At 41.0% G+C, this 288,358-nt stretch overlaps 4 protein-coding genes, 1 long non-coding RNA gene and 2 pseudogenes across 16 annotated transcripts; 3 read left to right on the plus strand and 4 right to left on the minus strand.

The window, feature by feature from the left end:
- Positions 1–28,032: 28,032 nt before the first annotated feature.
- Positions 28,033–58,663, minus strand: PRKAB2 (protein kinase AMP-activated non-catalytic subunit beta 2). Of its 2 annotated transcripts, XR_001110532.2 has the most exons (10): positions 58,512–58,663; positions 58,109–58,287; positions 53,578–53,744; positions 52,656–52,749; positions 52,304–52,424; positions 46,569–46,702; positions 45,549–45,617; positions 43,237–43,439; positions 32,622–32,675; positions 28,033–30,326 (listed from the first exon to the last, which is right to left on the minus strand). XR_001110532.2 is itself a non-coding variant. In XM_012471986.2 (8 exons), the coding sequence occupies exons 2-8, from the start codon at positions 58,262–58,264 to the stop codon at positions 43,362–43,364; spliced, it is 819 nt and encodes a 272-aa protein (XP_012327409.1). In that variant the 5' UTR covers positions 58,265–58,287; positions 58,512–58,663; the 3' UTR covers positions 38,310–43,361. The 2 variants fall into 2 exon arrangements, 1 of the variants encoding a protein (XP_012327409.1); XM_012471986.2 differs by lacking the exons at positions 28,033–30,326; positions 32,622–32,675 and having other exon boundaries at positions 38,310–43,439.
- A 224-nt stretch (positions 58,664–58,887) lies between these two features.
- Positions 58,888–115,939, plus strand: LOC135272314 (uncharacterized). 8 transcript variants are annotated; one of them, XR_010340464.1, is made up of 3 exons: positions 58,888–59,642; positions 77,067–77,184; positions 91,509–93,638. It is a non-coding gene; the product is annotated as an uncharacterized LOC135272314 (long non-coding RNA). The 8 variants fall into 8 exon arrangements; XR_010340465.1 differs by lacking the exon at positions 91,509–93,638 and adding an exon at positions 115,478–115,939 and having other exon boundaries at positions 58,889–59,642; XR_010340467.1 differs by lacking the exon at positions 91,509–93,638 and adding an exon at positions 103,890–103,910 and having other exon boundaries at positions 58,889–59,642.
- Positions 65,242–104,950, minus strand: FMO5 (flavin containing dimethylaniline monoxygenase 5). 4 transcript variants are annotated; one of them, XM_012471983.3, is made up of 9 exons: positions 104,871–104,950; positions 104,186–104,361; positions 93,248–93,436; positions 90,814–90,976; positions 89,265–89,407; positions 82,083–82,282; positions 76,772–77,124; positions 69,297–69,369; positions 65,242–66,188 (listed from the first exon to the last, which is right to left on the minus strand). In XM_012471983.3, the coding sequence occupies exons 2-9, from the start codon at positions 104,318–104,320 to the stop codon at positions 65,843–65,845; spliced, it is 1,602 nt and encodes a 533-aa protein (XP_012327406.1). In that variant the 5' UTR covers positions 104,321–104,361; positions 104,871–104,950; the 3' UTR covers positions 65,242–65,842. The 4 variants fall into 4 exon arrangements, with proteins under 4 accessions (XP_012327406.1, XP_012327408.1, XP_012327405.1 ...); XM_012471985.3 differs by lacking the exon at positions 104,871–104,950 and adding an exon at positions 104,570–104,863 and having other exon boundaries at positions 104,186–104,356; XM_012471982.3 differs by lacking the exon at positions 104,871–104,950 and adding an exon at positions 104,570–104,863.
- Positions 82,899–88,300, minus strand: LOC105730645 (eukaryotic translation initiation factor 4 gamma 2-like). The gene is given in 4 exon segments (XM_064370767.1): positions 82,899–84,127; positions 84,129–84,750; positions 84,753–85,524; positions 85,527–88,300. Coding segments are annotated over 4 exon segments (2,085 nt in total). The 5' UTR covers positions 85,761–88,300; the 3' UTR covers positions 82,899–83,670.
- A 244-nt stretch (positions 115,940–116,183) lies between the features above and the next one.
- Positions 116,184–176,108, plus strand: CHD1L (chromodomain helicase DNA binding protein 1 like). Its single transcript, XM_012471980.3, has 23 exons — positions 116,184–116,322; positions 124,544–124,656; positions 127,074–127,180; positions 128,042–128,156; positions 128,770–128,801; positions 132,380–132,461; positions 137,307–137,469; positions 138,814–138,969; positions 140,304–140,396; positions 141,686–141,782; positions 143,381–143,454; positions 144,627–144,737; positions 148,102–148,216; positions 148,830–148,983; positions 153,398–153,563; positions 157,806–157,954; positions 158,942–159,105; positions 159,925–160,130; positions 161,189–161,287; positions 165,380–165,450; positions 167,543–167,657; positions 168,326–168,434; positions 175,776–176,108. Exons 1-23 carry the CDS (start codon positions 116,190–116,192, stop codon positions 175,852–175,854), a joined length of 2,703 nt encoding a protein of 900 aa, XP_012327403.2. The 5' UTR covers positions 116,184–116,189; the 3' UTR covers positions 175,855–176,108.
- A 21,282-nt stretch (positions 176,109–197,390) lies between these two features.
- Positions 197,391–207,054, plus strand: LOC105730625 (prostaglandin reductase 1-like; annotated as a pseudogene).
- Positions 207,055–288,276: 81,222 nt separating this feature from the next.
- LOC105730626 (large ribosomal subunit protein mL53-like) overlaps positions 288,277–288,358 on the minus strand; it is a 338-nt pseudogene continuing 256 nt past the window's right edge.

A 288,358-nucleotide genomic window follows, 5' to 3' on the forward strand; every position in this document is an offset into this window, starting at 1 on the left:
AGGAAAAAGCATTTGTCTACATAAATACTGAAACTATCTGGCATAGCAAAAGTCCCCTTTAAGAAAATGACTTACAAAGCTCAGAGTGACAGAAAATGCTCACAGCGTGTGTATGTGAAGAATGTGTCATGTTGGCTCCAGCTGTCAACATTGCCAGTGTTGCTGCTGTCCTCAGTGCAGACAGCTGTGGCATTTGTTCAGAACCTTCAGATGCTGAGGGTGGCTGAGCTGGCCCTGCCTGGGCCACAGACCCTAAACTGGACAGAGGGGAGAGACTGGGGGTCAGAATCAGCATAGTGAGGAGGCCGGGTGTGTGGAGTACAGCCGACTGTGGATCCCCTGTCCCCAGTTGAGGTGCCCCCTCCTCTGTACAGTGAGGAGGGTAAAGACAGGAGCCCTGGGTATGGTTTAGATGCCACTCCTCTTCCTGAGACACTGCTGTGGAGCCTCAGCTTTCCGAAGCCATCTTACATCTCCCAAAACCTTCAGGGGAGCAGAGCCACTGCATTTAAATAAGAGCTGCGACCTGCCTGTTCCTGTGCCCCTCTGCCCTGAGTTCTTACAGCTGACCCGGTGGGGTGAAGGTGTGTCCTAGCAGGTCAGTGCTGCCACCTAAATCTACCCAGTGGGCTCCCTGATGACTAAATTCCCATGGAGGCTCTGAGTTATTTTCTATCTTGGGAGTGTCCCTCACTGTCCCACACTGCCCTGAGACCCCAAAGCCTTCCTGCCTCTGACACACCGGGGCATCTCAGGTGGAGAGCCTTGGCTGTCCTGATCCTCCTTTCTGAAGCTGCTCATGATGTCAGAGGGGGCCAGGGCAGCCGGGAATCCTAAATAAAGGGGGGCGTGGGTTGAAGGGAGGTCACTTGATCCTGCCAGCTGTGCCAGCAGAGCATGTGTGGCACTTTCTGTCGGTGTTTCCTGGGACCCAGAAGCACAGAGTTTACTCACACTATTAACACTCTCATTATCAGCCACCTAAAGGCCTCTCTTTCATGTTTTTCTTTATCACCATTTCAAATCATGTTTTCCTCCATCTCCGAGTCACCAACTCAAGTGTAAATCGTGGTTCCACTCCAACTTCCCAATCATCTCTACAGATTAAAGAATTCATAGTGTGTTTTCATTTCTTAAGCAAATAATTTTTCCTCTTTAGGCCTCATCTGGTTTATTTTTTATTTTTTCTAAGATTTAAACTCAGACTTAAACATTCAATTTCATCCATGTGTGCATATGAACCATTTCCATTACTTCCAACAGGTCAGCATTGTGTAAACTGCATTTTAGATTAAACCCTGTGCTGAGCAGCCAGGTTGCTACCAATACCACGTGACCAGTGAGGACTTCCTCCTGCGCATTTCCCTCCATCTCCGAACCACAGTGGACTAGCTGCATGGAGGGTGCACACTTAATGTTACTATGTGCTGAGGGACGTCCTGCCGGATGGCTGACCTTGTAAATATCCCAGTTGTAAGAGCGTCTGAAGCTCCACAGCCTGACTGGAAATTTATTTTTATTTTTTAAATTGCAACATTAGTTGTCTGCTCAACACTCATGCCTCAACTGGTTTCATGCCTCACTCAGAAATGACTGCACAATTCTAGGGCATCCACAGGAACCTATAGGTTTTGCCTGCCCCTGCCCCTGCCCCTGGCTGGCTGATCTCCAAACCCTCTCCCTGGCTTCCCTGCTGAGGGGGCTCTGGCAGCTCCTACCACTCCCATCCTGCTCCCCCCAAGCCCTTTTGCTTTGCTCTCTGCTCTTCCAAGCAGCTCCTCCCACACAGACGTGCTGGGCTCCACAGGGGTTTCTTTCACCTCAGGTGGATCAGAACATGTGTTCATGTGACTTTTATTCATCCACATTTTGCCTTGTCTAAATTGCTTTGTTGTGATATTTGTCCATTTTTAGTGACATTTCCATTTTATCTTTTTTCTATTTTTTTTCTGAAATCTAGATTGTCCTTGCTAATATCTTTCCATTGTTCCACTAACAAAGCACCTTAAATAGCCATTCAGGAACTCATAAGGTTATGTGACTTATCAAAATCCTAGAAACCTCAGCAAGTTCAGCACATGAAAATGCACTCAATCCCAAGTCATTAGCAGAGTACACACTGAAACTAATTTCTCACTCTTACACCCACCAGAATAGGCACGTTATCAGAGACAAAAATGCAAAGGGTGGTGAGGATGTGGAGGAACTTAACTGTCGTGTTACTCTGGGAACATACTTAGTTTCAACCATTTTGATAAATGGCTTTCTAGTGTGTACTACAGTCATCCAGCATCTGTGACCCTACAGTCTCACTCCTGCCATTTATGTCCAAGAGACGTGTGAGCCAAGGATATTGGTATCCACCTGGGGGACTTACAGAAGCCTTGTTTCAAGTAACTATCATGAGAAACAGCAGAGTGAATGTAAAAAACACGGAGGTGTAAATTAGTTGTGCCAACTTGCTACAATGTTATAACGACTCAGCAGTACAAAATGACAAATGTTTCATCACGTGGAACATGGGTGAAATTCACATATTCACATATAATTTTCAACCAGAAACAAAAGAGTACATATTGCAGGTTTGCATTTATATGATGTTTAAATTTAAAATGTGTTGATCATGATCAGAGTAGGTATGTCCTGGGGTTACTGCCTGGAAATTAGCTGCAGAGGGACTGCTAGGGAATGTACATCTGGGTGGTGGTAACAGTTTAAGAAGGCAGCAGTCTGCGCATGTCGTATGTGTGCCACAGGTAAAACAACCATCACCTAAAAACTAATGCAAATAATATCTTTCCATCATGCAAACGTCCATCTTTATTGTTTCCCTGTGAGTCTATCTATATTTTAAATAGAAGTAACTTCAATTTTGTATGTACAAGAACACGCTCACACTGCTCTCTTTTAACTGGGAAAATCATGATAGCAGATTCTGTAAAAGACATGACAAGAAAGGTGAATTAAAAGTCAAACTCTTTCGAATACTGTTGCAAAATCCAACACAATATATTAGCAATCTTGATTCCAAGGTTTGTTTTTTTTAATTTTCCTTTGCGTTTGGGATACATGTGCAGAATGTGCAGGTTAATTATACAGGTATACATGTGCCATGGTGGTTTGCTCCACCTATCAACCTGTCATCTGGATTTTAAGCCCCACATGCATTAAGTATTTGTCCTAATGCTGTCCCTCCCCTTGCCCCCTACCCCTGACAGGCCCCAATGTGTGATGTTCCCCTCCCTTTGTCCATGTGTTCTTATTGTTCCACTCCCACTTATAAGTGAGAACATGTGGTGTTTGGTTTTCTGTTCCTGTGTTAGTTTGCTGAGGATGATGGCTTCCAGCTTTATCTATGACCCTGCAAAGGACATGAACTCACTCTTTTTTATGGATGCACAGTATTCCATGGTGTATATGTGCCACATTTTTGTTTTGTAAAGGAAAGACTGGGGTTTTGATATGGATATAAATGTGGTGGGATGAGGACAGGATCCCTACTGTTGAGGGTGCTGCTGGGGAGAGTGGTGAGAAGAGACAGAGCCCTCAGGTTAGAGGAATGGACATTTGGTTAGAAGTAGGACCTGGGTGGTCCTCAGGGACAGTCCTGGGGTTGGGTCTCCAGACTGTAGCTCTGGAGGGTTCTCTCTAAGAGGAGAAGGGACTCTGCAGGGCTTGGGATGAAATAGGAGTCTGAAGATGCTGACCTTTGGTTTGGAAGAAATGAACGGGAAGAAAGGTCCACTCTGGGCTAGTGCAGCCACCGCCCATCCTCAGCCAGGCCTTAGTCCAGCTGCACAGACAGTGGCTCAGATCAATAGTAAGTCAGGTGGGAAGCTTTATAAACTGAGTTCCTCAAGCCACTGACACTCCAGCCCAGGTGCCCTTTATCAGATAAGGGCATTAACTGCTCACCCAGGGTTGGTCAAGTGGAGGGAAGCGGAGCGGTCATGTGACAGTTTAGAATGTTGCTTTCTAATACAGTTGGGTGTTACAAAGCCTAATACAGTTGGGGTGAGTTGGCTGCAGGGGTCCCTTGTAGCCAACTGATCATTGGAAACGTGTAGCCCCCATGGCAGCTGACTGTGACACTGCTATGAAAGGATTGCCCTGTTTTGAATCACCCTCGTCTTTCCAAGGGGCTTCATTTGAGATAAACCACATCCTATTTGGGGTCTGGGATGGAAAGGAAGAGACAGTGGCCGAGTCTTGTGTCCAAGCTCTTTTCTGGGCTCAGGCATCTATTCCAGGACCTTGGGTCAGGACGTCTTGAGAGTCAGGGGAGTTCATGTTTTGGGGGGTCTAGAGCAAGATCTGGAGGTCTGGAGTGTGAAGACATCTCTGGCCCCGAGGCCTCAGGTACGTTTCTGCCCCAGGTGCATCACACAGCAGTGTGGTGACTGGAAAGTCACATGCCTTTAAGAGAATTTCTTCCAACTGTGAAGTGCAGGCCACAGCTCCTGCTCTGCCCACCCTCAGGGCTGACGTGGGCATCACAGGAGATGATCGCATGTACTGTCCATGCGCTGTAAAGCCTCTCAAACAGGCAAATGAAGAAAAGCCAACCTCCATCCTCCCTTGCCCTGGAGCATCCATGTCCCCTCTCTGGTCACCCACTGTCAAGTGTGTAGCTTCTCCCAGGCATTTAATGATGGAGGAATCATGGAGCATTGAAGAATCAGCCACTTTTTCTAAAGCTTTAACTCTGTTCAATGATCTTCGGCCTCATCATGTTAACCAGTCAGCCCTATTAAAGTGTTTAGATGGCAGTGCAGAGAACTGGAGGCTGAGGGGTTGCAGGACATTCCCCGGTTCTCATGGCTTTAAGTGGGATTGAGCCCAGGCTCTCAGGTCCCAGCCCTCATGCTCAGTCACTCTGCTCAGCTGCCTTTCTGGACCATCTCATCATAAAGGCATTTTCCACACAACCCTTCTCTTAGGTGTTTCCAGTGCACGTGAAAACCCAAGATCTTCCAAAAGCCCAGCGCTGGCTCAGAGGCTGTGTCGGGGAGTCAGTGCAGTGGGATCCACCGTTTGAGCTCTGCATCAATTATGGTCCGTTTCCTCTGGTCTTCTGCCAACAAGATGTCAGCAGCTCTCTTTACTGTGAATGCATTTCCCAGGTTCTTAGCTGATGAATTTGAGGAGAAAAGCATTTTCCTCCTTCAAGAATCTATACAGCTCCAGACCAGCAGCAAGTCAAGAAGGGGCCCCCGACCAAGCACAGGTGCTGCAGACGGTGAGCTGATGGCACTGTGGATATTCAGCCCTTATGTTGATTCAAGAATAATGATTGCAGGTTTGTTCCAAAGTTGCATATTTAAAATCAATAAAAATGCTAAGCCATATTGTTATTCATGTGAGAAAATTTTAATTTACTATTCAATAAGTAGTGTTTTAACCACATAAAGATACATTCACAGCTAAGCTTTGGTTCACATTTAATAGTGAAACACATCTGAAGCTCCTGATTAGACATTAACTGATTGTTAAACATTTGCTGCAATAGATCAGCCCCCAAAATAGTGTTGCAAAGTGACTCTTTAATTAATAGATGCTATTATTTGGATAACTTTTACAGTTGCAAAAAAAAAGAACAGATACTGACGTTAGCACAGGCCCCTTTCCTCCATTTCCCCCATAACTGATGTATCAGAATGGTGCATTTGTTATGGTTAATGAACCAATATTTACACACTATTAACTATATGTCTTAGCATTATGGATTACTTTCTATTTTGCATTTTCATGGGTTTTCTTTGTTGTTGTTAATTTGCAATGTCTTGCTCCACCTTGCATGCACTCATTGTTCTCCTGCTGACAACCCCCTGTGCTTCACCTGTTATTCTTTCTGTCTGTTCCTTGGAAAGAGCTAATTTTTTTTTTTAAAGATCAGTCTCACTCTGTTACATAGGCTGGAGTGCAGTGGCGCAATCTCGGCACCCTGCAACCTCCGCCTCCCAGGTTCAAGTGATTCTCATGCCTCGGCCTCTCAAGTGGCTGGGATTACAGGTGCCCACCACCACACTTTTAGTAGAGATGGGGTTTCCCCATGTTGGCCCGGCTGGTCTCTGACTCCTGACCTCGAGTGATGTGCCCACCTCGGCCTCCCAAAGTGCTGGGATTACAGGCATGAGCCACCACACCCAGCTGGAAACAGCTGATTTTTTAAATTGTCTCTAGAGTTTGCCTTTTTACAAAATAACACCTAGCTTGAATCATAGAATATGTAGCTTCTTCAGTAGACAATCATAGAATATGTAGCTTCTTCAATAGTTCATGCCATGTTGGTCCATGGTGCCAGCACCTTGTTCTGAAACATCCCAGCCTCCAGAACTGTGAGAAAGAAAAAACTGGGTTTATACCACCCAGCCCATGGTATTTGGGTTACCTTTTCTTTTCTGGGGACAGGGTCTCACTGTGTTGCCTAGGCTGGAGTGCAGTGGTGCTATCTGAGTTCATGGCAGCCTTGACCTTCTGGGCTCATGTGATCCTCCCATCTCAGCTGGGACCACAGGCACATACCACCATGCCGGGCAAATTTTCTTTATATTTTTGTAGAGATGGGGGTTGCACTATGTTGCCTAGGCAGGTCTTGATCTCCTGGCCTCAAGCAGTGTTGGGATTCACTCAGGGTGGCTGGAAAGATATTAAGGGAAATATCAGGGAAACTTATAAGATATAGTCTCAAACGTTTTGGAAGGCAAAAAGCTTTTCATAACTTGTAATAATGGAACAGGCTGAAGGCAGCCGGTTCTTAACTTAGAGCATGAGGTCAAGGGTAAAAATTAGGGGTAATAGAAGCTTCCCCAGTTGAGTCTGTTTACACCACATTCCTTTGTCTCTAACTCCCTTGTTTACTCATGTGGTCTTAAAACTAACCTTTGAGCCGATGGCCCTCTGCGGGGAGGTCAAAGCGAGATTACCCCTTAATGGTGTTTGTTCTGGGCCCTGGAACCAAATCTTTAATGTGTTAATTATCCACAAGCATGTTGACTTAGAACTTCTGTCATTAAATCTAAACTGAATAAATGCGAGGAGGGACAGCTATTGAAGGGTTGGGTAGCTCAGTGGCCCTCTGAGAGCAGCCGACTTGTTCACGGTACTTTGTGTGTGGAGGGTATTTATTCATCTGTCACAGAGTCAGGGTTTGCAGGACAGGCCCCCACAGGTGGTGATCAATGTCTCAAAGCAATCCATCTGCCTTGGCCTCCCAAGGTGCTGGTGTAAGAGGCAGGAGCCTCCACGCCCAGCCAGCCTTGTTCTAGCAGCCTGCCCTGAACCTGGCCGAGTCTTCCAGAAGACACTGGTTGGAGAGGGCAGTCAGGAGGGGCACTATCAGGCTTTAAGCTGTGTGAAAGGGGAAGTTTTGCCCAGCAGCAAAGTCTCTCTGGATTAAGAGTTTTGTGATTGGCAGCCACAGTGAACTAGAGAGATGCGTACTCCAGGGAAAGCCTGCACCTCCTCCAAAGTGTCTGTGCTGGTTTCTGGGGCCTACGACCACTGCTTTCCATCTGGGATTCTGTGGTCACAGGGGGAGCAAAAGACCTGAGAAACACCCCGCAGCGTGACTGGTCCTCATGGTCTCTTCTCTCCTGTAATTGTAGGTGATTTCAGGAAAACAGCCTGGATTCTGCAATCACCAACTCACTGATGAAAAATCCAGATGAAAAGAAAGGCTCTTTCATTTCTTTCTACCGCTCTCATTTGCCTTCCTTCAACACCAAGGAGAATGGTCCAGCAGCAGCTCAGTCCATGCTTGTCAGCCGCCCAGCTCCATATACTCCAGCCCCCATCCACATTCCCCAAAGCTCCTTGTGAGATTCCTCAGCAGCACCAATGCACTGACTGTCACTCTGTGTTCTCTTAGGTCCTGTTCAGGTCCCACAAGACTGCAGAGTGGAAGATATACAAGAGGAGGAGATGCCCTCTGACCTGGTAAGATGCATTTCTTCATCTTGAAGAGAAATGTTTTTGTCTGGGGCTTCTAGAATATCAAGTGAATGTCAGTTTTGACTGCCATTGTGAATCAGGCCTCTGTTGCTCATGGACTCCAGTGACCGTCACTGGAGTTTGGGAGTGTCATCCCAACTAATACGTGATACACTGGGAGGTTTTTAAATGACAGCATTGATTATCCACTGTAACACATTGATTGACGATGTCAGTCAAAACACGGCATCACTGACAAACTGTCTGATAGTGAGCATATTTCTCAGTAGCAACTTTTTCTTCTTGAAAAATAATTTTGTATTTCTCAGCTGACAGGGACACTTGCTAAATATTCCAAGAAAACCCACTGCCTTTTCCACAGGCATCCTCTGTACTTTATTTGGGGACCAGTGACTTGATCATTGTTTGACACCTGGCTTTCTAATGTCACCAAGTGAATAAAAGACCTGTGCCAACAGGACCCAGGATGAGCTGATCATCAAGGTTTGGTTTTTTCTTTCTCTTATTCCAGGTAAACTCTACAGCCAAAAATTAGCAATGTACCAACTCTTAAAAGAACCAGCTTAATGAGATGTAGTTGACATGCAAACCATTGACCCATTTAAAATGAGTAATTCAGTGTATTTCCTATATTTACAAGCTTGCGCAACCATGGTTAACAATCCAATTTTAGAACCTGTTCATTCCCCCCCAAAGAAACCCTGTTGGTAGCCACTCCTCTGTTTTCTCCAATCCCCACACCCCTTGTTCTAGGCAGCCCTAATCTACTTCCTGTCTCTCTAGTACACTGCCTTTCTGTATTAACTGGTTCTTAAGGTGACTATTTCACATTGATGAGGTTGCCTTAGCTAGGAAGCCAAGGCTCTTTCATTTCTTTCTGCCCCTCTCCTTTAATTATTTAATCCTATGTGCTCCCTTCCCCAATCTAGCAGCTAGTGAATGATAGCTGACCAAGTATAAATGCCAGGACTATAGAACTGTGATAAAGGGTTTGTCCAAGGAAAGGGGCGTTTACTATTTTTGTTTTCACAGAGGAAATGGCTATTTTTCATCTAAAGTTTCTGAAAGGCAGCAGGGAGCTTCTGGAGGGTGAGTTACCTGCTCTGCACAGGGAGGCTGAGGCCAAGGCTTGTGTGGTGGATCTGCTGCCACCAAGTGGTGAGGGAGGGAGCCTGGGAGAGTCTCAGTCTTTCTGGGCTTCAGTTTCCTCATCGGTAAGGTAGGGGCTTATTGTACCTCTCTGAGGTCCCTTCCTGCTCTGTCTTCTCTGAGCCTCTGAGGAATTGAGATGCTTTTCAATACTGCCTAGGACCTTCAGCTGAGACCTGACTCTGTGTGTCTCCTGCAGGAGCCTGAGCCGAGTCTACACGCTGGAATCCCAGAGCTGCGGGAACAGGTGGAAGAAAGAAAGTCAGCAGGTTTAGGGGATGAGAATAATCCACAAAGGACAAGCCATTGGTAAATGAAAACCAAAGAAGGGGAGAATAAGGACAAACTGGGACAGAAGCCTCAGGGGAAATGGGCAATGCCTATGATCATTTAAATTCTCAAGGAGCAGCATGAGCTGAGCAGTGGGGACTGAGAGAAACTTACTCCACAGGAATCTCCTGCCTCTGGCCAGGGAGAGCCACAGATTAGATCAGAGCTGGTTTATAGTGAGGGGCAGCTTCAACTCCAAGAGGGGGAGGATACAACCGTAAGCCCCCACCCCAGACCCAGGAGCCCCGACCTCAGGGCTGCCATAGCAGTGGATACTCTTGAGGTCAGTGTGGGTTAGAGGGAATAACTGTGCTTGGAGAAGGGTGGAGATGTCCATTCTTACATCAAACAGTTCTGTCCTAGGTCAGGTGCCAGAGTAAGTGTCCCTTGATTGTATAGGAAGCAGTGATACTTATGCTTATTCTTCTGCACCTTCAGTTGAGGGAAGTTTCTCATAAACATTTATTGAGTATTTAATTTTCTTTATACTGTGCTAAGCACTTGGGATTCAGATATTTAATGTCTGTAAAGAAACTGAAGCCATTGAGTGGAAGAACACAAACATGATTTCAACAAGATGCGGTAGTTCTACTCAAGTGAGATGCTGTGGCAGCTCGGAGGATGGGAGGGTATGTCAAATGATATTGCTCCTAATGACAGGGGGAAGCATAAGAGAACATTTTCAGATTGGCCGGGCACGGTGGCTCACGCCTATAATCCCAGCACTTTGGGAGGCTGAGGCGGGTGGATCACAAGGTCAAGAGATCGAGACCATTCTGGTCAACATGGTGAAACCCCGTCTCTACTGAAAATACAAAAAAAATTAGCTGGACATGGTGGTGCACACCTGTAGTCCCAGCTACTCGGGAGGATGGGGCAGGAGAATTGCTTGAACCCAGGAGGCAGAGGTTGCAGTGAGCCGAGATTGCACCATTACACTCCAGCCTGGGTAGCAAGAGTGAAACCCCATCTCAAAAGAAAAAAAAAAAGAGAACATTTTCAGAATAGACTAGTCTTCCCTCAAGCTCCCACAGTAGAGGATCCTGGGTCAGGGATGGTGTAGGGCAGGCACCTCGCTAGAGAAGGGGATTTGCAGCATTCTGAGAGAAAGAGCATCCCTTACAAGACACTGAGGACAGAAATGTAGATGAAAGAGTCGGAGGTTTCTAATCCATTTTATTCAGTCATGGATGAACACTGCTGAGAGGCCCCTCTGCGCTGGGCCCTTAGCTAAGAACCATGACCACAGAGATGAGTAAAATAGGATCCCCGCTTTCACAGAATTCTCAGTCTAGTGACTGGTGATTCATGAGAAGTGTAGTGATGGTGGGTTCATTGGAAGCAGTGGCCCATGCCTCATGAGATGACCTCAGTGGATGGCCTGGGCCAGTGACCGTGGACTTCAGCCATATTTCAGCATCTCAAGGTACATTACATCAATACTTCACCTCCATGTTGAGTCAAAGCAGTTAACACAGTCGAGGTATTCAGAGGACACTGGTGCTATCAGTAGCTATTGACTGTTTCCAGCTGGGGAAATAAAGAAGTAAATTTAACAACTCTTCTAAATTAGTCCTTGCTGTAATGATAAATAACTTTATCTTGATAATGAATCATATTCTGGCAAATTAATTATAACTTGCCATAATGAGAAATAACTTTATCCTGAGTACAGCTGACACACAAGCCCTTGAAGACACGTGCCTGAGGATTCTGATGAAGATATGATGTCCAAATATGTGCACAGTTGGACCTACAGGCCAGCTTTGAAACAGTGGAAGACCTAGTTTCAAATTCAAGATTCCTTTGAGTAGAATCTCACTTTACCTCTCTTTGCATGGCAATGGGGTCAATCTTCCCTGAGCTGCCCCTTACAAGAAAAGGAATCATACTGGTAGGAATTCAGACTTCAGCAGACATGGGTAATGAAGGAAGTCTTACAAATGTATTCTAGCCACCTAGCAAGAAACCAGAAATTTGGCAAATTCATTCACATTCAGCACAGTTGTGTGCACTAGATCACAGACCCTGAGACATGAAGAACAGACCCCCTAACAAGGGAAAGTATTTCTTCCTGTCCTAGGACATCACTGCCAACTTCAGGGAAGTGGGAACACAGCTGCCCGCTTTACAGTATGGGTTACTTTTGTGCCTGGAATGTGTCTGATGTCCTGAGACCTGTACCCGTTTCAGGCAGCCTTGGGAGGAGTCTGAATCACTGATGGAATTGGACAGTGCATGGAGATGATTGAGCAGGAAAAGGGTAAGTGCAGGGGCATGGCCAGGTCATACTGGGAGACAATGAGTGACACTGATGGGGACAGACAAAGATAAAGTCAAAAGTGTGTGCTTCAGTGTCAAAAACTCAAACCAATAACTAATTTGCTTTTATAGGTAATAAGTATTTTTCTATTTACATGAGAATTTAATCTCAAAACAGAAATCATAAAAATAGTAAGTCCAGGGCATAAGACCTAAACCATAGCTCATATTTATTCTTTCTAAATAGAGCTATCAGTAAAATCTTCTTCTTAAAACATATATTGTGGTTACAAAAAGGCAAAAGTTGGCCAGGTGCGGTGGCTCATGCCTGCAGGCCCAGCACTTTGGGAGGCCAAGGCGGGTGAATCATGACGTCAGGATATCAAGACCATCTTGGCCAACATGCTGAAACCCTGTCTCTGCTAAAAACACAAAACATAGCCGGGCGTGCTGGCATGTGCCTGCAGTCCCAGCTACTTGGGAGACTGAGGCAGGAGAATTGCTTGAACGTGGGAGGCAGAGGTTGCAGTGAACCGAGATTGTACCACTGCATTTCAGCCTGGTGACAGAGCAAGACTCTGTCTCAAAAAGAAAAGAAAACAAAAGAAAGAAAGAAAAACAGCAAAAGTCTTAGTGAAAATCATTGGTGTTCCTTAGAAGAGAATTAAATATAGTCAAGGGAAGACCAAGTCTCATACTTCTCTTGTATATTCCAAACGTCCAGGGAAATTCCAGGTAATAGAGCTTATTTCCTATGCTGTTTAAGCAAGGTTGCAGACACTTCTGAATTTTGGGCCCAATAGTCTAGGAGGGCACAGCTCTGTCCTGGAAAATGATACAGGAATGGATACTCTTCCTGTGACATTCTGGTCATTTGTCCAGCATCACAGAAACCAAAAAATGGAAATATGGCCAAATTCATGATTTGCTAGCCCTCTTGTTCAGATTTCTTACCTGATTCTTAGGATAACAGCATTACTTTAAGATTACGATGAAGATATGCTGTCCAAATATGTGCACAGTTTTGAGCAAAATGCTTGGTACAAATTGGTCAACAAACAATTACTGAATAATTATATGAATATTTACTGAATGACAGGGATCCTATGAATAATTATGGAATAATTATTGTGATTGCTTTTATTAGCAGTTCTCAAAACTCATCTATGTGTGACCTGAAGTAAGCCACATGGCTTTGTGAATCTGCAGTTTCATCATTTTTAAAATGAAGAAACCTGACAGATTTTCATTCTGCCACAGAAGGTTAGGCCTCCCAGATACCAGAACATACATTTACTTAAAGCCTTTGATATATCTCAAAGCAGTATCCTTACAGTATAGTTGGAGGATGGTGGGGACTGCAGAGAGGCACGCTTTCCAATGGGATTGAGCCAGTCCTCCTTCCTTCACTTCCACATGAATTCTGGGCAGCCCAGGGTCACACCCATTGCACCCTCAACTCAGGCAAGCCCAGCAGCCAAACATAGGAGACCTGGGCTACAGAACAGTCTCCCAAGTCCCAGGCTCACAAAGCCTAGGTGGTGATGAAAGCTGAGAAAGTGAGGAGGTGGTTCAGGCGATCACTCTGCCCTACTCGTTCCTCTCATCTCAAATTCACCTTCTATTGCACAGCAACACGGAGGACCACCAACCACCCCTGACCATCACCTTGATCTTGCTGTGTTTGGTTAGTGGGATGCAACCACACATCAATGGTGTTAGACCAACTCAGAAAAATATCTCTCAAACAGTATTCCATAAGGACCACTCATGGCCCTGTTATTTTCAACATATGGAAAAACCAAAATGAAAGCAACAAAATCATATCAGGTTTACAAGACTTCTCAACATAGATGGTCACACATGCTTCCAGGAGATCTCTATAGCAATAATTTTGATGACTTGATACCTTGAAAAGAGCTCTTCTGGGACTAGAATGACATCCATAAGTGACAAGAATGAGATGTAGTGTTCAGTCACATTAAAAAACAAATCATCTCACATAGAGGAAGCTTTGGACCTAGGGACGTCACACTGGTCTTAAGTGTAATGAAAAGCCTCTTCTGCCACAAACATCAGCGTAGTGGTATCTGCCAGTAAGAAAAAATAAGTCGGTGTAACCATGGGATGCAGCAAGAAGAATATTGAGCCAGGAAAGAAAACATTTTTAAGGAATGAATTACTCATTCACTTCCTAGTGGATACAGAAAAAACTGCAGAAGACTCAGAGGATATCATGGCAGTGTAATACGTTGATACCTTAAACTTGTGGAAAAGCCTTAAATTCTGTTTTAACATATGAGAAGCTGGGGTGACTGACTTCATGACTAGCATTAAGAAAATGTCACGTGTTGGGAAACTGTTTCTGCCTTGATGATTTTATACACACAAGAGATGAAAAATGAGGCACATGCTTACATATATTGGGAATGAGATGGGACTGGCATTGTCACAAGGGTAAGCAAATACTGAGAGTGACTGATAGAGGAATGGTCCCCATCGGTTGTGACCTCAGGTGAGACCAGGAAGCCTGTGTTTTAGCAAACCCTGGGCAATTGGAATGAAGGGCTCCTAAGATTCCATGACATGCCCAGATTCTAATTCTGTTATTGCAACAGCAGACCATTACCTGGCACACTGGCCACTAGCTCCCACACTCTTGTCAGAGTCTGAGCTACAGGCAGCGCCTTCAGCTCTCAGCTCAAGCATTTCCAATGTTGTTTTTGTGGTTAAGGACCCGAGAGTGCTGTGAGGAGGGATCAAATTTTTCTCAACAGTAAGTTAAGAATTTGAGTTATTGACATCCCCCAGTCCTGATTAAACCTATTTGATTTCCAATTTTTCACCCATCACGTGTTTGACTTTCTTCTCCCCAGTCCCTGGCTCTACCTGTGGTGCCCCAAACGTCAGCATGGTGACATCTGGCAGGACTTGTTCCAAGAAAACCACATCGGCGAACTTTCCAGATACCATCGAAAATTCCTACTACCATCAGGAAGAGACAAAACTGAATATCAGAGACAGCAAAAATAGACTTCTTATGAGCCAGGTGGCCTACTTCCTGAACTACCAGCTGAAGACATACAGTAAGTTGTATAGGTTGACCACCAGGAAAGTGATGAATGATGTCCTGTCTTGTCTCCAGAAACTAACCATTCTCTTCATCAAAATTAGTTTCATCCTTCCCATACTTGTAGAAAATAGCAATGGGTATTTTAACATTTAGTTAAAGATGGAAGATGGTGAAAGTAATTAGCAACTTTTCCACATCTTCAGTAAGGTGGGTGTGGGACTGGGGTTAAAATCCCAGCTATTGATTTCTGACACAGGCACAGAACCACCTGTTTTTCTCATCAAAAGGCTAAATCATGTTTACAGGAATCCTCTCTGTACCGTATAAGATCCTGCAGACAAGTAGCATCTAGTCTGTTGGTCTAAATGTCTGAGGCTACTAAACTTCCATTTGGTTCCAGTTTCTGCTGAGGCCCAGTAGGCAAAGCTGTGTTCTGTGGACACTGAGAGAAACACAGTGATGGCACACAGTACCTGCTGTGAGGAGCTTGAAGGGGACCCTGCTCCTAATAGAACCTGTGATATCTGTAAGTGGCACCATCAAGAGCAGGGAGTATCCTGGTACTGGTGCCTCAACTCCCCATTAGCTGGGATCCCCGGTGGACACCACCACACCTGGCTAATTTTTGTATATTTAGTAGAGGCAAGGTTTCACCATGTTGGCCAGGCTGGTCTTGAACTCCTGAGGTCAAGTGATCTGCCCTCTTGGGCCTCCTAAACTGCTCAGATTCCAGGCATGAACCACCATGCTTGCTCCACAGATTCTTTTTTCAGTAAAAGTTGTTAGAATTCATCCGTCAGTCCAGTCTCCTGTAAAAATTTCTCTAAGAATTCATCGACAATGATATACGATTAGATAAATCAGCATTGCAGCAACACTTCTGGAAAGTATTTAGGGCAATGTTTGAAGATTTTGTGGAAAAAGTTTTAATTTTTTGCATTGACTTAGGTCAGAGGATACGTGATTAAGATCTAGCAGATGAGGAAGATTTTGTCCCATGGATCTGAGAAGCAGGCTCATCTATTTCTAGGGCAACTTAGTCTAGGGCCCGTTAGAACATTCCCGTCAGAATATCACATTCTTACACTGAGAATATTTTAAGTCCTTGTGCTATGAGTGGACACTGATTTGGTCTTGTGTGAAGTGTGATTTGCTTAATGTGACCTGCTCTTCTGAATATGTTTACAGAAGATCGAAAAGATCACAATGAAGAACAGAAATGCAGAGACAGCAAACATAAACTTCTTATGAGTCAAGTGGCCTACTACCTGGGCTGCCGGCTGAAGACGGAAGGTATGGTCTATTGGTTCACCATCATGGAAGTGCTGAACAGTGTCCTGTCCTGTCTCTGAGAAGTGATACACTCTCTTCTTCAAGGTTAATTTCATCCTTCCCATACTTCTAGAAATATAGCAATGGGTATTTTAGCATTTTGTTAAAGACGTAACACAGAGACCAAAGTATTTAGCAACTTTTCCACATCTGCTGTAAGGCAGGTGTGGGACTAGGGTTAACATCCCAGCTGTTGATTCCTGACACAGGCACAGAACCACCTGTTTTTCTCAGCAAGAGGCTAAATCATGTTTACAGGAATCCTCTCTAGCATATAAGATCCTGCAGAACTTATAACCAAGATAAAGGTAGAAGTGTTTATTTCCTGGTTTCAAGGTGACTGAGTAGCTAAGACAAGTTGACTTTAAGGAGATCAACTGTGTAGATGAGAAGAGTAAAAGCAGAGAAACAACATCTTCAAATCAATAGGCAAGACTGTCAGTGACATCCCTCAGTCCCGATTAAACAAATTTGACGTCACCAGTTTCTAACTCATCATGTGTTTGGGTTTTTTCTCCCCAGTCCCTGGCTTTCTGTGTTCTGCCCCAAACATCAGCATGGTGGCATCTGGCAGGCCTCCTTCCAGAAGAAACACAGAGGTGAACATTCCAGAAGGCATTGAGAAATCCTGCTCCTGGCAGGAAGAAAACAAACCAGCTTTCAGAGCCAGCAAATATAGACTTCTTATGAGTCAGGTGGCCTACTTCCTGAACTACCAACTGAAGACATACAGTAAGTTCTATAGGTTCACCACCATGAAATTGATGAATAATGTCCTGTCTTGTTTTGAGAAACTAACCGCTTTCTTCATCAAAATTAATTTCATCCTTCCCAAACTTGTGGAAAATAGAAATGGTTATTTTAACATTTTGTTAAAGATGGAAGACAGAGGCCAAAGTATTTAGCAACATTTCCACATCTGCGGTAAGGTGGGTGAGGGACTGGGGTTACAATCCCAGCTATCGATTTCTGACACAGGCACAGAACCACCTGTTTTTCTCAGCAAAAGGCTAAATCATGATTACAGGAATCCTCTCTGTACCATATAAGATCCTGCAGACAAGTAGCATCTAGTCTGTTGGTCTCAATTCTGAGGCTACTGAACTTCCATTTGGTTCTGGTTTCTGCTGAGGCCCAGTAGGCAAAGCAGTGTTCTGGGGACACAGGGGGAAACACAGTGATAGCACACAGTACCTCCTTTGACCAGCTCAAGGAGGACTCTGCTCCTAATAGAACCTGTGATATCTGTAAGTGGCACCATCAAGAGCAGGGAGTACCCTGGTACTGGTGCCTCAGCCTCTCCATTAGCTGGGATCCCTGGTGGGCACCAAAGCACCTGGCTAATTTTTGTATTTTTAGTAGAGGTGGGGTTTCACCATGTTGGCCAGGCTGTTCTTGAACTCTTGAGGTCAAGTGATCTGCCCTTCTGGGCCTCCTAAAATGCTGGAATTCCAGGCATGAGACACCGGGCTGTCTCCACAGATTCTTTTTTAAGTAAAGGTTGTTAGAATTCATCCCTTGGTCCAGTCTCCTATATAAATTTCTCTAACCATTCATTGACCATGATATACGATGAGATAAATTGGTATTGCAGCAATCCTTCTGGAAAGTAGTTAGGGCAATTTTTGAAGATTTTGGGGAAAAAGTTTTAATTATTTGCACTGACTTAGGTCAGAGGATATGTGATGAAGATCTACCAGATGAGGCAGATTTTGTCTCATGGATCTGAAAAGCAGGCTCATCTACTTCTGAGGTGACTTAATCTAGGGCCTGTTAGAACATTCCCATCAGAATATCACATTCTTACACTGAGAATATTTTAAGTCCTTGTGCTATGACTGGACACTGATTTGGTCTTGTGTGAAGTGTGATTTGCTTAATGTGATCTGCTCTTCTGAATTTGTTTACAGAAGATTGAAAAGATCATGATGAAGAACAGAAATGCAGAGACAGCAAAAATAAACTTCTTATGAGTCAAGTGGCCTACTACCTGGGCTGCCGGCTGAAGATGGAAGGTAAGTTCTATAGGTTCACGGTCACAAAAGTGCTGAACAATGTCCTGTCTTCTTTCTGAGAAATGATAGACTCTCTTCTTCAAAGTTAATTCCATTCTTCCCATACTTCTAGGAAAATAGCAGTGAGTATTTTAACATTTTGTTAAAGATGGAAGACAGAGGCCAAAGTATTTAGAAACTTTTCCACATCTGCAGTAAGGTGGGTGTGGGACTGGGGTTAATATCCCAGCTATTGATTCCTGACACAGGCACAGAACCACCTGTTTTTCTCAGCAAGAGGCTAAATCATGTTTACAGGAATCCTCTCTGAACCTCCAGAATCACCCTCCCTGTGTCCTTCTCTTCTTTATTCTGGGTCCTGTGCACAATCTGGACTGACAGAGGAAGCGTTGGTACTAGGATCTCTGAGTCAGATGGTCACCATCACCTGCACTGGGAACAGCAACATTGGATACAATGGTGTTGACTGGCTGCAGGTTTCCCGCTGCTTCCTCCAAGCTCCTCGTGCATGGTAGCACCCATCGACCCCCAGGGATTCCATCTCCCTTCTCTAGCTCTCATTCAGGAAACGTGCCCTCCTTGACCATCTCTGGACTCAGCCTGAGGATAAGACTGATTATTCCGTTCAACTTTGAGAAAAAGCATGAATACTCGCACATGCTCCAGACACATGAAAAACTGAGACATAAACCTCTCTCTGCCTCCCCTGGGTTGTCAATCACTCATTATAATAGTCTGTGACCAACAGCAGCTGAAGGATCCATTTTTCTGTTGTCTTTTCTCTAAGAATTGAGGGGTCTAATGCTGTTATGTCAGCCATCACTTAACATAACCTGCAGCAGTGCCCACACATCCTGTCCTCACAGGTCCGTGAGAACACCAGGAGCTACATCCATCTAGCACTACACTGTTGCACTCTTCCAAATCTCAGGTGAAGAAATTGTCCCACAAGTACACACCCAACTTTGTGAGCCATAATCTGTGAACATGGCATTTACTATTAGTAAATATCAGCAAATAGTAATTAGTAAATTAGTAAATACTAAACTAGTAAATAGTAATTAGCAAATAGTATTAGTAATTAGTAAATACTGGCTGGTATTTGCAAATAGTAAATTATGATTTTACTAATTGCTAGTATTACTAATTAGTAAAAAAAGCATTTACTAATTGACTAATTATTATTTATTGATATTTACTAATAGTAATTATCAATTAGTATTATTACTATTACTAGTACTAATTTACTAATTACTAGTATTAGTTAGCATTTACTAATTTACTAATTACTATTTATTGATATTTACTAATAGTAATTATCAATTAGTATTATTACTATTACTAATTACTAGTACTAATTTACTAATTACTAGTATTACTAGTTAGCATTTACTAATTTACTAATTACTATTTATTGATATTTACTAATTATCAATTAGTATTATTAGTATTATTAATTACTAGTACTAATTTACTGTTACTAATTACTAAATAACTAGTTTATTACTAGTAAATACTGGCCAGTATTTATTAATTACTAATTCTATTAGTATTAGTGAATACTAATATTGGGGTACTGCAAAGGAGGAGAGAGAAGAATAATACTAAAACTATTTAGTAATACTAATTTACTATTAGTAACACTAATTTGCTATTAGTAACTACTGGCCTGTATTTACTAATATTAATAATTAGTAATAGTATTATTATTCGTATTTACAGTTGCTATTACTATTGGCCCTGAGCCCTCTCTGAAAGTCTGTCTCAGTATGCAGCCAGGCAGGGAGTCATTTCCACATATTCAAACCTCAGGATGCTTCGCCTGCTCTGCAACTCCTTCCACCCCAGGAGAAAAAAAATCAGGATGCATTCTGCCATCTCAGACAGCACCCATGATTCATTTCACATTCAATTTCCCCATCAAATTCACAGGCACGAAGCACATGGCATTATTCCTTTTCCTAGTGATCTGTGTGGTGGCAATTGTAAGTAGGACACTTCTTCATGCCCTTGGCACTCCCAAATCTGTGAAACTCCCTTTCTAGGCCAGACTCCCTTTCTGGCAGCTGCAGTATGCCTCTCCCTCTCCAAAATCCTGACACCACCAGCCCCTGGTTTCTGTTTACCCAGGACATGAAGGAGCAACCGTAATGTGTCTCTCTGGAGAACAGCACTGGTTCTCCCTTGGGTTCTGTGGAGGTGAACTTTGGCAGCAGGCAGCAAGGCGAGCTGGATGGAAATAGGTTCCAAGGTCAAAGAGAAAACTGTGTGGTCACCTCCTGCATGCCATTCACAAACTAAGAGACCTTGGGCAAGGAGGTCACCTTGCCTCTAGGAAGCCTCAGTGTCCTCCTCCGCAAAATGGGGATGACAGCCACACAGGGTGGCAGAATCAAAGTGCCTGGTCAAATGCTGTGCCCTTCATAACCGTGACAGCTGTTTGTTGAGGTTGTGTGAATGGATGGCGTGATGAGATGCCCTGAAACGAGCTGCTCTCCAGTCTCAGCAGGCGGCATTCCTCACGGACAGTCCACTGCAGTGCTAGTTTGTCCTCACCTTTGCAGCCTCAGAATCCTGACTGAGTTAACATCAATAGAGTAGCCGCTCCTGCCCTAACATCTCCCTAGACAGAGCAAAAAGGGTCCTGGGGGAGGCAGAGGCGGAGAGCTATTCAATACATTCACCACCATGTAATGCATGGCACTGACCTCACTGAATAAGGCTGGGTTTGGAGGACCCTTGCAATGCCAAGCCCCAGCTTCTAGTTCATAAGTAGTGGGGAGGTCTGAAGGGGTCCTGGGGGAGTGGCAGCCAGGCTACTGGGGTTGGGGCAGTGCCTATTTACCAACCAGAATGGAAACTTTTCAGCATCTTAACCACCACAGCGTAGATGGCGCAGCACACACCAGCTGGGCTGCAGCACTGGGGTGTGAGGTGACAGGAGTCTAACAAACCCCAAGACCTGCCCAGGAGAGTTTAGCAGGAAAGGGCCCCTGTATGAGTGCAAAAGACTACACCTAATCCAGCACTTTGGGAGGCTGAGACAGGTGGATCACCTGAGGTCAGGAGTTCAAGAGCAGCCTGGCCAACATGATGAAACCCCGTCTCAACTAAAAATACAAAAGTTAGCCAGGTGTGGTGGTGCCTGCCTGTAATCCCAGCTACTTGGGAGGCTGAGGCAGGAGAATTGCCTGAACCCGGGTGGCGAGGGTTGCAGTGAGCTGAGATCACAGGACTGCACTCCAGCCTGGGCCACAGAGTGAGACTATACCACATACTGAGCACTATTTGTCTCTGTCTCTGTCTATCTCTCTTTGTCTCTCTCTGTCTCTCTGTCTCTCCCTCTCAGCCTCAGTCTCCCCATTGTTCAAACAGAATACATTTATCTCCGACCCTCCTAGACTCAAAAGGTGAGGTGAGACGTGTGTTTGTGGATGTGAACTTGTGCATATGTACATGTGCACATGGGTGCAAGTGTGTGCATGTGTGTATATGTGTGTAAAAGGCCACACACCTCCCTCTCTGATGTCTCCACCACCATGCTGGACCCACCTTTCCCCTCCCCAGGTGCTCACACCCATCTCCTCCCAGCCTCTCGCCCTCCACTTCAGGCCTTACCTACCACACCCACCTGGTGTCTGCCCTCACCTTGGAAAACACAACCCCTTAGAACAAGCTGACTGGCAAGGGAACTGGCATGATGGAATGCAAAGCTAATCATACAGAGATGGGCCTGTTTATTTGCATGGCACGCACTTGTCTCTGACTGTTTTATCCACCCCGAGCCAACAGAAAAGTTCTCGATTTATCCTGCCCACACAGAGAGACCAGATTGGCAACAGGCACGCACATTCACAGAAGCCCAATATAGACTTCCAATTATCTTTTAATTTCACTCCTGTCTTTATTTGTTCATTTCACTTTTTCCAAATGGGGACTCAAAAAAAAAGCTGTAATTTATAGAGTTTGAAGTCAACTAGCAGGAGTGTCGTGTTCACCTGCCGGATGGAATGAGACCTCAGTGTAGAGACGAAAGCTCACTTCCAGCTGCCCTGCAAGGAAGATGTCTGCCTGTCATGGGTCCCAAAGTCCCTGTTCTTGTCTGTTCTTCTATCTGTCTATAGTTTCATCTCTTTTTTTGAGACAAGGTCTTGCTCTGCTGCCCAGGCTGAAGTGCAATGGTGCAATCATGGTTCACTGCAGTCTTGACCTCCTGAGCTCAAGGGATCCTTCCAACTCCAGCCTCCTGAGTAGCTGGAACTACAGGCATAGGCCACCATGCTCTGCTAAGTTTTAAATTTTTTTAAAGAGAAGGGGGCTCACTCTATTGCCCAGGCTGGTCTTGAACTCCTGGGCTTGAGCAATCCTCCCACCTCAGCCTCCCAAAGAACTCGGATTACTAGTATGAGCCACCATGCCCATGCTGTTTTCCTATTTTGTGTATCCTTGATGTTTCACCTCTGGGGCCTCTCTGACCAGGAGAGACTGCCCCCCCAAGGTCAGCTCGTTCCTAGAAATAGCAAGTGGCTTACCCAGGAGTGTATCTCTTGTATGCAAACCAACCAATCAGAACCCATACACCCCCAACCATCACCTTCATCAGATTCTCAAGGCCTCTCACACTCTGGGCCAGTATTCCCCTCCTCCAATCACCCCAGGCCCAGCTACCAGACAAGTAAAGACAGCCCTGAGCCTGCTGAAAGTATTCCAACTAGCCAATCTGAATGCTGCTTACCCTTGGGACCTGTGAGTAAACCACCACCTTTCAATGGCAGTTGTATCCTGATCTGTTGGCCTCGCCGGACCTGAATAATAATGAAACCTACATTTTCACACACTGTCAAGTGGCTGTGTTCACCGAGAATTGGAATGCAGGGCAGAAAGCAGGAAGGCTCATTTAATGAAGGCATCTTCTAGGCTCAGCTGTTTCACAGGCATTACTTCTGCCCTCAAACAAGGGAAGGTCGCAGGAAGCCCCAAGCGATGACTCAAATTGGTGGCATCTGGCCCTGCGCCTCACCCTGCACCCAGCCCCAAGCTCCAATCTGGAGGTCTCCAGCCTTTGTTGTTTTCACGTTCCCCATGGGTTCCTCTTCTTTGCTATTTCCCCCATTCCCAACACATCAAATGCCATCGCCACACCCTCTCATCCTAGCCCGGTGCAGGGACTCCTGTTCCAAACTCCCATGGAAGCCCTCTGGAACCAGCATTTGCACCCCCACCATCTCCCTGCCTGGCATCTCCTAGACCACAGCCTCCATGGGTAGAGGTGCCATGACGGTCTCCCTAACTTATGTCATGACATGGACATCCCAACGCATGGCCCGGTACATGGTAAATATCTTGTAAATGTTTGTTGAATCAATCAATCGATCAATCAGTCTAAGCCCCTTCCTTTCTTTATCAATACCTAATTCTAAACACTTCTTTCTGGAATCCTTTTTCCTGACCTCTGTTCTGATAACCCACCTCATTCATCTCTCCTTTGTGACGCATGGTGGCCTGATCATGTCTCAGGCTTATGCCCGGTCTTCTGGACCATGGACATAAGTTCCCCTGTGGCTGGGACTGTCTTCTGCTCCCAGTGATCCTCCCACCTCCCCACACCACTAGGTTGGTTCTGGCACATCCAGTATCCAGGAGCTTTTCAAATGGAAATGCTGATTGTTTGACTTGAAGGGTTTAAGCTGGAGCCACAGAGAGAGGGCTCTGGGATACGATGGAGCCTTTATCAGGTGAGGAGCAGCAGTCAGAGGGGCTGAGAACCTTCTAACTTGGTGGCATTTGAGAGGACAATGAGAGGTCCCATCTCATCAAGGGAGCATTTCATACGTCTTCCCTTCTCCAAGGTACAGCTACCCCTACCAATGGAATGGTAGCCTGGCAACTGGGGGACCCCTCATCAACTTCAACAAAGCATTTTTCACCCCTGGAAAAACAAACATTTTGATTACCCTGAATACCTCATTATCTAGTTTCCAGATGAAGACAATGGTCTGTGCAGCCAGAAATGCTATAAATCAGGACTTGTCACTCTCAACCCATTGGCACTATCTGTCAGCCTCAGTTTCCTCACCTGTAAAATGGGGGCAATGATAATAACCACCTCTCCAGATTACTGGGAAAATTAAATGACTTTACTTATACAAAGCACCGAGGACTTCATTTCCATTCTGTTACTCACCTTGATTATGTAGAGAGGAACTGCTCACCCACCACCCAAGAATGAACAGGAATTTTCAGCAGACAAGTAGAAAAGCTAACTTATTTTTTATTCCTAGACCCACTGAAAGCTCCTGAGATGACTGTTTAAAATGGAGGTTTCCTGGGACCCACCCCAACCCACTGAATCAGGACATCTAGGAGGCAGAGCTTAGAAATATGCATCTCTGGCTGGGCGCAGTGGCTCACGGTAATCCCAGCACTTTGGGAGACCAAGGCAGGTGGATCACCTGAGGTCAGGAGTTCAAAACCGGCCTGACCAATATGGTGAAACCCCATCGGTACTAAAAATACAAAAATTGGTCAGGCATGGTGGCACACAACTGTAGTCTCAGCTACTCAGGAGACCAAGACAGGAGAATTGCTTGAACCTAGGAGGTGGAGGTTGCAGTGAGTCAAGAGCATACCACTGTACTCCAGCCTGGACAACAGAGTGAGACTCCATTAACAAAAAAGAAAGCAAGAAAGCAAGCAAGAAAGCAAGAGAAAGGAAGGAAGGAATGAAAGAGAAGGAAAGATGAAAGAAAGAAAGAAGGAAGGAAGGAAGGATGGTGGGACAGGCTGAGGACACCTGACTTCCTAAGAGGTCACACCTGTTAGATGAAGTCAAGTCTGTAAAACTCTAGACTCTGCAAACAAGGATTTGCATCCCCATTTACAAGCCAGTTGACATAATCTTGGAGGTCTAGTTACTCCTCTGTCAAATGAGAATAACAATCATGTCTCTCCCCAAAGGGGCTGTGAGCACTACAGGAGACGAGATAAGTTTCATCCTGAGTGTCCAGCCCAGTCCACTCTATGTAAATATAGTCCCTGCTGGCTACTGTCCCGAGTGTCCAGCCCAATCCACTCTGTTTAAAGATAGTCCCTGCTGGCTACTGTCCCAAGTGTCCAGCCCAATTCATTCTGTGTAAAGACAGTCCCTGCTGGCTACTGTCCTGAATATCCAGCCCAATCCACTCCATGTAAAGACAGTCCCTGCTGGCTACTGTCCCGAGTGTCCAGCCCAATCCACTCCATGTAAAGATAGTCCCTGCTGGCTACTGTCCCGAGTGTCCAGCCCAATCCACTCCGTGTAAAGATAGTCCCTGCTGGCTACTGTCCTGAGTGTCCAGCCCAATCCACTCCATGTAAAGACAGTCCCTGCTGGCTACTGTGCCAAACCGTGCAGTGCCCCACATAGACTTAGGGTCTTCAGCTGAGTCAGCTACAGACTGTCCCCAAGGACTTGGAATCCAGCAGGAGACCAGATCTTGCAAACAATGCACTTCGTGATACAGCAGCTCTGGCCAAGGCTGAAAGAGGAGCCTCTGAGAACAAGAGACCCAAAGGGGGAAATGAGGATCTTGGACGGATGGAGGCACTAGAGAGGAAGGCTTTCAGACAGTCTTTCACCCAACTCCAATGGGCCAGAGGGATGTCTACCAGCCTTGCCAGGCAAGAAGTCACCCTAAGCCCAGGATTTCTAGGTAGTGATCAGGAGATGAATTTGGAAGGGTAAACAGAGGCTGGCACATAAAGGGCTGTGAACACAGGCATAGGGAGTCAGGATTGTCTCCTAGAGTCAAAGCCTTCAGAGCCAAATTCCTCCCATGCATGCATTTCCTGTGGCCCACAGAGTAGTTTTCATTTTCATTTTCCAGTCAGATACCAACATTTACAAATTGAGAGTGATGACGTCACTATCGGGATTCTAAGTTTCTCTGCAACAGTGGGAGTGTGAGGCAGGGGTGGAGTGGACAGGGGTCCTCACTTGTTCACTTTACCTGACTGGCCCCCATAGGCAGAGAGGGTTTGGGACCCCTGGACAGAACTCTGGGGACCCTTTGAGGACCCTGGACAGTGGAGGGTTAGAATTAGGTTTGTGCTTTGGAAGGTCCTGCTGATGATGATTGATACTAGCGTCCGTGCCGAAGTCGGCGCGTCAGTGGCGCGACGGCAGCGTCCGAGGCACTTCGGCAGCGTCCCAGGCGAGGATGGCATCGGCGGCACGGTCAGCGCGTTGCGAGTGTAGGCGGCCCGGTAAGCTGGTCGGGGGCATCCACGGCGCGGTCAACAGTTCTGCGGCTTCTCAGCCGCTGACAGCGTCAGTGGCGTCGGTGCATCATGGGCGTCCACGGTATCCCAGGCGCTGACGGCGCCCGCGGGGTGTGCGGCGCGACGGCGGCGTCTGAGGCACTGTCCGTGCGTCGGGGGCGTCCGCGCCGAGGTCGGTGCGTCAGTGGCGTCTGCTGCGCGGTCGGCGCGTCAGTGACGTCAGCGGCGCGACGGCGGCATCCGAGGCGCCTCGGCGGCGTCCCAGGCGAGGATGGCATCGGCGGCACGGTCGGCGTGTCGGGAGTGTCGGCGGTGCGGTAGGCTGGTTGGGGGCATCCACGGCGCAGTCAGCGGCGTCTGAGGCGCGGTAGGCTCGTCGGGGACATCCGCCGCGCGGTCAGCGGTTTGGCGGCGTCCCAGGCGCTGACAGCGTTGGCGGCGCGGTCAGCACGTCGTGGGCGTCTGCGGCGTCCCAGGTGCTGATGGCGTCTGCGGGGTTTGCGGCGCGACGGCGGCGTCCGAAGCGCAGTCGGCGCGTCAGGGTCGTCTGCGGCGTGTTGGGGACGTCTGCGGTGCGACAGAGGCGGCCGAGGCACTGTCCGTGCGTCGGGGGCGTCCGCTTCGGCGGTGTCCCAGGCGCGGATGGCATCGGCGGCGCAGTCGGCGCGTCGGGAGTGTCCGAGGCGCAGTAGGCTGGTCGGGGGCGGCCGCTGCGCGGTCAGCGGGTCGGCAGCGTCCTAGGCGCTGACAGCGTCAGTGGCGTCGGTGGTGTCCAGAGGGTCTGCGGCGTCGGGGGCGTCAGCCCAACACTTATCTTTCACATATACAAGGTAAGGATTAAAAGTTAACTTAGTTTGTTTGCTCAAATCCTGTCCCAAGAGGAAAATCTGTGTGTAAATGATGTTATTAAAGTCATGCTGCCCGCAGAAAGAGACAATGGAGTTGGGGATGCAGGAAGAAAAAGCAAATTACTCAAGAAAGTGTGTGATTCCAGGCAAAGGACTCTGTGTTTAGCAGCTCACATTACTCACTTGGAGGGGGACAAGGAGGCTGGGCTCTGCTGCGGCCGTGAGAGGGACTCTCAGGACAGCAGCAGTGGGAACAGAGCTGAGTTCAGAGAGCAAACAGGCAATGGGGCCCAGAAGGGCCTGGCAGGGTGTCAGTCCACAAGACAGAGGTAAGGCCAGACAGAGGTTACAGCAGCTTCTGGAGAGAAAAAAAACAGGAAAGAGAAAAGCAGTGGGAGAATGAGCTGTCATCATAGACAGAAATAAGAGTGAGTGCAGCTAAGAGCCACAGACGTGATTACCTCTGCACCCTAAGCTCACAGGCCAGGGAATCTGCATGCCAGTCTCCACTTGCTGAACAGCAATTTTCTCTTGATCATCTTTGGTTTTAGGACACTTGAGGCATGAGTGTGGCCAATGACTTGACACTCTTCTTTTTTTTGCCGGCTGAGTTTTCAAGTGCTTCGCTCTTCAACTGGGGAAGGTTCTTCTTTCCAAGAGAAGGCTCTAAACGCAGCTCTTAAAACTACAGCCAGAAAAACCCCGCTGTCATCCATGATCTTACTGTGATTTTCTCTTCCACCCAAGAGAAACATCAGATAAGGAAAATAGCCTTGGACAAGAAAGCCCAATGAGTAGAGAGAAGCAAAGAGACATTTTGGTATTTTATTTATTGTTGATCTTTGATGCATCACCCAGTAATGACAAGATGGCCAGGAGGAAAAAGCAATCCTAATTGACAAACATATTTAAGAAACTTAGGATTAATAAACGTAAATCGCTTCCGGGTAGATAAGGCAAAGGCAAGGAAATCACACTAGATACAGGCTGTATTTTGGGAAGGAGGAGACTCTAAAAATCAAGGAAAATCAACATTCAATGAACATATGAGAGAACAGAATTAGACTAAACACAGGATATTTATAAAACTATCATATATTTGGGAGGCTGAGGTGGGTGGATCACGAGGTCAAGAGATCGAGACTATCCTGGTCAACATGGTGAAACCCCATCTCTACTAAAAATACAAAAAATTAGCTGGGCATGGTGGTGCATGCCTGTAATCCCAGCTACTCAGGAGGCTGAGGCAGGAGAATTGCCTGAACCCAGGAGGTGGAGGTTGCAGCGAGCCGAGATCGCGCCATTGCACTCCAGCCTGAGTAACAAGTGAAACTCCATCTCAAAAAAAACCCAAAAAGCCTATCATATAAATATACATATTGCTTATATATATCTCCATTCTATTTAACATACACACCAAATATACATAATGTATATTACAAAAAACATAAATGCCCATATTTATGTACAAAAATCTTTTGGAAGATTTTATTACATAAGGATGTGGAAGATATTGAATTAACATCATAGTCATTATTCTGGTCCACTGAAATTTGAAAAAATATTTAGAAAAATCGGACAAATGAGAGAGAGAGGCCATGGTAAGAAACAAATTCCCTATTAGACAGCATGGAGAAGTCACCAAGGAAGGGAGAATGTGAAAGGCATTCAGAATATCCTCTTTCCTGAAGCCTGGTTAATGCTCGGGACTCCTGGGAAAGCCAGCAGGGGAGACTGTCAGAGCCGTGGGTATGTGTCCTGATGGGGGAGGGGTGTGGGAATCCATGGAAAAGCAAAAGAGACAACAGTGGAAAGAAAACAATTGAAATACTCTACGTTATCACAGCACGTGTCAGAGACTACACATCCCCCATCACAGCACGTGTCAGAGAGTACACATCCCCCATCGCAGCACGTGCCAGAGACTACACATCCCACAACACAGAACGTGCCAGAGACTACACATCCCCCAACACAGCACGTGTCAGAGACTACACATCCCCCATCGCAGCACGTGTCAGAGACTACACATACCCCATCACAGCACGTGTCAGAGACTACACATCCCCCATCACAGCACATGTGAGAGAGTACACATCCCCCATCACAGCACATGTGAGAGAGTACACATCCCCCATCGCAGCACGTGCCAGAGACTACACATCCCACAACACAACACGTGCCAGAGACTACACATCCCCCAACACAGCACATGTCAGAGACTACACATCCCCCATCACAGCACGTGTCAGAGACTACACATCCCCCATCACAGCACGTGTCAGAGACTACACATCCCCCATCACAGCACATGTCAGAGAGTACACATCCCCCTTCGCAGCACGTGTCAGAGACTACACATTCCCCAACACAGAACGTGCCAGAGACTACACGTCTCCCATCACAGCACATGTCAGAGACTACACATCTCCCATCGCAGCACGTGTCAGAGACTACACATCCCCCATCGCAGCACGTGCCAGAGACTACACATACCCCAACACAGCACGTGCCAGAGATTACACATCCCCCATCACAGCACGTGCCAGAGATTACACATCCCCCATCACAGCACGTGCCAGAGACTACACATCCCCCAACACTGAGCGCTAGTACAGGAGTTATTAAGAAGTTATTTTAGGCAGTTAGAGAAGGCATCCACATCTTTGTTCTCCTTAGTGTGAGACAACAAACCCCAGGTATTTACCCTAGAACACAGAGCCATTTCACTTGGGGGCTCTTTTCCGGAATTGGGACCAGAACAGAAGGTAGAAATGTTGGAGTGGTGAGTATGGAACAAACCTCAAATCTGTCCTTTAATCTCAAGGATCTCTTTAAACAAGTTTTCTTTCATGGAGAACGTCGTCATCATGTGAGGCTGGGAGAAGTCCTGGAGAAACTGAGGATCTTTGGCCAGGGCACAACCTGGGGCTATTTAAAGGCTTCTGGACTGAACTGGCTTCCAACAGCCTTTTCAGGTGATGGTAGTGGGTCTCCTGCTACCCTGTCACAAAATTTTTCTTTTTTTCTATCCACAGTCAATATCTCTCGTATCCTTTCTGTGTATGCAATGTGTGGGAAGTTTTGCAGTTCAGGGAAACAGTTCTGTTAGGAAAGATCAGTAGTTTCAGTAACGCAACAAGCATCTCTACTGTTAACCTGGTGAGCACATGGTATTTCTAAGCCAACATCACCATCTAGTGAAGATAAAAATCCTCTCCACGTGGTTTACCAATTCTCCCTTTTTATGCCTCTAGAAATCAGGCTCTATGCTCCTTCTGTGAATGGGAAAGCTCTGCCTTCAACAATTAGGAGTAAAATGTCCTCCATAGCCAAATTTTCGTTCTGATACTGTCCCATCAGCAGGAATATTATCATTAGGTCCCTATGTTCCTTTAAGGCACCTATTAGGTCTCCAATGAGAACCGCAATTAGTAAGGGGATTTTAAGTCAGAAGTTAACTGGAACCATTTTCTAAGGGTAAATGTTTTAGCACAGGCCTCAATAGCAGGGAATCTAACACATTCCCTCCATTAAAGAAGCCTTGCCCAAAGGCAACTATTACATAGTGTCTCCGGAGATTCATTTTTTGAGGAGCCAGGCAGATCACACAAGTTTTAGGAAGTCAAAGTGGAATTGCAAGTGGACAACTAAGGCCGCGTGAGATCCCATCACTTCATCTGTTCCATGGTGTGGGGAGTCACACATGTAACACAGTGCTGGGACCCAGGAACCCAGGAGGGAAAACAGTCGGGGACATGCTCTCACTGTCTTCCCCTCCACCACGGGTCACAATGAAAGGAGGGAAACTAAAGGCCGGGCGCGGTGGCTCACGCCTATAATCCCAGCACTTTGGGAGGCCGAGGCGGGTGGATCACGAAGTCAAGAGATCGAGAGACCACCCTGGTCAACATGGTGAAACCCCGTCTCTACTAAAAATACAAAAAATTAGCTGGGCATGGTGGCGCATGCCTGTAATCCCAGCTACTCGGGAGGCTGAGGCAGGAGAATTGCCTGAACCCAGGAGACGGAGGTTGCGGTGAGCCGAGATCGCGCCATTGCACTCCAGCCTGGGTAACAAGAGTGAAACTCTGCCTCAAAAAAAAAAGAAAAAAAAACGTGAAAAGAAGAGAGAGCCTAGCCCCATCTTTCTCCCACGCTGGATGCTTCCTGCCCTCGAACATTGAACCCCAAGTTTTTCAGTTTTGGGACTTGGACTGGCTCTCCTTACTCCTCAGCCTGCAGACACCCTATTGTGTGACCTTGTGATTGCGTTAAGTTAACACTTTTTTTTTTTTTTTTTTTTTGAGATGGAGTTTTGCCCTTGTTACCCAGGCTGGAATGCAATGGCACGATCTCGGCTCACCGCAACCTCTGCCTCCTGGGTTCAGGCAATTCTCCTGCCTCAGCCTCCCGAGTAGCTGGGACTACAGGCACGCGCCACCATGCCCAGCTAATTTTTGTATTTTTTAGTAGAGACGGGGTTTCACCATGTTGACCAGGATGGTCTCAATCTCTTGACCTTGTGATCCACCCGCCTTGGCCTCCCAAAGTGCTGGGATTACAGGTTTGAGCCACTGTGCCCGGCCCGTAAGTTAACACTTAATAAACTTCCATCTAATATTATATATATACACACACACACATCCTATTAGTTCTGTCCCTCTAAGAGAACCCTGACTAATACAGATTTTGCTACCAGGAGTGATTCTAGAGGAACAGAATATTGAGGATGAAGTTTTTCATTGGTTTTGGGATTTCTGGAGTTGGCTGCTTAATATTATTCAACCCCAAAATGCTAAGGACTCTACTAATAGTATGGAAAACACCGATAGTCCTCAGTGGAAACAGTTTAGAGAGTTATGCAAAATAAATGCATTTGACACTCCTGATTCACAGCTCATGAGAGGCAAGGAGTTTAGTGACTTTATACATAATACCTTTGACCATATGTGAAGAACCAAGGAACATAAGAGGTTAGTTGCTCCTAAGTTCAGTGGACAAAGTGATGAAAGAAAATGATAAACCCAGGGAATCTGTCTCCCAGCGTCAGAACAGACACTGAACCTCAAATCTAACATTTTCCTGAGTGAAAGTCTTATCTCCTGTAGAGAAAGAACAGAAATTGTGGAAAAACAGACACAAGCTTGTATCATGCGATTGGTGAACTTGCAATAAAAGATGCATGCACAGCTTCGCCAGGTGTCTACTGTTAAAGTGAGGGCATTGATTGGAAAAGAATGGGACCCTGCAACCTGAAATGAGGACGTGCTACTGCTAGGAAGGACCAACACCAAGAGGAGAAAAATGTGACCATAGGCTCTGCCCTACACCCCAGAGCCCAAGAAACAACTGCTGGATTCACAGGAATGAAAAGTGCTTGAAGAAGTAGAAACTTACCTTTAATGGTTCTTTTTAGGACCAGGAGAGGTTAAGGAAAAAGGACCATTGCATCTAGAGAAATAGTAAGAATTATATTATTGGACCTAGAAATAGAAATTCCATTTGACCCAGCAATCCCATTACTGGGTATATATCCAAAGGATTATAAATCATTGTACTATAAGGACACATGCACACGAATGTTCATTGCAGCACAGTTCACAATAGCAAAGACCTGGAACCAACCCAAATGCCTATTGATGATAGACTGGACAGGGAAAATGTGGCACATATACACCATGGAATATTATGCAGCCATCAAAAACGATGATCATGTCCTTTGTAGGGACATGGGTGAACCTGGAAACCATCATTCTCAGCAAACCGACACAAGAACACAAAATCAAACACCGCATGTTCTCACTCATAGGCGGGTGTTGAACAATGAGAACACATGGACACAGGGAGGGGAGCACTACACACTGGGGTCTGTTGCGGGGAAATAGGGGAGGGACAGTGGGGGGTGGGGAGCTGGGGAGAGATAGCATGGGGAGAAATGCCAGATATAGGTGAAAGGGAGGAAGGCAGCAAATCACTGCCACGTATGCACCTATGCAACAATCTTGCATGTTCTTCACATGTACCCCAAAACCTAAAATGCAATTTAAAAAAAAAGAATTATATTCTTCTGCATGTTCACTTTACAAAGGGTTTTATATATATTATCTCATGAATATTTATTAATTAATTTTCCAGATACCATTCTAAACACCGGGTGTACAGAGGTCAGGAAATAAGATCGCCTTTAGAAACTCAAACTTGTGAAATGAAGTGCTCAGAAACATACTTTTATCAGAATGTGGGAACTGTTCTAACTCTGAATATTATAGCAAGGTAGGGGCAGGGCACATAGGATAAGACATTTTTTCCTAATCAGAGGGTGGGACATTGAGAATTCTCAAAGGCAATCCCATTCTCATCCACAGGAGGATGTCTCAGAGAAGCAAGGATGGTGTAAGGCAGGGTCTTCTCTAAGGAAGAGTCTTTGCCACAACCTTAGAGAGTGCAGAGAATCCCCCAGAGGATTGCTGGGATAAGAAGACAGGGAGCTAAAAGGAATTCAAATTGGAAAGAAAGTAAAATTACTTCTGTTCATAGGTGACATAATCTTAAATGTCGTAAAATACTAAAGATTTCACAAAAAAAACTATTAGAACTAATAAGTGACTTCAGCAAAGTACCAGGACACAAAATAGCACCCAAAAATAATGTGTGTTTCTATCCCCTAACAATTACCAATTAAAGGAGGAAATTAAGAGAATAATTTTATTTACAACAGCATAAAAAAACACATAGGAATTATCCAAGGAAGTGAAAGACTTGAACAATGAAAACTACAAAATATTGCTGAAAAATATTAAAGAACACATGGAAAAAGTGGAAAGACTTCCCATATTTATGGATTGGAAGATTTAATATTGCTAAGATGTCAATACTACCAAAGGTGATATACAGATTCAATGCAACCTCTATCAAAATCCCAACAACTTTTTTTTTTTTTTTTTGCAAATATAGAAAAATCCATCCTACATTCATATGGAATCTCAAGGGACGCTGAATAGACAAAACAATATTGAGAAAGAACAAGCTGGGTGTGGTGGCTCATGTCTGTAATCCCAGCACTTTGGGAGGCTGAGGCAGGAAGATTGTTTGAGGCCAAGAGTTCAAGACTAGCCTGGGCAACACAGCAAAAACCTTTCTCTACAAAACATTTTTAAAAAGAACAAAGTTGGAAGACTCATATTTCCTGACTTCAAAATTTAATACAAAGTTCGAGTAATCAAAACAGCGTGGTACTAACACGAAGACATATAGACCAATGAAATAGAATAAAAAGCCCAGAAATAAACCCTGTATATATGGAGAAACGATTTCTGAGAAGGGCGCCAAGACCATTCAATGGGGAAAAGACAGTCTTTTCAACAAATGGTTCTGGGAAAGCTGGATATCTAATTGCAAAAGAAAGAAGTCGGACCCTTGTTAGGCTGCACCTTTACTTGTCCATGGGCTAAAGGGAGCAGACAACTAACTGTCATTTTTGGATCTTGAGGTCTAGTCAGTCTGCCCTTTTCAGAGTCTCCTTATGTTTGTTGTATAGAAAATGTCCAGGGTTTTAGTTCTACTTACTGGGAGACCTCAGGAAAAGCATGCGTATTCCATCTTCCCGGAAATGAAAGTCACTCTGCCAGCCATTTTGTTTTGCTTTTGTTAGAGACAAGGTCTCTGTCACCCAGGCTGCAGTGCGCTGCATCGTAGCTCACTGCAGCCTCCCACTCCTGAGCTCAAGCAAGCAACAGCAATCCCCTTGTCCCAGTCTCCTGAGTAGCTAGGACCACAGGTGTGTAACACCACAGCTGTCTATTTTTTTTTTTTTTTTTTTTTAGAGATGGGGTCTTGCTATATTGCCCAGGCTGGTCTCAAAGTCCTGGCCTCAAGCAATCTCCCTGCCTCAACTTCCCAAAGTGCTGGGATTACAGGCATGAGCCATCATGCCTGGCCTCAGTTTTTTAATGTAACTTCTTATTTCACCTTCATTTTCTGAAACATCTTTTTACTGGGTAAATAATTCTAGGTTGCAGGGTTTTTTTATTTCAGTACTTAAGAGATGTTGGGCCACTGTGTTCTAGCTGACAATCGTTTTGATGACAAAACTGCTATCGCCTTTCTTCCTTTGTACATAACTAGTTGTTTTTCCTCTGGCTGCTTTTACAATTTTCTAACAGGGTTTGAGAGATTGTATTAGGATTTGCCTTTGTTTAGTTATTTTCCTATTTCTTGTGCTTGGGGTTGAGTGATTTAGATATGTGGCCTTATAGGGTTCATCAAATTTGGGGAAATTTGGGTCACTATTTCTACTAATAGTTCTATTCCTCTCCTCGTTTGGATATTCCAATTGTCTTGGTTCATTTATTCTATAATAAAATACCACAGACTAGGTAATTTTGAAATAATAGAAACTTATTTCTTGTAGTTCTGGAGGCTGGGAAGCCCTAGATCAAGGCACCGGCACTGGTGTCTGGTGACAGGGGCTCTTTGCTTTCAAGATGGTAGCTTGTTGCTGTGTTCTCACATGGTGGAAGGCAGACAGCAAAAAGGGCCAAAACTCTGTGTGAAGCAATGCCTTAATCCCATTCATATGACCTAATCTCTTCCTAAAAGGCCCCAATTAATACCACCACAATGGAGATTAAGTTTGAACATGAATTTTGGAGAGGATACACTAGTACCCATTATTATGCTACTTGAAGTTTTTCCACAATTCACTCATGTGTTGTTCATTTTTATGCCTTTCTTCCGTTTTATTTTGTGTAGTTTCCATTCTTATGTCTTTCAAGTATAATCTGTCTTTGCAATATCTAATCTAATGTTCATCCTATCCAGTATATTTTTCTTCTCATGATTTGCAGTTTTAATCTATGAAGTTCAATTTGGGTCTTTCAGACACGTGACAAAACAAACATATATATATATATATATATATATATATATATATATATATATATATATATATATATAAACACGTTCAATTTTTCCTCCAGCCTTTGAAAATATAAACTTATTATTGTTTCAACTGTCTGCTATTTCTATCCTCTATATCAGTTCTGAGTCAATTTCAGTTGATGGATTTTTTTCTCATTACGGTTTGATTTTTCTATTTTTTTGAATGCCTCATAATGTTTTTCTGATGTCGGATATGGTGAACGTTTTCTTGTTTGGTGCTGAACATTTTTGTTTTCCTATAAATATTCTTGGGCTTTGTTCTAGGATGCAGGTAAGTTACTTGGAAATAACTTGATCCTATGGCTCTTGCATTTAAGATATTAGATCGGCCCTTAGCCGTGTTGTATTCTTTTTTTTTATCACTGCTGTTGACAAATGACAACAAACTTAGTGACTTAAAACAGCACAAATGTATTATCTTACATTTATGTCCAAAATGGGTCTTTCTGAACTAAGAGCCACCATGTTCCTTCCTGGAGGCTCTGAGAATCCATTTCCTTGCTCCTAAGGCTACCCACATTCCTAGGTTTATAATTCTTTTTCATCTTCAAAAGCCAGCAACAGCAAGTTAAGCTCTTTTCATGTCCTATCACTCTGACTTCCCTCTTGCGCTTATTAGATTGGGCCTAACTAAATAATACAGGGTAATCATTCCATCTCAAGGTGAGCTGATTGGCAAACTTGATTCCATCTGCAATCTTAGTTACGCTTCAACACGTAACCTAACATAATCATAGATTCTGGAAACTACTATGTAGACATCTTTGGAAGGCCATGGTTCTGCCTACAGTAAGCATTCAGTCTTAGGCTAATCGTTCTCCACTATTGATGCAAAACTCTTCTTTGTTCTGTACTTATGTTCTCAGCTCAAGGAGTTCACCAGGCTGAAAACTCAGTTTTCCAGTTATAACCCAGAAACACTCTCAGGGTAGTAAGCTGGGCAACTAAAGGGATCACCTCATTTGTTTCCCATATTTTAGGGATCCACTACTTGGTATTTAATGTCATTTGACCCATCTGCTATCCTCTTTTTGAGCAAAGGTCAGTTCTCAATTCACGTGCAGAGTCAGCAAATGGGCCCTGGGAATAAAATGGCTAGAAATCTCAGTTCATCTTGGACAGTTTTACCTTACCTCCTGAACTTCAGTTCTTCTAGTGCTGGTTACTGCCACAATGCTCAGCTCCATCTAAAAATAAAATGCCGTATTTTGCCTCAAAATCCTCTCTGAGCTCAGACTGGCTCTTAATCTGGTAGATTTCTGGACTGTCACATTCCTTTACATCATCCCTAGATACTCTGTTTTTTTTGTTTGTTTGTTTGTTTTTGTTTTTTTTTTTTTTTTGAGTCGGAGTTTCGCTCTTGTTACCCAGGCTGGAGTGCAATGACTTGATCTCGGCTCACCGCAACCTTCGCCTCCTGGGTTCAAGCAATTCTCCTGCCTCAGCCTCCTGAATAGCTGGGACTACAGGCATGCGCCACCATGGCCAGCTAATTTTTTTTGTATTTTTAGTAGAGACGGGGTTTCACCATGTTGACCAGGATGGTCTCGATCTCTTGACCTCGTGATCCACCCGCCTCGGCCTCCCAAAGTGCTGGGATTACAGGCATGAGCTATAATGTTTTTATATGTAATGAAGCATACAATTTGACAGAGAAAGAGAATAGGAAGGGTCCAAGATAGCAGTCCTCAATCCTAGATGTCTATTAGCTTATCTGCGGGAATTTAAAAAATGCAGATGCCTGGACTCCATACCAGAGACGTCCATTTAACTAGGCTGGAAAGGTACTGGGCATCAATGTTTAGAGAATCTCCATGGGTGATATGAATCTGCAGCCAGGGCTAAGAATCACTGGTCTGAGAGCTCAGCTTATCCAGTACAGGATGATAGCTAAACGTGCAACCAGCTCAGAGAAAATGCTGAAAACCAAATCACAGACTACGTCTGCATTCCTACAGTTAATATTGGCAGAGCCTGAAACAAAAAGAAGAGAAAAAGTGATAGAAGGACATCATTTGTGTCCCCTACACCTAAGATTTCTCTCTTTCAAATGTGTTGTTTTGCAGTTCACATTATTTAGGCCCTGAGACACCAAGACAAACTGACATTGATAATATAATCAGTCATCAATAAATAACTCAAATCTTATTGCTGTATAATAATTTTATTAAACAGTTTTATGGAAAAAACCCAAAACATTTCTGTATGCGTCATGTCATATAATTTCCAGGTGTGTTAAGAGTCCGGTGACAAATTACACTTGGAGAACAGCTTTAAAATTCACTCCTGTATTCCACTCCTATCTGAAATATTGAAAAGCAGCTCTGTACCTCAGCATTAAAGGTTACAAAAAGCACCATTTAAAAGAGGACTCATATATTTAACTCCCTTCGAATTATAGTCCTATCTCTCCTTTCTGACACAGAGCTGCACTCATTAGAAATGCTGCCATGTAATAGCAACCAGCATGCTCCAATTTACCAAAATTCAAACAAGTCTCATATGTGAGACCCATGCAGAGATTAGGACTGACCAACAGCAGTGAGCTTTGGCTGTCCCAAAACCACAAGCTGGATTGGGTAAGTGTTTTGCAGAGGGGAACAGAAAAGAAGTAAGATCACCAATACCTAATATATTACTTAATGTAGGTATCCGTTGACCATTTAACCTGACACCTGCAAAATCCATAGTGTTTAGTATTTCACACCCATCTTACTGCAAAAATGCTGTGCTACATACAATTAATTCAAGTTAACGCCAATATTGAAACTAATAAAAAATTAATTTGTAATAAAACTTATTCACTTCGAAGCACAATTGAGAAAAGCAAATCAAGACAAAGCCCAAACTAGAATCCCAGAAGGATTCCATTGCTAAGAATTGGACTCTGTAAGTAATAGACTTGAGTTTTTCTCTTTTTTCCTTCTTTCTTAGAATTTAAAAAATGATTTGGCTTTTTACTCTAAAAGTCTGGGTTCATTGCAGAAATCACAGTCCTTCCATCTCCAATTGTGACTGGCACTTAAGGAGAGACAAATGTTTCGATCCAATGAGTTTTGAAAGACCCTAGTTGCTACCCTCCCAGATCCTCCGTACCACGGGTAACTGGAGTCAGCAGCCCCTGGTAGAAGACAGCAAAAACTGGGCTTTAAGGATGAATTGGAATAATGCAGGAATACACTGTACATCTGCTGTTAAGCCCATGCCCCAAATCACTAGAATATGAGAATGTAGAAATCTCTGAGAACAGAATGAATTTCAAACACACACAAACAGACTATTGCATATCATTTTTAGTTGAGGTCAAAATTATTAAAGCCCTATTTCCCCAATTAAAAGCAGGGAATTCTATTAGTATGTCTTCTTCATTTATATCCCAGATTAATATAAACCCAGTCTAGAGGTATCACTTCTTTCCAAACTTAACTTCATTTTAACAACATACATAGAATACTGACACTTTTCAAAGTTTTCATCCCAGACCCATTAGATCTAGAAGAGACGAGGAAGAATCAGAGCAAAGTGAATGGGCCTGGGTTTGTAGGATTCTCACGAACTTCTCTTGGATTCTTCTTTTACAAAGTTTCTGTACCATACAAGCATACGTTTAAAAAGCCAACACTACTGAGGTCAGGTATGCCCTTCAGGGGTGTTGCCCAGAATGGTAAAATCCCATCCAATTCCAAGCTTAAAGGAGGCTAATAACCATGGTATGGAATTTCTCTGTACCAGCAGCATGGCTAACCCATGTTGTTTTAGGTAACGTCTGACTCACTGGGAAAGTCTGCCTGACAAATGAACTTAAAGCAGAATAGAGAAGAAAGGGAAGAGAATTGGAACAAGATGCAAAGGGAAGATTGTTTTACACTCTAATTCTGAACGGTGATATCCAAGGACACCACCATGTGGTGTCTGATTTAATTTCCGTTTCAAAGAGGACATTTTCTGTTCTACGTTACTCAAGCCTTTAGTCTCCTATTGTTACTCCTCAGCTCGGCCCCTCTTCTCTTCCCCACAATTCCAAAACCATGCTGCAGTTCTTTAAGGGTCAGCCCCTGTGAAGAGCTATTTTCTTATTCTGCCTACTTTGACTCTGTAAAATTCCAACAGGAAAAATAAAGGCTAAAAAAGATTTTTTTTTTGTCTTTAGTCATTTTCAAAATCTGTCAAACTCTCTCCTGCATAAAATTATTATTATTTTGAGACAGAGTTTCACTCTTGTTACCCAGGCTGGAGTGCAATGGCGCGATCTCGGCTCACCGCAACCTCCGCCTCCTGGGTTCAGGCAATTCTCCTGCCTCAGCCTCCCGAGTAGCTGGGATTACAGGCATGCGCCACCATGCCCAGCTAATATTTTGTATTTTTAGTAGAGACGGGGTTTCACCATGTTGACCAGGATGGTCTCGATCTCTTGAGCTTGTGATCCACCCGCCTCGGCCTCCCAAAGTGCTGGGATTACAGGCATGAGCCACCGCGCCTGGCCCTCTCCTGCCTAAAATTAATTATCCCATTAATCAGTATACAAGGATGAATGAGTAGTACTTTGGGTTACTTCTTTCTCTCCCTCCCTCGCTTCCAGGCAGAGTGAGACAAGGCCTCTCAGAACCATGGGATCTATCAGCAGTATAGAAAAGGGACAGTGCTGAAGGAGTCATCACCCAGTTCCTCCTACCCATTCCCTTCTATGCCAGCTGGTGGGCTCCCATTTCACATCTGGCTGAGAGTTACCTCAGAACATGGGAAACTGACACTCTGCACATTTCCAGATAGAAAGATCTGAAGGTCACTAGCGCCAAACCCTCTGTCACTGGAGGCAGACCCATTTCACAAAAGCCTTGGGCCTCAAAGAAACTGAAGAGATCTCTTTTCCTGCCCCACTCTACTGATACACCTGTGTGGAGTAAAAATTTTCACACATGAACACGTAGATATTACCTTTTGATACTGTTTACAAGAAATATGAATATAACAAACTTCATGTAACAACCAAGATTTTGAATCTTCCTAAGTGGCCCACTTATTTAATGGGTATTGGACAAATACAAAATTCTAGTACAACTGAAGACTGTAAATCCTGAGAGTTGGTTATAATAGGATCTGGCCTGGATTTTTAAATGGCACACTATTGAAAAAGTGTTTGGGACCATAAAATGTTCTCCACAAAAGCCTTTTGCTGCAGAAGGTGGCCGCGGATGGCTGAAGTAGTATTTACTCTTAGCAATTAACTGCCAAAGCATTTAGTTATTTGCATCCCAGCAAAACAACAACGCCACACCTTACTCTATCACACCTGGAACCCAAGAGGTCTACAGGCCCAAAGACAACTGTGTTGTCCGCTTTGCATGGGAAAGACGGGAGGTAGCTAACCTGACCTGGAGGTGCCCTTTCAGTGTGGCTAGGCTCATCTGAGTGGTCAGGGAGTCTCCCATTCATCAATACTTTAGCCTCCTTTAGTGCTGAATATTTGCCTTCTTATCTGTAAAACAGAAGAGCCCAGCCACTTGGGCAAAAATATTTTCTCTCAACCCCAAAAGTCAATTGAATATTTTTCAGTTCACATATGGAAATCAGTGACCCCACTTCATCATCAAACACCTTTAAAAAGAAGAGGCCGGAGAACAAAATGATCTTAACACTTAGTGCAAAGCATGATGCTTTTCACGGTTGGGAATATTAGGAATACTTTCTTGTTTCTTGGCCTAACAAATCTTTAAATGAGGGAACCCGTTAGGTGCATCAAGTTCAATGAGTTAAATGAACCTGAGCAGTTTATCTAGAGCAGCATTTAGTGATGTGTATAGGGTTGGCCATATTAATCTAAGACCACGGAGGGCTACACTAGAGAAGATAATTTGAAGAAGCATTTATCAAAAGCCTGAAATTCTCCAATGCAGTCTCTTAAGACCAATGAAAAGCCATTTTTAAGTTAAAAAAAAAAATGCCAGCACATAAAAATCTTTCAAGGATGAAAGACATTAAACTACTCCCTGGTTTCACTGCTACTTTCAGAAGTGTGTGCTGAGAGAGAAAAGACAGAAGTAGCCGGGCGTGGTGGCTCAAGCCTGTAATCCCAGCACTTTGGGAGCCCAAGGCGGGTGGATCACGAGGTCAAGAGATCGAGACCATCCTGGCCAACATGGTGAAACCCTGTCTCTACTACAAATACAAAAAAATTAGCTGGGTGTGGTGGCGTGCACCTGGCTACTCAGGAGGCTGAGGCAGGAGAATTGCTTGAACCCAGGAGGCGGAGGTTGCAGTGAGCTAAGATCGCACTACTGAACTCTAGCCTGGTGCCTGGCTACAGAGCAAGACTGTTTCAAAAAAAAAGAAAGGATAGAAGTAGGGCCAGGCCAAGTGGGAAGACTTTTGGGAATTTGCCGATACAGCCTCAGCCCTGGCACCAAACTCAAACAAAAAAGCAGATGTTCTGCACTCTGCCTGTCTTATAATGCTGAGACGTATTTTCTTTAGAAGTTAAAGCAAGCACTACAAGGTGGCCTGGGCCTGTGCTGGGCTAAAAAGACCTTCTGGCAGCCCTCGTCTCTGGGGTGGGTCAGGTGTCATAAAAAGTCACTTACCCAATGAGTTTTGTGTTAGAGAGGGGTCAGGTATGGGAGGCTCTTAAAGGAAGAATGAGAGGAAAGGGTTCTTGTGAGGCATCTGGTATCATATCAACAACACAGACTGTGCCACATACTCTGGGAATATAGAGAACCCATGCAAGGAAAACTGCCCTTGTGATGAGGCAGCTGTTAAGTAGGGCAGCTGTCTAGCACAAGCCCATTCCTTGGAGAGCCAAGGTAGCAGTGATAGAACCTCTGCCCAGCAAGGATCCTAAGAGTCTGCTGTTCTTTCATTTTAGGAAAAAAGCTTCCTATATAGTTATTCCTGCAGTACCCCCAAAGAGGTCTTGGTGAAAACCCACAGGCAGAGACAATACTTCTAGCTGGGGCTAGGAGGCTTCCATTTACCTTCTTCTCATATGTATATATATTTTTTTCTTAAAATAAATTCCGTGAACTCATAAAGCTCTCATCTGCAATCAAATGCAAAAGCAGAGCATCCTACTCACAGGCTCTGAAACACACATATCAGCCTCAAAGCAAATCAGCCTTCCAGTCTCAGGTAAGACTGGTTCAGTCCAGAAAGGCAAGGGGGATGCTTCTCCTGAATCCTTGGAGGCAAGAAGGGATCCCTTCAGATGGGCTTGTATAGCAGAGTAGTAACATACTTCTTCTTGTAGCGATGGGTTGCGCTGAGGACCATCACACTGTCCTGCAAGGAAAAGAAACACGTGCAGCTAATTCATTAGTTAAGACAGATGGTAGCTCTTCCCAGTCATCAGTCCTTCATAGTCACTCACTTTTAACAGAGACAGTTTGATATAAGAGAAGAAGGTTGGTTTTGGAGTCAAATCAGTTTCAGTTCCAATCTGATTCCTATTATTCTACTTGTGGCCTTGGGTAATCTACTCAGTGTGTCCAAGTCTTTTTATCTCATCATTACAAAAGATAATATCTACCATTAAGGTGGCTCTGATGATTACGTGAGAATATCTGGCACAGTTTCTGACATACAAGTGCTGAAGAAATATTAGTCTCCTACCTTGCTCCCTTCCCTACTTTAAATTATAATATTGGGCTTAAAACTAGCAAGGAAAAGAAAGAAAGAAATATCCTGGCATCCATATCTAGAAGAAAGTCTTAAAGACAAAGAGAAAAAAAGAAACAATCCTTCTGAAAAACAATTCCCAAGTCCTAGAGCAGGTGTAATTTCCATTTAATACCGGGGATAATTCAAAAAGTCCTCTCTGATTTAGAGGGAACCTAAGAATCCCTCTCTATCTTTGAACAAAGTAAACACCAAAATCCTCTTCAGAAGGACACCCAATCCAATGGATCAATTCCAAACCACCTAAACAATCTGAGAGAATCAGGAATGGGTCAGAACCACAATAATCAACACCTTCGCCTGAATCAGAACCAGTCAGAAGAGAGCAAGAGGTACCATTTCCCAGGCTGTGTTACAGACTACAGATGTACCACAGGAGGACGTGGCAAGCCTATGCATATTAAATGACGCCCAAGGAGCAGTTACAGGAGGCAAAATCCATCAGATCCCAAATAACCCAAGCAAATCCAATTCGGAACCGGTGTATCCTTCCACCTCCCTCCACGCTGTATTAGCCACAATGAATGCTTCCCGGGTTAACATTCCAGAATCATGTTGACTAACATGATAACATTCCAGAATCAATCATGTTGACTGACTAACTAAAGCCTAAATACGACAGAAGCAAGGCAGGTAAAAAATTCACTCGACACTTCCACAGGTTTTGTGGAAATGAGGACCAGGTGAGAAAGACCATCTTGGAAAGACCTGGCATGATGATAATACAGGAAAGAACATGAAGTCAGCATGGAGGGCTGGACCTCAGTTCTGCCTCTGGTACTTACTGGCAATTTGACCTTCTCTGAGCCTTAGTTTCTTTATCTATAAAACAGGGGTTAAAAATAACACTTATCTCACAGGTTATTATAAAAATTCAATTCAAAATATATTTTTAAGTGTTACATCGTACCACATAATTTGTTAGCTGTAACAGTGATTTCCCAAGTCCAGCTACACATCCATGAAGTAAAAGCAGCTTAAAAAAATTACTAGGGCCCATCCTAGATACACTTATTCAGAATCTCTAGGAATGGAACTGTTGAATCTGGATTTTTACAGGAGAAGCCCAGGAGATTCTGATGATAATCAGCCTAGTTTGATAACCACAGAGCTATATAACTTTATTCCAATAGCCAAACCACAAAGACATAACAAGACAGGAACAGAATGGCTATTTTCATATCAGACTCTAAAATAGCAGAAAAACCAAGGAGGACTCTAGAGTTAAAGGGGACCAGGCAAATCTGGTCACATTTCTCCATTACCTCGTGTTTAGGAGACATATGAGTCCCTAAGTATATATGAATGGGGTACCCGAAAGTAGCTCAATTCTACCTGTAAAAAAGTGAAAGCCTTAATATCACATTCAAGCATTCTTTGAACTGGAAGCTAAACCTGCTTTTTCTGCAGATGAAATCCTGTACTATGAACTCAAACTTCAGTAAGTAGCTGGTATGAAGATTCTAGTCACCCAAAAAGTAACTGGGCAGCAACAAACTCCTATCAGAGGGCAATACAACCAGCCAAATCACAGAGACTGAGATTTTAAAACAAACAACCTAGTAATTAAAAAAAGAGAGTTCTTCCATAATTTGATCATTACTACCAGCTTCAGCTTCAGTGAAACAGCAGAGAAAGTAACCACTGAGAACGTATGTTACTCTTGTCCTCTCATTCCAGGGAGCTCTATGTAGAGCCAGGGTTACCACTTACCTTAATGGACAATGCATAGAGATGGTTCAGCATAACATGGTTGGGCTCAGGGAGTAAGGCTGGGTCACACTAAGAGAAAGAGAAAAAAATTACTAAATGAAATTAATGCACACAAACCAAACAGCTTACTCTTCCTCAGAGCTCTTTGGGATGTTGAGAAATTTAAAATGTGTTATCTCTTTTTAATAATGCACCCACTCCAGTATGTATCATTGATACAATCCTATTACAGAAAATTAGAAAAATTATCAGTCCAGAGAAGAAATCCTAAGCTTCAGCATCTACTAATCTTAATTAAGAGAGCTAAAATAAAAGCCCTGCCCCCAACACACAAGGAAGAGTTGCGTTACAAGGCAAATAATCATAGCAGGAATCAAGTAGGTTGAATAAGGATATAAATTATATACAAAAAAACTTTTGGCCGGACACAGTGGCTCACGCCTGTAATCCCAACACTTTGGGAAGCCGAGGAGGGCAGATCATGAGGTCAGGAGTTCAAGACCAGCCTGGCCAACATGGTGAAACACTGTCTCTTCCAAAAATACAAAAATTAGCTGGGCATGGTGGCAGGTGACTGTAATCCCAGCTACTTGGGAGGCTGAGGCAGGAGAAATCACTTGAACCTGGGAGGCAGAGGTTGCAGTGAGCTGAGATCATGCCACCACACTCCAGTGTGCGTGACAGAGCAAAACTTGGTCTTGGAAAAAAAAAAAAAAAAACTTATAATTCTATTGTACATCCCCAAATGGTTAACTACTCCTTCATGTTGTGTTCAAACAGAAGTCTATAGCTCTCATCCTGATTAGATTATGATGAGGAGACAACTACAGATTTTTATATCAGTCCCTGAAGAACCTGTGACTCAGCACTGGAAAAAGGAAACCTGTAATGTTATTGATATGTGTATGATTCATAATCTCAACACACCTCTGTAATAATCCTAACCTCTAAGATTACTGAACTTTGGTCCAAATGGTCATAGACACCCCTAGATCCCCCAGTAATACTCAGGATACTCACAGAAATATTAGTGTCTTTGTTAAGAATAACTTGAAGTAGATGAGGAGGAAGGATGGGCGGAGATTTGAATCTTTCCTCAGATCGAAACACATACATTTCTTGACCATAAGGCCCTGGAGGTGAGCTGGAAAGGTCTGAAAGATATTTACGAAAATATGAGAAAGAGTTGGAGAATTAGCAATAACGCATGGAAAAAGCTATCAATACCTGGCAGCTAACATTAAATATGGTAGAAGTCCTGGATCACAAACCTGTGACCTGTTGGATCTACACCTGTAAGGTAACCAGAGGAAAAATCTGAGTCCCCTGGACGTAAACCATGGAGTTCCTCAACATGGCAACATGATTTGGGAGACAGACAAACAGATGAAGAGTCAAAGACCCAGGCTCGGGGAAGAGGGGAAGATCCTTTACTCAATTGTAGGACCTTGGAAGAATCCCTCCACAAGGGTCAGTTTCTTCACAAAATAAAAATAATCTTTGTCCTATTTCATGATGTTTTTGAGGATATCAAATTAGGTAATGGATGTGAAGATGCCTTGTAACTTTCAAACAATGTGAAAAGATCAGATTTTTTTCTTTTTTCCAGCCAAACAACAAGGTTATAAACTCCTACGACTATGGATACAATGATGATTGCAACAATAAGGACAAAACGTATGTAACTGTCATTAGGGAAATGCATATTAAACCACAAGAATCCTGCCACGTCATACTCACTGGGGTGGCTAAAATCAAACGGCAGACAATAACAAGTGTCAGCAAAGGAATGGAGAAACTGGAAGACTCATACTATCCCCACCGCTAGTAGGAATGTAAAGTAGTGCAGCCAGTTTGGAAAACAGTTTGGTAGTTCCTCAAATAGTTCAACATAAAGTTACCACATGACCCAGCAATCATACACTTGGGTATATACCCAAAAGAAATGAAAACATATGTCTACACAAAAACTTGCACACCAGTGTTCATAATAACGTTATTTATGGCCGGGCGCAGTGGCTCAAGCCTATAATCCCAGCACTTTGGGAGGCCGAGATGGGTGGATCACGAGGTCAAGAGATCAAGACCATCCTGGTCAACAAGGTGAAACCCCATCTCTACTAAAAATACAAAAATCAGCTGGGCATGGTGGCGCACGCCTGTAGTCCCAGCTACTCGGAAGGCTGAGGCGGAAGAATTGCTTGAACCCAGGAGGCGGAGGCTGCGGTGAGCCGAGATCGCGCCATTGCACTCCAGCCTGGGTAACAAAAGCGAAACTCCGTCTGAAAAAAAAAAAAAATTATTTATAATAGCCATAAAGTGGAGACAATCAAGGTGTCTATCAACTAATGAACGGATAAACAATATGTCCATACAATGGACCTTTTTCGGCCATTAAAAAAAAGAGCCAAGTACTGATACATAGCTACAACACGGATAAACCCTGAATACATGCTGAGTCTAAGAAACCAGTCACAAAAGACCACACACTGTAGGATTCCACTGATATGAAATGTCCACAACAGGCCAACCCATAAGACAGCAAGTAGATTTGCGGTTGCCAGAGACTGAGAGGAAGAGGGAATGGGATGTGACTGTTCATGGGTACAGGGTTTATTCTGTGAGGGATAAAAATGTTCTGGAACTGGAGAGTCGTGATAATCAAACAAATCTGAATCTATTAAAAATTACTGAGTTGTAGGCCGGGCGCGGTGGCTCACACCTATAATCCCAGCACTTTGGGAGGCCGAGGCGGGTGGATCACGAGGTCAAGAGATCGAGACCATCCTGGTCAACATGGTGAAACCCCGTCTCTACTAAAAATACAAAAATTAGTTGGGCATGGTGGTGCGCGCCTGTAGTCCCAGCTACTCAAGAGACTGAGGCAAGAGAATTGCCTGAACCCAGGAGGCGGAGGTTGCAGTGAGCCGAGATCGCGCCATTGCATTCCAGTCTGGGTAACAACAGTGAAACTCCATCTCAAAAAAAAAAAAAAAATTACTGAGTTGTACACTTTAAGAGTGAATCTTAATCATGTATAAATTACATCTCAAAAAAATGAAAAAAGTAAGCAGATGAGAATAGAATATACAAAAATGATGAGAACTATATTATGATAGTATCTTTTATTTAAATATTATTGTTTCTTTTTTGAGACAGAGTCTTGCTCTGCCACCTAGGCTGGAGTGCACTGGCTTGATCACGGCTCATTACAGCCTTGACCTCCTGGGCTCAAGCAATCCTCCCACCTCAGCCTTCAGAGTAGTTGGCACTAAAGGCATGTTCTACCATGCCCGGCAACTTTATTTTTTTGGTAGAAACAGGGTCTCACCATGTTGCCCAGGCTGGTCTCAAACCCCTGGGCTCAGGTGATCCTCCCACCTTGGCCTCCCAAAGTGCTGGGATTACAGGTGTGAGAATTCATTGTAAGAACTAAGTTCCGGCAGGGTGCGGTGGCTCACACCTGCAATCCCAGCACTTTGGGAGGCCAAGGCAGGTGGATCACGAGGTCAAGAGATCGAGACCATCCTGGTCAACATAGTGAAACCCTGTCTCTACTAAAAATACAAAAAATTAGCTGGGCATGGTGGCACGTGCCTGTATTCCCAGCTACTCAGGAGGCTGAGGCAGGAGAGTTGCCTGAACCCAGGAGGCGGAGGTTGCGGTGAGCCGAGATCGCGCCATTGCACTCCAGCCTGGGTAACAAGAGCGAAACTCCGTCTCAAAAAAAAAAAGAACTAAGTTCCAGTGTTCCATTGCACAATAGACTGAATACAGGTAACAATAATGTAACAAAGTAAAATAGCTAGAAGAGAGGATTTTGAACGTTATCACCACAAAGAAATGATGAATCTGTAAGATGATGAATATGCTAATTACCCTGACTCGATCATTACACATCATATAAATGTACTGAAACATCGCATTGTATTTCATAAATATGTACAATTGTTATGTGTCAACTAAAAAATAAAAAATACATGTAAGGCAAAAGGAAAAAAGTAAAAGTAATACTCTGACAATAAATCATATCTTAAAAATATATGGAACTTGAAACTTCAAAGTATCGTACTTTGTTATTTCGTCACATGATCCACAAAATACCCTTGGGGAAGTAGAATAGTTTTTATTGCCTTTTCATCAAAAAAAAAAAAAAAATACAAATTGGTTATTTGCCTAAAGTTACATACATGGTTAGAGAGTAAATGAGTCCACACTAAAATCCATTATCTGTAGATTCCTAGTACAAAATGGATTATAAGCATTACCTCGGTAGCTCGGGAAATTAGGGAAAGGAGGGAAATACCAAAAGCATGTTAGTCTTCTCTCTATATAATTACGATTACATGTCTATTATTTATTGGTTACTTTGCCAGAATCATATAATACACAAATTAGTCACAAGTGTCCTCATAATCTAATTCAGCATTTTTAAACCCTTTTAAATTATTTCGCCAGTCAAAAATAATGTCCAGTTTAACCTTCTGAGCTTATATGATGAAAAAAAATTTTTCAAAACTTTCCTCAACAGATTATCACACTAGTGACAATTCTTTTTTCTTTTTCTTTTTTTTCTTGAGACAAAGTCTCACTCTGTTGCCCAGGCTAGAGCAAAGTGGCGCCATCTCGGCTCACTGCAACCTCCGTCTCCCAGGTTCAAGCGATTCTCTCGCCTTGGCCTCCAGAATAGCTGGGATTAGAGGCACGTACCACCAAACCTGGCTAATTTTTGTATTTTTAGTAGAGACAGGGTTTCACCATGTTGGCTAGATTGGTCTTGAACTCCTGACCTGAGGTGATCCACCCGCCTCAGCCTCTCAAAGTGCTGGGATTACAAGCGTGAACCACTGTGCCCAGCCAATAATTTCTTTGAGAAACAGCAAAAACCACCCTTTTCCCTTGAGATTCAAGTATGTGCCACTTAAGGTACTGTGCCTTCTCAGCTGAGATCACTGAGAGTTTAAGTTCCTGGTTTTACTGTGAAGAAACTCGGAATGAAAAAGGTTGAGAGATTTGTTCATGATGGCAAGGCTAGTTAGTAGCAGAGGCAGGCTTTAACTCGTAAGAGAGAAGTGTGCTCACTGGCAATACAGTGCACAATTCTTTAGATAGTCTCAGCTCTTATTATAAAGTAACAAAATGGTAACTACAGGTGTGGTTAGCAAAACATTCTCTGATACTATAGCAATTTTAAGTAGAGATGAAGGCCTTGGATCAAATAATATTAGAGGAAACAAACATGTAAAGACCTTTTCCTCTACCAAAGACTTTTTTTCTAACCAAAAACTTACAAAATTTCAATTATCTACAACAGAATTGTTTTTGGGGATGGGGGTGTCTTGTTTTTGAGGCAGGACCGCGCTCTGTTGCCCAGGCTGCAGCGCGGAGGCTTAAACATGGGTCGCTGCAGCCTCAACCTCCTAGGCTCAAGCAATCCTCCCAACCTCAGCCTCCCAAGTTGTTGGGACCACAGGCGTGTGCCATTACACTCCGCTAATTTTTTTTTTTTTTTTTTGAGACGGAGTTTCGCTCTTGTTACCCAGGCTGGAGTGCAATGGCGTAATCTTGGCTCACCGCAACCTCCGCCTCCTGGGTTCAAGCAATTCTCCTGCTTCAGCCTCCTGAGTAGCTGGGACTACAGGCACATGCCAACATGCCCAGCTAATTTTTTGTATTTTTAGTAGAGACTGGGTTTCACCATGTTGACCAGGATGGTCTCGATCTCTTGACCTCGTGATCCACCTGCCTCGGCCTCCCAAAGTGCTGGGATTGCAGGCGTAAGCCACCGCGCCTGGCCCACACTCAGCTAATTTTTAAAAATTTTATGTAGAGGCCGGGCGCGGTGGCTCAAGCCTGTAATCCCAGCACTTTGGGAAGCCGAGGCGGGTGGATCACGAGGTCAAGAGATCGAGACCATCCTGGTCAACATGGTGAAACCCCGTCTCTACTAATACAAAAAATTAGCTGGGCACGGTGGCGCGTGCCTGTAATCCCAGCTACTCAGGAGGCTGAGGCAGGAGAATTGCCTGAACCCAGGAGGCGGAGATTGCGGTGAGCCGAGATCGCGCCATTGTGCTCCAGCCTGGGTATCAAGAGCGAAACTCCGTCTCAAAAAAAAAAAAAAAAAAAAATTTTATGTAGAGATCGCCTTGCCATATTGCCCAGGCTGTGGTTCTTTTTTTTTTTGTTTTTTTTTTTAAACCCTTTTTTTTCTTTCACATTTTTAGGGCCTCATAAAAATCATGAAACTGCCAACTGAGCTCTCAAACTGGCAGGATTAAGATAGGGCATATGGGACAAACTACAGACGTGTATCACCTCTGCTGGGTAATATTGTCGAAGGTCAGTGGAAAACCTGAAATATTACTAGAAATAGCTTTTCAAACTATGGGCTATAGCCCATTAGTGAGTTATAAAAGATTAACGTAGCAAATGGAGTGATCACGTGTAATAAGGTAAACATTATACCATGAGACTTTTGTTAGTTAGTGTATGTGTGTGGGTGTTTGCAGCAAAGAAGAGACCTAAGCTTACAGGAGAAATCTCAATCTCTCTCTCTTCTCTCTCTCTCTTTCTCTCTCTCTCTCTCTCTCTCTCTCTCTCTCTCTCTCGCCCTGTCCCCTCCACCCCCCGCCCCCACCCTGGCTCACTCTCTTCTTTCTCTGTCTCTCTCTTTATATATACACATACATAAACAACTTTTGGGAAGGTACAAGAAGGACACAGCAAAAAAAGAGTAAATACTACAAAATTACCTCTACAAGATGCCTCAGAACTTTCCATAGAGTCTAGCTTTAAAGCATCGAACACCTCAAAATCAGATTTCTTGACATGGATCAAATTGTTAATTGTGCCGAGCTGACTGGTAACCACAGGCTGAAACAGTGAATAGAAAAAAATACTGAATCTCTCTTTCAAATCCATCTTTTCCATTCAACCTTCCTCTTTTATCCTGAAATTTACATGTGATTAGACTCAGCACCTCCCTGTTTTATCAAGAGAGAAATCCTCCAGTGTAGGGGAGCAGCTGCCCATCAGTCTTGACAGAAATGACAGCTAAAATGGGACTGCTAAGTCAAAGGTTACCCTTGGAGATCAAGGCCTTACCTCTGATGGATCATGAACCCACTGTCCATCCACAAAGAACTTGTATTGGTGTTCTCCCTCAGGGAGGTCCAGGATGGCAACAAAGTCATTATGGCTACAGAAGAAAAAAGAAAAGCAAACAGGCCGAGTTCCTTTCAGAAGACCGAATGTTAAAAACAAGTGGCAATCATAGTATCCTATGAATGATCTCCCAGATTCCTAAGTCACTGTATCCCCTCGTATAAAAAAACAATGCATAAACCCATTCTCCTTTTTTGTATCATCTTGGACGTGTATTTACCAGCTCCTCCCAACAACGTTAGTTCTTAACCAATATCTGGAAAAGAATAATAAAAGCATTAATCCTCTTGAATGGTTCACCTTAGCATATCTATGTTGCTTCAGCAGAACAAGCTCCTAACCAGTGCAAATAAGATAGGTAGGTTCAGGATCCAGTGCCTCAAGGTATTCTTTCTCTATTTTGGTGAACCTTTTCTGGAAAATGACCTACCATACAATGGGCCATTTTGACAACTAGTTAAATCATTCATTATTGCTTTGGGAGCAATAAATAACATGATTACCTAGAACTTCAAAATGTGTTTTGCTTTAGTGCAGAAGTCAGAGCAACAAGACTCAGCCAGTTACAGAAGACTTCCCACAAGCATAGCCAGGACTTGCATAACACAGCCCTAAAGAATGTAGCCACAAAGCTATTATGAATCCCTCTGAGGCAATCATATTCTAAGGGGTAAAACATCTCTGACTCACTATGAAGTTTAAAAAAATCCCACAGAAATACTAAGTGGCCACAGACAAGGGCATGTTCTAGTGAGAGTCCTTAGCAGTGGGCAAAAGTAGTCCAGCGGGGTTTCTCTTCTGAGAAAAGAAATTAGGTCTCTATTCCTGGACCCTTAGATTCAACCAAGGCACTTGTCTTCACCTCTTAATCAGTGGAATCTTGGTGCTCCAATTGTTGAAGGACCCAGAGATGAAGACCTCCTTGCCTCCTTCAGACCAGCGGATAACAGTGGGCCGGGCCTGCTGTGTGGGCTTTACGGAGTCCTCCAAATCCTGCTGCCATGATACAAACTCTTTGTCCCCAGGGAGCTGTAAGAAGGAGTAGGTCATCCCTAGAATAAACTGTGACCCAAGAATTCTAAAAGGTCACTCTCCTCCTTAGGGTAGAGAAGGGTGCTAGGCTTTGGCTAAGGATATAAACCCCAAAATCAGCAACTAAATCTGAGTTTAAACAAATTATAGAAAAAAAAAACTCATTTTGGTCAAATGGCCTATGCTTAAGCACTGCCTAAATCATAGCCTAACTTTTGAGTCTACCTACATCATTCACCCTTTCAGCGCCTTAGACTCTCCCTTAAAAAAAAAAAAACAACAAAAAACTAATTCCCTACCACTAGTTTAACTCATAAGCAGACAATTATTATACACTTCTGAGTCTTTAGGAGAAAAAAATATGGCCGGGCGCGGTGGCTCAAGCCTGTAATCCCAGCACTTTGGGAGGCCGAGGCGGGTGGATCACGAGGTTGAGAGATTGAGACCATCCTGGTCAACATTGTGAAACCCCGTCTCTACTAATACAAAAAAATTAGCTGGACATGGTGGCGCGTGCCTGTAATCCCAGCTACTCAGGAGGCTGAGGCAGGAGAATTGCCTGAACCCAGGAGGCAGAGGTTGCGGTGAGCCGAGATCACGCCATTGCACTCCAGCCTGGGTAACGAGAGCGAAACTCCATCTCAAAAAAAAAAAAAAGAGAAAAAAAAAGTATGGTTCCATTAAAAAATAATTAAGTCATCCATATATTTTTATAGGCAAATATGAATAGCTCTCAATTACCAGCTGTAATGGAAGTTAGAGATATCAAAATTCATAATTCATAAATGCTATTTCTGCTAATAAGTTACAAAAAGAAGAAACAGTAAAAATTCAAAAACCAGATCACTGATTTCTTAAAACTTGAGAAGTAGCTATGAAATCTTACTTGCTCCCCTACGCTAGGTTTATACTAATTATTTCAGGAGTAGGAATAAAAATTCTAGAACCTCAAGGAGCAAGAGATCGAAAATACAGTTTCCTTTATCAAAAGTAGTAATTTATCAAATGAGGTATGTGGGATTGCAAAAAAAAAATCTGTTTCTTTTCATTATCATCCTTTGGACCAAGAGTTGGCAGACAGCCAGTGAGCCAGATGCTTTTATCAAGTTTTATTTCAAAACAGTTCCACTTATTTGTCTACCTATTATTTATTTATTGAGAAACGGCCTTGCTCTGTCACCCAGGCTAGAACGCAGTAAGTGGTGTGATCATAGCTCACTGCAGCCTTGAACTCCTGGGCTCAAGCCATCTTCCCACCTCAGCTTCCAGAGAAACTGAGACTAGAGGTGCGAGCCACCATACCTGCCTTGTTTACCTATATTACCTATAGCTGCTTACACGCTACAGTGGCAGAATTGCATAGCTGTAACAGAGACTGTATGGTCTACAAAGTCTAAAATATTTACTGTCTGGCCCTTTACAGAAAGTTTGCTGACCCCTGTTTTAGACTGGTTTAAGTGACTTTGGTAAATGAGGCTGTATAGTATTAAGCCTAAATATTACTAAATAGAATAATGTGGGCTTTTTTTTTTTTTTTTTAATTCCCAAAAAAGGACCAGCTTATTCATTTGGGCCTTCTTTTCAAAATGGTTGACATAGTTTCCCCTCCATACATTCTCTTGATATTCCCCGAAAACTACAGTACGAGACATCAGTAGCAGGATAATCCAAAGTGAACAGAGAAAGAGAATTGAAAGGACTTTCACATTATATAAGGAAATGACTTAAGAGAAAACTACATATTCTCAGAACAATGCACTCTTGTATGACTGGCTGTGTTAGAATTGCAAGAATTTTACATATGCCTAAGAATAACCCTCAGATTCTGATTCAGATATAAGATCTGGGAATCTATTTCTAAAAAGCTTCCTAGATAATACTGCAATTATGCTAAAATGAAAAAACTTCCTAGATATACCGTGATTATGTTCAAATAAAGAAAAACCCCTCATCTTTAGAAGTAGATCCTAAAATGTTACAGATAAAATAATATTTGATACAATGTCTGGCAATTTGCTTCAAAATAACTAGTAGGGGAATAGCAGACTGGGGTATAGATGTTTTATGTTCCTTCAAGATCTGATCATTCTTCAAACTGGGTGGCCCGTATATGGACATCATCATACTGTTTCTCCCTACTTTGTAAATGTTTCAAATTTTCCATAAAGTATTTAAAGAAATCTCAGGTGATTCTTATATGCAAACAGGATTGAGAACCACTGAACTAGTCCACTGAAAAAGGCAAGCATTCAAAGCAAAGCAGGCCCCCTTGCCTGTTTCTATCAGTTACTTTTAGGGCAGGATTTTCAGTTTAGAATTTGAAAGCTACAAACTATTAATATGCCTAGCTTTGGAGGAAAGCCCTTCCACTTATGACATGACATTTCTGTGGTAGGAATGAATGCAGCTGACTAGCAGAAAGATTGTTTACTCCAAGTTACTCAGCAAAACTACCAGGAAAACAGGCAAAACAATTACAACTACAGTTTGATGTTTAAGTAAAATGTTGAGGTTAGAAGTAAAGAGGGTAGATTGAAAACTATAAAATTTTAGATTTAAATGAGACCTTAGGAATTATCTGAACTAATTTTCAGACAATCTGAAAATTATCTGAATAATTTTCTAAATTCACAAAAGGCAAGACTGAGGTGAGAGATAAGAATGATCCAAAATAGTCCCCAAATCAGACAGAGCAACCTGGCTTTTAATCAGGACACCAATTACTGCAGTCACAGTTTGACAAATACACTCTATTTAAATCCTGAGTCATCAACATAGGAAAAGGGTAAAAATACAGTAGTGAGGCAGATCACCTTTAGAAAGCTCTCAAGAAATAAAGTCAGATGGCTTGTAGAAAGCCCAAATGATACAGAATAAATTCTCAGGGGAAGAAAAGAATGGATAATAAACCCCAAGAAATGCTCCTTTTAATCACTCTCACTTCTCTGTCTGTGATTTTTGTTTCTGTTTTTTGGGACAGAGTCTCACTCTGTCGCCCAGGCTGGAGTGCAAGTGCAGTGGCTCCATTTAGACTCACTGCAACCACGGCCACCTTCTCAAGTGACTCTCCTGCCTCAGCCTCCCGAGTAGCTGGTACTACAGGCATGCCCCACAACGCCCAGCTAATTTTTTTTTTGTATTTTTAGTAGAGACAGGGTTTCACCATGTTGTTCAGGCTGGTCTCGAACTCCTGACCTCAAATGATCCGACCGCCTCGGCCTCCCAAAGCGATGGAATTACAGGCATGAGCCACTGCTCCCAGCTGTGATTATGTTATCAATTGAGATCCAAGGAAATCAATAATAGAATCCAAATTCCATGCGCTACCAATATGGCAAATAATACTCTATTCACTCTCTAAAGCCCCAGTTCCCTAGGAAGTGATGAAATGATAAGAAACATCAAACACATCCCAATCTCCTCAAGCCCTCCATTCTTCCATCTCATCCCGTCAGCCTGCTTGGAGGAATTACATATGTCTCATGCTGACAACCCTAAAAGCGATTAGAAACATCAGAATGGTAACCACTGCTATCAGCTCCATCTGTCCTTTCTTACAGAGCGAAAACAAGTTGCCCTCTTCCTGTCCTTGGAATTGAGAGCAAGGTCTTCAGTGGGTTATCGATTTTTAGCCACGCAACATTTTGAAGTACCACTGGGGAGTAAATAAGTCGTGGAATTATCTGCTCTCCCACCTGAGGAGCAGCAGCAGGGCGTGAAAGTGGCACAACGTCAACCACAACTATAAAGTATGGGACAAAAATTAAGCAGTCAACCATTTGGTTGTCCTTAATTGGTCTCCAAGACTAGGGAAAATATTCCATAAGCAAGTAGTTGCTGCTCACAGCCCTGCCAAAGGGAAGAGATCACAAGAGCAGAACGGCTAGGAGGGCAAAAATGATACTGATACAGAAATTTTCAGAAAAAAGGAAACTCATTTAGCCACCTCAAGGCAAAGGTGAGAAACCACCACCTATGGTCAGCAGCTCCTGCAACCTACCCTCTGAAGTTTTCCACCAGAGCTTACAAACTACAAATTCAACAACGCTATAGAAGAGGGCACTCGTGCATGTTAGGAGAAACCAAGGTGGGGGGGAGGGCTGTCTATTGTCCCCATCCTAAAACTGTGGCCAACAGATTAGTCAGAACATCAGGAAAACAAAAACTCCTCCTCTTTATAATTTTGAGGCGGCACCGCAAGAGGAATTACCATCCAATACCTCTGTCACCGAAAAATCCCTTTAATTCAAAAAAGCACAGCCCGGTTCAGTACCCTGTAGGAAAGAACCCAGAATGGGAACAGGAGCCCGGAAACCAACCCGCTGCAGCACCGCCACCAGCTGGGGGCGTGGGACGCTTACCTTGGAGTCGGGCAGGCTGAACACGCTGGGGTCGTCCGTGCTTCCCACCATGATCTTGTGCTCCTTCCCCGGGGCATGGCCGCCGGCGCCCTCGGCGCGTGCAGCCTTGGCGCCGTGGCGGTCCCCGGACACCCGGTCGCTGGCGGTGTTTCCCATGGCTGCAGCTCGGCAGGGACCACCTACCGCGGGGAACAACACCTGGCGGTGAACACCCCAGCCGCCGCGTCAGGGGCGCCCCCCCAGCCCCGCCCCTGCGCCGTGGGACCGGGCAAGGGATTCCCCGCCCCAGGGAAGCCGAGCCCTGGAGCCCACTCTCTCCCGGCCTGCGGGGACGCCTGCAAATGCCCCGGCGCCCTCGCTGCCCACCCTGCTGTCGGGACGTCCCCCGCGTCCCCGCACTCACTGCCAGGGGCGCCCCCACCCCAGTGACTTCTGGCGAAGCTCTCACTCCTCCAGGGGCCACTGACGTGATGGCTGTTCTGCAGATCACGCCACCAATAAAGTTATTGAAATTGAAGCCGCACCCCGCGCTGCCGATCCGCGATTCCTCCTAAAATGGCTACAAGGCCGGCGGCGCGTAGCCCGCCCCGTGCGCGTTCCCTGCGGCCCGCAGCCGCGGCGCCCGGGACCCCGCCGGCCTCTCTAGCCGCCGCCTCGATGGTGGGCAGTCGCGCGCAGCCTCTAGCGCCAGGAGGGGGCGCCAGGCGGGGCCTGTGAAGCCTGGCGAGGCTGTGCCCGGGATGGCTGGACCGCCAGGCCCCTGAGACTACCCGGCGGAGGGGACGTCCCCAAATGACACTCGGAGGCCGCATCCCTGGACTCCGGTGCTCGGTGCCGGGAGGAGCAGCGCGGCTTTCGACCTGGCCTCAGGTGCCCCAGCACGTTTTCTGGGCAGCATCTGTGTGTTAGGCCACCTGAGAGGTGGGACCCTTATAGGGAAGAAGAAAACGGACTTCCAGCTCCAGGAAGAAGGAAGCAGTGGTCGTTGCTGGAGGTTAAAACTGTTCTGGCCGGGCGCGGTGGCTCACGCCTGTAATCAAACACTTTGGGAGGCTGAGGCAGGCGGATCACGAGCTCAGGAGATCGAGACCATCCTGGCCAACATGTGAAACGCCGTCTCTACTAAAAATACAAAAATTAGCTGGGCATGGTGGCGCGCGCCTATAGTCCCAGCTACGCGGGAGGCTGAGACAGGAGAATCGCCTGAACCTGGGAGGTGGAGGTTGCAGTGAGCCGAGATCACGCCATTGCGCTCCAGTCCAGCCTGGCTACAGAGCAAGACTCCGTCTCAAAACAAAAAAATTGTTCTATGGGGAGCGACAAGGAAGGAACTGTCAGCCCGACTGGGGTCGCAGGGAAGAATTCAAGATGGAGTGTTTAGGAGATAGACCTTGACAAATTAGTAAAATGTTAGTCTTAGGAGAAGAACGAAAAGACTCCTAGGCTAAGAAACAGCATACACAGTGGAAAACCTCAGAAGAGATAAAATTCAAGGAAGAGAGCAACAATGGAAACATCAGAAGGAACACTAAAGGTATAAAAAGGGCAAAGACAGCCCTAGGGTTGGGAGGGATCCAGGTTTTTTATGACAATTACTGAAATCTCTAAGGTATTTACAAATTCTTACTTTGTATTATAGTTATTTGTATGTCTCATTCCCTACTAGAAACGTTTATTCCTCTGTGTTATACAGACTAGCAGTGTTGGCATCACCTGGGAGCCTGTTAGAAATACAGAATCTGAGGCCCCAGGGTTCAGAATGTGCATTTTAACAAGATCACATTAACGTGTGTGAGAAGCACTGATTTGACAGCTGGCAGAGGGAAGATCCAGATTTGATTCCTTTTCATATACAGAGTGGACTTTTCATAAGCATTTGTGGAATGAAAGATACAGGAATACTGTTGACTGTAATATGTTTCTAACAAGATATGCCCCTTAGGCTTAAACACGCCCAATGACGGGAAACCGCAAGTTACATAGGCCAGCCTTTCTGAGTGAGCAGCTCTATTTGTTGAAAAGTTCATTTTTATATTATGAAGTTGACAGCCCACTTAAGTCCAACAAATTCACTACTCCCCCATTTTTTGCTCTGCCTCTTATAAATTCATTCTCTGGCTCATAAACCAAAGACAGTTTACAGGGAAAAAAAAAAAAGGTACGATTTTACTGCAACTTAGTCCCAAAATCTTTACTGTGTGAGTACATCCTTTTTGGTTATCCCTACCTTTCTCCCTCTGCCCTTCAATTCCTTACCGTAAGACACTGAAGCAAGGCCCTTGAAGGTATAATACATTAAACCTTGACTTGTGTAGTATTCAGTTTTCTGACCCCAAGGTGGTTTCACCATGCCAAATAATATGTCCTTGGTATGTATTTCCTTGCAGTAGTCAAATCAGATTAGCAGAAACTAAGTATGTTAGCCAATGGAACGCTTAAGGAGAGAAATAAACTGTTTTTGCACAGCTAAATGGAAATGACTTTTGGATTATCTGCTTTGGAAGATTATCCATGACACTGTTCTGCTCTGCTCTGCCCTAACAGCATTTTTAAGTCACTCAACAGTTAATAATAAAAGGCAACTCTGAATATTGCATGTTTTAGACACAGAACAAATATAATGTGACACTGCAGGAAGAATTAATTCTTCTCCTTAGTCCCAAATTCCTTTTTTTTCCCCTTACATTCAGGAATGAGTAGGTAAAGATACAAGATCCACTTAACCAGTATCAGTATAATTGTTCCCTTTAGATTTATTGCTGTCACCCCAATGCTCTTCTTTCTTTCTAGTGGGAAGGAAAAGAAGGAGGTAGTAGGAAAAGTAATTGGTGGGGGTTGTCCTGATGTTACTGTATCTAGAATGTCATTGCCACTGGTCTCCTCAGATCAACCATTCTGCCTGATAAACAGGAAAATAACATGGGCAGCCTCACATGCAATCTTTTAATCACACTGCTAAAGAGATCGCACTTCCTCTGAGAGATCAGGATGTGAGAATGGGGCAAGAGTATACTGATTTTACACAACTGGATGACAGGTTAAATTGGGCATCTGGAGGCTTATATTCCCATCTCCACTCACCAAGTTTCATCCTCCATTTACGACCAAGGATAGGTATAACATCTGATCTTGATGGCTACTGTTTCAAAAAACAATCAGATCTTTTTTATAAAGTTAACATTCACTTAATCATGCAGCATAGTAACTCCCACTCCTGGTTATTTATCCAAGCAAGTTCACACAAACACCTGTAAACACATATATGTCTTTATTCATATAATAGAAAAAACAGAAACCCTAAAATGGAAAGAACATTAATGTCCATCACCTGAGGATACGGTTCGGCTCTGTGTCCCAACCCAAATCTCATCTCAAATTGTAATGCCCCGAGTTGAAGGAGGGACCTCTAACCCCCACATGTCAAGGGAGGGAAGTGACTGATCATGGGCCAGTTTCCCCCATGCTGTTCTTGTGATAGTGTGTGAATTCTCACCAGAGCTGATGGTTTTAAAAGTGTTCAGCACTTCCTCCTTCATTCACACACTCTCACTATCTCTTGCCTGCTGCCATGTAAGACGTGCTTGCTTCCGCTTCCACCATAAAAAAAACTTTGAGTTTCCGAAGGCCTCCCCAGCTATGCAGAACTATAAGTCAATTAAACCTCTTTTCTTTATAAGTTACCTAGTCGCAGGTATGCCTTTATGGCTGTGTGAAAACAGACTAATACACCTGGTGAATCAGTAATTACAATGTAGCATAGCTGTCATTGGAACACTACTCAGAAATAAAAAGGAATAACTTGATATATACAATAATATTGATGAATCTCAAATGCATTATGGGAAGTAAAAGAAGTCAGGCTCCACTTATATGACTTTCTGGAAAAAGAAAGACTGTATGGTAGTACGGATCAGTGTTTGCCAGGAGTTGTAGATGAGGGGTGGGGAGTGATTGACTACAACAGGGCATGAAGAAATTTTGAAGGGGAGATATGGAACAGATCTGTATCTTGATTGTAGTACAGTGATTGATAAAAAAGTTAGTTTTTATTGTATGAAAATTATTCCTAAGTTTTAAAAAATAACAAAACTATTAATAAAATCAGCTTTAGCAAAAGATACAAGTTTATACACAAGAGACTACTCAACCACTGACTAATTATTTTTAAAACAAATACCATTGATTTTAATCTTTTCTTTTTTTTTAACTTTTTTCATCTTTTTTTGAATTGTACACAAACATTTCCTACATAATCCAACATAAAACAGAGAAATGGTACATCTTTTTCTTTCAATTTGCATACAATGGAAAAACAAGTATATATATATTTTACAAAGTTTAATAAGACACTAGAGCAAGTTGACAGTTTAAGTCTATAGGTGAGAAATTATCTAATAAAAATAATCAATTTTTTTTAGCATCAGTCACTTCCATAACCAAGTGTTATTTTGATAATAAAACTTGCTGCCAATCAGAATACTGGTATATATGCATACCATTACTCAACTTGTAGTACTGCTCCCCACCTTAGTTCTTTACAACTACTAACATAGAAAATTATTGAAAAGTAGGGGCAAGCATTTGCAAAAACAAAAAATCCCCAGCTTATTATAAGCATGAATATGTATGATGGAATTTCTTCCTAGCAATAGACTTTCAAACCATCAAGAAATCACCAGAACTAAGTTTGCCAAGTTATTTTGCCTATGCCCAAGAAGAGATCTACTTATATATCCAACAGAGGAGCTGAAAGTCAAACTTAGTGTTTAGTTTGGGGGTAGGTTGGGAAATTCAGCCACCATTTTAAAATGACTGTCTTAAAAAAAAATGACCACCAAAAATAGGTTTACTAAATTTATTTTAAAAATCATAAAACGTTTCTTACAAAAGAGCATTACATTCTGCACACTGCTCTGAACAGATGCCAGGGACATGTGGACTATTGTTACTTTTCCTCCCTGTCCCTCCCCCCAAATGTTACAGTGAACATGGGGGGAATTGTTTTTAAACCACCAACAATAACAAAAAATAAAATCCACTCACTCTGCTGCTGTTTGAAAATTTGATTTTAATCTTTTCATAGTTTTTATACGGGCCGAGAAATAGTAGTGATTCCGCTCACCTAAAGGAAGATAGAGCCAATTCAAAGGTACAGAATTTTCCCCAAATCATACTGTAATTTTTCCTTTCAAATTCCAAAGGATAAGAATATATGTATTTTTGTAATCAGCTTTAAAATAATTAGGAAAATGACAGAACCTTTTAATATAATTACAAGATATGGTAAATTGATGAATATTATTAGACATTCATCAGTAAAAGAGCTTTGTATCTCAAGTTGCTTTGTGTTCATTTTCCTATTCACATCTTTTAGCTTGGTTGAACTAAAAAATTATTAATCAATGATTTTTTTGTAATCTTATATAAATATGTACAATGAGAGAATTAATTTAGAATTATATACTCATAATTTAAAAAAGAAACTGGCATACTTACTGCTGATAACTAGGAATTATATTATCAAAGGACTGTTAATTCAACAAATTTACATGCTAAAAGACAAATTTATATGTTAAAAGAAATAAATTAAAAGGAAGCAAGAGATATTCAATTTGCTTTTGATCTGCAGATTTAAAAATACTAGGTCTGGCCTGGCGTGGTGGCTCACGCCTGTAATCCCAGCACTTGAGGAGGCCTAGGCGGGTGGATCACGAGGTCAAGAGATTGAGACCATCCTGGTCAACATAGTGAAACCCCGTCTCTACTAAAAATACAAAAAATTAGCTGGGCACGGTGGTGCGTGTCTGTAATCCCAGCTACTCAGGAGGGTGAGGCAGAATTGCCTGAACCCAGGAGGCGGAGATTGTGGTGAGCTGAGATTGCGCCATTGCACTCCAGCCTGGGTAACAAGAGCAAACTCCGTCTCAAAAAAAAAAAAAAAAAAAAAAATACTAGGTCCATTTTAATAGATGATAAATCTCCAGTATCACAAGGATTAGGGAAAGCAAAATACCTGGGAAGTAATATCAGTTTTCATTTCTCTAATTTTCAAAAGGTATTCCACAGGTGAATTCGGTGAAATGGCAGGCAATTGTCCAAATGCTTAAATAATTAAGAAGAAGTTGTAGTTCTCACATTTCTGGTTCTCTTACATGTGTTTGTATTAGGAAAGATAATACACTCTAATGTTTTTCTCTAATGTTTTTCTTTTCAGTTGTTCAAATTTATCCTGTTGTTAAGTAATAGGCAGCAATACAAATACAAACATACAACAGCTATTTTATGAACATCACCTGAGTTCAGTGTGCCTGACGGCTGACACTTAGTTAATTTCTCCATGTAACAAGAACAGAGCGAAACTTCCACAGATGAGAAAACAGAATGATCAGCAGCACTGGGATGTAAACCCAAGTCTCTGCTTTCCATTTTCTTTGCTCTGTTTTTCAGAACTACACTTTATAAGATGAGAAAAACTGGTATAAGCAGAATGTTGTCAATTCTGATTTAATACATAAATGACTTGTTCAAATACTTATTACTTAGACTCCATGTAAGGGAGGAGAAAAGGGGAGAAAATTAGAGGGAAAATTAGAGGAGAAAAGGGGGAAGATGAATCAAATGACATTTGTAGACCATACTGCAACAGTTGGAAGCTACTGGGCCGGGCGCGGTGGCTCACGCCTGTAATCCCAGCACTTTGGGAGGCCAAGGCAGGTGGATCACGAGGTCAAGAGATCGAGACCATCCTGGTCAACATGGTGAAACCCCGTCTCTACTAAAAATACAAAAAATTAGCTGGGCATGGTGGCGTGTGTCTGTAATCCCAGCTACTCAGGAGGCTGAGGCAGGAGAATTGCCTGAACCCAGGAGGCGGAGGTTGCGGTGAGCGGAGATCACGCCATTGCACTCCAGCCTGGGTAACAAGAGCAAAACTACGTCTCAAAAAAAAAAAAAAAAAAACCCAAAAAAACAGTTGGAAGCTACTTATATTTCCTAAGATAAAGCATTGTTGAATCCTCATATGGGAACAAAGAGATTAAAAATGGTAGGACAGCTAATTTAAAATCCCAATTTCTCAACTAACTTGATCTCTTGGCAGATGGTAGATTATGAATGACTATGAGCCTGGAAAGTTGAAAGTAATTTCTTTATTCAGAAAATAAAGACCATGTATCAAGTACACTAGTGAAGAGCAAGTGAAACAAAATGTCTTAATATCTATATTTCATATCTTAGATGCATACAACTATTATAAGACCATTATTATTTCTCTTATCTCTCAGGAAACGTTGAGTTACAATATGAAAAAAAAGTGAGCTTCTAAAAGAAAATCAAATCCTATCAGAAGAAGAGTTACATGGGGTAAGCAATTTTATACAGATGCTGACTTACTCTCCCTACCATAAAATCTGATAAACAACAAACATTTATTAAGCACCTACCCCATGTCAAGAACTGTGCTAAGGACATATGAAGATGATTAACACTACCTGAGCTCACAGTCTAGGGATTACCAGAAGAAAGACTGATGGATCATGAGTGGACGGGAGATGAATTAATACAAATGAAAAATGGGTTTTATTGTAGGAAAAAGGAAAGTGAATTAATGCTTTTGAAAGAGACAGAAAAGTAGATTTCTGGGCAATGTGAAACTGAGAGTCAATCTTGTCAGATTCTGAAGGCATCTCTAGATCAAGCTTCCCAATGAAAAATGGGGCAATGACAATAGGACAACTAGAAATAAGCTATAATTATAGCAAAGAAGGCAACAGCCAGCATAAACTTGCCTATTGTCATTGTTGAAGTCATAGAACTACTCTTTTCAACTGCTCTTGTCATCAGAGGCTTCCTGATACGATCCTCTGTGGTGAGGATAGCTTTTCGAGCCTCATCCCACTTTCCAGGGCCCTGTAGACGATAGTGGATTGGAGTGCAGGGTCCCAGTAATAAGTGTAATGCCAGCTTGGGGTCAGTGAAGGCCAGAGCCAGCAGATTGGGCCTGACTCCCACCAAATCAGCAAGCTCTTCCATGGTATCTATGTAGTCTCCCTGAATAGTATGGCGTTGGCTCTCCACATACCTAAAGTAGAGAAGACAGAAATTAGAGCCTGTCAATAATTCAATCAGTCAATCAATCAATGACTGCCTTCTGAGTGCCTGCTATTGGCTCAATATCAGACTAGGAGCTGTGGAATATAGAGAAGAAAGAAAACATTTGTCACTGTCCTTCAGGATCTTAGGATCTACAAAAGGAGGTAAGACAGATAAACATGAAGCAAAGACTTCTAAGTGGTTTCAGACTGCTAAATAGAAACATGGAGAGGGGATAGTTAAAAGAGAGCTGTAATTGTTAGGTTCTTGAAGGGTGTGAAAGATACAAATAAGATAAGGGCAGGTATATAGCACATCGAGATACAAAGAAATCTGATGTTATGAGAGGAAAACCCACCACAAAAATTCTCAAATATGGCATCCTCAGTTATTTCCTGAGGGTAGTGATGGCGGGGTCTACAGGGTAGGACTTCCCACAGCCAGTGTTAATTTGGAATCCTGAAAGGATGACGGAGGGTGACTTATTCTACAAGAGGAAGTAGCCCTCCAAATGCAGACAAACGAAATGATTACACCAAGCGCAGATTTAAAGATTTAAAAGGACTTATTAGGGGGAAAATGTGTTTGGTTAACGGTGATATCTGTGTGGTGGAATGGGATTTGGTGAGCTAATGAGTGACTTTCTCTTTTTACTTTCTGTTATGAAAAGAAGGAATGTAGGACAGAGAGGAAGAGAAAAGCCAAGTCAAGCTAGCTGAAATTAAAGAATCCAAGAATGGGGACAGGAAAAAAATGATAGAAAATAAATTGGAGGTAGAACTGGTGAGATGGAATTTCAGAGGACCTGATAGAGGGTCAAGTAGGAATGTATTGAAAGGGAACTAGATTTAGGAGAGAAAAAGTAAAGCAGTAAAGAATTTGAGAGCTTTCCCTTAGGAACATTATGTTGGCTCAAGGGTTTGTAGGCATGCATTTATTTATCTTGTAAAGTAGGTTAAGAACTATAGTATTCACGAGGTTGGACGTGGTGGCTCACGCCTGTAATCCTAGCACTTTGGGAGGCCCAGGCAGGTGGATCACTTTGAGCTCAGGAGTTCAAGATCAGCCTGGGCAACATGGCGAAACCCCATCTCTACAGAAAACACCAAAATTAGCCAGGCATTGTTGGTGTGCACCTGTAGTCCCAGCTACTCAGGAGGCTGAGGAAAGAGAATTGCTTGATCCCGGGAAGTGGAGGCTGCAGTGAGCCAAGATCGTGCCACTTTACTTTAGCTTGGGTAACAGACTGAGACCCCATCTCAAAAAGAAAAAAAAAAAAAAGCTATAGTATTCATGAAGGTTTCACAAAAGAGGTTCGCTAGCTCCTGCCTTGATTATGCAGATTAAATAAACTCATCTAAAACAATGTATACACATAGTTGGCCTTTAATAAAGGTTATATTATATCCATGGGTTACTGACTGCTTATGATTAGAAGGTGATTAGACAAAAATAAGTCAAAGGAAAGAGATGAGGAAAGTTAAAAATAAGATCATTTAGTGCCTGAAAAGGAAGCACTCCAAGAAGGAATAAATGTTTAAAAGCATCAAACTCAGTAGTGAGAGGAAGGAAAATGAAGTTGGTCACAGATGACCTTTAAGAGAGAAGTTTCAGGCCGGGCACGGTGACTCACGCCTGTAATCCCAGCACTTTGGGAGGCCGAGGCAGGTGGATCACGAGGTCAAGAGATCAAGACCATCCTGGTCAACATGGTGAAACCCCGTCTCTACTAAAAATACAAAAAATTAGCTGGGCATGGTGGCGCGTGTCTGTAATCCCAGCTACTCAGGAGGCTGAGGCAGGAGAATTGCCTGAACCCAGGAGGCGGAGGTTGCGGTGAGCCGAGATCGCGCCATTGCACTCCAGCCTGGGTAACAAGAGCGAAACTCCGTCTCAAAAAAAAAAAGCAGTTTCAGGAGTAAGGATGGAAGTTAACAACGCAGAAGGCTTAGGAGGGAGCAAAAGGTGAGAATTTAGAAAACTTAGCAGAGAAGTTTGGCAGTGAAAGGAAGGAGGAAAATAGGAGAGCACCTGGAATTGATAACGGAATTAAATAAAAACTTACTTTCTCCTCCTCCCAGACAAGGGAGAGTTATGCTAGTATAATCAGTTGAAGATAACCACCTCTTTACGCCTGGAACAACTGTGCCTCTCACTTTTCCACAGAAATTTACAGACTTATTATCAATTTCCACTTTGTCCAAATAAAATACACCCAGCAGTTGAGCTTAAGTTCTGAAATTCAGACTGCTAAATGATTGTGTTCACCAAAACACTAAGTAGCTAGCTGTTACCACATTCCCAGGTCACAAGGACTATGCATGCCATGAGCCACTGTGACTTGAGTGTGCTGTCGCACGAACGTAGCCCGCAAAGCAGCCCCTGCAGACTTGTAAATCTACCTACAGATTTGTGATTCACTCATAGCTGCCTCTCATTCATTCACCGTCACTTCCTTCCTCTGGCAACTCCACTAGCACTTCAGGTAATCCTCACAAAAATAATACACCTGATTTGCTTTCCATATGCTTTTTCCTATGTGACTTTTTTTTAAGGCATTAAACACAGGATTTTAAACACCTAAAACTTTTCTCTCCTGTCATCCATATTCAGACTACTAGTGCTATTTCTCCATTCTTTCGTCACAAATTATTTTTCCTTTTTTCTTCAAGATAGAATCTAACTCCTTAAGCTAAAATGAGGAAGTTAAATAAACTACAATATTTCTCTTATTAAAAAATAAGTAGAGGGCCGGTCGCGGTGGCTCATGCCTGTAATCCCAGCACTTTGGGAGGCCGAGGCGGGTGGATCACGAGGTCAAGAGATCGAGACCATCCTGGTCAACATGGTGAAACCTCGTCTCTACTAAAGATACAAAAAATTAGCTGGGCATGGTGGCGTGTGCCTGTAATTCCAGCTACTTAGGAGGCTGAGGCAGGAGAATTGCCTGAACCCAGGAGGCGGAGGTTGCAGGGAGCCAAGATCGCGCCATTGCACTCCAGCCTGGGTAACAAGAGCAAAACTCCGTCTCAAAAAATAATAAAAATAAAAATAAGTAGAAATAGTAACCATGTATCTTCCTAGGACATTTTCTTACCTTTTTTCCATTTCCTCTTGAGCTTTAGATATTTCTGCCATCATTTCACTCTGTGAGGGCAATGTTTTTAGCCCTAAAGATAAAAATTAAAATTTTAACTGTAAAATTACCTCAGTAGGAACAATAATCCTATAATCCTATAAACAATTACTATGCTATGGGGAATTCAGAGAAATACAGGATAGTTTCCTGTACTCAAAGAGGTTATAGTCCACTTGAACACCTTACTCTACCGCCACCACAATATACTATTAACATCTGTAGCTTACTGTGCTTAGTCTGCTTTGGAAGAGATTTCCCCTACTCTGACTTCCAACCAATATCTGCCTCCTCCTTAATGTACTCTTTCAATTGGGAAAAAAATATATAGATATGAGAAAATGGCCTTAAAAGTATATGGAAAATCATTTACAAAGTTAAAGGGCAGGGGAGTAGGGAAACACACCTGTACCTGTATTCTTGATAACAAAGAGGCCTTATGTCACAGAAAGAGAAGGAAGTAAAAATAAAATCTTTTTTTTTTTGAGACAGAGTCTCACTCTGTCACCCGGGGAGTGCAATAGTGTGATCTCAGCTCACTGCAACCTCCACTTCCCGGGTTCAAGTGATTCTTCTGCCTTAGCCTCCTGAGTACCTGGGACTACAGGCACACACCACCACACCTGGCTAAATTTTTTTGTAATTTTAGTCGAGACAGGGTTTCACCGTATTGGTCAGGCTGGTCTTGAACTCCTGACCTCAGGTGATCCACCCGTCTCGGCCTCCCAAAGTGCTGGGATTACAGGTGTGAGTCACCACATCCGGCCAAAATAAAATCTTAATCACGTTTTATGCCTAAAGTCCTGTGGAAGTTAAACCTCACCTTCTAAACTTGTTTCTTTGATAAGGGTAGAGGTTAAGGCCAAGAGGAATTCCTAATACCTAATCTTTTTTATTTTTTTATTTTTATTTATTTTTTTTAAGATGAGGTTTCACCATGATGGCCAGGCTGGTCTTGAACTCCTGACCTCAGGTGATCCACCCACCTCGGCCTCCCAAAGTGCTAGGATTACAGGCGTGAGCCACCGCGCCTGGCCAATACCTAATCTTGACTGATAAACTTAAGTACAATACACAAACAGTTCCAGTAGTAGGAATTATATACCAAGGACAGGACTAGACAAAGGCTGAATATAAGTCAGTATGAATAATGCTAAGCTTAAACAATTAGTTGTATGCCCCTATAACTAGGACTATGCCATGTAGAAGATTTTGGCCACATCCAGTCCTAAGGTTGACTGGAATTACATTCTATATTTCATAAAATTGTGGAATATAAAATTTCAGAATTGTAATATATTTTACCTGATACAAGCGTTCTTTCTACAAGTACTCTAACCTGGTGGTTATCTCATTCCTCCTTAAACATCTCTGGTGATGGGTATCTACAATAATTATATCTGAGGTGATGACAGAATTATTTGACTGCTCTAGCTGCTGGAACATTATTATTTTTTATTAACCCCAAGATCTCACTCTTTGCCTTTGTACCATTGGACCAAGTTCTGCCTGCTGGAGCCACAGAGTTTGATCTTAATACATGACGGCTCTTGAAACATTTGGAAACAATTATCATAACTCCTTTAAGGCTTCTCATTATCAGGCTAAACAGTGCAAGTTTCCCATATAATGGGTTTCACATTCTCTGCCATTTGGTCGCCCTTCCCTGAGCATACTCTAATAACTATCCTGGTGGATCCCTCTTAAAATATGGAACTCAGAAGTTCAACACTCTGAAATAGGCTTCTGTGGTTTTCCATGTGTTTTTACATTTTAACCATGGGAATTATTACTTATCTTCACAAATCAATTAGGAAATACTGAAATGCTTCATTTAAGATTAATCATAGGTCTCTTTGAAGAAATGCATTTTAAAGTTAATTTCCAAATTACTTCTCTAAAACCACAAGTTTAATTTCTTTTTTTAATCAGCTTTCTCAGGTTGAACACAGGTTTTACTTCTATTAGCTAGAAACATGAAGGAGGAGTTCTATTTCTTGATTGTGATTCCAATCCCAATTCATAAAAGAAAGAAAAAAAAACAAAAAACCCTACCTATTTATTTATCTATCTGTCTATATATAGATAAATAATGATGTATATACATCTTAGTCTAGATCTCATGGGGTGAAAAAATGTAAAAAAATTTTAAAAAATTTTAAAGATGTACACATCTTTTTACCTGTATACCCTGTGGTGCAGTTAGGTCTTATTTCATAAATTTTGTTTTTGCAGTGTTTCTTTGTTTAGACACATTAGTTTTAGCATATTTCTTATCTCCCTCCATGTCTTGCTCCCCATCTTAGATTCCCATTCAAATGAATGGCCTCAACACCTGAACAGATTCTTTTCTGTCTCTCTTCTCCAACATGCTTCTGTCACACCAAATTCTTCAGATTTGCCTGTGAAATTTCATTTAAGTCTGGCTCCTCCAATTCCTTTAGATTGTCATTACCTTAGTCTAAAGCCCTCATGATGTCTTACTGAGACTTTTACAACAGGCTCTTACTGATCTATTTCTCATTTCACTCCCCTCTAACATATCTTCTAAACTGCAAACATGATTTGACTCCTCTTCCAGTTAACATCCTTCAGTGGGTATCTACTGTGTATATGAAATGCAAACTTCTTGATATTACCTGTGAATATCTCTAGCTTCATTTTCCTTCATTCCTATAACACTTTATTTACCAGCATTTTGAACTACTTGCAGTTCCCAGAACCCTATTTGTTCTGTCACTTTTCTCTAACTTTGCATAAATAGTAGTGATTATTTCCCTTCCATGGCCAAGATTTCCTTGTCCTTTTAGTAAATTCCTATGTAGTTGTAGGGAAAATTGGGTACTTATTGCCCATTGCTCCCATAGCAGCTCTTCCGCATTGTTACTGGAGCACTTGCTTAGGATATAGATGAATATCTGCTGAATGAACAAATCAATAAGTGTCTGTTTACTTGTCTGTCTTTAATGTGGTTTGGCTGTGTCCTCACCCAAATCTTATCTTGAGTTGTAGTTCCCACAATCCCCATGTATCATGGGAAGGACCTAGTGGGAGGTGATTTAATCACGAGGTGGTTGCCCTCATGCTGCTCATGCTGTTCCGGTGATACTGAATTCTCACGAGATCTGATGGTTTTATAAGGGTCTTCCCCCTTCACTCCATACTCATTCTCTCTCCTGCGGCCCTGTGAAGAGGTGCCTTCCACCCTGATTGTAAGTTTCCTCAGGCCTCCCAGCCATGCAGAACTGTGAGTCAATTAAATCTCTATCCTTTATAAACTACTCAGCCTCAGGCAGTTCTTTATAGCAGCATGAGAACAGACTAATACAGTCTTCCTTGCTTGACTCTGTGTTCTAGAAAGATGGGGATTTTCTGTTTGGTCGCATTTGCATCTCTAGCCCCTAGCAGAGGGCCTGGTACATGCCAAGAGGTCAGTATATGTTATCTGAACAATGTTGAAGAACTGTGAGGAAGATCTTCCAATGGATCCAAGACAAGGTGGGAAGGAAGAGAGCCTGAACTATATTTCTGTGGTCGTAGGCCTTCAGTCTGCTGTCAGCCTAAAGCAGGTTGTATCTGTGTAATCCTGACTCGCCCCTCCACATTTCAGTGTATAGCTAATGTTATGAGAGAAGAGATCTGGCTGCCATTCTGCAATTCCAGTCCAGTGTTAACATAACTCGAAATTGGCTAAGGTAGCCCATAAGCTGAGATCCTCAGATAAGAAGTTTCTACAAGAGAATTTAGAACTTCATTTACCTCAAGGCTAAACTGGTATTTATTAGAATAGAGATTTATTAGATACCTCTTATGTGCTAGGCACTTGTCTAGGCTTGCAATACAAAGGGAAATAAACATGCATCCTTTACATAAAGAGCTAACACTATACTACTAAGGGAGGGAAGAAATACACATAGACTTTTTCTATACAAATAAAAGGTAAAGGGAGGGCATCCCAAGAAGAAAGGACAGTGGAAGCAAAAGCACAGGGTACAAGGGTACCTGCTGTGTTTGCTGCTTAGTGGGTACGTCATCCAGTGCATCTGGAGTATTGCAGGAAGTATGGTAAAGACTAGTGAAAGATGGCTGGGCGTGGTGGCTCACACCTGTAATCTAAGCACTTTGGAGGCCAAGGCAGGTGGATCACCTGAGGTCGGGAGTTCAAGACCAGCCTGACCAACATGGTGAAACCTCGTCTTTAAAAAAAAAAAAAAAAAGACTAGTGAAAGATTGGGCCTGAAATTGGAGGCTGTATCCAATTTGTGGAGGAACTTGAATGCCATGCTATGACATACTGCCTTCTTGTGATCCAGAGAGCTGGTGTAACTTGATGTAGTTTTCAGGGAAAGAAAGTTGCTGAGTGAAAATAAAACACTTGCAAGAGCTGCAAAAGAGGCAAAGAAAACAAACTGTGTTTCATTTCAGTCAAGGCAAGGAAGCAAATTCAGTGTTCCAGAAAAGAGTAGAATATTTTCTTTGCAAGAGAACAATAATTCCAGACAACAGGGGAAGAAGGTTTGGTAGGGGACAGACAAGGAAGGAGGCAGGCTTTCTTGGGCAGACATGAAAAAATGGGAAAAACTGGCTAACCGAAAGGGTTTTAAATTGGCATAGTGAAGGGAGAATTCAGGGAAGAGAAAGGTAAGAATGTGGGAGGCAGACAGATTGGCCATGGACAGAATAAAAAACCAGAGTTCCTGTTGGGAGTCTGGTAGAGTTACAGAACTCTGAAGATTTCTTCCTTTCAGGTATTAGAAAAAAGCTGGAGGAGCCGGGCGTGGTGGCTCATGCCTGTAATCCCAGCACTTTGGGAGGCCGAGGTGGGTGGATCACAAGGTCAAGAGATCGAGACCATCCTGGTCAACATGGTGAAACCCCGTCTCTACTAAAAATACAAAAAATTAGCTGGGCATGGTGGCGCATGCCTGTAATCCCAGCTACTCAGGAGGCTGAGGCAGGAGAATTGCCTGAACCCAGGAGGCAGAGGTTGCGGTGAGCCAAGATCGTGCCATTGCACTCCAGCCTGGGTAACAAGAGTGAAACTCCATCTCAAAAAGAAAAAAGAAAAAAGCTGGAGAAATTAGCACGAGGCTTCTGCTAGCATAGGAAGCTGGATTTTTTGTACATTTTCCCTAGGATCCCCTAATCTCATAGTCATAATGCAGAGTCTTGCAAATACTCCTATTTCCTCAATAATTTACTTGGTCCTGAAAAAGAGTCCCAGTTGCTTAAAGTGTAGTAAGATGCTGTAGCCTGTTTTAATGAACCATTCTCCCTTGATTTAATTGACCCAATTGAAAGGTCACTTTAATATGACTAGAATTAGGCCAGCCTAATGGGCTATTTGCATTTGACCACTTGCATAGTGCTCTCAGGTAGTACATAATCTGCTGGATAGGACTGGGAGTGATCGAAATTTGGAGAAATTGGCCGGGCGCGGTGGCTCAAGCCTGTAATCCCAGCACTTTGGGAGGCCGAGGCGGGTGGATCACGAGGTCGAGAGATCAAGACCATCCTGGTCAACATTGTGAAACCCCGTCTCTACTAATACAAAAAAATTAGCTGGGCACGGTGGCGCGTGCCTGTAATCCCAGCTACTCAGGAGGCTGAGACAGGAGAATTGCCTGAACCCAGGAGGCGGAGGTTGCGGTGAGCCGAGATCGTGCCATTGCACTCCAGCCTGGGTAACAAGAGCGAGACTCCATCTCAAAAAAAAAAAACAAAAGAAATTTGGAGAAATTTAGAAAGGTTGTTGAACCATCAACTTTAACGCCATTGCTTCTTTTTTTCTCTGCTACCATAAAGATTTTCACTAGGGAAAACAAAAAAAGCTGTAATTCCAACAGGAACGCTGAATAGTTTTAATTGATTGCTAGTAACAATAGCAAATTTTGTTATAACAACCAAAGAATCAGTGAATTTCTTTGGAAGGACCCTTAAACACCGTCTTGTTTCTCTCTATTCTGAGACCTGAATTTACTTCATACCCCTTCCGCCCCCTGCCCAATGAGCACCCAGTCATTTGGCATCCTTTTCCTATTCTGCTTAGAATTTCAGAAGCTGCCAGTCCCATCATGAGATGGCACAGGCTGATAGGAAAAAGGTTTTAGATTTGTTCTTAATGGTAAGCTGATGTGCAACCCTCAAGATTTCACTCCTTGATTCTGGTTTGACCCTTTGAAGCTATACTGAGTAAATCCAATCCTTCTTCCATGGACCATTCCTTCAGATATTTGAAGGGAACTCTCATAGCTCTCCTGAAGTTTATCTTCTCCAAGCTAAATCTTTCTCCAGCTTTTTCAGTTGTACTTCAGATGGCATGTTTTCAAATCCCTTAAACCATTTTTCTCTCTCCTTATTTAATGCACTTCAGCTTCACTTTAAAAATGTATCATTAGCCAGGCGCGGTGGCTCATGCCTGTAATCCCAGCACTTTGGGAGGCCGAGGTGGGTGGATCACGAGGGCAAGAGATCGAGACCATCCTGGTCAACATGGTGAAACCCTGTCTCTACTAAAAATACAAAGTATTAGCTGGGCATGGTGGCACGTGCCTGTAATTCCTGCTACTCAGGAGGCTGAGGCAGGAGAATTGCCTGAACTCAGGAGGCAGAGGTTGCGGTGAGCCAAGATCATGCCATTGCACTCCAGCCTGGGTAACGAGCAAAACTCTGTCTCAAAAAATAATAATAATAATAAATAAATAATAAAAATGTATCATTAGGTGTGGTCTGGCCAGTCTAGAGAACAATTGTAATGTTGTTAAAGAAGCAATGGTGTTAAAGTTGATAGTCCAAAAAAAATTATAGTTTTTAATGATGCTAGATATAATTATTTCTTTGGAAGCTATATCATTCTACTGACTCATATTAAACCTACTCGCCCCCTTTTTTTTTTCATGTACTCCTAGCCAAAACTGAAAGAGGGAAAATATAGGGAAACAGAATTTGGGAGGTTGACTACCCTACATTATAAACTAGTCTCCAACCAGGTCTTAATTTTTGGCCTAAATCAAGTCATACCATTTCTATATTTTATTTTATCTATAATGAAAAAAGATAAACCTATTTTACTTCACAAATATATGCCAGTTGCCTAAAATCTAGATGAGTAAATTCTAATTTAGAGTGCACATTGGAATCACTGGGGAACATTTTTCTCAAAGATTTTATAACTGCCCCACCCCAGACTTACTAAATAAGCATCAGCAAGGATGGCATCAAAGCATGCATAGCTTGGAAAAATTTCCCAGGTATGATGTATGTCCATGGTTATAATTGGCTACTTTAGATTCACTCAAAAATAGATTTTTCTGTACCAACTTTGTGCTAGGCACTGCTGTAATCATACATGCTGTCTCTAGCTATTTAAAAACAAGTACCTAAACAGAGGTAAACATATCACCAAGTAATTAAGTAGTCTATTTGCATGGACTTACCTTTAAATACCTGAGTGGCCCAGCGTCCTTGGAGCTCTGAAATGGGCATAATGGCTCCTAAGGGCTGAATCAAGCCTATGATTGCAAGAGTTGGCCTCTCCAGGTTGGGAGGGAAGACCTTTTTATACAAGGATATCTTGTTTTTGACCACTGTGACAGAATCTTCCAGAAAAGGAAAGGCAAAGGTGTAGCCTGTCGCAAAGATGACAGCATCAATGTCATCCTCCCTGGAGCCATCCTCAAATATGGCAGCTGTCTCTGTGAATTCCTTCACATTTCCTTTCACTTTCACCAGGCCAGAAATGATACGATTTGGCAGTTCATCATTTACGGTTGGATGCTGACTCAGAGCTCTGTGAGTGGTGGTAAAGATCAAGTGAAGGAGAAATGAGAGAAAGAGAAATCAGTGCCATGTAAGTAAAATTTTGCCAATAATCTTCACCTTGGTCAATGCATGAAGTTTGGGAAAGGTCTGATTTACACTAGCTTGGTACAGATCAAGATCAGAGCTGAAGTTGGACCCTGGATGGCACTGAAAGGGAGAGTGTTGGAGGAGTGAAGGAAGAAGAGTCTTGTCTGAGGAGTGCATGTATGATTTCTCAAGTTACAGTAATGTTCTGTACGTGATATGATAAGGTCACAGGCCAATAGTTTCTATCCTCATATCAAGAAGCCTGACAGAACTAAACTGTCAACATTCTGTTCAGTCTCTTTTCCAGTTTCAAAGGCTCAAGAGCTAGCTTTAGGCCACTATTTTCCAAACTGTATAATAAATTACATGTATGTAGCAATTTACCCTTTATAAGTTGCTTTTACATGCATTAACTTATTTGACTCTCTCAAAACTCTATGAAGGAAGCAGAATAGGTGTCATTATCCAGGTTTTATAAATGAGGAAATTGAGGCCTAGAAAAGTTACGTGACTTGTCCAATGTTACACAGCCTAGGATTTTAGAATTTATCTCAAAGTTGTTTTCAATGAATTATCTTGGAGTACTTTGGGCCTGTTATTGTTTCCTAGGGACAGCATAGGACACAGATACTGGAAACATTGGGTTGGTGCAAAAGTAATTGCTTTTTTTGATGAAGTCTTGCTGTGTCACCCAGGCTGGAATGCAGTGGCGTAATCTCCACTCACTGCAACCTCTGCCTTCCAAGTTCAAGCTATTCTCCTGCCTCAGCCTCCTGAGTAGCTGGGACTACAGGAGTGTACCACCATACCCAGCTAATTTTTGTGTTTTTAGTAGAGACAGGGTTTCACCATGTTGGCCAGGATGGTCTTGATCTCTTGATTTCGTGATCCACTCGCCTCGGCATCCCAAAATTCTGGGATTACAGACATGAGCCACTGCGCCTGGCCTCGCCTCACATTACTTTCTTTTAATAATAATAAGGGTGGTTTCCAGTGTCACGGATCTTTCTAAGAAGCTGTCTTTTTTTTTTTTTTTTCTTCTGAAAAAGACCTACTCCTTTTCACCTTATCTATACCACCTTATATAGGTGATCAAATTTAGCATCGTTACTGTGGGATAAACTGACATCATGTGGCTTTGATGTGACCCACTGAGATCAACGTCACCTGTGTAGTCTATGTGTCAAAAACATTTAACCTGAATATAATAAAGGAAAAAAACTATGCAAGTCTAAATTTAGAGAGTTTCTACAAAGTCTCGCTCTGTCGCCCAGGTTGGAATGCAGTGGCATGATCTTGGCTCACTGCAACTTCCACCTCCCAGGTTCAAGCAATTCTCCTGCCTCGGCCTCCCAAGTAGCTGGGACTACAGACACACGCCACCATGCCTAAAATGCAAATTTTTGTATTTTTAGTAGAGATGGGGTTTCACCATGTTGGCCAGACTGGTCTCGAATGTTTGACCTCATGATCCACCCGCCTCAGCCTCCCAAATTGCTGGGATTACAGACACAAGCCATGGCGCCTGGCCTGAAAAACAGTCTTAATGCCTGAATACTAAGTGAACTCAACTTCAGACAGAGCTGTCCTGGCCTCAGGAATTTTATATATTTAAATTACCACTATTGGTTTGTTGCATTTAGTTACAGTTTGACACTAGGTCGATTGTGTTCTGCATTCCAACCTCATGATTTCATCTTTTTCTCCAAACTTACCCCTTTCACCAGCAATACCACCATCCATCCATACAGTTGCCCAACCCAGAAAAACATGAGTCTTACATCTGGTGACCAAGCCTTTTCCCTTTCTCCTCTTACATCACCAGAATAGTTTGATCTACTCTTTATCTCAGATGGATGATACAGTTGTCTTTAGGACCTGCTGTCCCATCCCACTCCCACACTATTTTCAAAATGGTCATTCTAAAATGTATGTATTATTATGTAACTCCATTGCCTAAATCTTGAATGGCTTTGGACTGTCTTCATTCCACACTTTTTATTTAGCAGAGCAAAGGTTTTCATGCCTGATGAACCTGGACATGTATTCAGTCACTCTTCCATCTTTGCTATATGGTCCAGCCATACCTGACCACATGCAGGTATTTTTTGCTATTCCAAGACTTTGTTCCTATAATTAGAATGCTATTCCCCTACTCTATTTGTTTGGCTATCTCCTATATTCAACAAAGCCTCAATTTATTTTGCAACCACCAAAAACATGCATGCTAAAATAATTAGGTGAAAGGTTTTTGGGAAACACAGTCTCCCAAATGTCACCCCAGTGATTAACTTCAAAGGGAAAAATATATTTATACTGGAGAAACTTGGTGGTATCTATACCACCTTATACAAGTCATCAAATTTAGCATCATTACTGTGGGATAAACTGACCTCATGTGGCTCTTGATGTGACCCACTGAGATCATCACCTATGTAGTCTGTGTGTCAAAAACATTTAACCTGAGTATAATAAAGGAAAAAGACTATGCAAGTCTAAATTGAGAGACTTTCTACAAAACAATGCCTTGGGTTCTTAAAAAGGAAGCCCACGTCAAAGAGAGAATTATTTCAGATTAAGAGAGATTAAAGAGTCATGACAACTACATGTAATGGTGTGATTGATTACCTGATGGGATACTAGATTTAAAAATATTTTTTTAAAGCCATATAAAATATTATTGGGGCAACTGTGGATATTGCCAATGTATTAGATAATGTATTTTAAATTTCCCAAGTGTGATAATTATATGATGGTTATGTAGGAGAATGCCCTTTTTCTTATATGATATACACTGAAGTATTTAAAGTGTCTTAATGACTGCAACGTACCCAAATGGTTTCAGGAAAAAAACGTACTTGTGTATGTATGCTCTATATGTGTGGATCTCTCTACAGAGAGGGGGAAGCAGAGGAAGCAAATACAGCAAACTGTTAACAGGTGAATGAATCCATGTGAAGGGTATATGGGTTCTGATTGGGCTTATTATTTTGCAACTTTTGTATAGATCTGAACATTTTAAAAAATAAAAAATTGCAGGTAAAATAAATTTAGAATCAGTCTCTAGAATGTTTTCCCTCCCTGGCTCCTCACCCTTCATAGCACTCTGTGTATTTCTTTATTATACTCTGTTCTCTTTCTTCTCATTAGAGTATTTAAGGTAAGATCCATTTATTGAGTCTGCCATTTATTACTCATGTTGCCCTCAGGAAAATTACTTAGTTTCTCTATGTCTTAATTTTTATATTTGTAAAATGTAGATAGAAAATTGTGGGCCAGGCGTGGTGGCTCACGCCTGTAATCCCAGCACTTTGGGAGGCCGAGGCGGGTGGATCACGAGGTCATGAGATCGAGACCATCCTGATCAACATGGTAAAACCCTGCCTCTACTGAAAATACAAAAAATTAGCTGGGCACGGTGGCGCATGCCTGTAATCCCAGCCACTCAGGAGGCTGAGGCAGGAGAATTGCCTGAACCCAGGACGCGGAGGTTGCAGTGAGCCAAGATCGCGCCATTGCACTCCAGCCTGGGTAACAAGAGCGAAACTCCATCTCAAAAAAAAAAAAAAAAGAGGGCCGGGCGCGGTGGCTCACGTCTGTAATCCCAGCACTTTGGGAGGCCGAGGCGGGTGGATCACGAGGTCAAGAGGTCGAGACCATCCTGGTCAACATGGTGAAACCCCGTCTCTACTAAAAATACAAAAAATTAGCTGGGCATGGTGGCGCGTGCCTGTAATCCCAGCTACTCAGGAAGCTGAGGCAGGAGAATTGCCTGAACCCAGGTGGCGGAGGTTGCAGTGAGCCGAGATTGCACCATTGCACTCCAGCCTGGGTAACAACAGCGAAACTCCGTCTCTAAAAAAAAAAAAAAAGAAAAAAAAAATTGTGGCGGCTAAAGCAACTCCATCTTAGAAGCTAATCTACTATATTGACTTCTGATCAACCTCAGTTCCAGGAATACCTCTGAGATTTCCAGTTACTCTGTTGTTTAAGAGCATGTACTTACCTTTAATCCCACCCATAGGGCAAACTCCTACCCATTCTCTCTGAAGCATATGTGCCCCTCCCTTATAGGATATAAGGCACATTGTATCCTGGGTGGGGAGATAATGGTATGGGGATCTAACATCTTGTCTCCCCACTGCCTGAGACACAGACGTGGCTTCTGTTCTTCAGTCCCTATTAAATGTTTCTAAGAAACTGAATTTGTCAGCTTCTTTCTTCAGCCTCTCAGCTTCCTCAGCCTTTGGGGTAGGTTTGCATAGACCTCCTCAGTGTGAAACAAAAATAATACCAACTGATGGGGCTATTGTGAGGATTAAGTGAGATACTGCCTGTAACTCATTTCGCACTATGTCTATCTTGTAGAAAGTTCTCAGAAAGGTGAGTGTAATGTCTATTGCCATTACTATTATGTCTTTTATCTCTGCATTTCATGCCCACGTATGAATCTGATTTCAGATTCTATGGGTTTATAGGTTTTCTTTTCTTTTCTTTTCTTTTTTGAGACAGAGTCTCACCTTGTCACCCAGGCTGGAGTGCAGTGGCACAATCTCAGCTCACTGCAACCTCTGTTTCCAGGGCTCAGGCGATTCTCCTGCCTCAGACTCCCGAGTAGCTGGGACTACAGACAGGCGCCACCATGCCTGGCTAATTTTGTATTTTTAGTAGAGATTGGGTTTCACCATGTTGGCCAGGCTGGTCTCGAACTCCTGACCTCAGATGATATGCCTTCCTTGGCCTTCCAAAGTGCTGGGATTACAGGCATGAGCCACCATGCCCGGCCACTATGAGTTTTCTTAATGTATGGGTAGAGGTAGCTCTACTATTAGCAAGTGTGAATAGTCCTTATTCTTGTGCTTTGGACATTACCCCTGCACTCCCATCCTGGGGACATACCTGTGTTTAGGCTTCAGGCCAAACATTTCATGGTCAAACCTTTGGTTCATCTGTCTTTCCAAATATGTGTTTGCTAATGACTGGCCACAGATCTTCGACATAAAATATTTAAGTCGAGAAGAGAACAACACATCAAAAGGATATCCATAGTCTCCTACACGATTCAAGATCCAAGCCCCTCTCCTGGTGCTGAGGAAAACCTGGGACATGGGAGAAATTGTTTGCCTTTGTCACTCAGGATCACAAACCTTCAAAAGCACCCCAATTTTCTTCAAGAATCATTTCAAACTCATTAGTCTGGCTTTTTTTTAGCCCCTGCACAATCTTTGTGGGTTTTTGTGTTTGGTTCCTGCCATTTTCCTTCTCAAACACTAAACTTACAATTAAATTGGTGTATCTACTGTCCAAGAATACGTCTTGCTCTAATCCACCATCTCATTTCTGTTTAGTGCCATTATGCCTGCCTGGAATGCCTTCTCTCCTCTTAACTCTCTAAAGTCTGTTCATTTTTTTTTTTTTTTGAGACGGAGTTTCGCTGTTGTTGCCCAGGCTGGAGTGCAATGGTGCAGTCTCGGCTCATTGCTACCTCTACCTCCCAGGTTCAAGCGATTCTCCTCCCTCAGCCTCCTGAGTAGCTCGGATTACAGGCATGCGCCACCATGCCCAGCTAATTTTGTATTTTTAGTAGAGATGGGATTTCTCCATGTTGGTCAGGCTAGTCTTGAACTCCCGACCTCAGGTGATTCACCCACCTTAGCCTCCAAAAGTGCTGGGATTACAGGCATTAACCACCAGCCCAGCCCAAAGCTTGTTCAGTTTTTTTTTTTTCAAGTATCACAGTGTTTATTGATAGATACAAGTATATAAAATCAGGGCATGAACATGACTTGATAAATTAAGTAGACTTAATTTCAATACTATAATAGGAGGGACCAATTCAAATTCTCACCATTTGTTTCACACCCACAAAAACCACTTCAAGGGCATTAACGATCTCTCAAAACTGATCAGTTTTGTGCAAGTAAACCGTGTTTCTTTTAAAAAGACTTGTGCACTTGCCCAAGCTCAAGGATATTAAAATCTAGCACATAAAGCCCATTACTAGAGGTAGAAATACAGGCAATATACTATTACTGCAACAACCATCAATTACAGTTAAGAATTTTTCTGTAACAACCAAATGGATAATCAAATATTGCAACAACTCAAGTATTACTGAGCAAAGTGCATTTCTACAGTATTCAGTGTTGCTATTCAGTTTCTAACTTAAAACAGCCTATGATAACTGGCAGCAAAGAAGGTCCTTGCAATAGACTGCCTCTGCCTGAGAACTTATGATGTAATTATTGCATGCTGCTAATATACTATCTAAGCATTAAAGATACTCCTAAAATATTTGATGGTAGACTATGATTAAGACCATTTCACTACAAAAAAAACCTTATGCAGAAGGAAATCCTAATTGACGTGCTTCTGGTTTAAATACTGTTAAAACATTACAGCGGAATGAATTTTCGCAGTGGTTAGGTCAAATGCAGTTACATCATAGCAACAGTATGTTTTGCACAATTTAAGGCTTTGGCTGGTTTTAGTCAGCTTCTTCCTCTGATTCTTCTTCTTCAGCAGTTTCTAGCCAGGTTAGCCATTGATTCACCTGGAACAAAGCCTTACCTTTTCCCAGAAACTCTTGGATTATATCTTCTTTCCAAGCCAAGAAAGCTTCTTCTTCAATAATTTCCATATCATAGAAGTGCACAAAAAAGCGAAGTAACATGCCTTTTGGGAAGTTGCTGTTATAGCAGTGCACCTGAAGAGCATACAGGGCGCTGACTTGTAGATCAACATGATCATGAAGAAATTTCTGCATTACTGGCTTGAAAGAAAGTAGTAGTTGTTTTTCCTGCTCTAACTGTTCTTTGGAAGAAGCAGAGGAAGAATCTGTTTCATCGCTGGGGGGGTTTACTTCACTAGAAATGTACTGTAAGAAGTTAGTCATTAAGATGTTCACAAATTCTTTATCTACATGAAGTGTGGAAGAGATGTTTAATCCATTTATATATGGTTTGAGGGGATGGATCCAACTTTATTTGCTTCAACAATTCCTTCTCCAATTTGAGGAGTGGGAATAAGAAACTCAGTCCCTTTCCTTCTAAAATCTCCAACATGCGGTCCTTGTTCTGATCAATTTCTGGGAGCATTTTCTGCATATTGACCTTGCTTTGTTGAAAAAGTTCTGTTAACCATTCTCGATCTTGTAATTTAGCTAAATGCTGAAGGCAAAGTAAGAAGAGAGGAAAATGGGTGCCACTTTCCAGTGGTTGAGCTAGTTCTGAAATGCTCACCAGCTCTGAAATGATGGCACGAGCTGCAAACTGTGCTAAATATGATTTCACTAAGGGGATGTCAACCTCCAGTTTGGGACACTGGTCCAATACATTCAGGAAAGCCTGCATGAAGTTGTCACTTGTGGCTATCCCTTCCTGTTTGAGTAAGCTGATCAAAGAACTTGCTTTTTCTTTATCTTCATCGCTTCTGTCTAGTGACAGGATGATTACTTTGCTTAACATCTCAGGAAGAAAGTGTTTAGAAGCCCTCATTTCTCTTACACCACTGACAGCCTCATTTGCATTTCCACTATTCAGATACTCAGTCACAACAGTTTCCTTTGTTCTTCCTTTGATGGTGGTGGCTTTTTGCTGGTCTCGGCAGGCTTTTCCTGGATAAGTGGTGGATTAGTTTTGAGACCAAGCTGAGGTGTCTGTCCCAGAGGTGGTGTTTGAGTGCGTGGTGGTTGTGCACTAGGAGGAATCATAGTTATCTGGGGCTGAAGCTTTGGCACTTGATTTTTATTCATTAGGAACGACTGAGCAGGCCTCAGGCTAATCTCATCTGCATTAAGCTGTCCTTTCTTAGAAAACCGAGGTGGCATATCCTTTGACTGTCCTTGCAGCTGGGATAAGAGTCCCTGACTCTGGTTATGGTACAGCTGGCTTAGCCCCTGGCTTTTCATAAACTTGCCTCCCATCTCTCCAAACTGCGATTGTGTGGGAGGCATGATGTGTCCCCCATGGCCATTAAAGAGTTGATTTGAACGATGACGTCCCATGGTGGGTGAAAATCTATCCTGGATAACTCCTGGACCAGTACCAATTCCGCTACCTGGCATTTGTCCAAACATATCAGCAAGTCCTCCAAGTGGGTCCCTATCCATTTTCATCCTGGGTGGCATGAATGGTCCTTCCAGAAAGAAGTCACTTCTCATCCCTTGAGCCATAGGAGCAGGAATAAACACCCCTAGATCTTTTACTGCATCCTGATGGATTTGATTGATCATCTTTGGTCCATTGTCAAGAAAAGCCTTGTGAGGAACCCAGTGGTGTTCTCGCAACTCTACGGTATCCTGCAGCAGGAAACGAATCCTCGCTGGCAATTCCTTACTTAACACATCAAGGAGCACATTCGGGCAAAGTACTGATCCATTAAGGACTTGGCTCATTCATGGTCTAATCTAGGTCCCACTGTCCTCATTATCTGACAGAGGCACTCCAAATCCTCTCCCATATCTTTGAGTTGGACTCTCTTCTTTTCCAAAAGTGTTTTGATGCACTTATGAAGGATAGATTCGTGAATAAGATCAAGCTTGCCAAGCTCTCCATTGAATTTGATGTTTCTCAACATCTCGATCTTAGCAATGGCTCTCTGTTCCTCCTCCTCAGGGAGGAGGGGGTTTTCACGCTTATCATAGACATCAACATTTCTAGTTCGGTTTTCAAATTCATCTTGTAATTTGGAAATTAGGAGGCGTCTGAATGTGGTGCTTTGCTTCTGTCCTGGTTGACCCTCTGCTGCTGGGCCATCAAAGGTTGGTGCATCTTCTGCCAATCGTAGACATAGCTAAGCATACAGTGAGCTATACTTTGGCTCTTCTAGGGCTTTGTCCACAATCAGCAGTATGACCCCTTTAAGGATGAGTTTAGACTCTACACCCACATTGAGGAGCTCAAGGCATAGCTTGTCAAACTTTTCAGGAGTAAGCTTATTTAGTATGCCTCTTACTTTCCTGAAGATTGCATCATGTTCTTTTTCGTTTGCGGAGTTGTCATCTCGTCTAGTGCTTCGTGCAGGAATCCATTTCTGAGCGTTTTGCCCTGGGGTTTTCCCCAGGAACTCACTGTTGCCAGCAGTCTTGGGATAGTGCTGAGGTGCACCCCTACTTTCTCCTCCGCCCTAAGAAGCACTGAAACAAGAAGCACCCCCTTCTGCAATCGCACTCTCCACTTTGGCGGCTTGACAACGAAGAATCTTCACCGAGAACTCAGCAGCTGCTACTGCAGCTGCCTCCTCAGGATCCGGTCGTTGGGCATAGGGAAGGGAGGGGAAAGGGGAACGGAAAACAAAAAAAGGGGGAGGGAAGGGGGAGGAAGGAGTCGGGGACGGCCTGAAACTCTCAGCTCAGAGGAGTCCCTGCTGCAGCCACCACCCAGTACCCGCTGCCACCTCCATAGAGCTCCGACTCACTGCTCGCTTGTTCAGTTTTTAAGACCCAAATCAAGACTGCCTCCACCATGAAGACACCACTGACCATTCAGGCTGACAGTTTTTCTCTCCATCCTTTGAACTTGTCTAGCACTTATCACCTGTAGAACTCATTAAAAATCACGGAATGGTAAAGTTGAAAGCAGCTGGAAACCATTTAATCTAAAACCCTCATCCTTTTCTGTTGACATTTGCATTATTACAAAAACCCCTGCTATTTATCATTTGTGTTGATATTTAACTTTCTACACTCTTAATCTCTGTCTCTTCAAAGGTATTTTCTCAAGGGTAGGAGATATAGCCTACACATCTCCATAGCAGATTATCATCACTTCCATTTATTGGGATTTGTGGCCTTTAAGTCACTGTGCTAGGTCCTTCATCTATATTACAACAACCTCTTAAGGGAAGTATTGCTACACCCATGTTATAGATGAGGGGCATGGAGAAGATGAATAACTTGCCTGAGATCACAGAGCTAGTAAGTGGCAGAGCTGAATTTCCAACCCAGGTCTGACTGACTCCAAAGCCTGTGCTCAAGAAATGTTTGATTGATTATTTAACAGAGAAAAATTAGATTGCTAGTAGAATAATAGAAAGCTTGCTAGTCTTTCTGTGTCCTCTGCTGGCTAAAATCCATGTTCAGAGCTGATAAAGATTTGATATTCAGTTACCTGGCAAAAGGATCACTTTTTCTACATTATGAAACTCTCTGGAGATGGCTTCCAGATTGTAAGATGTATAAGTACATTGCTTCAAAGTCTTTTTGTCTAAGATGGCCTGTCTACAGAGGGATAATTGTTTACCTCATAAATCTTACCTCACCTATGATGACTGGAAGCGCTGGGATAATTATGTACTTCCACATGTCACAGTTGAAAGAGCATATATGGTCTTAGAAATTGAACAGTTTTGTGTGCTGGCTATATAACTTCTGATGAGTAATGAAAACAGTCAGAACCCTAATAAAAAGGCTTCCTATTTATGAAATAGTAACAATAATACATATACACAAGGCTGTTGTGATAATTAAGTAGTGTTTTTGTAAAACGTATGGTATGTAATAAACACTTGATAAGTGCTTAACAGCTGTCATATTTCTCATTTCAGTTTTCTAAATTTGCTATACCTTGTTTTAAGCAAGTAACATTTACAAATCAGATTTATAAGGAAAACTGTTTCATCAGTGTAATCTTACATGAAATTAATCTCGAAAGAAAGGGATGTTTTCTCTTTACAAAAGCATCCACTAGAATTATCTGAAAAACTTCCATGATATATTGAAATATATAGGTTCATTTAAAATTTTTGATTTATAAATAAATCCTCATGAATATAATTTAAAATGTAAAGCAAAAAGTTAGAACTCAGCAATTGAGTTTCTTAACCTCACGTTGTTGGTGTGACAGTGTTGCCTTTGCTATGCAGATACACTTTTCCTTTGCATTTTCACGGGCTTTCTCACAGACACAGCCGCCTTATCTGTACCCACACAAAAACCCTTTGTTATTTGGTAACCTGCAATTCCCCAGGGCAGGTAAGGCCAAGCTCCCTTAGAACTGCCCATCTGAAGGCCAGGTGCGGTGCCTCACACCTGTAATCCCAGCACTTTGGGAGGCCGAGGCGGGTGGATCACGAGGTCAAGAGATCGAGACCATCCTGGTCAACAAGGTGAAACCCCATCTCTACTAAAGATACAAAAAATTAGCTGGGCATGATGGCACGCGCCTGTAGTCCCAGCTACTTGGGAGGCTGAGGCGGGAGAATTGCTTAAACCCAGGAGACGGAGGTTGCAGTGAGCCGAGATCGCGCCATTGCACTCCAGCCTGGGTAACAAGAGCGAAACTCCTTCTCAAAAAAAAAAAAAAAAAGAACTGCCCATCTGAAAAACCAATGATATTAAAGAAGGCTCTTGCCATGGGTCCCCATTCCATATTTTGCACATTCTTCTACCATAACACGCATACATGTTTTAACCCTTGTTTACATAATTAATTATTTTTAATCCTTGTTTATATAATTATTTCCTGATAAATGTTTGTTGAATTAATTCATGAAGTAACATGAAATCATTTTTGTGGCTATAGATGAGCATAGTACTCAGAAGAAGTGTTTTTTGAACAAAGTTGCTAAGAGTCATTTAACAGAACTGCAGCACTAAGCTTCTAATTAAAATAAAACAATTTAAAATGTATTTGTAGAGAGGCACTACTTAATCAAAGTTACCAAAGAACAACCAAGAAATTTACCTATTGCCAATAGAGTTTGGCCAAAAGAAGAACCTCACTCTCAATACCACTTTCTAACAACCTCTCCCAGCAATCACTTGATCTTCATCAAAGACAAGGGCACACTCTGAGAAGATGCCTGGTTAGGATAATGAGCCCAGATTGTAGCCATGATCCAGTTCCTTGGTGTGAGGCAGCTGCATGATGGAACTCTAACTGGAAGCCTTACCTCCTCTATTAGCATCAGTCACAGTGTTGCCAACTAAGGTCATGAAACCAAGCCCAACATTTGCCACTGGCACTGGTGGGCTATGTGCAGGTATCCCTACTCTCCCTACTCTCTGTGGGGACCACCTGCAGCTTCCGTGGGGAAACTGAAGCTACAGTGAAACAAAGTAATTAATTGACTGATTCCAACCTGTTTGGCTGTGTGGCTAATCTCCACAGCCAGATCCCCTCCAGAATTCCCAATGCCAATTATAATGACTCTCTTTCCAGTGAATCCCTCTGGGTTCTTATAGTCTCGACTGTGGAAGTACTGCCCTTTGAACTTCTCAATTCCTACAAGAGAAGGGAAAATAAGTATCAGGTAATGGTTTATATGATGGGTATCATTTGTCAAGTCACTTGGTCTTTTTGCAGACTTAAGTTTAAGCACATATTCTCCAAGTGTTCTTGCTTTAAGCAGCTACTTTCTTGCCTTTCTCTCTTTTTTTTTTTTTTTTTTTGAGACAGAGTTTCGCTCTTGTTACTCAGGCTGGAGTGCAATGGCGCAATCTCGGCTCATCGCAACCTCCGCCTCCTGGGTTCAAGCAATTCTCCTGCCTCAGTCTCCCAAGTAGCTGGGACTACAGGCACATGCCACCATGCCCAGCTAATTTTTTTTTGTATTTTTAGTAGAGACGGGGTTTCACCATGTTGACCAGGATGGTCTCGATCTCTTGACCTCGTGATCCACCCGCCTCGGCCTCCCAAAGTGCTGGGATTATAGGCGTGAGCCACCGTGCCCAACCACTTTCTTGCCTTTCTCAATATTTTTGCCTATTTTCTTTTCCTGTAGCCTCAGAGTAATACTGTGTGATTTTCTTATCATATGTACTTTGCTTAACTCAGGATGTGTTTGTATTTTGGATTTATAGACTATAAATACAAACTGCCTCAGAAAACCTCCATTCTGTTTTGTCTTTTCATCCCCTTAAATACCTAATCCCTGGCCGGGCACGGTGGCTCATGCCTGTAGTAATCTCAGCACTTTGGGAGGCCGATGTGGGCAGATCACAAGGTCAGGAGATCAAGACCATCCTGGCCAACATGGTGAAACCCCATCTCTACTTAAAATACAAAAAAATTAGCTGGGCGTAGTGACGCGTGCCTGTAATCCCATCTACTCAGGAGGCTGAGGCAGGAGAATCCCTTGAACCAGGGAGTCGGAGGTTGCAGTGAGCCGAGATCATGCCATTGCACTCCACCCTGGTGACAGAGTGAGACTCCATCTCAAAAAAAGAAAATCTGCTCCCATTTCACTTACAGCACATATATTTTTATATACTCTAGAGTAAACGGAGAGTGCCTTTTTCTTTCTTTAATGAAAATCCAGGCCAAAGACTGAAATTCTTCAAGCTTTCATTTCTTCTTTAGAAACTCAATATTTCGGTTTACTTTATTGCTGAAAAATTCCTCGTTCAACATAATGCTCCTCAAGAACTCCAACATTCTTCCTTCTGATACTTAGAAAAACTAAAGTCATTGTAAAACTAAATAGACCTCAAATTTTGCTCTAATCTCCAAAAATTACAAAAAATGGGAATAACACAAGTTACCCCAACATCTTTCTGGGGAACATGAAGAATTAGGATAAGTCTTATTTCATTCCAAAGTAGGAATTACTCAGACCATAGTCCTCCCATTTCTCAGGGGTCAGGTCACAGGCATGGGTCAAGGGTCTTCCATCATGGCAAGTTACTCACCAGGGAAGCTTTCCAGAGGTAGATGAGCATCGGTGTGATGGCCAGTGCAAACCATGACTCCATCAAAGACATCCGTCTCCTTTTTCCCTTCAGACTCAGTGACCACTTCCCACTGGCCTGAAGTTGAGAAATCAGGCCGCTTTTTCACAGTGCACACAGTGGTCTGAAAAGGAAAATGGTAACCACAGGGGACACCCCTGACATGACTCTCCTTGCAGAATCTTATACAGAGGGCTGATATCACAGGCACGCACTCTCACATAATGGGACCCATGCAGGGATATTTGATTTTCATACTCCACAAATAAGAACTGTTTTGTTTTGGGCTGTGGTCAGAACGAGAAAACTTCCACAAGGCAGAAAAAAACAATGACGTAGTGTTGGCAGGCTAATGTACCTTCCTCTTCTAGAAAAATGCGAGTCCCTAGGCCTTTTAGTCCGTGTCCTAAGGCACTGTAACACCTGAGTAAGCCCGGGCTTCTCCTGTGCTTTTATGACACTCCACGCACTCCATGCCTATTCTTCTCCTGACCCCCAAATGTCCTGAGAACTTCTGATGTCTTCTAACCCCAGGTTCTCTTCTCCTGGCTAACTTTAAACACATGACTGAGATATAGGGCTCCTTTTCCTGGTAGGGAGAAAAACACCTAATGGCTCTCATTTTATATAAATGAATGTCCGTTTGACTCCCATAGATACCCATTTTACAAGGAACTACAAAGAAAGAGGCTGTGAAACACGATAGAGGTATGATTATAGCTTTTTGAAAAATAATAAATACGGATTACTCTATTTAGGCTAAGGAAACACTGTGCGCTTCTCAGGGCCTTTGACCATAATGTCTTGGACTAATAGGGACACCACCCCTGCCTGGGCGCGGTGGCTCATGCCTGTAATCCCAGCACTTTGGGAGGCTGAGGCAGGTAGATCACCTGAGGTTGGGAGTTCGAGACCAGCTTGACCAACATGGAGAAATTCCATCTCTACCAAAAATACAAAATTAGCCAGGCATGGTGATGTGCACCTGTAGTCCCAGCTACTCAGGAGGCTGAGGCAAGAGAATTGCTTGAACCTGGGAGGTAGAGGTTGAAGTGAGCCGAGATAGTGTCACCACACTCCAGTCTTGGCAACAGAGCAAGACTCTGTCTCAAAAAGAAAAAAAAAAGGCGGGGGGCATACCACCCCTGCATGTTTTGGCCATCCGGCACTATTTATAGTTCCTCTACCATGTTCTTTTACACAGGCTGGTGCCTCTGCCTAGATCGCCCTTTTATTCCTTATTTGGTAGATTCCTACTCACCCTTCAAGACTCAGCTTTAAGAAAACTTTATCTCCTTTAAGAAAACTTCCCGGGAACCTGATACTTCGTGCCCTGATGGGTTCAACATCTCTCCTCTGAGCTGCAACATATACATTTCTAGCATTTGTCCCCACGTAACTCTTTATTTTTATTAATTGTATTTATAATACAATTTTTCTTCATTTTTTATCCCCTTAACTAGACTATAAAGTTACTGATTTTTCCTTTATGTCTTTGCATTTTCAATACTTAATATGATAACAAACTTGTGAGATAAGTATTGTTTAAACAAGTGAAGAGAAGCACCATTGGAATGTAAATGACTTACTTTAGAAGTTATCACTAGATGTTTTCATTTTGTTATTGCCGTTAAGCAGAAAAAGGCATGACTTAGCAGGATGATCACAAGGCAGAAGGCGTGGACTTTTTGCCAACTGTCAGAAACATCTGTTCTTTTATGAATGGTCAGAAATTATAGAAAAGTCATAGAATATTTTAGAGCAGAAAGGAACCACTGAAGTGATCCAGTACAATCATCTTGTTTTACAAACAAGGAAATTTTAAAAATTGAAATTGAGGAACTTGCTTGTCTAACATCTAAGTTAGTCAGTGGTAGGGAAGGACCAGAATTCAGGTCTTTGTTCTGCAATTCCATGTTCTTCCCTCTACACCAGAGTTAATTACCCAACAACTACACTTTGCTGGGTTTTTATGATGTTCATGTAAACAAATATATTGGAAAGTACTTCTGAAACTATAAAAGGGCTAAACAGTCATGAACAAGTTGTAGAACCAGAAGGTTTTAAAGTTCCCATACCTATCAGTTCCCTTCCGTAACGGGGAAAACATTTCCCCTCATCTGTTTTATTTGCAATCAAATAGTGTGAAATGAAGGTCATGAAAACACTCTGCCAGGTGACTTCCTGTCTATGGAGCCAAAATATATGAAAGAAAGACCTTCACTTGAATATTCTTGAGGAGCAAGGAGGACAAAGAACGGAGTTTTTGCCTGAGTAGATAGATGCATGTGCACGTCAAGCCAATCTTTAGAAGTGAATATTGGTCATTAAAACCACATTATTCATTTACTCAGCAAACAACTTCAAACACAAAGATACCCACAACATTTTCTACCTTAAATCGAATATACTTTAGAAGGTCAAATTCTTTAGCATACATCCTGAAATACTGCAGGACCTGGGCATTATGCATGAAGTTAGGATAATGATCTGGGATTGGATAGTCACTGAAGCACATCATCTCTTTAGAAGTATTGATGATCACTGATTTGTAAATACTGGCCCTTCCTTCTTCCAGATTTTCCTGCAATAAATAGAAAGTATGCTTAGCAACTTGAGAATCATCTTTATGATTTGTAAATATGAAAAAGTTTTCTGAAAGAAGAGTCAATTAAATCACTCACACACACACAGACACACACACACACACACACACATCTTCCAGTATTTGTGCCCATATGTAGTCCTTCCACTTGAATCTCATTTGTCTTTATGGCTTGCTTTTGACCAACAGCATACAGTTGAAATGACACTGAATGACTTCCAAGGCCAAGTCATAAGTAGCCTTGCAGATTCCGCCTAGGTCTCAGAAAGCTCGCTCTGGTAGAAGCTAGCAGCCATATGAGAGATCCAACTGCCACGAGACCGCCATAGCACAAGGAAGTCCAACCTCACCACATGAAGAGAATGTCTGGGAGAGAAAATATGTGGCTAGTCCCCAGAAATTCTACCTACTCCAGCTGAAGTTCTAAACATGTGAACAGAGAGTTACTAACACTGAGGAACAGTCTTTTAAATGAGTAACAGGCAAAATGGGAACACATACTGGAAAGAGTGTAACAGTTTCCATATACTGGAAAGAGCATAACATCTCCATTGTTTTCTGGAGAGCAGTGTTAAAGAGTATTTCAAACTCCTTGCAATTTACCTAGCCTTTAAAAAAATATATTCAGCATCACTGAGGAAGATTTATGTTAAAGATGTTAATACCAGCATTATTCAGAATATAAAAGGAAACAAGCTAAATGTCCAACAAAAGAACTGAAATTTGAGAACCACTGCTCTAGATCGTTACTCCCAAAGCGTGGTCTGTATACCAGCAGCAGGGGCTTCACTTGCGAGATTGTTAGTTAGAAACGCAGACTCTCAGGCCGCAACTCAGACCTACTAAATCAGAACCTGCATCTTAGCAAAGTCTTCAAGTGATTCAGATGCCATTGCAAACTGAGATGCACTTCGTTAGATGACATTAATCCCTAATTCAGTGTTCTTTCCCCTACAAGAAACTTCTTTGCTTCCTCAAAAACTTCCTATTGAGGCCAGGCACGGTGGCTTACGCGTGTAATCCCAGCACTTTGGGAGGCTGAGGCAGGCGGATCACCTGAGGTCCAGAGTTTGAGACCAGCCTGACCAACATGGAGAAACCCCGTCTCTACTAAAAATGCAAAATTAGCCGGACGTAGTGGCACATGCCTATAATCCCAACTACTTGGCAGGCTGAGGCAGGAGAATCGCTTGAACCTGGGAGGTGGAGATTGTGGTGAGCTGAGATTGTGCTATTGCACTCCAGCCTGGGCAACAAGAGCGAAACTCCGTCTCAAAAACAAACAAAACAAAACAAAACTTCCTATTAACTACCTTATGGCGCTGTTGTGCTGATCACATAAAGTAATGCAATGACGCAATCTACCCGGCCTGTTATTCTGTCACAGAGACTTCACAAATGAGTTTTCAGATTTTTAGATTTTCAAAAATTGTTTTGATTATGGAAAATCACCTTAATCAATTTGGATTTCCTCCCTTTTAATTCTAGAAATGAACAGATACTGAGATATTGAGTATTATGAAACATAAATAGCCACAAAGGAGAGTATTTGTTGCCTTTGTCCATTTTTAGGGTGGTTTTTCTCCCATTTTTATTGCATAATTATTCAGTCTAGGAATCCTACATTGATTATTCCCATTTCTCTGCCCCATGATCCAAAGTCTCATTTCTTTAACTGCTGATCACATTTTCACAAGTCTCCTTCGAAGTCTTTTCTTCTAATCTATCCTACTTATTTCACCCAAAGTGTTCTCTCTAAGGTGTGGCTGGACTACATCTCCGCCCTAATTAAGATTTTAGATGTTGCCCCATTTCCTGTAGAATAAAGTTTCTATTTCTCAGATTAGGATTCAAAGACTTCCATAACATTTTGTAGTATATTCCTTATCATCCCAACTTGATTGTAAGCCCCTTGAATTGTACTCCCGGTTTTCCCCACAGCATACAAAATGATAAATAGCACTCAATAAATGTTTATTGGATGCATATCAAATTGTATTGAGAAAAGGATATATAGAATAAGATGTAAGTTCACAAAATGCATAACAAAACTAATAAAATACATCAACATTTATCTCAAAAAGAGTTCAATAAATGTATCTCACTCCCAAAATGTTGTCCTAAGAAAAACTGCAAAATAATATAAAGTCAAATGCATAAAGATATGTTTTTATATTACTTAAATAGCAATTAATTAGAAACAATGTTAAATGTTCCCAAAATAGATGAATGGTTTAGTTAAGTTATAGTATCTCAACATGCAGAATTTATCTTCCACACCACTCCACGGGTATTCTGATAAATACAAAGTAGATCCTGCCACTCTACTGCTTAACGGCTTCTCTTGATTCCAGAAAATAAAATTTCTTATTTTGAAATTTAGCACATTTCACAATCTAGCCTGGTTTACCTTTTAATCTTGATCCAATGTTCTCCTCATTTAATCTCAAATTTCTAAGTTATTAAATTTTTCCCAGAACATTTTAGGCTCTTGCACAATTTTAAACCTTTGTACATATTACTATTTATTCACATGGAAAATTTCCTCTCCTTCAAGAATCACATCAAATGTCACTTCCTTCAGGAAGACTTTTCTAATTTCTCCAGAGAGTTAGATTTCCTCATTCATCCTCCAAGCTCCCAAAACTCTGTTCATATTTCTACAAAGATAACATAAACATACTATATTATCATGCATTTGTTTCCACGATTGTGAGAAACCAGAGAGTAACTTTGTCCTTTTTAAAATCTCTATTGTTAGGACTGGTGTGTTTTGGATGTGCCGTAAATGCTTTCAAAAGAATTAATGAATTATGGAAAGTGAATTTGGAGACACCAAAAACTATGATTTTGAAGTCTGTGCAGGAATATTAAAAAATGACCTGTTGGCCGGGCGCGGTGGCTCACGCCTATAATCCCAGCACTTTGGGAGGCCGAGGTGGGTGGATCACGAGGTCAAGAGATTGAGACCATCCTGGTCAACATGGTGAAAACCCATCTCTACTAAAAATACAAAAAAAATTTAGCTGGGCATGGTGGCGCACGCCTGTAGTCCCAGCTACTCGAGAGGCTGAGGCAGGAGTATTGCTTGAACCCAGGAGGTGGAGGTTGCGGTGAGCCGAGATCGTGCCATTGCACTCCAGCCTGGGTAACAAGAGCGAAACTCCGACTCAAAAAAAAAAAAAAAAAAGGCCTGTGATATAACTTTAAGTGAAAAAGTAATTGTCAAATTAAATCTACATTCTAATCACCAAATATGTAATATTATGTGTACCTATGGGTACCTAATTATAATTGTATAATTGCTCCCTGTTAGATATGTCACTTTTGAGTATACTTTATTTATTTTAAATAGAAAAAAATTGAAAATACAGAAAACCACTTAATTTATTAAGGCAGTAGGATTTCTTTCTTTTTCTTTTATTTTTGTTAAAATGTTGTTTGTACAACACCCATTCATGATAAAAACTCTCAGCAAACTAGGAATAGAGATATACTTCCTCAATTTGATAAAGAAGATCTACCAAATACCTACAATTCATATCACATTTAATAGTGAGAAACTAGACACTTTTCCCCTAAGACTGGGAACAAGGTAAGGATGTCCTCTCTCACCACTCCTATTGAACATTGTACTGGAAGTCTTAGCGAGCACAGTAATAGAACAAAGAAAAGTAAAGGATATACTGATTGGAAAGGAATAAAGACAACTTTTTATGTGCAGATGACCTGACTCTATGTAGAAAATTCCAAAGAATTATTAAAAAAAAAAAAAAAAAAGGTGGGGTGCAGTGGTTCGTGCCTGTAATCCCAGCACTGTGAGAGTTCGAGGTGGGCGGATCACAAGGTCAGGAGCCCAGTCAGGCCAATATAATAAAACACTGTCTCTACTAAAAATACAAAAAAGGTAGCTGGCTGTGGTGGCAGGCACCTGTAATCCCAGCTATGCAGGAGGCTGAGGCAGAGAATTACTTGAACCCGGAGTCGGAGGTTGCAGTGAGCTGAGATTGCGCCACTGCATTCCAGCCTGGGCGACAGAGCGAGACTCCGTCTCAGAAAAAAAAAAAATCCTAGAGGCAATAAGTGAGTACAGCAGGGTTGCAGGATACACGGTTAACACACAAAAGTTAATTGTTTTTTGTATATATCAGAATGAACAACTGGAATTCAAAATTTTAAAAAATCCATCTATACTAATACCCCCGAAATTACATGCATAGGTATAAATATAACAAAATAGTATAGGACTTATAAACATGAATTACAAAACACAGATGAAGAAAATCTAAGATTTAAATAGAGAGAGAGTCTGATTCACAGACTGGAAGACTAACTATTGTTAGGATGTCAGTTCTTTTCAACTTGACCTGTAGATACAATGCAATCCTAATCAACATCCCAGCAAGCTATTTTAGAATCCAAGCTAACACATGGATTCTAAAGTTCATATGGAAAGACAGAAGGTCTAAAATAGAAGACTTTGTCCTTGATTGTGGGCTATGCATAGTGACTTTGTTCCAAAGAGTACAGTATGGCAAGGGAGAAAAAAAGAGCAACTTTACTGTGGCAAAAACTGACAAACACTACTTCAAGCCAGGACATCAAGGTTAACATCAATAGTGATATTTTCTAGGGTTTTTATAGTTTTAGGTTTTACATTTTTTTTTTTTTTTTTTGAGACAGAGTCTTGCTGTGTCGCCAGGCGCCAGGCTGGAGTGCAGTGGCGTGATCTCGGTTCACTGTAACCTCCGCCTCCTGGGTTCAAGCAATTCTCCTGCCTCAGCCTCCCAAGTAGCTGGGACTACAGGTGCGCGCCACTATGCCCAACTCATTTTTGTATTTTTTGGTAGAGATGGGGTTTCACCATGTTGGCCAGGATGGTCTCGATCTCTTGACCTCGTGATCCGCCCACCTCGGCCTCCCAAAGTGCTGGGATTACAGGCGTGAGCCACCGCGCCCGGCCTACATTTAACTTTTTAATCCATGTTCAGTTGATTTTCATATATGGCAAAAGAAAGGGATCCAGTATCAGTCTTCTGCATATGGCTAGCAGTTATCCCAACCCCATACAATTTATCCTTGTAAAAACCTTTCATTTGTACCCCTGAACCTAAAATAAAAGTTGGAAAAAGAAAAATAAAAAAGAAAGGTGGAACAAAATTACATTTCAACAAAGATATATTTTGGCATACATTGAATGGTAATTTCTTACGTATAATAATACAATGAGGTTTAAGCTTCAAAATAAAAAAACAGTGGATATAATGTTGATAGCATGTACCCTTGACGGGATGTGAGGAGAATGATACTTCACCTTTATAATATTCCTCCCCAAAATTAATAACCCCAGTTTAACCATGAGAAAAAAGTCAGATAAATCCCAACTGAGGGATATTCTACAACATACCTGACCAGTAAGTAATTCCCAAAACTATCAAGGGTATCCAAAACAGGGAAAGTCTAAGAATTTTTTTTTTTTTTTTTTTTTTTTTTTGAGACGGAGTTTCGCTCTTGTTACCCAGGCCGGAGCGCAATGGCGCGATCTCGGCTCACCGAAACCTCCGCCTCCTAGGTTCAAGCAATTCTCCTGCCTCAGCCTCCCGAGTAGCTGGGACTACAGGCGCGCGCCACCATGCCCAGCTAATTTTTGCATTTTTAGTAGAGACGGGGTTTCACCTTGTTGACCAGGATGGTCTCGATCTCTTGACCTAGTGATCCACCCGCCTCGGCCTCCCAAAGTGCTGGGATTACAGGCGTGAGCCACCGCGCCCAGCCAGTCTAAGAAATTTTATAGCCAAAAGAGCCTAAGGAGATATGACTATTGAATGTAATATGGCATCCTGGGTGGCATCCTGGAACAGAAAAAGGCCATTAGGAAAAACTGAGTAAATCTGAATAAAGTATGGACTTCAGTTAATAATAATGTGTCAATATTGGTTCATTCATTATTTAAAGATGTTAATAATGGGGGAACTGGACGTGAGGTATACTGTAATTCTCTGTACTGTCTTCCTAATAAATTTTATAAGTCTAAAGCTGTTCTAGAATTAAAAGTTTATTTAACCATGTTTATACATAAGTGTATTTTTTTAATTAAAGTAAATTAATGAATGGCAGGGTCATTTTGAAATTAAGATGTTTGTTTGCATGGAGAGCGGGGGAGGCACATTCCTAACTTCTGAATTTTATTTCATTTATTCACTGAAAATATATTTATAGGCCGGGCGCGGTGGCTCACGCCTATAATCCCAGCACTTTGGGAGGCTGAGGCGGGTGGATCACGAGATCAAGAGATCGAGACCATCCTGGTCAACAAGGTGAAACCTCGTCTCTACTAATACAAAAAATTAGCTGGGCATGGTGGCACGTGCCTGTAATCCCAGCTACTCAGGAGGCTGAGGCAGGAGAATTGCCTGAACCCAGGAGGCGGAGGTTGCGGTGAGCCGAGATCGCGCCATTGCACTCCAGCCTGGGTAACAAGAGTGAAACTCCGTCCCAAAAAAAAGAAAAAGAAAAGAAAATATATTTATAAAGTCCCTCTGTAATAAAATCTTTTATTAGGTACTGATAAATACAAGTCTGTACCTGTATTCCAATGTTTCAAAGTTTACAAAGAGTAGAGCCATGCTTTCCACAGCAGGTCTGTTGCGATCGCTGAGTGAAATGAATGAGAGATCTCACCTCTCTGAGACACTCGTATATTTCAACTCTTTTTCAAATCACTAACCACAACAAAGTGTTGTCCTGTGTCAACAAAATCCTTCAAGTCCATCAAACCGCCTGATTGAATCTGAGGTAAGGTTTATCACTGTGCCAATCTACTGCTTTACAAAAGAGTGAACACAGGGTAGTGGTGGGTTAGTGAGTAGAAGAAAAAGAAGCTTCTACTCCTGGATTTTACAGTTTTCTACCATTGGTGAATAAATCTTCCCTCTATAAATTTTGAATACTGATTATATTTCCTACCGAGGCACAAGTCTCACACATTTGAGCAGGAAGTCTATGTAAGAAAAAAGAGGCCAGGTGCCTTTTTATTTGCAGATGACCTGACTGTCTCAAGCCTGTAATCCCCACACTTTGGGAGGCTGAGGTGAGCAGATCACTTGAGGTCAGGAGTTCAAGAACAGCCTGACTAACATGGTGAAACCCCGTCTGTACTAAAAATACAAAAATTAGCCAGGTGTGGTGGTGCATGCGTAATTCCAGCTACTTGAAAGGCTGAGGCATGAGAATCACTTGAACCCAGGAGGCAGAGATTGCAGTGAACGAAACTCATGCCACTGTACTCCAGTCTAGGTAACAGAGTGAGACTCAGTCTCAAAAAAAAAAAGAGAGAGAGAGAGAGAGAGAAAGCAGGGGATGGAAGTTGGGATAATTGGAGCTGATAGGATTCGAAGCAGTAATAACGACAGAAGAAAGGAGAATTTAAATGGGAGGAATGAGGACAGTTTGGGTCTTCTGTTCTTGTCAGATTCTCAAAATCCCATGAAATAGAAACTCTCTTCGAACCGTTGTTCTTAACCTTGTCTGCACACTGGAATCATCTGGGGGGCGCTTTTAAAAATGGAGATAGTAAAATACATGCTTGGCTGTAGAGATATAATGGTGAACCACACATCCAATCAGGTGGTTCAAAGGACTTGAAAGATTTTGTTGACACAGTTGTGGTCTGTTGTAACAGAAGTCAGAGTGTTACGATAAACACGGCTTATTTATTTGCAAGGAGGCAGCTTATAAAGTGTTAAAATTTTGCCAAGTGGATAATCAGAAGAAAAACCTCCGCATTAAGTCTTTAGCAGAGAAGAAGTTTAAACCACATTGGAGATAAAAAACAGAAACCTGAGAATCAGACAGGATGACTCTCTCAACCTCCTCCCATCCTCCAGTTGATTTCATGCCTGTTCAGTAACTGCCAAACCTGGCTTTAGATGCTTAGTAAAGACACACATGTGTGAGTCCCACCCTAACCTACTGAATAATAATGGACATGTTATTAAGGGAAGAACTGGGCGTGAGGTATACCGTAATTCTCTGTACTACCTTCCTAATAAATTTTGTAAGTCTAAAACTGTTCTAAAATTAAAAGTTTATGTAAACATGTTTGTGCAGAAGTGTATTTTTTGAAAACTAAGGTAAATTAATGAATGGCAAGGTCATTTTGGAATTAAGAAGTTTGTTTGCATGGAGAGCAGGGGAGTCACTGAATAATAACCGACATGTAGCACTATGCACCTGGCACTGTTGTAAGTGATTAGCATAATTATCCATTCACTTACTCCAGACAATAACTCTATAAAGTGGATACTATTATTATCCGCTTCTTAAAGATGAAGAAACAGAGGTGCAGTTAGGCTTAATGATGTGCCCAAGGTCACACTGCTGGTAGATGACAGAAATGAAATAAAATTCGAGCCCAAGACTGTTCTTTACCTCCATACCATGTTGTGGCTGGATTTTCAGAGCAGAATTTTCTCCTTTTTAGTAAAAATAACAGGTTTTTAGCCCATATCCAAGACTGACGATGGTAGAGGTATACAGGTCAGCGAAGGGGATCCACTCCAGATCTGAATAAGGATCATTGTCACATAAAGTTAGCCCCCAAAACAGAGTCAGGATGCAAAAGGAGTGTATTTCTGTTCAACTAAGAAATGCTATAAAGCCACTTTTATGTAGCTGTCCAAGACTGTGTTAGTTTTTATGAAATATGAAATGCAGAACAGATCTAGGGCACCTCAGTACTATTCACTGTTCAGAAAACTAGTTTAAAAGCAAACCCGTTCTCCTCTAGCCACCCTAGATGCCAATAGGAAAAAAGGCTAAGGGAAAGAAGGAGGCCCCCGACCCTGCTATCATGAAAAAGCAGGAAGCCAAAAAAGTGGTGAATGCTCTGTTTGAGAAAAAGCCTAAGAATTTTGGCATTGGACAGGACATCCAGCCCCTAAGGGATCTTACCCTCTTTGTCAGATTCCCCCCCATATCAGGTTGCAACAGCAAAGAGCTATCCTATAAGCCGCTGAAAGCACTTCCTGCCACTAACCCATTCATCCAGGCCTCACACTGCCAGTTACTGACTGCTTAAGTGGGGCCCACAAGTACAGACCAGAGACAAAACAAGAAAAGAAGCAGAGACTGATGTCCTGGACTGATGAAAAGCTGCTGACCAAGGGGATATCCCTACCAAGACACCACCCGTCCTTCCTGCAGGGGTTAATACCATCACCACCTTGGTGGAGAACAAGAAGTCTCAGCTGGTGGTGATTGCACAGAACGTGGATCCCATCAAATTTGTGGTCTTCCTGCCTGCCTGGTGTCCTAAAAGGGGGTCCCTTACTGCATTATCAAGGGGAAGGTAAGACTGTGACTTCCAGTCCACAGGAAGACCTGCACCACGCTGCCTTCACATAGGTTCACTAGGAAGACAAAGGAGGTATGGGTGGCTAAGTTGGTGGCAGTTTTCAGAACCAATTATATTGACAGATATGATGAGATCAGCTGCCACTGGGGAGGCAATTTCCTGGGTCCTAAATCTGTGGCTCGAATCACCAAGCTGGAAAAGGGAAAAGTGAAAGAAGTTGCTACTAACCTGGGTTAAATGTATACTGCTGAATTTACTGTAAATAGAAGTAATAAAAATTCTCCTTCAAAAAAGTGAAAAAATAAAAGCAAACACAATGCACATCATTTTGGAGATCAATAAAGGTGGTTGATATCCTTTGGAATGTAGTAAGTTTATCTTTTTTTTTTTTTTGAGAGAAAGCGTCTCGCTCTGTCGCTTAGGCTGGAGTGCAGTGGCATGATCTCGGTTCCCAGGGTTCAAGTGATTCTTGAGCCTCAGCCTCCCAAGTAGCAGGAATCACAGGTGCGAGTCACCACATTCAGCTAGTTTTTGTATTTTTAGTAGAGACGGGCTTTTGCCGTGTTGGCCAGGCTGGTCTCAAACTTCTGACCTCAAGTGATCCACCCGCTTTAGCCTCCCAAAGTGCTGGGATTATAGACATGAGCCTCTGCTCCCAGTTTAACTATCATTTAAGTAGACAGTATTTTAATACTGTTTCTAAAAAGTTGCAGAGCTGGATGTGCCTATTAAAACAATTGGAATTTAAAACAGTAAATGAAAGACAACCCGGTTGCAGATGCACTCTGCTCTCTTCCAAAGGTGGGACTTTGGACTTCTCAAGGGAAGGAAAAGTTCAAAGCAAACGAGGTAGCTAGATTTTATATTCTATTAAAGTGCTAGGATGGTCAGAGAATTACCTAAAGTGAACCAGAATTAAAAAAAAAAAGGTTAGAGAAGATTGAAAAGGGGGACTCCTGGAAGGGATTGTAAGCAGATAATTCTAGCTCATTTACCTACTAATCCAGACCATAAGCAAGCCCTGCATTTTCCAACCCCTGTAGGTTTTCTAACGTTTGTGATTTTGTTACCCTTCAGATTGTTTCACTCTTCTGGACAAAATGAGTTTCAGCAAAACTCATTCCATGAAAAGGGTCTCTGTGCCATTTACATAGACAAAAGAAAAGGAAAAATAATATCTGTGTCCCATTTTGCTGCCAGCCTAAGGCAAGACGAACCTTCATAAAGCCGGAAGTAAAGGCTGCTAAGAAAGGATCAGCAGGCTAGCAGTTGTAATCGATGTCAAGTCCATCATAGTCCCTGACACAAGACAAAGTGTCGCATGCACCTAGTTGCAGGGAGGGTTTCAAGTACTGAGTGACTAGGAGATATACCTGGAACCTCCACAACCCTCCGATGTCATCAGTCCTCTCAAAGCAGACAGGTTCCAAGCCTTCTTCTAGGCAGCACTTGATGGAAGAGAGCCCACTCACTCCTCCTCCAATCACAGCAATTCTTTTCTTAGTCATGGTCTCCAGAGATCTTCACGTGTGGGTCAGTGCCGCCTGTCCTAAAGAAAGGATGACAAAGGACAAAAAGCACACATCGGTCAACATTTTTCAAGGAAGACCTTGGCCGTGGCATTCGAATAAATTCTGTACAAGAGGTGCTTTGGGAGGACAGATTCGACGGTCCTCTGCACACTAGGGAATCGTTCTGCCGGCCTGGGGCAGCCCTGCGCCCGCAAGCCCAGAGGTGAGAGTGCTCTGCTGCAGTACCAGATCTCGCCGCCTTTCCTGAAGAGCTTGGCAGACCGTCTCTTCAGCTGCTATCCGGAGGCGACTCGACTCTTGAGCGTCGTCAAATAAAGATAAACCGACAACGTGCAAACAACAGCGAGAGTCAACGGGAGGGGCTTAGCGCTCCGCCTCCGTTCAGCGCCCACTCCTCCGCCCACTCAGCGGCACCCGTTCTCCCACCCTCGATGGGAATAAAACGTGGGCTGAAGCTGCTTTGGGCGAACAGGTTAATCCCACAGCTTCTCTATTTTCAGCGGCAGTTGCCTGCAGTCCCAACTACCTTCTCTGAAAACAAAGTGTCCCCTAGACTCATCTGCGCCCGCCTCTGCATCCACTTTTAACTTCCTGGTTTTTATCTTAAAGTGACATGCTGCCAACAACCCCAAAGCAACTCTTCCTGCTCCAATTAAGTGAACACCTCCCCTTCAGGTGATCTGTTCACCGCTTCCGCACCCGGCTTGCCTATACCTCTTTCCTCCCCTTCTCACAATCTGGATCTAAGAATCTATACTTCCGGCAGAAATTTACCTTTAAATCCCCACGCACTGAACTGAGTGCGGGGTCGGGGTGGGGAGGCGGTATAGTGAGGAATATATTGTTTCCTACTCAGAGGAGCTTACCGTTTAGTGAAGGAGACCAAAACATAAACAGATAATTTCAATGAAATAAAAGTATTTTTAATAGTGCTTTCACACAGTTATGTGAGTAACTAAATATACAAATTATCCACTTCTAAAATGCAACTTTACAAATATTAAGTCCTGTAGAACCACCAATATAACAGACATAAGATTTCAGGCACTGGGTTAGAACAAGGGCCCATCCAGCCCAGGGTTCCATTTGACGGACGTGAGGGGTTGTAAGAGGCATGGATTGTGGTTCATGCCTCGGATCCTTGCCCACCTTCTACCACTCCCTGAGTCAATTTTGCTCCTCTAATCTGCACCTGCTAATCTTGGACTTTTACATGAGAGACAATTGCTATTTTGTTTGAGCCATTGAATTTTTAAATTGTATTTATTTATAACAACTTAGACTCTAATTAACATTAGTATGTTTTGGAACTGTCAAACTTTTTTTTTTTTTGAAACAGGGTCTCGCTCTGGCACTCAGGCTGGAGCACAGTGATGCAATCATGGCTCACTGCAGCCTCTGCCTCCTGGGCTCAAGCGATCCTCCCACCTCAGCCTCCTGAGTAGGAACTACAGCTATGTGCCACCACACCTGGTAATTTTTGTATTTTTTTTGTAGAAATGACGTTTCACTATGTTGCCCAAGCTGGTCTTGAACTCCTGGGCTGAAGTGATTCACCTGCCTTGGCCTCCCAAAGTGCTGGGATTACAGCGTGAGCCACCAAGGCCAGCCTGTAAAATGTTTTAAAGACTAATATCTTTCACAAAGCATTCAGATATGTAAATTTATACTAAAATAGCATCTTTTAAAAATAAAATTTTGAAGAGAGTGTTTCAACACAACCATTTTATATGCTGGAAGTTAACTTAAAAATAAATTATTTGTAAATTGGATAATTTTGAATGCACTAGAAGAAATGCCTAAAGGAAAACATGAATACTTGTATAAATTGAGTATTAATCTCCTCCTACTGAATCAGTTTTACAAATTCAAAATAATGCAATAATTTACTTTTAAAATCTAGTTAAGTGTAATTTTATTTTAATGTCTCCCTGCTTCAATTGTGTCCTATGATTTAATTAATTACTTTTAAATTTAGCAAATATGTTTTGTGTGGTTTTAAAATTACTTATACAATGTTTTCAGCCTTGTCTAAAATTTTCCCTGTCTTGGCTAGCTGACAATTTGCAAGTGAGTCAATTTCTTCATTGAGCAAGAACTTGATACACCCAAATTAATATACAGACTCAACTGAGCTACTCCTGCTATTACAAGAGAGCAGTATTACAAGTGAGAGATAACAATGACTAATTCCAAGATAATATGTGAGGCTTTTTAAGGAGTGTGTGTGTATGGATGCACATACATGTGGAATTGGGTTTGCAGAGTCTCTGTAAAGGTCCAACCCAGGAAGAGCTTTCAAACAATACAGTCTCACTTCTACTCCGATGCTCTCCTGTTTTCCAATTCTTTCCATTACGTTTGCATTTTGCCTGCATTCATTCAGCAAATATTCTCTTTTGGAGGCCACTTTTAATGGCATCTTTATAAGACAGAATAGGCTTGGATCTTGTCTGAAGGAGAGCTTCCAAGGGAAGGTGCCTGACAAGCATGGGATTGTGACACGAGTGAGAAATACACTTTTGCTGAATTAAAATGCAGAGAGCTATTTGTTCAGTAGTAAACCCTTAATAAGTCAATCCTGACTAGCGCAGAAGTTTCTAGCACAGCATCTGTTCTATGCCTGCTATGTGCTAGGTACTTAGTTACCCAGAGAGAAGGAAGGGAAAATGCATATCTAAAAAAGATGAGGAGATAAATCGCAGACATTGTGGCGGGCTGAAAACATGGTCCCCAAAGATGTGCATGTCCTAAACCACAGAACCTATGGATGTCATAATACATGTAAAGTGCCACACGTGGCCTGGCATGTAGCTGGAGCTCAACAAGTAGTAGTCAGCATTAATTATAAAAAATTGTTTTGTTTTCTAACTTAAAAATGTTTTCACTATTTTTAATTAACAAATAACAATTGTCTATATTTATGGAGTAATAGTTAAAAATTTGAAATGAATTCATCAATGTTCATCAAGACGGGGAAGGACTATATTACATATATATATATATTTAATGAGATGAATTTATACTGACATGAAAAAATTAGCAAAGGTTTTAACCAGCATAGCCCTTATTTCATTTGTATAGTTTCCATGGCAGATGGTAGGAACAATTTGGGCAAGCCCATTTAAAGCTTCAACTCATATCCTAAGGTAAATCACATCTACTCACATTCCATCGTCCAAAGCAAATCACAGGGGTTCTTCCTATTAGGAGGCACTGAAAGTCACATGACTAAGGGCATGAATGTATAACTATCTTATGTGGATAAAGTAGATCGTTAGGGACACTAATACAATCTATCAAAGCTGGCTAGAGCCCACCATGGAGTAGATATCCCACACTGTGTGTGTGTGTGTGTGTGTGTGTGCATGTGTGTGTATTTCTGTTTACCTTCATGACCCATATCTGTGGGCCACACATATGGGGGAAACACTATGCCTGCAGACACCCTCAGCAAATGAGATCACCATGGAACCTCAACAATGAGGGTAACCCCAAATTTCTTAAGTCTCCACTGATGAGATGCAGATACTTGAGTAATCCCCAGGCTCGTTTCCAAGTAAAGTTTTTTGGTCCTTCATAATACCTTGGACATTCAAATTTGTATTTAGTTTCTTGTGAAAAAAAAAGTTTAACTTTCACAACAGCATTATAGGATAGCTACTATTATACTCATAATTTACTATGCATCATGGGCCCTTCAGAAGCACTCTGATTGTTAAAACCCTCTAATTAGGAAGACTAATTGTACATCACATTTTTGAGCAGTTTGAGGGGATAGAGGTGGGGGAACTCCCTTGAATCAAAGTTACAACTGTGCCTCACTTCCTCTCTTCTCTTTCTCTCCTTCTCTTTTCTCCTTCTTGTTGCCTGCAATGTGGTGAGCATGGCACGTGTTTCAGCCTTGTTTGTGTTACAACTCTTTTAGCTCCAACATTTGGTGGGTCCTGAGTTCTTGTTCTGCGTTCGGGAAGAAGGATGTTAAGTGGACAAGCAGAGGGTGAGCAAGGTAAAGCAGAAGTTTATTGAATGACAGAACAGCTCAGAGGAGACCCACATTGGGTAGCTCCTCTCCACAGGCAGCTTGTCCCATTGAGTGTTCAGCTCTCAGCAGAGAGGAGACCCTGAAGTAGGTAGCTTCTCTCTGCAGCTGGTTGTCTTGAAGTCTGCTCAGCTCTCAACAGAGAGGAGACTCCGGAGTGAGAAGCTCCTTTTCACAGCTGGAAGGTCATCATCATCTTCTCAGCTCTCAGCAGAGAGGAGACCCTGGGGTCGGTAGCTCCTCTCCGCAGCTGGTCATCCTGTCATCTCAAGTCTGGCTGAGTCTGGGGCTTTTATGGGCCTCAGAGGAGAGGAAGTGTGCACCAATTGGTCCAGGGGCACCCATTAAAAAACACAAATCCTCACTCTAATCTTTAGGACCAGCAGCCCAGCCTCCAGGCTTCAGACCCTCCCCAGCTTAAGGGTGGGTCTTTACCAGGGACCTGCCCTCTCCCACCCAGGAGCCTGCCTCCTGCTGCCATTCATGGCATGCAGACTGTTTGTGCAAAGGGGCACCTGCAGGCAAGCACCAGGGCTGAGCTGCCCTTAGCACCCCCTCAGTCTCCCTCCTGTGCTGGCACCCAAAGTCCAGAGGGAGCCAAAGCCATGTGTCAGCACTGCCCAGAGTGTATGCACACCCAGCCAGGCTGCAACAGTGCCCAGGCTCAGCCCCAACCTTGCTCCAGGAATGCAGCAGTTGCTGGGAGTAGGGAGAGGCCAGGCAGTGGGAACATACAACTCTGAGTGCATGGGAGCAAGGTGGGACTTCCAGGAACCCCAAGAGTGCAGAGATGCCCAGGTCTACAGCTCTGGCTTGGGCAGCAGTAGCTGTACCCAGGAGGGTGGGGCTTCTGCCTGCTCCAAGCCCCCCAAAACACAGGGAGGCTCAGTTGGTGGACATGACTTGGACAGCTGCAGCTGTGCCCAGGAGGGTGAGACTCCTGCCTGCTCTCAGCCCCAAAGAGCACAGGGATGCCCAGGTCTGCACCTGCAGCTAGGCAGCCATAGCTGCGCCTGGGAGCAGGGAGTTTCTGCCCTGCCAACTCAGAAGGGGGTGGGGCTTCCACCTGTTCCTGGTTCCCCCTGGCTCCATGGAGCTGGTAGCTCTGGTGTGCCACTCCCACTGCAGCTAGCATAATGAGAGCAGCTCTTCTAGACAGGCCATCACTGCTATCAATATATCACAAAAGTTAAATTTCCAGAGTTAGCAAACTGAAAAGCTTTCAGGGACTAGCTAGATAGATTGCATAAATGTTATACCACTGGCTGGAGAACATAAAGAGTGAAATTGCATGTGACCAATGTGATGGCATGGCATGACAGTCAAAAGGCAGCCAGTTAAAAAGGAAAACACTGTCCTTTCTTTTTTTTTTTTTTAGGCAGAGTCTCACTCTGGCACCAGGCGCCACGCTGGAGTGCAGTGGCATGACCTCGGCTCACTGCAACCTCTGCCTCCCGGATTCAAGCAATTTTCCTGCCTCAGCCTCCCGAGTAGCTGGGACTACAGGCATGCACCATCACGCCCAACTAATTTTTTTGTATTTTTAGTAGAGATGGGGTTTCACCATGTTGGCCAGGATGGTCTCGATCTCTTGACCTTGTAATCCACTCACCTTGGCCTCCCAAAGTGCTGGGATTACAGACGTGAGCCACCGCGCCCGGCCAACACTGTCCTTTCAAGCAAAAAGACTGTGGGCAAAGTTTGATATACAGATACCTATAATTTCTAAACTATGTTCTCAAAGATTTACTTGATAATATTCCTGTTTTATGACCTTAGCTTTGATAGAAAAGGGGAGTGGCAATTCTCTGAGGTGACTAGGCAAGAAGCCAACGTACTTCTTTTCTATACTTCTGTACTTTGGCATATTTTCCCTGGCTTTCTGGGTTCTAAATTTATTACCTGTTATTTCATGACAATGAGGTATAATGGCATCAAAAGTCAAAATATAGTTTTTCATTTATTGAAAGGAAGAAAACCAAAGTCTTTTTCATCACAGCACAAAAATTTTCCACCCATGGGCAATGACTGAACTCTAACCTAAGCCCAATGTTCCAAGTTCATTTATTCAAGAGGTCTGAATAAAAGTTCACTTTTGGTCACAGCTTTTATCAAAGTTCCATATATGATTCACTAGGTATTTCTAACTGGTGCCCCGATGTTACGTAACAGAGCAAACACAACTTCTTTCCTAATTCGTTCTTAGTCATGATTGTTTTGGTAACGTTTTCACATGCTAAAGCTTACTGACAGCGTGACTTGGTTTTTTTTTTAATATTATGTTGCTGTTTCCAGAGGACATATCTGTTCTGTGAAGGACTAAAACAAAGAATTAACAAGAACATCATTATCGTATAACCTGAACAAGGAGTGAGAAAAGAGTTGAGGATAAACTTTATTCTGGCAGTTAATGTTGACTTGCCAGAAAACACTGGACCAGCTTCCTAAACTTTCTGTGCCTTGGTTTGCCGAGCTGTCAAATGCACTCTCTATATTTCGAAGTTATAACAATCGCATGCCCTAGATTTTAGAATTGCACCACAGGCACCTCATTCAAACATTCAACAATATTTATTGAGTACGAACTGTGTGTCCAGCACTGTTTGTACAAATCCAACGCATCCTAAGGTGAGTTCCTCTTTCCTTCTTCAAACCGGCTTTTGTCTCCAATGTTTTCCATCTCAGTGATGGCATCCACATCCATCCAGTTATCCAAGGCGGAAACTACTGGGAGTCAACTCCAACTCCTCTCTCTCTCTCTCAGCCCTACATCTGATTAGTGGCCAAGTCCTCTTTCAGCGTACCCCTACTCATTTTTAAAATCTTTTACTCTCTTGCTAATCCTGCCTGAATGTCTTCGCACTTGTCTCTCTGCCTTAAACATTCTTTCACCAGTTTCACAAAGCTGGCTTCTCATCATTCAGATCTTAGCTCCAGTGTCATCTTTTTGGTGATACTCTCTTCAATCCATTCTATCCAGAGCTGCTCCCCAGCCTCACAATCTCATTACCCTGTCTTACCATCTTATTAGCACTACACTACTTGATAACATATTTGTATTCCTCCCTTTCCTTGGATTTCTTCATCAGTAGAATCTAAGCCCTAAAAGTGCGGGACCTTATCTGTCTTGTTTACCCCTATCTAGACACTGGGGATATGACCAGTAAAATCACTCTTTATTGTACTTGTCTGGCAAAAATCCAACCCTGGCAATATGTAATTCTCTAACTTTCCCACTTACACAACAGTATCATGCTAATTGGCCTAATGATGATAAATCTCAAGCGATCCTCATTGCTGCTTGCCAATGTTACCGTGTTTCTCTAGTCAATTCACTGTCCACTGCCCTCGCAATTATCCTGTACCTTTCACTCCTTAAACCTCTAAAACCTCCTTCTTTTGCTTCAAGCTCATCTGATGACGTTGCTTTTTTATTTCACCTGGATAATAACAACAAACTGGGAGATATCTTCCATGTGTTCTCACCACCACATCTGTCTCTATCTGGTGCCTTCTGCTTGTTTTGGATGAGCTGTCTATGCCAATCCTTCTATGTGTATTAGATCCCTCCTCCTGTCACTCAGGGACATCACTCTTATTTGATCAGTTTTTCTCCTTACTGGATCATTCCTATCAGTAGTCAACATGTTTGACTATCCCCTATCAGTTACTACCTCCAGTTTTCTGCTCCTTTTTTTTCCCCTGCAAAACATTCTTTTCTTTCCTTTGGAGACAGGGTCTTACTTTGTCACCCCAGCTGGAGTGCAGTAGTGTCATTACAGCTCTCCGCAGCCTCGTTTTCCCAGACTCAGGCGATGCTCCTACCGCAGTCTCCCAAGTATCCTGGACTATAGATGCATGCCACCGTGCTTGGCTAACTTGTTGTATTTTTACAAAAATTTAGAGATGGGTTTTTGCCATGTTACTTGGGCTGGGTCTTGAACTCCTGGGCTCAAGTGATCCACCTGCCTCAGCCTCCCAAAGTGCTGGGACTACAGGCATAAGCCATCACACCAAGCCAGCAAAACCCTTAAAAGAGGTATGAGACACCCTGTCTTTCTTTCCTCCCATTCTATTTTTCAATCCACTATAATCAGGCTTTTGCCTCCACCAATACATAGAAATTGTTCTTGTCAAGATCATCAGTGACCATCATACTACCTACTCCAGTGGTTATTACTCTACTCCACCTCTCAGCTGCATTTGACACAGACAACCGCTCTCTTCCTGAAATTGCTCTTCATTTGGCCTCAGGAAGACCGTGCTCTTAGCTCTCATTCTGTGCCACTGGCTACTCTTCTTAGTCCTTTCTGCTGCTTCCTCCTCCTCTTCTCAACATCTAAATATTAGCTGTCCAAGTTTTAGTCTTTTACAGCTCCAGTCGTCACCAAGGGGGTCCCATCCAGACTCAAAGTTTCAGTGTCATCCTAAAATTATGACTTCCATATTTATACATTCAGTTCTAACCTCTTCTCTGAATGCCAGACTTGTTTATCCAACCATCTATTCACAATTTCTACTTAGATGTTGAATAGCCATTTCATATTACCCTGTCCAAAAGTGAATTCTTTTTTTTTCTTAAAAAGGAATGCTTTATGTTTCCCGAATCTTCTCATTCTCTATCTTCCTCTCTCCATAAGGCATCTTCATTTCACTGGTTGCTCAGCCCGTATCACCGAAACCATCTTTTGCTTTTCCATTTCTTCCGGACACTCAATCAGTGAATCCTATCAGCTCTGTCCTCTCAATATATCTAGTATCAGATCACTACTCACCACTCCACTATCACTATGCTGGCCCCAAAACTATCAACTCCTGCCCAGACTACTGCAATAGTTTCCAAACTGGCCTCCTTGTTTCCATCCTGCTCATCTATAGATCTTTTCAGGCAGTATCCAGAGCAAAACTTCTATGTGTCACCTCACTGGCAGACCTGGAGTCTCTCAGCTACCTTTCTTAGCTGTATTTTAGGTATACCTAAATAGTATACCAACAGTCTACTTAGCTTATAGCTAGGACTCTATCTTCTGGTATTCTGCTACAACAAATGTACTTTAAGCGAAAAATAATAAACAATAACCAATAATTAGGTAGTATAATTGTCCCCACATTATAAATGAAGATACTGTGACTTGGAATGGTAATTGGCAATACTGGAGCAGGAACCATATTATTCTCTGGCTAATGTCATTAGAATAGTGTTCTTATTTAGGTGAATAATCTTGGTGCTTCCTTCTTCGATAAACTCATGTTAAAGTTGCATCCTCCCTTATTCTCATCTTCCCCTAAGGTAAAAGGGAGAAATTCGTTCTGAGCCACAAAAGGGACGACTTCAGATTGGTTTCTTCATAAAAACTCAAGCAAAGCACTGTATTACAAAGCTATTTTTGTGTCTTGAGGCATCCATAAACACTGACAGAACCACGTAGTATGTGCCAAGCACTCTTTATGGTACTGACACCTATCATAACCATGTATTATGTGCCAAGCACTCTTGATGGTATCAGTGCCAAGCACTCTTTATGGTATCCATCGAGACCATGGTATCCATAAAGAGTGCTTGGCACATAGTACGTGGTTATGATAGAGGTGACAAATCAGCACCATAAAGAGTGCTTGTTAGGGGCCGGCTTGTATTTAAGTGGCAAGTGGTCAAAATGGCTGCTTTAGCAGATAAGTCTACTGGTAGAATCTAGAGGGGAGGAAATAAATCAAACATGGCGACTAAGATGCAAAAACCACTCATGAGCAGCCACATAGGACAGAGGTCCCTCTGGAGAAGCCACCAAAGGATGTAAATCTGTCTTCAGATTTGTTTTAACACCCAAGCAGGAAAGCTGCTGTACAAAATTACTATTGCCCCATTATGTGACTCTGTTTTACTTTTAGCACTAATCCTACCTGATTTTTGTTTATTGCTTGTCTCCTTCTTTTAAAACATAAGCTCCATGACATTAGTGACCTCTATCACAACCACTACTATGTGCCAAGCACATTCTCTTCTTCTTTTGTTTTTTTTAGATGGAGTTTTGCTCTTGTTGCCCAGGCAGGAGTGCAGTGCCGGATCTTGGCTCACTGTAACCTCCACCTCCTGGATTCCAGCGATTCTCCTGCCTCAGACTCTCGAGTAGCTGGGATTACAGACATGTGCCACCATGCTTGGTTAATTTTGTATTTTTAGTAGAGACAGGGTTTCTCCACGATGATCAGGCTGGTCTCAAACTCAGGTGATCCGCCCACCTTGGCCTCCCAAAGTGCTGGGATTACAGGGCGTGAGCCACTGCGCCCAGCACCTAACAAGCACTTTTTATGGTACCGATTTGTAACCTCTATCATAACCACGTACTATGTGCCAAGCACTCTTTATGGATACCATGGTCTCGATGGATACCATAAAGAGTTCTTGGCACTGATACCATAAAGAGTGCTTGGCACATAATACGTGGTTATGATAGGTGTCAGTACCATAAAGAGTGCTTGGCACATACTACGTGGTTCTGTCAGTGTTTATGGATGCCTCAAGACACAAAAAATAGCTTTATAAAACAGTGCTTTGCTTGAGTTTTTATGAAGAAACCAATCTGAAGTCGTCCCTTTTGTGGCTCAGAACGAAATTCTCCCTTTTACCTTAGGGGAAGATGAGAATAAGGGAGGATGCAACTTTAACATGAGTTTATTGAAGAAGGAAGCACCAAGATTATTCACCTAAATAAGAATACTATTCTAATGACATTAGCCAGAGAATAATATGGTTCCTGCTCCAGTATTGCCAATTACCATTCCAAGTCACAGTATCTTCATTTATAATGTGGGGACAATTATAATACCTTATTATTCGTTATTGTGAGGGTTAAGAAAATATACTTAAAACCCTTAGGATACCACCTAGAGATTCATCAACAAATGCACCTATTTTGTTATTATCATCTGTATATTAGTGGTGCATTACATCATAAATCCACTCAAAGCTGATGCTGAGTCACGGTGACCCCTAACTGAACACATTGCATCAATGTGCTCCCCGTAATGCACTCGAGATACCCACTGCAGGAATGACGTATTTGGTGATCTTAATTTACTACTATTCACAGGTTCCCAATTTTGGCCTACATGTCACGGGGAATAAGAAAGGGATTTTGGCCGGGCGCGGTGGCATACGCCTGTGGTCCCAGCTACTCGGGAGGCTGAGGCGGAAGAATCGCTTGAACCCGCGAGTCGGAGGTTGCAGTGAGCCAAGACTGCCCCACTGTGCTCCAGCCTGGCGAGAGAGCCAGACTCTGTTTCAAAAAAAAAGAAGAAAAGAAAGGGATTTCAAGGCCTAAACCAGTTTATCACTATATAAACCGAACAAGCACGGTTTGAGCTTGTCGTGAGTCACTGGAGCGCACGGACAAAGTCTTACCCACTTTACAACCCGCATGGCCCAGCGGAGTATATGAAACTTGACAGTCGATGTTGAGTAAATAATAAATGCATGATGAGCACATCCCACCTCCGTGACGGTCAGTTCAGGCAATCGGACGCCTAGCGCTTCAGAAGCACACCTGGTGAGAACCCAGCGGCCCTTCCACGCTCCGCGCTGCAAACTGCCTGAGCCTGGGGCTAACTGCACCAGCTCCGCTGCAGACGTCGAGGCAGGACGCGCCCTCTGGCGGAGCCTCGCTCGCAGGCAGGCCCCAGCGCACCGCCGCCCGTCCCGCCCGCCCCAGCGCGCCGCTGCCCGCCCCCTCCGGCCCCCGCCCGTCGGGAGAGCCCGAGGCAAAGGCGCGCAGGCCCGCGCGGGGCGGGGCCTCTCCCGGCCTGATGGAAGGCTCTGCCAGTTGTGGGGGCCAAGCTCCCGGCTTCTTACTTCGGTTTCAGACTGAGGGCCGAGCCGAGGCGGCGCGGGCGCGGGCGCGGGTGCAGGAGCAGGATTTACAGCAGTGGGGGCTGACAGGTGAGCGGGCTCCGGGCGGGCTTCACCCAGGCAGGCCAAACCGTTGGGGCTGCCTCTCGGTGGCCGGGGGCGCATCAGGGGGCCGCCCGGTGGGTTGTTTACCAGCCGGCGACAGGGCCTTCCTTCGTTCCTGCCGTGGGCGGGGAGAAACCGCGCCCGGGCTGGGTGGTCGCGGGCCCTGCCTGCGCGGCGCGCGGGCCGGCGGACGCGGGATGAATGAGGTCCGGTCCCGGGCCTGTGGAAGGGGAAACGTGGTGAGGGCAGCGCCCCCTGCAGGCCTCCGAGGAACAGTTGGAAGGCCGGGCGCACCAGGGATGTTAAGTTTCGAGTTGCTGTACTGTGAGGTTGGGTCCTCGCCTGTGGGGTTTATTCGTTGCGTTTGTAAAACGCTCAACGCATCTCCCAGCCTCATCTTCTCCGTTTACTGTGCGCTCGCAGTTACTGGAGATTTCGCCGCTGATGAATTCTTCCCCAATCTAGTTATGTGCGGTAGTGAGTGGACTAGCTAAGTTTGTCCGCTCACTGCCGCACGTAACTCGATTTATTGACACTGGCCCTTTCGGAGAGTCTGCAAAGCGCGAACCTTGCACGCCCCCCAGCCCTGCCGCTGCGCGGCTGACCCATGCTTCTTGCATCCCCGAGACTCCGCTCTACTCCCGGGTCTGCGCTGACTGGCCACTGAATCCCCAGCACCCCCACCCAGCCTCGTTTTCCTTATTTGCAAAGTGGAAAACGTAGTGCGGGCCTTGACTGTATTAACATAATCGTGCATCAGTAATAATAATACAGTTGTTTATTCATAACTTACTGAATGCTCCTGGGAGTGTATTCTTAGGTATTGGCCTTAAAGATGAGTAAAACAAATATGGAGCCTTCCTACCTAGAGTTTTGGACTAGTGAGTGAGAGTTCATTTAAAAGTATAAATTATAATTTATTTAAGTGCTCAATACCACGAAAGAGTGAGGTTTGTCATTCTAGGAATGAAGCAAAAGGTGCAGTACTGTGTTAAAAGAGAGAAGGATAAAGTTGAGTGGAGAGAATGCAGACGTGAAAGAGAAAGCCCTCTCTCCTTGATTCCCAGAGTCTAAGAATGTGTCCGTGGCTGTAAGGAGTATGTACCCAATTTAAGTATGAGCTTTAGACTGGTCTTTTTATGTTTGACTATATCTTGACTAAAGTTTATGTTTATGTGTTTGCCTATTTCTTTGCAAGTGTTAGGAATGGTTCTTTAAGAACTTGTGTGAGAGAAGGCTCAGAAAAGTGTGCCAGTTGATACTTAGTTGTAGGTAATAGCCAGGAGAAAGGTACATATATGGGCGGGTGTTTTAGTGAAAATGAGACGAGGTTACAAGTTTGAGTGGATGGAGCCGAGTGAGTAAATGCAGAATTAAGTAGGCAAATGTGGCAACTGGAATAAATTGGTAGTAGAGAGAAAGAAAAATAGAAAAGTATAGTCAAAGGAATAGCTACTGAATATTGTAACTTGTAAATCCTATATCTGTTTACCAGAATAAATTAATATTATGAGAAACTATTCTTCGTGAGTTGGTTACAAAAATTCTACTGCTTTTTTTCTTTTGGTTACAGAAATAGTACATATTCTCTGTAAAACATTTAGGGAAATAGCCAATGCATAAAGAAAATAAATTTTAATCTCCATAATCTCTTTACTGTTATCATGTTCTCAATATCCTTATAACCAAATATTTATTATAGCTATGGACTTTTAATTCCTGAAAGGTAGCCTTTCTGGAATAAAAAGTATGCAAAATTTTTGCTTATTTCTCCAAATTTGTGTCTTACAAAAGTTTTACATTTTGGCTAAAATTTATCAATTTATCATTTTTTTCTCCTGTGAATAGTTTTTTTGTTTGGTGTCAAATATAAGAACTCATTGCCTACTCCCAGATCCTAAAGAGTTTTTTTTCTAAGTTTTACAGTTTTGTATTTAAGTCCATGATCTACTTTTTCTGTCCCACAAATTTTGATGTGTTGTATTTTCATTTTTTATTTAGTTCAGTTTATTTATTTCGCTGGAGACTTCCTCTTTTGATGGGACTGTTTAGAAGTGTGCTGTCTAGGTTCCAAGTGTTGAGAGATTTACCTCTAATGTTTCTGTCCATGAATTCTAATTTTATTACATTGTGTTCAGAGAACATACTCTGTACAATTTCACTTATTTTAAATGTGTTGAGGTTTTCTGGCCGTGCTGTAGGTTTGGATATGGATTATCTGTCCTCACCAAATCTCATGTTGAAATTTGATCCCCAGTTTTGGAGGTGGGGCCTAATGAAAGGTGTTTGGGTCTTGGGGGCAAATCCCTCCTGAATAGATTAATGGTCTCCCTAGCAGGGAGCAGAGAGAGTGAGTAACTTCTTATCTATCAATTTCCAGAAAGCTGGTTGTTAAAAAGAGCCTGGCATCCCCAATCTCTTTCTTCTTCTCTCACCATGTGATCTCTATACAAGCCCGCCCCACTTCTCCTGCCATTAGTGGAAGCAGTCTGAAGCCCTCACCTGAAGCAGATGTTGGTGCCATGCTTATTGTACAGCCTGTAGAACCATGAGCCAGATAAACCTCTTTTCTTTATAAATTATCTGGCCTTGGGTGTTCCAAAGCAACACTAAATGGACTAAGACAGGCCCTGAATGTGTTGTATGGTCCATGGCAGTTGAAAAGAATGTGTATTCTCCTGTCATTGGGTATCAGCAGAGCTGCATGCCTTTCTGGAGATTCTAGAAGAGAATATATTTCCCAGCATCCAGAGGCTGCGCACATTCCTTGATTCCTGGCGCCTTTTCTCCAACTTCAAAGCCAGCAACATTTCATCTCTTTGATCCTTCTGTAGTCACCTTTGTCTCTAACCACAGCTGTTAAAGGTTCTCTGAATGATGCATGTGATTAGATTGCATGTCCATCGCATTATCCAGGCCCACCTGGGTAATTCAGAATACTCTTCCCATCTCTCGGTCCTTAACCTTATTTATATCTTCAGAATGCCTTTTGCCATGTAAGGTAACTTATTTACTGATTCCAGGAGCAGGGCTTGGACATCTTTGTGAGGGCCACTGTTTTCTCTACCACTTCATCCTTTTACTTCTCACTTGTTTAGCTGATTATTTATTTATTTATTTATTTTGAGACGGAGTTTCGCTCGTTACCCAGGCTGGAGTGCAATGGCGCGATCTCGGCTCACCACAACCTCCGCCTCCTGGGCTCAGGCAATTCTCTTGCCTCAGCCTCCTGAGTAGCTGGGATTACAGGCACGCGCCACCGTGCCCAGCTAATTTTTTGTATTAGTAGAGACGGGGTTTCACCATGTTGACCAGGATGGTCTCGATCTCTTGACCTCGTGATCCACCCGCCTCGGCCTCCCAAAGTGCTGGGATTACAGGCTTGAGCTACCGCGCCCGGCCTTTAGCTGATTATTTTTGGGTTGAATTTCTTGTAGACAATTTATAATTGGGTTATGTTTTAAAATCCACTCTGGAAGTCTTTGTCTTTTAATTGATATACTTATATGATTTATATTTCATGTAATATGCTTGAGCTTAAGTCTGCCGTCTTATTTTTATTATTTTAGTTTATCTCTTTTCTTCTTCTTGCCTTCTTGTGAATTATTTGAACGTTTTTTAGAATTTTATTTTTGTTTATTTACAGTGTTTTTTAGTTTATCTCTTTGTATAGCTTTTTAATGGTTGTGACAGGTATTGTATATTAATGTACGTGTGTATATAAAATCACAGAATACTGATATTGTCATTTTACCTAGTTGAGTAAAGTATGGAAACCTTACTTCCCTTTATATCTCTTTACCTTCTATTTATAATTGTCTTAAATATTTCCTTTATATACCTTTAGAACCGCATCAGACACTGTTACAATCTTTGCTTCAGCTGTCAAACATAATTTTAAAACTCAAGAATGCTGCATTCTCACGTTCTTCCTGCTGTTCCAAGATTCCATCTTTTATCATTTCACTTTTTCCAAAGACTTCTTTTAGCCATTCTTTGAGGGTAGGTTTGTTGGTGATAAATTCTCTGTTTTCCTTCATCTGAGAATTTCCTCTTTGTTCCTGAATACTAGTTTTCTTGATTACAGGAGTCTGGGTTGACAGTTCTTTTCTTTCAATACTTAAAAAAAACATTGTGCCATTTCTTTCTGGCCTTTAAGATTTCTGACAAGTAATCTGCTTGCATTTGAATAGTTTTTTCCCTCTTTAAGTAAGGTGTTTGTTTCTTTTCTGGCTGCATTTAAGATATTTTATTTGTCTTTTGTTTTCAGCATTTAAATAATTACATATCTTGATATGTATTTCTTTGGATTTTTTATTTGTCTTTTGTTTTCAGCATTTAAATAATTACATATCTTGGTATGTATTTCTTTGGATTTTTTTTTTTTGAAATGGAGTTACTGTGTCGCCAGGCTAGAGTGCAGTGGCTCGATCTGGGCTCACTGCAACCTCCACCTCCGAGTTCAAGCGATTTTCCTGCCTCAGCCTCCCGAGGAGCTGGGACTACTGGCACATGCCACCATCCCCAGCTAATTTTTGTATTTTTAGTAATGATGGGGTTTCTCCATGTTGGCCAGAATGGTCTCAATCTCAACCTTGTGATCTACCCACCTCGGTCTCCCAAAGTGCTAGGATTACAGGCGTGAGCCACTGCGCCTGGCAGGATTTTTTTATGTTTGAGGTTTACTCGGTTTCTTGGAACTGTAGGTCTTTAGCCAAATTTGGGAAGTTTTCAGCTGTTATTTCTTTAAGTACTTTTTCAGCCCTTTCGTCCTTCTCTCTTTTTATTTATTGGACACCATTGAAGAAATGTTAGATCTTTTGTGGTAGTCCTGGAGTTCCCTGAGGTTCATTTCTTTTCGGTCTGTTTTCTCTCTCTTCTGATTGTAATCTCTATAATTTCTATTCTCTTCTGATTGTAATCTCTCTCTAACTTCTATTCTATCTTACAGATTGTTTCTTCACTTCCTTCCGTTCTGCTGTTGATCTCAAACAGCCTCAGTAACCTTTTATTTTGGTTATCGTATTTTTCAGTTTTAAAATTTCCAATTGGTCTCTCTTTGTATCTTTTGTGTCATTGCTGAGATTTCTGTTTCTTATCTGAGGTTTTTTGGTTTTTCAATTGTTCAAGTGTGTTCATGACTACTTGTTGAAGCATTTTTTTTTTTTTTTTTTGAGACGGAGTTTCACTCTTGTTACCCAGGCTGGAGTGCAATGGCACGATCTCGGCTCACCGCAACCTCCGCCTCCTGGGTTCAGGCAATTCTCCTGCCTCAGCCTCCTGAGTAGCTGGGATCACAGGCACGCGCCACCATGCCCAGCTAATTTTTTTGTATTAGTAGAGACGGGGTTTCACAATGTTGACCAGGATGGTCTCAATCTCTCGACCTCGTGATCCACCCGCCTCAGCCTCCCAAAGTGCTGGGATTACAGGCTTGAGCCACCACGCCCGGCTGTTGAAGCATTTTTATCATCACTGCTTTGAAGTCTTTGTCAGATAATTCTGTGTCATCTGGGTGTTGGCACCCATTGATGATCTTTTTTCGTTCAGTTTGAAACTTCGCAGTTCTTGATGTAATGAATGATTTTTTATAATAATTAGAGCCAGGCATTTTTGTATCATGTTTAAACCTCCTGTTTGACTGTCTTTGTCTGTCACTGCTCTGGCAGGGGAAGAGGGTCTACTGCCTTGATGTTAATAGCCAGGTGGGGATAGAAGTCCAGGCACCCCTTTCAGCCTCTGTCTACATCTGGGGATGGGGAAGGGGCCTCTCCTTCCTGCTGGGTGACGGTGGGAGTTGTGGCTCCCTCCTGAGTCTCTACTGATCCACAGGGGAAGCCAAGGGGTTGGTCCTCATTCCTGGTTGATAGGGATAAAAATCCCAGCTCCCTACTTGTCCTTCTCTTATACCATCTTGGTTGGGGTGCTGGGGCACTCGTTATAGCTGTAGGGGGAAGTCTGTGCTTCCCACTTGACTTTGCTGGTGGGACCACAGGTTTATTCCTGTGATGTTTAGCTAGAATAGAGCAGTTATTATCTAAAAGTTTCCTGACTTGCTAGGCTGCCATTTTCTAGCAGGAGCAGGCTTGTGAGGGGTGAGGTGGTTAATATGGTTTGGCTGTGTCCCCAACCGAATCTCACCTTGAATTATAATAATCTCCATGTGTCAAGGACGGTCCAGGTGGAGATAATTGAATTATGGGGGCAGTTCTCCCATATTATTCTCATGGTAGTGAATAAATCTCACAAGATCTGATGGTTTTATAAGTGGGAGTTCTCTGCACAAGCTCTCTTGCCATGTAAGATGTGACTTTGCTCCTCATTTGCCTTCCACCATGATTGTGAGGCCTCCCCATCCGTGTGGAACAATGAGTCAAGTAAACCTCTTTTCTTTATAAATTACCCAATCTCAGGTATGTCTTTATTATCAGCATGACTAATACAGGGGATGTTCTGATTTGTTTTGCTTTGGGTCTACACCAGTTGGTGTTTCCAGTTTGCTGATTTCTTGACCTCTCAGGCTGGGCTATATAAGGCAAAAATAAATTCCAGGGAACTTACTACCCTGTCCTTCCTGAGGTCCCAAGGTCCCTAGCCAATCTGCTTCTTCACTGCACCTTTCAGAGTCTTATGCTTGCTTTATCTATCATGTCTAGGGTTTTTATTTCTACTTAGCAGTAGGAATAGGGGAAAGCATATATACTCCCATCAGAAATAGAAATCTCTGAGTTTTCTAATTTATAAAATGGGGATAACATCTACTCTGTAGAATTGTTATAAGCATTAAATGAGATACTGTAATTTATTTATTTATTTATTTTGAGATGGAGTCTCTCTCTGTCACCAAGGCTGGAGCACAGTGGTGCAATCTCAGCTCCCTGCAACCTCCGCCTCCCAGGTTCAAGCAATTCTCCCTGCCTCAGCCTCCCAAGTAGCTAGGATTACAGGCACACCACCATGCCCAGCTAATTTTTGTATTATTATTATTATTATTATTTTTTGAGACGGAGTTTTGCTCTTGATACCCAGGCTGGAGTGCAATGGCGCGATCTAGGCTCACCGCAACCTCCGCCTCCTGGGTTCAGGCAATTCTCCTGCCTCAGCCTCCTGAGTAGCTGGGATTACAGGCACGCGCCACCTGCCCAGCTAATTTTTTTTGTATTAGTAGAGACGGGGTTTCACCATGTCAACCAGGATGGTCTCGATCTCTTGACCTCGTGATCCACCCGCCTTGGCCTCCCAAAGTGCTGGGATTACAGGCTTGAGCCACTGCGCCTGGCCAATTTTTGTATTATTAAGTAGAGATGGGTTTCACCAAGTTGGCCAAGCTGGTCTTGAACTCCCGACCTCAGGTGATCCGCCTACCTCGGCCTCCCAAAGTGCTGAGATTACAGGTGTGAGCCACCACCCCCCGGCCCGAGATACTGTAATTTATGTAAAGTGTTTACTACTCCTCTTGTATTTGTAAGTGCCTATGAAAAATACCTATTTTTTAAAAAATGTTGTACAATTATATATTTTGAAGATTTTTAAAGCTATAAGTTAAATCAGAAAGTTCTATTTTTGCTGATAGTTCTTATATAAAGTATGCTGACGGTCTTTCACCTTCCTAAGATATGACTATTCTTTGAAACTGGATTTTTTTCCACCAAGGGAGAGAGAGTCAGTAGAAGCTCCATGTGGATTTCATGTTTTTTGCCATTCCTGTACAGAGTTAAACACCCTTTCCATTCTTAAAAACAGTCCTTCTGCATCGAAGCATTATTTAGCGTAGTCCTGAGTTTTTCCCTGTAGCACTGATGGCAAATTTAAATGGATGCAGTGAGGCAAGCAGACATATGTACAATCTATGTGTTGTTGCTTGTTAAGTTGCATCAGTAATACCTCATTTCCCAGAATGGACACTGGTGTGAGTCTCAGGCAGTACAGAGGCCAGATCCCAAGTTGACTTTCTCATCTATCAAGTGAATCAGGTAACTGCCAGGCTTCTTTGGGACTTTGAATATATTAGTGAATACATCTGCTCAAAAAGTAGTTTGGAAGTCAGCAGAGGTTTAGATATCCATACTCCTCAGCAAAGGATATGGCCAGTGAGGTCTGGAGTTACATGAATTTAGGCTGTGTTCCTCATTTGGACTCTTAGAACATTGCCCATGCGTGTGCTGAAATGTCTGCTATTCAGATTTGCTGTATTTTTTGTTTCTAGGGATTCACCTACGCTCTTATCAACTGGAGGGAGTCAACTGGCTTGCCGAGCGCTTCCATTGTCAGAATGGCTGCATCCTGGGAGACGAGATGGGCCTGGGGAAGACCTGCCAGGTATGTTACTGTGCAGCGAGTACTGCTCACCGCCACTGAAGCACCTCCTTATAACTCATTCTGCAGCTGAGCGCTCTGGAGCTAGAACAAAGTTCAGTTTCACAGATGTCTCTGGGATCCAGGCTGGCTGGCTCTTGCACCAGGAAAGGGCCTTCCCTGTAGTCTTCTCTGCCTCAGTCATTGCAGTTGCCCTCCTGACTTTATTGAGGGCCAGCAAATGCTACTTGTCCTTTCCTCAGATGTTCACATAGCTCTGCTTTAAGCTCTCTAAAAGATACCACCTGTAATCCCAGCACTTTGGGAGGCTGAGGCGGGTGGATCACGAGGTCAAGATATCAAGACCATCCTGGTCAAGACGGTGAAACCCCGTCTTTACTAAAAATACAAAAAATTAGCTGGCATGGTGGCGCGTGCCTGTAATCCCAGCTACTCGGGAGGCTGAGGCAGGAGAATTGCCTGAACCCAGGAGGCGGAGGTTGCGGTGAGCCGAGATAGCGCCATTGCACTCCGGCCTGGGTAACAAGAGTGAAACTCCGTCTCAAAAAAAAAAAAAAAAAAAAAAAGATACCACCTCCAAATTTGTTTTGTTAAAATTTTGTTTAGACTTTTTGCATCTATGTTCATGAAAGACATTGGTCTGTAATTTTCTTGTAATGTCATTATCTGACTTAAGTATTGGAGTAAATCTACCCTCATGGAGTGAGTTAAGAAGTATGCCCTTCTCTTCAATTTTCTGGAAGAATTTACGTAGAATTGCTGTAATTTTTTCCTTAAATTCTTGCTAGAATTCGCTAGTGACTCCACACTTGTTTTGTAGACAATCTGGTTTATAGTAATAAAAGATAAATTTTCTCTAAATTGCATCCTCAGGAAAGCTAGACTGAATGGTTTTAATTCAGTAAGTCACTTACTAAAGATGGTTCTGGGCACCATTTGGACTGAGAAGCCATAGATAATTTAAAAAGAAAACTATTTCTGTCATAAAAATTAACTGCCACCCTGTTATGAAGCACTCTAACCACAGCCATGAATAGCAATGCATGTTTTGCATGATTGAATTTTTATTTTGTTTTATTTTTGAGACAGGGTCTTGCACCGTCACCCAGGCTGGAATGCAGTGGCATGATCTCAGCACACTGCAACCTCTGCCTCCCAGGCTCGACCAGTCTTTAGTCTCCCAAGTAGGTGGTACTACAGGTGCACGCCACCACACACAGCTTATTTGTAAATTTTTTGTAGAGATGAGGTCTCACTATATTGTCCAGGCTGGCCTTGAACTTACGGGAACCAGTGATCCTCCTACCTCGGCCTCCCAGAGTGCTGGGATTACAGGTGTGAGCCACTGTACCCAGCCCGTGGTTGAAATTACAGTGTGTATGTAGTTAGTATTTGTTAATCTAACAGTGTCACTGTAATTTTTTACTTTATTATATTCATAATCATTATCAATATTGTATGTTATTACATCAAGAGAATTTATCATAATTAAATGTTCTACAGATAAGAAATGGTGATTCCTCCCCTTTTTGTGCTATTTGATCTTGATAGGAACGTCTTTGTGCATATAGCTTTCTCAGGATTTTGAATTATATCCTTAGGACAGATTTTTCTCAGAAACAGCTCAGCATTTGAAGATGGGGTCTCTTGACGCATTCTTGTTTTAAAATAGATTATTTTCTCTGTATATTACAGCGACATTCAAATCATAAATGTATACTAGAATCTTCTCAAGTATGTCCATTTGCTTTTACCAAAGTTCCATTTTCTACCCTTCCCTAAGCTTAGGAGGATCATGTATTGTCTGTTTTCCCCGTTAGATAGTGTCCTCCAGGAGAACTGGGTGTTTTGTCTGTTTTGTTCACTGTTGTGTAACTGGAGTGTAGGACAGTGCTTAGCAAATAGAAGACACCCTTTAAATACATATGGAAGAAAGCAAAACAGTAGGGGAAGGTGGGAGGAAGTGAGGGAGGCAGGAAAGCATCCTCCCTCAGGAAAGCCTGGCAAGCAGCAGAGGGCTGCCATGTGATTGGCTGTTTTGCAGTCATATCTTGGCACTTCTTCCTTAATGTTTTCAGAGTATTGCTGATCTTGGCCATCAGTTGGATTTTCATTGATTTCTGTTGTCTTTCCTGACTTTTTCTTTACAGTAAAGGTTCAATTACCTAAATATTGAGCCTCATTCCTTGTTAAGTACTGAAGTAATTGAGTTCCATAAATTTCCGTGGCAAGTATATTAAGGCTTACATGATTTCACTCCACGAATGGATTACTCTCCTAATGTGCGGAAGATTGTACAATATTTCTTTGTAAAACAAGTCTTATACAAGAGTGTGTGTTCCCTACAGGGTTGTGGGAACTTCGTGGTTGTTTCTCATGGGAAAATGTGATCAGAACTGCCTTCTTTTTCTGTGTTCCAGACGATTGCTCTCTTCATTTACTTAGCAGGAAGATTAAATGATGAAGGACCATTTCTGATTCTTTGTCCCTTGTCTGTTTTGAGCAACTGGAAAGAAGAAATGCAGAGGTACAGAGTAGATGTAGCTGCAATTTTGTTGTATATCTTAAGATTTTTTTTCTGGATGATGTGTGAAATATGATAAAACAACCTGTTGTCATAATCAGTAAGTTTATTCCAGAAAACTGTGAACTGTGGCCGGGCGCAGTGGCTCACGCCTGTAATCCCAGCACTTTGGGAGGCTGAGGCGGGCAGATCACCTGAGGTCAGGAGTTCAAGACCAGCCTGACCAACATGGAGAAACCCCATCTCTACTAAAAATACAGAATTAACTGGGGCGTGGTGGTGCATGCCTGTATTCCCAGCTACTCAGGAAGCTGAGGCAGGAGAATGGCTTGAACCCAGGAGGCGTAGGTTGCGGTGAGCCAAGATCATGCCATTGCACTCCAGACTAGGCAACGAAAGCAAAACTCCGTCTCAAAAAAAAAAAAAAAAGAAAGAAAGGAAAGAAAACTGTAAACTAATGCAGTGTAGGTAGACACTGAGGATGTAATGGGAAGGGCCCAGTGGATATTATTACTGTTTGGCAATTTGAAGGTCAGTAATCATTTATAGTATTTATGAACTATCGTAGAAGCCATTGCTTTTCATAGTGGCGTAGGAAGTAACTAATGTGGAAGAGATCATTTTATTTTTAGAGTCAGCACAAGACCTTTTTACATCTGATCCTTCTACCTATTCACATAGGAACTTGCTCTGAGGTTCAACCGTTACTTTAGATAAGATTCAGAGCCCTAAGACTCTGGTTGTAGGACCTCATGAGGTCTGCATGTGAATGTAATCCTCCCATGAAATGTAATTTTCCAGGTATGTATATCCTGTCACATGAGTCTACTGTTTATATTCATCTACTTCTTTTCTTGGATTCAGATTTGCTCCGGGTCTTTCCTGTGTAACATATGCAGGTGACAAGGAGGAAAGAGCCCACCTTCAGCAAGACCTAAAACAGGACTCCCGTTTTCACGTGCTACTGACTACCTACGAGGTATCCATTGGTTTCTCTATAGCAACAACTTCTAACCTGTGACCTTAGAAGTTGTAGAGTCTGATGAAATTATATTTAAGTTTCGTTGAGAACACACACACTTTTCTGGGCAGGGAGTCTACCTTCATCAGATTCTCAAAAGAGGGCTGTGACCAAAAGAAGTGAAGGATCATTGTGCTTCAAATTAGTTAGATCTTTTCCTTTCCTGGTGGATCAAGGGGGAAGGCTTCTCAAGAAGGAGGCACTTGAGCTGCCTCTTGTTTAATGAACAGGAGGCAGGCAGGCAGGCAGGGGAAAGGGTTTTGTGGACTGAGGAATCATGTCTGTTACTGGAGGATAGGAATGGAAGACAGTTCCGGCTTATTTTAAGTGCTTGTTCTTTAGTTTAAGACAGTGTGTGCTGCTGACCTTCCACTTAATCAGGCTTCTCTTCTCTTTGTTTTTAAGATGGTGCTACTTAGAAATTATTCTCAGAACATTTTTTACTTAGTGAACAAATGAGACTTAGATAAATCCTGTAGTTTAAGAGAGTTCACAGAAAACTAGCTTATCAATATCAGAGTTTATCAATGCCAGTCTTTATGTTTTATAATGTGTCTTCCTAATTTTTCAGATTTGCTTGAAAGATGCCTCATTTCTAAAATCGTGAGTACTGTTTGAGAACTTGCATTGAATGTATCGTGCGTGTCATGTCTTTCCTGCACATTTTAGTGCTTTGCCTCTCCTGGCATGTCTGGTATGTCTTCCATGAGTTCTGTTTATGGATAGGTGGCATGGTAAGGGTCCTGTGTTACAGCCCTCTGCTGATTAGCTGTGTGTCCTTGGGTTAGTTATTTAATCTCCATCAACTTCAGCTTCTTCATCTGTAAAATGGGGATAATTATTTCTTAACCTCGAATGGCTGTTAGGAAAATTAAATGAGATTAAACATACTTTGGATGGTTAATAGATATTAGGCTCTTTACATGCAACTTGCATAGACCCCTTTCAGTACTAACATTTGGAGATTTTACTGTAATATAGGAGGAGAATCACTTGAGCTGTTTGCTAGAAATAACCTAAAGTAGTAATCAGTGCTATGGAATTAACTTTTTAGAAAGAGTGTTTTAAATGTACTTCTAGTTAGTTAACTTTTAGACCTCATATTGGCCCATGAAATCGGAAACTCAGATTTAACTCTTAATACCACCTGACAATGGGAATGACATGATTACGTCACGATAACAGTGATAATGCAAATTAAACAGGGGCTAGAGTTTAGGTAAGAAAGAAAGATATGTTGGCAGGGTTTCATTTTCCATAACCTCTGTAGTTATTACATGGTGAGGTAGATATTCTGTATCTTTTTTTTTTCTAAGATGGAGTCTTGCTCTGTCACCCAGGCTTGGAGTGCAGTGGCATGATCTCAGCTCGCTGCAACCTCAGCCTCCCAGGTTCAAGTGATTCCCTGCCTCAGCCTCCCAAGTAGCTGGGATTACAGGTGCCTGCTACCATGGCCATGCTAATTTTTTGTATTTTTAGTAGAGACAGGGTTTTACTATGCTGGCCAGTCTGGTCTTGAACTCCTGATCTCAGGTGATCTGCCTGCCTCAGCCTCCCAAAGTGCTGGGATTACAGGCATGAGCCACTGCGTCCAGCCCTGCATCTTCAATATTCAAAAATTCTTGTTTTCCCAAAGTATTAATATTTTAGATGATATTTCTCATCCGGATTCCCGTGAGTTGAATTTCTATTTTCTTGTTATTCTGAATACCAGAGGCTAGGTCATAGATTTCATGACTTCTGTCTTAGTATTTCATTTAAGTGAGCATATTATCGTACCTTCTTAAGATATACATTCCCTCCCTTTTTATTAATATTCAACTTAATATTTGTTGAAAGTCACTTACTGGAAAGACACTGTTCTGAGAGTTACTGGCAATATCAGGAAAGTAAATCTTAGAGCTACCCTAGGAAAACGTGAACTCCATTGGAGGGATAAGAAGTGTACAGATATCCATAATACATAGCAAGATATGGGAAGTCTCAAAAGACAATAAAATTGGGACGTAAATATTGTTGGGTACTTTATATAAATTATCCCATTTAATCATGAAAACCCTACAAGGCAGCTATTATCAACCATTTTGTGGGTGAGGAAAGTAAGAGATTCAGTAACCCATCCAAGGTTATACTACTGACGATAAATAGCAAAGCTTGCATTTAAACCCAGCATTTGGTGCTGTGAAGCCTCTTTTTGAGAGAACTTCTCAAAATAGCTAGTTGTACTGGAGTTTTACATTATTCAGCAGAAATAGAATTTTTCTAGTCCAGATAACGTGTTTTCAATACATTTTCAGGTAGATTTAAGAACTTAAGTAACAGAAGGACATTTATAATGCTGTCTTGTATGAATCCCAACAGCATCGATACATTCTTTCAATATATTTGGAAGGTTATATTGCTTATTACTGTATTGTACATTCTGAGAATAGCAGGGAAGTGTAATATCATCTCTGCACTAAAGAGATTTATTATGGAGAGTTAAGGCTGTGCATGTTACAAATATGAAAAATTTGAAATGTTTTGGGCAATAGACTTGTAAAACTGTTTGGATCAAGAGGATTAGAAGTTACCTCATCAGACTTTCCATTCAGTGTTCGGATTCCCTCCATCATTTCCTCTTTAGGGAGCACCCTTTAGAGTATCTTTTGATGAGTGATTTGACCTACTTCCTTTCACAAGCCAAAATCTACCTCTCCGTAGCTTGTTTCACTAGACAAGCATTTGTTAGACACCTGAGTGTCTAGTTCTTCACAAAGAAATAGGACCTAATCTGTTTTGAAAGCTAATTCAAACAGAGCCAGGCACCATACTAGAGAAACTTCCAGACCTTATCTCATGACCACTGTGCAACTTTGTCTGGACCCTTATTTCTTACCATCCTTAAATGCATCCTCTGCTCATGCCACCCAGCTTTTTCCTTCGGCTTCCTTGACGCTCTTTGGACCCTCCACTCACTCCTCTCGGTAGGTGAATGGTAGTATAATAGGAAACTCTGTTTTTCCACCTGTCCTCTGGAGTTTATCTGTAGCCTCAGGAAGAGGACCTTCTTGTAAGGTGAACCTCTGCTGATCTTTCTCTAATTTGGGGGCAGTTTTCCTTTCCATACCTACTATTTTTCCAATATTCTGTTTTACCTGTATATACATTTAGTTTTTTTTAAATATGAAAATAATGTAATGGGATTTCAGAATGTTGATGATCAAAATAGAAAGTTAAACATCTTATGATTTCCACTTTGTTATTTTTTGCATGGTTTTCACATTTATAAAAGAGGATAGATGATATTTATATCTTTTTTATTATTGTATAGGCCTTTTACATTGCAATATAATCATATTTATCATTTAAAATGCCAGATAGTATTTTACCACTTATTATTGGACATTTAGGTTCATTTCCATTTTTTGCTGTTTTAAATAATACAACTTGAAACATTCCCACGTATTTTTCTGTATTTTGTTTTTTTAAATAGCTTTCCAATAGTGTTTGTCAAAGTATTTGCTTTTCTGACTGAAACTTCTTGAGAAATTGCTGATATGACCCACTGTGTTACAGAATGTGTTCTGGCAACAGCCACCAATGACGTCCATGTCATCAAATTCAGTGGATATGTCTTCCTGGATATCTCTGTAACATTTGACTCTATTTACTGCTTCCCCATTTTAAAGTCACACTTCTTAAGTTGCTACACCACCACTGTCCCTTGATTTTTTCTTCCGTGCTTGAATGTCACCTCTGTCTTTATGACCTTTACCCAGTCACCTAACCTTTCTGAGCTTTAGTGTCTTCATTAGTAAAACGAGCACAATTGTCTGCTTGCTATGCTCTTTTGGACTAAATAATACATAAAGCCCTGAGGTCAGTGTCTAGCGCAAAGTAGAAGATCATAAATGTTTCCTTTTCCTTTCTGTCTCTGGCTTCTTCCTTTCTGCATAGGTCCTTTCCCATTTTGTAAAAAAAAAAAAAAAAAAAAAAAAAAAATTATCTTAGTTTTACTACCTTATTTAGATATTGTATTAAGCACATGGTAGCCTCTCAGATAGGAAGGTAATTTGGTTGCATTTGTAATAGAATGGGCTTACTGTTAGTCTTTTTAACAACAGTCATGGTTTTACAGTTAGACTGTGAAATATGTGTTTAAATTACACAAAACTGAAAGCTTGGGTTTTCTCTCACAGATTCCCTTGGAGTGTTCTTGTTGTGGATGAAGCTCACAGGTTGAAAAACCAAAGCTCTCTGCTGCATAAGACCCTGTCAGAGGTAAACTCACAGTGTAGCCTTAGTTTTTATATAACCCCTTCTTTTTAAACAGACATTATTTTTTAGAGTAATTTTAGATTCACAACAAAATTGAACAGACACTACAAATATTTCCCATACATATGTCCCGACACATGTACGGCTTCCCCCATCATCAGCATACCCCACCAGAGTGGCACAGTTGTTGCAGCTGATGAACCTACATTGATACATTGTTATCACCCAAAGCCCATAGTTTACATTCGGGTTCTGTCTTGGTGGTATACATTCTGTAGATTTGGACAAATGTACAAAACCATGATATTTACTGTTACAGTATCACACAGAGTAGTTTCACTGCCCTAAAAATTCTCTGTTCCACATATTCATCCTTTCTTCATAACTCTTTTTTTTAAAAATACTAGTTTAGGCCTATATAGAGTCAATTAAATTGAAACCTTTTTTTGAGTTTGATTTCTGCAGCGTTAAATGAATATTTTGTGGAAGACAGAAGTAGTACTTAATATGGCCTAACTTCTTTCTGTCCTTTGTATAGGAGAGAGGTTTACTAAAATCTGGTGAATAAGAACTCTATCCCAATAGAATGCATTTTATTTTGGAAATGTTTTCAACTCTCTTTTGATCATCTTCAAAAGGACAATTTCTTTTTTTTTTTTTTGAGACAGAGTTTCGCTTTTATTACCGAGGCTGGAGTGCAATGGCGCGATCTCGGCTCACCGAAACCTCCGCCTCCTGGGTTCAGGCAATTCTCCTGCCTCAGCCTCCTGAGTAGCTGAGACTACAGGCGTGCGCCACCATGCCCAGCTAATTTTTTGTATTTTTAGTAGAGATGAGGTTTCACCATGTTGACCAGGATGGTCTCGATCTCTTGAGCTTGTGATCCACCCGTCTCGGCCTCCCAAAGTGCTGGGATTACAGGCATGAGCCAGCACGCCCGGCCCGACAATTTCTTTTAAAAAATAATTTCTTATAATTATTCTTTGTGCAATGATAGATATATCAGACATGTTGTTCCCCTCCCCCAGTTTACCTGTTGAAAAAATTTGATAGTTCACATGGGGTCTTGAGGAGACCAGTTACATGCTATTGAATATTACCTCCAGTCTGTCTTGTCTTTGTCCTGCTTTTGAGCTTAATACATGTGCTTTTATTCCTTTCTCTGGATCTCTCGAATCATTCTGGCATAGTGGATGAGAAACATCACTGTAGCCTAGATTGGCCCTTTTTTCTGAGGAGCCAGTGCGATGTGAAATACCCTTCTTCTTACTGACTTGGTAAAGGTTTATTCATTGTTGAGACCACATATGTTAATTTCTCTGATGATAATTTAAGTTTGGTCCTTGTCCTATAATAAATCAGTTAATAAATTTAGAGGTCATTTGGAGGAAAGTCTTAGATATGAATTCTATATTTACTGGCCTAAAAGTTGCAGTTTTTGGAGTTTTAATGTGGATATGCTTACTGTCTATATTAGCCCGTTCTCAAAGGTTGCTGTCCCCTGGTGGGACCCCTCTATCCCTGGTGTCCTTTGCTTTCTTTGTAGGGACTTTTAACAGTATCTCCTTCTGAGAGTTTGTCTTGGTCTGTTTTTCACAGACAGGCTAATTGATATGAGCAGAAATTTATTTCTCACTGTTCTAGAGGCTGGGAAGTCCAAGACAAGGTGCCGGCATTTGGCAAGAGCCCTCTTACTGACTGCATCCTCACATGACAGAAGGTGGATGGGCAAGAGGGAACAGAAGAGCAAGCTGTCCAAATGCTGCATGACACTTTTTTAAAAAATAAAGACCTTAATCCTATTCATGAGGGAAAAGCTCTCATGAACTAACCACCTCTTAAAGGCCCTACCTCTTAATACTATCACATTGGCAACACCTGGATTTTGGAGGCAACACTTTTCAATCCATAGCAGTTGTCATATCCCGGCATTTAACGTTATAAAAGACTGCTTCATAAACTACTGTGCCAGTTTACTTATTTACAATGGGAGGAGAGAAGCAGGCACAGTGAAAGAACCTGGATTTGGAATGGGGAAACTAAGTTCTGTTGCTGGCCGCAGAGCTTTTTCTTGTTGCTCATAAGGAAACTAAGGCTCAGAGGAGTTAAGTGAAGAAACGTTTCTGGGTCATCTAAGCATTCCTTTTTAGATAAGGCTTGGGTTGTAGATAACTAGTTAGTTAGAAAATACATTTATTGGCCGGGTGCGGTGGCTCAAGCCTGTAATCCCAGCACTTTGGGAGGCCGAGGCGGGTGGATCACGAGGTCAAGAGATCGAGACCATCCTGGTCAACATGGTGAAACCCCGTCTCTACTAATACAAAAAAAATTAGCTGGGCATGGTGGCGTGTGCCTGTAATCCCAGCTACTCAGGAGGCTGAGGCAGGAGAATTGCCTGAACCCAGGAGGCGGAGGTTGCAGTGAGCCGAGATCGCACCATTGCACTCCAGCCTGGGTAACGAGAGCGAAACTCCGTCTCAAAAAAAAAAAAAAAAAGAAAATACATTTATTTATTGGGCTGAGAGGTGGGGAGGGGGATACTGCCTTTTGTTTCTTCCTAATATTGTTTTCCATTTATAAAAGTTGGAAGCAAACTAAACGTGAAATAAAGGGAATATAGGGAATGCATAGGTTACGCAGTTTATGTCACATTCACACAGTGCGTTTACAAAAAGTAAGGCTACCAAGAGCAGTTATGTAGAAGAATATAGAAAATGTTTACAAAGTATTTCATACACACAAGAAAGCTTGCAAAATACTATTTACAAAAGAGATAGTCTCTGAACCTTTACCCAGTTAGAAGTTTTGGTCCCAGAATGGATCCAACTGAATTAAAATGTTAATTAGTGTCACAGGGTAATACCTGTAGTGACTAGCAGTCTTGATTACCTTTGTGACCTCACAGACTTCATTTACCTCAGCTCTTTCCTTGGTGAACACATATTGTAAATATGTGAATTGATTATTGGAAACATTTCTTCTGACAAGTTCCCACACTTAAAAAATACGCCAGGTGCAGTGGCTCACGCCTGTAATCCCAGCACTTTGGAAGGCCGAGGCGGGCGGATCACGAGGTCAAGAGATCAAGACCATCCTGGCCAACATGGTGAAACCCCGTCTCTACTAAAAAATACAAAAATTAGCTGGGTGTGGTGGTGCGTGCCTGTAGTACCAGCTACTTGGGAGGCTGAGGCAGGAGAATTACTTGAACCCAGGAGGCGGAGATTGCAGTGAGCCGAGATTGCACCACTGCACTCCAGCCTGGTGACAGAGCAAGATACTGTCTCAAAAAAAAAAAAAAGAAAAAAAAAATACTGCAAAAACATCACCTAACAAGCAGAACAAGCATGAATGGGTAGACATTGATTAGACATTTAAAAAGAAACACAAAGGGAGAAGGCAAAAAAAATTTTTGTTTACATTTGTTTTAATTGATTGTATTTATTGATCATTTTTTATAAAAGCAGTATCTCTCTATGACCCCTTCCGAAATCAAAATATAGAAAGACAAGAAGAAAAGGAAAACATACCAGTGACCCTGCTCCTACATTAACACTTTAATGGTGTATGTGCTGCCGTAATCTTTGCCATGTGTATACACCCAAAAAGTAATGTGTATATATATATGCATATATATTTAAAAAGTCAAAATGTATATTATTTTAAATATCAAAATACAGTATACTTGTGTATGTATGTGCATAATATATGTGTTTGTATATATGTGCATATATATACACATGTACATACATATATATATACACATTTACATACTGTATTTTGACATTTAAAACAGGCCAGGTGTGGTGGCTCACACCTGTAATCCCAGCACTTTGGGAGGGCGAGGCAGGGAGATCACTTGAGCCCATGAGTTCAAGAGCAGCCTGGGTGATATAGTGAGACCTTGTCTCTACAAAACAATAAAGAAATTAGCTGAGTGTGGTGGTGAGTACCTGTAGCCTCAGCTACTGGTGAGACTGAAGTGGGAGGAATTACTTGAGCCTGGAAGGAGGAAGTTACAGTGAGCCAAGATCATGCCACTGTACTCCAGCCTGGGTAATAGAGCAAGACCTTATCTCAAAAAAAGAAAAAAAAGATACACATGCTCAAGATATCAAGATGTGGCTTCCTCATTTTGCTGTATTATTTCTCCTAGTGTAAGTTCTTGTGAATGTCAATTTAGAGGATATCTTTTGCTTGACCTAATAGCTTTTCTTCTTTTTCCTAACCTTCTGCTTCACCTGTCTCTTACTCTTGGTGTTCTTCTCTGTTGTTCAGAATTTAAAGAAATTTTTTTCCATTTGAGACTCTATGTTCCTATGTCTAGAAACATTCGGAAATCTTAACGTCTTGCATCTGATGCACCATTAAGTTTTATAAAAGGACCATCTCCTATGATAAATCTTGCTTCTTGTTTGCAGTGGTGGGGCCTGATGCCATAGCCTTGGGTTCTCAAACTGCATGAGCGTGTGCATTGTGTCTCGGATACCTCAGTAGACTCCCCCACACAGGCAGTAACACAGTAACACATTTGAATCCCCACATAAATTGAATAATAGCCATAGTAAATACTCGTGCAGTACTTCAGAGTTCACACAGTGTTATATCCTTATAACAGTGTTTTCTTCACAGGATTATTATCCCCTTCTTATGGTTGAAACTGAAGAGGTATTATTTCCTGCATCAAACAGCTAGTATGTGGCTTGAACCTGAGCCATCTGATTTCATGTCCCCTTGGTCATTCCATTAAATCATGCCTTTCTCTGTACGGGTAAATATTGTGATGGGTAACTCAGCCTTGCCTTCCAGTGTTACGGAATTTTTATTTTATTTATTTATGTATTTGAGTTCTCAGTAGTCTTCAGTCTCCTGTTGACTGGAACTCCCATCCAGAACAGCCTCCAAGAGCTCTACTCCCTCCTCAGTTTTGTGGAACCTGATCTTTTTTCCAAGGAAGAGGTGGGAGATTTTGTTCGACGCTACCAGGATCTTGAGAAGGAGTCTGAGTCAGGCAAGTTCCTTTCCTACTGATTATACCCAAGAAGTCTTGGCACAGAAACCATCCTCATGCATAATCCTTATAGGTAGAAAAGAAGGAGAACTGTTGACCAGAGAACACCTTCCAGGGAGACAGAGAGCCACAGATATTTGGGAGATATTAGATCACACATTGTTCCCAGTTGTCTGCTTTTCATGACTCTTAATTGTTTACTATGTGATTCCGTAGTAGGGCTTCTCTACTTCATTTTTGGAAGAAATAGGAAGTGCCTGCAGATTTGCAGACTATTTTTTTCCAACTTGTATTTTCAATAAAGACTTTGTTAGGGAGAAAAGTATGTGAATGCTGTAGTCTCAAACTACTGTTTAGCATTCTACAGCACTGGTATTTCTTTTAATGCTGCACCAAAACCAGAATTCTGGGACGGGAACCCTTCCTCTTTCATATAGCCGAGAGTTGTATTCTTCTCTTCTTGTATCTTTGCCCCTCTGTGTTGTAGGATTATCTATCTATCCTTGTGATATTCTCCTGGGATGATTTTTCAAAACAGATGGGAGGTATGCCAAATAGTGAGTTTGTATGTACTTGGTAAGTGTGAGTTTGAGGGGCTTCTCACAGCAAAAATCCCCAGACCACAGACTGAAGATTACCTGGTGAACTTGCTCTGATTACTCCCATGTTTTGGGTTACCTGATAAAATACAAGACTTCTAGTCAAGTGCATGACATACTTGTATTACATAGGACACACTTGTGGTAAAAAGGTGTTCATTATTTATTTGAAATTCACATTGAGCTGGGCACCTATATTTGCATATCTGGGACTCCTACGGGTGGTGTAATTCTAATTTAGAATAATTTTTGAAATTCAAGACATCTGGTGAAAGAATAAGGGATTTAAAGTCATAAAACCAAATTTGAATGCTGGCCACATTCGCATCCAGCTGTGTGATTTCAGATAAGTTGCCTAGTTTCTGAGCCTCATTTAACTCAGCTATAAAAATGGGGACAGTATTTCTCTCACCTGAAATTTCTAAGCTGTTATGTTGACCAATGAGATTAAATGCAAACATACTCTGGAAACAAAAGAGCTTTGTTCATATGAGATTAGTAAGAATCAAGTTCTTTGGGTGTTCCTAGATCTTGGGTTAAGAACCAGTAATGATTCCAGAAATAATTGGGAAGAAGATCCTAGTGAAGGAAGAAATACTATGAAAAATGACCATCTGGCCAAGTGCAGAATAAGCATGAAATGAGAAACAAAAATAAATTCCTTTAAGTTCTCTAGTAGTTCATTGCCTTGGTTCTACTTTTGTGCCATGCTTCTTGTATTTTTTTTTTTTTTTTAATTATATAGCTAGTGAACTGCACAAACTCTTGCAGCCATTTCTGCTGAGGCGAGTGAAAGCTGAGGTAGCTACAGAGCTTCCCAAGAAGACAGAAGTAGTGATCTACCACGGCATGTCAGCATTGCAGAAGAAATACTACAAGGCCGTTTTGATGAAAGACCTAGGTAATCAGAGGGCACTTGTCCATTTAGAAACTAAATGAGGATGTAATTTCATGCAGTAAAATATTTTATAATCACACTTATTTGTATGATCCCAAGAATATGAGGTGGAATTTTGTATTGTGAATAATTCCGGTCAGCTACCACCTGGCTGTGGCGGAGCTTCTTAAATGTAACTCAGCCTTGGTTGTTGCAGTTGTGAAATTTCCTTTTTTCCCCTCACTCAGTTTTTCTTACTGCCTGTAATTAAGCAAACACTTCCAGGTGTCCTAGTCATGCCTTTCATCCTCCCCGCCCCCCACCGTCAGATATGGTAGTCCACCCTCATCCGCAGTTTTGCTTTCCAGGGTTTCAGTTACCTGCACTGAACTGGAGTCTGAAAATATTAAATGGAAGATTCCAAAAATAATTCGTGAATTTTAAATTAAACTCTGTTGTTAGTAGCGTGATGAAATCTCACTCTGTTCCACCCAGGACATGAATCCTCCTTTTGTTCTGTTATCCACGCCGTCAGCATTAGTAGCTGCTCTGTCATCAGTCCGACAGTCGTGGTATCGCAGTGCTTTTGTTCAGGTGACCTTTATTTTACCTAAAAATGGCCCCAAAGCACAAGAGTAGTGATGCCTGCATTTTGGCTATGCCAAAGAAGCCATAAAATGCTTCTTTTAAGTTCTCAAAAAAATGAAAAAATATATGCTGAGATTGCTAACAACAAATCTGTCTGTGACATTGTGAACAGTATATTGTTATAATTGTTGTATTTTTATTATGAGTCATTGTTGATCTTTTACTGTGCCAAATTAAACTTTATCATAGGTATGTATGTATAGGAGAAAACAAATAAATACAGGGTTTGGTACTATCTGTGGTTTCCAGTATCCACTGGGGGTCTTTAAACATATTCCCCATGGATAAGGGAGAGCTGCTGTGTTTAAGAGAATGCAAAACTTTTTTGTCGAATCAAATTCACTGGGAGGAATTGGGAGTGGCAAGGGAGAGATAGGAGTGAAATAATTTCTCAGTTTGCATTTATTTGTCCTTTGACTCCACAGCAACAGTTAAAGAAAATTTAGAATTTGCAAAAGAGTAACAGAGTACACCTGAGTTCAATTCACAGTTGAGGGGTCTTTCTTAAAACAAAATGGTTAGGAAAACTTTATATGAACATGATGTTAATTCTCAATTCAGTTCAGTGAAATTTGGGAGGTTAATACAGGTTCAGAGGATATAATTGAAATGATTAAGGTTATTTATAGAAACTCAGGGTTTTGATTTTTGTTTTGTTCAGTAGGCCATCTCTCTTTTTCTCTTTCCTTTTTTTTTTTTTTAAATTTCAGATGCATTTGAAAATGAGACAGCAAAGAAAATTAAACTTCAGAACATCTTGTCCCAGCTTCGAAAGTGTGTGGATCACCCATACTTGTTTGATGGTGAGGCAGTGCCCTTTTCCCCCACATTATTCTTTGTTAACATTTCTGTGGCCGAATCATACCAAAATTCTTCAAAATAATTGCGTATACTTACTGTGTCTACTTTGTTTATTCTCAGTTTTCTGTATTAGTGTTAACTCATATATTGTTCATTTTCAAATATCCTCAGTTTAATATCCATCTAATATCCATCCTTTCTAACTATGTTTTTCTTTTCTTTTTTTGTTAAATCCATGATCAGTCCTAGACCCTGCAGACCCTGCATTTGTCACGTCTTTTTATTTTCCTACAACCTACAAATATTCTTCAGAGTGTTTTTTTTTTTTTTTTGCCCTTTTTTTTCTTTCATGACATGAAGAGTCAAGAATGATAGTTCTATGGAATGCTTGATAATCTGGATGGATTTGACCATTTCTTCATGATTCAGTTTCCCATTGTCTTGAACCCACTCAGTCAGCCTTTCGTCACCACTATTCCAGGTCCACCAGTGATCGCCCTGTTGCCCAGCTGGTGGTTGTTAGTTAGTTCATGTTTCAGTTACCCTCTCAGAAGCCTTGAGCACAGTTGATCACTTCTTTCTTGAAGCACTTCCCTCCCTCGGCTTCTGGGATGTATTTTCTCTTCTCCATCTGCTCCTTCTCAGTCTCCTTTGTTGCTTCCCCTTCATCATACAGACCTCTGTAAAGTTCCCCTGAGCACGGTTTTAGCTGCGTCCTAGGAATTTTGATGTGTAGTGATTTTGTTTTTCTTCAGACTGGGGCTTTTTTGATTCCCTGATTGTTAGCGCTTGGAGCAAGCACTCCTGTGGCCATGGAGACTCTACACATGATCAGTACAGAGGGTTTGCTGCAGTTACTTTAAGGGGATCTCTGCCAAGCAGTGCTACAAACTATTTAAAGATTGCACAAAATCTTAAGTAGGCGCATATGAGAACTTTTTTAAGAGGAGGGGGTATTGGGAACACATAGGTTTTGAAAGAAGCCCTCCAGGTTATTCTGACTGCCATTTTGATTTATTTTGCAGAGTGAGTCTCAAGATTTCAGTTTTGGGTCTCCTTGACCTTTAGCATCCTCTTCTGCCTCAGTTTCCTGAAGAGTGGTTTTATTCCTTAGATAGATGTTTATTAGGCTTATCGGATGTGCCGGACTCTAATTGGTCTTAAGCAGAACTGAGATCATCATGCAAACAACTACTTATAAGAGGAACTTGGCTTCTCTTCCTGTGGCCTAACTATTGGCTTCTGCCCTTACTGAGGACACATGACTGGGAGTGGGTTCTTTCTTTTCTAGGTGTGGAGCCAGAGCCTTTTGAAGTTGGAGACCACCTGATTGAGGCTAGTGGGAAACTTCACCTGCTGGATAAGCTACTAGCATTCCTGTATTCCAGGTAGGTGGTAGGTTCACATTTGCTGCTGTGAGCTAATGACTGTTAAGACTTGACTATTGAGGAACTCACTGAGTTGTTGAGGCCAATTCTAGCTTTCTTTTTTCTCTTAATGCTCTTTCCGGTTTTGCCTTCTCTGTGACTACACTTTCATCCCATCCCTTCCACAATCATTCTTTTCTTTCATGAGTTTCTACAGCACTTACGATCCTAATCCAGCACTTGGCACTGGGCTGCGTTAATCTGCTGTCTGGGTAATTGGTGTTTGTTAACTGTATCACTGCAACTATGTTGTTTGGCCCCACAAGGACAGAGAAAACACTGAACATTTCTTTTATAGTTGCCTGTAGTAACTTGCATTGAATTGACACATAATGAAGGCTCAGTAAACATTCATTTTTGTTAACCTGTGGGGTTTGATATGAACTCACCAGGAACTTGAAGGACTCTTTCTCAGAGACATGATTTGGGCATTAGAGGACCAGATTCAGTTAATGTTCAGCAGCCATGTGTTCAGCTTATACCTAATCCTCCTAGTCACCAGAGAGAAAGCAGAGTCTAGGAATGTACAAGTGAAATAATTTCATGTATTGCTGTATTTCACTGGTTCTCATATAGCTGCCATAAGTATGTTAGAGTTCGAAAAGGACCTATAAATGCCTTCTCCCCAGTTTTTTATTTCACAGACCCAGAAAGGTTACATGACTTGCCCAAGGTCACACAGCCAGCAAATGGCAGAAATGAGATTAGGATTGAGGTTTTCAGGTTCAGTGCTTTCTCTAACCATTTGAGGCTTGAATCTGGAAAGAGTTCCCCATAATTACTCCTCTTAAACTTGTTGCAAGCTCAGATTAAATAAGTTTTTATAATGAGAATATTGTTTCGACAGTGCTATGCTTCTTTGTTTATGTAAATTTAGCATAATAGCCAATAACAAGGGACTCTAGGCTTGACTTTGTTCTTGACTTACTCCATCATTTTGCCTCCTCCTTTCTTCCCTCCTCTCATGTATACAAAAATTTTCTCATGTATCATGGAGGATGAGAGGTCACTTACCCCTTGCTTCTCTAAAGTAATGCTTCTCAGACTTTTCAACCAATATAGCTGTAAATGAGAGGATAGTGACTATACCCGCAAATAGGAAACAGCTGTAGATGACTAAACACAAGCTTTCTTCAGAGTCTCCAGTATTTCTTTTTTTTTTATTTTTTGTGCATTTGAATTTTGCATTTTACACTTCACATATCTGTATTTATTTTGCTACTAAAATGAAAGCTTGTATTTCTTTCCATTGAGCAAATTGACATTCCAGAAAGAGACACCGTGTTTATTCTAGGGCTTATATCCCCTGTCATTGGCATGTCCCCTGGGAATAATCTCCACTCTAGTTTGAGGATGACCGTTCTGAGGGATGCAGCCACCTGTGGAGGTATATTCTTATAGAAAGCATTTGGAGTTTCTAAGGCAGTCTATAAATTATATGACATTTACATTTCTACTTCAGTATTTATAAACTTGTATTCTTTGGTAAGTTTTGACTGAGAGAAATTTACCTTAAGTATCACTAGACTTGCAGTATTCATTTCTCTTTTTCTTGCCAGGGGCCATCGAGTTTTACTTTTCTCCCAGATGACCCAGATGTTGGATATTCTCCAAGACTATATGGATTACAGAGGTGACACACCTTTTGGCCACTACATTACCTAAGGCTCTATTAGACTTAGTAGTCCAGATAGGTCCATGAAGAATAATATGGGATATGAGAATATTTCAAAGGAAAGCAGGGTGAGAATGTTATTCAGAACCAAAAGATCAAAAGTAAAGCAAGAGGAGAGTGACGAGTGAAGGCAAGGATGGAAAGCAGAGAAGAGGCACGTGGGCAGAAATAAACACCTACGTTCCCGTCAGTTATGTGATGTAAAATGATGGGCCATGGAGCAGATGTCGTGGAAATGTTGGTGTTTCTGAAAATGTATATAAACAAAGTTTTGGTGACTAGAGCTTTTAGTGTCTTGTAACATTCACCTCAACAGTTGAGCACTTACTCAGGATCAGTAAAAAGGTGAATATTGAAATTACAGAGATACAAATAAGGCAGGGGAAAAGTAAGATCAACTTTTTCTATATAGATGATAAGGAATGTAGTTTATTACCTGGGAAGTCTGTTTAATATGTGGTAAGATTTATGTGAAATGATGAGAAAAGGCTCTAACATGAGTTGATCTTGAGCCCAGTGGTAAAGAAGTATCAGCTCCAGACCTTACAATTTAAAAAAGTAGTCCAGACCGGGTCTCTGTGTACTTGGTCTGGTGGACACTTGGAGAAATGCTGTTGGCACACGCCACTGGCCATTGAGAGGTCCCCAGATGCACAAACACAGCCTGAGCTTCAGCTGCCCTTCCCCACATGGATGCATGGAGACAGGTGGTGACCTCTTAAAGCCTCACTGAAAGGCAGATTGCTGGGCCATTAGAAGGGCTCACTCACCTGCTTCCAAGTGCTTGTCTTCTGCTTACATAAGTAAGAATTATGTGTCAGCAAAATTGAAACTACCACACAGGATAGATGTTCAGGGTTGCTTACAAATAGTCAAAACTGAGTATTAACTCCATAAATGCCATGGCTTCATGTATTTTAAAAGTCCAGAGTATGTTATGGTGAGTTCTTTTGTAAGATGATCATTGTCCCTGTTTAAATTTTTCCCATGGGATTTGCTTAGAGTAGGGCCATGCCTGCGTATGAAAAGGGACAAAATTGGCCTTTGGTTTTGGGCTAACTTAATTTTTTTATTCCCCAAAGACTACTTGAAAAGGGTTACGATTTCTGTTTTTCTTCCTCTCTGTAAAGGCTACAGCTATGAGCGTGTGGATGGTTCTGTGAGAGGAGAAGAGAGACACTTGGCCATTAAGAACTTTGGACAGCAACCCATTTTTGTTTTTCTCCTGAGTACTAGGGCAGGTAGGTTGCATAGGTGTTAATGGAAACAGACAATGAGGAATAATAAGAGTACTATTACATCCCACTATTACTACACTTTTTTCCTTAATTCTCTGAAAGATGAGGTTATTATTGAATGTAAAACAAGGTACTGGACTTCAAGCATGGTGCTCTATTCTATCCAACTTGTCCAAGATGTCATCTCATCAAAGAAGTAAGGCTGAAACCTGGGGTTATTGGAAAGTAATTCTAATCTGCTTTGACCATTGACCTGGGAATGTCCTGAAAGGCTTCTGTAATTTTGTGGAATGTTTCATTTACATTCAGTGGAGGTAGCTCTTCTTCCTAACCATAAATTTGGGAAATAAGGTAACAGTTTGTCTGCTAGTTGTTCTTCCTTTATAAGTATTTCTGGAATAATGTTGAAAAGCTTAGCAAAAATCTAGTTGTTTAAAAAATGTTACTATGTTGAAACTACCAACTTTTTAGAATTATTGATGACATTGTCCATATATCACTTAAATTATAAATATTATGACATGTGTAATACTTTACCAGTCACAGAGTGCTTTCGTATACTCTTACATAATTTGAAGTCAGCTCTTGGAGATGAAATGATTCTCTAAGTCATTATGGTGTCTGGAAAAAAAAAAAAAAGCTGGTGCAGTGGCTTGTGCCTATAATCCCAGGACTTTGGGAGACCAAGGTGGGTGGATCACTGGAGGTCGGGAGTTCAAGACCAGCCTGGCCAACATGGTAAAACCCTATCTGTACTAAAAAAATATATAAAACTTAGCTGAGTATGATGGTGCATACCTGTAATCCTAACTACTAGGGAGGCTGAGACAGGAGAATTGCTTGAACCCAGGAGGCAGAGGTTGCAGTGAGCTGAGATTGCACCACTGCACTCCAGCCTGGGTGACAGAGTGAGACTCTGTCTCAAAAATAAAATAAATTATTCTCATGTCCTGGAGCAAACTGACCTTAGTTTTGAACTCATAGGATCCTAGTTTCATTACCTTATTTTTATAGACATAAATCTTGATGGAATACATGCAGGAACATGAAAGGGATATGTGTGCTCTATTAAAGACAGATTGATATTTTTCTGAAAAAAATAGAGTTCAGTCTTATGTAGAAACCGTTATAAATGCCTAGTACTATAAGGGTATATGAAAGAAGTGTTAGATATAATCTTTGATTATAAGGAGATTATTTCACCTGTGTTTGTTTTATCTCCCTAATAAAAATAACACAAGATTCATTTGGCCTTACTCTTCCAAGATCATAGACTGCATGTAGAATCTCAGCCATTTTCTCATGTGATCAGTTGTCTCAGGGTTAGTCTTAGGAGAAACTGAAAGAATAAGGCAGTGCGTCATCACTGTTGGGATACAATTTTATTTATGCTTTAAGGATTTCATCATCTTCATATTCAGAGAGCAGCATTGTGTTTGAAATGTCTAAAATTAGGAAAAAAGAGATCTCTGCTTTTCAGTTCATCTCCTTGGAGGACTCAGAGTAGATCTTCTGGGAACTGAAGCAGTCCCAGACATTAGCCTTTTCCAAACACTGACTGTTGTGTTTGCTGTAGTTTTACAGGGTTTTCATTTCTTGAACAGGTATCCTTCCAACTTTCAAATATTTCTGTGATTGAGTCGTATTGCCAGCAGATGGCAGTGATAGCTCATGAATATGTTTCAAATACGGCTGTAGCTTATTTATAAAAATCTCACCCCTCAGTGAAGAAGAGCTGCACTTAGACAGCATGAATTCAAGAAGATAATTTTATGGAACACATTTTGAAATGAAATAAGTGCCTGAACAGTATTACAGTAGAGTGGATGAAAGCCCAGGCTCTGGACCCAGACTGCAAAGGAATGAATCCTGGCTCTTTCACCTTCTAGCCTTGCAACTTCAGAGAAGTCCCTTACCTGCCCTTTCAACACCTGTAAAGTGGGGATAATCATAGCAATTACTCAACTTCCCAACAGAGTCGTTGCGAGGGCTAAAGGAGTTAATATATAGAGAGTGCTCAGAATAATGCCTGGCAAGTCGTAAGCACAGCGTAAGTGTAACTGTCATTATTATTAGGTATAATTTAGCATCGCTCAGTAATCATTCATGATTACCTCCTTGTTCCAACTTCAACTTGGTATGAAGACTTTAATTAGAATATTCCTGCCTGACTTGTCTGCAGATCAATTTATGGCAGGTAGTCCTTCTCAAAAGTTAGTCCCTAATTCAGGTTCATGGAACAAGCCCTTCGAGGCTTGCTGGTTTCAATAACAAACTCTAGCAACCCTGGCAAAAGAGAGTCGGCTTTTTACTTGTTTTCACATTAATCAAAGAGAAAGCTGTAGTTTACCTTCATGGTTTTCTTAATTAATTCCTGTAATCCAAGGTACCCCCTCAGCTCTCTTCCTGCAGCACCGAAGAAAGACCAGCAAGTTGTTCCATGGAGTTTTCTTGTCTTGCCTTTGGTTTTCTTACTTTCTCTTTGATTAATGTGGAAACAAGTACAAAAAAGATGCACTGGGGTTTTCTCTAATGAGAGGGAGGTGGTTTCCCACTCTGCTCAGGATTGTAATATCATCCCCTCTTCTCGTTAACTTTTTATCGGAGATCTTACTACCTAGTTGTAACTTGCAAGCGACATTCAGCGCTCTTCTCTTGACAGTGGCCACAGCAGATCTCATAGTTAGATCTGTTTTCTTTTTTCTTTTTCTTTTTTGAGACATTCTCGCTCTGTCGCCCAGTCTGGAGTGCAGTGGCGCGATCTCAACTCACTGCAACCTCTGCCTCCTCAGTTCAAGCGATTCTCCTGCCTCGGCGTCCCGAGTAGCTGGGACTACAGGCACCTGCTACCACGCCCAGCTAATTTTTGTATTTTTAGTAGAGATAGGGTTTCACCATGTTGGCCAGGATAGTCTCGATCTCTTGACTTTGTGATCCACTCGCCTCAGCCTCCCAAAGTGCTAGGATTACAGGCTTGAGCCACCCAGCCTAGGTCTGCTTTCTGAAAGAGCATGTATCCTTTTCCTGAAACTACTCGAATCAAAATCTAATCAAGGTTTTTAAGCAGAAGAGAAAAAGTGGCTCCATGGCACTAACTTTAAGTATTCACTTTTGCCACTTGCCCCTGCTCCACTCATTCTGTTCCATTCAGTAATAAAAATTTTCCCATCAGGCAATAAGAGGTCAGCTAGCACTTCTCACTGCTAGAACAAGGCTCTGGAGTTGGGGGTGCGGGTTCATTTGAAGGATGAAGCCAGTTTATTTGGTTGATTTCCATTTGTCGGTCTAACCGACGCAGGCCTTGTGTTTATTTTCTAGCTCCTTGTCTATGTGCTGCTGATTATGTTCCTTTTTGCATTGTTTTCAGGTGGAGTTGGCATGAACTTAACAGCAGCAGATACTGTGATTTTTGTTGACAGTGACTTCAATCCTCAGAATGACTTGCAAGCAGCTGCCAGGGCTCATCGAATTGGCCAAAACAAGTGAGTGGTTTGTTTTCTGCTTCCTTGGCTTGCCCAGCAGCAGTTCCAGGTCGTGAGGAAGGTGAAGAATATAGTCCTGGCGACAGTCCCACACTGGGAGCCGAGGGACCACCAGGTCTTAGCCCATCTGTGCTGTTGACTCCTAGGTTAGTATTGGAGGGGGGTCACATCAGTCCAGACTGCCTTTATTAGAAAGAGTAGAATCACACTGTGAAAGGATTAGAAAGAAACTTTAGAAGTTATTTAACTCATCCTTCATGAGTTAGGCTCTAACTTAGTTAAAAAATGGGGTTATGGAGCTAAGCTTAAAAAAAATAGATGTTACCCTTTGATCTGAGGATAATTTGATCTTCCAGAGGTTTTCCTTGGCCACAGATAAGGGATTCCAGTCATGGTTACCCCAATATTCTTTCCTCGACTCTGTTGGAATGGTTCAGAGAGAATTTGAGGCGAGTTCTAACAAGTACTCAGGTCCAAATGAAACAATCTCCCTTTCATTGTTTGCTTTTAGATGTATTTACCTTGCATACATCTCGCATTTACCTTGCATACAAGAGTCTGCCCAGTTTTGCAGACCCTTATAGGACACAACTCTTGTTTGACTTATGTCCAGGTCTGTTAAAGTTATTCGACTGATTGGCCGAGACACTGTGGAAGAAATCGTCTATAGGAAAGCAGCCTCCAAACTGCAGCTCACCAACATGATCATAGAAGGAGGCCATTTTACTCTGGGAGCCCAGAAACCCTCAGCCGATGCTGACCTCCAGGTACGATACATTGTTCTTCGCTTTGGAATATGCCAGTACCCTTTGTGGAGGACAGTGTAAATGAAAAGAACCAGCACTCATCAGCCACTCCCCGCAGGTACACGTTTATTCCCTGGCCTCCCTCATACCTGCCACAGTGCTGGCTGTGTGCAGGGTCTGTAGAAACTAAGGATTCAGATCCAAGCCTCATCACTTCTTGGCTCTTTGGATTTGAGCAGCTTTTTTAACCTCTTAGATCTACTCTTTTTGCATTTCTAAAAATAAAGATACCACTGGTTACCTCAGAGGGCTATTAAGAGAATTAGTTAAAATAAAGAACTCAGCATAGTCAATAACAATTAATTCTGTACTTCCTCGTTAATCCCAGACTCTTTGATCAGTGACTTACATTACTTCATACTCAGAAGAGGGTGAATGAGACCAGGAATTCAAAATCGTGCCATAGGAAAAATGGGTGAAAAAACTAGAGGTAATTTGCTTGAAGAAGGGAATACTGGATGGGAGACAGATGCTGGATTGGAAGATTTTAGAGCTCTCTTTTGGAAGAGCACTTAGAGTTATTCTGTAGCAGCCCTTGGGTTAAAATTAGAACTCGTAATATTTCCTGGATCCATTGTTTTTGCCCTAAGGATGAGGGGCTGGATGCAAAGAGACCGACTCCTAGGATACGAGAAAGATGCAGATATGAAGGGAGTAATCAATGTCTGTCAAGGGCAGTATCAGTGGGAGGGTCTGGTGTGAGAAGCATTGCAAAAGAAGGAAGGACGGGAGTTGGCTGCTATTTAGAGGTGGGTCTCAACAGCAGGGAGATAGAAAATTCAAAGACAGCTGTGAGGTTTTAAGCCTGTATGATGAGGAGAATAGAAAGGAAAATAGGTAGGTCAGAATTTTAGGAAGATAATTTAGGCTTTAGTCAGAGTATGCGGTAAAAATACAATATAAACATATTCTGTTGTTAGAGGCAGACTGAGAGACAAAAGGAAAGAATTTTATTTGCAAAAGTTTTCAAGAAAGACTAGGCTTTGAAAGGACTAGTCTATCAAAAAATACAAGTGTTTAAGAGGGAAAAAAATTACTCAATAATACAAGCAGAGTTACCAAGTTTGTAATTAGTCTGAGCATGGGTTAGAAAGCAGCACTTTTTTCACATGGTTACCATATATGCAAAGGCCAGTGCATATCTTTACCTATCAGCATTGCAAAAGCAGGGATCATGTTTTTGTTAGGGAGTCAGTAATCGCAGGGAAGGTTCAAGGTTTCATTAATTTGGGGACTAGAACTAGAAAGAGTAACCCTGGGTGTTATTTATTTGTTTGTTCTTTGTTTATCTTAGGGGGTAGGTGTGGCTTTTTTCTTTTTCTGTCTTTCCTTTTGTTGCTGATTCTACGTCACATGCATGCTTAATTAACTATAATGGTGGTAGGGCAGGCTGTACATTTTAATTTCACACTGTCTAAGAGAAATTACAAACGTGAGAAAAAAGCTTGAGAGCGAGGTAGAAGTACACGGTAGATACTTGTATTTTTTTTAATTTTTATTTAATTTTATTTTTTAGTATACTTTAAGTTCTGGGGTACATGTGCAGAACGTGCAGGATTGTTACATAGATATGCATGTGCTATGGTGATTTGCTATATCTGATACCCTGTCATCTACATTAGGTATATCTCTTCATGCTGTCCCTCCCCTAGCCCCCTACCCCTTGACAGGCCCCTGTGTGTGATGTTCCCCTCCCTGTGTCCATGTGTCCTCATTGTTCAACTCCCACTTATGAGTGAGAACATGTGATGTTTGGTTTTCTGTTCTTGTGTTAGTTTGCTGAGAATGATGGTTTCCAGCTTCATCCATGTCCCTGCAAAGGATATAAACTCATTCTTTTTTATGCCTGCATGGTATTCCATAGTGTATATGTGCCACATTTTCTTTATCCAGTCTATCATTGATGGGCATTTGGGTTGGTTCCAAGCTTGCTATTGTGAGCAGTGCCACAATAAACATATGTATGCATGTATTTATTGTCTGTGTCTTTATAATAGAATGTGTCTTTATAGTAGAATGATTTGTAATCCTTTGGGTATATACCCAGTAATGGGATTGCTGGATCAAATGGTATTTCTGGTTTTAGATTGAGGAATTGCCACACTGTCTTCCTGTACACTGTAGATACTCTTAAATGCAGTTTTCCGCAGAACAATTTTCCATAGAACCTTGAGAGAAGCTCACTGCTAGGCATGGTGAAGGGGTAAACGACAGAGCCTCAGAAGGCTTGCATTCTCTTTAGAGGAGGAAGGATGTCATGAGTTGTTTGCAATCTCCCAGTGGAGGGAGCTCCAGGGTTCCAGTGAGAGGTATGTTGTGATGTGGGCTGCTGGACACATCATTGGGAAAGGTGGAGACACACCTCCACCCCATGGGGCCACATACCAGTAGGAACACAGGCTGCTGGCTGAGAGCAACTCTGTTGGACTTCTCGTGCAGCTCATGGTTATCAGAAAGTTACTTTCTGACTCAAATGTCTGATTCATCTCTTCCCCATCCAGACGCTATGAGTTATTTGTGGTTGCCAAAAACAAAGGTGATAACCCAATGCCCTTGTCTCAAAAGAAAGCAGGCGATTTCTTTTTAATACCAAAAAACCAGAAGTAAAAGATGTGGTTCTGATTTGGTAAATCTAAGCAGTAGGTATGGAGTTCTGAAGTCCTAAAAGAAGGAAGCATGTTTATTATCCTGCAGGGAGGACAGAGTAGAAAGAGAGGCAGGGAGATGCAGGCGTAGTGAACACTTATTAAATACTGTGCGCTGAGTGTTGTCTGAGGTGCTCTTTTCCAGTTGTTTCAGTAAATCAGAATGACAGCAGGATGAGATAGACACTGTCTTTATCCCCATCTTAAGTAATTTGCCCAAGGTTATTCAGATTTCAGATTCCAAATTAAGCAGTCTAACTTCCGAGCACATGCCCTTAATTACTGTAATATACAGCGTCTCATAAAAACACATATAATTTCCTTAATGACTAGGACACATTGCAAGTGAGCAATAACAAGGGAGAGCCAGGAGACAAGCATAAGTACAAGGGGGTTGGAGAGAGGGTCCCAGTATAGACAAATTCTTATCACAAATACTTGGTTTTCTACTATTTTTAGTACCAGCTGCCCAAGCCAGTCATCCTGGTTATGTAAAGGGAGAGTAAATATAAATATATCTAGGTGCATTCATGCTTAAGTGAGCTGTCTTTTTTTCAAGCTATTACAGAATACCTTAAGATTTCCAAGTTACTCACAAAATAGATGATCTAGAGATAATTAACCCAGTCTAAAAGGGCAGGTTTTAATCCACCTTGGGTCAGGATCTCAGAGTTAGTACTTAGGAGGTGTAAAGTTGGAATTAGTAAGTGAAAGCCAGGAAAAATTATCTCTGCTTTCTGTGTGGTTCCTATGGCCATAGGGAATGGGCTGATGGTACTCCAGAGAGGGATGAGGGAAGAGAAGCAGGATAGTGCAATGCCAGAGGAACATCCAGGAAAGTTCAAACTGAGAAAAGGCCTTGGGTCTGGTGGTCAGAAGTTGTTACTGGTGTTTGCCAAAGTGGTTTCTATAGAAACCAAATTTCTATGGAAATTGTTAGGAGAATAAATTACCAAAGAAAAGGAGTCAGTTTATAGTAGAGGTGAAGTACCCAGTGTAGCCTTCTCTTTCTAAGGAGTCTGTTAGTGGGGAGGTTGGGAAGTAGCTAACGGTCTCTGACGACTACTGGGAATATGCTTATGAAAAAGAGTCAGCCAGGTGCAGTGGCTCATGTCTGTACTCCCAGCACTTTGGGAGGTTGAAGTGGGCAGATCATGAGGTTAGGAGTTCGAGACCAGCCTGACTAACATGGTGAAACCCGTCTCTACTAAAAATATTAAAAAACTAGCCGGGCGTGGTGGAGCGCACCTGTAATCCCAGCTACTCAGGAGACTGAGGCAGGAGAATCACTTGAACCCAGGAGGCAGAGGTTGCAGTGAGCCAAGATCATGCCACTGCACTGCAGCCTGGGTGATAGAGCGAGATTGAGATTCTGTCTTAAAAAAAAAAAAAAAGAGAGAGAGAAAGAAAAAGTCATTGAGAGGTGCTATAGGAAATGCAGGAAATTATTGTTATTCTTCAAAAACATTGGAGACTTATACATTTTTTTGTTTTTATGGAGAATTGTCAAAGTCAGTGCCTCTAATAATCATTTATCACCTCTCTGCTTACCCATCATCCAACTATTAAATGGCCAGGGCTGTTACCATTTGTGATGGAGAGAGCAGAAAGACTGCCTATTCATCAGAGTAGGACTGTGCTTGGCGTCGTTATCCACTTAGCCAATCATTGATATCTTAAAGTTCATTTTCATGAGAACTGACTAGACTTTTTTGTTTTCTCTACCCAAGTTGAGTGAGATACTCAAATTCGGTTTGGATAAACTGCTGGCCTCTGAGGGGAGCACCGTGGATGAAATAGACCTGGAGTCCATCCTGGGAGAAACAAAAGATGGCCAGTGGACTTCTGATGCCTTGCCTGCAGCAGAGGGAGGGAGCAGAGAACAAGAGGAAGGAAGTAAGTTGGAGGTTAGAGCAGAGCAAATGGCACAAGCACCCCAAGCTAGAGCTCATGTCCCCATGGAAAGCTCTGGATGCTGCTCTCTGGGACATCTTTTTTCTACCCAACCCTGTTGTCTTCTTGGGCACACTGTTTAAGACTTGCTTGTACAAGAACTTTTCCCCAGACTAACTGCAGTTTTGTGTGGCTCTTCCCTTGTAGCTGAACTGTGAACCAAAATCGTAGTATTAGTGTTTGTGACATTATCACTCTTAAGGCTTTGCATTTGTACCTATTCTCCCTTAGTTGCAAGTATCTTCTCCTTTGTTTATTAGTAAAGTCTGCTGTCCTTGGTATGATGCTTTACACATAGTGATTCCTCTTCTAAATGGTAGAGTTATTTGTGTTTTAAATTGCAGCTAACATTGAGCGCTTACTTTGTGTTCATCAACAGAGCAGACTTTGTCATGTGCTTTTTTCTGTTTAACTTTCATAATACACCATGAGCTGTAGGAGATGATTTTGTCTTTCTCTTAATTTTCTTTCCTGAATTTGGTCAACATTTGTCATTTTGTTCTTTTCTATTCTGAGTATTTTAATTTCTGACTTGAAGTCCTTTCTCACATGGTAGCTTTGTAAAGGTATTCCCTGGCATCTCAAAGTTCTTTTGAAATGACTTTTTTTTCTGTACCAGCTGCATCAGAGATTCAGTATGGACTGGGGTGAGAGGTTTGGGAGTCTTAGGCTTAATTCACCAGTACTTTCTTTCAATAATAGAGAACGGTGCTCTTTCTTTACTAGTTGGTAGCTCCCTTTTATGTTGAGTAGTAGCAGCATGATTTCTGGTTTCGCAGTTCTCTTTTGTTTCTCTAGGACTGTGAGTTTCCATCACTTGCTTTCTCTTTCTCTTTGCCACAAACTTGTCAAAGGATGTCTCCCACTTCTAAGTTGTCTCTGTCTCCCTGCCAGAAGCAGTGCCTTTCCAAATTCCTGGCTGCGTGTATTTTCATGCCTTCCCTTCCTTTCAGCTCCTTAGTAGCCACTGCTCTGATCCACCAGGTCTCAGACCTATACTCATTATCTTCCCACTTGGAATGTGACCCTCTTTTGGGGGTAAATTTTATCTGTCTGACCTTCTGGACCCCCCTCCCTGCCCGCCCTCTCCTCTGCATAGTCTCTGCCTGACTGTCTACTCTAGTGTAGGCTTTGGAGCTGCCTCGGCTGGTTTTGGGGGTTTATTTCTCTAGTTACCGACCGTAAGTTGAAGTGTGTAGTATGTTCTGACTTCTGATGTAGTAGGCGTGGATTGGGGTGGTTTTGTTGTCCTTTTTGGTCTGTATAGTTTTTGTGGGATAGGCGGAAAAGCTGGAATTTGGGCAGCTGGCATTGTTTTACAGGAAACTGCTCTTTGACTTTTCTTAGATTTTATCTTTAAAATTCTTGATGAAAATATTCTGTTTATGTTCTTCAAGAACTCTTTCTTGTTCTCTGCTTATTGTTTTCATTGTACCCTGTTCTCATTTCAAGGACATATTGTCTTCTCTGGAGACATTTATTATAGCTTTTTAATATGTATTTTAGGGAGGATGTTATCTTTTTAAAAAGTATTTTTCTTCCCACTGCATTGACTTTTACTTATCTTTCTTCCTCTTTTAAAAAAACCAAAACTATATTTATTTATTTATAGAAATTGGCAGATAAAATTGTATTTATCATGTACAACGTGATTCCTTAAAGCCCGTATACCATGTGGAATCGTTAAATCTAGCTAATGAACATACTTCATATGGTTATCATATTTGTGGTGGTTATGAACATCACTTCCTATGGTTACATTTGTGGTGAGAACACTTAACATCCACCCTCTTAGTATTTCTAAGGAATACAATATATCATCATTAGCTATAGTCACTATGGTACCTCTTTTTCTAAAAAAAAAAAAAAAATTGTTTGGGGATCTCTTGTTCTCGTTGATAGTTTCCCTGACCATCTGGTATCCCCTGGCTGTCTGATGACATGTGCTGATGAAGTGCCACAAAGCTGATGGCAGCTCCAGCATGAGCAGGTCCATGGGCCCCGGGGCCTTATTCCTGGTTGATGAGTCAGCTTTTACATGGAGGGCACCTTCCCTGATATCCACGTTTGAAGTCTTCACTGGGCAACCCATTTTCTCCAAAGACCAATCTTCTAGTATTTTCCCTGGGAGAGTGAGGATGGAGTTCACCTGGTTGCTCAGACTGAAAAGGCAGGGTGAGTCAAGGGCTCACGGCACTCCTGCTTTATGGGGTGCAGATCTTCTCTCAGTTCTGCCCCTTGCAGTATGCTGAACTTGTAAGTCCTAAGCTCTTGGGGGATTGAGAGGGTCTCGACTCATAATGAGACCATGACTAGGCACCTATGTTTGTTTCTATGGCTCTTCTTAATCTGTTATTATTCCTCCAGCCACTTTTCATTTTCCAAAAGGTTACTGAACTTTTTCATCCACCATTGCCTCGTATATCTTTTTTAAAATCCCTTTAACTGTCACTTGGTGGTTTCAGGTGAGAGAAGAAATAGATGCATGTAATCATATTTTTAAGTTATAATTGATTATATTAAATAGCAACGCTTACACCCGTTTCTGTACTTATCTAGATAATTTCAGCCTATTTTGCTAACGTTTACTAGAACAAAATAAAGTCGCACTCTTTTCCAGAAAGATAATTATATTTCTCAGTCAATCCAACTGCCTAAAATAATTTTACTTTTTTAGACAGTCCAACTGCCAGAAAAATTCCCCAGTTGTATTAAACTTGGGGATTTTCTCTTTGATGAATAGGTATAGGTTCGCTCTGTGGTAAATGATTATCCTGGTGGGATAGAGATACAGGTCCAGGCCTGTTGTGGTGGCAGAGTGAAGATAGGGAGCATGATTACAAAGAATATAAATGGATAGGAAAGACTGGTAATTCACATGGCCCCCATCAGAATTAGATAAAAAACAGGGTCGCTTTATCTTGAATGCCAGGATTTTTTAAAAAAGCATGTTTGGAAGTTGAGAATCACATGCAGTATGAAGCTACATATGTTGATCATATTTGACACTTCTCAGCTCTGTTTTTCTTCTACTTGTTGATAGAGTGCTTCATTGAAAGCCCCCTGCTGATTTAATTAGCAATGCCAATTACAACTACAGCTGGTTAGATTTGGGTACAAGTGTGAAGCAATTGATCTCTTGAGAATGAAAATGTTTTGCTTTCATACTCTCTAGGGAAAACATACTTAGCAGATTTCACAAATGTTGTGAAAATACATTATTTGGTAACTTGTGCTACTAAATATGCTTCCCTGTTGAATCATCATCTTACCTATCTGTGGTTGCTAGTCTGGGCTGGTCCTGACTTTTCTTAATCACTTTATTCATAATCTTGGCAGATCACTCAGCCTCTTTGAGCCTTTGTGTTCTCATCTGTAGAATGGTCCTATTAGTGTCTACTCTACTGTTTTACACAGTTGGAAAAATCGGACACGATAATAGTTGTGGAAGTGATCTGATAGCACGCAGTGCTATTCAAAATTACACTATTATCTTCATTGCTATTGTTATTACAATAATTATTATTTGCTAGCATGTTCTCTCTCCACCCTTCTAGACACCGTTACATACTGAAAAGAGCACACTGGACTTAGAATCGGAAAATCCTGCCTCTTCATTTATTACCAGTGAGAATTAGAGAGTCCCTTAATTTCTGCCCAACCCTCAGTTTCCCCTTTCAAAAGTAGGATTAGTTATATACCAGGATTGTGGTGAGGATCATGAAGATGCTTGATGAGATCTGTAAGGAATATTGTAAATCCAAGGGATTATTTTTATGATTCTTAGATTTGCCAAGTTGAATATTAAAAGTCTGTTTGGAATAAAAAGTATAGATTTTATTAGGTGATCTTAATGTCACCGAGATTTGTGCTGAGGAATAGTTGGAAATGAATGAATGAATGAGGAATAAATGGAGGAATCCATCAGAGATTCATAAACCATCTAGAGATAAACCAAAAGGATTTAAGCCATGCTGTCCCCTTGGAAAAGTAAACACATGGGATCCTTATGTAGAACCCACTTACTTCAGTGTCAGTGGGATGAGAAATGAAATACCTTCATCTAGTCTTAGCTCATTTAGAATATAGGCTGTTTTCTTACCCACTCTAGTTATTGCTTTGAATAGCATTAATCTGTTTTTCCTTGGTATCTGACATTTCTCTCTTTGTGTTTTATGTTGTTAGAAAATCATATGTACTTATTTGAAGGGAAAGATTATTCTAAAGAGCCCAGTAAGGAAGACAGAAAATCATTTGAACAACTGGTAAACCTTCAGAAAACCCTTTTGGAGAAAACCACTCAAGAGGGCCGATCACTCCGAAATAAAGGCAGCGTAAGAACCGTTAATTTATTTAAAAGATGTTCTTCCAAACTCTCGTTCTAAGAAAACAAAACAAAACAAAAATGATGCTGGCATCATTTTGTTCTCTTAGGATAAGAGAACAAATGAATGAATGAATGAATGAATGAGGAATACTTTTCCAAGGGGACAGCATGGCTTAAATCCTTTTAGTTCATCTCTGGATGGTTTATGAATCTCTGATGGATTCCTCCATTTATTCCTCATTCATTCATTCATTCATTCATTTGTTCTTGTCAAGAAATAAATGTGTGTTTGTTGAAATGTTAATATAATTAACCATACCCTAGTATAAAAACTATGGTAAAAAGTCAGCATAGAAAAACATTAAGAAGGAGAGAATATATTGTACGATTTAGTGCAGGTGAAAGCAGCCTTGTCCATCCAAATCACCCCTAAAAGCATCCCTATATTATACCAAAATACCATATCCTGCTGTTGGTAATTATGACCCTATGGCGGTAAGAGAAGATATCAATCATAAATGATATATTTAATGTTCACAGTGTTTGGCAGTTAATAAGTGCTCATTAAATGCTAGCTATTACTAAGATAATCATGATATTGAAATATAGTCTTAACAAAACTATATAATACATTGCAGAAAGAGTTCCATTAAAAATGGCTAAAGTGGCATCCTTCAGGGTATGCTTTCAGTTGAGGAAAAAAGTTACTTTTCTGAAGTACCTTATTCCTAATGAAATGAATCTAAATGACTGTTTCTACAATGTCAGTGCTGGCTGAGTTAAGAGCAGGGTATCCTCGTCACTGCCTGTGAAGTGTGTGATATGAACTGTGCCTTCAAGTGCTTTGCCTTCAGTTCCCACCGTGCAGGGCGGGTGGACATGCAGTGTTCTGTGAAATATTAAGCATGTTGCTTCTGTACAGTGTGCTGTAGGGATAATGAAACTTAGGGAGGAGCATTCTTGACCCTGGTGATGGATCTTGTTCCTCCTCTAGGTTCTCATCCCAGGCCTTGTGGAGGGATCTACCAAAAGGAAGCGGGTTCTGAGCCCAGAAGAGCTGGAGGACAGACAGAAGAAAAGACAAGAAGCAGCTGCCAAGAGAAGGAGACTCATAGAGGAGAAGAAGAAGCAAAAGGAAGATGCTCAACATAAGAAAAAGTATGTGTGCGTTAACCAAGCTGGGGACCACTGTTGGTAAAGGAGTCCCTAATGTAGTGAGACCACAGTTGAACATCACTTTGAAAATACAGAAGATTTATTTTAAGCTTGTTCCTATTGGTAACAGGATACTTTTTTAATGCTTACTGTATGTAGGTGAAAAGTCCCAAGTGTCTAAGGCAGGGAAAATAGATTCCATTGAAACCAGAATCTTTTTTTATTTTTTTGAGATGGATTCTTGCTCTGTCACCCAGGCTGGAGTACAGTGGGTACGGTCACTGCTCACTACAGCCTCAACCTCCCGTGCTCCAGTGATCTACCCACCATAACCTCCCTAGTAGTCAGGACCACAGGTGTGTGCCATCATGGGTGGCTAATTTTTTTATTATTTGTAGAGACACTCTTCGTTGTGTTGCCCAGGCTTGCCTCAAGCTCCTGAACCCAAGCTATCTTTCTGCCTTGACGTCCAAAGTGCTGGGATTACAGGCATGAGCTACTGTGCCTGGCTGAAACCAGAAAATTTTAAGATTTTATTGTAGCTATGTGACATAGAGTAGTTTACTTGAACAATCTCTTTTAGTGATATTCTTAAAAACAGGAACATTCAGTGAGTGCTCATTATTGGATTGTAGTCAGGAAGCAGTTGGCCTAGTCAGTAAGTCTTGTTTATTTACAAAAAAGCAGAAAACTTCAATCAGGATAAGTTTCTAATAGCATTTCTACTTGGCAGATATTGTTTGTGAACAGCAGTATGAAATATGCTCCAAGGGAGATTGTGTTTGTCTGGGTTAATTTCCTTTTCTCTCTGGCCTGCTAAAGGATGGCCTGGTGGGAATCCAACAACTACCAGTCCTTCTGCCTGCCCTCTGAGGAGAGCGAGCCAGAGGACCTTGAGAATGGGGAAGATGAGAGTTCTGCTGAGCTGGATTACCAAGACCCAGACGCTACCTCCCTCATGTACGTTAGTGGTGATGTCACCCACCCTCAGGCTGGGGTCGAGGATGCTCTCATCGTGCACTGCGTAGGTACGAGACATGGTATGGTTGGGGATGGGGGCCTCAATCCTTATGGTGCCAAGCACTGGGGTGGGCGGGGCAGAACCCTGACCCAGGGGTGATGGTCCCAGTGTAGTATTGTGTGGTCAAAAAAGTGTGAATTTTAGAGTCAGGAGACATTCCAGAATCATTTCACTCTTGGCTCTCTCATTTACCTGGTTTAGTTATCTAATCTCTCAACTTTAACACAAGGTTTTTAGGAGGGTGGCATGAAGCGACATTGATAAGACAGATTCTTTGAGAAAAAATAAAATGTCAAGCTTGTTCCCTTGCTTGACCTTTGTACTTTTTACTTCATCTGCCTAAAACCCTCTTCCCAAATAACCACATCAAGTGTCATTGAAATGTCTGTTTCTCAGAGAGGTCTTCTGTGATCACCTCATATAAAACAGGCTCCATCCTCCCTCCCTCTGTTATTCCCTGTCCCTTCTCCCATATTTTCCTTTATCACACCTGTCCCACCTCACATATTACCTACGTATTTGTTTATTTGACTGTTGAATTAAAAGTATGCTTCATGGAAGCGGGGGTTTTTTTTTTGTTGTTGACTCTGGTGTCTAGAACAATGCCTGACACATAATACATGCTAAAAAACATTTGTAGTATGAATAAATGACTGTAAATACTAAGATACTAAGCAGCTTTGTTAATACCAGCTTGAATAAGTCATTTAACCTTTCCTTTTCCCTGCCTGTGTGCTGTTGCATAACCAGTGCTTCTCCTCACTCTGCAATATTCCATCTATTCTCCATCCTTCCACAGTCATCTCCCAGGAATCACAGATGCACCACAGAGATTTTGCTCATTCAGAACACTAATTTTTGAGATGCTTTCCTGTTATGATGGCCTAGGGATATCTTCCAGAAAACATAAACATATTTGGGAAGTCCAACCTCTGATCTTCCTAGGAGATCAGATATTTTGTTTTTTTTCCCTTTGAAAAAAATCATTCTTCCACAAGCCCTTTTGTGTGCCTTTGTTTTTCTAAATTATGGGCTGGACTGAAAATTTTCTGTTTCTTCAATCAGATGATTCTGGCCGCTGGGGCAGAGGTGGTTTATTTACAGCTCTGGAAAAACGATCCACTGAGCCAAGAAAAATATATGAGCTGGCTGGGAAAATGAAAGGTAAGAAGCAAAGCAGAAGGAAGGGTTAAGGATGGAATAAGAGAGGAGAGGACACTTAGTATCATGAGGGTTACACAGCACTAGAAAGAAATCAGAATAACTGGTTGGGAACTGAATTCTGTTGTAAATTAGCTACTTGTTCTGTGACTTCAAGGCATTCCCTTACCTTTTCTGTGCCTGTTTCCTCATCTGTGATTTGTGAATAATACTTGTTCTACCTACTTCATGGAACTGAAGTGAGCATAATGAATGTGTGTATTCTGAAAAGTATCCATCCCTGCATACATGTTAAAGTATTGGAATGGGCTGGACACAGTGGCCTTTGCTTGTAATCCTCGACTTTGAGAGACTGAGGCAGGAGGACTGCTTGAGGCCAGGAGTTTGAGATCAGCCTGGGCAACATAGTGAGACTATGTCTCTACAAAAAATTTAAAAATTAGCTGGGTGTGGTGGTGCACGCCTGTAGTGCCAGCTACTCAGGAGGCTGAGGTGGGAGGATCACTTGAGCCCAAGAGGTTGAGGTTGCAGTGAGCTGTAATTACACCACTACACTACAGCTTGAGTGAGAGTGAGACCCTGTCTCATTAAAAAGAAAAAGAAAAAGAAAAAAAAATATTGAAATAAAGATGAATAGCTCATGAAAATATTAAAGACCTGTGGGAGGCTGGGCGTGGTGGCTCACACCTGTAATCCCAGCACTTTGGAAGGTCAAGACGAGACAAGGAATTCCAAACCAGCCTCACCAACATGATGAAACCCTGTCTCTACAAAAAAAAAAAAAAAAATACAAAAATTAGCCAAGCACGGTGGCACATGCCTGTAATCCCAGCTACTGGGAAGGCTGAGGCACAAGAATCACTTGAACCTGGGAGGTAGAGGTTTCAGTGAGCTGAGATCACACCATTGCACTCCATCCTGAGTGACAGACCAAGACTTTGTCTCAAGAAAAAGACCTATAGGAGAGAAATTGGACACACCATTAAAATGCTGACCAGAGCTCGGGTTTGGTGCTCAGGGGAATGAAGATGTGTTATGAGGTCAGCATAGCCTGGGTTATAACACTCCCTGGAGACAGAAATAAAGCTCTTTGGTGCCAGGGGAACATAGAAGCCCGAACGGTGTTTTCCCTTGGCACAGAGAAGGGAAAAAGACACCTCCTTTTACATCCAGAAATAACAAAGTGGCAAGAGGAATAAAATTATTATTGTGGTCATTTTCTGGAGATTGAAGGATGTTGTCTGAAACAGAAGGGTCCTCCAGATTCCTTAGAGGTTGTTTTTTCCTAATCCTGCCCAGTTCTATATGGTAGAAAGGGAGGTAAGAATGTAAAGAGTGAGTACTTTTTCTAGTAAAACAGGTTAATGAAAGAAGGGTTTAATGTGTGTCAAAATAGTCAATCCAGATCTAGATGCTGATTGGGCAGTTGGCAAAGCAGAACCCCAGCGCTGGAGTTGCAGATTGAGGAGTCCCTGTTTGGAGTCTGTGTTTGAAACCACGTGAGAGGGAGGCTGGAGAAACGAGAGGCAAAGAACAGACCTGGAAAAGACCTCCACTTAGTACTTGGGGCAAGAAGATGGAATTTCTGACAGAAAGAATTGCCAGAAAATTAGGAAACCTTGTACAGTATTTTGAGGTACAAGGGAAGAAAATATGTGAAGAAGGCAGAGTTCATGGTGTCAGACACCAACGTGAGGATGAATTGGGAAAAGGCCATGGATTTGAACCAAGGTCACTCACATGACCTTGGAGCACTTTGTGGAGAGTGGGAAGCTCAGACTTAAGGCCTGAGTGCTCAGTAAGGACATGGAGATGGGAGTGTGCAGTTTTCTCTGAAGAAGGATTGAAGCAGGTTGCAGCAAAGTAGATGAAGCTGTGGACTAGAATTCCCTGGGAAGACTTCATGGAGGTTATGAAAGTTGTCTTGGGCCTGGAAAGGTGGGTTGAATTTAAATAGGTGGAGAGAAATGGCAAATGGATTCCCAACTGCTCATTACAACACCTACTGTTCACCGTCTGTGCGTATTGAAGGACCCAGGCAGTTACCCTGTTTCTTTGTGTGAAGGATAGTGTACAGGCCACGCAGGCCAGAGTGGAAGGTTCAGGCAGAATAGAGGAGAGTTTCATTGTCATCAGAGGCTCGGGCCACATCGTAGAAGACCGCACATGATTTGTCCAGGGAGATGCCATTCTAAGTAGAACCTTATCTAATGAAATGGGTAATGACTGGTCGTTTGGGGGATTTGATCAAAAGGATGGCAAAGCACAACCAATATTTTAGAATGACTGAACAAAAAGTTCAAACTGGTATCAACCTAACCAATAGACAGGCTCTGTAAAATAAGATGAACATAGGTTGATTTCTTGTGTTTGTGTGTGTGTGTGTGTGTGTGTGTGTGTGTTTTTTTTTTTTTTTTTTTGAGATGGCGTTTCGCTCTTGTTACCCAGGCTTGTACAATGGCTCGATCTCGGCTCACCGCAACCTCCGCCTCCCGGGTTCAGGCAATTCTCCTGCCTCAGCCTCCTGAGTAGCTGGGATTACAGGCACGCACCACCGTGCCCAGCTAATTTTTTGTATTTTTAGTAGAGACGGGGTTTCACCATGTTGACCAGGATGGTCTCGATTTCTTGACCTCGTGATCCACCCGCCTCGGCCTCCCAAAGTGCTGGGATTACAGGTGTGAGCCACCACGCCTGGCCCGTGTGTGTGTTTTTAAATTTATTTTTGAGACAGAGTCTCACTATCTGGAGTACTATGGCATGATCTTGGCTCACTGCCATCTCCACCTCCCAGGCTCAGGTGATCTTCCTGCCTCAGCCTCCCAAGTAGCTTGGACCACAGGCACACACCACCACATCCGGCTACTTTTTTGAATTTTTGGTAGAGACAGGGTTTTGCCATGTTACCCAGGCTGGCCTGGAACTCCAGAGCTCAAGTGATCCACCTCAGCCTCCTCAAGTGCTAGAATTACAGGCATAAGCCACTGTACCAAGTCTGAAGTTTTTAAGGAGAATGAGAAAGATTACTTATTTGTTTTGAATCAATTGTCTTTGACTACAAGGATTAGTAACAAGAGTGGCACCAGTCTCAGGTTGGGCGGCAGTTAATGAGCAGATGTCCTTGCAGAAGATTATTTTTATGTAAGGTTGCCAGCGCCGTTGTGCAAGGTTGTGGTTTTTGTAAAATCTTTTGGGATAGTTGTTGTTATCAGGCATTCATACATTAGCACCTTCCCTTCATGGCTTTCCCTGGCTCCATTTGTCAGAGTTTTGTTTTATTTTTTTGAGACAGGGTCTCATCCTGTCAGGCTGGAGTGCATTGGCGTGATCCTAGCTCACCACAGCCTCTAACTCCTTTGCTCAAGAGATCCTCCTGCCTTAGCCTCCCAAGTAGCTAAGACTACAGGTACACACCACCAAACCCAACTAATTTTTTCTTATGTTTTGTAGAGACTGGGTCTTGCCTTGTTGTCCAGGTTAGTCTGGGACCCCTGGCTTCCAGCAGTCCTCCTGTCTCAGCCTCCTAAAGCACTGGGATTACAGGTGTGAGTCACTGTGCTCAGCCATATTTGTCAGAGTTTTTAACACAAGCATCTCTATTTTGATTCTGACTGCTTTCACATCAGCTTATGTAAAGCCATAGAATTAAATTGGCACATTTTTCTTCACTATCAGTTTTATTTTATTTGGATGGGGTAGAAAAATATATTATACAAACAGATACAGATAAAGTAGAATGTAATAATTTGAATGATTGAAGACAAGCACAAAACTTCCAAAGGAGTTTCAAGCTCATAATGCTCCCTCCTCTAAGCCCCCCAGCTACCTCTGGGGATCGTATTCATTTTCTGATGTCTACAGAGGTACTTTGTTGGTATTGTTTGAGGAGCATTAAATTAGAAGATCATAAAAATTCAGGAGTGAAGCAGGTGAGTACCCAGCTAAGGTATTGACTGAAGCCAGGAACGTGAGAAAGGGCTATGAAGGAAGGTGGGTTCTGAAACCTAACTGAATTTGAAAAAGGCAAGATAAAGGAGGATTCATTCCCTGGTGAACCTGGTATTCTTTATGATGCTCCTTTCTGTTTGACCACAGACTTGAGTTTGGGAGGTGTCCTTTTATTTCCTATTGATGATAAAGAGTCAAGAAACAAAGGGCAAGATTTGGTAAGTAAAAACCCCCATCCCTTTTCAGAACTAAAAAAGTGGACTCAAATCAACTTCTCTTGAAGTGTCTCCTGCCCCCATTGGCCTCTCTACTAGTGTATTAGTTTATTAGGGCTGCCATAACAAAAAGCCACAGACTGGGTAGCTTAAACAGCAGAAATGTCTTTCCTCACAATTCTGGAGGCTGAAAGTCCAAGATCAAGGTGTCAGCAGGTTTGGTTTTTCCCGAGGACTCTCTCCTTGGCTTGCAGATGGTGGTCGTCTTGCTGCTCATGCATATCCCTGGTGTCTGTGTGTCCAGATTTTCCTTCTTATAAGGATTTCATTCAGAATGGATCAGGCCTCACCCTAACACCCTTGTTTTAACTTTATCACCCCTTTAAAGACCCTGTCTCTAAATACAGTCACATGAGGTACCAGGGGTTAGGGCTTCAATATATGAGTTTGGGGGGACACCGTTCAGCCCATAACAAGTAGTTTGGGCCGTAGCCTCCACTGCACTTTCCCTGTCCCCATCCTTCCATTCATTTGTCCCTGGAGCACTGTCCAGACAGCAGATTCCACTTAAGTACAAGCGTTTCTATTTGTCTTTTTATCCTCAGTACCCCACATAGTACTGGCTTATAAGAAATGCTCCATATATATTTACTGCATGAGTAAGAAAGCATGAGTCAAAACTCTGAGGGTTTCATTTCGTATCATGTGAAAATTTCTATGAAAAACTGTGTTTTCTAGTCAGCCATAATGAAGCAGGGGAGAGAAACTAATCCATATGTCCTCTGCCCACATCAGAATCCTTTTGCATCTTAGGCCTATCTCTCCTGCTTACCTGCCATTTGGGATGCCTGTAGTGAGTTTGATTTACCACACCTACCTGGCTTTCTCCAAGGCCTGGATTCATTTTCAAATTTTAAGCCAGAATTAAGGAGAAATTTCAAAACCAGGCTAAAAGAGAGGCTCATCCTCTTGGGATTGCTGGTCTGTGTGACTGTGTTAGGCTGTTTTTGCGTTGCGATAAAAGAACTCCCTGAGACTGGGTAATTCATAAAGAAAAGAGATTTATTTGCTCATGGTTCTACATACTGTACAGGAAGCATGGTACTGACATTTGCTCCTGGGGGGGGCTTCAGGAAGCTTACAGTCATGGCAGAAGGCAAAGGGGAAGCTAGCGTATCACACATGGCAAGAGCAGGAACAAGACAGAGTAGGGGATGGTACCGTGCTGCTTTAAATAACTAGATCTCAAGTGAACTTTACCAGAGCAAGAATTCATCACCAAAGGTTATGGCAAGGGTATGGTACTAAGCCATTCGTGAGGATTCCACCCCGTGATCCAATACCTCCCACTAGGCCCCACCTCCAACACTGGGGATTACATCCCAGCATGAGATTTGGAGGGGACACATCCAAACTACACAGTGACTAACAGCAAAGTGGTTTCTGTTGAGTCATTCCTTCAGTAATTTCTAAAATGCTAAAAGAGAAGAACAGCAAAGTGTCTGTGTGTGAGAAACTCAGAATCGAATGATTCAGGAAAACTGTTTACAGCGAGTAGAGCACCTGTCTATGATATGACTGTGGTGATGTCATCCCAGAAGCTCCCTTGACACGATCCAGCTCCACTTAGGTTACATTGGTTCACAGATAACTTGGCATTTTATCCTCATGGGAATCATTTGAACAGAGATGGAATGACTGCTTGTCCTGGGGGTTGTGGAGCTGACTCAGGCATCAAAGGACTGGAATACAGGAACCTCTAAGATCTTTTCCATGCCTACAATTCAGAAAAGTTCTTTTTTTTTTTAATCCTTGAGAGCTTTTGGAAAGTGTGTGTTTTGGACTCGTTCTCTGGCTGTAACATATTTTAAAAAGAAGAAGAAAAGCTTGTATAAAGTGACCACAAAGTAATAATTATGAATGGACGTGAAGTCTTAACATACAGTAGGACGTTGCTGTTTAGGCACAGCATCTGAACGAGATGAAGCCAAGCCCAAGTGACCCCTCAAGGGCTGTGCCCCCTCCATGGCAGTCACTTGGCTGACAGTGTGACTGTCTCATGTCGGGCTGGTTATCTAATGGTGGTTCTTTGCAGTTGGCCTTGATTGTGGCTCAGCATCGTGATCGCTCCAATGTCCTATCTGGCATTAAGATGGCAGCCCTAGAAGATGGCCTGAAGAAGATATTTTTAGCAGCAAAGAAGAAGAAAGGTAAGTTCTTCCACCTGTGCTCAAGAGTAGATGAATTTGTTTCTAGGCATGTGATAAGACTTTTGAAGGGAGGGGAGAAACATCAAGACCCCACTTAATATGCATGGTAAAGGCAAACCACAGGAGTGATCACCCCACTGTCTTGTATTCATATAGCCCCTTTTCCTTTCCAAAACACTCTTAATATCTGTTATCTCTGTAGGCTGTATCCATTCCCTGGGTATTTTTATCATGATTTTACAGATGAGGAAGCAGAGGGCTAGAAATGAAACAACTTGATCATATGCAATTGATAAATGCTGTTTATTTAATTTCCTCTTAGAGCGACAATCCACAATAACAGACAGTTCTCTGACAAAAATGAATTTAATTTTGTTTCCAAACCTAGTATGTCTCAGAGTTTATTGAATTGATTGGCTTGTTAGAGAATCTTTGCTTATTTTAGTTTTTCTCCACCAGTTATAATCTATGTCCATTGTACGTATTTCCAGAACTTCTGTTCAAAGAATAATTTGTTTTTTCTTATTACAATTCTTCCCCAGAATATTTTTACATTATAATTGTGTGCTTTGAGTGGGACAGTCGATAATTATGTTCTCCAATGTATGTTTTATACCCATCAATCAATTTTTGATGAGTGAAGACGTCTGTTCTTTTCTTCGTAATAGCAAGTGTTCATCTTCCACGGATTGGACATGCCACGAAAGATTTTAACTGGTATGGTACTGAGCGACTTATTCGGAAACATCTGGCTGCAAGAGGTATCCCAACTTACATGTATCCTTTTGTGATCTTAATTGTGTGTTCTCCCAACCCAAGAGGGAAAAATTTGCTGGTGTCACTATTTAATCCAAGGCCAAGTTTCTTCTTGCCACAGTCTTTACTCTGCCCCTCTTCGGTGAGACAAAATAAGACGCACTTTCTAACTTGTGTATATCAAATATGTACCCCCAACAAGATAAACACATACAAGCATTTCTGGATGCCAGTAGATAAATTAAAAGATACATAAGGGGGAGAATTAATTGACTAATTGTTATTTGGTAACATTGAATCTTTCACATCACTTCTGTAGAGATCCTTCAGGCCTTGAAACAAGGTTTAATTCTCAGAACTTCACTCTTCATTTTAATGAATAGGTAAGCAAACAAATAAGTGAACTATTTTATTTCTGAACCTTTTTGATGTGTTATTAAAAGGCAATATGAAATTTCTTTTAACCATGAAGACATGATCTTCTTTAGCTAGACTAGTGTTTTCTTCTAATGACCTCCGTGCTCTATAAGTTAGCATATTTTCAACTATTATAATGGGTCCCAAAATTACTACAAAAAGCAGAATTGACCCCTAAGTACTATAATTGCACAGAAACTTCATCTTTTTACTGAGATATTTGACTGAAATTCACTCAGTGATGGGCTTCAGGATACTTATTTATTTTTATTATACTTCAAGTTCTGGGGTACATGTGCAGAACGTGCAGGTTTGTTACATAGGTATACTCATGCCATGGTGGTTTGCTGTATCCAATACCCTGTCATCTACATTAGATATTTCTCCTAATGCTATCCCTCTCCTATCCCTCCATCCCTGGCTATCCATCCCCTAGCCCCCCACCCCCCAACAGGACCTGGTGTGTGATGTTCCCCTCACCGTGTCCATGTGTTCTCATTGTTCAACACCCACTTATGAGTGAGAACATGCGGTGTTTGGTTTTCTGTTCTTGTGTCAGTTTGCTGAGAATGATGGTTTCCAGCTTTATCCATGTCCAAGACATGAACTCATCATTTTTTATGGCTGCATAGTATTCCATGCTATATATATGCCACATTTTCTTTATCCAGTCTATCATTGATAGGTATTTGGGTTGGTTCCAAGTCTTTGCTATTGTGAACAGTGCCACAAACGTGTGCATGTATCTTTATAATAGAATGATTTGTAATCCTTTGGGTATATATCCAGTAATGGGATTGCTGGATCAAATGGAATTTCTGTTTCTAGGTCCTTGAGGAATTGTCACACTGTCTTCCACAGTGGTTGAACTAATTTACACTCCCACCAACAGTGTAAAAGTGTTCCTATTTCTCCACATCCTCTCCAGCATTTGTTGTCTCCTGATTTTTCAATGATCACCATTCTAACTGGCGTGAGATGGTATCTCAATGTGGTTTTGATTTGCATTTCTCTAATGACCAGTGATGGTGAGCTTTTTTTCATATGTTTGTTGTCTCCATAAATGTCTTTTTTTGGGAATTGTCTATTCATGTTCTTTGCCCAATTTTTGATGAGGTTGTTTGTTTTTTTCTTATAAATTTGTTTAAGTTCCTTGTAGATTCTGGATATTAGCCCTTTGTCAGATGATAGATTGTAAAAATTTTCTTTCATTTTGTATGTTGCCTGTTCACTCTGATGATAGTTTCTTTTGCCGTGCAGAAGCTCTTTAGTTCAACTGGATCTCATTTGTCAATTTTGGCTTTTGTTGCCATTGCTTTTTGTATTTCAGTCATGAAGTCTTTGCCCATGCCTGTGTCCTAAATGGTATTGCCTAGGTCTTCTTCTAGGGTTTTTGTGGTTTTAGGTCTTACATTTAAGTCTTTAATCCATCTTGAGTTAACTTTTGTGTAATAAGTAAGGAAGGGGTCCAGTTTCAGTTTTCTGCATATGGCTAGCCAGTTTTTCCAACACCATTTGTTAAATAGGGAATCATTTCCCCATTGCCTGTTTTTGTTAGGTTTGTCAAAGATCAGATGGTTGTAGATGTATGGTGTTATTACTGAGGCCTCTGTTCTGTTCCATTGGTTTGTATCTCTGTTTTGGTACCAGTACCATGCTGTTTTGGTTAATGCAGCCTTGAAGTATAGTTTGAAGTCAGGTAGCGTGATGCCTCCAGCTCTGTTTTTTGTTGTTGTTGTTTTGTTTGTTTTTGCTTAGGATTTTTTGACTATGTGGGCACTTCTTTGATTTCATATGAAGTTTAAGGTGTTTTTTTCAATTCTATGAAGAAAGTCTATGGTAGCTTAATCGGGATAGCATTGAATCTATAAATTACTTTGGGCAGTATGGCCATTTTCACAATATTGATTCTTCCTAACCATAAGCATGGAATGTTTTTCCATCTGTTTGTGTCCTCTCTTATTTCCTTGAGCAGTGGTTTCTAGTTCTCCTTGAAGAGGTCCTTCACATCCATTGTTAGTTATATTCTTAGGTATTTTATTCTCTTTGTAGCAATTGTGAATGGGAGTTCACTCATGATTTGTCTCTCTATTTGTCTATTACTGGTGTATAGGAATGCTTGTGATTTTTGCACATTGATTTTGTATCCTGAGATTTTGCTGAAGTTGCTTATCAGCTTAAGGAGATTTTGGACTGAGACATGGGGTCTTCTAAATACACAATGGTGCCATCTGCAAATAGAGACAATTTGACTTCCTCTTTTCCTAATTGAATACCTTTTTTTTTTTTTGCCTGATTCCCTTGGCCAGAACTTCCAATAATGTGTTGAATAGGAGTGGTGAGAGAGGGCATCCTTGTCTTGTGCTGGTTTTCAAAGGGAATGCTTCCAGTTTTTGCTCATTCAGTATGATATTGGCTGTGGGTTTGTCATAAATAGCTCTTATTACTTTGAGATACGTTCCATTGATAACCTAGTTTATAGAGAGTTTTTAGCATAAAGGGCTGTTGAATTTTGTCGAAGGCCTTGTCTGCATCTATTGAGATAATCATGTGGTTTTTGTCTTTGGTTCTGTTTATGTGATGGATTATGTTTATTGATTTGCTTATGTTGAACCAGCCTTGCATCCCAGGAATGAAGCCGACTTGATCATGATGATAAGCTTTTTGATGTGCTGTTGGATTTGGTTTGCCAATATTTTATTGAGGATTTTTGCATCAATGTTCATCATGGCGATTGGCCTGAAATGTTCTTTTTTAGTTGTGTCTCTGCCAGGTTTTGGTATCAGGATGATGTTGGTCTCATAAAATGAGTTAGGGAGGATTCCCTCTTTTTGGATTGTTTGGAATAGTTTCAGAAGGAATGGTACCAGCTCCTCTTTGTATGTCTGGTAGAATTTGGCTGTGAACCCATCTGGACCTGGACTTTTTTTGGTTGGTAGACTATTAATTGGTGCCTCAATTTCAGACCTTGTCATTGGTCTATTCAGGGATTCAACTTCTTCCTGGTTTAGTCTTGGGAGGGTGTAAGTGTCCAGGAATTTATCCATTACTTCTAGATTTACTGGTTTATGTGTATAGAGTCATTTGTAGTAATCTCTGATGGTAGTTTGTATTTCTGTGGAATCGGTGGTGATAGCCCCTTTATCGTTTTTTATTGCATCTATTTGATTCTTCTCGCTTTTCTTTTTAATTAGTCTGGCTAGCAGTCTAACTATTTTGTTGATCTTTTCAAAAAACCAGCTTCTGGATATATTGATTCATTTTAAGTTTTTTTGTGTCTCTATCTCTTTAAGTTCTGCTCTGATCTTAGTTATTTCTTGTCTTCTGCTAGCTTTTGAATTTGTTTGTTCTTGCTCCTCTAGTTTTTTTAATTGTGATGATAGGGTGTCGATTTTAGATCTTCCCTTGCTTCTCATGTGGGCATTTAGTACTATATGTTTCTCTCTAGAAATCGCTTTAAGTGTGTCTCAGAGATTCTGGTACGTTGTGTCTTCGTTGTCATTGGTTTTGAAGAACATCTTTATTTCTGCCTTCATTTCAGTATTTATCCATTAGTCATTCAGGAGCAGATTGTTCAGTTTCCATGTTAGTTTGTGCGGTTTTGAGTGAGTTTCTTAATCCTGAGTTCCAATTTTATTGCACTGTGGTCTGAGAGACTGTTATGATTTCCATTCTTTTGCATTTGCTAAGGAGCGTTTTACTTCCAATTATGTAGTAAATTTTAGAATAAGTGCAATATGGCGCTGAGAAGAATTTATATTCTGTGGATTTGAGGTGGAGAGTTCTGTAGATGTCTGTTAGGTCTGCTTGGACCAGATCTGAGTTCAAGTCCTGGATATTCTTGTTAATTTTCTGTTTCATTGATCTGTCTGATATTGACAGTGGGGTGTTAAAGTCTCCCACTACTAGTGTGTGGGATTCTAAGTCCCTTTGTAGGTCATTGAGAACTTGCTTTTTGTATCTGGGTGCTCCTATATTGGGTGCATATATATTTAGGATAGTTAGCTTTTCTTGTTGCATTGATCCCTTTATTATTATGTAATGCCCTTCTTTGTCTCTTTTCATCTTTGTTGGTTTAAAGTCTGTTTTATCAGAGGCTAGCATTTCAACCCCCCCTTTTTTTTTCTCTCCATTTGCTTGGTAAATCTTCCTCCATCCCTTTATTTTGAGCCTATGTATGTCTTTGCACATGAGACGGGTCTCCTGAATACAGCACACCAATGGGTCTTGACTCTATCCAATTTGCCAGTCAGTGTCTTTTGGTTGGGGCATTTAGCCCATATGCATTTAAGGTTAATATTGTTATGTGTCAATTTGATCCTGCCATTTTGATACTAGCTGGTTGTTTTGCCCGTTAATTGATGCAGTTTCTTCATAATGTCTATGGTCTTTATAGTTTGGTATGCTTCTGCAGTGGCTGGCACTGGTTGCTCCTTTCTTGTAAGGCAGGCCTGGTGGTGACAAAATCTCTCAGCATTTGCTTGTTCATAAAGGATTTTATTTCTCCTTCGCTTACGGAGCTTAGTTTGGCTGAATAGGAAATTCTGGGTTGAAGATTCTTCTTTAAGGATGTTGAATATTGGCCCTCACTCTCTTCTGGCTTTGTAGGGTTTCTGCTGAGAGATCCACTGTGAATCTGATGGGTTTCCCTTTGTAACCCGACCTTTCTCTTTGGCTGCCCTTAGCAATTTTCCCTTCATTTCAACCCTGGTGAATCTGACGATTATGTGCCTTGGGGTTGCTCTTCTTGAGGAATATCCTTGTGGTGTTTTCTGTATTTCCCGAATTTGAATGTTAGCCTGCCTTGCTATGTTGAGGAAGTTCTCCTGGATAATATCCTGAAGAGTATTTTCCAAATTTGTTTCATTCTTCCCATCACTTTTAGGCAAACCGATCACACATAGATTTGGTCTTCTCACATAACCCTATATTTCTTGGAGGCTTTGTTCATTTCTTTTCACTCTCTTTTTTCTAATCTTGCCTTCTTGCTTTATTTCATTGAGTTGATCTTCAATCTCTGATATCCTTTTTTCTGCTTGATCGATTTGGCTGTTGAAACTTGTGTATGCTTCACGAAATTCTCATGCTGTTTTTTTCAGCTCCATCAAGTTGTGTATGTTCTTCTCTACACTGGCTATTCTAGTTAGCATTTTGTCTCACCTGTTTTGAAGGTTCTTAGCTTCCTTCCAGTGGGTTAGAACATCCTCTTTTAGCTTGGAGAAGTTTGTTATTACCTACCTTCTGAATCCTGCTTCTGTCAGCTTGTCAAACTCACTCTCCATTCAGTTTTGTTCCCTTGCTGGTGAGGAGTTGTGATCTCCTGGAGAAGAAGAGTTGTTCTGGTTTTTGGAGATTTCAACCTTTTTGCACTGGTTTCTTCCTGTCTTCATAGATTTATGTACCTTGGGTCTTTGAAGTTAGTGACCTTTGGATGAGGTCTCTGAGTGGACGTCCATTCTGTTGATATTGAAACTATTTCTTTCTGTTTGTTAGATTTTCTTCTAACATTGAGGCCCCTCTGCTGCAGGTCTGCTGGAGTTTGCTGGAGGTTCACTCTAGACCCTGCTTGCCTGGGAATCACCAGCAGGGGCTTCAGAACAGCAAAGTTTGCTGCCTATTCCTTCTTCTGGTAGCTTTGTCCCAGAAGTGTACCCACGAGATGCCAACCAGAGCTCTCCTTTATGAGGTGTCTGTCAGCCCCTGCTGGGAAGTGTCTCCCAGTCAGGTAGTCACTTGAGGAAGCAGTCTGTCCCTTGTGAGAGCACGTATACTGTGCTGGGAGATCCATTGTTCCCTTCAGAGTTGCCGGGCAGGGATGTTTAAGTCTGCTGAAGCTGTACCCACAACCGCCCCTTTTCCCAGGTGCCCTGTCCCAGGAAGGTGGTGGCTTTATTTATAAGTCCCTGACGAGCTACGGCCTTTTTTCCGAGATGCCCTGCCCAGCAAGAAGGGAGTCTAGTGACAGTCTGCCTTTAGAGGCCTTGCTGAGCTGCTGTGGGCTCCGCCCATTTGCTGTGTGAACGTCCCAGCAACTTTGTTTACACAGGCGAGGTTAAAACTGCCTACAGGAGCCTAGACAATGGCAGACACCCCTTCCCCTACGGAGCTCAAACATCCTAGGTCAAGCTCAGACTGCTGTGCTGGCTCTGAGAATTTCAAGCCAGTAGATCTTAGCTTGCTGGTCTTCATGGGTGTGGGACTCGCTGAACCAGATCACTTGGCTTTCTGGCTTCAACCTCCTTTTTCAGGGGAATGAGCGGTTCTGTCTTGCTGGCATTCCAGGTGCCACTGGGGTATGAGAAAAAAAAAAAACTGCGGCTAAAATGGCCACCCAGTTTTGTGCTGGAAACCCGGGATGCTGGTGTTGTAGGCAATGGAGGGAATCTCCTGGTCTGCGGGTTGTGAAGACAGCGGGAAAAGCACCGTATCTGAGCCAGAGTGTCAGGAAAAGTTCCTAATGGCTTCCCTTGGCTAGGAGAGGGAGTTCTCCGGCCCCTTGTGCTTCCCAGGTGAGGCGACACTCCACCCTGCTTTGGCTCACCCACCTTGGGCTGCACCCACTGTCTAACCTCAGTTAGAAATGTGGAGATCACACGCCTTCTGCATCACTCTCACTGGGAACTGGACACCAGAGCTCTTCCTACTTGGCCATCTTGGCGGAAATCTGTTCAAGATATTTAAATCACTAAAAAAAACCTTAGTAGAGAAGCCAGGTTTTATGTACTTGTACAATTCAAGCAGTATCTGAAGAATTTTAGTACTCTGAAAATAGTAACAGCAATAAGTACTAACAATATTGAAAGTATGTATGATATGATGAAAGAGAATTAAAGCATACTACTTCTAGAACAGTTATTTCAATGATTACTAAACTAGAGAATGAATCGTTTTGGTAAAGTTGATTTTAAAGTGATGACATGTATTTTCTTTGACCATCCTCATCAGATATTACTTTCCTAGAAGCAAGCCTGCTGTCCTTCATTCACAGTCGTCATCTTCCTCCTCAAGTCAGCTGGTGCCTTAACATTTGGCCCAGCCTCAGATCCTGTCTTTAGCAACCAACTAATAGATATTTACTCAGAGCCACCGCAATAGAGTATTTCAAATGGAATCAGGATCTGTTGGGCCTCGGAAATTGTCTCTTTCTGAGTTTCAATTTGGTTCTCCTGGATGTGTTGCTCTGACTTGGTACCTGTGATACAGGGAAACACAACTTTTTTGGCAAAGCCCTTTGACCCCAGCTTGCTATTTGCATAATAATAAATTTTCTATTCCTAATAGTTTTATTGCTTTCTTTCCCCTGTACCTAGTTTTCTTCTCCTCTACCAGACTGATTACAGAGGGCAAGGCTGTATGGATTAAGGAGACATGAAAGGTTATAGAACAGGGTGGCTCTGGAAGAAGGAAGCACCTTCAGCCAGCTCTTGCCTTCAAAAACAATGGACCCAGGAAGAGAGACTGAGAAGTGAGATTCTTTCTCCACACAAGTAGTATACCTCCTCTCCTCCTTTTTGCACTGCACAACATCAACATCTGGAAGAAAATACTTTGATCTAGAGCTTGTCAAATGTGACTTCAGAAAAACCACAGGATCTTTTTTCTCCTAGCTACCAAATCCAATTCAGCTTCAAGGAATAAGGGAATTGTGAAAAGGGTGCAAGCCCATCACAGAATGACCGGTGATATTGGGGAGGGCAGGAGACTGAGAACCACCAGAGAAGGAGTCATAGAGGGAAGACTGTAAGTCGTGGCTTTTCACACTTGCATGTGTCTCAGTCGTGGCTGAGTATCCTCAGCCAGCCTAATTTCTGCTACCTTGAGGCCATCAACACCTAGAGTGCTATGGAGGCCTCATGAAAAGCCTCAGCCCTGGGCTTTGATGTGGAGAACCCTGGCTATTGGGCTCAGAGCCAGGACGCTGGTCTTCTAAGGAAGGTGGTACCTGTGTTTTACTGTTCTGACGCTTCTCACATATTCACCCTTTGATAATATAGCATCATGCTGTAGACCTGTTTGATCGAAAACTCAGGATTCCTTACATTTTTTTTCTCCTAAAACTTGCATCAATTTTAACTGCCTCCTATCTACTACTCTTCCCACCACCCTTAACATGTAGGTTATTACAGTAACTTACTGAATTGTATCTTAAGTCTTGCCTACAACTGGAAGCAAAATTGGAACTCCACAAAGGGGGAATGTAGTGAAACCTAACCTAATGCACAGGTGAGTTGCTGTGCCTTTCAGAAGCAGTCAGAGTGCAAATAGGTGGAGTATTAGCAAATGCGAAGAAAACTTGACTGGGCACCATGCAAAAGCTGTAGATCCTCTTGGAAAGCTGTGCTCATTTCTGAGGGCAGAGTGCATGGGGCTAGCTGAGGATGTTTCTGAACGTCTGAGAGAAGCATCACAGCAGGGAACTCGCTTCCAAAGGGAATGTGGCTGACCTTTCAGGGGCACAGTTGTCTTTTGTGGGGAGAAAGGCTTCTTTTTTTCCCCCTATACTGTCTGCCATGCTTCAGTCATGTGGAATTTTTCTCTGGATGGAGTCCCTGACCCATGAACCTTGGTCTTCTAGTAAGCTGGGCATAAACAGTACAGAGGAAGATCAGAAATGTCACGTAGCAGATTCTCCCTTAAATTGGGGGTCACTTCTCAGTGGCAGTGTCCCAATTTGCTTGCCCACCTCTCTTAACTCTTCAGAGTCAAAAACACTGCCCTACTATGTTTCCAGAAATCTGCCTTATCTTTTATAATCCCTTCAACTCTATCAAAGAGGTATCACTCTCTGGGAAGGCAGAATGAGAGAGGCTGTCTATTCTATTTATCCCAAGGGTTTGTTCTCTTTCTTCCACACCATATCTTTGATGCCATCTACCCCTCCCCTCTGAGGATGGAACCAAGAGGAAAATACCAGATTTTATTCACTGATGAGCTTTTGTAGACTAAACATCAGCTTTTGTGCATCGTAACCATCAGAAGGAAAATCCCACTTATTGAGACAGGAACTTGTCTATTGAAATTTTTTTGTAAGTATAGGCTTATATTTTCTTGACTGTTAATAAAGTTTCCTTTATCTTATAACAAGCCTACAACTTGTTTTATTTTTTGCCCCATAAAAACTGTATTCTATTAAGTTAATTAACGTTTTAAAATACAGCTTGAATCAGCCATTTTTGAGCCTTAAACTATTTTTCTAGGTCTGTGTTTTCTGTGTTTTCCCACCTACTAACTGAAGTACAGTTGCTGCTCAGTATCCATAGTGGATTGGTTCCAGGACCTCCCATGGATACCAACATCTGGGGATACTAAAATCCCAAATACAAAATGGAATAGTATTTGCATATAGCCTCATATCCTCCTGTATACTTTAAATTACCTCTAGATTACTTATAACACCTAATAAGTGTTAGACTTCTCGTCGAGTTCAAGGAGGAAACAGAGACCGGAGTGAGGAAATTAAAAGCCAATTTATTCAGCTCCTGGGTGAGGTTCTATGGTCCTGGAAAGGGGCCAAAGAAGTCGCGCTTCTCTTCTTGGGGGGTGGGGTTTTATAGGGAGTGGAGGTAGCTGATTGACTACAGGGAAACAAAGACAAGGTAGTTCTATTGGGTATTAAAAGACTGGGGACGGGCGAGGTGAACAAAGCGGGGGCATTTCCATTGGGTTTGAAGGGAGTGAGCACGGATGAGGGGCTGGCCGAGGACGTACGGGGGAGCTACCATAGGGCAGGTTCTTGGCGGGCTTTTTCAAAATTTTCGGCTGGTGCAGGGCTGAGATTGGAATGTGGAAATGGGCAAGAGGGAGCCCGCGTGGAGAGGGCAAATGCTGAGCAATGTGCTCAGAATGATGACGTAGTTTTTAGGCGTGGAGAGAGAAGGGCGTGTCCATTCGGCTTCCAAGGAGGCACCAGCCTTACAATAAGATGTAAATGCTATGTAAATAGTTGTTATACGATATTGTTTAGAAAATAATGACAAGGAAAAGTCTGTACATGTCCGGTACAGATATAATTTTTAAAAAATATTTTTCATCCACAGTTAGTTTAATCCATAGATGTAGACGCCTTGGATACAGAGGGCTGACTGTGTAAACTCACTCTAGCATTACTTACCTTTCACCACAGTCTGCCTTCCTGTTGCCAAAAGACATCTGCAGTTTCTCACTTGGGCTTATGCTGGTATGTCTCCTCATTTTGGTGCCTGTTCCTTGACTGCCTTTCTCCTCTAAATTCTTTTCCCAGCATCTATCCCCTATCAAATCTAGTCTTTAAGAAGCCAGAAAAAGGCACTTTCTACATTCCCACTAAAATGTAATCTCAGTGCTACCAATGATAGCTGGGGTTTATAGCACTTACTTTGTCGTGCCCTTATTTTGTTCATTGGTGTATTCACCCTCACCTAGACAGCCAGGTCTTTGAGAATTATACCAACCAATAGGCTGACACTCAAATCTTCGTTGAGTTGAAATATGAAAATAACTGGCTATCAATTTGGAGACTATAATGCACTCTAGATAGTTTAAGTATCTTAATATAAAACTTGAGAATATGGAAATAAATGTCATTTTTGTGGTGTCAGACTAACAGTTGCTTTTTTTTTTTTTCTTTTTTTTGAGACAGTCTCACTCTTGCCCAGGCTGAAATGAAATAAAGAGGAATGAATTTCTTGAGACAAATGAAAATGAACAACACATACTAAAACCCATGGAATACAGCAAAGGCAGTTCTCAGTGGGAAGCTTATAGCAGTAAGCACCTACATGACGAAAAAAGGAAGATCAACAACAACGTAATATTGTATTATACCTGAAGGAACTGGAAAAAACTACAAACTAAACACAAAATTAGTAGAAGAAAGGAGTATTAAAGAACAGAGCAGAAATAAATGAAATAGAGACTTAAAAATTATGAAAGATCAACAAGATGAAGAGTTGGTTTTTGAAAAGATAAATCTTTAGCTAGACTAAGAAAAACAGACTCCAAATCAGAGATGAAGGAGACGTTGCAACTGATTCTACAGAAATGTAAAAGACCAGACCAGGTGTAGTGGCTCATGCCTATAATCCCAGCACTTTGGGAGGCTGAGGCAGGCAGATTACTTGAGGACAGGAGTTCAAGACCAGCCTGGTCAACATGCTGAAACCCCATCTCTACTAAAAATATAAAATTAGACAAGTTTGGTAGTGGGCACCTGTAATCCCAGCTACCAGCTACTTGGGAGGCTGAGGCAGAAGAATCACTTGAACCCAGGAGGCAGAGGTTGCAGTGAGCTGGAACTAAAAAATACAAAAACATTAGCTGGGTGTGGTGGTGCACACCTGTAGTCCCAGCTGTTTGGGAGGCCGAGGCAGGAAAATCACTTGCGCCAGGGAGGTGGAGGTGGCAGTGAGCGGAGATCGAGCCACTGCACTCCAGCCTGGCCACAGCATGATATTCTGTCTCAAAAAAAAAAAGGATCATAAGAAACTTATGAATAATTATATACCAATAAATCAGGTAACCTAGAAGAAATGGGTAAATTTCTGGACACGTTATAAAGAATTACAGAATTCAAGAATTGTAAAGAAAAAATCTGAACAGAGGCCAGGTGTAGTGGTACACACCTGTACCCTGAGCATTTTGGGAGGCCAAGGTGGATGGATCACTTGAGCCTAGAAGTGAGAGACCAGCCTGGACAACACAGTGAGACCCTGTTTCTACTAAAAATAAAATGAAAAAGTATTGGATGTGGTGGTACACACCTGTGGTACCAGCTACTCAGGAGGAGTAGGAGACTGAGGGAATACTGCTTGAGTCCAGGAGTTGGAGGCTGCAGTGAGCAATGATCACACCAAAACACTTCACCTTGGGCAACAGAGCAAAACCCTGTCTCAAAAAAAAAAAAAATATGAACACACCAATAAAAAACAAGGAGATTAAACCAGTAATAAAAAACCTTTTGGGAAAGAAAAGCCCAGGAACAGATGGCTTCACTCGTAAATTCTACCAAACCTTTAAAGAATTGGTACCTACTGGGTATATACCCAAAGAACTATAAATCATTCTAGTATAAAGACACATGCACATGTATGTTGATTGCAGCCCTGTGTACCATAGCAAAGACCTGGAACCAACCCAAATGCCCATCAATGGTAGACTGGACAAAGAAAATGTGCTACATATACACCATGGAATACTACACAGCCATCAAAAACGATGAGTTTGTGTCCTTTGTAGGGACTTGGATGAATCTGGAAACCATCATTCTCAGCAAACTGACACAAGAACAGAAAGCCAAACAAACACCGTATGTTCTCACTCATGTGGGTGTTGAACAAGAACACGTGGACTCAGGGAGAGGAGCATCACACACTAGGGACAGTTGAGGGGGGTGTAGGGGAGAGACAGCGGTGGGTGGGGAGGGTGGAGAGGGATAACATGGGGAGAAACGCCAGATATAGTATGCACCTAAAGTAAAATAAAATAAAATAAAAAATAGAATTAGTACCAAAAAATTAAGAAGATGGAATACTTCAAAACTTATTCTACAACATCAGCATTATCCCAATATCCAAAGCCAAACATAACAAAACCAAACAAGGACATAACAGAAAAAGAAAGAAAACTACAGGCCAGTGTCCCTGACGAACATAGATGTAAACGTCTTCAACAACAACAAAATTCAGCAAGCCGAGTTTAACAACACATTAAAATGGTCACCCATCATGATCAAGTGCAATTTATCCCAGGAATTTGAGGGTGGTTCAATATACACAAATCAATAAACAATACAGAATGTTAACAGAGGGAGAGCAAAAACCTTATAACCATTTCAGTTGATGCAGAAAAAGCATTTGACAAAATTCAGAATTCCTTTATGTGAAAAGCCCTAAAACTATATATAGAAGGATTGTACCTCAACACAATAAAGACCATATATGACAAACTTACAGCTAACATACTGAATGGGGACAGGTTGAAAGCCTTGATGCTAAGATCTGGAACAAGGCAAGGATGCTCACTTTTGCCACTTCTTTTTTCTTTTCCCCCAATGCTTTTAATAATCACATTTAATTACTTTCTTAATGCTTTTAATAATCACATTTAATTACTTTCTTAAAGCTATAATAGAAATTTTAAAATAGGGGGGTGGGAAAAAATTTTTAAATAATAAAATACTTTGAAGTAACCATAGCTTTTCTTATATTCCTGCAATTCTTTGTCTTCTTTTCTCTCCGTGTGTGTGTGTGTGTGTGTGTGTGTGTGTTTGTATAATTGCACTTTAGGTTCTGGGGTACATGTGCAGAATATGCAGGATTGTTGCATAGGTACATACATGGCAATGTGGTTTGCTGCCTCCATCGCCCCATCACCTATATCTGGCATTTCTCCCCATGTTATTCCTCCCCAACCTCCCTACTCCCCACTGTACCTCCCGTATTCCCCCACAACAGACCCCAGTGTGTGATACTCCCCTACCTGTGTCCATGTGTTTTCATTGTTCAACACCCGGCCTATGAGTCAGTACATGCGGTGTTTGATTTTTTGTTCTTGTGTCAGTTTGCTGAGAATGATGGTTCCCAGCTTCATCCATGTCCCTACAAATGACATGAACTCATCTTTTTTTTTTTTTTAAATATACATATTTTATTGCACTTTAGGTTCTGGGGTACATGTGAAGAACATGCAGGATTGTTGCATAGGTACATACGTGGCAATGTGGTTTGCTGCCTCCATCCTCCTGTCACCTATATCTGGCATTTCTCCCCATGTTATCCCTCTTCAACTCCCTACCCCCTGCTGTCCCTCCCCTAGTCCCCCCCAACAGACCCCAGTGTGTGATGCTCCCCTCCCTGTGTCCATGAGTTCTCATTGTTCAACACCTGCCTATGAGTGAGAACATGCGGTGTTTGATTTTCTTTTCTTGTGCCAGTTTGCTGCAAATGATAGTTTCCAGGTTCATCTATTTCCCTAAAAAGGGCACAAACTCATCGTTTTTTATGGCTGCATAGTATTCCATGGTGTATATGTGCCACATTTTCCCTGTCCAGTCTATCATCGATGGGCATTTGGGTTGGTTCCAGGTCCTTGCTATTGTAAACAGTGCCGCAGTGAACATATGTGTGCATGTGTCTTTATAATAGAACAATTTATAATCCTTTGGATATATACCCAGTAATGGGATTGCTGGGTCAAATGGAACTTCTATTTCTAGGTCCTTGAGGATTCGCCACTGTCTTCCACGATGGTTGAACTAATTTACACTCCCACCAACAGTGTATAAGTGTTCCTGTTTCTCCACATCCTCTCCAGCATCTGTTGTCTCCAGATTTTTTAATGATCGCCATTCTAACTGGCATGAGACGGTATCTTAATGTGGGTTTGATTGCATTTTTCTAATGACCAGTGATGATGAGCATGTTTTCATATGTTTGTTGGCCTCATATATGTCTTCTTTTGAAAAGTGTCTGTTCATATCCTTCGCCCACTTTTGAATGGGTTTGTTTGTTTTTTTCTTGTAAATCTATTTTAGTTCTTTGTAGATTCTGGATATTAGCCCTTTGTCAGATTGGTAGATTGCAAAAATTTTTTCCCATTCTGTTGGTTGCTGGTTCACTCTAATGATTGTTTCTTTTGCTGTACAGAAGCTCTGGAGTTTAATTAGGTCCCATTTGTCTATTTTGGCTTTTGTTGCCAATGCTTTTGGTGTTTTAGTCATGAAGTCCTTGCCTATGCCTATGTCCTGAATGGTTTTGCCTAGGCTTTCTTCTAGGGTTTTTATGATGTTAATATGTTTAAGTCTTTAATCCATTTGGGGTTAATTTTAGTGTAAGGTGTCAGGAAAGGGTCCAGTTTCTGCTTTCTGCACATGGCTAGCCAGTTTTCCCAACACCATTTATTAAACAGGGAATCCTTTTCCCATTGCTTGTTTTTATCAGGTTTGTCAAAGATCAGATGGTTGTAGATGTGTGGTGTTGCCTACAAGGCCTCTGTTCTGTTCCATTGATCTATATCTCTGTTTTGGTACCAGTACCATGCTGTTTTGATTACTGTAGCCTTGTAGTATAGGTTGAAGTCAGGTAGTGTAATGCCTCCAGCTTTGTTCTTTTTGCTTAGAATTGTCTTGGCTATGCCGGCTCTCTTTTGGTTCCATATGAAGATTAAGGTGGTTTTTTTCCAGTTCTGTGAAGAGGGTCATAGGTAGCTTGATGTGGATAGCACTGAATCTATAAATGACTTTGGGTAGTATGGCCATTTTCACAATATTGATTCTTCCTAACCATGAGCATGGAATGTTTTTCCATCTGTTTGTGTCCTCTCTTATTTCCTTGAGCAGTGGTTTGTAGTTCTCCTTGAAGAGATCCTTTACATCCTTCGTTAGTTGTATTCCTAGGTGTTTTATTCTCTTTGTAGCAATTGTGAATGGCAGTTCATTCTTGATTTGGCTCTCTTTAAGTCTGTTATTAGTGTATAGGAATGCTTGTGATTCCTGCACATTGATTTTGTATCCTGAGACTTTGCTGAAGTTGCTTATCAGTTTCAGGAGATTTTGGGCTGAGATGATGGGGTCTTCTAAATATGTAATCATGTCATCTGCAAATAGAGACAATTTGACTTCCTCCTTTCCTAACTGAATACCCTTTATTTCCTTTTCTTGCCTGATTGCTCTGGCCAGACCTTCCCATACTATACTGAATAGGAGTGGTGAGAGAGGGCATTCTTGTCTAGTGCCATATTTCAAAGGGAATGTTTCCAGTTTTTGTACATTCAGTATGATATTTGCTGTGAGTTCATCGTAAATAACTTTTATTTTGAGATATGTTCCATCAATACCTAGTTTCTTGAGAGTTTTTAACATAAAGCACTGTTGAATTTTGTCAAAGGCCTTCTCTGCATCTATTGAGATAATCATGTGGTTTTTGTCTTTGGTTCTGTTTATGTGGTGAATTATCTTTATAAACTTGTGAATGTTGAACCAGCCTTGCATCCCCAGGATGAAGCCTACTTGATCATGATGGATAAGCTTTTTGATGTACTGTTGCAATCAGTTTGCCAGTATTTTATTGAAGATTTTTGCCACTTCTATTCAATATTGTACTGAAAGTGCTAGCAATAGAAAGAAAGTAATTGAAATTCGAAAGAAGTTAAATTGTCCCTGTTTGTAGATGACATGATCTTATATAAGAAACCCTAAACTCTCCATCAAAAAACTGTTAGAGCTAATAAATTCAGTAAAGCTGCAGGATACAAAAATCAATAACATTTCGATATAGTAACAGCAAAGTAGCTAAAAAAGAAAACAATCCATTTTCAATAGCTACCAAAAAAAAAAAAGAAAAGAAAAAAACTTAGGAAGAAATTTAATGAAGGAGGTGAAAGATTTCTACGCTGAACATTGTAAAACACTGATGAATGAAATTACAATACAAAAAATAGTCTTCATAGATTAGAAAAAATAATATTGTTATAAAATGTCTATACTACCCAAAGCAATCTATAGATTCATTACAGTCCCTATCAAAGTAAAATAGAAAAAAATGCTAAATTTGTATTGAACCACAGAAGACCCTGAATAGCCAAAGAAATCTTGAGCATAAAGAATGAAGCTGGAAATACCACATAAAAATCTGACTTCAAAATATACTACAAAGCTGTAGTAACCGAAACAGCATGGTACTGGCATAAGAACAGACACAGATCAATGAAATAGAATTGAGAGATGAAAAGTAAAGTCATGCAATTACAGTAAATGGATTCTTTACAAAGGCACCAAGACTACACAATGAGGAAAGGACAATGTCTTCAATAAATGATGCTGGAAAAACTGGACACCACGTGCAGAAAAATGAAATTAAACTCTCATCTTTTATTTAAAAAAAGTTAAGTCAAAATGGATTAAAGACCTGAAACTGTGAACCTTCTAGAAGAAAATGGGAGAGCTTCATGACATTGGTCCAGGCAATGATATGACCTTAATAGCATAGGCAACAAAAGCCAAAATAGGCAAATGGAATTACATCACACTGAAAACCTTCTGCACAGCAAGCGATCAATAGTGAAGACATACCCTATAAAATGGGAGAAAATGTTTGTGAAGTATATACCTGATAAGGGAGTAATATCCAAAGTATATAAGGAGCTGAAATAATGCAATAGAAAGAAACAGATAACTGGATTTTTAAAATAGGCTGAAGACCTCAATAGACATTTCCCAAAGAAGGCATACAAATGGCCAACAGGTGTAAAAAAAAAAATGCTCAGCATCACAAATCATGAGGAAAATACATAACAAAACTACAATGAAATATCACCTCACTCCTTTTAGAATTGCTGTTATCACAAAGACAAAAGGTAAGTGTTGGCAAGGATATGAAGTAAAGGAAACTCTTACACACCATAGATAGGAATATAAATTAGTACGGCCATTATGGAAAACAGTATGGAAGTGCCTCAAAAAATTAAAAACTGAACTACCATATGACAGCATATGATTCAGCTATCCCAATACCGAGTCTATATCCAAAGAAAATGAAATCAGCATGCTGAAGAAATCTGTTCTCCCTTGTTCATTGAAGCATTATTCACAATAGCTAAGATATGGAAGCTAAGTGTTCATCAGTAGCTAAATAAAGAAAATATCTGTATACACAATCGAATACTTACTCTTCAGCCTGTAATTTGTGACAACATAGATGACCATGGAGGATGTTATTTAGCAAAATAAGCCAGACACAGAAAGAAAAATATCACATGATTTCCCTCATATATAGAATCTAAGAAGTTGATCTCAGAAGTAGAGACTAGAAGGGTGGTTACCAGAGGCTTGGGTGGTTAGCGGGCTGGGGGAGTTGGGGAAATGTTGGCAATTAGTGCATATATACAATTAGATAGGAGAAATAAGTTTAAGGCATCTAATGTACAGCATTATCTTGCTAATGTACAGCAAGATGGCATTAATGATGATGTATTTTATTGAAAAATGTTTAGAGTGGATATTGTGTTCTCATCACAAATATATGAGAATGCATTGTTAATTAGCTAGATTTAACCATTCTGCAGTGTATATACACTTAAGAACATCATGTTGTACATGATAAATACATATAATTTTATGTAAAGTTAAAAAAAATTTGAAAAAAGAAAATGGAAAACAATCACATATAGGAGGATAGCAGATATGACAACATCTGGATAATAGCATTATACAGGACAGAAATATTAAAATGGAGATGAAAATTTATAATAAATATTGGAGACAAATTTATAATAAATATTGGAGACAAATTTCTCATAATTAAAGATAAACTACTTGAAATTGACAGTGTTCAGAGAGTACTAAATAGAAGAGGTAAGAACTCATACCTAGACATATTATAGTGACATCTCCAAAAGTCACAGTGGTTTTGCCACAAAAGACTCATTTTAAAAACATTTTTGGAGGAACTATTTAAGAGAAATAGAACCAGCAGATGCTGTCCTGGACCTCTTTACTACCTTGCTAACATGTCTCCCTCCTTCACCTCACTTCAGGAACTTAGTGTAGCTCAGAATCTTTTTACTATGTATATACATTTGAATAAATTTTTGGCTAAATATGAAATTTGTTTCAAAGTTCTTTTCCAGCAATCCTGAGCAAAAAACAAAATGGAGACGTCACATAACCTGACTTCTAAATATATTACAAATCTCTATAACTAAAACAGCATGGTATTAGTATAAAAATAAATGCATAGACCAATGGAACAGAATAGAGGATCCAGAAGTAAAGCCAAGTATTTGCAGCCAGCTGATCTTCAATAAAGCCAAGAAGACCTTACCCTGGGGGGGAAAAAACACCATCTTCAATAAATAATGCTAGGAAAATTGGATAGCCACATGAAATGAAACCAGACCCCTTACCTCTCACTATATACAAAATAAATTCAAAATGCATTAAAGACTTAAACATAAGACAAAGAGCTATAAAAATACTAGAAGCAAATCTAGGGAAAACTCCTGGGCATTGTTCTAGGCAGAGAATGTATGACTTAAGACCTCAAAAGCACAGGCAACAAAACCAAAAACAAAAAGCTTCTTTACAGCAAAACAAATAACAAAGTGAACAGACAACCTATTAAATGGGAGAAAGTATTTGCAAACTATTCATTTGACAGGGACTGATATCCAGAATACACAAGGAGCTCAAGCGACTCAACAGTTAAACAAACAACAACGACAACAACAACAAAAAACATTAAAAAGTGGGCAAAGGACGTAATAGACATCTCTCAAAAGAAGACATACAAATGGCTAAGAGGTAAAAGAAAAATGCTCAACATTACTAATCATCAGCTAAATGCAAATCAAAACCACAATGAAAAAAATATCTTACCCTAGTCAGAAGGGCTATCATTAACAAGAAACACACACACACACACATACACACACACACACACACATGCTGGCAAGAATGCAGAGAAAGGGGAACTCTTATTCACTATAGGTGGGAATGTAAACTAGTACATCCACTATGGAAAACTAGAGATTTCTCAAAACACTCAAAATAGAATTACCATTTAATCTAGCAATCCCACTACAAGGTATCTACTTAAAGAAAAATAAAGCAATGTATCAGAGGAATACTTGCACTCCCATATTATTGCAGCCGTATTCACAATAACAAAGCATGGAATCAATATAAGTGCCCATCAGAAGATGAATAAAGAAAAATGTGGTACATACACACAATGGAATACTGTTTGGCCATAAAGAAGAATAAAATGTCATCTGCAGAAACATAGATGGAACTGGAAGTCATTATCTTAAGTGAAATAAGCCAGGCACAAAAAGATACATAAATATAGGTTCTCACTTGTGGGGGATAAAAAGTTTGATCACATGGAGGTAAAGAGTGGAAAGATGGATAAACTGGGAAGAGTGAGAGGGGTAGGGAGGAAGAAGAGAAGGGGGTGAAAGGTTATAAACATAAAATAAGAGAATGAATAAATTTGATGTTCCAAAGCAGAGTAGGGTGACTGTACTTAACAAAAATGTACTTCACTTGGGTGACGGACACCCTAAATACCCTGACTTGATCACTATGCATTTTATCCCTTTAGCACATTTTCACATGTACCCCATACATTTGTATGAATTTTCAAAAAGGAAAAAAAAAATTATTTTCCTTCAATAGTTGAAAATAGTATCCCACTGTCTTTCCATATACTGTTGTTATGGGGAGAGGATATGGTTGGGGATGAGACCAAGACATGATTCTTCATCTTTTTTGAGGGAAGATATAAATAACCAATTTAACAACCACTCAAGAAAGGAGAAAAAAATGACACAGATTGATGTAAAAAAGCAGAGCAGTATAAACAAGTCAATTTGTAATTAATCAGTAAATGTAAATGAATTAAATTGAAAGCTAGAAAGAAACCATGTTTGATTAAGTAAAGCAAAACAATATAAAAAAGCAAAAATGTGTAGGGTATTTAATACTCCAAATATGACTATATCATTCCCTGCCTAAAATCTTTCAGTAATCTTCATCTTTAATAGAATAAGTTGTATGTAATGCTGTGGACCCTAATTACAAGTCTACCAACCTTTCCAGCCTCATTTCCTTTGTCCTTTCTTTTTTCATTTGTCCTAATAACACCAAGCTGCTCCTAGTTCACGTCATTCACCATATGTTTCAGGGCTCTGTGCCTTTGTTTATACTGTTTTCTCTTGACACACTTAATTCCTGCTTATGAGTATTAACTCATTCTACAGCTTACTTTAGTTATTATTGCTCCTAGGAATTGTCCTCTGACTTACAAGAATATACCAATGGGCCAGGTATGGTGGCTCACGCCTGTGATCCCAGCACTTTGGGAGGCCGAGGTGGGCGGATCACGAGGTCTGGAGTTCAAAACCAGCCTAACCAAAATGGTGAAACCCCATCTCTACTAAAAATACACAAATTAGTTGGGCATGGTGGCGTGAGCCTGTAATCCCAGCTACTTAGGAGGCTAAGGCAGGAGAATCTCTTGAACCCGGGAGGTGGAAGTTGCAGTGAGCCGAGATAGCGCCACTGCATTGCAGCCTGGGTGACAGAGCAAGACTCCGTCTAAAAAAAAAAGAATATGCCAAATGCCCTTTTATATTTCCCAAAGCACCTTATGCATATTCTTATTCTTACCTTGAAAGATTAGGAGTGACAAATAGCAGTATTACACCCTAAAGTCTTCAGATTGGAAGCATCGGATTGAAAATATTAAAAGTATATTTATATATTTATAAAAATAAAAGGGAATTGAAAATATAAACTAAGAATGAGATATTAGGCTGGGCGCGGTGGCTCATGCCTGTAATCCCAGCACTTTGGGAGGCACAGGCAGGCGGATCATGAGGTCAGGAGATCGAGTCCATCCTGGCTAATACAGTAAAACCCCGTCTCTACTAAAACTACAATAAATTAGCCGGGCGCGGTGGCACGTGCTGTAGTCCCAGCTACTCAGGAGGCTGAGGCAGGAGAATTCCTTGAGCCTGGGAGGCAGAGGTTGCGGTGAGCCGAGATTGCGCCATTGCACTCCAGCCTGGGCAACAGAGCGAGACTCAGTCTCAAAAAATAAATAAATAAATAAAAAGATATTATAGTAAATGAAAGGCAGCCTTTAAAAAACCAAATAAACTTTTAGTTATGAGATATTAAATCACTGAAATTAAAAAGTCAGTGGATGGCCGGGCGCAGTGGCTCACGTCTGTAATCCTAGCACTTTGGGAGGCCGAGGAGGGTGGATCACGAGGTCAAGAGATCGAGACCATCCTGGTCAACACGGTGAAACCCCATCTCTACTAAAAATACAAAAAATTAGCTGGGCATGGTGGGAGGCGCCTGTAGTCCCAGCTACTCAGGAGGCTGAGGCAGGAGAAATGCCTGAACCCAGGAGGCGGAGGTTGCGGTGAGCCGAGATCGCGCCATTGCACTCCAGCCTGGGTAACAAGAGCAAAACTGCGTCTCAAAAAAAAAAAAAAAAAAGTCAGTGGATGAGAAGATAGAATATTGGTTTCCCAAAGATGTCTACGTCCTAACTCCTGGAGCCTGCAAATATGTGATATAAAAAGAAAAATTAGGGCCGGGCGCGGTGGCTAACGCCTGTAATCCCAGCACTTTGGGAGGCCAAGGCGGGTGGATCACGAGGTCAAGAGATCGAGACCATCCCGGTCAACATGGTGAAACCCCGTCTCTACTAAAAAATACAAAAACTTAGCTGGGCATGGTGGTGCGTGCCTGTAGTCCCAGCTACTCAGGAGGCTGAGGCAGAAGAATTGCCTGAACCCAGGAGGCGGAGGTCGCGGTGAGCCGAGATCGCGCCATTGCACTCCAGCCTGGGTAACAAGAGCGAAACTCCGTCTCAAAAAAAAAAAGAAAAAAAAAAAAGAAAAATTAAAGTAGAAGATGGAATTAGTTCTGCTAATCAGATGGCCATAAAATAGGGAGATTATCCTGGATTATCTGGGTGGGGCCAAAGTAATCAGAGTGCTTGAAGGTGGAAGAGGGAAAGCTATGAAAATAACTCACCTGTAGCTGCTAGCCTTTAAGATGGAGTTCGTGGCCATGACCCAAGGAATGTGAACAATTTCTAAAAGCTGGAAAGGACATGGAAACAGATTCTGAAATTCTGAACTACAGAACTGTAAGATCATAAATGAGTATTGTTTTAAGCCATTAAATTTGTGTTCTAGTAGCAATAAGAAATTGCCAGGCATGGTGGCTCACACCTGTAATCCCAGGCCAGGAGCATCTCTTGAGCCTAAGCGTTCAAGACCAGCCTGAGCAGCATGGTGAAACCCCCTCTCTACAAAAAATACAAAAATTTGCCATATGTGGTTCCTGTAGTTCCACATACATGGGAGGCTGAGGTGGGAGGATCACTTGAGCCTAGGAGGCAGAGTTTGCAGTGAGCTGAGATCATTGTACTACTGCACTCCAGCCTGGGGGACAGAGCAAGACCCTGTCTCAAAACAAAAACAAACAAACAAACAAAAAACAATGGCCAGGCATGGTAACTCACACCTGTAATCTCAGCACTTTGGGAGGTCGAGGCGGGCAGATCACTTGAGGTCAGGAGTTTGAAAACAGCCTGGCCAACATGGTGAAATCTTGTTTCTACCAAAAATGTAAAAAGTTAGCAGGGCGTGATGGTGTGCACCTGTAATCCCAGCTACTCGAGAGGCGAAGGCGGGAGAATGGCTGGAACCTGGGAGGCAGAGGTTGCAGTGAGCTGAGATCCTGCCACTGCACTCCAGCCTGTATAACAGAGCAAGACTCTGTCTCTAAAAAAAAAAAAAAAAAATATGATGGGTTAATCAGATTAAACACAATGAAAAGAAAATTTGTGGAATGGAATATAGATCTAAGGTATATAGTGCTTGGATGGAGCTGGAGGTCATTATTCTTCTCTTTTTTTTTTCTTTTTCTTTTTTTTTTTTTTTTGAGACGGAGTTTCTCTGTTGTTACCCAGGCTGGAGTGCAATGGCGCGATCTCGGCTCACCGCAATCTCCGCCTCCTGGGTTCAGGCAATTCTCCTGCCTCAGCCTCCCGAGTAGCTGGGATTACAGGCGCGCGCCACCATGCCCAGCTAATTTTTTGTATTTTTAGTAGAGACGGGGTTTCACCATGTTGACCAGGATGGTCTCGATCTCTTGACCTCGTGATCCACCCACCTCGGCCTCCCAAACTTCTGGGATTACAGGCGTGAGCCACTGCGCCCGGCCCTGGAGGTTATTATTCTAAGTGAAGTAACATAGGAATGGAAAACCAAATACCTTATATTTTCACTTAAAAGTGGAAGCTAAGCTTTGGGGATGAAAAACACACAGTGATATAACGGACTTTGGCGATTAAGGAGGTGGCGGGAGGTTGCACGCGGGATAAGGGATAAAAGACTACATATTGGGTGCAGCATACCCTGCTTGGGTGAAGAAGCAATAAGATCTCAGCATTCACCACTAAAGAACTCTAAAGTACTCATCCATGCAACCAAAAACCACATGTACCCCCAAAACTATTGAAATATAATAATATAATAATGATAAATATATAGTACAGAAGAACAAAGAGAAAATATGAAAAAACAGAATAGGGAGAATGGTACTTAATTAGCTGAGTACTTAATTAGCTATAGTACTTAATTAGCTGAGAACTCAATAGCTGACAATTTTCTAAAATTAATGATGACACGATATGAAAACTTAAGTTTCAGGAAGCAGTGATTTCCAAACAGGTTAAATAAAAAGAAATCCCCACCTAAACATATCATTGTAAAATTTCAGAGCACCAAACACCAAGACAAAAATCTTCAGACATACAGAAAAAAGTAAATAAACCACATGACCCAAAAGGAATAACATTTATACTGAGAGTTGACTTCTCAACAGCAAATGGAAGGCTAAAAATAAAATACCTTCTGTTTAAATCTTTAATCCATCTGGAGTTAATTTTAGTGTAAGGTGTAAGGAAGGGGTCCAGTTTCAGCTTTCTGCACTTGGCTAGCCAGTTTTCCCAACACCATTTATTAAACAGGGAATCGTTTCCCCATTGCTTGTTTTTGTCAGGTTTGTCAAAGATCAGATGGTTGTAGATGTGTGGCGTTACTTCCAAGGCCTCTGTTCTGTTCCATTTCTGTTGAGGGGTGGGGGGCTAGGGGAGGGACAGTGGGGGATGGGGAGGTTGGGGAAGGATAAAATTGGGAGAAATGCCTGATGTAGGTGATGGGAGGATGGAGGCAGTAAACCACCACGGCATGTGTGTACATATGCAACAATCCTTCAAGATCTGCACGTGTACCCCAGAACTTAAAGTACAATTACAAAGAAAGAAATGATTGAGGTTAGGCATAACTGGCAGGGTGAACACCTGTATTAGGGTTATAACAAAAGATACATTATCATCAATCAATTTCCTATATCTAGATAGGATGATGGTGGAATCTCATTAAACTGAGTATAACAGTGAAAAAAGAAAAACAAAATATCTTCACATTGCTGAGATAAAACAACCTAGAATTATTTGCTTGGTTAAAATATCATTTAAGAATAAAAACAAAAGAGACATTTTCAGGCAAATGAATACAAAACCTCTGCCTCCTGGGTTCAAGCAGTTCTCCTGCCTTAGCCTCCCGAGTAGCTGGGACTACCTCAACAATGTGTGACTTTGAGGGCCTCAAGACTCCAATGGAGGAAGTAACTGCAGATGTGGTGGAAATAGCAGGACTAGAATTAGAAGTGGAGCCTGAAGATGTGACTGGATTGCTGCAATCTCATGATAGAACTGAATGGGTGAGGAGTTGCTTCTTATGGATGCACAAAGTAAGTGGTTTTTTAGGATAAAGTCTCCTGGTGAAGATACTGTGAACGTTGTTGAAATGAACAAAGGATTTAGAATGTTACATAAATTTAGTTGATAAAGCAACGGCAGTCTGAGAGAACTGACTGCAATTCTGAAAGAAGTTCTAATGTGGGCAAAATGTTATCAAACAGCATTACATGCTACAGAAAACTCTCTTGTGAAACAAGAGCCAATCAATGCAGCAAATGTTATTGTTCTATTAAGACATTACCACAGCCACTTTAACTTTCAACAAGTGGCCAGCAGCCATTAACATCAAGGCAAGACCCTTCACCAGCACAAAGACTGCAACTTGTTGAAGGCTCATTTGAGCATTGGCATTTTTTAGCCATAAAATATTTTTAAATTAAGATATTTGCTTTGTTTTTTCTGGCATAATGCTATTGCATACTTCATATACTATAGTGTAGACATAACTTTTATATGCACTGGGAAACGAAAATACAAATGTGATTTGCCTTATTGTGTTATTCACTTTATTGAGGTGGTCTGGAACTGAATCACAATAGCTTTAAAGTATGCCTGTATTTGACAGAAGGAAAGAAAGCTATTTGCAAATACTCAAGATTTAAAGATTATGTTACCTATATAATGATTTAATCAAAATAGTTGAGAAAAACTCTATGATCTGAATGTTTACCTAGGCCCACAATTTATTAGTTAAAATCCTAACCCCCTAGGTGATAGCATTAGGAAGTGGAGCTCTTCTGGAGGAGATTAGGTCATGAGGACGAAACTCTCATGAATATGATTTGTACCCTTTTAAAGGGGCCTGAGAGAAGTCACTTGTCTTTTCCACCATGTGAGGTCACAGCAACAGGAAGGGCCCTCACTCAGTACCAAATCTGCTAGCATCTTGGTCTTGAACTTCAGATCCTCTAGAACTGTAAGAAATCAGTGTTTGTTGTTTATTAAGCCACCCCATTGATGATACTTGACAATATCATAAATGTCAAATTTATAGACAAAAACAGCAAAGTTCTAAGCCAAAGAAAATGACTCAAACAGACCTCATAACAAAGTGTATGTTGAATAGGGTAAACACTTTAGGATGTTGGTCTAGGCACAGATTTTAAGGTCAAAACCTCGAAAGCACAGGCAACAAAAATAAAAACAGACAAATGGGACTGTGGATCTGAAAAGCAGATCAAACTTCTGTACAGTAAAAGAAATAATCAACAGAGTGCAGAGACAACCTGTTGAATGGGAGAACATATTTGAAAACTATTTATCCAACAAGGGACTAATATCCAGAATATGCAGGAAACTCAAACTCAACAGAACAAAACAAATAATCGCATTAAAAACTGGGGCAAAGGACATGAATAGACATTCCCCAAAAGAAGACATACGAATGGCCAACGGGTTTATGAAAAAAAATGCTCAGCATCACCAATCGGAAAAATGCAAATTAAAATCACAGTATTATCTTGCCCCAGTTAGAATGGCCATATTAAAAAGGAGAAAATAACAGATGTTAGTGAGAATGGGGAGAAAAAGGGACTCTTACATGCTGTTTGTAGAAATGTAAATTAGTACAGCTGCTATGGAAAACCGTATGAAAGTTTGCCAGAAAACTGAAACTAGAACTACCATATGATTCAGCAATCCTACTAGGTATTTATACAATGGAGGCAAAATTAGTACGTAAAAGGGGTAACTACATTTGTACATTTATGGAAGCACTATTCACAATAATCGCAAAGATAAAGAACCAACCTGTCTACCAGCAGATGAATAAAGAAAATATGGTGTATATCACAACGGAAAACTATTTGGCCAGAAAAAAGAAGAAGATTGTGTAATTTGCCATAACTTGGATGGAACTGAAGGTCATTACGTTAAGTGAAAAAATAAGCCAGGTACAGAAAGTATTGCGCATTCTCATTCACATGTAGGAGCTAAAAACGTGGATCTCATGGAGGTAGCGAATAGAATGATAGATGTCTGAGGCTGGGAAGCCTGTGGGGAGGGGAAAGAGTGGGGGTTAAGAGCTGTTGGTTAATGGATACAAATATTCAGTTAGATAGAAGATACAAATTCTAACGTTTGATAGAGTATAGGGACTATAATTACAAAGAATGTACTATATATTTCAAAGTAGCCAGAAGACAGAACTTGAACCCAACACATAGATATAACATTCAAGGAGATGGATGCCCCCAATACTCTGACTTGATCATTGCACATTCTGTGCATTTAACAAAATATCATAATACATCATAAATATGTAAAATATTATATAGCAATTAAAAAGTGTATGTTGAAGATGAAATAGAAAAGAATACACAATAAATTTTGATCTCTTTCTCTGTTGTGCACCCTCTCACTCTGTTTCCCTCTGTCTCCCTCCTCCACTTTTTCTCTCCTGTCACCCTCTCTATCCTGCCTCTCTCTCTCTTTTCCTTCCGCCATTCTCTCTCCTTCTATCTTGCCACCCTCTTCCACCGCCCCCCACCCTGCGATGCACATGCTCTGTCATTCTCTCTCACACACATATTCGTGCTCTCACTCTCTCCTTCTCTGGCCTTCTTTCTCACTCTTACATACTCTCTGACTCTCACATACATTGTCTCACACCCAGTCTCTCTCTCTCACACACACAAACACACACACTTTCTCTCACACACTTTCTTTTTTTTTTTTTTGAGACGGAGTTTTGCTCTTGTTACCCAGGCTGAAGTGCAATGGCGCGATCTCGGCTCACTGCAACCTCCGCCTCCTGGGTTCAGGTAATTCTCCTGCCTCAGCCTTCTGAGTAGCTGGGATTACAGGCACACGCCACCATGCCCAGCTAATTTTTTTGCATTTTTTTTTAGTAGATACGGGGTTTCACCATGTTGACCAGGATGGTCTTGATCTCTTGACCTCGTGATCCACCCGCCTCGGCCTCCCAAAGTGCTGGGATTACAGGCGTGAGCCACCGCACCCGGCCTCCTTCTCTCAATCTCTCTCTCTCTGTGTCTCTCTCAGTCTCCTTCTCCCTACCTCCACCCCCTCCTCATCCCCCATTTAAACCTAAATGGATTGGGATCGTTTCTGGGAATGTACAATATAAGGCCTAAATGAGGATACCTGAAATAATAGACATTTTGCAAGAAAAATTCTAAAATAGTCTAGCACAAAAAAATTCTAAACTACCTCAGCAAATCAGAGTGGGGTAGGGGGATGGGAGTGAAAATATTCTATCTCATTTTATTGGGGGATGCGACCAGGGTACGGTGAGGAATAGAACATTTTAATGGTGTCCCAAAGAACCAAATGTCAACAAATTGAGTTTTTAAGGTCTATTTGGATTTTATTACTAACTCATGAGCCGAGCAGCATCTTGTCTGCAAAATAGAAGGAGCTCCAATGAGCTGAACACAGGCAATAGAGGCTAAAGAAAGCAGAAACAGTGAACAAAAGCAGTACATCTTTTCAAATTTACTTTTCTTATAGTGAATCTTGATAGCTTAATGGAATTGGGCTATCATCTCTCTCCCAACTGCTTAGAAAGGAAACAATTTTGATTTTGGTTGGTCATATAGAACCTTAGCAGGAGTGACTACTGTGGGCCTGCTCTGTTTCCTTTAACGGGGGTAAAGATTTGGTTTCTTGTTTGTGTATAAAATAAAGCAATACGTTTTTGATTCTTGATACTGGGAAAGAGAAAGCAACCATTAAGTGAACTAAAAAAAAAATTCTGAAATTAGCATAACACAAAGGGATTAAAAAGCAATTTGATAAAACTGGCTTGGGCCTGGAGCAGTGGCTCACGCCTGTAATCCCAGCACTTCGGGAGGCCGAGGTGGGTGGATCACGAGGTCAAGAGATCAAGACCATCCTGGTCAACAAGGTGAAACCCCGTCTCTACTAAAAAATACAAAAATTAGCTGGGCATGGTGGCACACGCCTGTAGTCCCAGCTACTCGGGAGGCTGAGGCAGGAGAATTGCCTGAACCCAGGAGGCGGAGGCTGCGGTGAGCCGAGATCGCGCCATTGCACTCCAGCCTGGGTAATAAGAGCAAAACTCCGTCTCAAAACAAACAAACAAACAAACAAACAAACTGGCTAACATTAGGAAGAGGGAAAGAAGAAAAAATGAAGTATACTTACCTAGTCAATGTAAAAGAAGAGGAAGATAATATAATCAACTCAGTCATTATATTAAATGAGAATGAACTCAATCCCTTCATTAACAGAGACTCTCACTGATTATTTGACAATAAAAGATCTGATATTCTGTGTTTAAAACGTTTTTAAAGATAAAATCTGTCAAATAGGGTTTTAAATTCCCACGTATGTTTGTTTATAGAAATCATTCTTAAAACATTGTTATAAAAAAGGTTAAAGTTAAAGGGATCCACAAATAAATGTGTAGTATTATACATCTCTATCTATATCTTCTTTTCTTCTCAGTTTCTGGCACAGAAATTCAAAAACCCTTGAGATTTCCTAGTAATCGAGGTGGCTTTGTTATGCTAATGAGATGACTACCTAGGGCCCTTACAGCTTCAAGATGGGGACTGACTGTTGACAGGTCAAAAACATGATTAGAAAGCTAGAAATTAGCTCCTTGACCTCTGTAGAAGACAGGGGTGTTAGAGATTCAGTTCAATCATGTGGCCAACAACTTAATCAATCATGGCTCTGTAACAAAACCCCAATTTAAAAAAGTCAAGACACTGAGGCCCCGGTACGTTTCCTGGTTGATGAACACATTGTCAGGAGGGTGACATACCCTGACTCCATGGGAGAGGGCAGAGAAGCTCTGTGTTTGGGACCTTCCTTCCCAGACCTGGCACAAGGTGTCTCGTTTATTTGGCTGTCCCTGAGTTGTATCCTTTATAATACAATATAATTGTAAATCTCGTGCTTTTAGTGAGTTCTGTCATTCTAGTCATTCTACTGAGTTATCAAGCCTGAAGGGCGTTCCTAGGAACCTGCAAATTTGTAGCAAGTCAGTCAGAAGCGTGGGGAGTCTGGAGATGTCAGTTAGAGCAGGCATCTGAAGAACTCCAGCTGGTTAGTACCAGAATTTAGTTGAATTATAAACACCTAGTTGGTGTCAGAGAATCAGTATTAGAACACAAGATATATAGAAGTAATAGTATCAAAATCAGGCAAAATGGAATTCAAGGTTAAAAATCACCAAGAAAAAGTTAAAAATGTATACTTTGTAAAAAAAAAAAAAAAAGACATAAATCAGTTTGTATCAAAAAAAAACCACAGTAGCTAAATATGTAAAATTTAAAAAACTAATAGAAATCCCAGAAAATGATATAAAAATACAATGTAGACAGAAACAATGAAAGAAGTCTTTTAGCTAGAAACCATAATTCTCAGCAAGCTAACACAGGAACAGAAAACCAAACACCGCATGTTCTCACTCATAAGTGTGAGTTGAACAATGAGAACACATGGACACAGGGAGGGGAACATCACACACAGGGGCCTGTCAGGGGGTGGGGGGCTAGGGGAAGGATGGCATTAGGAAAAATGCCTAATGTCGCTGGCGGGTTGATGGGTGAAGCAAACCACCGTGTAACATTTATACCTATGTAACAAACCTGCATGTTCTGCACATGTATTCCAGAACTTAAAGTGTAATAAAAAAGAAGATGAAAAAGAAGTCTTTTAGAATTAGCTACAGCTAATGGATATACAAGAACTTGGAGAAATTGAGCAACACAATCAAATTTGATTGAAGAGATGATACATAGAACTTAACATGCCTTGAAAAAGAATATACAAGTTTTGTATATATCATGAGACATTTATAAAAATTGATTATGTAATTGACTCCAGAGAAAACCATAAACTTTACAAAACAGAGAGACAGTGAGAGAAAAGGAGCAGAAAGGGAGGAGAGAGGAGAAAGGGCTAATAAATATATAAACAGTCGCTATGCTTCATTTGCAGTCAAGAATGCACGTTAAAGTAACAATATATACTTCTCATCATTAAACTGCCAAAATTTAAAGTGACAAAATCTGTTGACAGTGACAGGCTACTTTCATACATTTTTGGTAGAAATGTGGTATATGATAGCCTTTTTAAAAAGCCATCTGACAATATTTGTTAAAATTTAAACTACACATACCCTTCCACCACGTGTTCTTCATTCTGGAAATCTATCACATAGATATAAAAGCAGAGAAGTATATGACGGATATGCTTGCACAGATGTGTGCACAGCTGACTTTCATTATTAAATACCAGACTGATTATACCATTTGTTCACAGCTGGCATTCGTCCTATTTGAACTAGCAAAACTTCTGGTCGATTGACTTCTGTGTCATATTACTGTTATTTTTAATACCACTTCAGTATGTAATAGATATATACGTCTAGGTATGTATGTGTATATGGTTTGTAGCAGCAAAAAAAATCAAATAAAATAAAACAAAACGTCAGACGAGTTAAATGTTCATTAACAGAGGAGAAATGGTTAAATAAATGATACATTCATATTACATAAAACATTTTGTAGCCATTTAGAAGTTTGATTATAATGGATGAAAACAAGATAAAGAAATTTGTAGCAGAAACTGCTAGTTGCCAGCATGATATCTATTCTTCCCCAGTGTGAAACAAGACACTGATGTTTGTTAGTGTATGTGTGTGTAATGTACCCAGTTAAACAATGACACATTCCAGCTATGTTTGCTGCTAGCAGTGGCCATGTCACTAAGTTATAGCTAATGATAGGTAGGTGAAAATTGTTGGGTGGGCTTTATGAGCAAAAGCTAGCAGATTGTAAAGTGTCTTCTGCTTCTGGCCATGAGGAAGTAATAGAGTCCAGAATTATGCCTCCACTATAGACTATTATAAAACTAGACCAATAAAATGAACAAACAAATAAACAAGGAAAGAAACATTTTTAGGCATTGGACAATGGAAAGCTCAGAACTATAACACCTGAAAGAAATGAAATAAACAAAGTGAGCCTTAGGCACCAAAACTTTACTCTCAGACAATTTTTGGATTGTGGCACAGGGAGGGAACCAAGACAGATCATGGCAAACTGTTAACTAAAAAAGAGACCACAGTTCAAGGGGGCTTGAATTTTGGCGTAGAGTAACCAAGAGAAGGGAGAAAGAGAGGAAGACTTCCAGATACATGTCTAGTTGTCTCTATGAATCAGTAACAATAGAAATCTGTGAACGGTAGGGTAAACCTCCATGAGGCTAGGCAAGAACAGCTTCTAGGAAAGAAAGAAAGAAAAAAAAACAGTTGCTAGAAAGAAGACAAAAATATCCCTAGAGATTACAATGGGCTAGAAAATATTATAGTTCCCAACAGACAGACTGGAAGGATAGAAAGACCACATTGAATACACAAAATATTTAGTAGGGAACCCAGAAAGGCCATGCCTTGGAAGTGGAGCCAAGTTAGCCCTAGAATAAAGAATACTATAAGAATATTCTAGATTTACCCTGAAGGAACTTAAAAGCAAGTCTCAAAAGATAAAACAACACAAGTAATTTAACTGCTGGAGAGAACAAACTGCAATCATCTTTTTTTTTTCAATACAGTGGCAGCCATAATGCTGAAGGAAGGTGATACAATGATGGGCAACGAGTGGCCAGAGTTGTGGAAAGTAAAAACGTAGCCTTACTAACAGGAACTATTGGACTGGCTCCCTCAGGCTGAACAAGCACACTCCATTTCTGATGGGAAAGATCTGGAAAAGCTGCCAACAGAGTTGCCTGACACAGTACCACTGTCTTACTTTGGCCTACTTGACCTCTGTGGTGTGAGGGGTGGAGAAACAGTGATGGTTAATGCAGCAGCTGGAGCTGTGGGCTCTGTGGTGGGGCAGATTGCAAAGCTCAAGGGCTGCAAAGTTGTTGGAGCAGTAGGTGTAAGGGTTATTGCCGAGTTTAAAATGAGGAAACTGAGACCAGCACAAGAAGATCCAATGCAAATTTATTCAGCTCCCAGTCGAGGTTCTGCGGTCCAACAGGAGGGGCCGGAGAAGTCACAGGGACTCCTCTCAGACGTGGGGTTTTATAGGGAGTGGAGGCGTTCCGATTGGCTGTGGGAGAGCAGGATGTGGGCGGGGCAAGCTGCCATTGGCAGGTAAGCGGGATGCACAGTGCTATTGGGCAAATTTACAAGGCTTCTTTTGCATTTTGGCGGGGTTTTTCAATGGCTGGCTAGGTGCTGAGTGCAAAGCCTAGTGCCGAGTGCAGAAGTAGGCACGGGGTGATGACGTAGTTTCTAGGCAGGGAGGGGGGGTGGGCGTGTCCAAGCTCCCAGTGAGGCTGGAGAGGGGTGGGCATGTCCGAACTCCCGGCAAGGTGACCGGCCTTACAGTAGGGTCCGACAAAAAGATTGCCTACCTTAAAAAGCTTGGATTTGATGTTGTCTTTAACTACAAGACAGTAGAGTCTTTGAAGAAACTCTGAAGAAAGCCTCTCCTGATAGTTACGATTGTTATTTTGATAATGTAGGTGGAGAGTTTTCAAACATTATTATCTCTCAGATGAAGAAATTTAGAAGAATTGCCATATGAGGAGTCATCTCTACACATAACAGTACTGGGCCACCTTCCCCAGGCCCACCACCAGACATTTTTATCTATCGGGAGCTTCACATGAAAGGGTTCATCATCACCTGCTGGCAAGGAGATGGCCGCCAAAAAGCTCTGAAGGACTTGCTAAAATGGGTCTCAGACGGTAAAATCCAGTTCAGGAATATATCACTGAAGGATCTGAAAACATGCCAGCTGCATTTATGGGAATGCTGAAAGGAGCTAAGGTGGGGAAAATAGTGAAAGTATATAAAAATAACACATGGAATCTGGAGCCCATTTAGATGATCACTTAATTTGTTTTTCACCATTTAGCAAAAATGTATACTACTTAAATGTCTAAGAAATAGTACTTGTAGCCGGGTATGGTGGCTCACGCCTGTAATCCCAGCACTTTGGGAGGCCGAGGCAGGTGGATCACGAGGTCAAGAGATCGAGACCATCCTGGTCAACATGGTGAAACCCCATCTCTACTAAAAATACAAAAAATTAGCTGGGCATGGTGGCGCGTGCCTGTAATCCCAGCTACTCAGGGGGCTGAGGCAGGAGAATTGCCTGAACCCAGGAGGCGGAGGTTGCAGTGAGCTGAGATCGCGCCACTGCACTCCAGCCTGGGTAACAAGAGCGAAACTCTGTCTCAAAAAAAAAAAAAAAAGAAATAGTACTTGTAACGAATCTGACCTACCTAATAAAATACATTTAAGTGGTATGTACTTAGTGACGGAGGATGAAAATTTCAGTCAACAACAACCAGCCATCTCACTGTTCACTACAGCTTCTTCTGAGTTGCGGTCGAAAATAATGGCTTTGAAGTTTGAAAGTTTACCAAACACTGCATGTTCTCACTCATAAGTGGGAGCTGAACAATGGACACAGGGAGGGGAACAATACATATTAGGGCCTGTCGACGGGGTGGGGGAGAGGGAGAGCATCAGGATAAATAGCTAATGCATGCAGGGCTTAATACCTAGGTGATGGGTTGATAGGTGCAGCAAACCACCATGGCATACGTTTACCTACATTCTGCACATGTATCCTGGAATGTGAAATAAAATAAAAAGACAAAGAAGAGCACTGCATAATGGCAAAGGGATCAATTCAACAAGAAAAACGAAGTATCCTAAATATATATGCACCCAATACGGGAGCACCCAGATTCATAAAACAAGTTCTTAGAGACCTAGAAAGAGACAGACTCTCACACAATAATGGTGGAAGACTTTTTTTTTTTTTTTTTTTTTTGAGACGGAGTTTCGCTCTCGTTACCCAGGCTGGAGTGCAATGGCGTGATCTCGGCTCACCGCAACCTCCGCCTCCTGGGTTCAGGCAATTCTCCTGCCTCAGCTTCCTGAGTAGCTGGGATTACAGGCACGCGCCACCATGCCCAGCTAATTTTTTTGTATTAGTAGAGACGGGGTTTCACAATGTTGACCAGGATGGTCTCGATCTCTTGACCTCGTGATCCACCCGCCTCGGCCTCCCAAAGTGCTGGGATTACAGGCTTGAGCCATAATGGTGGAAGACTTTAACCCCCACTGTCAATATTATACATATCAATGAGACAGAAAATTAACAAGCCTATTCAAACTTGAGCTCAGCTCTGGATCAAGTGAACCTAATAGACATCTACATAACCTTCCACTCCAAATCAGTAGAATATACATTCTTTTCAGAGCCACATAGTACTTACTCTAAAGCAGACCACATAATTCAAAGTAAAACACTCCTCAGCAAATGCAAAAGAACGGAAATCATGGGTGGAAACAGTCTCTCAGACCACAGCACAATCAAATTAGAACTCAGGATTAAGAAATTCACTCAAAACCACAAAACTACATGAAAATTGAACAGCCTTCTCCTGAATGACTTCTGGGTAAATAATGAAATTAAAGCAGAAATCCAGAAGTTCTTTGAAACCAGTGAGAACAAAGAGACAATGTAACAGAATCTCTGGATTGCGGCTAAAGCACTGTTAAGAGGGAGATTTATAGCACTAAATGCCCACATCAGAAAGCTGAAAAGATCTCAAATCAACACTCTAAAGTCACCATTAAAAGAGCTAGAAAAAAAATGAGGAAATTAATTCAAAAGCTAGCAGAAGACAAGAAATTAACATCAGAGCAGAAGTGGAGGAGACAGAGACATGAAAAGCGCTCCCCAAAAAAATAAATGACTCCAAGAGCTGTTTTTTTTTTTGAAAAGATTAATGAAATAGACTGCTAGCTAGACTAATAAAGAAGATGAGAGAGAAGAATCAAATAGATACAATAAAAAAATAAAGGATATATCACCACTGACCCCACAGAAATACAAACTGCCATCAGAGAATACTATAAACACCTTTATACAAATAAACTAGAAAATCTAGAAGAAATGGATAAATTCCTGAACATATACACCCTCCCAAGACTAAACCAGGAAGAAATAAAATCCTTGAATAGACCAATAACAAGTTCTGAAATTGAAGCAGTAATTAATAGCCTACCACCAAAAAGGCCTAGGACCAGATGGACTCACAGCCAAAGTCTACCAGAAAAGGTATCAGGAGCTGGCACCTTTTCTTCTGAAACTACTCCAAACAATTGAAAAGGAGGCACTCCCCGCTAACTCATTTTATGAGGCCAGCATCATCCTGATACCAAAACCTTACAGGACACACACACACACACAAAAGAAAACTTCAGGAATATCGATGCAAAATCCTCAATAAAATAATGGCAAACCGAATTCAGTAGCACATCGAAAAACTTATCCACCACAGTCAAGTCAGCTTCATTCCTGAGATGCAAGCCTGGTTCAACATACACAAATCGATAAATGTAATCCATCACATAAACAGAACCAAAGACAAAAACTATATGATTATCTCAATGGATGCATGTTTAAAACTCTCAATAAACTAGGTATTGATGGAACATATCTCAAAATAATAAGAGCTATTTATGACAAATGCACAGCCAATATCATACTGAATGGGCAAAAGGTGGAAGCATTCCCTTTGAAAACTGGTACAAGGCAAGGATGCCCTCTGTCACACTCCTATTCAACATAGTATTGGAAGTTCTGGCCAAGGCAATCAGGCAAGAGAAAGAAATAAATGATATTCAAACACGAAGGGAGGAAGTCAAATTGTCTTTGTTTGCAGACGACAGGATTGTATATTTAGAAAACCCGATCATCTCAGCCTAAAAACTCCTTAAGCTAGTAAGCAACATCAGCAAAGTCTCAGGATACAAAATCAATGCACAAAAATCACAAGCATTTCTATACATCAACAACAGACAATCAGAGAGCCAAATCATCAATGAGCTCCCATTCACAGTTACTACTGTAGGGGGTGCACGGCGACATAGTCAAGCTTACGTACGTGACATTTGAGGTCTGGACATGGAAAAATACTGAGGCACATGACCATGGTGAGGAGGCATCTCAGGACGGGGCTGGAGCTGCCCGCAGCCACCCAGGGACTCGGTCTGCGCCTCTTGGCCTCCCCTCTGTCACCACAAACACAGAAAGGGTCAACTTGCCTAGACTGCCAGTGACTAAATGGGCACTCCATGGCATCTTAGCAACTCTCCTGCCCCAGGCTTCTGTGGGCAGCAAGAAAGCCAGAGCTTTCTGGGATAAAACCCAGGAAGCAGCATGCAACTTTCCTTTATACTCCAGGGAAACAGGAAAAAAAAAAAAAAAAAAAAAAGGCCAGAAAGGCCAATGCTGGAAGTAGGAAGTGAGAAATACATAGTAGGAAGACAATCGTAATTAGCCACTTATCTTCTGTCCTGGAGACACTCCTCTAGCAGGAAAGTTTGTCGAGGAGACATGGCCACCTGATCATATAGATGTTTGCTGCCTGGGGGTCTTATCCAAGAACAGGTCCTTGGGCGGCCTCCAATCTACTTAAGGGGGATGGGAGGCATTGTTGCCTGGACGGGGCCAACAGATGCAGGTCCCTTTAAGGGTGGAGGAAAAGAGGGCAATGGCTTTTCTATAGGGGGAGGAAAAGGCTCCGGTCCATTTTCATCATCACTAAAATCTCTTTCTTATTCCCCATAGAAGGGAATGAAGGCGGGAGAGAAATCGCTCCCTGTTGTTCTGGTTCCTGCTCTTCCTTCTGCTTTAAATCTCCTGAATTCCCTTCAGGTGGAGAAGATGGGCGGTATGACTCACCGCAATCTGGCAGATAAAGAATTTACAACACAGAGCATACCAGCACCCAGGTGGTCGAAATAGTAACATTAGTGAAATGACTTTGCTCATATCCTCTTTTCAGGCAGCGACTTTCCTGCTCCCGTAATTCTAAATCTAAGGTTCCTTGATCAGGAAGCCATGGACATTCCTGCTGAATGAAGAGCCTAAGCTTGCACAGAACTCCAGGCTCTACAGTGCACTGGATTGCCTTAAGTAGCTGTTGCACTGTTTTAAAAAGTATTTTCTGCTTTTTGGTCATTTCTTGACCCATGATATCCTAACCCCTGATATTTTATGCTTGCGTCCTGTCCTCCTGATGGGAGTCAGGACTGTCCCTTACCAGGATTCCCCGAAAATTGACGAGCTCTCCTCCTTCACGTGTAACTTCAAGGCGATCACGTCGGGGTCACCACTTGCAGAGCTTATGGCTTGCAGTGAATGCTGAGAATGAAGTACTTAGACAATTCCAGCTGAGCAGGGCTGGCAGGTAGCTCTTCTGAGAAAGTCCAACCCCGCATCCCGCCAAGTATTTATTGAAAGGGCTTGTATTAACTACAAACATCCACTAGATGGCCATGTGAGGTGGGTGGCTGAGGCACCTACCTTGCACAACACTCAAGCTGCAGTCTCAGGAGGCTGTTTTCAGCATTCCTTACACTCCAATCCCTGTCCTGTTTTCAGGGTCAAGGAGTTTCATTCCCACACACAAATAACATACACAGTGCCTCAGTAATTTTCTGTACCCCAATCTCAAATGCCATGTACAAAAGCTTCAATATGTTGCTGTCCGCCCCCAACAGCTACAAGGAAAATAAAATACCTAGGAATACAGCTAACAAGGGATGTGAAGGACCTCTTCAAGGAGAACTACAAACCACTGCTCAAGGAAATAAGAGAGGACACAAACAAATGGAAAAACATTTTATTTTCACGGATAGGAAGAATCAATATTGTGGAAATGGCCATACTGCCCAAAGTAATTTAGAGATTCAATGCTATTCCCATCAAACTATCCTTGACATTTTTCACAGAATTAGAAAAAACCTACGTTAAATTTTTGTGGAATCAAAGAAGACCCCATTTTGCCAAGACAGTTCTAAGCAAAAAGAACAAAGCAGGAGGCATCACGCTACCTGACTTCAAACTATATTACAAAGTGACAGTAACCGCAACAGCATGGTACTGGTACCAAACAGACACATATACCAATCAAACATAACAGAGACCTCAGAAATAACACCACACATCTACAATCATCCGATCCTCAACAAACCTGACAAAAACAAGCAATGGGGAAAGGATCTCCTATTTAATAAATAATGCTTGGAAAACTGACTAGCCATGTGCAGAAAACTGAAACTGGACCCCTACCTCACACCTTGTAGAAAAATTAACTCAAGATGAATTAAAGACTTACTTAGACATAAAACTCCAAACTATAAAGACCCTAAAAGAAAACCTAGGCAATACCATTCAGGACATAGGCATGAGCAAAGACTTCAAGATGAAAATGCTAAAAGCTATTGCAGCAAAAGCCAAAATTGACAAATGGGAGGTAATTAAACTAAAGAGCTTCTGCACAGCAAAAGAAACTATCATCAGAGTGAACAGGCAACCTACAGAATGGGAGAATTTTTTACAACCTACCCATCTGACAAAGGGCTGATATCCAGAATTTACAAGGGACTTAAACAAATTCATGAGAAAAAAACAACCCCACCAAAAACTACATCAATATATGAACAGACACTTCTCATTAAATTCTTGGTGAGAATGTAAATTCGTTCAACCATTATGGAAGACAGTAAGGCAATTCCTCAAGGATCTAGAACCAGAAATACCATTTGACCCAGCAATCCCATTGCTAGTATATACCCAAAAGATTATAAATCATTCTACTCTGAAGACACATGCACACGTATCTTTATTGTAGCACTATTTATAATAGCAAAGTCATGGAACCCCCAAATGGCCATCAGTGATAGACTGGATAAAGAAAATGTGGTACATATACACATGGAATACTATGCAGTTGTAAAAAGGAATGAGATCATGTCCTTTGCAGGGACAGGGATGAAACTGGAAGATTTTTCTCCTCATTTTTTAAGATCTTTAATATATAATTTAATTCTAACATCAAAATAATTTAGTGTGTGGTTTATAACATGCAGAAGTAAAATAGGCCAGGCGCGGTGGCTCATGCCTGTAATCCCAGCACTTTGGGAGGCTGAGGCGGGTGGATTACGAGGTCAAGAGATTGAGACCATCCTGGTCAACATGGTGAAACCCCGTCTCTACTAAAAATACAAAAAATTAGCTGGGCATGGTGGCGCGTGCCTGTAATCCCAGCTACTCAGGAGGCTGAGGCAGGAGAATTGCCTGAACCCAGGACGCGGAGGTTGCGGTGAGCTGAGATCACGCCATTGCACTCCAGCCTGGGTAACGAGCAAAACTCTGTCTCAAAAAAAAAAAAAAAAGAAGAAGTAAAATATATGACAACAATAGCACAAGGGACAGGACGGGGAATGGAATATTATTTTAAGAGTTTCAAATGATATGTGAAATATCATTATAACATTTAAAAGTAGATTATAATAAATCAAAGACACATATTTTAAGTCATACACCAGTGTAGGCAAATGGAAAAATGTGAGTCAAATAATGTAATTTGAAATTTTCTAGTAGCCACATTAAAATCTAAAAAGAAACAGGTAAAATTAATTTTGGTGATTTTATTTACCCCAACAAGAAAAAACTGACACAACAAGAAAAAAGCTGAACAAATTAAAAATCACCAACTGAGATTCCCCCAGAGAAATGAGGCCACAGGGCAAACAAACCATCACTCTGAAAAATAGAGAGATGGGCAGATACAGAGAATCACAACTCAGGGGGAGCAGAAACTGTTGAAGTCAGGAACTGGTAGGAACACTTAAATAGTAATTGACAAATAGCTATAGACTGATTGCAAATTAGCTTGATAGTTAAAAACTCCTGGTGACACAGTGTGAGGGTTCCCCACACATACTTTTTTTTTAAATTGTACTTTAGGTTCTGGGGTACATGTGCAGATCATGCAGGATTGTTGCACAGGTACACACATGGCAATGTGGTTTGCTGCCTCCATCCCCCCATCACCTATATCTGGCATTTCTCCCCATGTTATTCCTCCCCAACCTCCCCACCCCCCCAGTCCCTCCCTTTGCCCCCCTCCAACAGACCCCAGTGTGTGATGCTCCCCTCCATGTGTCCATGTGTTCTCATTGTTCAACACCCGCCTATGAGTGAGAACATGTGGTGTTTGATTTTCTGTTCTTGTGTCACTTTGCTGAGAATGATGGTTTACAGATTCATCCATGTCCCTACAAAGGACACAACTCATCATTTTTTATGGTTGCATAGTATTCCGTAATGTATATGTACCACATTTTCCTTGTCTAGTCTATCGTCCATGGGCATTTGGGTTGGTTCCAGGTCTTCGCTATTGTAAACATTGCAGCTATGAACATACGTTTTACTTCTAAAAGCCCAACCAAGGGTCTCACAGTGAAGATGAAAGAAAATAGCTCCTTGTGCTTTGGGCAGGGGAAAAAGGGAAAGCAACCCTTTTGAAATTAGCGCAGAGTATTCTATTCTTCATAACAAAGACCCGCCCTTAACAGAAACTACTTTACCAGGGCCTTATCTGATCAAACATAGGGGTAATTAGACAACTCCAGTGCACTCTCTACCCATCTTGTCTTACATAAAGAAGGAGAAAAAAGGCTAAGAAATTATTCTGGAGGCTGGGCGTGGTGGCTCACGCTTGTAATCTCAGCACTTTGGGAGGCCGAGGCGGGCAGATCACCTGAGGTTAGGAGTTCAAGACCAGCCTGGCCAACATGGTGAAACCCTGTCTTAAAAAAAAAAAAAGAAAAGAAATTATTCTGGAAATTACAGCCCAGGGACTTTGCTCACTTTAAAAAAAAAAAAAAAGGAGATTTAAGCAGATGATTATAGAATGTTTCCCCTTCTCCCCTCCCAATACTGTTTTATTACAACAGGGCTCCAGTATAATAAAAGCAGATTATAACAGAGAGAGTTAGATACAGAATCTAATTAAGAAGACATTTCTAGGGAAACCCAAAGACATCAAGGGAGACAAAAAGAAGGACACTAGAGGAAATTTAAGGCTCCAACACCTACAGCTACAGCAAATACTAAATACTGCATAACTCCTAGCCAGAGAAACATAAAACCTTACACGAAAGCCCTATTTACCTCAGTTGCTATTACTTAGTATACCACATATAGCTTTCAAAAAAAACTTCAAGTCATTTTAAAATGCAGGAAAAAAGGTAAGCAGTCTAAAAAGACAATATGAGCATTATAATCAGTCCCAGCTATGACACAAATTTTTTTTTTCTAGACTCAAAATTTAAAATAACTATGACATGTTAAGGGCTCTAAAGAAAATGCTGAACAACATGTAAGACTGGATTGCTAATGTAAACAGAGAGATGAAAACTCTAAGGAAGAATTGAAAACACTGTGACAGAAATAAAGAATGCCTTTGATGGGCTCAGTAGACTGAATATGGCTGAAGAGAGAATCCATGAACTTGAAGATGGATTAATAGAAACTCCCACAACATAAATGTAAATACCAAGTACAGTGAAACAATTATAATAGAACATCCGAGAACTGTGAAACAATTCTAAGAAGTGTAACATGCACAACTGAAATATCAGGAGAAGAAAAAGAATGGAACAGAAGACATATCTGAAATAAAAATGTCCAAGACTTTTCCAAAGTAATGACAACACGAAACGGCAGTTTCAGTTAGCTCAGAGAACACCAAGCAGGATAAATTTCAAAAAAAAAAAAAAAAAAAAACCCACTATTCGTAGGTATATCATATTCAAACTTCAGAAAGGCAAAGAGAAATCCTTTCAAAAAAGCCAGAGGAAAAAACAACTTACTTACAGAGAAACAAGAAAAAGCATGACAGACGACTTCTCATCAGAAACCACACGAGCAGGAAGAGAATGGAGTGAAGTATTTGAAGTGTTGAGAGAAACAAACCCACTAACCTAGAATTTTATATCCAGTGAATTTATTCTTCAAAACTGAAGGAGAACTAAAGACTTTTTCACAGAAACAAAAATTGAGAGAAGTCATGGTCGGCAGACCTACCCTGTAAGAAAAACTAAAGTTGTTCTTCGTGGAGCAGAAAAGGATCTAGGTCAGAAATTGGATCCATATGAAGAAAGGAAAAGTGTCAGGGAATGAAGAAATAAAAGTAAAATAAATGTTTTGTTTTTCTTAACTGATTGAAAAGATAATGGTTTAACGTAGTAACAGTAACAATGCATTGGGTGATTATATTCATATGGACAAGTAAAATGAATGACATTAATGTTGTAAGAGATGAGAGGGAAGAATTGGAAATATTCTGTTATATACACATGAAGAGGAAGAAATATTAGCTGTAGATGTAAATGGCAAACCAGAGGGCAGCTACTTAAAAAATGGAAAGGAACATGTAATTGATATGCTAAAAGAAGAGATAAAATGGAATCATGTAAAACCAGAAAATGCAGAAAAAGAGATTTTTAAAAAGAACAAGTACAATGAATAGAAAACAGTTACAAACAGTAAATATTGATTTAACAACATCAATAATCACTTTAGGGCCGGGCAGGGTGGCTCACGCCTGTAATCCCAGCATTTTAGGAGGCCGAGGCGGGTGGATCACGAGGTCAAGAGATCGAGACCATCCTGGTCAACATGATGAAACCCCGTCTCTACTAAAAATACAGAAAATTAGCTGGGAACGGTGGTGCATGCCTGTAATCTCTGCTACTCAGGAGGCTGAGGCAGGAGAATTGCCTGAACCCAGGAGGCGGAGGTTGCAGTGAGCCGAGATCGCGCCATTGCACTCCAGCCTGGGTAACAAGAGCAAAACTCCGTCTCAATAATAATAATAATCATCATCATCACTTTAAACGAGGATGGTCTAAATGTACCAATTAAAAGACAGATTCTCAGAGTGGCTAAAAAGCAGATTCAACTCTTGTATTTGAATACAGATGTGATTTCCAGACTTCTTTCAGGCAAGTCGTCACCACTCTTTGTTATTTGGTTTCCTGTCTTTAAAAAAGTTGACTAACTTCCCTACTAAGTGGTATATCCAGACAGTGAAGAGCTTAAAGGAGAGGGGCTTTGAGCAGAATGGTGGCATACTGATGTAAGAGAGTAACAGCAGGGATCTAGGATATGCATGAAACTGCAGCAAAGTAACCTCAGCCTCTGAATCCAAGTGCCCTTCAAGGAACTGAACACACTTAACCATACTATCGTATTTGGGAAACAGGGATTATTACTTCCATTTTGCATTTTGTGAAAACTGTTAAGTATCTTCTATAAAAGTACTCTAGACAAGAAATCCAGGCCTTTCTTACAGGGTCCAGCACTTATTCCATGGGAGCCTCTTTACTTTGTCCTTCTGTATTCGCCAGTACCCACTCGCTTGTCCTCTGCCAATTCCATCGTGGCTCTATAGGAAAACGGGGTGTCTGTCAGTCTCTACAGCTGTGAACTTTGCATCTTTCTTTGGCTTTAAAACATCTGGCCTGTAATGCAAAGATTGAGCAAGCCACTGAAAAGCAATGGCACTTAAGAAAATCTCTGGCAACTCTGTCTTTTCCTCTTGCTTTCTCGGTCCTGCTCAAAGGTGTCTTGTTGGCAGGCAGCCACCTGTGAAATGTGCACATTTCAAAGCAAATGGCTCCAGGAGCTCATAATTGCTGCCAAACGTGTGTGGATTTTAATAGCCCATTTTCATTAGCCTTGTGTGAAATCACCTGTCTCTGTGTTGTTATCCAACTTAATTGTCAATTATGGTGATTAAGCTTGGCTTTCACTACCATCGCTGGTAATCATTAGTATTATCTCTGAGGCTGAACAAAGGAAAAAAAAAATCACACCAGAAAAAGAAATCATTTTGTAGGTGAACATATTTTGGTGTCAGTGAATGAGGTGGCTTTTTTTTTTTTTAATTTGGGCTGAACCAAACTTGAGTCTAGCTGTTATTTCCAACCTGCCTTTTAGATGTTTTAGGACAAACCGCTTCTTTTTTGTCACTTGGTTTCCTGTCACCAAAGAAGGGTTCCTGATACCTATCCCTTTGCTATTCTGCTGAGATGAGCACCATACGTCATTAACCCAGTAAGTTAGATAATTAATGCCTTTAAAATGCTTTCAGCAATGTCAGTGATTCCAAGTATAATAGGTGGAGCAGAAAAACTTGGGAAATGGCACAGAAAGTGCCGCCAGTGTAAAACTTGACATTTTAAGCACCTTGCTTTGCCCTCTTGACGACAGAGTCATCTAATTTTGCATCTTGACTAATATTTGACTTTTTCGTGGAATTTGCAATGAGCAATAATGAAAATCAATGACAATATCATCCCTTTTCCTCCTTCTTTGCAAATTTTAATTTAGTAAAATCCCAGACTCATTTCTGTTATGCTTTTATGGGATTTCAGGACATGGCAAAATAATGAAAGACATTTTTGAAAATGATATCATTAGATATCATCTCTAGTGTTTGAGTGCCATGTGTGTCCCCAAGGTTTATGACGCTCTTAAGGCTTGACAGTTTCCTTTATCTTTCCAAGACCCTTGGAGGAAACTAATAAGAGATTTTTTTCCCCGAATTTAATGGGAAGAAAAAAATTAAATCATGCAAGCTTAAGGGATATGAAGAGTGAATCAGTGACTATTGCCTTCTGGAGTAGAGGAGGAATGAGGCTCACTATTCCAGATAGTTCTTAATAAAAACACCTAAAATCCATAACCTAACAAAGATCATCTGGCAAGTCTAGACCGAAGCTGGGAAGATTTGAAAAGGAATTAGCTTTCTGGACAGTTTCTCTCTCTTCTCACTTGCCCATTTCCATTTAGTGTAGTTTACAGCGTTTTGTTTTTAAAGGCCTGATTATAACAAATGCTGTCTTCGTCACTTGGCTTCTAAAGTCCCTGTACTCAAGATTATGGAGCGTCCTCAGAAGCTTCATGGTTACTCACCTGTGAAGAGCGAAGAACTGGAATCCAAACTCTTATGGTGCATTTCTAATTTCTGTAAATATATATTTCTCTTATAATTAAAAAAATATATTTTTTAATTTCCCAAAAAGGAGAATATAATTTATCACTTAGGAATAAAGGAGGAAGACAAATTAAAGCTGAAATATTTTCTCTTTTGTGAAGCTTTGCCCAAGTCCCTAGAACAAAATAAATTGCCCTTTTTCCTGTGTTTCCCACTGTTCTTTGTTCTTTTTTTTTGAGACAGAGTTTCTCTCTTGTTACCCAGGCTGGAGTGCAATGGCGCGATCTCGGCTCACCGCAACCTCCACCTCCTGGGTTCAGGCAATTCTCCTGCCTCAGCCTCCTGAGTAGCTGGGATTACAGGCACGTGCCACCGTGCCCAGCTAATTTTTTTGTATTTTTAGTAGAGACGGGGTTTCACCATGTTGACCAGGATGGTCTCGATCTCTTGACCTCATGATCCACCTGCCTCGGCCTCCCAAAAAGTGCTGGGATTACAGGCGTGAGCCACCGCGCCCAGCTCTGTTCTTTGTTCTTATGTGTATTACAGAGTGACCACATTTTATTATAGTTATTTGTTGTATAATCCCAAATTTTTATCGTCAAATTTTGGTCAAGAGAGGTCTTCGTTTTCAGCTGCTATGTAATTAAGTTGAAGAGTGATGAAAGAAAGAGAAAATTCAAATGCCCAAGAACTGTGAAGGAGGAGTCTTTTAAAGGAGAGCTTGTTGCCTTATGGTGAACTGATTCAAATGCTTTGGTAACCTGGATGTGCTATAAAGGCTGAGTGGTTTCTTTATCAAGCAGCATTCTGCAAATTCATGGAGTTCCCCTGTAGACTTGCAAATGCTTGTGTTTTGTGGTAGAAAGGTCTCTGGAAGAGCTGACGTTGGTCTAATTGTAAACTTTTCCATTTCTCTTAGTGTGTACGTATCTCCCATTAGGACAGATTGTATATTGTATTCGTTCTTTTCCGTATCCTAGCACAACGAGAACAGAAACACAGACAGAACAGCAACAAATGTTTGCTAAATAGGCTTACAATATCACACTTTACCCTCCTAACTCCATAAATCAGTTTTGAAATTATAATTAAAGGAAAAACTGTTTTAGATAGTCGTTTTCTTCCTTTAAAGTCTGTACCTCCAACATATATTGGAAGCAATGAAACGAGACATAATGATGTCTTTTGATATCAGAATCTCAAACTCCAGCTGATCCCTACCTATGTTTTCATAGAACCTACGACTTCCCTCAAAGAAATTAGCAGGACCAGAAATTGCTGTTTCTAGACCCACGCTTTCCTTCTCTGTTGCGCTTATGGGCCTGTTATTTCCTGGTTATTTAAATTTAAAGCTGCCTTTGAGGTTTCAGCCCTCAGTATCAAGAGCTCCCAAAATTTTCCTGCAAAAATTCCCCGATTCAGCCATCTCTGCCAGTTGGGGTTTCTGAGGAAATGAACCAAAGCCAGCAGTGGTTGCTATGGTGATTGAGTCTCCCTGGAGTGAAGTCAGGGGAGCATCCATTTGAAGGAATGGGGGAACTGTATTCTAGTAGAATGACCACATGCTAAGGATGAAGTGTTCCTGGGGAAGGAGTGGGGTTGAGGGAGTCTTAAGGAATATGGAAAAATTGGAATAGATACTATGAGAGATGCATCAGCAACTCAACGAGGGATGAGTAAAGTGATTGCCTGAATGGCAGTGAGAATCCAGCCTGGGAAAGATTGTGTGTATCAGAGTGGACCCTGGGAGCACGGCTTTGTGATTATTCACGGAAATTCTCAGCAGCCTGGGAGTGGCGGCAGAGAAAAGGACAGAAGAAGTGACCAGAGCTTGGTATTGGCAAAGAAGAAACCTGAAATATGTGTAGATCATGCACACTTGTGAAACATAAATTCACCTCAGATTATAAAGAATTACATTCACAAAAGTTTTTGTTTAAACAGTTTGCCACAGTACAGAAGTTTGTGTGAAACTGAAGTGTGATGGAAAGCAAAACCTCTTATTATTTGAGCAATAATCTCCAAATCAGTTATTATGACTGTAAATTTTATGATTTATTACTAGAGAAAAAGTACCTGTTACATAGTCTATGCTCAGTTTGTCTTGATATTTTAAAAACTATTTTCTGTCACCCAGGCTGGAGTGCAGTGGCACAATCATAGCTCACTGCAGCCTTGAACTCTTGGGCTCAAGAGAGTCTCCCACTTCAGCCTCCCAGGTTGCTGGGACTACAGGTGTGTGCCACTACACACACACACACTCACACACACACATACATATATTTAAAAAAATAGAGTTAGCGTCTTGCTATGTTGCCCAGGCTCATCTTGAACTCTTGGGCTCAAATGATCTTCTAGCCTCAGACTCTCAAAATGCTGGGATTACAGTTTTAAACCACCATTCCTGGTTTTGTATTTATTTTTTAACCTGTTTGTCCACTAGCTGGTAAGTCATTTGAAGGCAAGAATTATGCTTTATTTCTTTTTTTTAAATCTTTCAAAGCCTTGATATAGGATCTTTTGCATAGTAGTTTTCTAATATCTGTTCGTTTCACCAGAATAACAAATTCTAAAATTTGGAAAGGAACTCGAAAGATTGTAAGACAGCATCCCATATCCAGGAATGTATTTCCTCCCAAACCTCCAGGTTAAAGGGCATTCTGCCACTCCATGGTGCCTCCAGTGATAGGAACCGGCTGCCTCCCACAGCAGTCCACCCCATGGTTGGACAGCTGGTATATGTACTGTGTGGAGATTTTGGTCAGCTTGGTTTAATAGCTCAAGTCTCTAATCCCAGCTACTCAGGAAGCTGAGGTGGGATGATGGCTTGAGGCCAGGAGTTTGAGATCAGCTGGAGCAACACAGCAACACTATGTGAAAGAGGGAGAGGAAGGGGGAGGGGGAGGGGGAGGGGGAAGGGGAGGGGGAGAGGGAAGGGGAGAGAGGGGGACTGGGAGGGAGGGGGATGGAGGCGGAGGGAGAGGGGGGAGGGGGATGGAGGGGGATGGAGAGGGGTAGGGGAGAGGGAGGGAGGGGGAGGAGGGGGAAGGGGAGGGGGAGGGAGGGGGAGGGGAGGGAGGGGGAAGGGGAGAGGGAGGGAGGGAAGGGGGAGGGAGGGAGAGGGAGGGGGAGGGAGGGAGGAAGAAAGGAAGGAAGGAAATTTGCTTTCCTGTGATGTCTACTCATAGTACCTTTTGCTGGTCTCAGAGCCACACATAATTCCTTCATGAGTCCATCTTACAGCCCTTCAAGTATTTGAAGCAGCATTTATGTTATTTGGGATCTAATATTCTCTATTCCTTTATATGTTCTTCAGATAAATGTCCTTCAAGATCCTCTGTCTCTCCTCGAGGGGTCTGATTGGCCAAAATTTCTCATAACATGCAGAGCCTGGAATGAACCCCACACAACAGTGAGGCTGGCCAAAATTTCTCATAACATGCAGAGTCTGGAATGAACCCCACACAACAGTGAGACAAAACCAGGACAGAGTAAAGCTGGACAAGGCTTCTGTTCATATACTTATGAACACCTAACTTTTCTGGCAATGCTGCCTCTGACACCAGTATAACTAATAGTCAACTGAAGCACCCATGTTGTCTCCTGTAAACCACTGTGCAGTCCAATCTTACTCATTCCAGACTTGTGCAGCTGGGTTTAGAAACCGGGTAAATGGCTTTATATTTATCCTTCTTAATTGATTATCCTTATTTATCAAGCCTATTGAGATGCTTTTAAAATCCTGGTCCCATGAGAAATAATGTTCCTTCCCTCTGGTGTTATCGTGAGGATTATATGAAACAATTCATGCAAAGCACCTAAAATACCATGCACATATTAGGTACTTAATAAACAGTAGTTCATGTGATCGTGGCCAACCAAATTATGAATTAAATAATGAATTCTAAATTCTCTGACACCTCTAGCATTTTGGGATACCAGAAACAATATTATTTTTTAGAGTAAACAAGTAATTGGGGACACCTGATTCTCGGTTTTATTACTCTACCTAACATTTTTATTTGTTGCATGTTTTTAAAACTCTGCTTGTAACTAAAAAGGAGTAGAAATAACAGATCACAAAGCAAAACATTCCTTATCCTTACCCCACAAGCATGTTATCCAAGTGATGTAAGCAGTAATATCATCATATGAATGAGTGTCAAAAGGAAAAGGGTTGCTGTGTAAATATAGTCAGAAGCATCCATCAAAAATGGAAGAAGTGGCAATTTCAACACTGGGAGTGAGACTGACAAATATAAACAAAACATGATGCCAAAAAAGATACGTTTCTGTATTTAGTGCAAATTTGAGTTAAAGAATGGAATAATTTGATATATGTAGGCATATCAAATATGTTATATATAGCCAAACGGAGTAACTTTTAGCGGGCTGCATCATTAGGGCCCTGTAGTGTCACGTTATCAAGCCTGTAGTGTCCAATTTCTCAAAGTGTAGTTCAAGCACTTTATGCATCAGAATCACCTGGGGTGCTTCTTTAAAATGAAGATTACCAGGTATTGTCCCAAACCACTAAATTATAATCACTAAAGATTGGGCCCCGGTAATCTGAACATTAACAAGCTTTCCAATGGATTCTGATGTTCACAAAAGGTTGAGGACCTCTGCAGTACAGTGTAACCTGAAGACCAAAGGGTAGTCACTGCCTGGAGGAAAGAGAGGGAACTTCACCACCCCTACAGCAGAGTCACACAGCTACTGTATGCCTCGTCACTCCCTTAGAAGCTATTACCTTGAAAGTTAAGTCTCTCCCTTGACCTGCCTCATTCATTCTGGATCATAGTACAGATCATATAGAAAAACTGATGGCTCCACAGCCATCAAACCTCTGAAATGACTCAGCAAGATAACCTACCCAGGAGTAAATTAATACCTGAGAGATCAGAGAAGGCCCCCACCATTGCCAATTCCCTGTATCCAAAAAGCACTTGGGAGGATTAATTAAGCATTGGACTTGTGACTTCCTGAGTCATAACAGGGGACAGCAGTCCTGCTCCACAGCAGTTCACTGCTAGCTGTCATGTTTGGACCATGCGACCCCACCTTTCTGGTTGACTGGAATGGGAATGGATTCCTGCCCGAGCTGTGACAATCAGATTTTTTCTTCTGAGGTTTTGGAATTGGGTCTGAGAGTTACCAAGTTCATTGGTGAGTTGGTTGGAAACAGAACATGTAAACTTGGGATCTCTGTTTACACTGTGGATAAAAAAGCAGAAAAAAATGAGTTGCATGTAGACATAGGAAGGAAGCAAATGGGTGGAGAATAGCAACGATGTGGAAACCATTTCTGCTTCTAGCTTCTTCCACAGATCCAGCTGCATTCTTGCCCTTGGGTTCTATGAGAGGCCACTGTATCCTTCTACCAAATCCTTCTTTTCCATATCATGCTGATTCAAGGAGCATTCTATTACTTTCAACTAGAAGGATCCTAATTAGCTATTTTGCCTCGTGTCCATTTTTCCTTTCTCACCACCCAGTAGAATCTTTTCCTGTTACCTACACCTTCACTCACGTCTCTGTGTTCTGTGCCTTTGACGCCATTTTCCACTGCTGCCTTCCCATCCAAACTTTTCATGGAATCTGTCCTGTGATTTATAACCTCCTCTCCGTCTTTAACTTACTGCTCTTTCACCTCTGACGGTAGTTGAAGTACAGTTCTCCTCAGAGGCTAACAGTTCCCTTTCTCAAAAGGAGGCTGTTCTTTTCATTTGCTTGCTAATAGAGCAATCGGTGCTCCAGAGAGCAGTTTCTAAGACTGGTTAGGCCAATCCTGATTTCATCTGTAGGCTGGGTAGAGGCTTCCTTTCCTGAGGTGAAGAAATCTCCACTGCGTGTTTATCTGGGAAGAAGTAGGAGATTGGCTACTGGGTTGGCAATGGTTTATGTCTGATATGTTTCCTGCTTCCTCCTTCCCCCCTCCATCACATACACACATACACACACACACACACACACACACACAAAGGTACACGTACTCCATTCTCCAGCCACACTGGAGTTTCTGTCACCTTTGGACTTTTCAATATGATGTTACCACTGTCTGATAGTCTTTTTACCTTCTTCTTCACCAGACTAATACCTGTTCACGTTTTAGGTCTCCCTAAAATGTCTCTTACTCTGGGAAGTTTTCCCTGGCAAGCCCTCTCGAGTCAAGCGCCCTTCCTGTGTTCTTTCATTACAGTGCACGTTCCTTATCTTCATGCGTATCTACCTTACAATAGTACTGGTTTGCGTGTCAGTCTTTCCTACAGCATCTTTCCCGGCACACATGGTAGAAAGAGGACATGCTGCCTTCCTTACCTTCGCATTCCCAGTCACTGTAACAGTACCAGGTCCATCATGGCAGGAATTTTATAAGCATTTGTTGAGTAAATGAGCAATCTACTTCTAAGCTGGGATTAGAATATATTAACCACCGGATTTTCATGATTTGAGGACACTTTTGAAATCCCGAGAGATAAATAAAGAGACCTCAGATAGATGCCAAAATAGATATGAGGAGTTTTACAGCTACAGAAGAAGAATACATTGTTTGGGAATGAGCTGGCTGCATAATTTAGGCAATTTCCTGGGTGAGAGTCTGCCTCCTGACCTAAAGTAGTGACAGACCCTGCCAGTGTCCAGGTAGTGTGACAGAAGCTAGCATGACTGTGGTTCTCTGGACCATCCAGACTCCTCGCTTTTCTCCACTCTCCCTCCTGTGTGGATCTTCACGTCCGGGGCCGGGGAATGCAGACAGCATGTCTCTGGTCTTTTTAGTTTTGTCTTCTAGCCTTAATTCCCTTCTTTCCTTCCTCGTTTCTCACTACAAGACAAACACTACTGGCTTTTCTTTCTTTTGTGTATGTTAGACAAGAAATCAAATTTAGTTCAAACAGGAAGGTTTAGGTTACGTACTACCTTAGAATACTGTGAAAAATGGAATAACAAAGGGCAAATAAGAAATGAGGCAATTAATAAGAGGCAAACTTCTAAAATTGTCTAGAGTATTGTGAATCAAAGTTGGCCCTTTTCAGAGAGAAAACGGCCAATTGCTTTCTTAAATAGTAGCATCAAAAGGATGCCAATATTTAATAATTATCTGTCTCATGCTTCAAACAGCCAGGTAACCTGAAAGATTGCCCTGATATCTGTTACATCATTCTTCATTTTTAAAGCAAAAGCAAAGTTCCTTATTTAAATAGCCAACATTAAACACAGCCATTTAAAATAATATAACAAATGTATGAAAAATACAAAATTCAAAGAAGTCACTTAGGTAAAATCAGCGATTTTTCTTACATTGTTATCTATGAATGTTCAATCTGATCCTGATTTATATCCTCAGGTTTTTGCAAAGGTTTATTTCGAACTCATCTTGAGTTCTTATATTGGTAACATTACCTAAACATCTTATTGGGATAAATCAGGAATTTCAAGCTATCTTAAAATGAAAAAGTTTACTCATCTGCCACAACTTCCCTCGGTCACAGCCACAAGTATTCTTTTTTTTTTTTTTTGAGATGGAGTTTAGCTCTTGTTGCCCAGGCTGGAGTGCAATGGTGCGATCTCGGCTCACCACAACCTCCGCCTCCTGGGTTCAGGCAATTCTCCTGCCTCAGCCTCCTGAGTAGCTGGGACTACAGGCGTGCACCACCATGCCCAGCTAATTTTTGTATTTTTTAGTAGAGACGGGGTTTCACCTTGTTGACCAGGATGGTCTCGATCTCTTGACCTCGTGATCTACCCACCTCGGCCTCCCAAAGTGCTGGGATTATAGGTGTGAGCCACCGCGTCCGGCCGCCACAAGTATTCTTTACCCTGCTTAACTATTAGGACTAAATCTAGAACACACATCACATTCTCTTCTGGCTCAAATACTGCTGATGCTTCTTTTACTTATTTTCTTATAAACAACGTAAAGAGAAAAAGAACAATTCGTCATGTTAGCTGTCTGTGACAGTAGCATGAAATTCTATGACTTTTTCATGATAAGGGAGTCATATTTTATCCTCCTCAGAAAAAGAATAGTAGCTATTCCTCTTCTAAAACAGCTTTTCCTCACTGAGAAACCCTTAAGTTTGCATAAAACAAACAGTTTTATGCATAGCAGTTGCTCTATAAGGTTGTTGATGAAACAAAGTCCTTCCAGTTAAAGAAACCATGTGCTTTTCATATAAGACAAGCAACACACACACAGACACACAGACACACACACACACACACGGAAACTGAAAATTTAGTAACGCTTTACAAGGTTACTCAGTAATTCCATTTTACCACAATCTCCCCCTGAAAAAAGTCAGATGAACACTCATGTGCCATGATCACATAGTCTCATTTCTTTTGGTGTCTAATGTGATTTTTCTCCCTAAACCCCAAACTGCAGAAATTCCAAAGGCTGCCAGCAAAATATCTAGCTGAGCCACTGAATCAGTGAATCCTGGATTACCCTTGGGAAACCGTGATTAGCTTTCTCTGCCACCAGGATCATTCATGGGAACGGAGTAACCACGTGGAAAGAGTCCCTCTTCCCACTGTCCCACAGTGAACATTTTCTTCTTAGTGTCTCTACCTCCTGTGTGTATCACAGGAGGAGACAGCGGAAGAGTTAGTTGATCCACAGGTTTTCCAGCCACATGTAATTGCCTTGTGGGTTTTTAAGCTGAGCCAAATGATTCTAGAGGAGGTGAATTCCAGAAAGAAAACTTTTTTTTCAACAATTCAATAGAGTTTCATATTTTCAGAACACAGTCCAAAATTATAGGTAGAGAGTCATTCTTTTTCTAGTAATTTATACAGTAACTATCTCTTCTTACATGTATTAGAGGAAATATTTAGGTAAGGAGAGAGGGATATCAACAACAGCTTAATATTTACTGACTGTTCCATGTCCAAAGCTTCATTTATTATCTCATTTAAGCCCCAAACACTCCTATAGATTAGATATTATAATTATCTCTATTGTATAAATGAGGAAACTGAGGTTTAAAAAGTCCGGACTGTGCCCAAGGTCGAATAGTTATTAGAGCTGGGATATAAACCTGGAATCCAAACCTTATTTTATTGGCCCTCAGCTCTTTGAGAGCTCCTGGCTGGCACAACCCAAGAGGATATGGGTGGGAGTCCTGGTCCTGTCCCATCACGTTTTGGGCTCTGTGGAATGGGGAGGAGACTTCTTGGCCACTGAGAGAAGCTGAGAGTTCTGCCCTTTTATCTAAGGATCAAAAAGAAATGGGGAAGACAGGAAGATTTCTTACCTATCTACCCAAGGCCCACAGTTCTAGTGACATCTTGTTACTTCACTCACTCCTGCGGAGTTGTGGTGGTAAAAGTTTGTTGTCAATTTTGTGAGGCTTTGTTTCTGTGTGTTTGCTGGTTTTGCAGAAATCTTACGCATGGCACAAGATCTCTTATATCCCCTTCTTCAAATGAGCAGTTCAAAGGATTAGAGTGATTATTTACATCCATCAACTATGTGAGTGACAGAAGTGACATAAAAATTACCCAGTCCTAAACCCTGATGGACATAGTGCTTTCCCTCACTTTGTGGGTTGTGATAAGCTAATGCAATATGGAGGTCAAGGTAGAAAGTGTGTTTCAACTCTGTACACACTGCTGCCGAAAAGCAAAGTGCCGGTTCACTGCCAAGTCGCGCTCTTCTGAAAGGAATCAATTGAGTTATCCTGGGTGCAATCTTTAACCAGGATAACTGGTTCATACATACATATTCATCACTTTTATCAGAAAATAATCCATTCTGGAGAGGCAGCTGCTTTCTAAATAAATTGCTGTTCCTTAGCAGCTGAATCCAACAGGCTGTTTTTCTCACTTCAGTGAATTTGTTCTGACAGCAGCGCACGCCAGTCATTTGCTCTTTTCCTTTCACGATTTGGTTTGATTATTAATCTATTCATTATGTTTATTGGCTCTGTCCATTCTTTGAGAGCCTCAGTGCATATTTACAAGTACAATAAAAAGAGACAGCCTCAGCCATTGTAGCATACGGGCTAATAGGCAGTCAAGACATAAAGTGAGCCTTTCTCTTCACCTCTTACTAAGTCTATGTGGGGCCGTTGGGTTGACGACCCAAACCGACGTGCTAGTACAATGCTATCCAGTCAGAGAACCAGATAATGTAATCAAGCAATTTCTTTGCTTTATTTTTCCTCCACTTAATCCAGATTTAAGGGTTAGTTGTTCTTTTTAAAATATATTAATATATAATCCACATACCATGAAATTCACCTTTTTTTTTTTTGAGATAGAGTCTCACTCTGTTGCCAGGCGCCAGGTTGGAGTGCAATGGCACAATCTTGGCTCACTGCAACCTCTGCCTCCCTGGTTCAAACAATTCTCCTGCCTCAGCCTCTCGAGTAGCTGGGACTACAGGTGAACGCCAACACATCCAGCTAATTTTTGTATTTTTAGTAGAGACGGGGTTTCACCATGTTGGCCAGGATGGTCTTGATCTCTTGACCTCGTGGTTCGCCTGCCTCAGCGTCCCAAAGTGCTGGGATTACAGGCTTGAGCCACCGCGCCCGGCCTAAATTCACCCTTTGAAAGTGTACAATTCAGTGGTTTTTGGTATATTCACAAAGTTATGTAGTCATCACCGTTATATAACTCCAGAACATTCTCATCGCCCCGAAAAGAAATCCCTTCCTATTAGCAGTCATTTGCCTTCTCCCTTCTTCTAGCCCCTAACAACCACTAATCTAATCTCTATCTCTCTGGATTTGCTTATTCTGGACTTTTTACATAAATAGAATCACATAATATGCGGCCTTTTGTGTCTGGCTTCTTTCACCTAGCATAATGTTTTCAAGGTTCATTCATGTTTTGGCATGTATCAGCACTTTAATCATTTTTATGACTGAGTAATATCCCTTGGTGTGGATGTACTATATTTTATACATTCATCAGTTAATGGACATTTCGGATGTTTCCACTTTTGGACTGTTATGAATCATTCTGCTAGAAACACTTGCGTGCAAGTTTTTGTGTGAACATATGTTTCATTTCTCTTGGGTATATTCATAGGAGTGGAATTTCTGGGACATAAGTCTATATTTAACATTTTGAGGAACTTCCGAATTGTTTTCTTCCAAAGTGGCTGCACCATTTTACATTCCCACCAGCAATGTACAGGAGTTGTAATTTCTCCTCATCTTCACAAACACTTGTTATTATCCTGTTATAGCCACCCTCATAGATGTGATGTGGTATCTCACTGATTGTATTCATAATTATTTTTTTTCTGATGGCTAATATGCTTATTCTCCATCTATATACCTTCTTTAGAGAATTATTTATTCAGATGTTTTGTCCATTTTAAAATTGGGCTATTTGTTCTTTTATTGTTGAATTTTAAGAGTTCTGTATCTTTATTCTTATCACATATATAATTGGAAAATATTTTCTCCAGTCCTGTGGGTTGTCTTCTTGCTTCTTAATAGTGTCCTTTGAAACACAAAAGCTTTTAATTTTTAGGAAGTCTGATTTATGCATTTTTAAAAATTGATTGCTTGTGTTTTGCTTTTGATGGTATGTTTGAGAATCCATTGTATAAGCCAAGGCCATGATGATTTACATCTATATTTTATTCTGAGTTTTATAGTTTTCTTATATCTAAGTCTGTCCATTTTAAATTAATTTTTGTATATTATATGAAATTTGATCCATTTTAAATTAATTTTTGTATATTATGTGAAATAGGTGTCAAATTTCATTCTTTTGCACGTGGCTATTCAGCTCTTCCAGCAACATTTGTTGAAAAGACTGTTATTTCCTCCATTGAATTGTCTTGGTACTTTTGTTGCAAGTCGATTGATCGTAAATGTCTAAACTTATTTCTGCATTCTCAATTCTATTCCATGGATTTATTTATTTACTTATTTTTGAACAAGATCTTGCTCTGTCACCCAGGCTGGAGTGCAGTGGTACAATCGCAGCTCATTGCAGCCTCAAACTCCTAGGCTGAGGCTTGAGGCGATCCTCCTGCCCTAACCTTCCAAGTAGCTGGGACTACAGACACATACACCCATGCACCGCTAACATTGATTTAAATAGCTTGCTCACTGTAGCTTTGTAATAAGTTTTGGAATCAGAAAATTTGTTTTTCTTTTTCAATATCACCTTTTCCAATTTTTCTTTTTCAATATCATCTTGGATCCTTCACTTTTTAATGTAAATTTTAGGATCAGCTTGTCAATTTCTGCAAAAAAAGAAAGCAGATGGTATTTTAATAAAGGTGTTAAATCTGTAGATCAATTTGGTGAATGTTGCCATCTTAACAGTATTAATTATTCCAATCCATGAACACAGAATGTCTTTCCACTTAATTATGTCTTTTTAAATTTATTTCAGTGACATTCAAGAACGATCCAATAATTGTTCTTTATTGAAATAAACAGGTGGGTAAGAGACTTAGAATGAATCAATTGCCCCCTCTCATTTTCCCTGTCTTTCATTGTTTCTCTTGCCCTCTCACTCTCATTTTCCCTCTTGGCTTCATTATGAACCGGTAAAAAAACACATTTAAAAAATATTTGAAAGAAATCTTATTCTTAACAACACATTTTGAAAAATAAGCACAATTCCAGTAGTAGTCCCAGCAGTGGTTATTTTCACCAGAGACACGAATGTCACACAATCTGTTTCCTGTATAGCAATTGCACTTCATTAGAGAAATACAAACCATTTTAGGTGTCAGTATAGTCTAATGGCAACATTTTCTGTTACAACTGGTGAGCACTGGGGTGTAGCTAGCAGATGATCTGCAGCTTTTCTCTCAAGCTCACTCAAATATGCAGTCTATTTGCTAATGTATTCTTTATTTATAGAATTCCACGAATGTCAAACACACGCACGCACGCACGGCTTAGGCCTACTAAAACAGATGTTTACAAAAACAGAATTTGTTCCCTCGGAAGGTCCTTGGACCCTTGCCGAATTTAAAATGAAGAAACTGAGGCCAGCACAAGAAGATCCAATGCGAATTTATTCAGCTTCCGGGCGAGGTTCTGCTGTCCGACAGGAGGGGCCGGAGAAGTCGCACGGACTCCTCTCAGACGTGGGGTTTTATAGGGACCAGGGCAAGCTTGCTATTGGCAGGTAGATTTACAAGACTCGACTGCTACTGGGTAGCTAAGACTCGAATGCTATTGGGTAGATTTACAAGACTTCTTTTGCATTTTGGCGGGGTTCTTTAAGGGAGAGCTAGGTACTGTGTTAGGGGTGGTGGGCGTGTCTGAGCTCCCGGCGAGGTGGGGGGGTGTCCGAGCTCCCGGCGAGGCAACTGGCCTTACAGTAACAGGCTAGGTGAGGTGGCTTGCATCTGTAAACCCAGTATTTTGGGAGGCCAAGGCAGGAGGATTGCTTGAGGCTAGGAGTTTGAGACCAGCCTGTGCAACATAGTGAGACTCAACTCTACAAAAAATAGAAATATTAGCCAGGTGTGATAGTGTGTGCCTGTAATCCCAGCTACTCAAGAGGCTGAGGTGGAGGATCACTTGAGCCCGGGAGTTTGAGGTTGCAGTGAACTCATGCCACTGCACTCCAGCCTAACAGAGCAACAGAGTGAGACCCTGTCTCTAAAACAAACAAACAAAGCAACAGTCTGTTTAGAAAAACCCCTGCACTTTATGAAACCGTTTGGTAGTCGTGTAGCCAGGCCCATAGTAATAGTATCAAATGGATGGCCAAGAAGACCACAAATGAGGGGTAAGACAAGGAAAGGATGATACAGAGACAGGTGTGTGGTTCCTGCCTACCACACACTTTCCATCTCGTGCAAAAATGTCCATCTGAGTCTCTCTAATTAAGAAAGACATTTTAGGCACTGTGAAAATGTTCTCTTCCCACTTGGTCTTCTTATGAATCAGTCTTTCCCTTCTGGGTCTTCATAATCATTGTTTCCACAATGCCCTTCCCAGCATGTTCCACGGCTATTTTCACCTGCACTTCGCTGTCAACATCCAGTCCTTCATTATCCCCATGACTTCTCAGCTCCTTATGATGAGTGGTCGCGGCCTCCTGGAGTTATGAAATCCAACCTGATTCCTATTGATTCATTTTATCAATACCTCATTGATCCTAGTACATGTTCCCATAAAATTACTTCACATTTTACCCTGTGTCTTCGGTCTTAATGAATAATATGTTCTCGCACTCAGACAGAGATCATAAGCGTGAATATTTCCACCTAAATGTATTTCCTACAAGCAGTTTCTCATCTTCCAGTTTCAGAGTAACCATTTTACCTTCTCAAGCACCAACCTCAATTTATAACCCTCAGTTTGTAACTCTCCTACTTTATCAGGAAGCTAGTTGCAATAAATACATCCCTACTCTCTTAATATCTTTAATCAGTCTCTCTCTTTTCTCTCCCATGGGGGCTCATTTCTTTTCATCTCTAAGCAAAACAAAACCAAAATAACAACTTTCTTTCACTCTGGTACCCATTTTGGTCATTGCCTCATTTCTCCCCCTTTTTTCTTCTTTTTTTTGAGACGGAGTTTCGCTCTTGTTACCCAGGCTGGAGTGCAATGGCACGATCTCGGCTCACCGCAACCTCCGCCTCCTGGGTTCAGGCAATTCTCCTGCCTCAGCCTCCCAAGTAGCTGGGACTACAGGCCTGCACCACCATGCCCAGCTAATTTTTGTATTTTTAGTAGAGACAGGGTTTCACCATGTTGACCGGGATGGTCTCGATCTCTTGACCTCGTGATCCACCCTCCTCGGCCTCCCAAAGTGCTGGGATTACAGGCGTGAGCCACCGCGCCCGGCCTGTTTTCCCTTTTGTGTGCACTTTTTTTTTTTAGTATACAATTTGGCTTTGCTTTATTCTCTGTTTACCCATTTACTTCTCAGTATCATGTAATCTGGCATCAACCCTTAACACTAAATTTCTCCTCATCCTTTTTGTCAAACCACATCCCATGCTCCTTCTCTCTTTCTTTCTGCTAGAGGTCCTGCTACAGAAATGCCTCTCTGGACTGCTTCTGCACACTCAGAAGTATGGCACTCTGAGCCCCTTCTCATCTTTACCTTTCCTGAAATTCTCAATGAATTCTATAATAAGAACTTTTCCGAAATGTTTCCTACTTTCACATCTTTTCCTTTTTGTGTCCTTAGCTGATTTCCCTTTATCTGCATAGTGCATGGACTGGGCATTTGTTCTTCTGCATGTCTAGCATACACTAAAAGAACTTTTTTATTGACTTTTGTTTGATAATGTCTTTCTGATCATCACCACTACTACTGTGAGAAGTGTATGGAAATTTATCTGAAACTTAGTAAAGCTTGAAAATTATGTCTACCTATTTTGGATTGCCTGTTTCTAAAGAGATTTATTACAATATTTTCTTAAATTTGACTTATTCCAACTTCTGAGGCTCCAACAGGGACAAAATTGAGATGCCAAGAGAGAAGTTCCTTGTCATTTTTTGGAAATTGAAGTGTTACTATAGCTTCTTGAGTTTCATGGGTTGACTTCTCTTTGACCTTAAGCCAAATTGAAGATACATATTAAAAGGAATGTTAACATTCTCTTTAAGTTCTTACTCTCAAGACTTATTTAGTACAAAAAAGTCTACATCACCTTACATTGCTGTCAAGGCTTATTTAGTGTAAAAAAGTATACATCAGTGACATCAGAAGTTTCTTCAATTTCTTTGAATAAAGTCATTGCTGAAAAAACAAGACTGTCCACATTTCTCATTTGCAGTCTTCTGGTTTTTGCTTTTTGGTTTTGGTAGAGATGGGGTTTTACCATGCTGCCCAGGCTGGTCTCAAACTCCTGGGCTCCAGTGATCCTGAAACCAACGCTTCCCAAAGTGCTTGGATTACAGGCATGAGCCACAGCACCTAGTCCTGTAATTGTCTGTTAATTTACACAATATTAGTTGAGCACACCGGGAGTGCTTCAGATGAGAAATGGCTTTTGAATTGAATCTGTGAAAACGTTTACTAGGTGAAAAAAGTCTCAGATGTAGGGAGGAAAGGACATGAAAAGACATTCAAGGAAGAAGGAAGAAGCACTAAAAAAGACAGAGAATTATGAAAGGATACCATGTTTGAGAGAATGCAAAGATTCAATGTGGCTGCAGTATAGAGTAGCATGTGGGAAATCAGGCAGGAGGGAAGCATAGGCTGCAGTTAGACTAGAAAAGTGTTTGTGCACCACACAGGGGCGGGAGTAGTGGTTGAGAGGGGCCCAAGAAAGACTGGCAATGTTCTTTGTATATATATGTAATTGCCCTTTAGGTTCTGGGGTACATGTGCAGATCATGCAGGATTGTTACATAGGTATGTACATGACAATGTGGTTTGCTGCCTCCATCCCCCCGTCACCTATATCTGGCATTTCTCCCCATGTTATCCCTCCCCAACACCCCTACTCTCCCCTATTCCCCCTCAACAGACCCCAGTGTGTGATGCTCCCCTCCCTGTGTCCATGTGTTCTCATTGTTCAACACCCACCGATGAGTGAGAACATGCGGTGTTTGATTTTCTGTTCTTGTGTCAGTTTGCTGAGAATGAGAATGATGGTTTCCAGATTCATCCATGTCTCTACAAAGGACATAAACTCATCGTTTTTTGTGGCTGCATAGTATTCCATGGTGTATGTGCCACATTTTCCTTGTCCAGTCTATCATCGATGGGCATTTGGGTTGGTTCCAGGTCTTTGCTATTGTAAACAGTGCCGCAGCGAACATACATGTGTATGTGTCTTTATAATAGAACGAATTATAATCCTTTGGATATATACCCAGTAATGGGATTGCTGGGTTAAATGGAATTTCTATTTCTAGGTCCTTGAGGAATCGCCACACTGTCTTCCACAATGGTTGAACTAATTTACACACCCACCAACAGTGTATAAGTGTTCCTATTTCTCCACATCCTCTCCAGCATCTGTTGTCTCCAGATTTTTTAATGATCGCCATTCTAACTGGTGTGAGATGGTATCTCAATGTGGTTTTGATTTGCATTTCTCTAATGACCAGTGATGATGAGCATTTTTTCATATGTTTGTTGGCCTCATATATTTCTTCTTCTGAAAAGTGTCTGTTCATATCCTTCACCCACTTTTGAATGGGTTTGTTTGTTTGTTTCTTGTAAATCTGTTTTAGTTCTTTGTAGATTCTGGATATTAGCCCTTTGTCAGATGGGTAGATTGCAAAAATTTTTTCCCATTCTGTTAGTTGCCGGCTAACTCTAATGATTGTTTCTTTTGCTGTACAGAAGCTCTGGAGCTGAATTAGGTCCCATTTGTCTATTTTGGATTTTGTTGCCAATACTTTTGGTGTTTTAGTCATGAAGTCCTTGCCTATGCCTATGTCCTGAATGGTTTTGCCTAGGCTTTCTTCTAGGGTTTTTATGGTGTTAGGTCTTATGTTTAAGTCTTTAATCCATCTGGAGTTAACTTTAGTGTAAGGTGTCAGGAAGGGGTCCAGTTTCTGCTTTCTGCACATAGTTAGCCAGTTTTCCCAACGCCATTTATTAAACAGGGAATCATTACCCCATTGCTTGTTTTTGTCAGGGTTTTCAAAGATCAGATGCTTGTAGATGTGTGGTGTTGCCTACAAGGCCTCTGTTCTGTTCCATTGGTCTATATCTCTGTTTTGGTACTAGTACCATGCAGTTCTGATTGCTGTAACTTTGTAGTATAGATTGAAGTAAGGTAGCATGATGCCTCCAGCTTTGTTCTTTTTGCTTAGAATTGCCTTGGCTATGCAGGCTCTCTTTTGGTTCCATACGAAGTTTAAGATGGTTTTTTCCAGTTCTGTGAAGAGGGTCATAGGTACCTTGATGGGGATAGCATTGAATCTATAAATTACTTTGGGTAGTATGGCCATTTTCACAATATTGATTCTTCCTAACCATGAGCATGGAATATTTTTCCATCTGTTTCTGTCCTCTTATTTTCTTTAGCAGTGGTTTGTAGTTCTCTTTGTAGAGGTCCTTTACATCCTCTGTTAGTTGTATTCCTAGGTATTTTATTCTCTTTGTAGCAATTGTGAATGGCAGTTCATTCTTGATTTGGCTCTCTTTAAGTCTGTTATTGGTGTATAGGAATGCTTGTGATTTTTGCACATTGATTTTGTATCCTGAGACTTTGCTGAAGTTGCTTATCAGTTTCAGGAGATTTAGGGCTGAGATGATGGGGTCTTCTAGATATACAATCATGTCGTCTGCACATAGAGACAATTTGACTTCCTCCTTTCCTAATTGAATACACTTTATTTCTTTTTCTTGCTGATTGCTCTGGCTAGAACTTCCAACACAATATTGAATAGGAGTGGTGACAGAGGGCATCTTTGTCTAGTGTCAGATTTCAAAGGGAATGCTTCCAGGTTTTGCCCATTCAGTATGATATTGGCTGTTAGCTTTTATGATTTTAAGATATGTTCCGTTGATACCTAGTTTACTGATAGTTTTTAGCATAAAGGGCTGTTGAATTTTGTCAAAGGGCTTCTCTGCATCTAATCATGTGGTTTTTGTCTTTGGTTCTATTTATGTGGTGGATTATGTTTATAGACTTGCGTATGTTGAACCAACCTCGCATCCCCGGGATGAAGCCTACTTGATCATGATGGATAAGCTTTTTGATGTGCTGCTGCAATTGGTTTGCCAGTATTTTATTAAAGATTTTTGCATCTATGTTCATCATGGATATTGGCATGAAGTTTTCTTTTTTTGCTGTTGAGTCTCTGCCGGGTTTTGGTATCACTATGATGTTGGTCCCATAAAATGATTTGGGAAGGATTCCCTCTTTTTGGATTGTTTGGAATAGTTTCAGAAGGGACTGTACCAGCTCCTCTTTGTATGTCTGGTAGAATTCGGCTGTGAACCTGTCTGGACCTGGGCTTTTTTTGATTGGTAGGCTATTAATTGCTGCCTCAACTTCAGCCCTTGTTATTGGTCTATTCAGAGTTTCAACTTCTTCCTGGTTTAGGCTTGGGAGGCTGCCGGTGTCCAGGAATTTATCCATTTCTTCCAGGTTTCCTGGTTTGTGTGCATAGAGTTGTTTGTAGTAATCTCTGTTGGTAGTTTGTATTTCTGTGGAATTGGTGGTGATATCCCCTTTATCACATTTTATTGCATCTATTTGATTATTCTCTTTTCTTTTCTATTAATCTGACTAGTGATCTGTCTATTTTGTTGATCTTATCAAAAAACCAGCTCCTGGATTTATTGATTTTTTGAACGGTGTTTTTGTGTCTCTATCTCCTTCAGTTCTGCTCTGATTTAGTTATTTCTTGTCTTCTGCTAGCTTTTGAGTTTTTTTGATCTTATTCCTTTAGCTCCTTCAATTTTGATGATAGGGTATCAATTTTAGATCTTTCCTTCCTTCTTATGTGGGCATTTATTGCTATAAATTTTCCTATAGACACTGCTTTAAATGTTTCCCAGAGATTCTGGTACACTGTGTATTCATTCTTGTTGGTTTTGAAGAACATCTTTATTTCTGCCTTCATTTCATTGTTTATCCAGTCAACATTCAAGAGCCAGTTATTCAGTATCCATGAAATTGTGCAGTTCTGAGTTAGTTTCTTAATCCTGAGTTCTAACTTGTTTACAGTGTGGTCTGAGAGACCATTATGATTTCCATTCTTTTGCATTTGCTGAGGAGTGATTTACTTCCAATTATGTGGTCAATTTTAGAGTCTGTATGATGTGGTGCTGAGAAGAATGTATATTCTGTGGATTTGGAGTGGAGAGTTTTGTAGATGTCTATTAGGTTTGCTTAGTCCAGATCTGAGTTCAAGTCCTGGATATCCTTATTAATTTTCTGTCTCATTGATCTGTTTAACATTGAGAGTGGAGTGTTAAAGTCTCCCACTATTATTGTGTGGGAGTCTAAGTCTCTTTGTAGGTCATTAAAAACTTGCTTTATGTACCTGGGTGCTCCTTTATTGGGTGTGTATACATTTAGGATCATTAGCTCTTTTGTTGCATTGATACTGTTACCATTATGTAATGCCCTTCTTTGTCTCTTTTGATCTTTGTTGGTTTAAAGTCTATTTTATCAGAGACTACGATTGCAACTCCTGTTTTTTTTTTTCCCTCTCTCTCCATTTGCTTGGCAAATCTTCCTCCATCCCTTGAGTTTGAGCCTATGTGTGTCCTTGAATGTGAGATGTGTTTCCTAGATACAGTACACCGATGGGTTTTGACTTTTTATCCAATTTACTAGTCTGTGTCTTTTGATTATGGCATTTACATTTAAGGTTAATAAGGTTATGTGTGAATTTGATCCTGCCATTTTGATGCCAACTGGTTGTTTTGCCCGTTAGTTGATGCAGTTTCTTCATTGTGTCAATGCTCTTTACCATTGGTACATTTTTGGAGTGGCTGGTACTGGTTGTTCCTTTCTATGTTTAGTGTTTCTTTCAGGAGCTCTTGTAAGGCAGGCCTGGTGGCAACGAAATCTCTCAGCAATTAGTTGTTCGCAAAGGATTTTATTTCTCCTTCGCTTATGACGCTTAGGTTGACTGGATATGAAATTCTAGGTTGAAACTTCTTTTCTTTAAGGATGTTGAATATTGGCCCCCACTCTCTTCTGGCTTGTAGGGTTTCTGCTGAGAGATCTGCTGTGAGCCTGATGGGCTTTCCTTTGTGGGTAACCCAACCTTTCTCTCTGGCTGCCCTTAGCATTTTTCACTTGATTTCAACCCTGGTGAACCTGACTATTACGTGCCTTGGGGTTGCTCTTGTTGAGGAATATCTTTGTGGTGTTCTCTGTATTTCCCTGACTTGAATATTGGCTTGCCTTGCTAGGTTGGAGAAGTTCTCCTGGATAATATCCTGAAGAGTATTTTCCAGCTTGGATTCATTTTCTCCGTCACATTAAGGTACACCTATCAAACAGAGATTAGGTCTTTTCACATAATCCTATATTTCCTGGAGGCTTTTTGAATTTTTTTTTACTCTTTTTTCTCTAATCTTACCTGCTCATTTTATTTCATTGAGTTGATCTTCAATCTCTGATATCCTTTCTTCTGCTCGGTTGATTTGGCTACTGAAACTTGTGTATGCTTTGTGAAGTTCTCGTGTTGTGTTTTTCAACTCCATCAGATCATTTGTATTCTTCTCTAAGCCGTTTATTCTCATTGGCATTTCATCAAACCTTTTTTCAATGTTCTTAGTTTCTTTGCATTGGGTTAGAACATATTCTTTTAGCTCAGATAAGTTTGTTATGACCCACCTTCTGAAGCCTGTTTCTGTCAATTCATCAGACTCATTCTTGATCTAGCTTTGTTCCCTTGCTGGTGAGGAATTTTGATCCCTTGGAGGAGGAGAGGCGTTCTGGTTTTGGGTGTTTTTGTCCTTTTTGCGCTAGTTTCTTCCCATCTTTGTGGATTTATCTACCTGTGGTCTTTGTAGTTGGTGACTTTCGAATGAGGTCTCTGAGTGGACATCCTTTTTGTTGATGATGAAGTTATTTCTTTCTGTGTCTTAGTGTTCCTTCTAACAGTCAGGACCCTCTGCTGTAGGACTGCTGGAGGTCCACTTCAGACCCTACTTGCCTGGGAATCACCTGCAGTGGCTGCAGAACAGTAAGGGTTTCTGCCAGTTTCTTCTTCTGTTATCTTAGTTCCAGAAGGATACATGCCAGATGCCAGCCTGAGCTCTCCTTACGAGGTGTCTCTTTGGATATACAGGGGTCAGGGAGCTGCTTGAGGAGACAGTCTGACCTTTATAGGAGTTCAAGTGCTGAGCTGTGAGCTCCGTTGTTCCATCAGAGCTGCTGGGCCAGTATGTTTAAGTCTGCTGCAGCAGAACTCATAACTGCCTTTTTCCCCAGGTGCTCTGTCCTGGGAAGGTGGGGCTTTATTTATAAATTCCTGATGCACTGCTGCCTTTTTTCAGAGATGCCCTGCCCAGCTAGGAGGTAGCCTAGTCAGAGTCTGCCAGCAGAGGCGTTGCTGAGCTGCTGTGGGCTCTGCCCAGCTGCTGTGTGAACTTCCTTGTGGTTTTGTTTATAGAAGTATAGTCAGAACTGCCTCGGTAATGGCGGTCTGCCTCAGTAATGGCAAAGTGCCTCTGTAATGGTAGACTGCTTCAGTAATGGTGGATTGCCTCCGTAATGGCAGACTGCCTCGGTAATGGTGGATGCCCTTCCCTTCACAGAGCTGGACTGTCCCAGGTCCAGCTGTGCTTGCCGTGAAACTCTCAGTCCAGAGCGTTTAGGATTGCTGGTCTTTGTGGGGGTGGAACCTGCTGAACCAGATCACCTGGCTCCCTGTTTCAGCCCAATTTTTTTTCAGTTGAGTGGGTAGCTCTGTCTCCCAGGCATTCCAGGAGCCAGTTGAAATGGCTGCCCAGATTTGTGTGAGTTTTTGTGCAGAGACCCACTGCGCCAGCTGAAACAGCATTGCTGGAAACTCATGGTGCTTTTCAGCCTGGGAATCTCCTGGTCTGTGGGCAGTAATAACTCATTTGGAAATGTTGTGATCACTCACCCTCCACGTTGTTCTCACTAGGAACTGCACTCCAGAGCTGTTCGTATTCAGCCATCTTGGGTCCCTATCAAGAAAAACTCTCTGTGTAGAAGCTAAAAACAGACATTTCCAATGAAACTCTGGCCTGTGAAATTGCTTTGTGATTTGTCCATTCATCTCAGAGAGTAGAACTTATGCTTCAATTCAGCACTTTAGAAACACTTTTTGTGTAGAACCCAGACATGGATATTTCAGAGTCCATAGTGACCTCCTGGGCTGCAACTGGCATTCTTCCTCACCACTGTCTGCCTCAGCTGGTTGATGGCATTCTGCACGATGACCACGTGGGCGGAGAAGGAATCATGTCAGGGGCACCAAAGCTACAGGTGCAGGCGAGCGGTGACTTTCTCTGGCGGGCCCACATGCTCAGGGTCCTGGGGCCAGCTCAAAGTGTACAACTCCACATCCTGGCCTCCAACCTGCTCTGGCACAAGGTGCAGGCTGTGCAGGCACCCGGTGGTGGAGGCGGGCCTGCCGGGTCACAAGGAGGCAGTCACCAAAGCCCCGGGGCTCGACAGTGGAGTCCAAACTGATGGGAGCTGCCAGCAGCCAGCCCCCACTGGCGACTTGCAATGTTCTATTTTTTAAACTGAGTTTTGGTTATACGAGTGTTTGTTTCATGGTAGATTAAGCTGTATTTTGTGTATTTCTGTGTATATGTGTTATGTTATAGATAAAACATTTTTAAGAGGAGAAAGTAGAAAACTCATTAATATTCTAACATACGATAGCTAGACACACCTGAAAATAAAGCACTTAAAACAGTTCTTGGCAACTAAAAAAATTTTTGTGTGTGAGATGAAGTTTCGCTCTTGTTGCCTAAGCTGAAGTGCAGTGGAGCAACCTCGGCTCATTGCAACCTCCACCTCTTCGGTTCAAGCGATTCTCCTGCCTCAGCCTCCTGAGTAGCTGGGATTACAGGCACGGGCCACCACGCCTGGCTATTTTTTTGTATTTTTAGTAGAAATGGCATTTCACCATGTTAGGCAGGCTGATCTGGAACTCCTGATCTCGGGTGATTTGCCTATCTCGGCCTCCCAAAGTGCTGGAATTACAGACGTGAGCCACTACACCCAGCCAGGAAAGCTTCTACACTGTTGGTGGGAGTGTAAATTAGTTCAACCATTGTGGAAGACAGTGTGGTGATTCCTCAGGATCGAGAACCAGAAACACCACTTGACCCAGCAATCCCATTACTGGGTATATAACCAAAGGATTATAAATCATTCTACTACAAAGACACATGCACACAATATGTTTATTGCAGCACTGTTCCCAATAGCAAAGACTTGGAACCAACTCAAATGCCCATCAATGATAGACTGGATAAAGAAAATGTAGCACATATACACCATGGAATACTATGCAGCCATAAAAAAGGATGAGTCCATGTCCTTTAAAGGGACATGGATGAAGCTGGAAACCATCATTCTCAGCAAACTAACAGAGAAACAGAAAACCAAACACCACGTATTCTCACTCCTAAGTGGGAACTGAACAATGAGAACACATGGACACAGGGAGGGGAATATCACACACTGGGACCTGTCTGGTGGTGGGTGACTAGGGGAGAGATAGCATTAACAGAAATACCTAATGTAGATGATGGGTTAATGGGTGTGGCAAACCACCATGGCATGTGTTTACCTATGTAACAAACCTGCACATTCTGCACGTGTATCACAGAACTTAGGTATAATAATAATAATAAGACATTCAGACAGCCAAAAAAAAATGAAAGAAAGTTCAATATCACTGATCATTACAGAAATGCAAATCAAAACCACAACGCGATACCATCTCATGCCAGCCAGAATGGCAATTATTAAAAAGTCAAGAAACAACAGATGTTGGTGAGGCTGTGGAGAAATAGGAATGCTTTTCCACTGTTGGTGGGAATGTAAATTAGTTCAGCCATTGTGGAATACAGTGTGGCAATTACTCAAGGATCTATAACCAGAAATACCATTTGATCCAAAAATCCCACCATCGGGCATTACCAAAAGGAATATAAATCATTCTGTTATAAAGATACGTGCACCTTGTAGTATAGTTTGAAGTCCTATATAACCAAAGAACTATAAATTGTTCTACTATAAAGACACATGCACACGTATGTTCATTGCAGCCCTGTGTACAATAGCAAAGACCTGGAACCAATCCAAATGCCCATCAATGATAGACTGGACAAAGAAAATGTGGTACATATACACCATGGAATACTATGCAGCCATAGAAAGGAATGAGATCATGTCCTTTGCAGGGATGTGGATGAAGCTAGACGCCATCATCCTCAGCAAACTAACACAGGAACAGAAAACGAAAGTCATGAGTGCCTGTTCTCACTCATAAGTGGGAACTGAGCAATGAGAACACGTGACACAGGGTGGGGAACATCATACACCAGAGCCTATCATGGGGGGCGAAGGTAGGGAGAGCATCAGGACAAATGGCTGATGCATGCTGGGCTTAATACCTAAATGTCAGGATGATAGGTGCAGCAAATCACCATGGCTCATGTTCACCTATGTAAAAAACCTGCAATTTCTACACACGGATCCCAGAACTTAAAGTAAAATTAAAAAAAAATAAGTATGGCTAAAAGGTGACATATTTTCTTATTCTCCCTGCACTCCTTCTTTCTAAACCAACCCTTAAAACAGATTTGGACATAATTTCTTTGAAAAATCCATCCAATGTAAATGGTGTAGATCTTTGGCCATCTAATATTTTTGGTATGAGGTTCATCTTAACCTTAATGTGTATAATGTGAGTAAGAATCCCCAGACAAAAGGGCTTACGAGTACTAAGTCTCATTATGTTAGTTTTACCATAAAACTGTTATTGAGGAGGAAATGGAAATAACAGGATACTTTATGAGAGCTGTGGGCTTCTTGAGCTCTCTCATGGCTCCTAACGAGAGCATAATCACAAAATTATTATATGGAATTTTTTCTTCACTCAATAAAAACGACACATTTTTCTGAGCCTGAACTAGAAAACAACTTTTGCATGTCCCTACTGTCATTTACCTGAACATGGTGCAAGCACTTATTTTTGGTTCTTAATGAAGGCACGGAGCTTCTAATTATTTAGGGATGTGATTAAATGAGTTTCCCAGTGATTTGGTGTCGCAGGAGACATCTTTTAATTTGCACGCTCCTATGGCTGATGTATCTTGCAAACAGTGACTATTTCACAATCCCCATTGCCACTCATTTGCCATTGCTACTCCAACTCATTGACTTTGAAAGTTTTAATAGTGCCCAATGAAACTTTTAATTGCCACTGATTAGCGTTTAGGTTTCCTGAGGCAGGCTGTTAGGCGACTCAGCCTGCTTCTGCAAAGAACTGACTGCAGAGGTCTTGGGTGAAGATCATATAAAGAACATAATTCCCTCATCTCGGTATTTCTCCTACCCAGTTTTTTTGTCATGAAAGCTCAGTATCTATTTTTGAAGACCTGCTTGACTTATTTTTTTATTTTTATTTCATCTCTGATGACTGTAAGAAATTAACAAACAAGAACAGAAAAGCAAAAAACATCATAATTTCAACACAAACTCTGAAACTATGACTTACGGTTTAAAAATTTTAACCTTTACTTTTTCTTGCCCAAGCCTCATTAGCCCTGATTTATCGCTCCCATCTATTTCAGAGTAAGACCTAATCTCAAAATTTCAATGGATTTGGATGCTAATATGAGAACATGAAAGTCACTACATCTCCCATGTGAAAATCTTGCTATGTAATCTACATTTGACTTGGAATTATTGTGGGTAATGGAACTAACAGATGATTTTCAGGAAAGTATAGGCAATATTAATAGAGTAGAAAATAAATGGAAAAAGGTGGATCCTGTGTTTTCCTCAATCAACCAATAGTGAATTGTCAGATTCAGTAAATATCTTAGCATCAAGGAAAGAAGATTAGAAAAACTACAATGACAAACATGTCAGAAGTAAATTTGGGGGCCTGGCATGGTGGCTCATGCCTGTAATCCCGTTACTTTGTGAGGCTGAGGTAGGAAGTATCATGTTGGCCCAAGAGTTCAAGACCAGCCTGGGCAACATAGCAAGACCCCTATCTTTATAAAGAAAAAAAAATTTTTAATTAGCCATGCATGGTGGCAGCCATCTGTAGTTCCAGCTACTTTGGAGGCTGATGTGGGAGGACCTCCTGAACCCAGGAGTTTGAGGCTGCAGTGAGCTATGATCAGGTCACTGCACACTAACCTGGGCCACAGTGCAAGACTCCATGTCGAAAAAAATAAATAATAAATTCTGGCAGGACTTTTGGATATGGAGAAATGAAAAGAAGAGTTTAAGTTCTTTCTGGTTTGGAGAACTTGACTGATTATAAATATGGACATTGCACTAATCATTTTGGGGGTTCTTTCAATTAAAAACATTTTAATAGAAACAGGGTTTCACTATGTTGGCCAGGCTAGTCTTGAACTCCTGGCCTCAAGTTATCTGTTCACCTCAGCCTCCCAAAGTCCTGGGATTACAGGTGTGAGCCACTGTGTCTGGCCTCTTTCAGCTTTTTGTGGTGGTGTAGTTTCAATCACCTTTTATTTAATTAAAACATTTTAGGGGAAGTTCAGTGTGATCATCTGATATTCTTTTTTTTTTTTTTTTTTTTTTTTTTTTTTTTGAGACGGAGTTTCGCTCTTGTTACCCAGGCTGGAGTGCAATGGCGCGATCTCGGCTCACCGCAACCTCCGCCTCCTGGGTTCAGGCAATTCTCCTGCCTCAGCCTCCTGAGTAGCTGGGATTACAGGCACGCGCCACCATGCCCAGCTAATTTTTTGTATTAGTAGAGACGGGGTTTCACCATGTTGACCAGGATGGTCTCGATCTCTTGACCTCGTGATCCACCCGCCTCGGCCTCCCAAAGTGCTGGGATTACAGGCTTGAGCCACCGCGCCCGGCCCTCATCTGATATTCTTAATTAAAAATTTATCACTTTTCTATTCGTCTTTTGGTTGCTTCATTAGTTAATTTCAATGAATGCTTAGGGAATCACTATGAATTTGTTGAGCACAGAAAGTGCCTGGTTACTGGTAGTATTTGCAGGAGTACTATTTGGAACAGATCTTTGCTAATATTTCAGGCCTTCCTCTATCAATTTGGTGCAGCGAGTAGTGCAATTGACAAACCAGTTGTTGGCCTCTAATTCATTGTGTACCATATGCACTTTTTTTTTTTTTTTTGAGACGGAGTTTCGCTCTTGTTACCCAAGCTGGAGTGCAATGGCACAATCTCAGCTCACTGCAACCTCCGCCTCCTGGGTTCAGGCAATTCTCCTGCCTCAGCCTCCTGAGTAGCTAGGATTGCAGGCACGTGCCACCATGCCCAGCTAATTTTTCGTATTTTTAGTAGAGACGGGGTTTCACCATGTTGACCAGGATGGTCTAGATCTCTTGACCTCGTGATCCACCTGCCTCGGCCTCCCAAAGTGCTGGGATTACAGGCATGAGCCACCGCGCCTGGCTGCACTTTTTCTTTTAAACCCTCCTAGTTTAGGAAATGGCTTTCACCATGGCAGGTGAATTTTTTCCAAGCTGGAGACCACCCGTTGATTCTCCTTTTTCACCTCACTTTGACATTTGTCTTCTACTTTACAAAGAGGGGCACATCTCCTACCCACACCAAATCTAAATGAGCTCACCATTGCCTCAGCATACCAAACAAAGAGACAAGTTCCAGTATTGGCTTAGGCAAAGTCTCATTTTTAAGGAACCTCAGTGTGGCTGTCTTTCTCAGTCTTTCACATATTCTGTTAAGGGAGAAGCTTGATATTGAGATGATGTCATTTTGACACATGTAAGGTATCATAAATTCAGATAGATGACAGATACAGCAGATGTGACAACAGTTTTTTTAACATGATCTCACCTCTTCTATTCTTTAACCCAGAACATGGGATCACAAAGAAAGGGCAAAGGCAACAAGGCCTTATTTCATTCTTGGAAATATGTATTTATTTCTTTATATATCTTATAATAAAAAATTAGCAGTTTGGACAACCGTCATGGAGATGCATAATATGTTTATTTAAATTTTTTAAATCATATTTTTTCTGATCTGGCTGATGACTTTGACAATGAAAGCTGGCTTTGTCAATTAGATTACATAGTGAGTATTTACCATAAATTGAATGAGATGGGTATCAAGTCACAGCTCCAAGACATTGACAAAACCATATGATAAAATAAAAGCATTTTATCAAGAAAACATTGCATCGCAAAAAGTATTAAAATGAACAGTTAATTTAATTTTCTGAACCCTTTCTGAGTCTACTGAGCAAAGTAAGTACCTTTAAGTGAAAGAGTGACAGGCATAAATAATGGTAATTTGACAATTCTTGGTAAAGCCTTTTTGGGATACTTCCCAGAAAATGAGAAAGTGATTGACTGTAATGAATAGGTAACAAATCAGTTTGTAAGTCAGGTGGTTTCCAACGCTTGGCTTCAACAAAATCTGTGTAGTAGCTGATATACTTAAATATTATTTATTATACAATGCTGTGTGATTTTGGCAGACAACTCAGAGGAAGTTAAAAGATTTAAGTGACAGTGGCATGGCAAAATTGTTTCCATTTTCAGCTACTTATTTATTTGAGCTTAGTTACTTAGCACTGAAAGTGCAAAAAAAAAAAAGTAGAAGAATTGATGCTAAATTCTATTTCATTCTAGCAATAAGTAATATTGGAGATATGAACTAACTTTAATTTTTAAATTTTATGTCTTTGCCTTTCTTGCAATTTTTATAAAGTAATTTCAACTTTTAGTTTATATTCAGAAGGCATATCTACAGGTTTGTTACATGGGTATGCTGCGTGATGCTGAGGTTTCAGGTATGAATGTCACCCAGGTAGTAGGCATAGTACCTAATGTAGTTTTTCAACACTTCCATCCCTTCCTCTCTTTCCCTGCTAGTCCCCAGTGTCTGTTATTTCCATCTTTATGTCAGTATGTATTCAATGTTCAGCTTCCTAAGTGAGAATATGCAGTATTTGGTTTTCTGTTCCTACTTGATTCACTTAGGATAATGACCTCCAGATGCATCCATGTTGCTGCAAAGGACATGACTTCATTCTTTTTTATGACTGCATAGCATTCTGTAGTTTATATGTACCACATTTATCCAATCCTATATTGATGGGCACCTAGGTTGATTCCATGTCTTTGCTACTGTGAATAGTGCTGTGGTGAACATACAAGTGCATATGTCTTTTTTGTGGAACAGTTTCTTTTCCTTTGCATGTATACCCTATAGTGGGATTGCTGGGTCTAATGGTAGTTCTGTGTTTAGTTCTTTAAGAAATCAAGCTGCTTTCCACAGGAGATGAACTAATTTACATTCCTACCAACAGTGTATAAGTGTTTTCTTTTCTCTCCAGCCTCACCAGCATCTGTTATTTTTTCACTGTTTAATAATAGCCTTGCTGACTGGTGTGAGATTGTATCTCATTGTGGCTCTGATTTGCATTTCTCTGATGATTACTCGTGTTGAGCACTTTTTCATTATGTTAGCTGCTTGTATGTCTTCTTTTGAGAATTGCCTGTTCATGTCTTTTGCCCACTGTTTAATGGAGATACTTCTTTTTTGCTTGTTAAGTTCCTTATAAACTCTGGATATTATACTTTTATCAGATGCACCATTTGCAAATATTTTCTCCCATTCTTTGGGTTGTCAGTTTACTCTGTTGATAACTTCTGTTGCTGTGCAGAAGCTCTTTAGTTTAATTGGGTTCTATTTGTCAATTTTTGGTTTTGTTGCAATTGCTTTTGAGGACTTAGTCAAAATTCTTTGTTAAGACCAATGTCTGGAGGGTATTTCCCAGGTTTTCTTCTAAGAGCTTGATAGTTTGAGGTATTACATTTAAATCATTGATCCATCTTGAGTTAATTTTTGTATATAGTGAAAAGTAGTAGGTCCCATTTCATTCTTCTGCATATGGCTAGCCAGTTCTCTCAGCATCACTTATTGAATAGGGAGTCCTTTCCCCATTGCTTGTTTTTGTCAGCTTTGTCAAATATCAGATGGTTGTAGGTATGCAGCTTTGTATCTGAGTTCTTTATTCTATTTCATTGGCCTATGTGTCTTTGTATCAGTGTGATGCTGTTTTCATTATTGTAGCTTTACTGTAAACTGTTTGGACTATCCAGGCTCTTTTTTTGATTCCATGTTAGTTTTAGAATAGTTTTTAAAATCCTGTTAAAAATGACATTGGTAGTTTAATAGATATAGTGTTGAATCTGTAGATTCCTTTGGGCAGTATGGCCATTTTAACAATATTAATTCTTTTGATCCATGAGTATGAAATACTTTTCTATTTGTATCATCTGATTTCTTTCAGCAGTGTTTTGTAGTTTTCTTTGCAGAAATATTTCATCCACTTGCTTAAATGTATTCCCAGACTTTTTTTGTGAGGCTATTGTAAACGGGATTGCGTTTTTATTTTGGCTCTCAGCTGGAATATTATTAGTGTATAGAAATGCTACTGATTTTTGTATGTTGATTTTATATCCTGAAACTTTACTGAAGTTATTTATCAGGTCTAGGAGCCTTTTGGCAGAGTCTTTGAGGTTTTCTAGGCACCGAATCATATTATCAGTGGGAAGGGGTGGTGGCTCCTGCCTATAATTCTGGCACTTTGGGAGGCTGAGGTGGGCTGATGACTTGAGGTCAGGAGTTTGAGACCACCCTGGCCAACATGGTGAAACCCCGTTTCCACTAAAAATACAAAAATTAGCCAGGTGTGGTGGCACACACCTGTGGTCCCAGCTACTCAAGAGGCTGAGGCAGGAGAACCACTTGAACCTGGGAGACAGAAGCTGTAGTGAGCAGAGATCGTGCCACTACACTCCAACCTGGGTGACAGAGTGAGACTTCATCTCAAAGAAAAAAAAGATTAATATCATCAGTGAAATTAGATAACTTGGCTTGTTCTTTTCTATTTTCATGACTTTTATTTCTTTCTCTTGCGTGGTGACTCTGGCTAGGACTTCCAGTACTATGTTAAAGAGGAGAAATAAGAGTGCTATCCTTGTTTTGAAATGGATGCATACCAGGAAACACACAACTTCCCAAGATTGAATGAGGAAGAAATTGAAACTTTGAACAGACCAATAATGAGGTCTGATATTGAATCAACTATAAAAGAAAACCTACCAACTGAAAAAAGTGCTGGACCAGATGGATTCATAGCTGAATTCTACCAGAAGTACAGAGATCTGGTACCAATTTTACTGAAACTAGTCCAAAAAATTAAGGAGAAGGGACTCCTCCCTAACTGATCCTATGAAGCCAGCATCACTCTGATATCAAAATCTGGCAAAGACATGACAAATAAAAAAAACTACAGACCAATATCCCAATGAACATATATTATAAAATCCTAAACAAAATACAAGCAAACCAAATCCAGCAACACATTAAAAAGTTAATTCACCACCATCAAGTAGGCTTTATTCCTAGGATGCAAGATTGGTTCAATTTATGCAAATCCAAAGATGTAATTCACCACGTACAGAAAAATTAAAAGAAAAACCATATAACTATCTCAATAGATGCAGAGAAAGCTTTTGATAAAATCCAACATCCTTTCATAATAAAAACCCTCAACAAACTAGTCAGTGAAGCAACAAACCAATTTTTGTAAAAGCCCATTTGAAATGAAATTTTAGTTCTTTATGTTTAACATTATTTTTCAAGATTTAAAGTTAATTTACATGGTTTTGACCAGTTGTGTACAATTACTGTCTGTGTTAATTTTTTAATATACAGAGCTTTATGTTAATGGGAAATTTTAAATATTTAATTTCAATTTATTAGTTACTATTTATAATTTTATATTATAAAACATACTTAGATAAAATTCTTGAAAAGTACAAATACAATTTTAAAAATGATGTAAATTTCTAACTCTTTAAGAAGAACATGTTTATGTAGTTTTAAAAATGGGTGATGGTCATGTTAAATTATCATTTAGATTCCATTAATAAATTTAAACTAGTGATATACCTATCTTAATTAAGCATGCCAATAGGTATGATAGCCAGAAAAATTATATTTTTGCAGCCTTTTAAAGCCATGATGAAAAATTTTGCTATTACTTAAAAATGTAGGTGGTGTGGTATATATTTTCAAAATTATTTAAGGGAATTAAAAAACACATATGAGGACCACTACCCCTTTCCTGAATATATATGTATCTGTCAAGATCATCTTTGGCTGAGATAAAATTATCTTGAGTAAATTTTAAAGTAGTTCTAGTGAGAATTACTTAAAATTACTCAAGTATCACTGAGTTGGGAGAGGTGATATCAATCTTGGCTTGATCTCTCATTAACAATGTGATCCAGGGGTAACTACCTAATCTTGTTAAGCCTTGCTGCCTACTTCAAAGAGACACTACATGGGATTAATGAGAGATTTCCTCAACTTCATGCCCCTGCCTGCCATCCACTTGACTACATCAACACTGCAAGGGACAGTGGTCCTTCCTAAGACTGATTCCTCCTCCTGTGCTCCAAATTTCACCACTTCTTGTCTTTCTCAGGAACTCTGCTCATCAATTATGCTTCCCATTCTCTCTTACCTCTAATCATCACAACTCTAGTGGGTCTTTCCCCTATTAGAAAGCCCAAGTCTCTGCCATATTAAAATTGGAAAAATGGCATGGGGAAGGAGGCATTCTTATAATTTGTTGCAGGCAGTTTAAGTTGGCATTTCTTTTCTGTAAGGCAAGTTAGTAATAGGAATCAAACACTTCAGAAATGGATGTGGAATTTGGTTCACCAATTTGAATTGTTGAACTGTATCCTTAGGAAATAATCTAGTATATGTGTTTGTATGTGTGCCTATTTTACAGGAATGTTTATCACAGAAATATTCATAGCAGGGGAAAATTAGAAGTCGTTTAAAAACTCAACAACAGGTTTGTTGAACTAATTATAATATGTACCATTTAAAGTCACGGTGTTGAAAAATGTAATTAAATGAGGAAATGTTTACATTAGTGGAAAAAATCAAATTGTGCACTGCAGGGCTGTGTATGTATCTTCCAGTAGTTATTCCTCTCTGGATATGGAATAAGAGGATTTTTTCCTTTGCATTTTACTATATTTTATTTACTATAATTAATATAGATTGCTTTGCTTAACCCTTTTAAATTTATTTCTCTCTAGCTGACATGCACTGAAGTAAAGAAACTGGAAAAGCCCAGGGTAGAAGTGATGCTATTCCATCACTAACTGCTTTAGCAGGTGAGAAATTTCAACACATTCATAGATGTGACGTAGCAGAGTTTTGATCTAGAATAATCTATTTTCTGATCCTTTTATGTCAATGGCATTCAAAAATTTTTATTTGCAGATTTCTCTGGCTTTGCCTGATTTCTCTGGCTAGAACTTCCAATACTATATTGAATAGGAGTGGTGAGAGAGGACATCCTTGTCTAGTGCCAGATTTCAAAGGGAATTCTTCCAGTATTTGCCCATTTAGTATGATATTGGCTGTGGGTTTGTTGTAAATAGCTTTTATTATTTTAAGATACGTTCCATTGATACCTAGTTTATTAATAGTTTTTAGCATAAAGGGCTGTTGAATTTTGTCAAAGGTCTTCTCTGCATCTATTGAGATAATCATGTGGTTTTTGTCTTTGGTTCAATTTATGTGGTGGATTACGTTTATAGACTTGCGTATGTTGAATCAGCCTTGCATCCCCAGGATGAAGCCTATTTGATCATGGTGGATAAGCTTTTTGACGTACTGCTGCAATCGGTTTGCCAGTATTTTATTGAAGATTTTTTCATCTATATTCATCATGGATATTGGCATGAAGTTTTCTTTTTTTCTTGAGTCTCTGTCAGGTTTTGATATCAGGATGATGTTGGTCTCATAAAATGATTTGGGAAGGATTCCCTCTTTTTGGATTGTTTGGAATAGTTTCAGAAGGAGTGGTACCAACTCCTCTTTGTACATCTGGTAGAATCCGGCTGTGACCTGAGCTTTTTTGGGTTTGTAGGCTATTAATTGCTGCCTCCGCTTCAGCCCTTGTTATTTGTCTATTCAGGGTTTCAACTTCTTCCTGATTTAGTCTTGGGAGGATGCAAGTGTCCAGGAATTTATCCATTTCTTCCAGGTTTACTGGTTTGTGTGCATAGAGTTGTTTGTAGTAATCTCTGATGGTAGTTTGTATTTCTGTGGAATCGGTGGTGATATCCCCTTTATCGTTTTCTATTGCATCTGTTTGATTCTTCTTTTATTTTTTATTAATATGACTAGTGGTCTATTTTGTCGATCTTTACAAAAAAAACAGCTCCTGGATTTATTGATGTTTTGAAGGGTTTTTTGTGTCTCTTATCTCCTTCAGTCCTGCTCTGATCTTAGTTATTTCTTGTCTTCTGCTAGTTTTTGAGTTTTTTTTATCTTGCTCCTATAGCTCTTTCAATTTTGATGATAGGGTGTCAATTTTAGATCTCTCCTGGCTTCTCACGTGGGCATTTATTGCTTTAAGTTTTCATCTAGACACTGCTTTAAATGTGTCCCAGAGATTCTGGTACATTGTATCTTTATTCTCATTGGTTTCAAAGAACATCTTTATTTCTGCCTTCATTTCATTTTTTACCCAGTCAACATTCAAGAGCCAGTTGTTCAGTCTCCATGAAGTTGTGTGGTTCTGAGTTAGTTTCTTAACAGTGAGTTCCAATTTGATTGCACTGTGGTCTGAGAGACTGTTATGATTTCCATTCTTTTGCATTTGCTGAGGAGTGATTTACTTCCAATCGTGGTCAATTTTAGAGTAGGTATGTGGTGCTGAGAAGAATGTATATTCTGTGGATGTGGGGTGGAGAGTTCTGTAGATGTCTATTAGGTTTGCTTGGTTCAGATCTGAGTTCAAGTCCCAGATATCCTTGTTAATTTTCTGTCTCATTGATCTGTCTAATATTGACAGTGGAGTGTTAAAAGTCTCCCACTATTATTGTGTGGGAGTCTCAGTCTCTATGTAGGTCGTTAAGAACTTGCCTTATGTATCTGGGTGCTCCTGTATTGGGTGCATATATATTTAGGATCATTAGCTTTTCTTTTGCATTGATCCTTTTACCATTATGTAATGTCCTTGTTTGTCTCTTTTGATTTTTGTTGGTTTAAAGTCTATTTTATCAGAGACTATGATTGCAACTCCTGCTTTTTCTTTTGCTCTCCATTTGCTTGGTAAATCTTCCTCCATCCCTTTATTTTGAGTCTATGTGTGCCTTTGCATGTGAGATGTGTTTCCTGGATACAGCACACCAATGGGTTTTGACTTTTTATCTAATTTGCCAGTCTGTCTTTTGATTGGGACATTTACATTTAAGGTTAATATTGTTATGTGTGAATTTGATCCTGCCATTTTGATGCTAGCTGGTTGTTTTGCCCATTAGTTGATGCAGTTTCTCCACTGTGTCGATGCTCTTTACCATTTGGTACTTTTTTGGAGTGGTTGGTACTGGTTGTTCCTTTCTTCGTTTAGTACTTCTTTCAGGAGCTCTTGTAAGGAAGGCCTGGTGGTGACAAAATCTCTCAGCAATTGCTTGTTCGTAAAGCATTTTATTTCTCCTTCATTTATGAAGCTTAGTTTGGCTGGATATGAAATTCTGGGTTGAAAGTTCTTTTCTTTAAGGATGTTAAATATTGGCCCCCACTCTCTTCTCACTTGTAGGGTTTCTGCTGAGAGATCCAGTGTGACTATGATGGGCTTCCCTTTGTGGTAACCCAACCTTTCTCTCTGGATGCCCTTAGCATTTTCCCCTTATTTCAACCCTGGTGAATCTGACAATTATGTGCCTTGGGGTTGCTCTTGTTGAGGAATATCTTCATGATGTTCTCTGTATTTCCTGGACTTGAATGTTGGCCTGCCTTGCTAGATTGGGGAAGTTCTCCTGGATAATATCCTGAAGAGTGTTTTCCAGCTTGGATTCATTCTCTCCATCACATTAACTTACACCTATCAAACATAGATTAGGTCTTTTCACATAATCCCATACTGATTGGAGGCTTTGTTCATTTCTTTTCACTCTTTTTTCTCTAATCTTGCCTGCTCATTTTATTTCATTGAGTTGATCTTCAATCTCTGATATCCTTTCTTCTGCTTGGTCAATTTGGCTATTGAAACTTGTGTATGCTTCATGAAGTTCCCATGTTGTGTTTTTTCTCTGTAATGGCAGACTGCCTCAGTAATGGTGGACTGCCTAGGTAATGGTGGATGCCCTTCCCCACACAGAGCTGGACCATCCATGGTCCAGCTGCACTTGCTGTGAAACTCTCAATCCAGAGAGTTTCAGATTTCTGGTCTTGGTGGGGGTGGGACCTGCCAAGCCAGATCACCTGCTCCTTGCTTCACCCCCCTTATTTTCAGTTGAATGGGCAGCTCTGTCACCCAGGTGTTCTAGGCCCCAGTTAAAACAGCTACCCAGATTTGTGTGATTTTTTGTGTGGAGACCCACTGCACTGGCTGAAACAGTCATGCTGGAAACTCATGGCACTTTTCAACCCAGGAATCTCCTGGTCTGTGGGCAGCAATAACTCATTTGGAAATGCGGGAATCACTCACCCTCTGTGTTGTTCTCACTGGGAACTGCACTCCAGAGCTATTCCTATTCAGCCATCTTGGAACTGCCCACAAACTGTCTTTTCTAACAGAGGCCACTGCCTTTGATGAAGCTGCAGGGGAGGTGGCTATGCTAGGACACACATGTCAGTCAGAGGATGATTAGAGGCAAGTTTCCCTCTAATTTTTATATTAATCATGCAGTTGTAAGGAAGATAAGCTGGCATTCGAATCAAGTCCTATATGACTGCTAGGTTTGATTGCTTTCTACAGAAACATGTGACCTCCACAAACAACATTGCACATCCTACATGGGCAATAGCTTGCTTCCTGGGAGTTCAGTCCTAGGCTGAGCTGCTTACCATACACTCATTCTTTCTCCAAGAGCCACAGAGGTGTGGTCAAATCTCTTCCTTAGTAATTCTATGGTTAAAAATGAATACATATTGTTAGTGACAAAGCTGATTCCCCAAAAGATGGGATCCCTTCCTGTTCAGTGTCACGAAGTCAATAAACAACACTGAAAATGAGCGTCAAGCAGTGCAGACTTCATTTGGTGGCCGTGGAATGGAGAAATGGGAGCATGGCTCACTGATCAACTTCTCAACAAGTGACAGGTGATGGGGTTAAAATATAGGATTTCTCTAATGAAGGGAGTGGATGTTAAAAACAAGGGGAGGAATATTCTTGTCTTTTCTAGAAGCGTATAGTGAATTTTCTGGAACTAGACTGTTGCTTTTCTTTTTGTCCTTTTGTGGCTTCTTCCAGTCATGGTCATGGTAATTGTCAACTGTCATAGCACTACTGGGAATGTCGTTTAGCATGGAAATAAAATTATAATAAAGCCTGAGGTCTTTTTGAAGTTGTTTGGTCAGCTATCTCGGTTCTAACCAGACTCAGCTGGTCTTGTTACAAAGGGAACTTTCTATCGAAGGCATCCAGTTTCTTAAAGATAAGCAGAGTTAGGAAAAGGTGAAAATTCAGTTCTGTCATGTAGTAACAATAGCAACATCAGTGTGGATAACCTAAACTCAGGGGCAAAGCTGACCAGCTTGGCTAGCGCTTGGACTGAAAAACAAAACAAAGAAACAGAAACCCTATTTATATGGCTTCTGCTGATGAGCTTAAAAACAGAAATTACATCACCTAGTTGTTTTGTCTATAACCCTATATGCTTTTCCTCATTTCTTTGTACGCACTGAGAAGCTGGGTTAACATTAAGTCATACCAAACTCAGTGACAGTGAATTTTAAGAGGCTTACTTCCAGATAATTTACTGCCAAATTAACACAGAGCAGTTACTCACTTTTAATGTCTCTTTTCATACATCTATTTTCATCAAAAAGGTCCTTTCTGTTTAATTACTCTGACCCAAATATTTGGAATAAATATTGCTGCCATCACAGATTCCCTCTGGGGAAGGAATTTAATGGGGTGTAAAAGCCCACACATGAAAAATAGCATACAGAAATACAGAAGGAAAAATATGTAAGTAAATGTGATATAATATTATTTGTTTCACTCATAAAGATCACTCAGGCAATTTGTCTATATAGCTGGGTTCTAAAAAATAATTTTTGCTGTAACTCTGGGTCAAAACAATCAGCACTATTTGTTCACATGATAATATGATTAGGACTAACTATACTTATGGCTTTTGTTGATTGTACAACTTTGTAAATACACTATTCTGGAAGACACACATCACTACACTTTCAAGCAGAACACCCAGCCAATTCTCTGACACCAAATGGGTGTCCTACAATTTAATTCAATTCCAACACTATCTACCTGGAGTTAGCGTCAGATCCCACAAGTTAAGGGCTCAGTCCTGCAAGTCTACCCACACTTCACATGCCAATCTCAAGCCTGGCTGTAATTCAGGAGTCCCTTCCTGAATTGTGATAATCCACAATCCCTTCCTCAGGTTCAATAATTTACTAGAATATCTCACAGAGGTCAGGGAAATGATTTACTTATGTTAACCAGTATATTATTATTATAAAGGATACAACTCAGGAACAGCTAGATGGAAAAGATCATAGGGCAAGGTATGGAGGGGAACTTCCATGCCTTCTCTGGGTGTGCCACCTATGAGCACCTTGATGTGTTGACCAATGCAGAAGCTCATCAAATCTCATTCTTCAAGAGTTTTTATAGAGCTTGATCACTAGCTCCACCACCGACTTTCAGGAGGTTGGTAAGTGAAGGAGAAAATTTCAACCTTCTAATTTTTCAGTCTTTCTCATGACCATTCCCATTCCTGAATCTACCTTTTTAGTATAAACTCTAAGATCCTAAGCCATCTCATTAGCATAAACTCAAGTATTATCAAAATGACCTCATTATGAATAACAAAAGACACTCCTATCACTCAGGAAATTCCCAGGGTTTTGGAAGCTCTGTGCTAGGAATCTGGCACAAATATCAAATGTATTTCTTATTATGCCACAACCATGTTGACTGAAAACTACACTTTTTTAGAAGAGGCAACTCAGGACAACTGTAATCTGGTGATGTCTTAGGGAAAGTAGGAGGAGACTTGATTGCTTTCTTACAAAAAGTCACGGGCTTTTGACATGTTACACAACCTGATTCAAAGTTTCTGGTTCGATCGTACTGTATTCTACTCCTAGTCAGTTCTCCTCCTCCTGCTGCTCCTCCTCCCTCTTCTTTCTTTTTTACTTGATGCCATTGGACCTAGAAGACTAAGACATTTAGAATTAAATTTGAATGTCGGTTCCACTACTTACTAGTTGTGTGAGCTTATAAAGTTCTTTAAATTCATTGATCCTCAATTTCCTTATCTATAGACAGCCATGCATTGCTTAACAGCAGGGATGCATTCTGAAAAATGCATTGTTAGGTGATTGTGCACTGTGATAACATCATAGAGTATAATCACACAGCCCTAGAAGGGATGGCCTACTACACACCTAGGCTATATGATATAGTCTGTTTCTTCTAGGCTACAACCCTGTACAGCATGTCACTGTACTGAATACTGTAGGCAGTTATCACACAATAGCACTGGTATATCTAAACATACAAAAGGTACAGTAAAAATATGATATTTAAAATAAAAATGGTACACCTGTATAGGGCACTCACTATAAATCCAACTTACAGGACTACAAATTGCTCTGGGTGAGTCCCTGAGTGAGTGGTGAGTGAATGTGAAGACCTAGAATATTACTGTACACTGTTGTAGACTACATAAATACTGTATATTTGAGCTCCACTACGCTTACTAAATATTTTTTCTTCAATAATAAATTAAACTTACTACATCTTTTTTACTTTATAAATTTTAATTTTTTAACTTATTGACTTTTTTGTAATAGCATAGCTTAACATGCAATACTACTGTACAAAAATATTTTTTGGAGATTGCTGGCAAGACGGCCAAATAGGAAGAGCTCCAGTGCATAGCTCCCAGTGAGAGCATCACAGAAGGTGGGTGATCTACACATTTCCAACTAAGTTACCTGGTTCATCTAACTGGGACTGGTTGGACAGTGGGTGCAGCCCAAGGAAGGCGAGTCAAAGCAGGGTGGGGCGTTGCCTCACCCGGGAAGTGCAAGGGGCCAGGGAACTCCCTCTCCTAGCCAAGGGGAACCCATTAGGGACTGTTCTCAGCACTCTGGCCCAAATACTGCATTTTTTCCTATGATCTTCACAACCCACAGACCAGGAGATTCCCTCCAGTGCCTACAACACCAGGGCCCCGGGTTTCCAGCACAAAACTGGGTGGCCATTTGGGAAGACCAAGTTAGCTGCAGCAGTTTTTTTTTTTTCATACCCCAGTGGCACCTGGAATACCAGTGAGATAGAACCCTTTACTCCCCTGAAAAAGGGGGCTAAAGCCAAGGAGCCAAGTGATCTGGTTTGGCAGGTCCCACCCCTATGAAGACCAGAAAGCTAAGATCCACTGGCTTGAAATTCTCACAGCAACCACAGCAGTCTGAGATTGACCTGGAATGGTTGAGCTCAGTGGGGGAAGGGGCGTCCGCCATTGCTGAAGCCTGAGTAGGCAGCTTTAACCTCACCTGTGTAAACAAAGTCACCGGTAGTTTGAACAGGGCAGAGCCCATGGCAGCTCAGCAAGGCCTCTGCAGGCAGACTGTGTCACTAAACTCCCTCCTTGCTGGGCAGGGCATCTCTGAAAAAAGGCAACAGCCCATCAGGGACTTATAAATAAAGTCCCCACCTTCCTGGGACAGAGCACCCCAAAAAAGAGGTGGTTGTGGGTTCAGCTTCAGCAAACTTAAATGTCTGTGTCTGGAAGCTCTGAAGAGAGCAGCAGATTTCCCAGCACAGTGTTCGAGCTCTGATAAGAGACAGACTGCCTCCTCAAGTGGCTCCCTGACCCCCGTGTACCCTGACAGGGAGACACCTCTAGCAGGGGATGACAGGCACCTCATATAGGAAAGCTCTGGCTGGCATCTGATGGGTACCCTTCTGACACAAGGCTACCAGAGGACGGAACAGGCAACAATCTTTTCTGTTCTGCAGCCCCTGCTGATTATTCCCAGGCAAGCAGAGTCTGGAATGGACCTCTAGCAAACTCCAGCAGACCTGCAGCAGAGAGACCTGACTGTTAGAAGAAAAAGTAAAAAACAGAAAGAAATAGTTTCAACATCAACAGAAAGGACATCCACTCAGAGAATCCATCCAAAGGTCACCAACTTCAAAGACCAAAGGTAGATAAATCCCTAAAGATGAGAAGAAACCAGCACAAAAAGGCTGAAAATTCCAAAAACCAGAATGCCTCTTCTCCTCCAAGGGATCACAACTCCCCATCAGCAAGGGAACAAAAATGAGTTTCGTGAATTGACAGAAGCAGGCTTCAGAAGGTGGGGTAACAAACTCTTCTGAGCTAAAAGAGCATGTTCTAACCCAATGCAAGGAAGCTAGGAACCTTGAAAAAAGGTAAGACAAAATACTAACTAAAATAACCAGTGTAAGGAAGAACATAAATGACCTGATGGAGCTGAAAAACACAGCATGAGAACTTTGTGAAGCATACGCAAGTTTCAATAACTGAATCAATCAAGTGGAAGAAAGGATATCGGAGATTGAAGATCAACTCAATGAAAATAAGTGAGAAGGCAAGATTAGAGAAAAAAGAGTGAAAAGAAATGAACAAAGCCTCTAAGAAATACGGGATTATGTGAAAAGACCAAATCTATGTTTGATCAGTGCACCTGAAAGTGATGGGGAGAATGAAACCAAATTGGAAAACACTCTTCACAATACTACCCAGGAGGACTTCCCTAACCTAGGAAGCCAAGCCAACATTCAAATTCAGGAAATTCAGAGAACACCACAAATATATTCCTCGAGAAGAGCAACCCAAAGACACATAATCATCAGATTCACCAGGGTTTTAATGAAAGAAAAAATGCTAAGGGCAGCCAGAGAAATGGGTCAGGTTATCCATAAAGGGAAGCCCATCAGATTGACAGAAAATCTCTTGGCAGAAATGCTAAGAGCCAGAAGAGAGTGGGGGCCAATATTCAACATTTTTAAAGAAAGAACTGTCAACCTAGAATTTCAAATCCAGCCAGACTAAGCTTCATAAGCAAAGGATAAATACAATCTTTTACGAACAAGAATTGCTAAGAGATTTTATCACCAGCCTGCCTTACAAGAGCTCCTGAAGGAAGCACTAAACATGAAAAGGAACAACCAGTACCAGTCACTACCAAAAACATACCAAATTATAAAGAATATCGATGCTATGAAGAAACTGCATCAATTAACAGGCAAAACAACCATATAGCATCATAATGACAGGATCAAATTTACACATAACAATATTAACCTTACATGTAAATGGGATCAGTGCCTCAATTAAGAGACACAGACTGGCAAACAGGATAAAGACTCAAGACCCATCAGTGTGCTGTATTCAAGAGACTCATCTCACATGCAAAGACACACATAGGCTCAAACTAAAGGGATGGAGGAAGATTTACCAAGCAAATGGAGAGCAAAAAAAAGCAGGGGTAGCCATCCTAGTCTCTGATAAAACAGGCTTTAAACCAACAAAGATCAAAAGAGACAAAGAAGGACATTACATCATGATAAGGGGATAAATGCAACAAGAAGAGTTATCTATCTTAAATATATATTATATATGCACCCAATACAGGAGCACCCAGATACATAAAGCAAGTTCTTAATGACCTACAAAGAGACTTAGACTCTCACATCCCCTAAACATCCACTCTCAATATTAGGCAGATCAACTAAACAGAAAATTAACAAGGATATCTAGGACTTGAACTCAGATCTGGACCAAGCAGACCTAATAGACATCTACAGAACTCTTCACCCCAAATCCACAGAATATACATTCTTCTCAGCAGCACATCAGATTTATTCTAAAATTGACCACGTAATTGAAAGTAAAACACTCCTCAGCAAATGTAAAAGAATGGAAGCCATAACAAACAGTCTCTCAGACCACAGTACAATCAAATTACAACTCAGGATTAAGAAACTCACTCAAAACCACACAACTACATGGAAACTAAACAACCTGCTTCTGAATGACTACTGGATAAATAATGAAATGAAGGCAGAAATAAAGATGTTCTTTGAAACCAATGAGAATGAAGACACAATGTACCAGAATCTCTGGGACACATTTAAAGCTGTGAGTAGAGGGAACTTTATAGCAATAAATGCCCACAAGAAAAAGAAGGAAAAATCTAAAATCGACACCCTAACATCACGATAAAAAAAAAAAAAAACTAGAGGAGCAAGAACAAACAAATTCAAAAGCTAGCAGAAGACAAGAAATAACTAAGATCAGAGCAGAACTTTGATTTAGGGAACTCTGATTTAGAGTTTAGACCCCTTCAAAAAATCAAGGAATCCAGGACCTGTTTTTTTAAAAAAGAACAACAAAATAGAGACCACTAGCCAGTCTAATAAAGAAGAAAAGAGAGAAGAATCAACTAGATGCAATAAAAAATGATAAAGGGGAATCACTACCGATCCCACAGAAATACAAACTACCATCGGAGAATACTATAAACACCCCTATGCAAATAAACCAGAAAATCTAGAACAAATAGATAAATTCCTGGACACTTACACCCTCCCAAGACTAAACCAGGAAGAAGTCAAATCCCTGAATAGACCAATAACAAGGTCTGAAATTGAGGCACCAATTAATAGTCTACCAACCAAAAAAAGTCCAGGACCAGATGGGTTCACAGCCAAATTCTACCAGAGGTACAAAGAGGAGCTGGTACCATTTGTTCTGAAACTATTCCAAACAATACAAAAAGAGAGAATCCTCCCTAACTCATTTTATGAGATCAACATCATCCTGATACCAAAACCTGGCAGAGACACAACTAAAAAAGAAAAATTCAGGCCAATATCCATGATGAACATTGATGCAAAAATTCTCAATAAAATACTGGCGATCCAAGTCCAACAGCATATCAAAAAGTGTATCCATCCCAACGAAGTCAGCTTCATCCCTGGGATGCAAGGCTGGTTCAACATATGCAAATCTATAAACATAATCCATTACATAAACAGAATCAAAGACAAAAACCACATGATTATCTCAACAGATGCAGAAAAGGCCTTCAATAAAATTCAACAGCCATTTATGCTAAAAGCTCTCAATAAACTAGGTATCGATGGAAAATATCTCAATATAATAAGAACTATTTATGACAAACCCACAGCCAATATCATACTGAATGGGCAAAAACTGGAAGCATTCCCTTTGAAATCTGGCACAAGACAAGGATACCCTCTCTCACCACTCCTATTTAACATGGTATTGAAAGTTCTGGCCAGGGCAATCAGGCAAGAAAAAGAAATAAAGGGTATTCAATTAGGAAAAGAGGAAGTCAAATTGTCTCTATTTGCAGATGAATGATTGTACATTTAGAAGACCCCATTGTCTCAGCCCCAAATCTCCTGAAACTGATAAGCAACTTCAGCAAAGACTCAGGATACAAAATCAATGTGCAAAAATCACAAGCATCCCTATACACCGGTAATAGACAAACAGAAGAGTCAAACCAAGAACGAACTCCCATTCACAATTACTACAAAGAGAATAAAATACCTAGGAATACAACTAACAAGGAACGTAAAGGACCTCTTCAAGGAGAACTACAAACCACTGCTCAAGGAAATAAGAGAGGACACAAACAGATGGAAAAACATTTCATGCTCATGGTTAGGAAGAATCAATATCATGAAAATGGCCATACTGCCCAAAGTAATTTATAGATTCAATGCTATCCCCATCAAGCTACCATTGACTTTCTTCACAGAATTGGCAAAAACCACCTTAAAATTTACAAGGAACCAAGAAGAGCCCACATAGCAAAGACAATCCTAAGCAAACAAAACAAAACAACAACAACAACAACAAAAATAAAGCTGGAGACATCATGCTACCTGACTTCAAACTATACTATAAGACTACAGTAATCAAAATAGCATGGTACTGGTACCAAAACAGAGATATAGACCAATGGAACAGAACAGAGACCTCAGAATTAATGCCACACATCTAAAACCATCTGATCTTTGACAAACCTGACAAAAACAAGCAATGGGGAAAGGATTCCCTATTTAAAAAATCATTCTGGGAAAACAGGCCAGCCGTGTGCAGAAAGCTGAAACTGGATCCCTTCCTTACACCTTATACAAAAATTTGCTCCAGATGGATTAAAGATTTAAACATAAGACCTAACACCATAGAAATTCTAGAAGAAAACCGAGGCAATACCATTCAGGACATAGGCATGGGCAAGGACTTCATGACTAAAACACCAAAAGCATTGGTGACAAAAGCCAAAATAGACAAGTGGGACCTAATTAAACTCCAGAGCTTCTGCACAGCAAAAGAAATTATCATAAGAGTGAACTGGCAACCAACAGAATGGGAAAAGTTTTTGCAATCTACCCATCTGACAAAGGGCTAACATCCAGAATCTATAAAGAACTTAAACAAATTTACAAGAAAGATACAAACAAATCCAGAAAAAGGTGGGCAAAGGATATAAACAGACACTTCTCAAAAGGGGACATTTATGCAGCCAACAAACATATTTTAAAAAATTCATCATCCCTGGTCATTAGAGAAATACAAATCAAAACCACATTGAGATACCATCTCATACCAGTTAGATGGCGATCATTAAAAAATCAGAAGACAACAGATGCTGGAGAGGATGTGGAGAAACAGGAACACTTTTACGCTGTTGGTGGGTGTAAATTAGTTCAACCATTGTGGAAGACAGCTTGGCAAATCCTCAAGGATCTAGAACTAGTAATACCTTTTGACCCAGCAATCCCAGTATATACCCAAAGGATTATAAAACTATTATAAAGACACATGCACACGTATGTTTATTGCAGCACTGTTCATAATAGCAAAGATCTGGAACCAACCCAGATGCCTATCAATGATAGGCTGGACAAAGAAAATGTGGCACATATATACCATGGAATACAATGATGGTAGCCATAAAAAACGATGAGTTCATGTCCTTTGCAGGGATATGGATGAAGCTGGAAACCATCATTCTCAGCAAACTGACACAAGAACAGAAAAGCAAACACCGCATGTTCTCACTCATAAGTGGGTGTTGAACAACGAGAACACATGGACCCAGGGAAGGGACTATCACACACTGGGGTCTGTCAGGGTATGTGGGTTAGGGGAGGGATAGCAGTGGGGTGGAAGGCTGGGGAGTGGGGCGCTAGGGAAGAGATAGTATTAGGAGAAATACCTAATGTGGATGACGGGGTGATGGATGCAGCCAACAACCATGGATGGCACGTGTATACCTGTGTAACAAACCTGCACGTTCTGCACATGTGTTCCAGAACTTAAAGCACAATTAAAAAAAAAAAGAAAAAACAATTTTTATATCCTTATTCTACATGTTTTTTTCTACTTAAAAATTTTTTTATTTTTATTTTTTAACTTTTTAACGTTTTGTTAAAAAACACAGACATATCTTGTCCCAGTGATGGGTCTTCAGGGGCAATAGCAGGCATGTAGCTATCATCTGGAATAACAATGCCTTCTTCTGAAATACCTCCTGAAGGACCTGCCTGAAGCTCTTTTACAGTTACCTTTTCTCATAAGCAAAAGGAGTACATTCTAAAATAACAATAAAAACTGTAATATAGCAAATATATATAAGGCGGTAACATAGCCATTTGTTACCATTATAAAGTATTATGTACTGTACGTAATTGTATGTGCTATGCTTTCACATGACTGGCGATGCAGTCGCCACCGCAAACATGATGAGTACTGGGCTGTGCTACAACATCACAGATGATAGAAATTTTTCAACTCCACTATAATCTTATGAGACTGCTATCCTAAATGCAGTCCATCATTGACTGAAACTATGTGGTACATCACTATATATTGGGGATAATGATAGTATCTACCTTGTAATGTTCTTGTTAGGATTAAGTGGTATAAAGCATATATGAATACACAGAGGCATACCGAGTGATATAATGGACTGTGGAGACTCAGAAGTGGGAGGTTGGAAGAGGGGCTCTGGACATAAAACCGTGCATTAGGTACAGTGTACACTACTTGGATGACAGGTACACTAAAATCTTAGAATTCACCACTGTGTAATTCACCCATGTCCCAAAAACCGCTTGTAACCCAAAAATTGAAATAAAAATTTAAAAATATAAAGTACTCAGCATGAAGCCTAGTACATGGTACGGGCATTATAAATATTAACTATCATTTATGTTATTAGCAAATATGGATAATTAACTTTACCAATCTATGGTTCTTATAAGGTAACTATTATAAAGACACATGCACACGTATGTTTATTTATTTTAGTTACCTTTTCAGATTCATTGCAGAATTCTGGAAACTGAGATAAATACGATGAGCACTTGAGAAGGTCATTGCTCTGTCCTGATTTGCAGGATTTACATAGAGTTGATCCCAACGTCAGTCCGTAATAAGAATTTAAAGCAGTACAAGCTACAAAAATCTTGCTTACTGTGAATTAATCTTTGTTGCACATCTTACTTAGTAATGATAGTTTTCCTTGTCCTGAGTAAATATCAGTCAATTGCCAGATTAATTGCGTCTGGAATTCATTGCTCTCCAGTCATGGAACTATCAAAAAAAAGTTAAAAATATGTTAATTCTTTGATTGAAACATAATAGATGCACATATTTTGGGGGTACATGTGACAATTTAGTACATCTATATAATTTGTAAAGATAAAATCCATGAAACTGGAATACAAAAATGCGTTCATTTTTGGTATACATCACACGTGTGCTGCGGCAGTCTCATCTCAGGCTGCAGGAGGCTAATTGCTGCGTTTTCACGTGAGGCCCAGGTCCAGAAGGCTTTGCACTGTGGCTTCTTTACAATTCTTGGGGAAATGCTGCTGCTATGTGCATGTGGACAACTCTTGACCTCGGTTGGTCAACCCAGAGTAAGACTGAGGGCCAGCTTCAGAGAATAGTCCACTCATTAAAGAGCTGAAACCTGGTGTTTCAAGAAAGCACACTGAATTTCCTAGTTTCTCACACATCATAGAAAAAGAAGTCAATGAAAATATAAAGCTGAAAACAAATTATTGGGTTTGAGTAGTTACTAATCATCTTTAAAACCAATATGACTGACACCTGGGGCTTGAGAAGCTCCAGGAGAGTAAGAGAAAAGCCACAATGGAACATGACGATCCCCACACTATCTCTCTAGGTTGTGTCCCTACCTCCCAGGTCACTGTCCCTACCTCCCAGGCCAGTTTTTCAGTTCTGTGGGCCCCCTTTTCTATTGGCATTAATTCTACCATCAAATTTCCATACCTGTACTTGGCTGTGGGTTCAAAATTCTCAGGAGAGAATGTGATTATTTCTGTGCTCAAGGTAGGCATTCAAAAAGTTTCTGTGACTTTGGGAGGCCGAGGCGGGTGGATCACGAGGTCGAGAGATCGAGACCATCCTGGTCAACATTGTGAAACCCCGTCTCTATTAATACAAAAAAATTAGCTGGGCACGGTGGTGCGTGCCTGTAATCCCAGCTACTCAGGAGCCTGAGGCAGGAGAATTGCCTGAACCCAGGAGGCGGAGGTGGCGGTGAGCCGAGATCGCGCCATTGCACTCCAGCCTGGGTAATAAGAGCGAGACTCCGTCTCAAAAAAAAAAAAAAAAAAAAAAAAAAAAAAAAGTTTCTATGAATAAGTTCTGAAAACGGACAAACAAAATCCCTTCTTATAGCCTTCTAAAACCCACAGCAACATAAAATGCTTTATCTTTCTCTCTCTTGGTAAAGGGGTGCATGCTGCAGGAAACAGTGGGTTAAGCTATATGGAGGGATTACAACCAAGATATTCTACATACATTCGACTCAGTCTTATTGTCAAATTGACAAAGCAGATGAAGATACCTCTCTAAGACTAAATGACTTCCATCTATACATCTGTAAATTCCACAGGATTCCAAGGATGAAAATGGAAGATGTGACCTACTCCCGCATCATGAGATCAGAGAATTACAGATGTGACCCTCACTTACAGGTGAGGCCCATTGGTGAATCTCCCCTCTGTACTGGGCAAGTTGAACAAAATTAGATAATTCAAGACTAAAACAGAAATAACCAGTTTCTACTATGGCACTATAGATCCTGAATTCTTTGAGTGAATAAATAGGCAAATAAAGAAAATAAAATTCAGTGCATGTAACCGTCTTGGATTTTTCAACCTAGAAAGACAGTGCAGGCAGGCAATTGTCACATCCCATTGCTGCTCTTCTGTTACTCTCTTAGAGCTTCTCAAGACATAGGTATAGGAAATATTTGGTTTTAGGAATAATTAACTACCTGTATCCAACAACCTTGTTCTTCCAAAATCAGTATCTTTGGATACTCATTTAATTATTCAAGATTGCTCAAGAATCCATTCTGGGTCAGAGTCTGTTGAATAGGTTTACAAATGATAAGGAAGGATTGCACAGTGAATTCTCAGACTCCAAGATATACAAATCTCCCCAGACAGTAGAAAGATGTCCCAGAGAAGAGAGACATTACAGAATAATGTCTGTGTCAATGGGCAGAGCCTTAAGAGATGTTTTAACGCGTGTGAGGGAAAAGTAACGAATTTAGGAATAATCTAAAATACATCTATAAAATGAAAGATTATCCCTTAGATTCTGCTCAAGAAAAAGACCCAGAGACATTAAAGATTGACCCCAGCATGTGTGGCAATATTCTGCATCAGGCAAAAAGGCCTAGAAAATGAAGAAAATCATTAAAAACTATACTGGAAAGCAAGCTTTATTGTGGTATATCTCTGCATGAAAAGATTTATGTAGTTCTTGCTGCTCTGCCTCAAAACTAAGTTTTCTATAACTTGAAAAGATCCAGAGAAGAGGAGCTCAGAATAACTGGAGATATTGGGAATTAAAAAAAAAAATTTTTTTTGTTTAAGGTTAGATTTGTACTTTCTATATGGAAATCTCATTAGAAGTAATGAAATCTATAACACTATAAGTAGTATAAATAAAATGAACAGAGATTTGCTTATTTGACAACTTCAAACACCTGGAACAGGGAGATAGCAGTTTCTGAAACTCATGAAATGAATGCATTAGCCAAAGAGGTAGGCGTGACAGGAAATAGAAATGCATTTCAAAACATTTCGGCAAATTTTGACTGATGCAGTCATCAATGCTTTGAGATTTATTCAGCTCTTGGAATTAAGATGGCTCAGAAGGGGCCGTAGAAGTATTTCTTTGACCTCTTTGTGGGCAGGAGAATTAAGGTGTGGATTGACCATATGCTCAAATATTCCCAAACAGCTCATGAGTTATCAAGTTTGAAAACTTGATATAATCGATATATTACCTTTAATCCATTCAGCATACCACTTTTTATCCTTCTTCCTTTTAATTTCAGATCCCAGTACAGTGAAGACAAGCTTTCAGTAGTCAATGCTTCCTTTTGATTGATGGCTAGAGGTCAGGACTCTCCAGCAATTCTGATGAATGTATGCAACTTCTTGGTTCATCTCCATTGTTTCATCTTAAATTCTGCAAATGAGATGATTCAGATGAGCAATGCTGCAGTTCCTCCTCATTTGCATTTTATTAGCTTCATGACAGTTTCCTTCTTGCATGATATTACCTAATTACATCCTTCAAAGAAGCACTAACATATCACTCTCCACTTTCAATTATTCACTCCAACGAAGGAAATCATGAAACACCCACCCCCTCCCAGAAAATTCACCCAGCAATTGGGTCACTGTGGGACAAAGATTGTGTGAAGGAGTGGGACCACAATCTCAATCAGGGAGTCCTAAGACAAGACAAGCTTTCCCTTCGAGCCAACTTCCTAGCCATACAATAACTCAAGTCTCAGACCCTTACATGCCCAGATGGTGCTACCCAACTTATCGCTCTTGTACTTCATTGAATTTGTTCCAAAAACAGTTTATTTCAAATAACTTTGGGATGTTTCCAACAATCATCCATTTATAAGGAATCAGATTTCCCCAATATTTCAAACAAAGCTTGCAATCTCTAAAAACCTTTGAGAAGAGAAAATCCAGACTAATTTTAAGCAGTTTGTGCTGTGGTTGGTGTGTAGTTTCTTAAGGCGTCCACTACACGTTTTGCATATGGATGATCAGGCCTATGTAAAATTGTGAGGATGTGTCTTTGATGCCTGATTTTCCTTTCTTGAATCACTTCTATCTTTTTTTTTTTTTAAGTTCTGAGGTACATGTGCAGAATGTACAGGTTTGTTAAATAGGTAAACATGGGCCATCGTGGTTTGCTGCACCTATCAAACCATCAACTAGGTATTAAGCCCAGCATGCATTAGCTATTTTTCCTGATAGTCTCCCTCCTCCTTCCCCACCACTGCCCTACAGGCCCCAGTGTATATTGTTCCCTTCTATGAGTCCATGTGTTCTCATTGTTCAGCTCCCACTTATAAGTGAGAACATGTGATATTTGGTTTTCCGTTCCTGCATTAGTTTTCTGGGGATAATGGCTTCCAGTTCCATCCATGTCCCTTTAATCCGTTAAAGGGACATAATCTCATTCCTTTTTATGGCTGCATAGTATTTCATAGTATATATGGACCACATTTTCTTTATCCAGCCTATCATTAATGGGCATTTGGGTTGATTCCATGTTTTTGCTATTGTGAACAGTGATACAATGAACATACACAAGCATCTATCTTTATAATAGAATTACTTATATTTGGGTATACACCCAGTAATGGGACTGCTCAGTCTATTGGTATTCCTGTCTCTAGGTCTTTGAGGAATTGCCACATTGCCTTCCACAATGACTGAGCTAATTTACATTCCCACCAACAGTATAAAAGTGTTTCTATTTCTCCACAGCCTATCCAGCATCTGTTGTTTCTCGACTTTTTAATAATTGCCATTCTGATTGGCATGACATGGTATCTCATTGTGGTTTTGATTTACATTTCTCAAAGCATCAGTGATATTGAGTTTTTTTTCATATGTCTGTTGGCCACATGAATGTCTTCCTTTGAGAAGTGAATGTTCATGTCCCTTGCCCAGTTTTTAATGGGGTTGTTTTTTTGTTTTTTGTAAATTTGTTTAAGTTCCTTATTGACTCAGGATATTAGATTTTGGTCAGATGGACAGATTGCAAAATTTTTCTCCCATTCCATAGGTTACCTGTTTGCTCTGATGATAGTTTCTTTTGCTGTGCAGAAGCTCTTTTGTTCAATTAGGTTCTATTTTTCAATTTTGTTGTAATTACTTTTTAAGTTTTCATCATGAAATATTTGCCTGTGTCTATCTCCTGAATGGTATTGCCTAGATTTTTCTCTAGAGTTTTTATAGTTTTGGGTTTTACATTTAAGTCATTAATCCATCTTGAGTTAATTTTTATATAAGGTGTAAGGAAAGAGTCCAGTTTCAATTTTCTGCATATGGCTAGCCCAGCACCATTTATTAAATACGGAATCCTTTCCCCATAGCTTCTTTTAGTCAGGTTTGTCAAAGATCAGATGGTTGTACATGTGCCATCTTACTTCTGAGTTCTCTATTCTGTTCCATTGGTCTTTGTACCAGTACTATGCTGTTTTAGTTATTATAGCCTTGTAGTGTAGTTTGAAGTTGGGTAGCATGATGCCTCCAGCTTTGTTCATTTTATCTTGATGGCATCTTTCTTTTATTCCTCTTTACTCAACTCAGAGGTTCTATTATGCTGAAGTCCCCTTTTGTTCTATTTAATTTCTACCTTATTCAGTTAATGTATTCTGGTATTGCAAGGAAACATTTATGGTTCAATTTTTCATCAATTTGTCTAACCCCCTTTCATTCTGTCTACCTACACTTTTCTTAAGTATCCCTTTGTTGGGAGTACTGAGTATATAATCTGTTGCACTAAGTCAAGAGGTAACTGTGAGTAGGGTAAAAAGCACATGGTAGCAGAATATCTTCTGCTCTGTTACTTGGTGATTGTATGATCCTATTAATTTGACTTCTATAAGCCCTAGTTTCCTTATTTGAAAATAAGGGTTAATAATAAGGTTAATAATGCTTAGTTTGTCTTCTTTACTAGGATTTCTGTAGGTCACAAATGTTAAATGAGTCTATGATTACCTTATCCATATGCTTCATGATTTGACAGTTTTTAAATCGTGTCTCTTGGTTTGTCTCATGTTTGTCCCCTCATTCCTCAGCTCATTTTTCTTGTCCTTTATTTATTCCATTTTCTCACTACTGAGGATCAGCAGTCAGAATGTCACACACTGTTTTAGGGGCTATAGTCTCTGAGCATTCTGTTTTTCATTTCCAGTTTTCTTTTTGTTGATGAGCAATATCTTGTTTATTTCTTTCAAAAATCAAAGCAGTCCACAAAATGAGTCCTTAGAGAATAACTCCCAATTACTTCTGAAAACTCTTCTTGGTGCATACCTAATATTAGAGACCCCTTCATAAAGGGTAATATGCTATTGACTCACCTACACCCTGGCAAGAAACTGTGAAATGTTCCTGGAATCTATTTTGAAATCTTGACTGATTCTTTACTTCCAGATAGAGTTTCATGCCATTGTCATATAGAGACACTTGTGCACCATTTACTGTGTTGTAGAATAAATCTAAAGCTATTAAATGAGATCAACCCAAGCATGGGTTTTTGACACATCCTCAATCAAAACTTTGCTACTCGACAGTGGAGTGGGTCATGTAGTAATCCTAGCACTTTAGGAGGCTGAGGTGGGCAGATTAGTCAAGCCCAGGAGTTTGAGACAAGCCTAGTGAACATGGCAAAACCCATCTCTACAAAAAATAGAAAATTTAGCTGGGTGTGGTGGCAGGCACCTATAGTCCCAACTGCTTGGGAGGCCGAGGTAGGAGGATTGCTAAGCTCAGGAGGTTGCAGTGAGCCAAGATTGTGCCACTATATTCCAGCCTGGATAACAGAGTCAGACCCTGCCTCGAAACAAACAAACAAACAAAAAGTTCCCTACTCTGAGAAGTTTTCTTTATTTATTCCTTGCCAATGTCAAAGTTCCAACAATTCCAAAATAGTTCAATTTTTAATAATCTTTAACTTAAAAAAACTTTTCAAAGATACTTTTAGAATCAGAGAGGTTTCCAATGTTCTAATTGCCAGGGACATATTAGATGATTAATTAGAAAATTTCTGTTGGCTGAATCATGGGTTTCTCTAATCTACTTTCCTCATTCCTTACTCAGAGAATAATAAATTAGTAAGACATTGTTTTTTTTTTTTTTTTTTTGCACAAATCATATTGCTCTTACATCAATAGGTTACTTTTGTAAACGTGTTGAGTAATTGAGATATGCTGCCATCTTACTTTAGAATGGCAGGGAAACAGCAATCTGAAATATATTGAGATCTCACTAGAGTTGTCCTTATAAATGAAAATTATAGGTGCAACTCTCTAGACTCCTAACACAGTTTAGGACAACAAATTATAGAAGTAGTGTAGAGATTCCTCAGTTCCGTTCTTCACAGTCTGTAAAACATCAGTGTTGGAAATTTACCCCTCTCTCTCTCTCTGTTTTTTTTGTTTTTTAACCAGTTTTCCATAAAATATAGTACTTATTTTTTTTTTTTAACTCATAAGGTGACATTGGGCACACTTGATGAAATAAGGTCATAGGAAAAGCTAAAGAGATCTAATTTCCTAGGTAAAGTGAGTATATCTTAACAGTGGCTTATCTGAGAGGAGCTTTAAACTGGGTTTCCTGATCTATTACGAGCATTTAGGTGCTATAGGCAGGTTGGTGAAGGAGTTATTTAGGAGACTTCCTGCATTTCACATCATACATTATGGATAGATATTCTTCTATTTCCCTGTTCAGCCAGGCCTGTGTGCTTCTGTCTGGCCTAAGCCATGGATAGTTTGTTTGGGCCTACATCTTTCAGGCAAGCTTTTGTTACTCTGTATAAATTACTTACTTCCTCTAGTGATTCTTCCATGTTGGCTCTTTCTCTGTCCCTGGGCATTAAAGTGTTCCATGGCAAGACTGTTTTCTACTTCATGTGTGTCACCACAGCAGCTGGTGCAGAGCTCAGGTGTTTAGAATATTCATTATTTGCTAGATGGCCATTATTTCTATTATCTCTACACCAGTCTTTTTAAGATGGCTTTAAAATACAAAGACCTTTATTTGTCTAATAGCTTTACTGAGGTATAACTGAAATAAAATAAACTGCACACATTTTAAGTGTACAAGTAGATGCATCTTGACATATTTATACACCAGTGAAACTATCACTACATCAAGACAGTGAATATTTCCATCCCCTGTGAAAGATTCCCTATACACTTTTCCTTCCTGCTAATCCCTAGGAAACCACTAATCTCTTTTTTCCCCCACTATATGTTAGTTTCTTTTTATTTTTTTAGAATTTTATATAAATGGAATCATATGGTACTCTTAAAAAAATTGGCTTCCCACAGTCAGCATAATGATTTTGAAATTCATCTTTGCTGTTGCGTGTATTAATAGTTTGTACTTTTTTTCCTTTATTTTTCATGTTAACATTCTATTGTATGGATATACCACAGTTTGTTTCACCATTTAACTGTTGATAAACATTTAAGTTGTTTTCAGTTTGAGACTTTACAAATAAAGATTCTATAAATGTTGATGTACTAGTCTCTGAGTGGATATACACTTTTCTTTCTCTTGGGTAAATACCTGTAATTGGGTTTACTAGGTCATATGGTAGATATATGTTTAACTTTTATATATATATATACTTTAAGTTCTGGGGCACATGTACAGATTATGAGGATTGTTACATAGGTATACACATGCCATGGTGGTTTGCTGCATCCATCTCCCTGACATCTACATTAGGTATTTCTCCTAATGTTATCCCTCCCCAATCCCCCCCCCTCTGCTATCCCTGGCCTATCCCCCCTCCAACAGGCCCCGGTATGTTATGTTCCCCTCCCTCTGTCCATGTGCTCTCATTGTTCAACATCCACTTATATGTTTAACTTCTTAAGAAGCTGCTAAACTGTTTTCTAAAGAGGTTGGTATTTTACATTCCTGATAATAATGTATGAAAGTTTCAGTTGTTCCATATCCTTGGCAACACTTGGTTTAGCTCTTTAAATTTTAGCCATTCTAGAGGAAGTTTACTGGTATCTTATTTTAGTTTTAATTCATGTGACCCTAACGACTAAAGATGTTGAACATATTTCATTTGCTTATTTGCATCCTATACATCTTCTTTGGTAAAATATCTGTTCAAATGTTGACTATCTTTAAATTTGGCTGTTTGTCTTATAGTTGAATTGTAAATGTTTCTTCGTTCTAGACACAAGTCCTTTTTCAGATATATGTTTGCAGATACTCTCCCCCAATCTGTGGCTTGGCTTTTTACTTCCTTTAGAGTATCGTTTTGAAGAGCAAAAAGTTTTTAATTTTGATGATGGCAAATATATGAATATTTTATACTTCATGCTTTTTGTGTCTGTGTCATATCTATGAAATCTTTGCTTCACCAATGTCATTAAAATGTCTCCTATATTTCTGTAGGACTTTAACAGTTTTAGATTTTATATTTATTGATTGGTCGATGGTCAATTACAAGACAATTTATGTAGTACACATAAATTTTGTTAGCTATTCTGGGTTTTTCAACTTTTCATATAAATTTTAGAATCAAATTGTCATTTAAAAAGAAAGAAAGAAAGAAAGGAAAACCCTGCTATTATTTTGAATGGTATTATGTAGAACCTATAGAAAAATTTGGAGGTAATTAACATGTTAATATTGAGTCTTCCTAAACATGAACAAGTCCCCAGCTTTGTTTGTTTTTTTAAATAGTTTCTGCTATTCTGAGTCTTTTGAATTTTCATATAATTTTTAGAATCTGCTTATTTGCTTCTGCACAAAATCTACTAGAATTTTGAAGGCATCCAATCTATAGATCAATTTGGAAAAAAATCCCATCTTAAACACTATTAAGTCTTCCAATCCAAAAACATTGAATTTTTTTTTTTTAGAGTTTTATTTAGAGTTAAAAAATTATCTCTGTAAGGTCTTTTTTTTTTTCTTTTTTCAACTTTTATTTTAGAATCAGGAAGTATACATGCAGGTTTGTTATGATACAATGGTATAATGCATGATGCTGTCTCTGCAATGTTTTGAAACTTTCCGTGTACAAGACTTGCATATCTCCTATTAAATTTATTCCTAAATGTGATCTTCTTTTTAATGCTTTTATAAATTCTTAATTCCATTTTCAGATTGTTTATAGCAGGTAGGCAGAAATACAATTGATTTTTATATAATGATCACATGTCTTGTGACCTTGCTAAATTCCTTTATTAAGTCTAGGATTAGTTTTGTTGTTATTGTTTGTTGCATAGACTCACTAGGGTTTTCTACATGGACTATTGTGTCCTCTGTATATAGGTAATCGTTTTTTTTTTTTCTTCCTTTCTGATCCGTGTGTCTTTTCTTTCCTTTTACATTCTCCTTGCATGAGCTAGAACCTCCCATAGAGGTTAGAGTGAATAGGAGAGGTTAGAGTAAACATCCTTGCCTTTTACCCAATCTTAGAGGAGAAGTCTTCAGCCTTCTACCATTAAGACTGATATTTGCCATAGGTTTTTTTGGAGATGAGTGTCATCAGACTGAGAAAGTTATCTTCTTTCCAAGCATTTTGAGTTTTTTAAAAATCATAAATAGGTGTTAAATTTTGTCAAATATTTTTCTGCATATATTGAAATTATCATGTGTTTTTTCTCCTATATTATTTAAATAGGATGTATTTCATTGTTTTTTGGATGTTAAACAATGTTGCACTCCTAGGGTAAATCCCACCTAGTCATTGTGTATGATTCTTTTTTATATTCTTAGATTTCATTTTTGAATCTTTGCATCTATATTCCGAAAAGATAATGGCCTATAGTTTTCTTACTTTGGTGTGAGGATGATATTGGCCCTCACAGAATGAGTTCCTTCTGCCTCTGTTTCCTGGAAGCGCTTGTGGGGCAGCAGTCTTCCTTCTTTGTTAAGTGTTTGATGGAATTCACTGGTGAACCCATGTAAGTCTGAGTTTGTATTTGTGAGAAGGTTTTAACTACTAATTTCTGTACAGATTTTAGATCTATTCAGATGTTTCATTTCTTCTTTAGTTTTGGTAGGTTACGGATTATTTTTAGAAATTTGACTATTTCACCTGGGTTGTCTAATTTGTTGGCATAAAGTTCCTCATAATATGTCCTTATGATGCTTTTCATTTAATTTGATTTTTTTTTGTTTTCTAATATAGGCATTTAAAGCCATATACATTTTTCTCTGAGTTGCTTTAGCTGCATCCCATATATTTTAATATGTGGGGCTTTTACAGTAATTCAATTTAAAATACTTTCTAAATTTTTGGTAATTTCTTCTTTTGCCTGAATCATTCAGAAATAAATTGCTTAATTTCCAAATATTTGTGGAGTTTCCAAATTTCATTTTGTTGTTGGTTTCTAATTTAATTCCACTGTGGCCAGGGAACATACTTTGTATTATTTAAACCCTTTAATGGAAAGGGACAAATGGTTGATTAGACACAGCCAGGAAATGCCTCTCCCTCAGAGAGAATCCAAGATTTCAAGTAAAACACCACAGTTCGAACAGATCATTTGAGAGAAAACCCCAAAAGTCAATAGAGAGATGACACCGACACTGAGATTGAAGAAGGAAGAAGCTGGGATGCCTGCATGGAGTCACCGTGAGTGCCAAGACCAGCTCCTGGTCCTGAGCAGGTCCTAGGGAAGGAGCGAATAAAGGAACTCCCTCCCAGGCACCACACTCCCGCCGCACACCTCTGGATCCGAACTACAAGAGATCCCGTGACCGCCATAGACATTTGAATTGAGAGAGGAAACTGCCTTGAAAGTAGACAGAAGCAGAACCGGAACCTGTGTGGACCCCTACCTGGGTAGCTTCAGCAAAACGTGACCATAGGCTCCCATTCCCCAGCCTCTCCGTTTTGCTCTGCGTGGCTCTAGACCCGCTGACTGCCGGACTGGGAGAGAGCAGAGATACCTTCCCCATGGGACAGGGGCACACCTGATACACATGCCCCGTTGTACACGGGCTCCTCCCAAGGCTGCATGCCTGGCTGCTCCTGAAAGAGGGAGCACACAGCACAGCCTCCAGCCTCCACTGCCTCATCTGAGTGTTTTGCCAATAACCTGGGAGCAGTTTGGCTCTCCAGAGCACAGCCGGTGCTCAACCCCAAGAGGCCAGAGGACAAATCCATGGGCCTGGTCTCCAGTTCCCAGCAACTGTGCATACTGCCCAGAGGCATCAAGCTGAGATCTGTGACCTGAGCTCAAGCGAGGGAGAAGCCTCCACTCTCAGAACAGTGAGGCGTGAGTTCATGGGTGTATGCTGGTGTGGGAGCTGAGCATCTCTTGCTATGCGAGGCTGGCCTGGGAGGACCTGACTATCTCTTGCTATGCAAACTGGCCTGGGAAGGACGTAGCCTGTTGGCCAACTGCAGCTTCTGCCCGAGAGAGCCACAAGGCTTGGAACACCTAGAATAAACCAACGATCTGGGTGCAGAATGCTTGAGACAAATCTATCTGGTCAGGTCTCCTCTTGAGGCAAACACCTGAGGGAGGCCCAGTTGGGGGAGTACAAGCTGAGTAGACCCCACAGCCATCTCCTGGGTAAAAATTAAAAACTCAGACTGTGGACGCCACACGAGCTGCACACTTGTGGCGCTACCACCCTGCCCAAGGATCTTCCGCCCATGACCCACTGCATCACCAGGCCACCGCAGACATAGCCCACAACCCTCTCTAACTCTCTGCCAAGCTCAGAGAATCAGCAGGTTCCCTGGAGTGGTGGGTCTCCTGGGTACCAACCTGTGGATCGGATTGCCCCTAAGGGAGGGGGGAGTGCAGGCCATCAGGGCCCCCACTGGGGCTAAGGAACGTAGGCAAGGCACAGTGCCAGTGATTGATTGGAGGGGGGGTACCCCAGGCCCAGGAATAGATATGACGATATCTCTTGCCGTCCCTTTCCCGCTTCCCTAAGCACTGCTGCTAATGCACATGGCTAACGGCATATCGGCTGGCCCTTACTCGTAAGTGCCATCTACTGGATCATGGCGTGAATTACACCACCAACCAAAAATAAATTTGTTGGGCAGGTAAGGACTGTGAAACCCAGTGCAGGAAAATAGCAACAATTAAGGAATCCCTACAGAGCCTTTGGCCTTTGAAAGCACCCAGAAATGAAGCCGATCGACTATACACAACATACAACACTGTCAAACCCTCAAGTGGAGAAAAGAATATAAAAACAAAAAGCCCCACTCGATCAACAGCAACTTCAAAAAGACAAAGAAACACCAGCCTTCTCAGATGAGAAGGAATCAGTACAAGAACATCAGCAATTCAAAAAGTCAGCGTGTTTCCTTACCTACAAAGGATCGCCCTACCTCCCCAACAATGTATCCTAACGAGATTGAAATATCTGAAATGCCAGACGTAGAATATAGAATCTGAATGGCAAGAAAGCTCAGCGAGATTCAAGAGGAAGTTGAAACCCAAACTAAGAAAGGCAGTAAAATAATCCAAGAGTTGAAAGACAACATAGCTATTTTAAAAAGAATCAAACTGAGCCTCTGGAATTGAAAAATTTACTATAGGAATTTCAAAATACAATGGAAAGCCTTAACAACAGAGCAAACCAAGTTGAGAAAACAATTTCAGACCTCAACAACTCAACAAGCAAAAAAGAAAAAAACTCCATTAAATAGTGGGCAAAGGACCTGAACAGATACTTCTCAAAAGAAGACATACAAGTGGCCAAAAAGCATATGAAAAAATGCTCAACATCAGTAATCAAAATGCAAATCTAAACCACAGCGAGGTACCATCTCACACCAGTCAGAATGGCTATTATTAAAAACCCAAAAAGTAATAAATGCTGGTGAGGCTATAGAGAAAAGACAATGCTTAGATACTGTTAGTGGGAATGTAAATTAGTTCATCCTCTGTGGAAAGCAGTTTGAAGGTTTCCCAAAACACTTAAAAAAACGAACAAACAAACAAAAAAAAACTACCACTTAACTCAGCAATCCCACTACTGGGCATATACCCAAAGGAAAATAAGTCTTTCTACAAAAAAAAAAAAAAGAAAAAAAAAAACCACATGCACTTGGGGTTCATCCCAGCACTATTTACAATAGCAAAGACATGAAATAAAGCTAGGTACCCATCAATGGAGGATTGAATAAAGAAAATATGGTACATACACACCATGGAATACTACACAGCCATAAAAAAGAATGAAATCCTGTCCTTAGCAGCAACATGGATGCAGTTGTAGGTCATTATCCTAAGCAAATTAATACACAAACAGAAGACCAAATACTGCATGTTCTCACTTAGAAGTGAGCACTAAACATTGGGACACATGGACATAAAGATGGGAATAATAGACACTGAAGACTACTATATAGTGGGAAGTCTTAATTTTTGTATTTTTAGTAGCAACAGAGTTTCACTGTGTTGGTGAGGATGGTCTTGAACTCCTTAGCTCAGGTGATCTGCCCACCTCAGCCTCCCAAAGTGCTGGGATTACAGGTCTGAGCCACTGTGCCCAGCCTGGATCTCGCTTTTTAATCTCATCTAAATCCCTGCCTTTTATATGTAGTATTTAATCCACCTACATTTAATGTAGAGGTAAGGAGGGAGGCAAGAGTTGAAAAACTATTGGATACTATGCTCACTACCGGGGTGTTAAGATCATTCATATGCCAAACCTCAGCATCATGTAATATGCCCATGTAACAAACCTGCACATGTACCCCTTGAATCTAAAACAAAAGCTGAATTTTTTTAAAAAATAAAAATAAACCCTTTAAATTTGTTATTGCTTTGTGGCGCAGTATGTAGTCTATCCTGGATAATATTCCACATGTGCTTGAAAAGAATGTGTATTCTGTTGCTGGATGGAGTATTTGATAGAGGTCTGTTAGGTCGAGTTGGTTAACAGTGTCTTTAAAGTCTTTTACATCCTTGCTGGTTTTGTCTATTTATTCTATCCATTACTGACAGTGGAGTCTTGAAACATCCAATTATTATTATATCATCCATTTCACCCTTCAGTTTTATCAGTTTTTGTTTCATATCTTTTTGGATCTCTGTTCTTAAATGCATATATGTTTGTAATTATTAAAGCCTCCTTCTGAATTGACCTTTATATCATTACAAAATCTCCCTCTTTGTCTGAAGTAAACTTTTTTGTCTCAAAGTCTATTTTTTTCTGATATGAATACGGTCATTCCAGCTCCCTTACTGTGTGCATGGAGTATATTTTTCCATCCTTTTATTTTCAATCTATTTGTATTTTTCAATCAAAAGTATGTGTCCTAAAGAAACCCATATCATATAATTGGATACTGCAGATCCTACTTTTTGTTTTTTTTGAGAGAGAGTCTCGCTCTGTTGCCCAGGCTGGAGTGCAGTGGCATGATCTCAGCTCGCTGCCACCTCTGCCTCCTGGGTTCAAGCAATTTCTCCTGCCTCAGCCTCCCAAGTAGCTGGAATTACAGGCACCCACAACCATGTCCAGCTGATTTTTGTACTTTTAGTAGAGATGGGGTTTCACCATGTTGGCCAAATTTGTCTCAAACTTCTGACCTCAGGCGATCCTGACCTCGGCCTCCCAAAGTGCTGGGATTACAGGTGGGAGCCACTGTGCCTGGCCTGGATCCTGCTTTTTAATCCAATCTGAATCCCTGCCTTTTATTTGTAGTGTTTAATCCACCCACATTTAATGCAGTTATTGAAATGGTAGGAGTTACATCTGCTGTTTTGCAATTTGTTTTCTATATATTTGATGTATTTTTGTTCCCTTATTACTGCTATCTTTTGTGTTATATAGAGAGTTTCAGATGCAGCATTTAAACTCCTTTATTAGCTTTTGATTTAAAAATAGACTTTAAGCTGAGCACAGTGGTTCATGCCTATAATCCCAGCATCTAGGGGAGGCTGAGGCAGGCTGATCTCTTGAGGCCAGGAGTTCAAGACCAGCCTGGGCAACATGAGGAAACCCCATCTCTACTAAAAATATAAAAATTAGCCAGGCACGTGCCACATGCCTGTAATGCCAGCTACTTGGGAGGCTGAGGTAGGAAAATCACTTGACCCAGAAGGCAGAGGTTGCAGTGAGCCAAGATCATGCCACTGCACTCCAGCCTGGGTGACAGAGTGAGACTCCATCTCAAAATAAATAAAAATAAATAAATAAAAATAAACATAGACTTTATTTTTTAGACCATTTTTAGGTTTACAGCAAAATTGTGCAGAAGGTACAGAGATTTCCCATATACTGAAGTTTTTTTTACGATATATTTTAAAGTTTTTGTTTAAGTGTTGGCTATGGGCATTGCATAAAATCTGTGTCTTAATCTAAACCTAACAAGTTCAGATTAATATTAACTTAATTCCAATCGTTTACAAAAACTTTGCTTCTATATAACTCTCTTCCCATTATATACTCATTAACACAGATTTGTAAGTATTTTTTTTAATTTTTAATTTTTTTTTTTTTGAGACGGAGTCTCACTCTCTCACCCAGGCTGAAGTGCAGTGGTGCAATCTCAGCTCACTGCAACCTCTGCCTTGTCAGTTCAAGCGATTCTCCTGCCTCAACCTCCTGAGTAGGTGGGATTACAGGTGTGCGCCACTGCGCCCAGCTAATTTTTGTATTTTTAGTATTAGTAGAGACAGTGTTTCATCATGTTGGCCAGGCTGGTCCTGAACTCCTGACCTCAGATGATCTGTCCACCTCAGCCTCCCAAAGTACTGAGATTACAGGAGTGAGCCACTGCACCCAGGCATAAGTATCAAACAGAAGTCTTTAAAATTAGTTAAGAGAAGAAATAATTTAAAATATATGTTTATAATGTGTTTTATATTTACTCAATTACTTTTACTGGTGTTATTTTTTCATGTACATTTGAATTACTCTCCAGTGTTCTTTCTTTTAAGCCTGAGGTGATGAATTTTAGTATTTCTTGTAGGGAAGGAGTGCTGGTAGTTCATTCTTTGTTATTGATGAGTAGTATTCCATGATGGATGTAATATAGTTTGTTTAACTATTCATTAACTGGAGGGCATATTGATTGCTTCCAGTGTTTGGCTCTATAATAAAATGCTCCATATATAGTTTTATATAGTAACATACATAATCATATAAAATATAGCTTATATACCATGATATAATTTATTATATAGAATAAAGCTCATCCGAACAATCATGTACAAGCTTTAATATGGATGTCACTATTTATTTTTCAGGGATAAATAGCCTGGTGAAAAGTTGATGGATTGTATAGCAAATGCATGTCTAGTTTTTAAAAATTATCAAACTATTTCCCAGAGTACTTGTATTATTTTATATTCCCATTAGCATTGTGGGAGACATCCAGTTGCTCCATGTCCTTGCCAATATTTGGTACTATTTATTTTTATTTGAGTTATTCTAATGGGTATGCTGTATCTCATCATGGTCTTATTTTGCTTTTCCCTAATGGCTAGTGATACTGAATATCATTGTTATTTTTATAACTTATTTTATGAAATGTCTCTCTGTGTATTTTTCCAATTTTCTAATTTGATTTTTATTATTTGAGACTTCTTTATAATTCTAGATGAGTCCTTTGATATATGGTTTGAAAATATTTTCTCAAGATCTGTAGCTTGCTTTTTTGTCCTCTGATCTTCCACCGAGCAAAAGTTTTAAATTTTGATGATGTCAATTTACTCATTATTTTCTTTTATGGATCAAGCCCTTGGTATTATGTCTAAAATGTGTTCACCAAATCATAGGTCCGCAAAATTTTCTCCTATGTTTTTCCCTAAAAGTTTTATAGTTTTATGGTTTAAGTTTAAACATATGATGGATTTTGAGTTAATTTTAGTATAAAATGTAAGGCTGGGGTTGAGTTTCAGGGTTTTTTAAAATATAGCTATCTAAATGCTTCGTCACCATTTACTTGAAAGACTAAACTGCTTTTACACTTTCATTTTAAGTCAATTACTCATGCTGCGTGAGTCTACTTATAATTTATTCTGTTCCACTGATCCACCTGTCTTATCCTTACACGAATACTACACAGTCTTGTTTTAATGTACAGTACTTTTTCCCATTTTATTCTTTTACAAACATAATTGCTTCAGCTATTCTAGTTTCTTTAACTTTTCATTTAAATTTTAGAATAATCTCGTCTATATCTGTTAAAAATCTCACTGGGATTTTGATGGAAACTGCATTAAATCTACATATATCAATTCAGAGAGAATTGACATAACTATATTGATTAATCAATAAACATATATGTTCTTAATGGTTATGGATAGGGCTATTCAAATGATCTATTTTAGATTAGGTAAGTTTTGACAGTTTGTGCTTTTCAAGAAATTGGTCCATTTCATCTAAGTTGTCAAGTTTATATGTGTAGAATTATTTTTTGTATTTTCTTACTATCCATTTGATATTGGCAGAGTCTCTAACGATATCCTCTTTTTCATTCTGACATGAATAATTTGTGTAATCTCTCTTTCTTTCTTTGTCAGGCTTACTAGATGTCTATCAATCTTACTGATCTTTGACAAACCAGACAAAAACAAGCAATGGGAAAAGAATTCCCTGTTTAATAAATGGTGTTGGGAAAACTGGCTAGCCATGTGCAGAAAACAGAAACTGGACCCCTTCCTGACATCTTACACTAAAATTAACTCCAGATGGATTAAAGACTTAAACATAAAACCTAACACCATAAAAACCCTAGAAGAAAACCTAGGCAAAACCATTCAGGACATAGGCATAGGCAAGGACTTCATGACTAAAACACCAAAAGCATTGGCAACAAAAGCCAAAATAGACAAAAGGGATCTAATTAAATTCCACAGCTTCTGCACAGCAAAAGAAACAATCATTAGAGTGAACCGGAAACCAAAAGAATGGGAAAAAAATTTGAAATCTACCCATCTGACAAAGGGCTAATATCCAGAATCTACAAAGAACTAAAACAGATTTACAAGAAAAAGACAAAAAAAAAAAAAAAAAAAAAAAACCATTCAAAGGTGGGCAAAGGATATGAACAGACACTTTTCAAAAGAAGAGATGTGTGAGGCCAACAAACATATGAAAAAATGCTCATCATCACTGATCATTAGAGAAATGTAAATCAAAACCACATTGAGATACCATCTCATGCCCATTAGAATGGCGATCATTAAAAAATTGGAGAAAACAGATGCTGGAGAGGATATGGAGAAATAGAACACTTTCACATTGTTGATAGGAGTATAAATTAGTTCAACCATTGTGGAAGACAGTGTGATGATTCCTCAAGGACCTAGAAATAGAAATTCCATTTGACCCAGCAATCCCATTACTGGGTATGTACCCAAAGGAGTATAAATTGTTCTATTATAAAGACACATGCACATGTATATTCATTGTGGCACTGTTTGCAATAGCAAAGACCTGGAACCAACCCAAATGCCCATCGATGATAGACTGGACAAGGAAAATGTGGCACATATACACCATGGAATACTATGCAGCCATAAAAAATGATGAGTTCATGCCCTTTGTGGGAACATGGATGAATCTGGAAACCATCATTCTCAGCAAACTGACACAGGAACAGAAAATCAAACACTGCATGTTCTCACTCATAGGCGAGTGTTGAACAATGAGAACACATGGACACAGTGAGGGGAGCATCACACACTCGGGTCTGTTGTGGGGGCTAGGGGAGGGACAGCGGAGGTATGGGGAGGTTGGGGAGGGATAAGATGGGGAGAAATGGCAGATATAGGTGACGGGGGGATGGAGGCAGCAAACCACATTGCCATGTATGTACCTATGCAACAATCCTGCATGATCTGCACATGTACCCCAGAACCTAAAGTATAATTTCAAAATATATATATATGTGTGTATACACATATATATATAGGAAGTGCTGGATTTTGCTTCTGATGACTGATTTACACTAAGGAAAAAAATACAGCTTAGAATTCACCAGCCTACACATCCAAAACCCAGTCACCAAACACAGACCTTACCCCTATTTTTCTATAGAAAATAGAGGAGCCAAGCTTCATTTAAGGACAATCCACCAAGAAAATAATTTCAGATGCAAATGAATGAGCTCTCAAGATTCCTAGAATTGGGGATTATTATGTCACAGTCTAGCATATATTCGTTGTTTACGGTAAAGAGGAGGGAGAGAGGAATTAAAATTTTTAAATAATCCAGAAATATCCTTCTACTCAGTTCCAAGTTTGTCTTTCTCCCAACCTTTTACTGGAGCTACTTACTGGGAAATTGAATAGTGTAAGTTTGATGTTTTCTTCTGTATTATCTTTATTTGTTCTCTGAGAGATAAAACTAGTCACTGGCAGCACGAAGGATAAAAAGAAGAAGATGGAGAGAGGGATGCTCACAGATTTGAGAGGGTGTAGGATGAAGTCACTTCTGAGCTTCTAGAGTGGTGTTCTGTCCTCATTACCCCAAATTATCAGAAGTTTCTTACACAAAATGGGATGCTCAGTGGATTTGTTCTCTATTGGTACCATAACCAATTACCACAAACTTAGCAGTTTAAACACCCATTAATTATCCACCATTCTGTGGATCAGAAGTCCAGGTGTGGTGTGGCTCAGCTGGGTCCTCTGCTGAAAACAAGGTGTCAGTTGGGTAGCATAGAGGGAGACTTTGCAGAAGATTCTACTTCCAAGTTTATTCAAGTTTCCGGCAAAATTCAGTTTCTTGTGATTGTAGGACCAAGGTTACCTTTTCTTTAACAGCGGCCCTCTTCATCTTCAAGCCAACAATGACATGTCAAATCCTACTTGTGATCTGAATCTTTGACTTCATCTTCAGCCCGAGAAAGATCTCCACTTTTAAGGGCTTATGTGATTATCCCTTAAAAGGGCCAGTCAAATAAGCCAAGATCATCTGTATTTTAAAGTCATGTGACTAGTAACATGAGTTCCATCTGCAATTTCCTTCTGTTATGTAACGCAACATATTTATTTGAGTAACACTAGAGGGTAAAGGTCATTGAGGCTACCACACACTTGGTAAAGCAGAATTTGGTATGGTGACTTCTCTCATGGAAGAGAAAAGCTGGAAGAAAAAGTTTGAGGCTCTGCTATAATTCACCAACTGGTGTTTTTGCAATATCAGTACTGACTAGATTTCCTTCCTTACATCTGAAAAAAGTTTTCTAGAGTGCATATGGATTAAGGAGAGAGAAAAATTCCTCAGCTAAGAGACTTTATGTACTGGTGGGGGTGGGAAGCGGCCAAGCAAGGTAATAGACAAGTGATATGCATGACAAGAAAACACAGGGGCAGAGAATCAATGAGGGGGAACACACAACCCTATTCTCAGAGTCGAGCTATGCAATCAAAAAGAGAGGTCAGGTAATCCAGGAACTAAAGGATGGCTAAAAGTGAATCAGCTCTCCTGATGTCTGTCATCATATCGCATTATTATTTTATTTATCTCCCAATATTCATTTCAGTTGAGAAAGAATTCAAAGAAGTAGAAAATCAAACACTGGTCATTGAATTCACGTTTTTAAATTTCTCCAAGCACCCTGAATTACAAAGGCTGTTATTTTTGTTCTTCTTGGTCATTTACCTGATATCTCTTCTGGGAAATGCAGTCAGCGTCAGTCCTGCTCTCTATACTCCAATGGGTTATTTTCTTAGTAACTGTCATCATTCCAGTCATGATGGTGAACTTCTTCTAGGAGAGGAAGACCATCTCCTACGAGGGCTGGCTTTCCCAGATCTTCTTCCTTGCTCATACACCTCTGTCAATGACTCTGTGCTCCACGTGGCCAGGGCGACCACTGGCCTGAGCCCTGCCTGTTTACAGCACTGTCCTACACATCATCTCTACCACCATTAGGATTCCCTCGGCTCAGGGCAGGAGCAAGGCCTGCTCTACTTGGGCCTTCCACCTCGAATTGTCTTCTTCCTTCCTCATACACCTCTGTCAATGAGTCTGTGCTCCACGTGGCCAGGGCCACCACTGGCCTGAGCCCTGCCTGTTTACGGCACTGTCCTACACATCATCTCTACCACCATTAGGATTCCCTCGGCTCAGGGCAGGAGCAAGGCCTGCTCTACCTGGGCCTTCCACCTCAGATTGTCTTCTTTAGAACAGACCACTTCAACTATGACAGGCCCAGAGAAGGGTGCTCCCTGGACACAGGCATCCTGGTCTCTGTGCTCTTTTGTGTTGTGACCCAATGTTGAACCCCATCATCTACAGCCTGGGAAACAAGGAGATCAAGCAGCGAGGAAACTGACAGGAAAACACAACTTCTCTTGTGAGGTCAGCAACTAGATAACGTTTCCCACTCTGGAAAATGTCTTTTTTTTTTTTTAGAAGGAGTTTTGCTCTTGTTACCCAGGCTGGAGTGCAATGGCGTGATCTCAGCTCACCGCAACCTCCACCTCCCGGATTCAAGCAATTCTCCTGCCTCAGCCTCACGAGTAGCTGGGATTACAGGCACGCACCACCATGCCCAGCTAATTTTTTTATTTTTCGTAGAGATGGGGTTTCATCATGTTGACCAGGATGGTCTCGATCTCTTGACCTCGTGATCCACCTGCCTTGGCCTCCCAAAGTGCTGGGATTATAGGCGTGAGCTTATATAGTGCGTGGGATTATAGACATGAGCTTATATAGTGCGTGGGATTATAATCCCACGCCCAGTCAAAAATTTCTTAATTAGAAAAAAACATGAACATTCCAGCTACTATTATAAGAGGTCACACTCCATATAGCATCTCTTAACAATTCTGGTGCCCCATCCCACCCGCACAAACAACTGTATCTATGCTGAGAATTTGACACATTGTGATCTCATGTGGGTTGTGTTCTCACCAATGAACTGATATTTTAGAACATCTTCATCATCCCCAAAAGAAGCCCCATACCCATTAGCAGCCACTTACCTTTTCCCTAAAAACCTCCAACTTTAGGCAACTGTATTTCTTTATATATATATAAAGAAATATATATATATAAATATATAAATATATTTATAAATAATTATAATATATTATAAATATATATTATAGTATGATATAAATATATTATAAATATATAAAAATATATATACAAAATATATATAATATATATAACATATTTATATATTATATATTATATATATAAAATAAAGACACAAAATATATATATAGTATATATATTTTTATATATATACACAATATATATAAAATAAAGACACAAAATATATGTATATATATAAAGTGCTGTTCTATGTACTATTTAATTCTTTCAAGGTCTGGATTCAGAACTGTCTTATACCAAAATCAGAGCGACACTTTCTTATTTCACATTTGTTTCTAAAAGTTTTTCATTATGTGGTCTATTTTTCACGATTTGCAGCGTTTATTCTGTGTTGATTTCTACATTTGTAAGGCTCTTCTTTGGAAGTGAGAAACGGCAACTAGGATCCCACTATTCTCAATATGTTTATACTTACCGGCTCAGTACCAGTGTATGTATTTACATTCCTAGTTTGAATTCCCCAAAGCTCATATCAGACACACTGTCCCCCAGTGATCTCCACCTGGTGCGTCTCAGACTTGTCACTTTGTATGCGCCCACTTAGGCATGCTGGACAAAACCTGGACCCTGGTCACATTGATTTACTCACACCAGATAGGTTCAGCTAGCTGAAGCTCAATTCTGACAAATACAAAGTAGAAGGCGTGTTAGGTTAGTTTTTTATGTAAATAATTTTAAAGTTTTACAAAGGCTAAACTGTCAACGTTTACCTTTGCCAATCGTTTAATTACTTTAGGGTTATAGCCATGTAAACTCTACCTCACCACCTAAATATCCTTAAGAATCTCAAATTCAGTATATTTCAGTAAGATTTCATAATTTTCCTCCAAATTTATTCAAATTCTATATAAAAATTCCTATTAATAATATCATCAACTTTCTGGTTTTCTTTTTTTTAAAGAGATATATATATATATTATTACACTTTAGGTTCTGGAGTACATGTGAAGAACATGCAGGATTGTACATAAGTACATACATGGCAATGTGGTTTGCTGCCTACATCCCCCCATCACCTATATCTGGCATTACTCCCCATGTTACCCCTCCCCAACTTCCTATCCCCCACTCTCCCTCCCTTAATCCCCCCACCCACAGACCCCAGTGTGTGATGCTCCCCTCCCTGTGTCCATGTGTTCTCATTGTTCAGCACCCACCTATGAGTGAGAACACGCAGTGTTTTATTTTCTGTTCTTGTGCCAGTTTGCTGAGAATAATGGTTTCCAGGTTCATCCATGTCCCTACAAAGGGTACGAACTCATCGTTTTTTATGGCTGCATAGTATTCCATGGTGTATATGTGCCACATTTTCCTTGTCCAGTCTATCATTGATGGGCATTTGGGTTGGTTCCAGGTCTTTGCTGTTGTAAACAGTGCTGCAATGAACGTACATCTGCATATGTCTTTATAATAGAACAATTTATAATCCTTTGGATATATACCCAGTAATGGGATTGCTGAGTCAAATGGAATTTCTATTTCTAGGTCCTTGAGGAATCGCCACAGTGTCTTCCACAATGGCTGAACTAATTTACGCTCCCACCAACAATGTAAAAGTGTTCCTATTTCTCCACATCCTCTCCAGCATCTGTTTCCTTGGGATGTTTTAATGATCGCCATTCTAACCAGCCTGAGATGATATCTCAATGTAGTTTTGATTTGCATTTCTCTAATGACCAGAGACGATGAGCATTTTTTCATATGTTTGTTGGCCTTATGTATGTCTTCTTTTGAAAAGTGTCTGTTCATATCCTTTTCCCACTTTTGAATGGGTTTGTCTTTTTCTTGTAAATTTGTTTTAATTCTAGGTAGATTCTGGACATTAGCCCTTTGTCAGATGGGTAGATTGCAAAACTTTTTTCCCATTCTGTTGGTTGCCAGTTCACTCTAATGATTGTTTCTTTTGCTGTGCAGAAGCTCTGGAGTTTAATTAGATCCCAGTTGTCTATTTTGGCTTTTGTTGCCATTGCTTTTGGTGTTTTAGTCATGAAGTCCTTGCCTATGCCTATGTCCTGAATGGTTTTGCCTAGGTTTTCTTCTAGGGTTTTTATGGTGTTAGGTCTTATGTTTAAGTCTTTAATCCATCTGGAGTTAATTTTAGTGTAAGGTATCAAGAAGGAGTCCAGTTTCTGCTTTCTGCACATGGTTAGCCAGTTTCCCCAACACCATTAATTAAACAGGGAATCCTTTCCCCATTGCTGGTTTTTATCAGGCTTGTCAAAGATCAGATGGTTGTAGATATGTTGTGTTGCCTCCGAGGCCTCTGTTCTGTTCCATTGGTCTATATCTCTGTTTTGGTACCAGTACCATGCTGTTTTGATTACTTTTTTTTTTTTTTTTTTTGGTAGCAGAGTTTTAAGTTTTATTTTGCACTCCGTGGCCCTCCAGACAGTGATTTGAATGATTAAGTGAAACTCTTCTTAGGTTAAGTGTCCTAGTCCATGCTAAAATCATCTTGTTGGTCTCTTCTGCGCTTCAGCGACCAGCATCAGCGCCCGGCATGTCTCCGCTGCCCGCGCCTCCCTGGCCGGCTTGTGGGCAGCGAAGGCAGTGAGCA

Source organism: Aotus nancymaae, unplaced genomic scaffold, assembly GCF_030222135.1.
Source record: "Aotus nancymaae isolate 86718 unplaced genomic scaffold, 86718_ANA_hifiasm-v0.15.2.pri h1tg000108l, whole genome shotgun sequence".
Taxonomy (NCBI): Eukaryota; Metazoa; Chordata; class Mammalia; order Primates; family Aotidae; genus Aotus; species Aotus nancymaae.

Coding starts and splice junctions, on each gene's coding strand:
- FMO5 (XM_012471983.3), bottom strand. CDS start 104,320: ATGACTAAGAAAAGAATTGCTGTGATTGGAGGAGGAGTGAGTGGGCTC. Junction 89,408..90,813: donor ACCTCTGGAAAGCTTCCCTG/GTGAGTAACTTG, acceptor CTTCTCTTGTAG/GAATTGAGAAGTTCAAAGGG. Junction 69,370..76,771: donor GGCCACTCAGGTATTTAAAG/GTAAGTCCATGC, acceptor TTTTATCTTTAG/GGCTAAAAACATTGCCCTCA.
- PRKAB2 (XM_012471986.2), bottom strand. CDS start 58,264: ATGGGAAACACCGCCAGCGACCGGGTGTCCGGGGACCGCCACGGCGCC. Junction 52,425..52,655: donor GGGTTCATGATCCATCAGAG/GTAAGGCCTTGA, acceptor TCACTGTTTCAG/CCTGTGGTTACCAGTCAGCT. Junction 46,703..52,303: donor TTCTGAGGCATCTTGTAGAG/GTAATTTTGTAG, acceptor AATATCTTTCAG/ACCTTTCCAGCTCACCTCCA.
- CHD1L (XM_012471980.3), top strand. CDS start 116,190: ATGGAAGGCTCTGCCAGTTGTGGGGGCCAAGCTCCCGGCTTCTTACTT. Junction 144,738..148,101: donor TCTCCTGAGTACTAGGGCAG/GTAGGTTGCATA, acceptor CATTGTTTTCAG/GTGGAGTTGGCATGAACTTA. Junction 161,288..165,379: donor GCTGGCTGGGAAAATGAAAG/GTAAGAAGCAAA, acceptor GTTTGACCACAG/ACTTGAGTTTGGGAGGTGTC.